The sequence below is a fragment of the Abramis brama genome, assembly GCF_963993115.1.
Source record: "Abramis brama genome assembly, chromosome: 2".
NCBI classification, from domain to species: Eukaryota; Metazoa; Chordata; class Actinopteri; order Cypriniformes; family Leuciscidae; genus Abramis; species Abramis brama.
Genome location: NC_139964.1, coordinates 60,592,565 through 60,831,638, shown reverse-complemented (window position 1 = coordinate 60,831,638; position 239,074 = coordinate 60,592,565). Strand labels below are relative to the sequence as shown.

Genomic DNA, 239,074 nt, shown 5'->3' with positions numbered 1-239,074 from the left:
AAAAGAACATTGTAATTAACGTAGATTTCGCATTGTTTGTAATTTCTTGTTGACTCAGTAATAAACTGCAATTTCAGAGTTGGATCTGTTTGTTTGTGTCTCATATTAATATAACATTATGTAAAACGTGTTTACGAATCAAAATCCGGACATACTGTGATGCATGTATGAATTATCATGTTAGACTAAGTTAGTAATGTAATAGCCAATGTTAGCAGTGCAGCATCTATAGAGCCCGAATTTGCTTTTATATAAGTTAACCTTGTTTACGTTACTTTACGACCTACAACATTTCATGACACATATAACGTTACTTTACTGTAAATACAAGATTTGACGATGGATTATGTGGGAAGCCATTAGTACCTCCGACCGTGGCGATTATATTAAAAAACGTACTCTAAGCAATGGTGAGATCTTGCCCTACGCAATACATGACGATCTTTGGATTGTGGATGACAAGAAGTGGCCAGCAATTGTATGGCCTGATATATATAATTATCTTATTCAGACACCAAGTGTGAGAAATAACAGAAATGATTAGAGCGCACAAATCCCTTGATGCATACAACCATAGACATCATATAGCTCTATATGATGTCTATGCATACAACTACGTGCTATGTGGTCATGTGCAGCTCGTCAAATTATGAATAGAAAGAATATAACATACAACTTCCTCCTTCTGTCTCACTCTTCCATTCGCCTAGATTTGTAATTACTTACAACACGTATAATTTAAATGAGCAGATAAAACACAACAGATAGGCCTGCATGTAAATAAATTACGCAACAACTCCTTGGCATTTTGACTTAGCGACAACACCACCACTTTGCTACTAGCCTAAACCCTTTACTCCGGTACGAAGACCGCGGGTCTTTTGCCTCTTGGTTGCGTGCGCAAGCAGTGATGACGTCGCTCCCGACGGAAGGAAAAAAAAATAAACCAAACCATTTTTAAACTTTTCTTTTCAATAATCAAGGGAATGTGTCGATTCAATTAATAATCCACATATTACATATTTTAAAATATTACATAATTCATTTATGTCTGTCTGAAAATGTTTGAAAAACCAGCACCAAAAGTAGAATTAATGGTAAGTAGTATTCAAGTCACTTGTATTTAGTCTATATTGATACACTGTTTACCATTTGATTTAACTATCATAGTTGGTTAATGAAGCCCAGGTCTTCAAACCTATTATGTGAAGTGTAGGCTGACAACAACACGCGAAATGGTGACGTGAAAGGACCTATTTTTTACAGTCTATGGAAAGGACTTGTATTTTAACATTTTTGATAATTATGCAGCAATAGTAGGCCGTATAGTATGTACAGTACCGGTAAAAAAATTACTATTTTTTTATGTTTTTGAAGAAGTATCTTATGCACACCAAGCCTGCGTTTATTTGATAAAAAATACAGATTACACATTTTAATTTAAAATAATGGTTTTCTATTTTAATATACTTTAAAATATAATTTATTTCTGTGATGCAAAGTTGCATTTTCAGCATCATTACTTATTGTCGATCCTTCATAAATCATTCTAATATGCTGATTTATTATAAATGTTGGAAACAGTTGTGCTGCTTAATGTTTTTTTGCAACCTGTGATTCTTCTTTCAGGATTCATTTGGTAAGTCTTTACTTTCACTTTTTATCAATTTAACACATCCTTGCTGAATAAAAGTATTATTATTATTATTATTATTATTATTTTAAAGAAACGTATATTGGTACAAAATATTTCTATTTTAAATAAATGCTGTTCTTTTTTAAACTTTAAAAAAGTATCAAAGGTTATACATATATTAAAATGGAAAACCATTATTTTAAATTGTATGTAATATAATATTACTGTTTTTTCTGTATTTTTGATCAAATAAATGCAACCTTGATGAGGATATATATATATATATATATATATATATATATATATATCCTCATCACTGATATTATTACTGTTTATAATATTACTGTTTTTTCTGTATTTTTGATCAAATAAATGCAACCTTGATGAGGATATCCTCATCAAGGTTGCATTTATTTGATCAAAAATACAGAAAAAACAGTAATATTATATTACATACAATTTAAAATAATGGTTTTCCATTTTAATATATATATATACAGTTATACAGTTATATAGTTCAATATATATACTGTATATATATATATATATATATATACAGTATATATATATTGAACTGTTACTGACCTATGAACTTCACTGTTATGAACTGAATTGAATGAATCCCTTCCTATAAACAGTTCCATTCAAATTAGTTCAAATTGATTCACTTCATAATACACGTGTTTTATGTTTCAATAGTCAAGAAAAGTCATGGATCTTTAAATTTTTAGTTTGCAATTTTTTTTATTTACACAGGTAATAAATGAAGAGGATGTTTTATTTACACGGGTTAAAGGGATGATGATGATGATGATCTTCATCAGGAGGAGCTGTAGTTGCGGTTGTGTGTGTTGATCCACAAGTGCTTCAGTTTCGGATCATTCCTGTAGCGTTCGAGCAGCAACTCTTTCTCTCTTTCGGGAGCGTTTGAGTGAGTCCCGGAAGGTTTTCCCGGTGCACTCCACGAACTCGTTCTCCTCATCCTCGATGTTCACCAGCACGAGTTGTGGAGACGGGGAAGAAGGGAACGGATGAGGCTTCCGGCAGAGAGGACGTTCGGGAGAACACACTTGGGATGAAAAGCGTCACAGGGAAAATAGCTCATCCGGTGCAATAGTTGGACATGGAGGAACACGTTTTAAAAGACACACTCGGGATGAGGAGCGCTTGAGGGAAACAACTTCATCGTGAACCGCTTGAATCAGGGAAAACTCCTCCTCGGATGCGGGAACTGGTTTCTGAGGATGAGTGTGTGGTTTTGTCACTGGCGGCAGGAGTTTGAAGTGAGCGGCTGGAAGAGCGCCGTGTTCGGAGACACTGGGAAACATCGGGATTTCTCCCTCTATTGGCTTCAAGATGGAATCTCACTGGATCCAGAGGTTTGACCTCCACGAGAAGAACCGTTGTCTTCCGTTTTCTCTCCTTCCTTTTCTTTTCTGCAGCTTCTCTAAGCTCAGTTCCTCCATCCATCAGCTTTTCCAGACTGGGCTTCTCTCTTTTTTTCTGATGCACACGTCCGTTCTTCTTCATCTTTATCTTTTCAAGTGTCTCTTTGTCTGTTTCGGCCTCATCTTTATGTCTTCCTCCTCCTCTTTCCTCCTCTCTCTCTCCATGCTGGCTCTTCTCAGGTAACGTTACCTTGCGGCGTCTGTCGTTGACAGTGAAGGCCTCACACTCCTCTGGAAGTTTCTCTGGTTCTTGCACCACTCTCTGAGGCAAGAAGTGTGTGAAACACTCGAACAGTTGTCTACACACAGTGCTGAACAGCGCCATAATGGACACTGAATGTTGCAAGTCAATTCAATATTTGTTGTCGATATCTGCAGAAAGTCTCGAAAGCATTTCGATCTGTTCAGTACAATATAACACACCAACAGCAGAACAGAGTCAGATCTGCAGTTTAGAGATGAAGCTCTTCTATGATGTCAAAACATTTAAAACACTCAACTATTTGAATGGCTACAGAAGCAGCAAACACACACACAGTATTTATGAATATCTCAACTATTTGAATGGCTACAGAAGCAGCAAACGCACACACAGTATTTATGAATACTAGTGCAGTGCCCATGCAAAATCAGTTAATAGTTAAGAGGATAATAGCCAGTTTTAGCATTGAGATCAGGCTATGTTTGACTTGTTGACTACTATCCAGTTAACGACCGATAAAACAACGTTAAGCACAACAAAGGAGAACACATAAACAGCTAACTTGGTTGTTTCAATGATGAAAAGTAAGGATGGCTTACACTGGAAAGATGGGGATTTTCCATCACGATCGGTAAGAAGAGTTTAAGCCTGCATAGCCTACATGAGCTATCCTGTTGAATAGGCAGGGCAACTATTTAACATAGCATGTTCAACATCACATACAGGTAGTTACAGGCTAACTTCAGCGCGCATGACACAGTAATAACTTAGCATACTATTAAACAGTAGCGATAACGTTAAGCACACCAGAATGAAATATAATATTCAGAAGTAAACAGCATAGCTGACTTACAGATTCAGTTAACATCCACAAAAATGATGGCCGTGAAAGAGATGGTGAACATCCACAAATGAATAAGCGCGACGATTCAGGGAGCAGGCTGCACAGTGAACTCTGAAAAAATGCTACGCTTGAGCAAACAGTTTGGGAATAGGCTATTACAATGATTGCCGTGAATAAAATATAATATTCAGAAGTAAACACTGTAGCTGACTTAATGTTTAGCTGACAGAGTGTTTATGTCTGAATGTTTATTTTTAAAACACAAGCTTCTAAACATCGTCTAAACATCTTCAATGTGTGCTTCTTTTACCGATATATTTACCGATATCTTTTGCATTTCTAATCCAAACAACGTCAAACTTGGCACTGCACTTACTCGTGCCCATAGCAAGACATCTGTCAAGTTTGAAATCCATCGGACTAACGGTTTGAGAGATATGCGAATAACAGACACACACACAGACAGACAGACAGACGTTCCTGTAATTTATAGATAGATTACAGCTTAAAATAAATATTTTTATATATAATTTTATATATTAAATTTCTATTTTAATATATAAAATAATATAAAAAATATTTTAATATGTTTTTTATGTAATTTATTCTTGTATATGGCAAAGCTGAATTTTCAGTCACATGATCCTTCAGAAATCATTCTAATGTGCTGATTTGCTGCCCAAGAAACATTTCTGATTATTATCAATGTTGAAAAAATATTTCTTATTATTATCAATGTTGTGACTGGGGGTAAAACCAGTACTGATTACCAGGGCCCCAAAGGGAGAGAGGGCCCTTGAAAAGTCTGGAATATGTTTTATGTTACCTGGATATTTTCATTTCCTAATTAAATTTCATAATGAATGTCAGATGAAATGTAAAATTAGTGTATTGGCTGAATAACTTTGTTGATTGACTGACTGGTCCCACCCCTTGCTAATGCGCCAAATGGTTTAGTCCATCTGCACACATTTTGTTTATGTTAGTTAGTTCAGCATCTGGAGGAGCGCAAACTTATGCTGTAGAAATGTCTTTCTTAAAGCAAGGCAAATCAGGCCCCCCAAAATGAAAGGAACGACATTAGAAGGAAAGAAAACAAAATGAGGTGAACAATTGGTAACTGACTTATTTTCAAAGAAAGGTGAGCACAATCTAGAAAACACGAAATCTGTAGTGCTAAACTGCTTGAATATCTCCGCGATCGTTAGTGCTAAAAATCAACTGAGACAACCCATTGAAAGAGCAGAACATACACTTTCCGATGATAATTTGGTTATACATGTAATCTGAGGTAAAGGGGCACTTAAAATAGCACTGACCGTATTCTGGTGCTGTAGTTGTTTAATCGTTTACCTAATCGATTCGTAAATTCACGACCGAACCGTTTGCATGCATCCTATATGCCTACTTAAATTTATTTGAATTTATGGTTGCATAATATGTTCTTCGAATGAATGTTTATTGAACTATTTTTATAATGAAAACGTAACATTAAACAGAACATATTACAATTTATAGCAAATATTTATATAATTTATATAGCCTATAGCATTTTATTTATAGGCCTATAAAAATTCACTTACTAAAAATAAAATCTGAAGAGTATTTAGGTGCATAACCCTTAATAAAACCTTAATAACCCTTTGATAAATTATTACATCTATCATTTATCCTCCATTTTGTCACCTGCTGCGGCTGCCATGACTTTTATTGAGCTATAGAGAAAGATAACAATAATAAATTAGTTCTAATAACGACTTTATAAATAACGATTTTAATTGTGCACAGTCATCAGTTTTTACAAGTCATAATTCTACCGCCCACTGACTTAAATCTCCTTCAAATGGTTTGTATCCCCATGGTTTTGGGCATATACCAATGTACTCCATATGGTGGCAGTATAACATACTGAAAAGCATTTCAATTATAGGCCAACACCATCGTGATTTCTGTATGATGCCTCCAAAAAGTATTTAGACAATTAAGCAATTCTTTTTGAATCGTTTTCCATTGCATCCATTGACTTTCTCAGTGCTAAATTCCAATGTTAACTTGATTTGATATGTCATTGTATATAAATATGGTATTAGTTATTTTATAGTTTTGAAATCATTTAGTTCAAATTATTTATTGTTGTCTTATAAATAATGTTATGTTTACATTTATTTTGGAATTTAATTTACACTCACTGTACAGTACAAGATGTTTCCTGCAAATCATAATGATACTTTTTTACTTAGTTATGAAGTTGCAAATTAAGCTAAAGGGTTGTTGCCTCTAAAGAGGTTGTTAATTCCTTCACACATCTAATTTTAAGAATTTGTACATGTACAGTACAGTTGGTGTATTCTTCCATTACTCCTTAATTCTCTCTCTCTCTCTCTCTCTCTCTCTCTCTCTCTCTCTCTCTCTCTCTCTCTCTCTCTCTCTCCATAGATGTCAGTGGGTCACCAAAAGGAACTCTAGGGTTTGGTCAAATTGTACACACACCCTCACAAACACATGCTCATTGAAGATAATTGTCATTATTCACCTTTGCACTTACTCCAATTGGGGACGAAGCTGCTACATTTTTAATCACTGAAATTAGAGTGTGTCAGTGTGGACTCCAGCTTTTAAGTAGTTCTTAGATGCCAGGTAACACCAGTTCTTGGCGCTGACCTGGTCACTTCTATGGTTACAACCTTACGTCAATATTTTTAATTACTCCTGTGCGAGTGCTCCAGTGACACATTGATTGTTAGATCATGTATGAAATATTCAACTGCTAATTAGTAACCTATAAATCAGCAAGTCATTACTTTTCAGTCCTCAACAGGTTGTGTATCGTATCATTGAAAGTGAATTAAATGAGGATAATTATGGCTATCTCGACAAATGTATTTGGATCTGTTCCAAAACTGTTTATTAAATACTCTTGATAATATTTATCACATAAAAAAGTACCACAGTATTATGATTAGTGTTTTTTTTATACATTGTACCATACAACGATATTTTTTGGACTATGTACCATGGTATTCTGTTCCATGGTACTGCCACAGACCATATTGTTATGGTTTTTCTAACAAGAGGTGCATGAAAGTAAATTGTTGCATTATATTTAACTATATTATATTTAAAAAAATTGTTTTATTAAAACACATGCATTTATATTCTCTACATCTCGATGCAAAAAAAATAAATAAAAATGTTCAAGCAAAAAGATAAATTAGCTTTTGTTTTCTAAGCCTCCTCCCCCTCCTGAGAAATGGCTTGGCTGGCCAAATCAAAGGTGATCACGTACCAACTATGGCCCATGGGCCCAAAAGAACTTTGTTTTTGTTTTGTTTGTGTGTGTGTGTGTGTGTGTGTGTGTGTGTGTGTGTGTGTGTGTGTGTGTTCTACTTTTTTTTTTCACGTTTTAGCATTTTTTATGTTGTTAACCAGTCAAAATCATTGTGCACTTAACGATTATTAAGGGTAATTGTATTTTTCACAAATTTAACCAAATTTTAAGTTTATGCTATTTTCTTCAAATGCTGAGAGAGTGTAGCACAATCACAATTTCATTCACCACCATCAATTTGTGTGTGTGAGAGAGTGTGTGTGTGTGTGTGTGTGTGTGTGTGTGTGTGTGTGTGTGTGTGTGTGTGTGTGTGTGCGTGTGTGCGTCTGACAGTGTGACAGTGTGTGTGCAAGCTTGTGTAGTAACAGGCCTCTGTGCTTACATTATTTATGCTGGAATGAGACCCAAGCTTAAGTTACACTTAGGCAAGTAGAGCTGACAAATTAAGGTTCCTTCTACAGCGCTGCAACAGAACTAAAAACCTGACACACATCCTCTCACTTACACAGACACACAGTCCTTGTCTGAGTCACTCATGGATGGCATATCATAGTTGATGACTTGCATGTGCTGGAATTATTTGTTTGTTCTTTTGCTGAGAAGTACAGGTAGGTGTGCCTCTCTAGTATCTTGATGATCAACATAAGAAGAGAAGAGGAGTGTGTAAGTGTTTGTAAGGTTATAGAAACATACAAACGTACCTCAACAGAGGATCTCTATCTTAGAACGTCTGCTAGAAAGATACATTTTCTAGATCACGTCTGGTGCTGTGGCGTGTGGAACCATGTGAACAGAGATTTATATGCTCTCTGTGTTGAATTCATCTATGACAGTACTGAGAAGAGACAAAGTGAACTCACCTACAGGTAAGACTATTTTCTTGTCTTATCATCCTAAATACGGAGATTTTAGAAAAGATGAAGTGTGTATGAAGATCCTAGATTGATTGATGTTGATTTTGTAAAGAAAAAAAAAATATTGTAGTGTCATTTTTCAGTCTTTAAATGTAATTTATACAAAGCAGTTGTTTAAAATTGTTACTTTTGTTTGCCTTTGTTTTTTCCATGAAGATTCTGTTTACTCATATTTGTATTTGTCATTTGGCAGAAAGGCGGTAGACTAGCATGGTTTTAAAAGGATAAAATGCCAGCCAAAAAAGACTCAAAATCAGCAGCCAAGAAAGGAGGAAAACCTGAGCCAGAAAAAAGCAAACCAAAGGAAGAAGAAAAGAAAGGAAAAGATGACAAAAAAGGAGCAAAAGATGACAAGAAGGGTGGAAAAGATGACAAGAAGGCAGGAAAGGATGATAAGAAGAAAGGAAAAGAAGAACCACCCAAGGGAAAAGGGAAAGATGATGGTAAGAAGGGAAAGGATAAAGGCAAGGGAAAGAAAGAGGTTATTGAATCTGATGAGGAGGATGAGTTGATGGATGAAGATTTGAGCGAGGAGGATGAGGATGAAGAGTCAGATGGAGGCAAAAGAAAGCGTGGTGGTGGAAAAGATGCTAAAGGTAAAACTGCAAAGGGAAAGTCCAAATCAAGACAGCCTGATTCTGATGAAGATGAGGATGATGACGACGATGATGATGATGAAGATGAAGATGAAGAGGAAAGTGAAGAGGAGGATAGGAAAGGAAAGAAGAAATCTAAAGATCATAAATCTAAAGCAGAGGACGATGTAAAGAAGAAGAAAGCAAAAAAGAAGGAAGTGCCTCCACCTGAGCCACCACCTGAAGAGAAAAAGAAAAGAGGACTCAAAAATACCTCAAAACTCTTTATGAGGTTCTCTGGATTTAAGAAGAGGAAGAGCTCAAAGAAGCGACTTAAAAGCACTTCCAAGCTGTTTCTTGGACTTGGCAAAAGGAAGAATCGTTTGCTTAAGAAAAAAAGGAGAAAATCTCTCTTGAGAAATGCTCCAAAGTTCATGATGCGTTTCAAAAACAGCAAAAAGAAGAAAAAAGAGAAGGAAAAAAAAGAGCAATCAGGGCCGAAGCCAACCTATATGCTTATTAGATTAGGTGGCAATTCTAACACAGCGGAGAAGAAAACAGGATTTTTTAAAGGGCTTTTTGGGAAAAAGGAAGCAGGGGATGGGACTGGTTTTAAATCTAGGGGTCAATTATTAGGTAAGATTGCTGGGGCAACAAACTGGCTCACCAAGAGGTTCCTCTCAATTAAGGGGCGTCAGAGTGGAAGGGGTGATGCCTTTGGCCGGAAAAACAACAAAAAATATCAATTTTCTGCTGACAGTCGCCAAGCTAGCATCCGAGCTCCTCAAGGGCATCACAATTATGGATATGAACATGACACTGGAGGATATGATTATAATAACCAGAGCAGGGTGGATAGGGGTGCATTTCACAGACAGTCAGTCCAGAGGCATTCTAAAAGGTATAGTGAACAATATGCCCAAATGCAGGGACACTCTTCGTTTCCACAGCAATACACTCAATATGAGGAACCAAATAACTATTATGACATGGAATCACATGATCAAGGCTATTATGAGATGCAGGATGGATACTATGACCCTCACACAGCCATGCAGAATGACAGCGAATTTTATGATGATGGTATGAACTACAATGACCACTATGAAGTGCAGGATCAGATGGGCAATTATCCACAGGAAATGGGCTACTATAGTCAACAGCAACCACTGGATCCATATTTCGATGATGGCATTGAGTACTATGATGATAGTCAGTATCCAATGGGAAACAGTTATGATCAATATGGGAATGAAATGGATCTGAATTCCCAGGCTCATTTTGGATATTATGATGACCTTCAGGGCTTTTATGGTGACCCATATGAAGTTGAAATATCAGGTGATCCATATATGGAAGCTTATGGGGATTATGGTGATCTTTATTATCAGGATTATCAAGTTAACTACAGTGAATCAGATGTTGATCCATATCTGCAATCTTCCTACAATATGTATGATCCATATAGTTATGCAGTGCAAGATATTATGGAAGGTGAAGAAGCTTATGGAATGTATGGTGAGAAGTATGGAGATTTGTCTATGGAGTCTATGCCCCTTCCCAGAGACATGGAGTTCAGAGTCCCAAGACCCCAGGTTAAGCTTTTTGGTAAGGAAAGGATTGATGTTGAGCTTCCTCCTTTACCTCCACAATATGATTTTGAAGAAATGTCAGACATACAGTATGAAAATTATGCATATATGCCTGGAGGCTCAATGAATGATGGTTTTTCACAGCCAATGCATCCGCAAGAAATGTTTCATCAGCAAGAAATGTTTCATCAGCAAGAAATGTTTCATCCACAAGAAATGTTTCATCCACAAGAAATGTTTCATCCGCAAGAAATGTTTCATCCGCAAGAAATGTTTCATCCCACAATGCCTCAAGTGCCCACACCAACAGCCATGTTAATTAAACAAGCAAATAATCCCCAGGGATTTGTCAACCAACATATGCCACATATGGCTCAAGTTGGTGGTTTTCCACCATCTCCCACACCAAGCAGGAGGTCAGTAGCAGGGATGGCCTCCCCTGTTTATAAGCCTATGTCACCCATGGTAACCATGGATCCTATGGCAAGATTTGGAGAGCCGGTAATGGAAACTAGACGTTCCCCTGTACCTATACGTAGACCGAGCCCCCATGCCTCCCCACAGCTATCCAGGCATCCTGTTAGTCCACTCCCTATGAGAAGAAGCCCATCCCCACAGCCCTCTGTGCGTGGCATTGGAGGCATGGGAGCATCTCCATCGCCAAGACTAGCCAGAGGTGTGCCCTCTCCAATAAGTCATGGTCAACACCCTCCATCACCAATTGGACGCAAAATAAGCCAACCTGTTTCTCCAGCACTTTCTAGACGTTTACCGCCTCAGATTCCATTTAGAGAAGGACCACCCACTTCACCAACATTCCCTAGACGTTTACAGTCTCAGGCTCCACTCAGAGAAGGTCCACCTGCTTCACCAACAGTCCGTAGACATTTGCAGCCTCAGGCATCCTTTAGAGAGGCACCACCATCTCCCCAGCCAATGCCTGGCCGTATGCCCTCACGGGCTCCATCTCTCTATACCAGTCCTCCAGCTTCCCCTCGTGCATCTATTCGGAGGAGAAGCCCACCGCACTCCCCTCGTGCCTCAGTTAGGAGACCCAGTCCATCCTCTTCACCCTCACAAGTTCATCGTCCATTTGGTGCCAAGAAATTTCAAGCCTCTCCATCTCCACTTAGACGGATGAGTCCTCCTCCTTCCCCTCAGATGGGTATGCGAACCATGGGCAGTGTTCAGCCGAGGGATCTTCATAGACCACAGTCACCATTAATGGCACAAAGAGCATCACCTACTCCCTCTCGGAGAAGTTTTACTGTGGAACCAGACTCCCAGCAACCAAGGCAAGGTAGATCCCCCTCTCCCACCCTCTCTCGCAGGTCAACTCGTCTAATGAAGGATTCTCCACCTTTTGGATCTCCTGGAGGTCGACTGCGAGGAAGGGGACGTCCAAACATCCCTATGGGAGCTGTGAAACCGTATCCTGGCCGAGGGGGTCATACTGGAACTCCAACACAAAATGTACGGCCATTTAGACCATCCATACGTAGTAACAGGTCCATGATGCCACAGGATTTTACAGCCTCCCCACAACTCTCAGGTCAACATACTAGGATGGGCATAAGGGAACAAAGTCGTTTCAATCCTCCAGGAACACCCAATGCAATGAGAAACCCACAGAGACCCATTGGTCGTGGTCGTCCACTCATGGCCAGACAGTCACTTAGGCGTGCACCTGGCATGATGCCCCCTTCACCACAGCTTTCTCAAAAACACATGCCCCCTCCATCTCCCCAGCCTTCCATTAGACATCTCTCCAGACCAGCCTCTCCTCATCCATCTATCATACATGGTTCCCCATTACCAACACGGTCCACTTCCCCTAGGGCTCTGCCTACTTCTGTTCTTTCTGGTCCTCCAATATATGATGCTTCATTTGCATCTCCTTTACCTTTTGTTGCAGAGCCAATCCCTGTAGAATATGATCAGGTTAGAGGTGTACCTCATTCACCAATGCTTACAAGTGCCCTCCAAAATCAAAGGGTCCATAATGCAACATATACTTCACCATTCCAACAGCCTATGTCACCTTATGCTCCTGAGATCATTAATGTTCCACAGTTTCCGGGTCAACCACCTTCACCAGTTTCCTCCCTTGCCCTGCAAAACCCTAACCTAAGCCATGCGGATCATTTCTCCCAATTACAACCAGTACAATCACCATATACTTCTGAAATGGTGAATCAACATAGATCAGAGATGGCATCTCCTCTTCTGTCAAATGCCTTACAAAATACTCATCTCAGAGAAGCTTCTTACATGTCGCCCTTGCAAAGACCAGTACAATCACCATATACTCCTGAAATGGTTGTACTGGATCAACATAGATCAGAGATGGCATCTCCTCTTCTGTCGAATGCTTTACAAAATACTCATCTCAGAGAAGCTTCTTACATGTCGCCCTTGCAAAGACCAGGTTCACCTTATGCTCCTGAAGTGGCTCAGTTTGGTGAGATCCCTGAACAACCATCTTTTTCTTCCCCATATGCTCCTCAAATGGAAGCATTTGAACAAGTTCCAGGTCAGCCAGCATCACCTTTGCTGTCCAGTGCAATTCACAATCCACAACTTCACAATGCATCATACAGATCATCCTTTCAGATGCCACATTCACCCTATACTCAGGTAGAGACAGGCTATGATTACATTGAAGAGCCAGGTGCTGCCCCCCTTCTCTCTAATGCTCTTCAAAATACAAATGTCCGCAATGCTTCTTACCGAACACATTTACGTCGCAGGGGATCCCGTGTACCCCCTGGCTATGGTCCAAGAGGATCTCCAGTTCTTTCAACAGCTTTGCAGAACCAAAATGTTCGTCAAGCATCATACAGAAAACCTGTTCAGGGAATGGTCTCTCCTTATGCACCTGTGCCAGGGCATATGCAGGACCCTAGGAAATCTCCTTTTCTGTCTGATGCATTGCACAACCCCCAACTTCGAGGTGCCACTTACCAATTGCCTGATGGGACATTAGTATATGGTACTAATCCTGCTGGGTCCATGGACCCACGACAGCAACAGTCTTTCTCACCTAACCTCTCAAATGCTTTGCAGAACCAAAACATAAGAAATGCCTCTTATAGACTTCCAGATGGAACAATAATGTACCCAGAATCTCATTTACAGCAACCGTCTTCTCCAAACTTGTCTAATGCCTTGCAGAATCCAAATCTGAAGAATGCAACTTATAGACTTCCAGATGGAACTCTTGTAATTGCAGGACAACAACGGCAAACCTCACCAAACCTGTCACATGCACTTCAGAATCAGAATATTAGGAAGGCATCATATAGACTGCCAGATGGGACAATAATAATGACTGATCAGCCAGTGGAACCAACATCTCCAAATCTAGCCAATGCTCTCCAAAACCAAAACATTAGAAATGCAACTTACAGATTGCCAGATGGCACATTAATAACAACAGACTATGGACAATCCAAACCTACTTCCCCAAATTTATCAGCGGCACTTCAGAACCAACAAATGAAAAATGCCAGCTATCGTTTACCTGATGGGTCAATTATAAGTGGACCAACTTATGAAGTTAAGTCTCCAAATTTGGCAAGCGCGCTTCGGAATCAGGATGTTCGTAATGCTACCTACAGGTTACCTGATGGCTCCATAATAAGTGCTGATGCAAGTTATAAAACTACATCTCCAACTTTGTTCTCTGCCCTGAGAAATGATGATCTGAGGAATGTCTCCTATAGGCTTCCAGATGGATCTGTTATTTCACAAGCTTTATTTAAACCAAGTAGCCCAAACATTTCAAATGCCTTGCAGAATGAAAACATTCGCATGGCCACTTACCGGCTACCAGATGGATCTGTTATTTCTGCAGATCCTCGAAGACATAAAACCAGTCCAGATCTATCAAAGGCACTTCTAAATCAAAACCTTCGCAATGCTAAATACAGATTACCTGATGGATCCTACCTCACTCAAGGATTTGCTGCCCCCACTTCACCATATTTAATGGATGCTCTAAAGAATCCTAACCTGAAGAAAGCCTCTTACCAACTACCTTCAGGGATCTCCAACTATATGATATCCTCTGGGCAGGTGATTATTGGGCCAGATGGTCGTTATGCTTTGGTTCCACCACAGCGGAAAGGTCCAGGTGGGCCAGAAGAGCACTGGGCTCAAAATGCCAGAGAGGGGGAAACTGCAGAGGACCTGTGGGCTGCAGAAAAAGTATTGCCTCATGATACAGTACAAAACCTCATCAAATGGTCTATGTCTCGTGATGAGAAAATGGAATTCCTTACCCCTCCACCTGGTGGACTTAGGCCAGGGGAAACAGAGCTGCAGTGGGTACCAGATCGTGAAGGGGAGCCAAAAGGAAAGTGGTATGACAAGGTAAATCCCTTTAGACATCATACCAACCTTAATTGTTAACTTATTTATTTAACTAACGGTAACAGAAGTTACCAAATGCATTGTATTTTTTCTGCCCCAGAGACACTAACTCTATATCATGCTTTCATTTTCTTCTCTTCTCTTGGTCAAATTCTGCTGTTGTATATATTCATTTGGAAGCAGATAAATATAGGATAACATTGAGAGATGTCTCTCTTCACTGGAATGCAACAGTGAATTCATGATTATGTTTGTGGATAATATTTATACTATTCACTAAAACTTCTATATCTGAATGTTTATATTAAGAAGGAATTATAAATAAGCAGACTGTTAAATTTGAATATTAATGTTGTCAAGTTGACAGCAATGAAGTTGTCAGATCTAACAAGTCTATTAGGCTTTGAGCCTTAACAAAAGGTCCAGCCAAGCTCACCTATCTTCATCAGGTTTAAGCTGCAGTCCGCAGCTACATTGTATGTCAGATGAGATTTACAAGGCTGATTATAACTCCTCTTAGGTTACCTTGCTGACCAGTGATAATCATCTCTGCATTATTGTAGTGCAGGCCCTAGAAAAGACAACTTGACCTAATTCATCAGAGAAGATATTCTCTAATGTAATTTAATGAATGACTTCTCAAATTTCTTTGAATGTTCTCAGATTGCTTTTTTTTCTTTCTTTTTTTCTGAGCACAAGTTGTATTTTTTCAAACAGATGTATTCTATAAGGAGCCTGCCTACTGTCAGCTACAGAGCAAAAAGGGAAGGGGATGGAGTTGAGGACATGACACAAATGGAGTATGTCAGCATAAATATACATAGTAATGTATGTGTAAAGTTGATCATTAGAATCAAAATAAATAATTCTTCCTCCATTTCTTGCAGAGAGCTTTCTGAGGCAGCAGTATTGATAAACCTGAAGATTCGCTTTGATCAAGAGCTTATCTATGTGAGTCTTGCATTCATGTCGCAGTAAGCATACATCACCAAAATGTCTCCTAGCTCTTATTACTTTGTACAAACATATAATAAATATATTTTTTAAGTATTCACATACAATCTAAATTATAAACAACTGCTGTAGGATGTTCTTATGCTCTAAAAATGCTTCCAGATAAATATGCACAAGAATAGACATGCTCACATACATGTGACATTAGGGACTATACTTATCTTTGCAAAATTCTCGACAGAAGCATTTAATGTTACGTTACAGAAAATACTTCACTGGACAAGCCACTAAGCAGAATAACTTTGACTTAATTTTGAAATTAAATGTTTGATTAAATGTTTTTCTTAATACTGTGAATAGACCTTTAGCACTCTTATTCAAATCTCTTGTGAACCTAACTACATTATGAATTTCCTTTGTCTTCTAAGCAGACATACATTGGCAGTATTCTGGTATCTGTGAATCCATACCAGCTATTTAACATCTATGGCACAGATATGGTTCTGCAGTACGAGGGCCATGGCTTGGGAGATAACCCACCGTGAGTCACAACAACACAATCATAACTATTCTCAATACATTTTCCTGTAACTCCTGATAGAAGCTTGCCCAGTTTGGCAGATAAGATAACATGCTTTCATTCTCGAAAACCATGAACGAAATTACACAAGCTAGAAGAAAATACAGACCCAGACATTAAAGACATTTATAATGTTACAAAAGATGTCTATTTCAAATAACTGTTTTCAACAATAATAATAAAAAATGTTTCTTGAGCAAATCAGCATATTAGAGAATGATTTCTGAAGGATCATGTGACACTTAAGAATGGAGTAATGATGCTGAAAGTTCCGCTTGGCCATCACAGCAACAAAATATTTTTTTTTAAAATATTTAAATAACCCAGTTATTTTAAATTGTAATAATATTTCACAATTTATTGTTTTTACTGTATTTTGGATCAAGTTAATACAGCCTTGGTGTGCATAAAAGACTTCTTTCTAAAGAATAAAAGTATCTTTTGAATGGTAGTGTACATTAAAAGTCTGAGAAAGAAGGGGTGAGAAAATTAAGACGAAGATTTTATCCTCCATCCATTTACAATACTTTGTGATTATTGTTACCTCCAAAAATTGACAGTATGTAGACCTACTCTCTTATACATGTTTGTTTTCAGTCATCTCTTTGCCATTGCAAACATTGCCTACACAACAATGATGGACATCAAGCGAAACCAGTGCATCATTATCAGGTCAGGTCATAGCATGTGTGTGTCAATTGCAGAGGATGTAATAATACACTGATATGTTGTATCAGTGAAATGTTTGTATTGCAGTGGGGAAAGTGGTTCTGGAAAGACAGAGGCGACCAAACTGGTTCTGAGGTACCTCACTGCTATTCACCATGAGAGGAACATTACACAACAGGTACGTGTGTAGGATTATAAAGTACACACTGAATTTTCTTAATAGACAATGATCCCCCACGTATACCTCTTCACACTTGCTGTGATTTCGCCAGGTAGGATATGTTATTGGATCAACATCCTTGTTGGCCCTGGAACAACATTTTTAAGGATAAGGAGAGGGATGGAGTTGGGGCTTGGACAACATTCATGTGTACCTATCGTTTCATTTCCTTCTGATTTTAAGGGTAGTTAATGGTTTGAATTATTGATATGATTAGGGATGGTTAGGGCTGTTATTGTTAACTCACTTAGATATTGTTAATACTTTTCATATATTGAAATTAATCTGAAATAAAATAACAAATATTACATGAAAATCTTAAAAACTTAAAAATTTAGAAATTTACAAAAATTGCTAACAAAAATACATTAAAGCTAAATAGAAATATTTTATAGATATTTAAAATATATATATTTAAAAAAAATAAAAATAAAAATGAAAAGCACATAACAAAATTGGCAAAACTTAAAAGAAAAAATTGAAAATATAAAAATAAATACAATAAAGTATTTAAATAATACTAAAATAGCACTGTTAGTGATAGGGTATTTTTGGTAGATATGTTGTTCCAGGTCCAACAAAAGATCCAGGAACAAGTCCTACTTCGCAAAATCATAGGCAGTAAGTGCATATTATAGAGAACCACAAAATTTATTTTGAATCAATGCATATGATGTATGCAGTGTTTGTTAATAAATGTATAATCTGTTTTTTTTTGTTTTTCTATTTAATGCTTTCCTCTATACAGATTGAGGTAAATCTGTGAAATGTATTTGTTTGCTAATAGCCTAATAACTCTATCCTAGTAAACATTGCTGCATACAACTGTAAGTAAGTTTTAGTTTCTTAATATCCAGATTCTAGAGGCAGCTCCTCTTTTAGAGTCGTTTGGGAACGCTAAGACGGTCCGGAATGATAACTCCAGTCGCTTTGGGAAATTTGTGGAGGTCTTTTTGGAGGAGTGAGTATTTTTTTATATATATATTGTACATTACTTCTGTTCTGAACTGTGAAAAACTCTGTCACGCTATGTTAAATAGACTGTTTGAATGTTACATTGAGTAACTCTTTAACGTCTCTCAAGCCTGAAATTGTTGCTTGAGAGGCGACACTGTAAGGGAACTAGATCTGTATCGCCTGACCTTGTGTGAAAGTAGGACAGTAAGGTTGCTATTTTACCTCTGAATGCTTAGAGAGGAAGAGAGATGGAAAGAGAATTGAGAAGGTACAGGTAGGGCCAAAGATAGTTCATACACAAGACCGATCTGTGTGTATTGTTGTCCGTATCAGAGGGGTGATCAGTGGTGCCATAACCTCGCAGTATCTACTGGAGAAGTCCAGGATCGTTTTTCAGGTTGGTTGTTTCTTTTCCTTTTAACTTGGAAAAGGCTAAAAGAGCCCTGTATTTATCACTGACATTTGGGACCTTATCTGAACTGTGTCTGTGTGTGTGTGCAGGCCAAAGATGAGAGAAACTACCACATCTTTTATGAGATGCTGGCTGGACTTCCTACTCACATGAAACGGGCCTTCTACCTACAGGAGGCTGAAACCTATTACTACCTGAACCAGGTACATGCAGACATATACAAATGCAAGTTGCCAAGACACACCGAAAAATAAGTAGACAAATATAGGCAAATCAATAGGCAAATCATTTAGATGATAAATTATTAAAAGTTAATTGTTTCTTTTGAAGGATTTCAGCTTGCACTACTGTTAAAAAAATTGGCAAGCTTCTGTTATGCTCACCAAGGCTGCATTTATTTGATCAAAAATACAGTACAATTTTGAAATATGATTACAATTTAAAAATAACTTCAATTGAACTACAATTTAATAACTTCTCTAGTCACACGATCATTCAGAAATCATTCTAATATGCTGATTTTCTGCTCAAGAAACATTTCTTATCACTGTTGAAAACTGCTTAATACTTTTTTTTCAGGATTCTTTGATGAATAGAAAGTTCAAAAGAACAGAAATTGTTTGCAATAGAAACATTATAATGTATTTACTGTCACTTCAAATGAATGCGTCCTTTTTGATAAAAAAAAACAGTTCTTTCAAAAACAATTCTTACTGACCCCAAACTTTTGAACAGTAGTGTATATTTCTGGTATCATTTAAGAATATCATATTATTATATTCTATTAATATCATTATTATCTAGATCTCCTTTGCAAAATCAAAAGTTGAACCTATATTGTGTAAAAGTGCTTATCTAAGGTACTGTATAGTTATGTCATGTTGATGTCATTTATCATGGTTCATGTTAGGGTGGTAACTGTGAGATCAGTGGGAAAGATGATGGGGAGGACTTCAGGAGGCTACAGAGTGCCATGGAAATTCTCCACTTCAGTCCTGAAGACCAGAGCAGCATATTCAGAGTGCTGTCGTCCATACTGCACCTGGGCAATGTCTTTTTCCATAGAGTAGAGGTATTGACTGTGCAAATTAACATTTGAAAATTTCCTTTCACTTCTGTTTGCACACCAAGCCTATAATAATAAAAAAAATGCACAATTTTAAGAATTTCACTGTGTTCCAGCTCTTCCCATTTGTCACACAACAATGTTTGTAGATTCAATATTTTACCTTGTAAAGAGCAGTTTTCTTGATTGTACTTTTATGTAAATATAGCGAACATATATGGACAATGTTAAGAGTCTTGTGGACCGTGTGCTTTGGGTTCTCGGTCTCAGACAGAAGTGCAGGAGACAGCTGGTGTGGTGAGCACTCAGGAGATTCGTGCAGTAGCCGATCTGTTGCAGATTTCTCCAGAGGGTCTGCAGAAAGCCATCACCTTCAAAGTGACGGTACATACACGTTTACATAAACAATAATCCATAATGTCCTCTGGAAAACAGCATGTACACTGTTAGATCTGTGTTTCCATGAAGAACCTTTAACATCCATGGAATCTTTCCATTGCCCAAAAGGTTCTTTATAGTGGAAAAAGGTTCTTAAAATGTTCTTCACACTAAGAAAAAGTTATTTTAAGAACTGTTCACTGGAAGGTTCTTTGGGGAACTGAAAATGGATCTTCTATGGCATTGCTGAATTACACTTTTATTTTTAAGTGTAGTATTTTTGGCCACTTTCATTTTTAAACGTATTGATTTCATGGGGAAGCCAGACTCAAACTCACATCGCCCATGGATCCTATATTTTCATATTTTCTGACGCATTTGCGAACACCTAGGGCAGAAATAAAGAGAAAAGAAACATTGTAATGACATGTAAGCAGGTTGCTGTTAATGAGTTCCAGTAACCTAATTTAATCATTCTGAGTTCAGCTCTATGGAAACCACGGTAATCTAATCAAGGGTTGCTCAGTGCTTGAGTAATCTTAACACCTAATAGCTTGCTCACTGCCAGGTTAGCTTGACATTACATCATACAATGAAGGTTAACGAGGACAGACGAGATAACATCAGGTCAGTTGTATTTCTATAGCATTGTCAGACCTGCAATTAACGAATTAAATCCATGTAGGGGGGTCTGGGGACGTCCTCCCCCATAAGAAAACTTTTGTGATTTTAACATGTAAACCAGGGTTCCTCAAACTCGGTCCTGGAGGGCCGCTGTCCTGCAGAGTTTAGCTCCAACACTGATCAAACACACCTGAGCAAGCTAATCAATGTCTTCAGGATCACTAGAAACTCACAGCTAGGTGTGTTTGATCAGGGTTGGAGCTAAACTGTGCAGGACAGCGGCCCTCCAGGACCGAGTTTGAGGAACCCTGATGTAAACGAAGCATTCTGGTGCACTCTGAGAAGAACATAAAGGGAAAAGACAACATTTGCATTCATTCAAGTTAAAAAAAACAATGGCTGGACATTGACACAAAATTCACAGGTCAATTCGATTTCAATTCACAAGCTTTTGTTTCGGTGTCGATTATTTTTGGGCCTATCAGGTGCAGTCCAGGCAAATTTCCTCATAGAAAAAAATGTATCTTTCAACTAATGCTGTAAACTATACAGCATTGAAAAGCGACTAGTTTGGAGGTATGGTTATTCAGAATACCAGAATAAAAACAAATACATTAATTACCTTAATAAGCACATTTCGCCCCTAATGCAAATTTTAATTGTATAATATTCATACGCCATGGTAGTATTTGTTGTACTACCTTTAATTTAGGCTGATTTTTCACACAAAAAAATCAGGAATAAAAAATAAATAAAAAATTCTGGTATGTTTAAAAAAAAAGCAAGACTGTATAATAGTAATGAATAAAATGGATTAATAGTAATGAAAGAAAACAAATTTACAAAATTAATAGGAATTCTAAAAACACTACAAAGTAATATATCTGGATGCATGAAAATTATCATAGTTTTTGTTGACAAAAAAAATAATATATATATTATATATCTTTTCATTTTTTGGGGCGAAATGTGACATGGAGGTTTTTTGTTGTTGTTGAAATTTTTAACACGCTCTAAGCATTTTTTATGTTAGCTTTATTCAAACAGAGGTGTTACATGAATACAGTGTGATTTGTTAGTGTGTTTGTGGTTTGTGTCATGTTGCTCATTTAATAAGTAAAGCTCTGCTATCCAGAGCTCACAGGTTTGTGTTTACACCACTTACTTGGATCAGCTGTCACATAACACTGTCTCAATTGCACACGCTCACTGTGACAGTACAAGTGACATAGTGTGTGTGTGTGTGTGTGTGTGTGTGTGTGTGTGTGTGTGTGTGTGTGTGTGTCTGTGTCTGTGTCTGTGTCAGACTAGCTTTTCTGCTTTCTCTGACTTATTAAATTATTTTTTTAAACATATACAGTAACTAAGCAGTGTGTTATTTGGTTTTGTCACAGGAGGCTATGAGAGAGAAGATATACACTCCCCTCTCAGTAGAAAGTGCTATGGATGCCAGGTACTCATTATGAGACATTTTCTAGTTATCTGCAGTAGCTTGATTTTTCATTACATTTTAAGTATGTATTTCTATTTCTCAATCGCAGAGATGCAGTTGCCAAGATCCTTTATTCCTTGCTCTTTCAATGGCTGACAGAACGTATAAATGGACGGGTCTACCCCAGGAATGAGGCGCTGTCCATATCTTTACTGGATATATATGGGTTTGAGGTATACACTGACATAAAGGTCTTTTTACATTTAATACTTTTAATTTTTACATAAAGGTCAAATGTGCAGTTTTTATTATTTTTTAGGAATTTAGACCTTCTAAATTGCATATAAATTGCATATATCTCCATGTCATCTTGGTCTGTATTGTCCAGAGCTTGATGTTCAACAGCTTTGAGCAGCTCTGTATCAACTATGCCAATGAGACACTGCAGTTCTTCTTCAGCAAAATTATTTTCAAACTGGAGCAGGTGAGAATCACTGTGTACACCATCATTTAGAAGTTTGGGGTCATAGAATGTTTTTGAAAGTCTCATGTGCTCACCAAGGCTGCATTTATTTGATAAAATACAGTAAAAACAGAAATAGCTGTTTTCTACCAAATATAGTTTGAAAAGTAATTTATCCCTGTGATGGCAAAGCTGAATTTCCAGTCTTCAGAGTCACATGATCCTTCAGAAATCATTATAATATGATGATTTGGTGCTAAAGAATCATTTCTTATTGTTATCAATGATAAAAATGGTTGTGCTGCTTACATTCATTTTTAATTATTATTAATTATTTATTTATTTTAGTTTAGGATTCTATGATGAATAGAAAGTTCAAAAGAACAGCATTTATTTGAAATAGAAATCTTTTCAGAAACCTGTCAGTTTTGATCAATTTAATGTATCAGTTCTGATTAAAGTATTAATTTCTTTAAAACAAAAATCTCACTGACCCCAAACTTTTAAACAGTAGTATATGTAGAAATTTTGATTCTGTGATTTCTTTGAAATATTAATTCCAAAAATGTAACAGCACACTCTCTTTCTGCGTGTGTCTGCAGGAAGAGTACATTCGAGAGCAAATCAACTGGAAAGAACTGATCTTCACTGACAACCAGGCATGCATAGACCTTATCGCTGCAAAGCCCCATGGGATACTCCGCATCCTTGATGATCAGAGCTGCTTTCCACAGGTTAGACACTTGGTATTTCAATGTTGCATTGGGATAAATTAAGGAAACCTGGTATGTTAACACCACATGTTTTAACATTTGTTGACAGGCCACTGACAACACCTTCCTTCAGAAGTGCCACTATCATCATGGAAACAACCCCCTTTACTCCAAGCCAAAAATGCCACTGCCAGAGTTTACTGTCCATCACTATGCTGGCCGTGTAACTTACCAGGTAATAGAAATCACAAAATGCACAGGCAGTATTTTAATTAGACATTTATGTCATGCCAAAGCTTAGAGGTCATTGCTAATTAATTTACCATCAATAATGGAGGTTTTAATGTTGCCAGCCTGTCTAAAGAGAATCTCATACTGATTTTAGATCCATAAGTTTCTGGATAAGAACTTCGATCAGGTTCGGCAGGAAGTATTGGATCTGTTTATGCAGAGCCAGAACCGAGTGAGTCCATGTATCTCCATGCATGCATCTGTAGTGTGTGTTTTGTGTGTATGTGAAAGCATATCCTATTTTTCATCTCTAAAAGAATAAAGAAAATAAGTGAGACGATATGAGTTAGAAGTCACAATTTCCTCTGCTTATGCATATGATTCTTTTTTTTTCTTTTTTTTTTTATGAATGTGAATGTATGTTTCTAATATACATATGTGGTTGTGTTTTCTAGATGGTGTCCAATCTCTTCATAAAGCATGCTGAGATGCTGAATCAGCAAAAAGGAGCAATGAACAGGAACACCACAGTGACTCGGAGATATCAGCCCTCTACTGTGGCCGCCAAGTTCCAGCAATCACTACAAGAGCTCCTTGACAAAATGGAGAGGTCTTGTACACTCATAAACACATAGAGATGTACAATATTACACATGTATATCAGCACATACACATACATTCATATATTTGTTTCTCCTGATTATGTGTCTTTGGCGGAATTTATTTAGTTATATCTCCTGTTCTTCTCACCTTTTTCAGGTGCAACCCTTTTTTTGTGCGCTGCATAAAGCCAAATAATAACAAGGTATGGGCAGACATTAGGCAAGCATCACTATCACTGTTTTATTAGGTACTTAGGTTAGGTTATGGACGTGAACAAACACCTAACCATAACAATTTAACTTCACTGCAGCACCCACATTTACTTCAGACAATTTACATTACTAATAATTAAGATTAATGTTACTGAACATTGTAGCATTGTGAAATATTATCACAATTTAAAATAACTATTTTGCATTTTAATATATTTTAAAATGTTTTTTTTTTCTTTGATGGCAAACTTCAATTCAGCAGCCATAACTCTATTCTTCAGTGTCACATGATCCTTCAAAAATCATTATTCATTTTATTAATAATAACAATAATATCAATGTTGAATGTATAATATGTTTGTAATACTTTCAGGGTTCTTTGATGAATACAAAGTTCAATGAACAGAATTTATTTAAAATAAAACATATTTTGAAGCATTATACATGTCTTTACTGTCACTTTTGATCAATTTAATTCATCTTTGCTGAATAAAAGTGCAACTTTCCTTACTTACCCCAAACCTTTGAATTGTAGTGTATCACAGTTTCCACAAAAATATTAAGCAGCACAACTGTTTTCAACATAGATACTAATAAGAAAATGTTTCTTAAGCAGCAAATCAGCATATTAGAATGATTTCTGAAGGATCATGTGAGACTGAAGTAATGATGCTGAAAATTCAGCCATCACAGGAATAAATTACATTTTAAAATCTATTACAATAGAAACATTTATTTTAAATTATAATAATATTTCTCAATATCATTGTTTTTACTGTATTTGATCAAATGACATTGTTTAATGTTCAAAAAAATCTTAGTGGTTAATGCAACTCAGAATGTTTGAGTGTATTTTTGCTATTTCTATTTTTGCTTACTCATATATTTTGTGTTACCACTCTAATGTGTATTTGAATTAAATGAATTTGTGTGTCCATTCAGGAACCTGGTGTATTTGACCCTGAGTTGGTCGTTACTCAGCTCAGATATTCGGGAATCTGGGACACAATCCGCATCAGGAAGGAAGGCTATCCAGTCAGAGTGCCGTTCCATAAATTCTTAAACAGGTATCCTACTCAACAGCTGGTGACATATGGGGCCGTATTTTAACGATCTAAGCGCATGGTCTAAAGCGCAGGGCGCAAGTTCACTTAGGGCGTGTCCGAATCCACTTTTGCTAGTTTAACGTCGGCATGCCAAGCACATGGTCTAAAAGGTTGTCTCTATTCTCATAATGAGTAATGGGTGTGTTTTGGGATTTACGTGCGTTAAACCAATCAGAGTCTCATCTCCCATTCCCTTTAAATGCCAGTTGCACTCGCGCCATGGCAGATTCGTTATTTACATGACGGAATTTGAAAGACCAAACACGTCTCCAGAGCGCAAACTGAACTGCTCGTGTGTGAGGTAAAAGTGCGCAAGCCGAGCATCTATGGGATAATCCGGATTCCACCATATCTTTATGTACACAATAATAATCTTTTACATTGTAATCCTTTTATTTTAAATATTTGGCATGTTTGTGTGCTGCTGCGTGTCCCTGTGTGTGTAATAAGCTGAGTGTAAGCACGTTGTGGACCCGCCTATAGGCGCACGTTACTACCGCGCTCATTAAATAACAAAACAAATATTGTGCAATTGACTTTAGACCAGGTTTCAGTTGGTCAATGGCGCAGTCTATTTCTGTTGCCTCAAAATAGCAACGCGCCAAGAATGCGCCAGAACACACCTCGTTTTCAGACCAGCACGCCCATGGGTGCACAAATGAGCGCAAATGCATTTGCTATTTAAACAACATAGCGCAGGACATGAAAATGATAACTGCGTCGGGCTGAAACTTGTCGCGCTTGGCCCTGCATTGCGCCGGGTGTAAGATAGGGCCCTTAGTGTGTAATCTAGTCTAGTGCTATAAATAGACGTACACGTGCCAGTGTATAGAATACAGATCTTATAATAAATCATCTCTGCCAATGTGTCTCCAGGTACAAAGCCCTACTGGGAATGAAGAATCCACCACCTCCAGATGGAGATAACTGTGTCATTATGTTAATGAAGCTCTGCCCAATCAACAAAGGAGATTATCAAGTGGGTGTGTCAAAGGTAAGCAGAATAATTAAACATTGCACTTGTAAAGATGCCAAAATTTGTCTTTCTTCAAAAAACAGACACTTTTACATTGTATAATGTTTGTTTTAATAGTGTGTTTTGATTCTTAGATCTTTCTAAAGGAGGAAGTGAATCAGTTATTGGAGAGTAAACGTGATCGTATGAGGCATGTAGCTGCACTGACCCTTCAGCGTTATGTACGGATGTATTTTGTCCGGAAAAATTTCCTCAAGTTCCGATTGGACATGACAAATCTTCAGGCTCACTGCAAGGGCTACTTGGCCAGGTAAACTACTACCTATCGCTTGTAACTTAACTTCAATGCCGTGTCATTTGTAATGTGATTTACAGCTAGAGAATCCAAATAGAGTCCGGGTCATGATGTGAAGTTCAGGGATTCGAACCCAACAGGAAAAACTTGTTAACACCAGCTTTTGGCTGCGTTTACACTGGAACACAAAAATCAGATTTTTTGCTCATATCTTACACAGATCAGATATCAGGTTTTTTCAAATCCATTCTGAGCCACCTCCACATGTGGTTTTACATCTACGTTTAAACACATATATCTGATTCCCATTATAATTCCAAGCCACCACAAGGCGAGGGAAACAAATTTACCCATAAAGATTATTTCACTTCAGAATTCTAAATTTAACGAAAGCTACTGTTATTTTTATCCGTTCAGCAAATATTTGTGCTGCGAACATCAATGATAGCTGTAACTTTTCCATGCTAGCAAGTGATCATGGTATAAAAGAACCACCTAACATGAATATAATAAAACTTTATATACAGCCATTGAAAATCTGAGGATCAACCATGTCGCTGAAAATGATCACCAATAAAAATCATTCTATAGTTGGGTGAGGATTAAAGTAAACGCAGATATTGGATATGAGTAAAAAAAAATTGGATTCAGTCAAAATATCAGATCTGTGCATTAAACTTGCAGTGTAAATGCAGCCTTTGATTGTAGCTGCTTCAAGATTTCTAGCTAGTTAAAATTGGACATTAACTGGTCATTAGCTGGTCTAAGCTTATGTTTAGGTGCTTGATCACTTGGACAACCAGCTAGTTCAATTAAATTCAATTAAATTCACAATATATATCGTTTCAAAGCAGCTTTACAGAAAATCCATGTGTCTACATTACTTGAACACAGGCACCTCTGAAAACAGATCACGATAAATTGTAATGTATTTCAGAAATGTACATATACAAATCATGCAGTTAGCTAACATCATGTATTAATTTAAGGCAGAAACAATTATCTCATTGAAGTAATTATTACAAGCTAGTAAGGATGAAGTCGATCTGGCAGACCCGACCATCTCAGATAACCTCGTTAGCATTGGTAGACCACTTTGATTAAACTGGCTGAGCTGGTTAACCATGATCTTGACCACCTTATGATCTGTTTTTTGTTTTGTTTTGTTTTTCGGCAGGGAGAGATATTTTTGTAGAAAATCAAAATGTTACAGTAAGATCAATGAAACTGAGTGTTATATGTCATTGAAATGGCTGAAACTTCCCTCACTCTCTTTGTGCCTTTTAGGCGACGGTTTCTGCGAATGCGTATAAACCTGATCAGGCACCGTGCAATGATCCGACTTATTGTCAATCGCAAAAGATACATCAGGGTACGTTACATATATAGGGATGCACCGATATGAACATTTTGTCTGATGCCGATACCGATAACCGATAATTAGATCAGATAACCGATATATTGGCCGATAAATCTAAATAAAAAAAATTATTATAATAATTGAGAGCCTGATTATAAAAAAAATGTCTCACTATTAAAAGCCATGTCCCAAGCACACAATTGTAATGTTCTCATTATAATTTTTTGTAGCCTATGTGACAGCACATGTTGCATTTGCACTGTATTTTCAGTTTTTGAAGTGATTCCAATCATATTTTAAGCAATTCAAATCAATCATGGCGAACAGTGCGCATCTGAAGTGTCTCAGCTGAAGGAAATAATCCATTATTAATCGGCTTTAATATATCGGCCAAATTTTCTTATCGGGCCGATAACGATAACATTAAAACTGAACATATATCGGCAGATACCGATATGGTTGCCGATATATCGTGCATCCCTATTTCCTAATAATAAGTTTCAATCATTACTTCACCAATACTAAAGTGTCTAATGCAATTAATATAAGTTCACATTCGGGTTTTCTAATTTTTTATGCTTTACTTTTGCTTATGGTTTTGTTACAGTACAACATCTACTTAGCGAGAAGAGCAGAAGAGGAGAGGAGAAGGATTGAACTGGTAAAAGAACAGTCTGTGCTCAATTAGGAACAATTATGTATATATTATCGCCCTAATGATGATTGAGGTTGTATCATAAGGCCCATTTGCAGTTCATATTTTAATATATTAAACTTTCAAACTGTTCTTTAGATTTTAGTTTTTGTAAATAGCCAGCCAAACATTTTCCACTTTTCTTAACGAGAGTTTCTATTATGTGTTTTCTCTTTTCTGTAGGAGCGAACAAGCAGGGAGGTGGTAAATGTGACTCAGCTAGTTATTCCTGCAGAGTTGGGAGGATTGTTACAGGCCACAGCAGGTTATTAACAATTTCCTGTTAATTAATGTCTTCCTGATTATTAATAATGTCTGCTGAGGCAAAATCACTATTATTATTGTTCAAGCTTTGATCAAAACCTTTATCCCATATTAAACTGTGGCACATAGCTTTTCCCCCGCTGTTTATGCTACAGATGTGAATGATACCTCAAATCATGCTGCTGGTTAAGGAGAGATGTGCTATTATTTTTCTGAGTGTTCTCATTTAACTGTCCAGCAGATTATACAAATTAATTGAAATTGAGAAAATGGAAAGATGTGCTTTTACTTTTCTGACAGCAGATGATAAAAATGAATTTAAAATGGATCTAGTAAGCAACCACCCAGAACATCCTTACAACTTAGGTATATTTTAGTTAACTAAAACTAAAATAAAAAATAATTAAAACTATATAGACATATTGGTTGCACTTTATTTTACAGTATGTGCACTTTCAATGTACTTAGACACAAGTACTGAGTAGTGTAAGGTAATTACATGGGTTAAGTTAAGGTTTACGGGTAGTTTCAGGGTTAGTACATAGTTAGTTTCATTACTACATTAAGTACATAGTATGTTCATGCGAAACAGGACTGTAAAATAAAGTGGTACCGACATATTAAACAAAAAATAAAACAGACAAAAATACACAGCAAAATTTCTAAAACTAAAATTAAAATGAAATCAGAAAATATAACAATGAAAACTAATTCAAAATAATAATAAAAACTATATTAGTATCTCAATTATATTAAATAACACTCAATGCAGTACCAATCAGATGTTGCATTCCTCCCATTATGATCAACAAAGCTGTCTAGTTTGTAATGTTGCAGTTGAAATTAAAAAAAGTTATGCACAGACATGATGCAAAACTAGGCATTACTTTACCTAATAATTTTTAAATAATATTAAACCTATGTTTTGCCTTTTGTTTTGTTTTTAGCTGGAAGGGAGCGTCATTCAGACTGCTTGGCTCTTGTTCAGGCTCCTAGAATACAGACGGACCCCCAACTCACTCTTCCCCTGGACATCAACAACTATTTGATGACCAAATATATACGCACGCATTTCAGGGTGAATGTCCTGCCTGCTAACACACACACACTCATGTGCATAATACTCACAATTCACTAACATTAAGGACATAATGCAGTACATTTTGTCTATATTTTGTCTTTCTTTTGTGTAGGAATTGCAGTTTGGGATGCTAACAGCACCGCTGGACAACTCACTGACCCGTCTAGAAGATGATCTGAAACAGGATGCTCTAGATGTGTTTATACTGGTAATGTTACCTTTACCATAAATCCAGTCTCATTATCAGTCACCCTTTGTAAGTCTCATATCTGTTTCATATCTGTTTTGATTGACAGATTTTGAGGTTCATGGGAGATCCAAACCTGAACGGAGCTCAAGAAAACCTGTTTGGAAATTATATCATTCAGAGAGGCCTTGCCACTCCACCAATCAGAGACGAGATCCTAGCGCAGATAGCCAATCAGGTGTGGCGGAATGAAAACAGCAGAAATGCAGAGAGAGGCTGGCTGTTGATGGCTGCCTGTTTGAGTTCCTTTGCCCCATCTGAGAAGATGGAGAAATATCTGCTAAAGTGAGTGCACAAATGAACATACAAAATGCACAAATGCACAAATGAACATACAAACACACACAAATCAAAAGTTTGGTGTCACTAAGATTTTTGAAAGAAGTCTCTTATGCTCACCAAGGCTGCATTTATTTAATTAAAAATACAGTAAAACATTAATATTGTGAAATATTATATTATTACAATTTAAAATAACTGTTTTCTATTTTAATGAATTTTAAAATATAAGCTGAAAGTTGAAAGCTGAATTTTTAGCATCATTACTCCAGTCTTCAGTGTCACATGATCCTTCAGAAATCATTCTATTATGCTGATTTGCTGCTTAAGAAACATTACTTATCATTAATCTAATGCAAATGAAAGTATTCATTTCTTTAAAAAAAAAATCTTACTGAACCCAAGTCAAAGCACATCACTGATGCATATTTTGTACAACAATGCAGTAGGATAAGTTCTGTTTAGGGACATGGAGCTAGAGCCAATGTGAGATTTAGCAGTTAAATAACTGTCTCTCCCTCTGTCTCTGTCAGATTTGTGTCAGACTATGCTCTGAATGGCTTTAAGGCTCTGTGCCAACACAAACTCATCCAAGCCATGCAGAAATCCCACCTAGTCCCTGAAGCATCTCGAACATACCCTCCATCCCTGCTAGAGTGGACCGCCACCCGCAAGAAAGCACACATGGTTCTCCAGGTGCACTGTTTTGATGGTAAGACCCTATTAGTGTTTTCTTACATGTGTAACAAAGTAAAGAGGATAAATGTACACCGTGAACAAAACAGCATCGTTAACTATGAGCAAAATTTCAGCAGATTTCAGACTAATACTGATTTTTGTCATCTTTTCCTGTTCAGACTCATTTAAGACGGTGCCACATTACTTCAGATGTGCTTTTTAAACCCGAAGAATAATATGGATAAAAAATTCCTCTCTTAAAATTAGAAATAACACTAAAATAACTCAAAAATTTAAACTGAATATGTTTTCCATTGAGTGCATTACATGTTACTGCCTCAAAAAAATTATTTTAGTATTTCATGCATGACATACATCCTCAATCATTAAATATGGCCAAATTATCCCAAAATTGTCCTAAATTCTAAAAGTACTAGAAGTTACTAATACTAAAAGTTACTTGATCAACCGACAATAATATCCAGTGATGCAAGCTACTTTTTTGTCAAATTTTGCCGTTTTGAATTTAAAATATAGGCTATAATTACGTGATTCATCTACGTAGAAAGACAAGAAATATTAATGGAGCTGTTTGTGGTTAGACATGATTCTTGACTATTTCCATACAGTTGGGTTTTAAAACTGCCTTACAGTTCCACACTAAGTCACAATGTTTCTGAACGAGACGTAAGTGGTGCTGTTTTCCCTCTTTTTATATCCCCTCTATTTATTTAAATAGCATTTTATCCAATACACATTATTTCAAAGCAGTTTCACGGTAATTAACTGATTCATTACAGAATCAGTGATGCAAACTTCAAACATCAAATATTAGACAAATTCAAATTCTGCTGCTCTACAGATGACAATAGTGTATTTTTCAGCTGAGGTCAGTTCAATGTTGATTCAGTTCAGTTCTGTTTAAAGATCATCAATTATGAAACTAGTTCAATTCAGCAATAAGCAGCTCTGAAGAATACAATAGTTATGTTATTCATCTCAAGTCAGTTCAATAACAGTGTCAATGTTGTAAAATTCATCAATTATGAAACAAAGTTGATTCAGCTATAAAGCAGCTCTACAGAAGACTGTAGTGTCATCATCCAGCTCAATTCAGTTCGAGTTTCTGTTCTCGTCCAATAGTGTCAGTGCACTCTCTCTCTCTTGCCTCAATTTCCTGTCCCACTTTCTGCTGTCTCTCTCAAATAATGCTAATGTCAGGTCAGGAGGCAAATCAGGACTGGTGTCATCTGTCTATCCTTTCCTCTAATCTATTTAATCTCTTCTTCTGTCATTCTCTATATCTTTCTTTCAGCCTCTCCTCTTTCATCTAATCTTGCTCACTCTCTCCGTCACTCTGCTTTATTTTACTCCTTCTCTCATCCAGTTACACTGTCTCTCTGTCCTCGCCTGTTTGGGCTGGAGCAGATTAGTAGATATGTGATAGTGTGTGTGTGTGTGTGTGCGTGTGGACGAGTGTGGATGAGTGTGTGTGTGTGTGCTGGTAGAGATAAGATGGTCAGTCAAATTATCTTGACTACTCTTTCCACCCGTCAATTCTCTTACAATTACATAACCATTACAAGCTACAGGTATTAATTAATTAATGACCTCTTATTGGAGATTTTTCTCCTGTGTGTTGATCACAATATCATCTTCTAACAAGTCTACATATTAAGGTCTGGGTAGAATAGATGGTAAGAAAACAACAGATCTCAGTTCTGCTGGAGAAATAGGCAAAAACAATATGAGAGACTCTGACAAGGGCCAAATTGTTATGGCAAGGTATGTATGTCTGAAACTGTGAGAATTTGCCAAAAGTTCAAGGTGTTGCCCTGGCCTCCAGATTCCCCAGATCTCAGTCTAATTGAGCATCTGTTGGATGTGCAACAAGTTCGATCCACGGCAGCTCCACCTTGCAACCTACAGGACTTTGAAGGATCTGCTTCTATTGTCTTGGTGCCAGATACCACAGGACACTTTCAGAGGTCTTGTAGAGTCAATGTCTTGGCGGGGTAGGCACTGTTTTGGCAGCACATGGAGGAACAACAGCATATTAGGAAGGTGGTTATAAGTTAGGTGTTTTGGCTCATCGTGTATATATATATATATTAGTTCACCGAAAAATTCTCTCATCATGTATAAAAAAATAATAAGTCACGGGAATAAATTATTCATTTGTTGCTACAATTTCTGGCTTTCACATGTCATATGTGGGGCTCCGTGTTAGATGATCTCACAGATATGGATTATTTTTTTTTTAAATATTTGTTTGTGTCCATCCGAAGAAATAAAGTGGCATGAGTGTATCCCAAATTGTATACTATCCCCAGACAGCAACATAGTATCGTCCCAGTTCCGGGCCACATCTGGTACATGTGGATTCAACGCGTACCAGATGTGGGCGGATCTGGGCCGACACTATGTTCCCACTGTCTGGGTCTGTATTTTATAGAAATGGAAACTCCATTCTGTTTAGGTTGAGAAGTATGCGGTTACTTTTCTAAGCAATCTAACCTATGATTTTCACCTGGAACACAAAAAGTATAGATTTAGACTGGGAGGAAGCCAGGCTGCATCTAGAGACCATAATAACAGACGGACTTGGGTTTGGGGCTTTTTTGATTTGAGTTTTATTTGATTATCTCTTTGTAGGTGTCTCTTTCCTGTGTCCTGTCCATTCCTGGACCAATGGAGAGGGCCTTGCAGGAGATGTTCTACAACACAGGTGAATTTTTTCCCCACTGAATTTTACTTGAAAATACAGCATCTTAAGGCTGGATTTCTTTACACAGATTTTGCGAAGATTACAAAATAAGTTGCTGAAAATCAGAGCCAATCTGCAGATTTTAGGTAGTCGGAGTTGACAGATTTAGCAGAAATCACATAGTGTATGATGGGCACAGACTCTGATAGCTTTCAGACTTTGATTTCATCCTGTCTGGGGATTACAAACATGTTTGATATTTTGAGCCAATTTCAGAACACACACTGTTTTACACATCTTCTAGCAACGAGGCACACTTTTCTGCTTGAGTTTGTTGTCTTCAGAATGACTTGAAAAGTCTGTTCAATTGTGATCCTCAGTCGTTTAGTATGATACCCAGTTATTCTCTGTAACCATTTACAAAGTCAGCAAGTATATAATGCCTAGTGTGTCGTGTAGTGTATTCCAGCCTGTAGTGTCAGTAACATGGTATTGGCCATCCTGCAGGGGCGTGTCCACTGAGAGTCGATGGGGTTGGTCCGTTCTGATGAAGGAGCTGGCCCAGTGGGTGGAGTTAGAGGGCCACGATTATGTTCTCGATCTGGTGTGTGACCTGGAGCTGCTGCCAGACTTCCCTAAACAGAAAACATACTTCATCATCTCTACTGAAGACCCCAGCAGGGCACGACCTAACGCGAGCATGTATGTATGCATCCCAAAATATTTAGTTGTTTTCCCATGTTTCAGTTGCAGTGCATTGTTGTGACAATGTTTAATACATACGTTGGTATGCAGAAGTCTCTTTGGCAGTGGATTTGAAGAGGATGAGGAGGGGCCGCTCTCGTATGCCAACCGAACGAGCGCCATTGCAACCAACAGCCTACCGATTTCTGAAGGCCACTACAGTCTGGGTAGCCTCCTTTTTCAGTCTTTTAAATGAAGCACAACATACACTTGTTCCTAAGTGAAACGACATAAAGTCATTGACCCTTCTCAATCTGATTGCCCCGGTGATTGTTATTCCACCAATAGGCCTAGTGGTCTGTCTCATGAGTCATGAATATCCAAGCATAACCTCAAGAAACACTAAACTACAGCCCCTGCTTTAATCAGTTGTAGAAGATCTACAAGCCTGCTTGTAAAGTAGAATCAGATACACACAGAATGGCTAGATTACATACAGCTAAACTAACCCCGATGGTGTTCATGTAACCTTTCTGTGTGCATGTCCAGAGGATGAGTAACATTATACAGGTTTAAGAGGTCTTGCAGGGGTGAAATGTTCAGGTCATTGTTCATTAATAATGTTTTTGAGGCAGTGGGTTGTTCTACCAGTGTTATTGACTTCACTTGGCATATTTTGAATTTTGGGTCAATGAATTTTTTGGTTACCATTTTCTCTGATCCTCTTTAAGAAAAAATCAAAAATCACGGTCATGTGACAATGTATTAATCTGTCTGGCATCAGAAATTTCAAAACACTCTGCTTTTACAGCTTGGTTTCCATGAATTAGCTTTTTTTAAGTAGGTTACAGTATATTTTAATAGTATAATGAACTACCATGTTTGCAATAGATTAGATTCTTCATTCAATGATTTCTTTAATACACTTCTGTTCAAAAGTTTGGGGTCAGTAATATGTTTTTGAATGTCTTTGAAAGTCTCTTTTGTTCACCAAGGCTGCATTTATTTTAAATGACAGCTTTCTATCTTTATATATTTTCAGCATCATTACTCCAGTCTTCAGTGTCACATTATCCTTCAGAAATCATTCTAATATACTGATTTTCTGCTCAAGAAACATTTCTTAGTATTATCTATGATGAAAACAGTTGTGTTTTTGGGGAAACCGTGATGCAATTTTTTTGGATTTTTTGATGAATAGAAAGTTCAAAAGACTTTGAAATATAGGATTCAAAAGACTTTCAAATTTTTTGAAATATAGGAATCTTTTGTAGCATTAAATGTCTTTACTGTGACTTTTGATCAATTTAATGTGTTCTTGCTGAATAAAAGCATTAATTTTCTTTTAAAAAAACAAACAATCGGTAACTCTTTAGTTTAGGGTACAATTCTCACTATTAACTTGTTGCTTATTAATATGCATATTACCAGGATATTGGCTGTTTATTAGTTCTTATAAAGGACACATTAATGCATTATTCTGCATGACCATATTCTACATCCCTTATTTCTACCCAATACCTAAACTTAACAACTACCTTACTAACTATTAATGAGCAGTAATTAGGGGTTACTAGTATATTAGGTAGTTAATAGTTAGTTAATGGTGAGAATTGGACCCTAAACTAAAGTGTGACAAAACAATCCTACTGACCCCAAACTTTTAAACGGTAGTGTATCTTGGGATATATTTGCTTCTTATACTTAAAAAAAAAAAAGCCTAAGTAATCTTACTGCAAACCAGGGACGGACTGACAATCTGTGCATTCTGGAAAAGTCCAGAACGGCCGTCCAACCGAGGGCCGTCGGCACAAAAAAAAAGTCTAATAAAGCAATATGAACAGCCAACAGCAGGGGCACTAATACGATCACTTATGATACGTGTAAAAAACAACACCTGAGGAAGAAGAGTCGGCCTACAGCCACCGACAGAAAGTTAGTTTTATAAGGCTGCACTTTTAAATTTGCTTACATTATATTTGAATAGTTAAGTTAAGGTATAGCAGTGGTCTCCAACGTGGTGCATATGAGTTGCCCACTAAACACACTCTATAAATAGCCCCAACTTGCTGTCGGGGTTCCAGACTTCGAATAAATGGTAGCCTATCATTTTGCGACCTTTTCAACTAAACGTTTCGTTGAACTTTTGCCTTTACAAAATTACCCAACTCTCTTTGATTATACTCTGTCATTTGCGTTGCGTATGAGAAACATCAAATGGCAAACACTCAAAAAGCGGAACAAAACTTGTTTGATCTGAGCAGCGCAGAGCATTATCAGCTCGGCCCAAAAACAGCGATCGCGGCCAAAGCTGATCTCGATCACGCGAACATTATTACACAGAGCTGCGCGATCCACTGAGAAGCATTTCAATTCAGTGGAGAATTATCTTATCTCTATTATAAACCCACAAATGACTATGTGATTTAAGCTTGTAAAAAGCCAGATGAAACAGCGCTGATTCTCAACATATTGACGCAAAAAACAGGCGAAACATTGTTCCGAAAACAAACCAGTTAGAAGACATTTCACTCCACAACTTATGAATTAACTGTAAAACAATGCTGTTATATTAATATAGTCATGTATAAATGTATTAAATGTAATGCAGTAATGTTTTGTTTAGAAGTTATGGCAGTTTATTTATTTATTTATTCATTTATATTTATACTTTGATAACACATACAATAGGTTTATAGAAAATCAACAAAAAAATCAATAAATATTTTCATAATTTTCCAGGAATTTTTTTTTTAAACACTTGTAAGTCTGAACCAGAATATCAAGATATTTTATTATTTCTCATATGATGGTGAAAAGTAAAAAAGCTTCACCATGTTATATGTATAATAAATATTTGAGTATAACAAATAAAAATCCCTTCTAGATTATTTTATCCCTTGAGGTAGCCCTCGCACACAAAAAGGTTGGAGACCCCTGGTATATAGTAACTAGGCTATATGTTTTATAATTACAAGTTTGTGTAATTTGGGGTTTCTGTAGCCTGCAGTGACATTTCATTATTTGTATTTTATGGCATTGTACATTTTTTGTCTTTATTTGAAGGCTGAGGCTTCATTAATAAACACAACCCCAATTATCATCATTGGTTTTGAGATGTTACTTGCTGTCTGATAGGCTACAGTATTGTGGCATATAGTATCAGGACATCCTCGCTAGTGTCTGTCGCACAGGGGCGAATGGCCGGATGATGGGCCTATTTGGGAGAAAGTCCAGGGCTGTTTTTTAGCCCCAGTCCGTCCCTGCTGCAAACCAAGATGAAGATACTGTTTTTTTTATTATTAAACATAAATTCCTGTTACCACTTCCACTTTATCCTTATTTTTTTTCACTCTCTCTCTCCTGTATCTTTCTGTCTTTATCAGACTCAGAACCATCCTATGATGCCACTCATCGCGGGATGGACCGGTATTTGGACAGCCTCTTTGACCCAGTTCTGTCTGATGGAACGGGGGTACGGTGACACCTGATTACCTCACACACACAAATGTCAATTAACCCCTAATGTGTGTTTCAGAGAGAGCAAGAGAATGAAAGATTGCTTTACAGGGTTACTGTAGGTATGTGTTGGTTTGTGTGTGTGTTTGGCTGTGCTTCCTATGATCGTTTTACACAAAGCACTAGGAAAAAAGTAAGCAAATGAGTGTGTAATTTTTTAATGAGGCTTATCCCACATGCAGAGAGAGAAGGAGACCAAGAGTCATGCACTAAACTACACACCTCAGTGAGATTTCTCTAATTAAATTATAATCTCTGTTATAGAAACAGATTAATGCAGTAAAATAAGTGTAAAAACATGGCCTGACTCTCTGTGTGGCTGAAGCCCTACATTTGATTTATTATTTAATATCTTGTTTCACTCAGAAATACATTATGAAAGAAAAAATTGTTTGTTTATCTTCTTTCATGGAATACAAATATAGCTTTTATTAGAGTGTTAAACCATTTTTTCACTATTTCAACCCAAATATATGATACTAACACAAAGAGTCCTATTCACCCAGTGTGGATTTTTAAACCTTTAAAAATGCTGAAAAAATTATGCTGTTGGAAAACGAACATCGGCTGATCTTTTTACTCCAGAATGGTGTTAATGCATATTAGCCGGACTCATTTTAATAATTTTTTACCTTCGTTTCACTTAGAAAGATTTTATGAATGTAAAAGATTCTATGGAACGCTAAGGGTTTTTTTTTTTTTTGCTGTAGTACTCTGAAGTATGCGGTCTTAGTAACTAACTGGATTATTCTTTTATATGTAGGACCTTGATGCTTCAGTTTTGTCTGGTAGGATGAAGGGTGGAGGAGGTGTAGGTGGCGATGAAGCACAGTCCCCTGCTAGAGTCACTCTTCAGCCTGGAGGTAAACACACATTCACACATTCTCTGCTGAGAAGTCCAGCTTAAAAAAAGCAGGAATTTCTTTGCTGGTCCAGGCTGGTTTATACTGGTTTTGGTGCTGGACTGCCTGCAAAACTTATCCAATTTTTTTCTACATACAGTACACTGTGTGTAGTACAGTTATATATAGACTTTTTCAAAGGCTATTCATCGGTTTAATCTCAACTTCCTTATCTTTTTTTTTTTTTTTTTTTTGAAATTTAACTCGCCATTGGCATGGTTTTATTTCAGTTAGCCTAATAGCTGGTTTGATTTGCATTGAGAGATGATCTTATGGAAAGTACTCCATGCCAATCTCTAGGTATGGTGAAGGCTATGTGATGATGTGGGGCTATTTTAATTCCAAAGGCCAAGGGAACTTTATCAGGATGCATAGTATCCTGGATCCATGAAGTAACTGGACTTTAAAAATAAAATCTGCCTGCCTCTATGGGAATTTAACATGGGGTGTCCAGACTTATGCACCCTGTATTTTAAGGAAGAACATTTATTTATTTACGATACATTATTCATTCACAAAGAAAATTGGTGTCCTTAAAGGTTGGATTTTTCCTAATTTTTTAATTAAGGCATTAAGTTCAATTTCCAAAAAATGATTTTTTATTCCTCTTTTTAGTCAACTTTAGCATGGGTGTCTAAACTTATGCATAGCACTACATCACTTATCACCCAGCTTTAACCTACTAAATGTGGCTATAAGGCATAAAGATTATTAAGATATGATAAACATTCTGCTTTGAAACAATATGTTTTGTGAAAAGCTCTATACAAATAAATTTGACGTAATTTTACTGCTGCTTGACCAGATTCGTTAGTCAAGTCAAGAAGCCTGGCAGAGACACCAGCTCACCAGAATCCCAACCTGAGGACCAGCTATGCTGATCTTTTAAACTCAATTATGAATGCCCACATACTGCACATAATTTAATGATGTGATGGGCTGTGTGTGTGATATTTTTCTGTTATGTGTATTTTGCAGCAGTGAGAGTTCTGCCACCCATACCAGGCACTTCAGTCATGGCCAGAATGCCAGCGGTGTCCCCAGTGCCAGGTATTTCTAATTAAAATGCCATCAGCTTTACAGGGCTTTGAATGATGGACCAGTATTCAGTAGTGTCTTTTAATTCTTCCCCTCAGACCAACAGCAAACTGTCCTGGCCCAACAGCAACAAACCATCATGAACCAGCAAGCCGTCATTATGGTACTACAGTCTTTATTAAAACAATAATTCTCCCAAAAATTAAAATTCTCATTTACTCATCCTCATGTTGTTTCAAACTATTTAACTATTTCTTTAAAGTGATGTTTTTTTTTTTGTTTTTTTTTAAGAATTATTTCAGGATGAGTAAATTATGACCGAATTTTCATTTTTGTGCAAACAATAATTTTATTTAAACAAAGTCCAATAGAAGAGAGCGCAACTAAAGGAGATGTATCCAGTCAAGGTGCTCTATGATCCAGGTATTTTAGTGGTCCATCAAAGATAACTTTTGGATGACCATGGCACTCTTTAGAATTAAAAAGCCTTTATTATCAGATGGCTACATACAAAAAAACTAAAAACTTTCCAACGTGTTTCGGCCCATGCCTTCCTCAGGGAGAGCAACACAACAACCTCAACCACAGGTGCAAGCAGTTTCATTCAATAAGACGTCTGATTAGTTAACAGTTGTGATGTGATCACCATCTCTTTGCAGCACTAAACATGTTTTTAGTTTTTAGATGTTTTTAGATTTTTTTGTATTTAGCTATCTGATAATAATGGCTTTTAATTCTAAGGAGTGCCATGGTCATCCTAAAGTTTTCTTCAATAATATTATTTTTTTTTAAATTGGCAGGGGCTATTTGCACTAAGTGCAAATAGCGATAGATGCTATTTACACAAAGTGAAAATAGCAGTATTTTGGGTGGAGTTAGTGTAAATAGCCCAGGGATATTTGCACTTAGTGTAAATAGACACTCCCTTTTTTTTAGTTTTTAGTTTTTAGTTTAGTTCAGTTATTATTGTTAACTAAAACTAAATCCATACAAAAAATGTTTGAGTTTATTTAAATAAAATTTCAACTTTATTTTATTTGATCTAGTTTCCAAGTCAACATTTCTCATTTTAGTTTAAATTGAAATACTAAAATAAATTACTAAATAAATTAAAACTAATAAATGAAGAATAAAAAAACTATAAAGACATATTTTTGTATTATTATAATACAAATGGCAAAAACAAACACAACAAAATGACTAAAAATTTCAAATTAAATTGAAATATTAACAAAAATAAAATTTTAAATAAAAAGTAATCTAAACCAGTGTTCATTTAGTATCATTGATATACTATTATAGTTTTTATTTTGTTTGTTTTAATTTATTATTCAATTTACTTTTTGATTGTTGGGTTAAAGATTGTTACATTTTGACATATTTTGATATGTGAAATAAAATAAAATTAAAAGTTTTTACATGTATAATTGTATGCCTTTTCAATCAGACTGCAATTAATACATACAACATATTTAAAAATGTCCTTTTGACCCAAAGTCAAAAAAAAAAGACTAAAGGCCCGTTCACACCAAGGACGATAACTATAACAATAGCAAAAAAGTTATAGTTCTAAAAATCGTTCTAAATATAAAAGAATATCCACATCACACATCCACATCACAACTAAAAGATAACGGCACAGGGAAAAAAAAAATTCTAGCTGATGAACAATGAAAACAATGACAGCCAATCAGAATCCATCCTACTTTAAAGATCTCAAGCATCTAAAGCGGCAAACGACAAAACTGCAGCGCATGCTTATAATAATCAGAATTATATCGTCCACTGGTGTGGACGCTAATATAGTTATCGTTATAGTTATTGCTCTTGGTGTGAACTGGTTTTCAAGTGTTTTAAGTAACCTTGTGTCTCTCGACTGTCCCTACATCTTCAGGCTCAGCATATGACCATGCAGGCGATGGCTATGGTGACCAGTCCAGTGTCCAGTCTACCAATGTCTCCCCTCACCAGCCCCCCAACCAGTCCTCCTCCTACCCCTTACAGCACTCTGCCACCCAGCCCGTACCCCGACATCCCTCCCAGCCCCTACGCAAACATCCCCCTCAGCCCCTACGCCCCATTTCCCCTGTCCACGTACACAAGCCCTCCAGTGACCCCCCAACCGGCCGTCGCCTCCACCTCCATCTACGCCACCCCCGGCACCTTAGAGGGGCAAAGTGAGCCCATGAAGAAGAACAGCCCCCCAATGCCACAGCCGCGGAACACTAAGACTACACAGGTGCCCAAGTGTTGATATAATCTAGTTTATATTGTAAACCTGACCTTGTGTCCTAAGAATATCATTGGCTCTTTTGACCAATTGCTCATGAAGTTCCTCATTTGCTGTGGATAAAAGCATCTGCTAAATCAATACATGTAATGTAAATATAAATACCCTACCATTTAAAAGTTTAAGGTCAGTAAGGTTTTTTTTAAAGAAATTTTATTCTGCATGGAAGTATTAAATTGATCAAAAGTGACAGCAAAGAAATTTGTGAAAAATTGTGATATTACAAAAGATTGCAGGAAATAAATGCTGTTCTTTGGAACTTTCAATTCATGAAAGAATTCTGAAAAACTTGCATCACGGTTTCCTCAAAAATAATAAGAAGCACAACTGTTTTCATCATTAATAATAATAATAATAATAAATGTTTCTTGAGCAGCCAATCAGCATATTAGAATGTTTTCTGAAGGATCATGTGTTTAATTCACAATGTGCACAATTTAGCTTTGCATCACAGGAATAATTTACATTTTTAAATATATTAAATATATTTTAAATTGTAATAATATTTCACAGTATTACTCTTTTTACTGCATTTCTTATCAATTAAATGCAGCTTTGGTGAGCATCAGAGAGTTCTTTCAAAAACATTTTTAAAAATCCTACCAACCCCAAACTTTTGAACTGTATACAAGCGTGATATCAGTTTGTGTAATTAATTTTATATTTTTATATTAGTTAAAGACTATATTAAATACATTTTAAAAACTGGTTCATGAAAGTTTATATAATATGGTTGACAGTGGTGCTTTTTTATTTTTATGTTCATGTTTTTTATTGATTATTGTCATTAATACTGTATCTTTTTCATATTACACTGCAACTTAATTGCTTCTAATTGCACTTTTATTGATTGTAATTAACTTATATATTTTAATATAAGAACTGTTGATGATTTGTTATCTTTGGCTAAATGATTTTCAGGCTGCATCATCTAATGGGACATTAGGGAAGAAACAAGCCCCCGCTGCACCAATTAAACTTGACAGCAGGCCTGCTAAAAAACATGGTGTGATTGCATTTAATATAATAATGCCCAACAATTGAAATAAATCAATTTTCTGTAACTTCTATATATTCCAACTTTTTCTTTCTGTCTCTCAGCTCCTGTTGCGGTCACGGGTCCCATGCGTTCGGCTCCGGCTCCTGCCACAGAGGTGGTGAAATATTCTGTCTCTAACTCTGAGCACATTGTTCCCAGCCACAACATTAAAGACATCATTAAACAGTATCAAACCCCGGACCCAGAACCTGTGCCTCAGAGACAGAGGTGGGTTACCTGTGCATTTGCTCCTATGTATCATGCAATCAGATTATTTTATTATTATTATTCTTAACTCAAAGAATGGCATGTGTTTGTTGACAGGCGAGATGGGAAAGGTTTTGTCAAGAAGTTGAACCCACATGATGAGGCAATGCAGATCCTAAAAACACAGATGGACAATCCTCCTCCTCCAGAGGTGTGTATGTTTTCCTATTTGTGTCTACCTCTCTCACTTCTGTACTATCCATTTAAAGCATGTCTGAGCTATTAAAGATTGCTAGCTTATAACTAATCATTTAAAGAAAATCAAGTTTTTAATGTTTTTTTATATGTCTATGTAGTGTTTTTAATATGCTTTAAAGGGATAGTTCACCCAAAAATAAAAATTCTGTGATTAATTACTCACTCTCATGTTGGGTTCCAAACCCGTAAGACTTTCGTTCATCTTTGGAACACAAAGGAAAAATTTTTCAATGAAATCTGAGCAATGTCTGTCCCTCCATTGACGCAAATACCACTTTGATGCTTCAAAAAGTTCATAAAGAGATACAACTAAATCCATATGATATCAGTAGTTATGGTTGCCAGCAGCCATTTCACTCTGTAGCCCAAGGCTGGTTGCCCACTGAAGCTAAGCAGGGTTGAGCCTGGTTAGTACCTGGATGGGAGACCTCCTGGGAAAACTTTTGCTGCTGGAAGAGGTATTTTTGAGGCCAGCAGGGGGCGCTCACCCTGTGGTCTGTGTGGGTCCTAACACCCCAATATAGTGACGTGGACACAATACTGTCAAAGAGCACCATCCTTCAGATGAGACGTAAAACCGAGGTCCTGACTCTCTGTGGTCATTAAAAATCCCATGGCACTTCACATGAAGAGTAGGGGTGTAACCCTGGTGTCCTGGCCACATTCCCTCCAGTGGCCCTTACCAATCATGGCCTCCTAATAATCCCCATCCATTGAATATGCTCTATCACTCTCTCTCCTCTCCACCTGTAGCTGGTGTGTGGTGAGCGCACTGGCGCCGCTGTACTGTGGCTGCCGTCACATCATCTAAGTGGATGCTGCACACTGGTGGTGGTTGAGGAGAGATCCCCTGATATTATTGTAAAGCGCTTTGTAGCTTACAGTAGCACATATGAAAGCGCTATATAAATGCCTCATTCATTCATTCCTATGAATTGAGCGTTTTAAAAAAAAAAAAATTCTGAAGAGACTTGATCGCTTTATATGGTGAACCGATTGAATTTGCTTTTCTTTCTTTATACTCATTCCTGGTCGTATTGCGCACAAAATGTTTGTCTTCGTAAAACACAACATCTTGTGCTGTGTGTAACTGTTTGTGTAGAGAAAGCCTCCCGCTCCAGCCGCTGTGTCCAGAGATAGAGGCCTCAAACCAACTAAAAGCAGCAAGAAGAAAGCACCAGAACCACCACTGACTTTACCACCACCAGGTGAACAACACAAACACACACACACACACATCGCTTACAACAGATATTATAGTATTATCACAGTTTTAGCTCTTTTTGAGCACTACCTTGATGGTATTACCATGGTATTCTCTAAATACTATAGCAAATGAATGTGGTAATGATATAGTACCAATGGTACGATAACGAAGTATTGAAGTATAACCATCTTTTTGTAAGGGATACACACTATTGTTCAGAAGGTTTTTTTTAAGTAATTAATACTTTTATTCAGCAAGGATGCATTATATTGATAAAAAGTGGCAGACATTTTTAATGCTACAGAAGATTTCTATTTCAAATAAATGCTGTTCTTTTGAACTCTCTATTCATACAAGAAACTTGTAAAAAATGTATCATGGTTTTCGCAAAAATATTAAACAGCAAAAATGTTTATAGATCTATATATCAGCATATTAGAATGATTTCTGAAGGATCATGAAGGAGTAATTATGCTGAAAATTCAGCCATCACAGAAATAAGTTACATTTTAAAATATATGAATATAGAAACAGTTATTTTAAAGTGTACTAATAATTCACAGTGTTGCCTTTTTTACTGTATTTTTGATCAAATAAATGAGCAAAACAGACTTCAAAAACATTAGAAAAAACTAGGGCTGTGAAATGATTAATCGTGATTAATCGCATCCAAAATAAAAGTTTGTGTTCACATAATATATGAGTGTGTACTGTGCATAATTATTTTGTATATATAAATACACACACATGCATGTATATATTTAAGAAATATTTGCTTAAATATACTGTATATATAATTTGTATTATATATAAATATAAATATTTTATGTATAAATAAAAAAAAATTCTTAAATATATACATGCATGTGTGTGTATTTATATATACAAAATAATTATGCACAGTACACACACATATATTATGTGAACACAAACTTTTATTTTGGATGCGATTAATCGCGATTAATCGTTTCACAGCCCTAGAAAAAACATCTTATCGACCCCAAATTTTGGATAGCAGTATACATACTGTATATAATGCATACCGTATGTCCTCAACCATCTCTATTTCTCCATCTGTCATACACACACACACACACACACCAGTGTCCCGAGATCTTCCAGTGGAATCTGAGAGCATCCAAACACAGCTGCAGAGGAGCAGCACAGAGGAGCATTACACCTACACAAACGTCCCCTGGAAAATCTGCCTCAGGAAGGAGGTGTGTGTGTATTTTGTAAATGTTGTAGATCATCTTGAACACAGAACAGTTTCAGCACTAATGCTGCTGTACACATTGTTGTAGGTCTTCTACCCCAAAGACAGCTGGAACCATCCGCTAGTGCTGAACCTCATATTCAAACAGGTGAGGCGGACTCCACTCATTGTCTTCATAATATCATTTGCTTTGATGAATAGAAAGTTTGAAAGAATAACATTTATTTGAAATACAATTTTGTAATGTTAGTCTTTACTGACTCTTTTGATCAATTTAATGCACATGCAGAAAAAGAAAAACGTACTGATCCCAAACATTTTTATTAAAATATTGAACATTTTTGCAAATACATTGCTTTTCTCTCTTCATTTTCTCTCTTCATTCCATATTTTTGTAATTTCTCACCTTTAAATGTTGTTTTTCAGATTGTCAATGACACATTTACAGAGGCCTGTGTGCGCATTACTAAAGAGGAGAGACAGAAGATGAAATCCTTGTTTGGTGAGGAAGGAATTAATTTATAGTTACATTTATTTTCTATGTGGAATCATTTCCCATGGCATGTTTAGTTTAATGTTTTTGATGACTACACTGATCTGTTACTATGATATGTGTGTTTATTTCATAGCTCAATATGGCATCGAGCCGAACACAGATGTTCCGGATGAGACTGTGAAGAAAGCTGTGGTTGCTGCTGCCAGGGAATCATGGGAGATTTATTTTTCTCGCCTTTTTCCTGCCTCTGTGAGTTCCTTTTGCTGGCAGACTTTTAGTATAAATTCAGTTTATGCCTGATATGTCACCAGTGTGTGTGTGTGTGTGTGTAGGGCAGTGTGGGAACTGGAGTGCAGGTGTTGGCAGTGTCTCACTCTGGGATCAAACTTCTAAAGACAGTGAAAAGCAGCTCTGTGGCTCCAGACTACTTCAGAGTGCTCCGTCCGTACAGGTGCGTCATCCATCCAGCCATTTAACCGTCTGTCAGCCAGAAACCTCATAAAGATTGAGTACCACAACTCTCGCTCTCTCCCACAGCTACACAGACATCCTGTTTGTGACCATCCCGTCTCAGAACATGCTGGAGTTTAATCTGATGAATGAGAAACTGATTCTGTTTTCAGCCAAAGCTCCTCAGATCAAACAGATGATTGATCTCTTCATCTCTCATCTTAAGAAGGTACGATTTCTCTTCTTGTCATTTCTTAAAGTTACCATGAAACGGAAGTTGCGATATTGTCTTTTCTTCCCGATTTGGATGGAAATGTGAGTGAAACGGCTTCTCGAACAAGAAAAAATATAGGGCGGGACTTGATTTTGTCTTGATGATTGATTGTATGGTTATGGTTTGCTATTACTGTGATCTCATGTGAGTGACAGGTTGTCCCGCCCTCGTGCCACTAAACACGTCATCAGAGAAGAGATGTCGCTGCAAGAGGGAGTTATCTTGATAACTTTGGCGCATTAATTTAAAAAAAGATAAATCATTTATAATACATGCTAAATAATAATAATAAATGAATAATAAATTCTGTTTAAAAAAAAGTCAATTTTGATTTCATGGTGACTTTAAGGTGTTGTTACACTGCCAAAGACGGCTCTGATTTTGTGTTAACATGCAATGCTGTACTTCTGACTTCCTCCGCAGGACTCTGAGTATGTTGTAGCAGAGAGAAACTTCATTACGGAGGACAGAGCTCTTTTAAACTTCCATAAAGGAGATATCATTCGTCTGCAGGCCATGGATGGATTAGAGGAGGGTGAGAAATGCAGTCATTAAAATCACATTTAAAAAGCACATTAAAATCTATAGGTCTTTCCCACAAGCAGTGATGTCATGCAGTTTTTAGCAGGGGAGAATATTTGTCACCCGAATACAATACATCCCATTGAGTTTAAGTACACTGCCATTCAAACGTTTTTTTTTAAAAAGAAATTAATATTTTTATTCATGCATTAAATTGATCAAAGGTGACAGTAAAGATATTTATAATATATCACAGTTTCCACAAAAATATTAAGCAGCACAACTGTTTTTACCTGTGATAATAAAGAAATGTTTTTTGAGCAGCAAATCAGCATATTAGAATAATTTCATAAGGATCATGTGACACTGAAGACTGGAGGAATGATTCTGAAAAGTCTGCTTTGCATCACAGGAATAAATTACAATTTGAAATGTATTAAAATAGATTTTATAGAAATAGAAAATAGAGTTATTTAAAATAGTAAAAATATTTCACAATTTTACAGTTTTTACTGTTTCTGTCAGGACCACTACCGTCAAATACGACTGACAATTAGCATACAGTTTGGATTGGCGGTATGGCTCCATTCTGGGCGAGAACTCCCTGCGCATCCGTGCAGCCTAGCATGGATAAGAGCAGGGAGAGCAGCAATAACCCCCCTTGGGGTAAACAGAACAGAACCAACATGAATGTTTGCAAATATATTTAATTCAAGATTTTAAAGTACAACATTATTCGAGAATTTATTCTGATTCAAGGGGAATCAGAATGCCAAATCCTGACTGGGCGAGAGGAGGAGCTGGGGATGGAGGAGGGTAATTAGCTCCTGAGAAACGCGATAGCTGCTGATAATACTGAAGGAGCTTATATATGTATACGGTGATAGGCGTCGTATTCCTATAGGTAGATGTGGATCAGCTGAGAGTCAGCTGATGCGAGCTTGACAAACGTGACCTGCCAGAACTAACGCTACACGTGATATTTTTGATCAGATAAATGCAGCCTTGGTGAGTACAAAATTGTACAACCCCACATTTTTGAACGGATGACAATAACTTTTTTGCATACAGTGATTTGTTTAGTTTTGAGTCCGTAAAGATTAGGAAATTACAGGAAAAGATTTTAGAATGAGCTCAAAATATTTGCATTCCATCAGGAGGATCAGCAGTTAACCTTGGGACAGGCTTGTCCTTGATACCCCAGGAAATCCATGAGGGGGTCCCGTACAGTGCATGACTATACTTAAACTGATGTGCATGCATTTTAAAAGGAAGAATTGTGACATTTTCATGATGTGCATGTGCATTTGTGTTTCAGGTCAGAGTTACGGCTGTGTGGTGAAGAAAAAAGTCATTTACCTCGAGGAGCTAAAGAGAGGCACACCAGATTTTGGTCAGACATTTCACATATTACCTTTTTTATATATGTTATTTTGTTTATAGGATGCTTTAAATTGTGTAACAACTTGAAATTAGGTATATTTTGTCACATGATGAAAACAGATATCTATTAATGCCATTTTTTTTAAAGATGTTAAAAAAAGTGGAATGCAGAAATAATAAGCTGTCATAAGGTTATGTTTGTTTTTTCAGGCTGGAAGTATGGGGCAGTGCAGGGTCGGAGTGGAGCGTTCCCCGTGGAGTGTGTGATTCCTGTAGCTGCTCCTGATTTCCTGAGTCTCCCGGCAGAGAGAAGAGACGAGCCGAGAGATAGACAGGGTCGAGTGGCAGCATCAGGAGCCATCGCTCTCGCCGTGGCCTCCACTGCAGCTGCACATGAACTAGACCCCTCACTGGAGGTATAGAAACACAATTTCATGCATGCAGCATATACAAATGCTTATGCCGATATCACTATGACAAGCTGTTTGATGGCTGATATAATGCCAATATATTTGGGTCAGATTTACAAACAGCTTGCTCCAGCACAAACCCTCTTTTGGTATTAAAAAAACTACTGTCAGGATTTACTAAAGACACGCAGTGGAGAAGAATAGCACTGAAAAGCAATGGACAGGGTTATTTTTGCGGCTGACCTTATTGCGTATGCATTTGTAGGAGTTTCCCTTTCAGATGCAAAATTTATGGGAGGAAAGTATTTAAATGAATCACGCAAGGTGATTTACTATGGTTTGTGCTCGTCAATTTACTGGTATTTGTGGCATTATTTACCGCCCTAAAAAGCACGTCTTAAACCAGACTAATTTGCGCTGCTCTGGGTAGATTGTGTTGGTCATTATGGAAATAATCCCGCTGTGTCTGTGTGCTTTAATTTGAGTATTGTCTGTAGATTTGGAATTGCACTTTCACAATAATTTGCCCTGTTTAGCAAATCTGGCTCTATATGTCATAACATTTAATGTTAGCAAATGATGCGACAATGAAAGTGCACTATTAAAACGTTTTATGCAGTATTACATTTTTTCTTAATCTTTGAAAATAAAAATGTGAATTTCCTATTTACTACAAGGCTGTTAGTAGATATTGGAGTTGAAGTTAAACAAAATGTGTCTGACGGAATATTACTAATAGTACATACTCGTTTTTTATGTCTGTTTTGTGATTGCTAGTCTGATGGTTTAGGGGATTTTGGTGACTCTGAAATTGAGGGCAACATCATTTCGGACAGCCAGTACAACATGGTGGAGTTTGCTAAGAAATATTTCAGAACGTCAAATGGAAACAAGAGGTAAAAGTGATGCTACTGCTATTATAATACAAAACAATCCTGCTATTTATCATCCAACACAGTTAAACACAGGACTGAGTCCAGATGTTGTACTTTTCTTTATGTTACTAGTGATTCGTTCAGGGATAAGTCCAAAAAAGGTAAAGGAAACAAAGACCCCGCAGAGATGGTGAAATTCAGCAAGGTACTGCGTCCACTATATGCATACGTACATAAACATATAAATACATGTCCACTACAATACGTATATACACTACAATTCAAAGGTTTGGGGTCAATATTAGCAAGGATGCATTATATTGATCAAAAGTGACAGTAAAGATTTACATTTATAATGTTACAAAAAAAAATCTGTTTAAAAGAGATGCTGAAAAAAAGCTTGCGACATTTTTTGATTAAAGAATCTTGAAAAAGAATTTATTATGGTTTCCACAAAAATATTAAGCAGCAAAACTGTTTTCAACATTAATAATTATAAGAAATGTTTCTTAAGCACTAAATCAGCATATTAGAATGATTTCTGAAGGATCATGTGACACTGAAGACTGGAGTAATGATGCTGAAAATTCAGCTTTACTATTACAGGAATAAATTGTTAATTAAAACAGAAAATAGTTATTTGTAATAATATGTCACAATATTACTGTTGTACTATGTTTTTGATCAAATAATTGGCTTGGTGAGCGTAAGAGACTTTTTCTTTACAAAACACTAAAAAAATGCTTTTGAACAGTAGGCTACTATACATATACATGTGTGATACATATACGTGTGTGTGTGTGTGTGTGTGTGTGTGTGTGTGTGTGTGTGTGTGTATATATATATATATATATATATATATATACAGTATGTACACCACAAACACACACACACAGACATATAAAACTGACGATCTCTTGTTTTCTCCAGAACCCTATCACAGAGTCCCTCATAGACTTCACTGACCCCAACATGAACCGAGTTGCTTCTGAAATTTTCCTGGGTGAGATGAAACATAAATCACAGCCACTCAGTCAGTTTTATTTTTGTTTATTATTCTTTTGGAATGCTTCATATCTCAAGATTTATTTCTGTCTGGGTTTGGTTTGTGTGTAGCCATAATGAAGTTCATGGGAGATCATCCACTCAGGGGCCAATCAGAGCAGTTTGTGGTTTGCACCTTCCTTAAGGTAAAGCACAACTTCTCGTCCATATGACCAGCTGTGCTGTTACCCATAGGGCTCATAGACCCCCAGTTGTGTTTGATATATGTTTTAGTTTTAGCTTTAATTTGACTAAAATGCACAATTGTTTTTGTAGTTGACGGGTGAATATGGACTGATGAAGGATGAGGCTTACTGTCAAGTCCTCAGACAGATTACAGCCAATACCAGCTCTAAACCGTGAGATGTGTTTTGTTTATTTGCTTGTTTGTTAGGAATCTGTGTTCAGCTGTTCTGTATGTTAGTGTTGTGTTGTGTTGTGTTGCAGTGACAGCTGTCAGAAGGGCTGGCGCTTGCTCTACATTCTGACTGCTTTTTACCGCTGCTCTGAAGTGCTCAAACCATTCTTACTCAAGTTCCTCAGAGACGTCTGCAGAAGTCCTGAAGTGCTTTTTCATGGTAATTATACATCACACATATACAGTACACATATGTTAGTCTCTAAATTAAAATAATATTTTTATGACGCATGATGATCTAACATTATTTAATGTGTGATCTCCAGGAATTGCTAAAGCTTGTGAGCAGAATCTGAGAAAGACCTTTCAGTTTGGTGGCAGGAGTGTTTACCCCAGTAGTATGGAGCTCAAAGCCATAATGGTCAATAACCCTGTTAAACATAATTCATACTTTTATTCAAGGATGCATTAAATTGATCAAAAGTGGTAGTAAAGACTTTTACATTGATACAAAAAAGTATGTTCATATCAAAGAATCCTGACAAAAAAATATTAAGCAGCACATCTGTTTTCTTCATTGATAATAATAAGAAATGTTTCTTGAGCACCAAATCAACATATTAGAATGATTTCTGAAGGGTCATGTGAGACTGAAGACTGGAGTAATGATGCTGAAAATTCAGCTTTGCATCTCATGAATGAATTACATTTTGAACTATATTCAAACAGAAAACAGTTATTTTAAATTGTAATACTATTTCTCAGTTTTACTGTTTTTACTGTATTTTTGATCAAATAAATGCAGTCTGGGTGAGCAAAAGAGATTGCTTGTAAAAAAAAAAAAAAAAAAGACATTAAAAATTCTTAACATCTGTTGATCAGTAGAGTATGTAATATGAATTACAATGTAATTATGTTCATGAATGTGTTTTCAGGCTGGTCGAAGCTCGAAGCGGCAACTGTTTCTATTTCCCGGTGGAATTGAGAGACATTTGAAGATCAAAACCTGCTCCGTATGTCTCTCTTCTTGAGTTCATACCATTTATTGCATGTGATTATATTTGTAAGTTAACTAGATGTTGATCTGTTGTGTGTGCAGGTGGCACTGGATATCATAGAGGAGTTGTGCTATGAGATGGCGTTACAAAGGCTGGAGGCAATGGATGAGTACACAATTTTCATAGTCACCAACAGAGGTACAGATTGATGTCCTTACACCTCTATAAGGCTATGTTCAGAGTGGATATATTAGCAAACTGAGCACTGAATATTGCTCACTATATACTGTACATTGCATTGTCCAACCTGTGGTTTAGTGGTTAGAACACATGCTCTGTTCTGCACTTGTATTGATTCATAAAAATTGGTATGTAATGCAATATACACAGTATACAAAAGAAAAACTTTAAAAAACAAGTATTCTTTATTATGTTATGACCTCATCTTGCATTTTTAATTCAGTAATTTATCGGACCGAATAATGAGTCAAAAAGGGCATATTAAAAAATGACAGCTGCTTTACCTCTGGTTTATTAGTCACACTGGAAATGAAAGGTCAAGTCAAGAGCATTGCATTGTGGGATATGCTATTCTACACAGCATGCTATGCTTGTTTATTTTAACGAATGTAGGAAAAGTACATTATTCAAGTATTCTGTGCATGAAATTGTATATTCTGTACTGTAATGTGCACAATATAACTATGCATTCTTCGAACATACCCTACCGCTTTCACTACCAGATTTATTCACTCATATATTTTTTATGTCACACAGGTCAGAATGTGCGGCCCCTCAATAAGCGAGAGTATATATTAGACATTGCAACAGAAGCGGAGCAAATTGATACCAACTACAGCTTCTGGTTCAGACGAGTCATCTGGGCCCATCCGCTCAAGTTTGACAACGAGCTCTGTGTCACCATGCACTATAACCAGGCACGACATGTCTGTCTTATCATATGCCATTACTCGCACGCGTCCTAACCAGCTGCAATGCACTAAAACATCAAACCAGCAATCCTGTCTCTTCCATGTTCATACTGACAGTATTTGGATTTCTGTGAGGACAGAAAAATTATTTTTGCTAGAAACCTCCAGGCATTGCATCTGGCCAGGACACTGTGTTAAGAAAATGTACATTAAGGTGCATTCACGCCATGTCGGAATTATCATTATTATAAGATTCCGACTTGTAAAAACCACCTGACCGCAGCACATGGATTGTGGTGTTTGAAAGGACATCACATGTTGTCATCTCGTAATTACTCTAATTACGACATGGCGTGAACGCAGAATGACATATACACTACCGTTAAAAAGTCTGGGGTCAGTAAGAAAAAAAAATATATACTTTTATTCAGCAAGAATGCATTAAATTGATCAAAAGTGACTGTAAAGACATTTCTGCAAAATATTTATATTTCAAATAAATTCTGGAAAAAAAAAAAAATTCCACGAATATATTAAGCAGCACAACTGTTTTCTTCATTGATAATAATCAGAAATGTTTCTAGAGCAGCAAATCAGCATATTAGAATGATTTCTGAAGGATCATGTGACACTGAAGACTGGAGTACTGATGCTGAAAATTCAGCTTTGCCATCACAGGAATAAATTACAATTTAACATATATTCATAATAGAAAACAGTTATTTTAATTTATAATACTGTTTCACAATATCACTATTTTTTACTGTATTTCTATCAAATAAATGCAGCCTCAGTGAGCATAAGAAACTTTCAAAAATAAATAATAATTCTTACCAAGCCCAAACATTGACCGGTAGTGTGAATATAATAAATTGCTTGAGCACATTATATTAATAATGTTACTGACATTTTCAAAAAGTGCACAATTATATCCTAATTAAAATGTACCTGCACCTGTAATTCCTTCATAATTGTATGTGTGTTTGTGTTTGCACAGGTTCTGCCAGACTACGTGAAGGGTCTGCTGAATATCATACCTCAGGGAAAGATCAGTGAACAGCAGTTTAACCAGTTTGCCAAACTTGCTGCTCTTCAACACAGAGCCAAAGACAGTCGCTACACACCTACTATGTATGTTTCAACTTTAGACATCCTTCATTCTTTACGCAACCTTATTTGATTTTCACCCTTCAGAAATAATTCTACTGTGCTGGTTTTCTGCTCAAGAAACATTTCTTATTATTATCAATGCTGAAAGTTGAGCTGCTTAATATTTTTGTTGAAACTGATACGTTTTAAACTTTTAAACAGTAGTCTATTTCTCTTAAGGAAATTTTTACAAGTATCTGTATATAACTATACAAGTGTCCTGCTATGAAAAGGGGCACTTCCTTTGGGATTTTTCTAGTTAAAAATCTTTCCACATATATTCAGTTTTAGCATAATGACTTGAAATGTCGACATGTTCTCTCTCTGTAGTCATGAGTTGACAGAGTACATCCCAGTTGAGATCTTTGGCAGACAGGGTCCTCAGCAGTGGATGCAACTGGTTGCCCAACATGTACATGCCGTCCAAAGCCTGAACCCTCACCAGGCCAGATCCCAGTTCCTGGGTATACTTTATTCTCATCAGGCCAAACACCCTCATTAACTTCACATTTTTTTTAAATAAGATAATACTATGATAAAAAGCAAGTTTGCTGGATTGTGTTTGTGTGTGTGTGCTTCAGGTTTGGTGTGTGCATTTCCCATGTTTGGATCGTCCTTCTTTTACATCCAAAGCAGCAGCAACAGCACCATCTCTGCACCATGCATCCTCGCTGTCAATCAGAACGGACTGAACTTCCTGCACAAAGACACTCATGTGTGTATTACAAACACACACAGACTTTCAAAAGCTAAAGTTTTCAGTTTTACAAATTAAAGTGCCCTTATTATGCTTTTTCAAATATAACCTTTCATGTAGTGTGTATTACAGCTGTTTGTGAATGTAAAAGGTCTGCAAAGTTTGAAAGATCAAAGTGCATGACATAAAATGATTGTCTCCTAAAAGAAATCGATTCTGAACTGCCGAAACGAGTCGTCAGAAATTCCAGTCTCACTTCCTATACGTAACAATGTAACAAATTTGCATAATGCCCGCCTATGGTCTTCATTGGTTGCCCGTAAACAACGTCTACTTTGACCTGCCCTCAAACACTGTAGTTAAAGCTGAGACTGTAAGAGTTTGATTCATGTTGTCGACATGTTGAGAAGATGCTGTTTTCAGCGCTGAGAATCCACTTTGCATGCGCTTTAAAAGGATGAGGACTCTGGAATTAATGCTGAAAAACCTATGCCGTCGTTACTGTTCATATCACTGTGTATCAAACGCTGAGGAAGCCTTCCAGCAGCTGACATTCAGATTTGATAATAGGAGTTTCGTTTCCGGCACTCACTGTAAGCGGCAAACCACACAATCACAGCAGACTGTGCTGTCTGACCAATCAGAGCAGAGTAGGCTCTTGGAAAGGAGGGGTTTAGAGAGACTGAATCAACAAACAAACCGTTTTCAGACACTTTGAGAAATGAGGTGATGCTGCAATGTATATTATGAGAAAATTAAAGTGTTTTTTGACCTTGGATGCTTTTAAATCTCCAAAACAAATATAGAAACCTTTAAAATAGCATAATAAGGGCACTTTAAATTTCTATTGGCAGGAGGTGCAGGTGAAGTTCCAGCTGAAGCTGGTTCAGTCAGCTCACACACAGCGGCCCAGCGCTGGATCCAGTTATCCTTATGTGGACATCCTGATAGGAGACTTAACCAACCACAGTGTCACACAGTTACAGCTGGAACAGGTAACGCACATTCAACACCATTAGAACCATGCAAGACAAGTATTAATGAGTGGTTTATGACCATATGTGTTGTTTGTAGGGTCTGGAGCTGTGTCGGGTAATCGCCATGCACATTGAGAATATGCTCTCTGTGCGAGAGAAGAGGCTGACGCTGCCACCCAGTGAAATCACCATGCTGTAACAAAACACATTTTCATGCATTCTGTATGTGTAATTTTTTATTTATTGTTTATCTCATCATAACTAAACAAACCAAACCTCTTAATGCGATGTTTGCACTAATCATGTGTATTTGATCACATGTTATGTATAGAACACACGGGGTGAATGAAAATCATTATTTTTGTACTGGATGCGTAATATTTATACAGATGGATTATTATTTGCCTTGCTTTTGCGCATCAAAACATGTAATGTAAAATTGTTCCTTGATACCTTAGATGTGAAAGTAATCAAGGTATAAATGTTTTTATATTAATCTTTTAACACATGCACATACAAGTTAGATTGAAGAGAGATGTTACTCAGGAGAACACAATATGAATGTAATATTTTTCACTCTTATTATTATCATCTCACACAGACTGACAACGAAATGATAGTTTTCAAAGTAGTGTAATGACAATTTTTCAGTCAAACTTTGTATATTTAGCTATTCGTTAACATATGGGGCCTGTGGGTTGTTAAATTTGTATTTTTTATAGATTTCTTAATACATATATTGGGTATAGCCTAAGTTTATAAATTGTCCTACTGTAATTGTCTATAACTCAGTATTTTGGAGAAACTGAAATATGATGTTCACATTTGTGTTTTCTATAATGATCTAATAAATGAATAAGATTAAAATACAGCATATTATTATTATTATTATTATTGGTAGCTGCATAAGCTGTCTGTTTTAAAATTATTATGTTTTCATTATGCAAAATGAGATTACTAAGGAACCCCCTCAGATATGAGCCATAGAAACAATGATCTCTTGTACATTATGAGTTTTTAACTGGCTTGCAACTTTTGCACATCAATTATTTTATTACATAACCCTTTTTATGACAAAATATGTTAATAAAAAAAATGACTTTGACATTTACCATGACTAAAGATGTATTTTTATTTCAATTTAAATAATCAGGGCTAAGGCTAATACAAAGAAAATGTAATATACATTTTGTTATAATAATAATAAAATATTGAAATGCTGTTCTATGGAACATTTGTGTTGTTGTAATTGAATACAAATTATAAAAATACAATAATGATGCCAGCAGCACGTGTTCCGGACATGTCAGCGCTGTTGAGATCTTGAGGACCCAGGTTCGAGTCTGTCCTGGGTCATCCCATTCCCACTCTCACCCGTACTTTTTTCTGTCTACAAGTTATTGTTATAATAATAATAAACATAATTCTTAAATATGGCAATACTTTCATTTAATCGAGAATGCCTTATTTAGCTGAAGGGGTTTACTGACAGCTGACCGCGTCGCTCATTGGCTGTCACTGGACGAGACCCTCATGCCTAGTTGCCTACGTGCAAGGCCTGACGCGCATGCGCAGCTACTCAAACAGTTTTGGTTACACGAGTTTACGTTCTCTTCACCGCTCTGCACAATCCAGCCGAATAACTACTATCTCTTGGATACATTATAATAAGCTGATCAGCACAGCTTGTAGTGTCTAGAAGGCGTGCTATTCAAACACATACCGCTGTAAACCTGTGTGCACTGGAAGCTAATGGTGTCGCAGCTGTGCTACGTGCTAATGTTATGGGACTGAACGGCAGGAAAACGCCGCCTGTGATTGACAGCACACTCTCTGCGTCGCGTTACACACTCAGCCGGGTTGCTCGGGGAATGGGGCAGTGGAAACTTTGGTTGGATTAATTTTCTACAGCAGGGAAAGAGGAAGAGGGAGGCACCGCTCCAGGCCTTCGGTCACGTCTCGCACTTCTTCAGTGACCGATACTAATATTCTAACATGGGGACCTGAAGTGAATTCAGGATCAACAACATTTAAAATTCCCAAAATTTCGGACTTTGCTCTTTAAAATGGCCGGTTTTACGGATTTGCGGGAGAAGCTGAAGTCGATGACACCGCACAGGGACACAGTTTTCGAGCACAGCAACGGCGAGAAGCGCAAATACCGCGAGTCGGATGACGATGATAGTGAGTACGAGGAGCGGCGGGACGCGGAGGCGCGCAAAGTGAAGAGCGGCATTAAGCAAGCGAGTATTTTCACGCAGGAGGAGTGCGCGCTCATCGAGGCAAAGATCGACGAGGTGGTTGCCAAGGCAGACAAGGGGCTCTACCGGGAGCACACGGTGGACCGGGCGCCCCTGCGGAACAAGTACTTCTTCGGGGAGGGCTACACGTACGGCTCGCAGCTCGAGAAGCGCGGCCCCGGGCAGGAGCGCCTGTACTCCAAAGGCGAAGTGGACGAGATCCCGGACTGGGTGCACGAGCTGGTCATCGATCGCCTTGTGACGAACGGCGTCATACCGGAGGGCTTCGTTAATAGCGCCGTGATTAATGACTACCAGCCCGGGGGCTGCATCGTGTCCCACGTGGACCCCATCCACATCTTCGAGCGACCGATCGTGTCCGTGTCGTTCTTCAGCGACAGCGCGCTCTGCTTCGGCTGCAAGTTCCAGTTCAAGCCCATCCGCGTGTCCGAGCCCGTGCTGCACCTGCCCGTGAGGCGCGGCAGCGTCACCGTCCTCAGGTGGGGAGCTTCACCTGCCCGGACACTCGCTACTGTGTTGCGATTCATGTTCAGGACATTCTCATGATATTATTTGTATATGTGCGATAATGTAATTCGGTAAAACTTTACAAAAAGGTTTCATTAGTGAACATGAACTAAGAATGAACTGCACTCCTGCAGCATTTATTAATCTTATTTCATGCTAATTTCAATATTTACTAATACATTATTAAAAACAAAAAGTTGTGTTTGTTAACATTAGTTAATGCACTGTGAACTAACATGAACAAAAAACTGAACAGCTGGATTTTTATTATCTAACATTAACAAAGATTAATAAATACAGTAATACATGTGTTGCCCATGTTAGTTAGTTAATACATTAATTAATATTAACAAATGAAACCTTATTGTGAAGTGTTACCGGTAATTCCATGGTGATTTATATTATGGTAGTATATAATTGCCATATTTATTTGCCATGGAGTTTACATGGTACTTGAAAGGATAAAACTCACACAGTACTGCTATGTTTACAGTAAAATATTAAATTCTTGCTCATGCTCTCTGCTTTGATTTTAGTGACTACGCAGCCGATGACATCACGCATTGCATCCGCCCCCAGGACATCAAGGAGAGAAGAGCTGTCATCATTCTCAGAAAGTGAGTTGTTCTGGCTGAGTCAGAGTTGTTCTTGAAAGCTTTGGAAGCATATGTGGGGGTGTATAATTTGTCTTGGTGTGTTTTATCGCAGAACAAGGCCGGATGCCCCTCGCTTGGACTCCAGTTCACGGAGCCCGTCCATCCACTCTTCGGAGAGACGACACACACTCAAAGCCAAACGCTCACACCGCAAGGCTGACCCCGATGCTGCACACAGGTACTTGCAAAGTCGTTCATGCTGTTTAAATAGTGGTGCTACTAACCCTAACCCTAACTGTTTTAGCCTCCTTGTTACATTTACTTACTCTAGTAATTACAGTCAATTACACATATTACAGTCAAGTATATATTGTTGATTAATATTAATAAGTACTTAAATGCATAATTACACTGTAACAAGGAAACTTTAAAATGAAGTGTAACCCCACTAAAACTCATCCCACTTTGTGCCGTAGGCATGATAAATACCTAAAAGTGTGGCTTGTTAAGGACAGTTGATCAGGCTGGATTTTCTTCAGAAATTATAAAAACCTTTATAAAAAGATGTAAATATGACAAATGTTTAAATTGATTTGGTGTCTAAAAGACCAGTGTAGAAAAGCTGTTTTGTTTGCATAAAGTTGGACCCACCAGCCATCTTGAGATCACATGAGCAGCTATACTAAGGTTTATCATAGTAAACCCCATTATCCGCAAAATAATGAAATCATACCCTGCTGATCAAAAGTGTGGGGTCAGTAAGGTTTTGTTGTTTTTTGTTTTTCAGCAAGGGTGCATTCAATTAAAAAGTTTCTTTTCAAATCACAAGTTATGCAACAAATCAGCATATTAGAATAATTTCTGAAGGATCACGTCCAGGGCTTTAGGGGCTGTTTACATCTGGCCACTTAATGCGTTTTCTGTGATCGGATAGCTATCCGATCGTGAAAAGACCAGGTGTAAATGCCCTCCGAAGCGCATTCGAGACGGATTTAAATCCAATCGCTCAAACCACTTCAGGAGGTGTTCTGGGCCGCATTACAGACGAAAGTAGAATAACAAATAGAAATTGGAAAGAAGTCTAAATGCATCTGGTTGTTGAAACCATATCCCCACACTCCTCCCAACAATGCTAAAAATAAACATGTGAGAGCGTGTCATAGGCTATATGTCATGTTATAGCCAGATATGTCATGTTACCGCAGCGGAGTATCTCTCTTCCTCAAACTACCGCAAATAAAATTGAAAGTGACTCACAATCATCTTCATTAAAAGTTAAGAAACTAACTGATGATGAAATTAGCTGATGATCAATAAAATGCATCTTATATCTGTTGCTTTCGTTGTCGTGAACTCCATTAAATCTGCATATAGCGCGGGAATTGAAGATGAGAGTTATATCCGTTTTGTGAAAACACATTTATGTGACCAAGTGTAAATGGAATTGTTTTGATTAATCAGATCAGATTTCTGATCAGTAAAAACACATGAAGTGACCAGGTGTAAACCGGCCCTGAGACTTCTTTTCCTGCCGGTGTGACTACATTTACATTTCCTACCATTACTACACAGCACTGGGAGATCCAGTGAGAAAGTGTTTGATTTCGCCGCTGTATTAACATTGCTGTGAGATCTAGTGGGAAGCATTCAAATTCAGTGCAGAATTCTCTGATGTAAACCATAGATATCAGATCAGACAGCCTAGCTGTGTTGACCATGGTATTGTGGCAGAAATAGTCTAATGTTTTTATATTATTAATTTCGGTGTTCGTACAACCTTTTGAGAGTGAAATTCAAGCACTTTTCAAAGACTTTCAAGTGCTTCGCACTTTTTCCAGCACTAAAAAGCTCTAAATATTATCCAGTATAAATGTTATTGATTAAAAAAAAATTGTTATATATGAAGAGTTCAGATGCAAAAGCCTCTAAGTGCCATCTGAAATTTGCTTCTAGAATGATCATTTTTATCAAGCTCGTATATTTAAGTCAAGTAATTTCACTTAAATGACAATTAATAGGTCATTTTCATTGCCATTTAAGTGAAATTACTGAACTTAAATATACGAGCTTGATAAAAATATATATACATATATATATTAGGTCTTCTATCAAAGATTGACACCATTTGTAAAACTAAAAGTTTCAAGATGTAGGAAATCTAACACGTGGCAAACACTTTTATTTTAAAATAAAAAAGAGGAAATTAGCACTATAACCAGTAGATGGTGGCAAAAAAGCATGTATTGGCTTATTAGCCATTTCCACCTAATATAGCTTAAAAAAAAAAAAAAAAATTACATTTAGATATTATGAAATCCCTATTATAAAATATCAAATCATCAAGAAATAAATTTGTCAAAGTTTGATGCTTTTTCTGAAGTATGAAGCAGGAAAAGTCAAGAAGTCTCATGAAAAACAAAATCTTCCAATTAAGAAGAATTAAAGAGCACTCCTTTTATAATCACTGAAGCTGTCGGTCAGTTCAGTATGATACTATAGAAGAAAAATTATACATTTAATAAGAGTAGAATATTAACATTTTTAAATAAAAAAAATCATTTTATCTGCATCTCAACTCAAGCTCAGCACTTTACTGTAAAATGTGCTTAAATAAACATATAATATTATTAGTTACTGCTCTTGTTAATGCAAAACAATATAAATTTTATGAAAAAATGAACAATACCCCCCCTCAGCACTACCAAATCGGGTGCATAGAGCTTAGTGGCACTGGTGCTACTGATGCTGAAAATTCAGCTTTCCATCACAAGAATAAATTACAATTTAAAACATATTCAAATAAAAACTGTTATTTTCAATTGTAATTATTTTTCACTTATTATTACTGTTTTTACTGTATTTCAGGTCAAATAAATGCAGCCTTTGTGTGCATAAGAAATTTCTTTAAAAATCTTAGCGACCCCATACTTTTGAATGATAAAGTAGGAGAGAGATAAGCATGGAGGGTATTTCTACGATGTGTTTGGTAACTACAGATTTTTGCTTTTGCAAGATGCAGTATGAAGTCCAAAAACATATCACCCTGCTGAACCGGCTTGCTTAACCCTCATGTTATGTTGGAATTCTGTGCACTCCCCTTATGGTCCGGGTCAAATTGACCTGCATTGGATTCAATACAATTCCTCAAAAATCACACTATGAAAAACAACAAAGATTCAGGTTCAAACTGTAAACTTTTAATATCAACATTTGTCAAATATTCCAAAATATATATATCTGAAGATATGATTTAATGAAAATGTTTTTTAACCATTTTTTAAAACTATTTAAAATTTGAATATACGTTATATTTATATATATATTTGCATATACAATTTTTTTTTTTTTTTTTGAACATCATAACTGAACCAATTAATCAATTAATCTGAGCTAATTTTTCCTGCTGTCTATGTCGAAGTCTCAATATATTTCAGATATCTTGAATATATAAATGCAAGCTTATTTTACTATCTGTGTCTGTCAAAGATTTTCATTTGTAATTTGCAATTAACTCTGAACACCATGATTTAGCTTTTTCAAGTGTGTTTGGTTTGGGTTAGAGCACTTTTAGATACACTTACACTTTAGAACTGGAGTTGATGCCCTGACATACATAAAATAAATGTTTTTATTTTGTGTCTGTACAGTTGCTTTTGAATAGCTGCCTATGATGGTCAAATTGACCTGCGAACATCACAAACGTAATAGTAGTTTTGTTTGTATATGTCAAAAAAAACCACCAGCATGTTGAAACTTTGCATGCATGTTCATGATGATAAATGTGAAAAAGTCACAAAATATCAAAAAAAAAAAAAAGTTTAATATTATTTCAGGTAGCTTGAAAAAATAAATGATAGGTAATTTTTACCATCTGTGGCTGACAAAATATTTTTCTGTATTGAAATAAGTGTGGAAAACCTAATTTTTTAGCTTCATAAGGTAGTAAAAAAATAAAATAACAAAATATAACCAAGAAATGTTATTATATTGGGTCCGTACAGTTGCCTTAGAGCGTTAAAATATCGCGAACATCACGAAAGGAACAGTATTTTTGTTTGTATATGTCAAAAAACACCAGCATGTTGAAACTTTGCATGCATGTTCATGATGATAAATGAGAAAAAGTCACAAAATATCAAGAAAAAAAACATAGGTTAACCAGTATTTCCAGCAACTAGAAAATCTAAACGGGTCAAATTGACCCGCAACATAACACAAGGGTTAAGTGCATAAAGGAATCAGTCATCGTTTACTCTCCCTCATGTCATTCCAAACCTTTATGCTGGGGTCACTATGAACTGTCATTGGGGGGGGGGGGGGGTGAGTAACAGCATACAGGTTTTTAATGACATGAGGGCGAGTAAATGATGATAGAATTTCCATTTCTGCTTGACCTAATCCTTCAAGACTAACAAAGTTGTCACATTCCACACATGCATTTAGCTAAAAAGCATTTTGCTCTGTTCCTCCCTCAGGCCTCGTATTTTAGAGATGGACAAAGAGCTGCAGAGGCGTTCCCTCTCCTCCCGACAGAGACGTCACGGCGACAGCAGTTCAGAAAACTCCTGGAGGAGAACTGACGAGAGAGAGCCGGGCTCACGCCACACACACGACCACGCACCCACGCGACGAGTCAAGATGAGACGTCACTGAGACGCAATCAGAACTCACTGCTTATCTCCTCAGACGCCTTTACGTTTGCTCAAACCAACAGTGACTCAGTAGAAGAGATGCTTCTGGAGTGGGTGGACTCAAGGACGTTAGACGCTGGCTGCTTGATCTATCTATTCAGACATATCAAAAATGATACTTTAATATCCACTATATTTTGTTCTGTGTGATTAAAGGAAATGTATGGAATAAAAAGACATCTAAACTGACGTGGAATTCAATCATAATTCACCATTTCACAACTTCATGTGCCAGTGTCATGCATATATAGCTCATTCACATAACATCAAATACAACTGTGTATTAGTCTTCTTTTTCAAAGGTAGATTTTTGAGAAGTAAACTTGGGTGATTTATTTTTTCTGGCTTTAAAAATTTTGCTGGATAAATTCTAAAACAGAAGCTTAGAACAGGCCATCAAATCATCATTTACAGAAATGTTTTGTTTTTGCAAAAAAGTCAGAGAAAGCGAGAGGGAAAATAAATTGCACGTTTTGTTAATGCTGACAATACTGTGATAATAAAATGTGTCTTTGATTTCCACACAGTAGCTTCTCAGTGCTTTTCCCCCCAGTGAAGGGCGGTATAGCCATGGTAACTAGTCCTGTTTGACAACCATGCTGTTTAGATTCTTTACTTCTGATGAAAAGAATTCATTCATGCCGACATTTACAGTCGTTCAAGAGCTGTATGAGACTGTCATAATGGCAACAGTTCATGTTTTATTTATGTTCATACTGTTTAGTTCTGAGATTGAATGGAAGTGGAGAACAAGTAGGAAAAGAATGGAGTAGATTTTGCTGCACAAAAGATTAAAAGGCACTGTGTGTTTTGGAGGTTCTATGTTCATTCTTTATTTTTCTAGTTCTTAATATTTGTTGTATTGTTTTGCAGTTAACTTTTAAATTCCAAACATTCTCACTAACAATGTTCCCTGAAACTCTTACTAATGTTAGTTTATATTTGAGAACGTTCTTTTTTTTTTTTCAGTTCAAATTGCTTTGTCCATTAATATGGAATAGGAACATCATTTTCAGGTTACACTTAATTTAACATGCATCAGAAAGTTTAAAAAAAAAATCTGATAAATATTCATAATTTGCACTGTGCACTGTTTTATTTGGTTCAGAAATCAAAATGTAAATATTTCGTGTGGCTATGCAACCTTGAATCGTTAGCCAATCAAATCCCACAGGTTATTTCTTCAGACGCTGGTTGTAAATGAAAGGATGTGACTGTCCACTAGATGGTACGAGAGAACTTTCCACCAATTCTTCACAGATTACAATATTAGCTTGATCACAATGTTGCTTGATAATATGGAATGTTTTAAATTATTTCGTGGAATATCACAAACTACATTATTTATTAGTTTTATATAAACATATATATATATATATATATATATATATATATATATATATATATATATATATATATATATATATATATATATATAAACATTATCAAGTTCTAATTCACAAATTAATTATTCAATTTGGAGGGTTTTGGTTCTCCATTCAAATGCGAATGCAGCTTTATTATTCTGTTTTCAAGAGCAACGTACGTTTCATTTATGTTCTACACTGAACAATATAACCAAATACAGAAGCGATAAAATAAGTGTCATAGTGTAAGAAAATAAAATACGAAACGATATAATTTATCAAAATCATAACTTTTTGCATTTACATGTTATACAAATAGTATTTAAAATAATTTATGAAAATTAAATAAAATAAAATAAAAAAATATGTGTGGATCCTCCAGTTAAAATGTAAAAAATGGTGTAAGATATGCGTATTACTTCTTTTGGCCATACATGCATAGAAATTCCACAAAAAGTTCTGACGTCAGGTGATACTGTTATCTCATTGGTCTAGATGTACGTCAATCAGCGGAGTAGTGACGTATGGTGTGTTTGTTTTAGGTAAGAGAGCAAGTGCGTACTAGACAAAAGTACTGAATTCGATACTAAACGCTAATGGCTCTGATTTGATACCACCTTAAAAAGGTAAGTTAGCTGTTTAAGTCGTGTTTATAAATTGTTGCCTGCTTAATATATTCCCAAGACTGTTGGTTTTCTGAATTCAACAGACAGCTAGTTAAGTTAGCAAACGCTAACAGAGCAAAACACTGTTGTTTTCAGCTTAATTTATGCCCTTTGTGAACTACTGAAAACAAGTATTCGATTATTTGGTAGTCATATGGCATTTAATATAATATTTAGGAAGGAAAAACGTGCTTTTTAACATTTAAACCACTGATAGCATTAATCAGTTTTGAATACATCAGCTGTCTATTGTCTGACAATTAATGTTATCTGGGTTTTAAAGTCCATTTGTATGCAGGCCTTTAATCTGTACTAACCCAGTTGGCCTTTTACCCAATAACCAAGAAAATACTGCTTTTATCTGGCCAATAACATGCTGTTACTTTTCAAGCACCTTTTGCAATAAAAAAAATATTAGGCCTAAAATGTATCTATGTGATACTGTATTCATCCATGTCCGAGCCTTAGACTACTGTAATCTGTAGATCACAGCCAGAGACTGAAGTCTAAGTCAGTATCACAAAATTATCATATGAATAAGTGGAGAGTTACTAAGCCACATGGGTCTAAATTTAGACCTGGTAACCACCCTGCTGTACCACAGCTATTTCTGATCCACAGAGAGAGTGAGTGGCAGGAGAAGCTTCGGATGCCTGGCCTGTCACGTAGCACACATGAGCACCATGTGTTTTGGGAATAACCTTCATAAAAGAGTGCTGTGGTGGTACATTAAAGCCAGAATTAAATGAAAATTCACCCTTTAAATTTCTAAATGTTACTGTGTACAATTCATTTGTGAATGTTTCTCTTTTTTATGTTTTGACCTCAAAATGTTTAATCACAATGTCATAACTGAACCTTCCAGTGAAAACGACATGTTTCTCTCTTGTGATGTATGCAGGACTTCTCCAATCATTTAGTCCAGTTAAACCGCCCCTGCAAGCTTGCGTTCATCTTACAAACACCCACATCTCAAAATAATCCATTACACTCTGGATGTATGTCACAATCGAGAAGTAAAGATCTGTCGCTACTTCTGTTTCATTGTAATGCCTAAAGCAATAATAATAGCACTTTAATATATACTGTGGCGTTTACTATTTATGGTACACCAAAGTGCCCCATGTTGTTTTTAGTACCATGAATATGATACATGTCCAAAAAATGGTAGATAACACATTCTTACAATTATGTATTTGTTTCAAGTCTCTAAACTCAAAAGCTATCAGACTTTGGACTTTGAGGAAGCAAATTATGTATTTGTTTCAAGTCTCTAAACTCAAAAGCTATCAGACTTTGGACTTTGAGGAAGCATGTATGAAATCAAATGGTAATGTAATTCTCTGTTGACATTTTCAGACACTTTCACAGAGGAAGTGATGTATTATTCTGGAAAAAGGCGAGGAGAAGATGGAATTGCTGCTGTCATTGACTTCCTGTTGTCCAATGCCCGGCTGGTGCTGGGGATCGGCGGAGCTGCGATGCTGGGCATCGCCACATTAGCAGTGAAACGGGTGATCAATCTTCTTTTTTTTTTATTTTTTATTACACGCTACACAATTCTGATTGGTCAAAATAATATTGTATAATATTAATATATTAATATTAATATTAATCAGACAAAAAGACAAAGGTACTAGACTGTGTACGTAATTGCTCTAAAGAATTACAATTGCTTTGCACTAGCATTGCAAATGACATGGCCAAAAATAAAAGTCATGGATAAATATAAAAAATATTTATTTAAAAGTTTAGTCCACCCAGAAATGACAACTATGCGTATTGTGGAACACAAAAGAAAATATTTTGAAGAATGCTGGTAACTAGTTTCAGTTCTCACTGACCAACATTCTTCAAAATATCTTGCGTGATCTGCAGAAGAGAGAAATGCATACAGGTTTGGAAAGACATGACCTGTGACGTACATTGAGTTGTGTGAAAAATAAAGTATTGAATTCTAGAAATTCAGTAGCCTGGGTTTCCCCATGCTGCCTTGAGCGCAGCGTGATTTTATTCACGCTGCTAGGCAGCCTGGATACCATGGACCAGATTTTCTCCTCAAAAAGGGAACCAATCACAGAACGGGGAGGGAGCAGCAAGACGATGACGACGTCTATGCGACACCGAAGCAGTTTGTTTATATCTATGGATCCAACATGGCATCAGACGCGAAGTTACCTTTCGATGCAGCCTTAGATAGTGTTCTAAGTAGTTTCGAATTTCTGTCGCTCTACATACGTCATCTGGTATAATTGAAACGACTGGCTATGAGCTACGTACAGGCGCATTTGATAGACATTTGTAGCGCCCAATAAACGGCTCTGGGCATTCGTAAACCACGCCTTAAATACGAGAAAATGAACGTGGTTCCCAGACCACGTCTCAATGAGAAGAGGTCTGACGTTAACCAGGCTAGAAATTCAGAGAAATTGCAAAAAACCCAAGAGCTACACCTCAAGACTCTACAGGCCTCAGTTAACATGTTAAATGTCAAAGTTCATGACAGTATAATGAGAAAAAGACTGAACTAGTATGGCATGTTTGGAAGGGTTGCCAGGAGAAAGCCTATTTTCTCTCAAAAGAACATGGCAAGTACGGCTTAGGGTTTGCAAAGTTGCAACTAATCAAACCACAAGACTTCTGGAACAATGCCCTTTGGACAGATGAGACCAAAGTGGAGATGTTTGGCCATAATGCACAGTGAAATCCAAACACAGCACATCAGCACAACCACTTCATAAACCACCAAAGTATTCTAGAATCAAATGTGAGGCCATCCGCTAAAGCTTTGCCGAAATTGGGTCATGCAACCGGACAATGATCACAAGAACGCCAGCAAATCTACACCAGAATGGCTTAAAAAGAAAAGAATCAAGGTGTTGCAATAACCCAGTCAAAGTCCAGACCTCAACCCGATTGAATTGCTGTGGCAGGAGCTTCAGAGAGCTGTGCATAAACAGATGCCCTCAAACCTCAATGAACTGAAGCAACGTTGTAATGAAGAGCGGGCCAAAATGCCTCCAGAACGATGTGAGAGACTGATAAAGTCATACAGCTAAAAGTGGCTCTACAAGCAACTGAAGCATAGGGTGTACTTAGTTTGTCACACATGGCTTCTCCATTTTGGCTTTACTTTTGTTAAATGAATAATGACACCGACACTGTAATATGTAATGTGTTGTTGTTCATCTGAGGTTGTTTAATTTTAAGACCTGCTAACAACCAGATGATTTTTTTTATGTTCTGATAAACAAAACCATAGAATTCAAAAGGGTGTACTTTCTTTTTCATATATATATATATATATAATATACACCACACACACAAATATAAGTATTTTGAGAGTGTAGGGAGATTTACTCTAATGTATTATTTTGATTCTCTGATCATGGGAAATGTATTTTTTCACCAGGAATTCCACTGTTTAACTTTTTCTTTTCTTTTTTAAGTTGAAAAAATGTAGGCTGATGACTTTAACAGAAGCATATACAATTAATTAATAAAAAAACTTGTAGCTCACAGTAGGTATGTCTTTAACAGTAATACGTTATTGATAAAAAACTATTTCCCAGTGGAGGAAAATGAATGGGATTTTTATTTCCAGAACCCAACGTTTACTCTCTATTATGGCTTATTTTGATTACTTATTAATTTTTTTTTTTATCTCTTATTTCTTCTTGTGATGTAATAGCTGATAGAACGTGCCGGCAGGCCTCCTGATGAGAAGCCTGACAAGAAGATGACGGACAGCTGGGAGGAGTTAGGCTTGGTTAGTGCCTCCCCCAAACTGCTCCACAAGGGTATTGAAGGAGTAGTCATGAAACAGATTGCAGCCGCAACCAAGAAAGGTACATGCATATTTAAAGAGTCTTCCAAATGAAGGTATTTCCCATCTAGCTGAAAGGCAACGACAAGAAATCAAAACTTACCCTATTTACTGTCTCATTGTGCACAATTAATCAGTGCATGTTAGTCCAAACCAAAAGTTTGTTTTGACTTGCTCAACTTCTAAAACTTCTGGTTAATGTCAATTGGACCTTTTTGTCCCATGGAAATTCAGGCATTGATATCACTGAACATCCCGTTTCACTAAAACACATCATGATACGGAAGTAAAATGGGTTGTGAATGCGGTTTTAAGTAGAAAAGCGTTTTTGTGTGTGTTTAGCAGAACTGTCTCAGCCTATCCCCCTACCCTCACCTGAACCCCAGCGGTGTGACACTGACCCACCTCAACGCCGGAAACGCTTGGATCTGTGTGTGATGACGTTTGCAGAGCGTCTGCAGCAGTACTTCAGAACACGAGTGTGTCTGTCAGCGGAGGAGGTGTCTGTCGCACAGCAGCGAGCGTTGGATATATCCACAGAGATCCAGGCCTTCCTGCACTCCAAACACCCAGACATGCCGTTGGGTGACATGATGCTGGCGGGGTCACTGCTCGACGACCTGCAAGTGGTCAAAGCCGATCATGCCTGCCTGATCGTGCCTCTACAGGTATCAAGATTCTCTCTGGACCACTATCTTTGTGCTTGCATGTGTGCAAATTTTATCTATAGTTTCCAATAATTGCTATTCCATACATCTTAAAGACCAATCAAGTTTCATGATATCCGGAGCTAGCCTGGAGTTTTGTTACATATACTATATGTTGATAATTATATTTATTTTTTAATAAATATAATGTATATATTATGTCATTCATATATTTATTGCATTTTTATGTTTTGTATCTTAAACCTTTTAGCGCCACCAGCTGTTCAAATGTTTATTAACGTGAAGATATTTACATATTATTTTGATTCTCTGGGTCTAATCTAATCTAATATCTTTTGATTTATATTATATTATACTCCATAAACCGTTCTGCCATTTTTTTTAAAAGTTTTTGGTGAAAAACCCCCTTTCTACAATACTTTTCAACTGTTGACCAAAATTGGTTTTGCTTATTTTTAGACCAGCCATCGCAATTTTTAATTAAAATTATTCTTTTTATTCCCTAGGATTTCAGTGGACATATACAGTGCAATGCATAAGTGAATACACCCATGCTAAAGTTGACTAAAAAGAGGAATAAAAAATCATATTTTGGAAATTGAACTTAATGCCTTAATTTAAAAAATTAGGAAAAATCCAACCTTTAAGGACACCAATTTTCTTTGTGAATGAATAATGTATCGTAAATAAATAAATGTTCTTCCTTAAAATACATGGTGCATAAGTGAGTACACCCCTATGTTAAATTCCCATAGAGGCAGGCAGATTTTTATTTTTAAGTATTTAAAAAAAAAATTTTTTAGGATACTATGCATCCTGATAAAGTTCCCTTGGCCTTTGGAATTAAAATAGCCCCACATCATCACATAGCCTTCACCATACCTAGAGATTGGCATGATTTTATTTCAGTTAGCCTAAAAGCTAGTTTGATTTGCATTGAGAGATGATCTTATGGAAAGTACCCCATGCCAATCTCTAGGTATGGTGAAGGCTATGTGATGATGTGGGGCTATTTTAATTCCAAAGGCCAAAGGAACTTTATCAGGATGCATAGTATCCTAAAAAATTTTTTTTAAAAATACTTAAAAATAAAAATCTACCTCCCTCTATGGGAATTTAACATAGGGGTGTACTCACTTATGCACCATGTATTTTAAGGAAGAACATTTATTTATTTACGATACATTATTCATTCACAAAGAAAATTGGTGTCCTTAAAGGTTGGATTTTTCCTAATTTTTTAAATTAAGGCATTAAGTTCAATTTCCAAAATATGATTTTTTATTCCTCTTTTTAGTCAACTTTAGCATGGGTGTATTCACTTATGCATTGCACTGTATATATATTTTTAAATCATTAAAAAAATTATAATAATAATTTCTAGGTCCTTCATGTTTGTATTTTTCCCAGCATTTTTAAATGACCAACATTGGTTTGGATCATATTTAGCCCAACATTCACAATTTTTAAATATAATTATTCTTTTGATTTCCTTGGTCATGCAGAGTTCAGGAGATGATGTAATATAATTTAGTAATAGTAATAAAATTAAAAAATATATATTTTTCGAAGTCCTTGATAAGCCTTTCCGTCATTTTTAAATGAGCAGAGATTTTGATGACCCTTTCTACAATATTTATCAATTATTGACCAAAATTGATTTAGATCATATTCAAACTAACTTTCCCAAATGTCACCATTTGGATCTCTGGACTTGGATTGAAGCTGTTTTTAAATTTGTTCCAAATGTGTTTATTACAGTTGGAGTCCAGTCTGTGGATGCCTATTGCTGGAGAGGACACATTTTTGGGTCACCCTCAGTTCTGCATGGTGCGGCGTGAAAACCTCGAGTACTTCCCAAGGGGACGGAGCTACTGGGATCGACATTTACTGGGTGGATACCTGTCGTCACGGCTTGTTTCTGAGCAACTAGGCAAGGCTGTGATGGAATCAATGAACTGGCCTTCGCTAACCGGAACCCTGGAGTGCGAGGTGCGACCGGTGCTTGGGTCTCCTGAGCTCAAACTGGAGATTCAAGGATTAACCCAAAGCAGTTGTGACAGTGGGGAACGCTTCTATATTACCGTGTTGCCAACAGTGCGCCTTAGCGAGATGATGCTTACGGCGCAGCGAGAGATCACTGGGTCATTCGACTACGTCTGGTACCAGAGCCTATACACCAGCGAAACAACTAGACTAGCAGCTCTTGACAAAGCAGACTCGGGGGTCAGAAAGAAGTGTCTGAAAACACTAAAGGCTGTGTGCCGCAACTGCCCTGCGCTACGCAAGCTCAACGGCAGCCATCTTAGCAATGTCATTCTACATATGAGTGAGAAGGAAACTGATTGGTCGGAATCGGTGTTTGCTGATAGGTTCCTGCAGGCGATTGCTGAGCTAATCGGATACCTGGAGACTGGAATCATGCCTAGTTTCTTTAAACATAATGTGAATCTGTTTCAGGGATTTACTGAGGACGACATTGACGAGATGGGCTTCATGCTGTACTGTGCCATAACTGAACCTGAGATACTACTTATTTGAGTCACTCCTATACTTGTGCACAGAGTATTACATCTATCAAAACATCTATCTCTATGGCAACTGGCAATAATGCATCTTTAAACAAAGAATGTAATATTAGATATTATATGTCTCTTCACAGTCCACTGATGTGAATTTCTGCTTACCTGCTCCTTTAAAGGGGATTTTGAAGTGACGGGCATCATTTTACTACGCAGCACTATCCTAGTCAGACACTTTGCTTAAATGTAGGTTTGAAAGATTTCATAAAACATCTTTATTTTGAGCTTCTGCTTGTGTGTGCGTGTATAAGGGTATTTAGACCGTTTGTCTGTGACTTCAGATGTATTTTTATTATGAGCTATGTGTTGACCATGATTTTATATATATATATATATATATATATATATATATATAGCAGTAATTATAGATGGTGTGAAGCTATGTTGACTCTGAATAAGCAAATACTCAATATTAAGACAATAAAGCAGTAATGCAAAAATATTTTTATATCAATTTTTGTTAGTCTTGCTTACAAAGTAGCAAAAATACTGTGTGTTTGATTGGGGGAAATGTGCACTGAGGGTTGTCTAAACCTTTATAAGGGTTGTTTTCTTACTTGATCACATTCTACCCTTTTGTCAATAGCAGCATAAATGGCTAAAAAGGACAGAAATAAACTAAAAGTTAATGTGATGCAGGTTCCATGTATACATCCTATGATAACTTGCCAAACAAATTTGGTTAAAAAATAAACTGCAAAAACAATAAAAATATTGGTAGGGTCAAATTTATCACACTTTGGTGAAACCTACTCCATTAATAAGGTTACATGAAATATTATATGATTTCTTCTTTACCACTGGGATGCATGTCTGAATAAAGCGATTGTTCACAATTTTAACATTTGTTTGTGGTGTTGCTTCTGCTTTTCATGTCCATTAGAATGGATTGCACGCCCATTTGTCATTAAGAGATTTCCCCTTTGTTGCTATCATGTGAAAACACAATAAACACAAGTCACGGTTTATGAAAGGTCAAATAAAAAAAGATATGGCCACGTTACTACTGAACTTAACTCAACAGTTAACAGCACCTCCCTTAAAAGTGTAATAAGTTGATGTTTCTGAAGGGAAAAAAGGTTAACTGTATTAATGATATTTGGATTATGGGACATTTTAGGAATCCTATTCCAATAATCCTTTTCTTTGGGCCACCCACTTTACATTTCATTGAATGACCCAGAGAAAAGAGGATTTTTAAAGTCGATATAAGATAAAGTGTTATTTTTGAAATGTTCTCATTCTAAAAAGTTTTTATTATTATTATTATTTTTTTTTAAAGATATAAAAGAATTGCCTGGTAAAATAAAGTTTGTTTTCTAAAATAAATTAACTGGATTTTCTTTGATTGTCATTGCCTATCAATTAATTAGAGTTCGTAATATTTTGAAATATGTATTCCATCTCTCAACACTGCAAATAAACGCACGAGCACGTCTTATTTTTCCAGTTATTTTGAGGAATTGGTTCTGAGGCGGAAACAAGTTTGAGCCCCCCCTAACCAGAGGTGTCACATGGCTAACTATGGCAAAGGCTGCTTCAGTTACTGCTCTCCGGGAAGCGCTTTAATGTTTGTTTACTTCTGAACAACGACTTAAACGAACTTCTAAAAATTAGCCAACAACTATTCTCGTGAATTGCTGTACTCACGCTGCCGTCAGCGAACGGATTTATACGTATTTTAACCTGAACTGACCTGTCAGTTTTCATGACATTGCGTTTATGTCATGGTTTGTATTTTGTATCAGGCATGTAATTTTTAAATCGGCGAGAACTGGATAATTTCATGCTTGTTGTGGTTTTTAAGTAGTTATTATTCTCGGGTCTGGCGACAAATCAGTTTGCTAAAGATATACGTAGTAAAACTAGACCTCCCGGAGTGGATGGACAGCACTGAAGATGCCGGTTTCAGGGGTGTAAAGTATGTGAGTGACAAGTTTAATTATTTTAGTATTATTGTATTGTACTTTAGTACTATTAAAACTTAATACTTATACTTTTAATGACATTTCCGCAAAAGAAATCTAATGTTTTATTAATTAAAATTTTAGACCTTCAGTGTACAACGAAGTACATACTTAAGTTATAATAGCTTAAACAAGTTTTTAATGTTTTTTTCCAGTAAAGTAGCAAGCCTGTCAAAGTGAAAAATGGGGAATGTATGTATGTTGAATGTAAATACGGTAGATGATCAGTCTATAAACGACTATATCTACATTTACTGTAAAACTACTATAAAATCAGGTCTTGCTGAATGTAAAGTTTAACTAGCAGGTATCAGTATTTAAGATGTAATAGCCTTACTAAAGAAAAGACAATCACAACTAATTTTGTGACACATTTTGACAGTCCTCATATTTTAATTTAAGTATAATTTCACAATATTTTTTACACCCCTGTCCGGTTTGTTTAAAAAAAAAATTCCACCATGATTGGTTCTCCAGACTTGGTGGCTTTTACTAAAGAAACAGATTTCAGTGAAATAGACCCATCAGCTCTTCCAGAGGAACTGTCTGTGCCCATGTATCCCTACACTGGGGATATCACCCCGTGGTCCAGGATATCTGGTGCTAATTTTAAGAAGGACTTTATTCTTTTATCAGAGTTTTCGGAGCAAGTTGGGCCCCAACCTTTGCTTACTGTTCCTCCTGAAACCAAAGCTTGTGGGACGTTTGATTTGAACCACTTCTCCCTTCGGATTATGTCAGTGGACTATCAGTCCTCTCTCGCCAGCTCGGCAGGTTGTGGCTCTTTGAAACTGAACTTTGTTGAAGACTCAAAGGTAGTTTTAGGGGATTCTCGAGAAGGAGCATTTGCATATGTGCACCACCTTACGCTCTATGACCTGGAGGCTCGAGGGTTTGTGCGACCACTTTGCTTTGCCTATGTGTCGTCTGATGAGAATAAAATCATACAACAATTCCAGCAGCTTTCCACAGAGTTCTCCAAAGTCTCTGAATGTCTGAAAACGGGGAACAGGAAGAACTTTGCGAATGAACTGGAGGTAAAACTAAGAGATCTGAAGTATACAAGAGTCATGTTACTTAGAGAGATAGAAAGAGAGTTCAATAATGCATCTGTGAAGTGCACCACTGAAAGGGAACGGATGTTGAATGGTATGCCTACATTAGATAGAAATACAGATGTGAAACTGAAAGAGTGTGAAACTGAAAAGAAATTACAAGAGAAAGATGGATGTGGGATTTCAAGAAAGGCGGAAGTAGAGTGTGAAAATGAGAATAGGTCATGTATTACACACGAGAAAGATAAACGGTTTGGAGATCGAAGGAACAAGCAGGATCAAGGATCTTGCCCAATTCCATTGGCTAACAAAGAACAGGAGTTGGCCACTGTAGAAAAATCGATTCAGGATTATAAAAGCCTTTTAAAACAGGTCACTTGCTACCCAACCAGGAAGCTTAGAAACTCTGAGTACTCCCCTTACGAACCAGATGACCTCCCTCATTCTCTGGAACTTGACTTGGATGATTTAAGGCATGATCAACTTGCTGAGCCAATGCTAGAATCCAATGTTTTTCCTTACACAAACACACCCTCGCATTCTCTGCAGCTGATTAACTCCACTTCATCTTGCCGATTTGACAAGCGTCTGAAAACTCTCGAGGAACTGTGTGACGAATACTTCCACCAACAGGCTCTACAGCAACTGGACTCCATAGAGAGGACATTCAGAGGAGATATTTGCCATCTCTACACACAACTCCTCTGCCGTAATCTTCTCCGCAACCTTAAATCTACCAATTTCTTATTTGAGGATCCATGTGACTTGGAAGAGGGTGCTGGATTACAGACTGAAATAGCTGGTCAACATTCAGTGCGACAACCGTCCTTTCTTCCTGCACCCTCCGTTCTAAGTGAACCTGTCAGTCTTGAGTCATATGCCTCCTGTGTTGAAATGGTGCCAATCAAACTAGAGTTGGCTGGATCTAGCCAATCTCCAGTTGTACCCAGCTCTGTAAATACCCCTTCCGAGCATAACCTACCCTTGACATCCGAAACCGCCCCAGTAGAGGCTGAGCTGGAAAATGAGGGAATAGTTACTGCTCTGGACTGTCAAGAAAATGTGGAATATGTTTCAGCTTTGATGAAGACCAGTATTAGTAGTGGAGACAGTATCGAGGTCTTAGGGACGGAGAAGTCCTTCAGATCCCAAGGTTCAAATTTACCAATGGATACAGCACTGCAAAGTCCACCACCTTTGTCCACTACAGCTGCACTGGAGGGTCTAAGGCAAGGGAGGGTACCTACCAGACGGACTTGCAGCGAAGACAGCATTGAGGTGCTTAGCACGACAGAATCCATCCTACAAGAAGAATTGCGTGCCTTATACCCTTGTGCAATTGATGAGGAAAGCCCAGAGCAAGAGAATGATGAGAAAGACAGGTGTCAAAAACAAGACAACAAAAATGTTGAATGTGTTTTCGGGATGGGAAATGTTCCTGGAGATCATGGAGGTGCCTGTTTGGAGTCGTTGCAATGTTTTTATCCTGCTGTCACCCTGACTCCACCTGACTGTCCTATTACTTTATCCCTGGGTGGGTCAAGCTTCCAAGATGCTTGTCATGCAACAGAATCGATCCCTCTCTCGTTGCCAGATGAGCCCTGTCGGACAGTACCTGATGATTTGTCAGACTGCTTCAGCTATCGGAGCACCACTGCCTCCACAACCTCCGAATGCCCTTTCTCAGCTTGTCTTCCCAGGGGGAAAAAAGAAGGTGGGACCAGACGAAGGCGTGGCAGAGTAGGGCGAGCAGCATTGCAGTTCTTGCGACAGTTTCCCTTTGCAGTGCATGCAGTGTATAGCCTTCTGAGTGGCCGAACATTGGTGGTACTAGGCAGCGAGGAGGCTGCAGTGAGACGACTAGTTACAGCACTGTCCGTGTACGTGCCACATCCGAGTAGATACAGAGACAGCATTCAACCTTGGACTTCAACGCCGCTACAACTTACTGACCTGCTCAACTGGAAACTCATCGGCTTTAATAGGTAACATTTACTAAGCATCATAATCTTGTTTGAATGCCTGTTTTTAACTCAAATATCTTAATTAGCTAGTTCTGACATATTTATTGGGGGTAAACAGGAAGGTATCCAGTTAAGTCTGACATCACACCTTCACAGAGTTCTGAGTCCAAAGGCTCCTGGTACAAAAAGCAACAAACACTCAAAACGGACGGCTGTAGTATTATACTTACAAATCATGATCATAACCTTTACTGCCATACTAAAAATCTTACGTGGCTAGTGATTCATCTTTTCTGAATATTGAGTCTGGGTCATTGTAAGCCTGGAGACTGATGTAAATCATTAGCTTTGAAAAACTTACCTAAGAAGTGTGCAATAAAATAAGTGCTCATAAATGGCTGTGAGAGAGTATTCCCATTTGAAACAGAGTAGAGGCTTGGACCCAGAAATAGTATTATAGGAAGATCAATACATTCATGACTTGACAATACAGATCTCCAAGAGCAGGGTTGCATGCCACTGATATACTGCATAAACATTCATTGCTTTGTTGATGAGCTTAAATGATACAGTAACTATTAAAGGGGCATTTTACTTGGGATGCATAAAAACAAGAATCTAGTTACCCTTTCAGCAATGACATTAGGATAAACACCGTTAGCTAAGTTGAAGTTCTAAGTTAACCTCTTTTAATATTCATGCATGTACAGCACATCTACATCATAACAAAGATCCATATCATGAATTTACTATAATTATTGACTACTGCTTCTTACTCATTCTAAGTGGCAAGCAAGCTATTGATGCGATAGGTGTAGGAGTCTAGATTAGAACCAGTTTTCCAGGAAGTACAAGCAGAGGAAGGAAATTTCTTCCTCTTGACAATATTCACCTTGACAATATTTTTGTTTTTTACTTACTCAGGATGTGCTGTTTTACTCACACAACTTTGCCTCACTGCCTGGGCCATTATAGCCGATACATCAGTGTTCTAGATGTGGATCTAAAGACACTGCGCTGCCCAACCTACAGTGGTACTCTAATCAACCTGCTGGTGGATCCAAGGAGCAACTTTAAACGTGGAAACACCTACTTCATGTTTGCTCAAAGTGTGCAAAGCAAGCTTGTCACCAGAGCGTTCCTTTTAACATTTTTACATGGTCGCCTTACACCCAGAAGGGCAAGGGAAAGTACATGGACAAAATGTTTTCTTTCTGAATTTCACAAGGATGATAAGAAAATCCTCAACTATTTATCTGAGCTCATTAAACTAAACTTCATGGAGATTCCACCCAATGTCCTCCGATTCAGCTACACCACAACCTCCATTTTCAAACACTGAAACACTATCTAGTCAACGATTTGTGCACTGTACAGTAGTTATACTTGGCTTAGATTGCACATCTAGTTGTTTTTGCCCATCTGTAACAGTATAGTCTTTACATTTTCTGCATGCTTTGAAATCTTGTTTACAAAGGCAGTTGAATAGAATATTTACAGTAATATTTTGCAAAGATCCCTAAGAACTGTCATAGTTCACAACCTTAAATGATCTGTAACAAAGCAATATTAAACAGCTTTTCAGTGTTGCATTTTAAACTGTCATTTATTTGCATTACTGCTGATGTTCAAAGAATTGTATATTGTTCTGTTTCTGAATATAATTGTGATTTACATGCTCCAGCTATTAATCACAGTACTGTAATGTTACAAAATACTGGTCATTTCCCAAAAAAAAGAAAAAAACTTAGCAATGAAAAAATGTAGAACTACCGCTTATAACCTTTGAAAACATTAGAGGCACTTTTTCTGTACATTAAAACTGTACAGTTTGTCCATTTTGTCGAAAAGTCAAATGTTAATATATACATAATAAAGAGTTCTTCATTTTTACAGTTTTAAAATTCTGAATAACTGAACTGACTGAAAAATGTGCTATTAACAAGATCCGTTATATTAGAAGTGAGTCTCACAGCGAAGTCAAGAAATGCGTCTCACACTTTGCCAAACAAAAACATTGTGATAAAACATTTCCCCAGCAGATAATAAAGGATAAATGAAACATTGATCTCATCCAAACTTATTGCATGGAATGAAATGCAGTGCATGTTCATTTGTTCAAGATGTTGGTCAGGCTTATTGTCCTTGGCGTTGGATTTGTTGCAGGATTTTACGCTTTTCTGTAGTAAGTCTGGCCACCTGCAAGAGAGAGAAGAGCAGCTCACCTTAAAAACACTTGGGTTATTGAGATCTAATTATATCTTTGTAAATTTTTTGTTATACCAAAGTCTTAAATGGAAAAGATTCTTACATTGCTTTCAAGTTGCAGTCTCAAACTTAATTGCCAAGGGCAGTACAATCTGAAATCAAATTGTTGACTAATTAAACCTCATATTATATGTATTTAATATGAACAAAATTATCCAATTTCTTTATAGTGGAATTCATTTATTCCCGATCTTCCTTTTTACATCCCTTTGGATAAGGTGTATTAGGAATATCCAAAATGTCCAACGCAATTCCAATATTCAATTAGAGATAACCTCTTTTAATATTCATGCATGTACAGCACATTTACAACATAAACATCCTTCAGTGCTGAAATATGACATATCATGAATTTACTATAGTGATTGACTGCTGCCTCTTACTCGTTCCAAGTGGCAAGCAAGCTATTGATGGGATAGGTGTAGGAGTCTAGAACCACACTGTTTTCCACGAAGTACAAGCAGAGGAAGGATGCAACTAGGGAATGTTCAGTTTCACTCCATGTTCTGAAACAGATATAGAGCATGTACATGCTTATCATAGATGTTTTTGTGCAGTTTTGGTGAATGTGTGTGAGCACACAGACTTACCCCTGTATGAGCTGGTACTGCTCCTCATGAGACAGTTCCTGCAGAAGACAGCACAGGATGTAGTGCAGCACATCCGGCCTCCCCAGCAGACTGTTAAAGAACCAACGGAGCGCCCAGTGGTTGAACTGAAGAGGCAAATAGCACATACACACAATTACACATGAATCTACACAAAATCAAAAAATAGTAAATTTAACTAATAACTACAGAAAATAAGCACCCTGAAGGAAATGATGACGTCGAGGATGGGGCTGAGCTGGGAGTGGAAAATGCGCAGCACCAAAGCCTGAGTTGCTAACAGCAGTCTAGCCTGGTCAGGATAACCCTAATGGGGGAAAAAATAAATAAAACATAGCACCAATAAGACAAAACAATGTATAATATATAACTGGTTTGATCTGCCCCATTTGGCATTTAAAGAGTATTATTTATTTATCATCATTTTATTTAAGATATGCCAGGCATATTTAGAGAATTTCTTTTTTTTTCTTTTTTCTTTTTTTTCCTTTAAATCCTCGCTTATCGGGCTTATGCTACTCAGAACAATGCCTGAACTTCGTATTGAGCACTTCTTGCGTTGTTTCTTGCCTCTTCACGATGACTCGCTTAATTTAGTCCTAATTTGTAAGTCACTTTGGACAAAAGCGTCTGCTAAATGACTAAATGTAAATGTTATTTTGTGCTTCTCATTTACTATCATTATATACACATAAATATACTGGCATTATATTGGGCATCAGACACACTGCTTTATAGATAATGTAATTTGCCACATAAATGTCAGTCACGAATAATCCAAGGTTTACACACAAAAAAAAAAAACTGCACAGAACTAATTAATTAAACTCACATTCTCAAAGGTTTTGGGGATCTGTATACGGGAAGTCTGTGTCAGCTCCTTGAGAATTGCATTGGCAGAGTCTTTGGTCACCTGAACAGAAAAACATAACTATCTGTCTCCAAAACATCTCAGTATGTTCTCCATCCTGACAGACACAAGATAAACACTCTTCTCACCGCTTGAAAGGTGACGTCAGGCTCGGCATAGAATGCACCGACGACAAGACCATCTGGAGTAATAAAACTGGAACTGACAACGCCAAGCAGATACACCCAGGTTTCTGACTACAAACAAAGAGACATTCGTCATAAACACAACAGATCTGAAAAGTACACACTGACAGACTTCACAACACATATGAAGAGTTAATATGAATGAAATCACAATGTGTTTTGATGTTTTTATGATAGGTGGCATTTGATGCTGAACTGTTTGCCACACATTCAGTATGCAACAGCTAAATAATGCCTTTAACACGGACAGAATGTTAATAAATAATGCAAAATATAGTTTGGTGACAAGTGATAAATATACTGCATTGTTCCAAATATAAGACAATGTTTTTTTCTTGGAAATACATCTGAAAAAAAAATGGTGTCGTCTTAAATTTGCGTTCTAAACATTTACATGTTAATAATACACCCGCAACAATGGGGAGTGCCAAATATGTGTAAAATGAATGTTTCCCCCTGGGGACTGATAAATGCAGAGGAGTCAAACAACTCTCATAAAGCACCCAAGAAATATGGTGAGTCCGAGTGTAATGTTAGTAGATGGCGAGCCCAAAAAGAGTTAAGTTAAGACTAAGGCTCAATCCCAATTCACCCCTTGCCCCTACCCCTTGCCCCTACCCCTTGCCCCTACCCCTTGCCCCTACCCCTTGCCCCTACCCCTTGCCCCTACCCCTTGCCCCTACCCCTTGCCCCTACCCCTTGCCCCTACCCCTTGCCCCTACCCCCTCTGTTTTGCACGTTCCCGTGAAGGGGTAGGGTTGTCTCGATTCTCTTTTGGTTGGAGGGGTAGGGGGAAGGGCCAGATAGCCCTTGAAACGAAGATTTTTCGGGACCACACTTCAAACGAAGGGGTATGAGAAATGTACCTGCATACACCCCGGCTACAGAGGCAACATGACTGCCAATAATCATTTTCATCATGTCACATTCAATCTTGTGTTCATATTTACGGTCATGTTCTTCAAAGAAACGTTTGCAAAAAAAAATTCGCTGAAGTTCATTAACGATAGTCCCGCAACATATTTTCATGTCTGATAACTGGTGAATGTAATTGCGGCAGGGAATTGGCTTATCTTTTACCGTACGTCTGCTATGAACGCATTGTTTTCTTGTGGTTATATGTGATCACAATATAAACGAACAGTGCTTACACAGTTTTGTGCTTTTTGCAACATGATCAACCAGTCTTGTATGTTCTTTATCAAACAGGGACACCTGAGGAAACCCGGAGGCTCATTCGTTTTTGCGCTGACAACGAGCAACGTTTCCTTAAGTCCAAAAATACTTAGGTGTCGAAGATATCGTCATCTCCATTGTTTTCTGTTTCTGGGGGGGGGGCTTCTTATATTCGGAACAATACGGTAGATTTACAAATGGCAGTGCCTGCTCTTACATTAAAAAAATAAGGTGGATTAAAGCTTGGTTCACACGGGACGATTTTAAAATTGTCGGCCGATTTTCCAAACCTGACTGACCCCACACACGGGGATAAAAAAATCACGGGTCTAACAGTTTTGGTCGTACAGTGTGTGGTGCGCAGCCACACGGCAAAATCAACACATCTCACACGAACCGATTTGACTCCCGACGATCATTCCCAGGTCAGACGGGAAATCTCGCAAAATCCCTCGAGATCAAACGTGACTTCAGAGTAAACAATCATGGCGGACGAAGAGGATGCAGTGGCGATAGTTTGTTTTTAACCGAAAAAAAAAACGTTATCAAAAGAAAAGGCGATGATCTCCGATGTCCACCGGACTTTCTGGTGCGCCATGCCACCGGCTGTTTTGATTTTGTTTCCCGGTGCTTCCTCGCTGCCTCGTCACCTCGCTTTCTGATTGGCTACACGCCACAGTCCACAGGCTGCGTGCTCGTTTGTCCCCGGGGGACACCACACACGAGAAGAAATCGGGCCAAATAAATCCAACATGTTGGATATCCCTGATTTGAGATCGGAGCGGTCCCGACGTCCTTCCGAGCAGACGAGAGCAGTCTTAACACACCACACACGGCAGGAATATCTGATCAGATTATTTTACGATAATCTGAGCATCCTTAAGATTGTCGTAAGGGGTGAATCGGGGCTAAAATCGGCCTAATTATCCTGCCGTGTGAACCAGGCTTAAGTTATATAAAATAAACATTATATAATATTTTACCTACATTTGCAAAAACAGCAGCGTTGCAGTCCAGAACCCTCAGTGCAAACTTCAACACCTCCATCATCTTGAATGTATTTAAACCTTTATTGAAGGAACAGGGTTGGTATTCAGTATAAACATTCATAGTTTGTTGATGAGCTTAAATAATACAGAATCTGTTAAAGGGAAGATACATACAAATGCAGGAAAACAAGAGCCTGACTAACCTTTCAGATGATGTCATTTAGATAAAGACTGTCAATTCTCTACCTTCAATGGGTGTCCAGTTGGTGCTCAGTAAAGGATCAGGTATGATCATATGGCCATTTCCTGGATCAAATTCTTGTTGTGCTATATCAGGGACTAGGCCTGATGTAAAAATTCTGAGGTAAGCTCTGAACTGTGGAGGTGTGAGTCGGGAGGCGGGGCAAGCGGCACCGAGCATTGGCGATAACATTGTGTGGACCGCACCACTGTAGTCGGCAACCTAAACACACACACACACACATAACAGAAATGCAGTTAAAGGAATAGTTCACCTCAAAATGAGAATTCTGTCATCATTTACCCTCAAGTTGTTTCAAAACTGTATGAATTTCTTTCTTCTGCTGAACACAAAGGAAGATAGTTTGAAGAATGTTGGTAACCAGACAGTTGATGGACCCCATTGACTACCATAGTAGGGAAAAAAAATACTATAGTAGTCAATGGGGTCCATCAACTGTCTGGTTTCCAACATTCTTCAAACTATCTTCCTTTGTGTTCAGCAGAAGAAAGAAATTCATACAGGTTTGAAACAACTTGAGGGTGAGTACATGACAGAATTCTCATTTTGAAGTGAACCATTCCTTTAAGACAGGGCATTTACATTGTCACGATCATTTACCTTTACCAAATTTTATTTTTAAGATCAATTATATTTTATGAAGGGTGTCCTTCATAGTTACAGGGGTGTGCAGATCATCATACTGGCCACAAATCCTCTGCATCAAAAAGTTAGAAGACTCCCGAGAGTCCTGACTTAAATTTCTAAAATTAGTGTATAAAACTGAAGTATATTAAATAAGGTAGAAAGCACTGATGGAAAAGGCTTTATTCCGATGTACCTTGCACAGGTAGAGGGGAACCAAGTCTCTCATTCTCAGCAGCCTAAATACCAGACAGAGACAGACAAACAATGAAAGATTGTACCATAAATTGTAATAATATTCTGCTTATATGACAACAATGTTTATGATATGCAGCTGGCACTCACGTGGGATTATTGGTACTTCTGACAACTTTCAGATAGCGAGCCAGCTCACGGTACCTAACGTGTTAAAAAAAGGGTAGATTATTATTATTATTATTTTATTAAGGTTAGCGAGGTCCAAAGCAATAACACTTAACACAAACTCAAATAATAATCATTGGCTCTACACAGAAACTACAAACTTTTTGCCCAACATTTTCTGTGCTGTTTACAAGGAAAAATCCACAGAATGAATTTAAAAAGGCGTTATTATGCCCTTTTATAAAGTCTTGATTTTGTTTTTGGGGTCTACTAAAATAGGTTTTCATGCTTTAATGTTAAAAAAACTAATTTTTCCCACATTGCTGCAGCATCTCTCTTTCCCAGACTGTCAGTAAAGCTCTGATTAGTTCCTGTCTCCATGAAGCCCCTCCTTCCGAAAAGCAAAAAGTGCTGGACTGGACCAGTGTGTTGTGATTGGTCAACTGCTTTGAGCGTGTTTCAGAAACGTCACAGCCCTTACCACCAGTTTCAACACACTAATAACACAACTCAACCAGGCCTTGCCCCCTTTTTTGCGTATATGCCTAAATGAGGAATATTGTGACGTGTTTGTTCCCAGAAGAAAACTCAAGACTACAATTGAGGAGTTTCAAGGTAATTCAGAATCAGTGCGCACTGATATAGAGAATAACTCCCTTTGAAGTGAACGCTGTGCTTTGTAACATTGCAGACCTTTTTCATGCTCAAACAGCAACATTAAATACAAAGAAAGTTGAAAATGTAAGAAAGCATAATAGGTCCTCTTTAAAAAGGACAAAATGTGCTAAACACAGTGCTACACTATTACTGATCATTGTAGTGTTGTCACGATACCAAAATTATTGTTTCGATACCGATACCAAGTCAAGTATTGCGATTTCGATACTTTTTCGATACTTTTCCTGAAAAGGGAGAAACACTCAAATATCATTGCTGTGCTTTATTTTAAAACCGGGACAACATTCTAATCATATAACACACTAATAAATGAACATATGAACAGCAGATATATTAAAGATTTGAACAAAATATGAAATATCAAAATATAAAAAATATATTAGAGCAGGGGTGCCCAATCCTGCTCCTGGCGATCGACTGTCCTGCACAGTTCATCTCCAACCCTAATCAAACACACCTGCCTTTAATTTTCAAGTGATCCTGACGTGCTCTGAAGACCTTAATTGGTTGCTTCAGGTGTGTTTGATTAGGGTTGGAGATGAACTGTGCAGGACAGTCGATCGCCAGGAGCAGGATTGGGCACCCCTGTATTAGAGCAATGACATTCAAGGTAAATTTTTTTATAAATTTAGCAGCATTATCTCATTTATCATAAGAAACATAAGAGCTTTATCTTGATTCTGAACTTTGAATAAAAATATGAACAGCGATTATATTAAACAATGTTTATTGTATAAAATATTGGTAACATATGATAAGCCTCATTGGTGATATATTTGGCATGTGGGGAGAGAGTTGTGGAAGGCCTATACTTCATGTTAAACAAATATATAGCAGCAAAGACAACGTCGGCAGTGTTGACGGCAAAATAGGCTACAGAATAATTCGTTCTGTATTGAGAGGTGCAATATTTGAAAATCGATAATATTTTTTTTAATTACATTTATATTGTATTTATGTCAAAACTTTCAAACATCAAAATGTCATTTATTAATATGTATTCGTGTCAAAATGACATAGAAACATCTTTTCCTATTCTATTTTGCCTGGAAACGCTTCCAACACCGCGTGCGTGTCGCGTGAAAAATAGGCGTCGGTTCTATTTCTAGCATGCACGCGTTTTCCGCGCGTCTCGAGCTGCGCCCAGACGCGTGTGTCACGCAGGCAGTTAACATGGGAGCCGAAATGAAAACGGACACGACACGCAGCCAGTGTGTCGCCGGCCTTACAAATCTGGAACGCGGTCATTCTTAGAAGTATCGATACTAATAAATTAAGGAATCGTGACGTTTTAGATTTCCGATTTACTTTTGAAGTATCGGTGCACCATGCAACAGAGCAAGGTAGGCAACGTAGGCCTACTTCCATATGTCACTCCTCGCGTCATCTTTTTCTACGAGTCGTGGACCACTTGTGCTCGCACATGCAGCCATCTTGCTGTAGTGTTTTGTCACATGACACTGACAGCGACAGGTTCTTTGCTGCGTGCGTCAGGAAAAAAACACAGACGTCCATAGGGAGGCGTTTTTTTTTTTTTTTTAAGTATCGATACTGATAAATTTAGGTATCGTGACGTTTTTAATTTCCGAGTATCGCGATACTTTTGAAGTATCGGTACACCGTGCAACACTAGATCATTGTTAAATATTTTGTTTCATTTATATTATGTTTCAGAGTAGTGAAAAAATACAATTTTAGGTGAATCTACCTTTAAGTATGCATACAACTTTGTGAATGACAGAAATATGAATTCTTTCTGTGGAATTCTGCATGTGCGGATTTTGTGCAGGTTTACTGCATATATCATTGAAGTAAATTAAGAGGTTTCATAAGCAGTAAATAAAGCATAAAAAGTACAATAAGGAAGGGCCATTACTTGTTTTGTTGTTGAAGTTTACAGACTCTCGCTTGAATCACGCTCAGAGGTTCATACAAGACTTGAAGCTTTCGACCTTTGACCTGCCTCTCTCCAGTGATATTTTGACCTTTTATCACGCCAGAAAGCAAGGGGTCATCCCAAGGAAGCACACTCAGACTGCAACCAAAAAAAAGACAATTTAATCATTAAACAACAAAACAATGGCAGACCACAACTGAACAATTATTGTATTAACAAGTCAAATCTCAGAAACATTTTTTTAAAACTAGGAAACAACACAAGGGGAGCAAATGCTGACTGAAATTATCATCTTGGATGACATTTTCTTCAAGAAGCAAAAAGTGCATGGCTTTTCCAAGCCCAAATTACAGCACATGTATGTGTTGTTACCTTTTTGGCAATGTGGAGTTTGAAGGCAGAGGAAGCCTCTGGAAGAAATACTCAAGTTGCTTTATGAAAGTGCTGGAAAAATCGAAGTCAACTAAAAGCGTCCACACCTTCGTCATAAATCTGGAAGACAAATGTAGTTTATAAGAAAACTAGAAAATGCAAAAGGGACTTTCCAAGTAAACACACAAAAGTACATGTTAGCATTACCTCCACAGGAGCATTGACACGGTTTCAGATAGAGTGGTAGCAGCATGAATATTTCTGCAAGGGAGACATAACAAACCAAGATATGTAATTATACATTACATATCAAAACCAGGGTCAGAATATGCAATAGTGTATAGTATTTTACCCAGGAACAGTGTGAGTGACGAAAAGCTTGATACCGCCTAATAGCATCACAACAGAAGCCTTTGGATTCTCTTTCTTTGCTTCATTAAAAAACATTTTGATATGTTGACTCACAACAGTGTAACTGAAGAAAAAAAGAGAAAAGAAACAACTTTAGTATAGCATGGTGTTCGCTAAAGGCTGGAATACACTACATGACTTTTAAAATCTGAACAGATTTTAAAACACTAGGCATGATCATGCACTTGCCGACTTTGTAAATGGTTACAGTGGAAAAACTGGGCATCATAAACTACCAGACTTCGTACCGAATACAACAAACGCACACAACGTCTTGTTGCTTGGAGATGCATGACAGATGAAACACAAACATGGATCTGCAGATGACCACAGTAGTTGTAATAATGACTTAAGCACACAAAAGTTGATGCGGTCAGTTTGGACTTTAAAGATTACAACGGGAGTTAGAGGTGAGTGGCGCAGTCAGTTGTTTTATCTGTGCGTCCATGAGTCAAATATTGAGGCTCATTTGATGTTCTGTTACTAGTGCACATATTTGTGTTCTCAAATCGGCTCAAAATATCATGTTTTGATATCCTCCGACTGAATGAAATCATAGTCTGAAGCTAAAAATCAGAGTCTCTGCCCATCATACACTACGTGATTTTCTGTGAATTCTGTCAACTGCCCAAAACCTGCAGACTTTCAGCAACGATTATCGACTCTAGACTGCAAATTGGGGTAAAAGTCGTGTTGTGTATTCCAGCCTTAATGATCACTATTACTATTGGTCATGCTAAAAATCTAATGACTAATACTGCAAAAACAATCAATGTAATGTTAATTTCTTACCCAAAACACAATTCTTAAATTAATTTGCAGTTTATCAATTGCACCTACATTGCCTAAATTAACCAAATTGTGACTGATTTCCAATTTTATAAAGCAGATAGCAAAATGCAAAATTATACTAAAAATAATATAAAAGGAGGACCACTCACTCGTACTCCAGAATCTTAAAGTGATGTTTATGGCATCCTTTACATCCGAAGGCTTGACTCTGTGTTGTGTCGTTAATGTTGCGGTGACAAATGCACCGACAGCCTGGACGGTTCGAACTTTCAAACCCCAACAAGAAAGTTGCATACTTCATTGCCAAACTACCAGCAAATTCGTGCAGTGAAGCCTCTACCACAAACACACACACACACAATTGTAAGATTTAGGCTGGCACATGTCATAAAAGACAATAAATCTGCAGTTTAAATCGTGTGAGAGAACATACCTGCACGTCGTAGGTCTGAATCCATATCCAGCGGCTCAAAGGTGAAGTTCAGCTCGTGCAGATATCCCATCAGGCTCTTATCACGGAGGGACTTCCAGTAGACACTGTGCTTATGGCTATTACAGTGGCAAAAGCCAGGGATGGTCCAAAACTCACACTTTAAAACACAAGTAATAGCACTTTACCAATGCTTCACAAACACAAAAGTGGCCTTGTTTTTAGCCTGGTATAGTATAGAGGGAATAACACAAATCAGGCCTAGTATCCATCAACACACCATATGAAGAAACTGTCTTCATATATATATATATATATATATATATATATATATGAAGAAACTGTCTTCATATATATATATATATATATATATATATATATATATATATATTTATACACACACACACTAATATAACTAAATACAGCAAAAAATAGTATATTTTTTCATTTGTAAAACTAGTATAATGCATAGTAGTATTTGTTTTTTATGTTGATGTTAAATTCTAAAATAATAAATAATACTATCTGTCTGGACAGGATTAAAATAATGGGATTTATTTCATTTAACACAAAAATGTCACAAAAAAACATGATTTACTTTCTGTTAGCAAAATTGTACTCACTTTTGCCTCTTTTGATTTGGGGGACATTACACTCTGCCATTTATATGAGTAACTAACATAAGGCCTAGATAGATGAGACTGAGTCTGATTTAGGTTTGAACCTAGTGAACTCACCATGGAGGCCAGGTTGTCACAGATGTAGCAAAAACACTGATCACAGTATTGTGCATTATTCTGTAGAGGTCCTGAGACGTCGTGCTCTGCTCGACTAGAACAAGCAAACACACAGTGACACACAAACAATCACAGACAACACAAGTCCTTCACAGGACAGTGGCCTCGCTTATTTTACTGACCAGAAAGCCAGGGTGCAGTCGTATCTAGCATGTGGAAGCACTATTGCAGTTTGGGAGTATGTGATGGCCAAGTCCTCATCCAACTCCTCAATATGTTTGGAAATATCTGAGATCAACAGAAAACAAAGAGAAGCAGAGAGATGACAATGCTACTGAATGATTACCATAGTATATATGGCATACAAAGGTATATCAGAGGTACTGCAGTGCCATGGTATATCAAAAAAAAAAAAAAAAAATTATTTCCATGGTAATTTTGAAAACCCATGGCATTTACTACAGTCTGTGTCAAAGAAAACATGGTATCAACATGCTATAACGGTTTTTAGGGTGCATATGAATGGTCACAAATGGTATGGTAACTTTTGGTGTTGTATATGATTAAATGTGTGTAACGCAGACTAACGTTAACGTTACCTGCTTCGTTCCTCTCATTTTCAACAATCAGCACAGAGGAATCGTTGAGGGTCGTCAAGGCGTCACCTTCATCATCATCTTCATCGCTCAAAATGATTATAGGTATGTTGTGCTGCGTCCTACGTAACATGACAGACAATGAGAAGAAACGACCTCGAATACCACCCTAACTCAACTAACATTGCGTGTGTCTCGTATAAAAAGACTTTAACATTTACTTTGTTCGAGTTTTCTGTAACTTAGACATTTAAACTTACATATTTTGTCGAAATGAACCCTCGGATGAGCGCGTTCAAAGTTTGGCGCTTTTGCTGAATCACGTGACTCTGGCAAATCGGAAATGGTGTCAGTGTCGTGTCGTGTCCTGCCCTCCCCTATTCAATTTTAATTTTATTTTAATTTTAATTCCTTTTATACACAATATATTACAACATCATAAATACAACAATACACAATATGTACCAGTAGTGTTGACACTTAATATTTCTCTTTCTGTATACAGTATCAACAGTATCTTGTCATGTATTTACTAATGATTCTTCGCAAATGTCTAGCGTTAGAAAAACATTAATTCATTTAATGTTTAAGGAAAAATATAGACCTTTCCATACCACTACCTACTTCTGTTGTAGAAAGTCTTCTCTCTTTGCAAAAAATAAAAAATAAATCCCAAATATTCCAGATGCCAAAACCTTTTCTTGTTCCTTAACAAAAGCCAGATGATGCCAGCTCTATGTGACCTCCTCAGTCATAGCTCTCTTCTTTCATACAGTTTTCTGAATCTGTTCTCAACTTCTGACCAGTCATAGGGAACTTAGGTATTTTCCACTTTTTCTTTTTTTGGCCCATCCCATTCCTGCCCCATTCCAGCCAATCTTCTTGGTTTATTTTTAAAGCCGGCACACTGCCAACTAGACTTTTATTTAAAAATAAAAATAATAATAATTCAAAAGAGCATTTAAATTGTACCCCAGGGAGAGTGATGCAACATTTAAACCAAGAGAGCAGATGTGCTGGAAATTCCCCAATAATATTAAAGTCTGGCCACTCAGTGATAGAAATTTTTCTGACATCACAATCTGTCTCTCTTACAACCAAAACATCTCAGAGAGCTAAAAAAAAAAAAAAAACATAATAATAATAATTCTATGCAAAATAGAGTACTTATTCAGTAAAATCATACATATTCATCTATCATTGAACTAAAAGCTGACTGGATAAGCAAATGAACAGATTATCATAAGGCCTCCTACTTCATTTTATCATAAATATACACTTTCCGGTTCATCTTCATCCACATTGGTCTTCCTCAACATCCCATATATGTCCACCTGGCGCACAAATATTTTTCAATTGGAAACATTTTATCTGACTCCCTAGACTCTTCCCAGGCCTACTGACCTTGACTACAGAAAGAAGCATTACTCACAAGTTGTTTCTCGCAGATTAAAACTAGAAGCATGAAAAAAAAAGAGATAAAATAGATAGATAGATAGTCTTCTACCAAGAATGTGAAGGAGGAGGCCTCTGTTGAGTAGTTATCTGAGGACTTGCATTTGTGTACCTCAAATAACTAACATCTCCAGTCAAAATCTTACATGTATGTCATATAATATAACCTCCATTGGGCAGCGACCTGCTTGAAACCTTTCGTTTGTCCCCTTACATTCTTAAACAGTTAACATTAGAAGCAATTACTTTGTCCTCCTCCTCTAGTCCCTCTCTCAAAAGCATCAAATATTGAGTAACAATAAAAGTAGAGTTTCTGTTTTCAATGCATACAATAAAAAACATATTGATTTACACATGCATAGATGTCAAAAACAAAATGTATCTTTCATGATTAAAAGTAACTCATGTAAGATTAACAAAATTAATCAAGTATAAGTAGTGGTATTGATTCAACACACATAGGAAAATGATATTTCTCTTAAGACACTCGTACCCTAGGAAGACAGCTTAAAGTTTCCTGGTTTTACTCATATTACTCCTAGGTTATTCTACAAACATATACTATATTTCTAATAAAACTTTCCATAGACTTTATTGGTCAAGACAACAAAGCCGAGATGCCTGCAGAACATCTAACAATCCCAATCGCAGCTTCCATCCATCCTCTTTCCCAAACACTTGCCACAGTTATTTCATTATCTTACTGCTTTCTTTGTAATGGTGGCGCACATACAATTAGATTTTTTTTTTTTTACTTTATAAGCCTATACTTCAAATGTGTCCAATATTGATAGAAAATACAAGTTAAAGAAGAATATATACAGATGTAATATTCCTGTACATTGGATAGACTAGTGCATGTTCAATGATTAACCAAACAACGAACTTGCACAGACTCACCGTTTCTTAATTCAGCTCAAATTGCTCTCAAACCATACCACGAAAATATTGTATTTTTCTAATTAAAAAAATACTACACTTCCATCTCAGCTGTTCAAAATACATACCAAATATAATGAGATTTATCATCAGTGTATCATAGATAGAAAATGTTCACATCTCACTCTTGTCAGTTGCATTTGCATTTAGTTACATTAACACAATCTTAATTAAAAATGCTCAAAGAAACTGACATGTCATATTTTTGCTTTTTATTATTACAACAGGACAGCACCACTGGTAGATCATCTATAGAATGCCTGAGCAACTTTACAGGCACTGTCAGTGTAGACTTTTCAGTGTAGCAGTTTCAATCTTTATATTAGATTTGTCTCCAATTATAGCTAATTAGAAAGCAATTACATAAATCCTGGAAGTTACAAGCCGTTTGTACACAACACGTTTTTTGTTGTGGACAAATGAAAGCAATCTGCCTTTCAAGGTTAGAGCGTGACCGTGACCGTGACCCAACTGAAATATCCTGCTAGTTCACTAATTTAGTTACATCCTGAATAAGGGTTTGAGTCATTTTATGGTGATGACTTTTATAAATAAAATATATATATTTTTAAATGAGACAAACACTAAAATAAATACAATGATTTAATGTACATAAATCATATCTACAATTATTACATGAAATATGCAAAATCAGCCTCAGATTATCCTCATACACTTTAACACACAGATTTCAGGAATTTGATTTATTCAGAAACTTGATTTTGTGAGGTGACTCCATCTTGTTCTGTTTCTGGTTTTGGGGATCGATACTTTGCCCAGGGGTGTGGAGTTTCCTGGCCAGGCATGAACTCAAGCCATTCTCTGTAAAAACCACGGAAACCATCAATCTTGTCCAGGTATATATTCCGTGATTTTAACTGAAGAAAGAAAGATATAGAAAGCATAATTAATCCACGGTAGTCCATATAGAATCTTGCTCAAAGGTCAATAACATGCTGAAAAACATTCACAAATTGCATGTATTCAATTTTACTGAACCCTTTTCACTGAAGCTTAGATGTGTTTTTAAATTACGTTATTAAATAATTATTTAATTAGAGTACCTTAAGAATAATACCATGTAATCCTACTTACCTTGCTGCTATTTTATTATTACTATTACTTTATAACTGACCCGGTTTCACAAGTTGTATTCGGAATATAACATGTGACAAAATACAAATCTTGAATCATGGTTGATGTGAGATCGCCTCACTCAGTTTCTAACCTTGTCATAAGAAGGAGGATACTGAGCTGCAAACTCCAGCTGTCTGATGATGACATCATTGGGTGGCACCTGCAGTTTGGTCATGTGCAGAAGAAGTTCGTGTAGATAAGCGTAGTCCAAACGCTTACTTGCTTGGCTGATCAGGGCACTGTATATATGAGCATTCGGCACAAGTCCACAAGACTGCACAAAGCAAGACAAAAAAAAAAAAAAAGAGCGGATCAAAGTAAAAAAATAAAAAGCACCTTTAAAAGGAACACTCCACCGTTTTTTCATATTAAACTATGTTATTCCCTTAACTAAGACGAGTTGATACATACTCTCTCGTCTCAGTGCGTGCACTCAATCGCTCTGGCGCGCGGCGACACTTTGATAGCACTTAGCTTAGCCCAGTTCATTCATTAGGGACCAAACAGAGATGAAGTTAGAAGTGACCAAACACCTCCACGTTTTCCCTATTTAAAAGGGCACCTATTATGCAAAATTCACTTTTACATGGTGTTTGAACATAAATGTGTGTTGGCAGTGTGTGAGCAAAACCACCCTAGAATGATAAAAATCCACCCAGTGTTTTTTTTTATAATCCCCATAAATCATAAGCACTGTCTCAGAATGAGCTGTTCTCAGATTCAGCGCAATGTGACGTAGAATTGCGCAGGCCCCTCCCACGACTGTTGAGTGACACTTCAGTTTGAGCCCAGACCCGCCCTGAGTGAGCTGGACACAGAGTCCTGCATTGTTCGACGCTTGAGCAGCTGTAGACAAGAATGTCTCCTAAGCGATTGAGGTGTTAGAATGAACATATCAGTCTTCATTTACTCTCGTTCTTACTCGAGGATGGATCTGTACTGTTCGTGATCAAGCTTACACTCTCCGGAGCGACAGGACTAACGTTACTGACCACGGCAGAAATGAAAGTGAGAGCGCGCACTTTATGACAGCTCATCGAATAGTTTTACGGATTTACAGTGTACCAGTTTATTAAGCTCAGACTGAAAAGGTGTGTATATATTTGTTTGCTGTTAGTTGTAACGAGTGTTTTGTGTACTTCGCTGTGTAAGTTATGTTCCACGATAATGAAAGGGAGAGAGAGAGAGTTTATGGATAAGACTTTAATGCTCTCATCTTATACTGTGTTTATTTAGCTGTTCTTACAGTGATTCTCTGGAGTAAAACTAACGCTTCATCTTTTGTGTGATGTACAATAAACTTCATTGAACTCATCAGTACATTTTGGTCATCATTCGGACGAGGTCTGCTACAGCAGGCTTATATTAATAGTGGATAAAAGCAGATGACAAATAAGTTATAACCATAATTAAGCTAAACTATACCTGTTTAATCTCCATACAGTATATATTCTCTGGCGCTGTGGGCATTATTGTCCGACTCTGAGTCAAAATGAACACGCTACTGAGAGTTTCTGTTTTGATATTATCAGATGAGAATGTCCTGACTGAAGCGCGAGCTCGTGAGGCTCCGCCCCCTGGGCCGGCAGCGGCAGTTAATTTGCATTTAAAGGGATACACACTAAAACAGCGCGTTTTTCTGAGCCCCAAAAAATGACAATTTAAACATGCTGTAAAAAAATATCTGTTGGGTATTTTGAGCTAAAACTTTACACACATACTCTGTGGACATCAGAGACTTATTTTACATCTTGTGAAAAGGGTTATAATAGGTGCCCTTTAAATACAGTTACACGAGTAGTTACACGACCAATTATGGTGACACAAAATAAAACGTGGCGCTTTTCTAAGCGGGTAAAAATGATAACTATAATGTATGGCGGAATAGCACTTGGGACTCGGGAGCACTTCGACTCGGCGCAGTAAAAAGTCACGTTGGTTCTAATGACAGAAGTGAGAGGGAGAGGATTTTTCAGGCGTGACTTTTTACTGCGCCGAGTCGAAGTGCTCCCGAGTCCCAAGTGCTATTCCGCCATACATTATAGTTATCATTTTTACCCGCTTAGAAAAGCGCCACGTTTTATTTTGGGTCACCATACTTGGTCGTGTAACTACTCGTGTAACTGTATTTAAATAGGGAAAATATGGAGGTGTTTGGTCGCTTCTAACTTCATCTCTGTTTGGTCCCTAATGAATGAACTGGGCTAAGCTAAGTGCTATCAAAGTGTCGCCGCGCGCCAGAGCGATTGAGTGCACGCACTGAGACGAGAGAGTATGTATCAACTCGTCTTAGTTAAGGGAATAACATAGTTTAATATGAAAAAACGGTGGAGTGTTCCTTTAAATATTTAACTCAAAATTGAAATGAAATTGGTTTTCATACCTCCATATCAGTAAAGAGTTGTATCGCATCTTTCTGTCTGCGGCAAGCCAGAGCAATACAACAGAACGTCTGAGTGTTCGAAGCCAGTCCTCTTTCAACCATAAGGGCTTTTACTTTCTAAAAAGAGAGAAAGCAGTTCTTACTTACATTTTCACTTATTCATTTGGCAGATGCTTTTATTTACATCTATGCAATTTTAATTATATATAGCAATTTGTTATTGTATGTATTATTATTAATATTATTATTATTAGTATCATTAAAAATGCAAAGGAAACGAAATGCTGACAAATGACGATGCTGTTTTCGCCATGGCTAAACTGTAGGCTGCCATGCTCTACTGTTTGAGCTACAGGAATATATTATTTTATAAAAGCAACATTACTGGAACATTATGAACAGATGATTAAATGTGTTTCTAACCTTAGCCCCATACAAGTCTCCAGCTTTGGCCACCCTTCTGATCATAGTGTTGAAGAATGTCACATCCAGCTTGACACCACTCTCTTTGGCCACATTAATCAAACTCTGCATAGATTGGCTACCAGCTTCCGTGACATCAGCCAATAGTGTGATGGTTTTTATGTTGGGCTCCAGTCCATCCTTGGCCATTTTCTCCAAAAAACCATCAAGATTTCCAATCAGAGCAAGTCTATCCGAAGCTCTATTCACAGGACCCAAGGCAACCACACCTGAGTGGCAAGTGCTGGGGTCCAGAAGGTTCGGGAGGTGGGAACTTTGTGTTGATAACTGTGATTGACAGGTCAGAGAGCCACTTGATAATACAGGCAGCATTTGAGTCTCATCTTGAGATGTGTCTATTCTGCATGAATCTTTCTCCTTTACAAGGGTGAAATCACTCTCTTTGGCTTGTGTGTCTACAAACAGCTCATTCTCAAATGCATCCATATCTAACGGCTGACACAATGTCCCCACTTTGACATTTGTCTGACGGCTTTTCTTTCCACTTGTGAGTTTTGGGGTCACTTCGTCCGTTCTCTTCAGCAGTAACGCAGAAGCCAGACCAGGATCACCCATTCCACAGTCTCGTGCTACACGCAGGAGTATGTTGTAATTTTGAGTGTCTGGTTTTATTCCAATCCTAAGCATCTGGTGCCACACCTACAAAACAAATAACAATAAAATAATACTAACTTACTACTAACTAACTTAATTGACCAAAAATTGATTTTATGAGCACTTCTCTGATGACATGTTTTAACTGTGTCAGTGTCTATTTCATACACACGTGGATAAATCAACAGATAAATCATTTTAGCAGTGTGGACACACTTTACTGTGACCAAACATGGTGTAAGAGTAGCAGTATGTAAAATTTGTTCAGCTGAAATTTTAATAAGCTTGTTACCTTCTGAAAACCTTTACTATGACTGGTTTTATTTTATTTTATTTTATTTAAGAACACATTCTGAACAGCATAAAGAGTTAAATTACCCAAATGTAATAATCAATACTTCAGTTTCAATTTTCAGCTAAATGAAAACGTTAATTTCAGGTTTTCTGTTTCGTTAAAAAATTCATTTCTGTGCATCAATGCTAATTTATTAAAGCTAACATGTGTTTCTAGTCTGTAGGTGTGTGTAAGTACCTGTAAAGCCAGCCTGAACCCATGCTGCTTGTCGTTCGCACAGCTAATCAGCAGATAATGAAATGTCTCTTGTGTGATGGGTTGTCCATTTTGAAGCATCTCCTATGCATGCATTTACACACAAACCAAATGATATTACTGAGGTGTTAGAGCAAAAAGAATTCAAAAGCAAAACTAAAATGTGTTGTGACATTAGTTAGTACCCGCAGAACTTGAAAGCACGACTTCAGATCTCCAGCAAGAGCGACTGCTTTGAGCAAAGCATGCCAGGTTATGGCACTGAGAGGGATGTTCTTCCTGAGGAGCTCTTGCTTGAGCTTCATTGCCTGGTCCAACCCCGACTGCTTCCATGGTGATTCTGCACAAGCGTTGAACAGTGCAGTGTATGTAGCATCTGATGGCTCTACCCCTCGCTTCTTCATCTGAGTGAGTGGTAACATTGCATAACATAAAAACAGGGTTAAATTAAGATCAAGTGTGTCTTTATACATCATTAGAAGCACCTGATATAAATAATGACATCTAAGAGCATCATAATGTGAAGTGTGCATTACCATCTTACTTTATTGTACAGCTGGAAGGCTTTCTTTAGGTAGCCCACACGTCCACATCCGCCGATGAGAACGGTGTAATTGTACTCCTCAGGCTGTAATCTCTCACCTTTGACCATATCATCCTCAAACAGAACTAATGCGTCAGCCAGCTAGACAAAAAAAAGAATAAAGTGTGCATTGGTTTATATGATACAGAGACATTCTTTGATATACAGCCTACTTGTGTTTACATGGCACACACACAACAACATGGGAATAGCGTAATAGAGTACCTTTATGGAAATAATACACTTTTAAGGAACATACTCATGCAAACTAAATTAATAATTATTATTATAACATACTTAAGTGCAAACTAAATTATGCTATCAGACTCTTAATTGCATGTTAAATGAAATGAGATGAAAATTTATTATAGCTAAAATTTATATTAAATGAATGTTAACTTTAAAATGTAAAATAAAATAATACACTAGTTAAAATTAGTCCTTTAATATTTTAGACAAAACATCAAAATAAGTGTACTTCTTTAAAGCATGACATTATTAAACCATAATGATTTTAACAAAATACTTTAAAGAAAAAACAACTTTTCATTTAAAATGATTGCAAAGTACAAACAGGCATGACAATGTACTCTCGTTAAGTACAATTAAGTGACCTTCTATATTATTATAGTTTAATATTATTATACATGTACAGTACTGCCACAGTAATGATGTGTTATTAAAATCACGTGTTTTTGACAACGTACTTTGTCCTCTTTGATTAGCCTTTTGCACTGGAGGAAATACCAGTATGTTGTATTTTTCCGACCAGTTTTGGACCTGAACTTTTCCACCTGCGGCTTGTCCTCCTCATCCCTGTATCTCATATCCAGCAGCTCTGAGGATGTTTTGCGAAAGGTTCTTCTGGAGGAGAAATTTCTGGAATAATCACCAAACACATCACTGGGATCTTCCTCACTCACACGATCAGATGCAGATGCGTCTGAACTAGTATTGCTGCTCTCGGTCCATCTAGGAGGTGATAAAGTCACTGATTCACTAAAGAATCTCAAGGGTCCTTGATGCACTCGCTCAGAAGGACGGACAGAAGATCTTCGCTCATTTGAGGATGCTGAAGCCCACTTTATAACATTAACACTTGTGTTCCGTGTGAAAATACCCCACATACGTGTAGAACGCAACATTTTGGCCATCGATCTTGAATTAAACCCTAGTTACTCCATTTATCACCTTTTAAAAACGAATAAACTGTGATAGAAACCGCTGCTAGAATTTTTCACATGTACTAGTCGCCATGATGCCCATAACGGAAGTTTAACAAGACATTACTAATAGATAGTATCATAATCGAGCTATTTATTCACCGCATTCTATGTAATATTCTGTTAAGACTTTTATAATGAGACCTTCTTTTGATCTACGTGTACATTAAACGAACGAACTCTCAATTGCATCCAACAAAATAAATAATAAAGATGCGCGGGATCGATTAGTAGGACTTATCGTGTGTTCGCCTTCACACTGTTGACACTCCAGCAATGTCACCTCTATCGTGGAACTGCCATCTAGTGACTAATATTGAACATATGTATCGAAATAACAAATTTCACGTTTCAATAAATGTTGTCTAAATACAAATAGGCCTATGCAAGAAAAATCCCTATTTTTACATTCCAAAATGAGTTTGTTTCGATAAGCATTGTTATTGTGAGGCCTGCTTCCACTGTTTGAATAGAAATAATAGAATAATATAGGCAATTTTGAAGATTAAAAAATAATTCCCCCTCTTACTGCGAAATGCATTGTTCCTGTATCAATATTAATAGCTTTTTATTTTTTATTTTCTTGGGGTGGCTGCCATTAAATCAAGGAGTGGCATAGATCTGTGCTCTGTATTTTCATTATCACCATGCAACTACAGTCAAACTTTCCCTAAATATTCATGCATTTTCCTTAAAATTCATTCACAAAATTCTTTGATCTTCCTCCCCACTCACAAAGTATTAAAAATAATTGACTGATGTTCTATGTAATGAAACATTTTATTTCAGTAATCTGTGAGTTGTTACGCTAAAATTAAAATGGTTGCAAAATTTTATAAACAATCCTAATAGTTTTTGGTTTCATATTCCATCCAAAATATTTTTAAAATGTGGCAGCATTGAATTCCTATTAGCCTGTGACTTTTCTCTTTCCAAATTACCCCTCAAGTTATCTAAATTTCATCAACAGGTTCTCTTAAATTGGAAAATGTATTATACTCATAATTTTACTCCACACAACATGCCTATCTGGAACAATCGATGCATATTGTTCAAAAGAAAATCTATCTATTATGATGACTGGGTGAAAAAAGGTATTTGGGCTATTTCACATCTTATGGATTCTGATGGAAATGTCCTTAATTACTCTGTTCTCACTGAGAAATACAATCTTAAATGTACCAAAAAACAATATAATACTATAATTAAGGCTATTCCTTTAGAATTGTTAAATTTGATGAAAGGTTTATTGATGTATGATGTCGTAATACCTAGATTTCCTTTGCTTATAATAGATGACATAGAATTTAAAAACAGAAAATGTTCAAACAAAATAATAAGAAGTGCAATAACAAATAAACTTCACCCACTTTTATTAAAAAGACGTTACACCCTCAATGATTTTCCAAAAGATATACAAATAAAAATCAGAACCAAATATCTCTCCCTCCCAATTTTTCCTAAAGCCAAAGAAACTCATTTCAAAATTTTAAACGATATTTATCCCAGTAATGAATTTCTGAGACAACGTTTCAATATTGATTTAAACTGTTGTTCATTTTGTGAATGTGATATTGAATCTGTGGAGCATGTATTTTTTGATTGTCATTATACCAGAACTTTATGGAATTCTTTTCAACATTGGATATCAGAATATGTTAGTGATGCACCCAATATACTGTACAAAGATGTCAAATTTGGAGTATTTTTGCAAGATAGCAAGAAAGAACTTTTTTTACAATACTTGTATACTCTTAGTTAAACATTATATTCACAAATGTAAATTTTTGAAGGTCAAACCAATCTTCAAAATTTATTTAAATGAATTCTTGCAATTTAGGAAAGCCTTATGTCATGTAAAAACTAAAACAGCTACTATTTTCATTAATTTCATACAATCGCAGGTATGACAACAGACCTCTTGTGAATGTGCGTTTTTTTTTTTTTTTTTGTTCTTCCCACGTTGTACGACCATTGTACACTTTTGTATTTTAATTTGTACACCTGCTCAGTCTTGTACAGATTCGTAAAAGGTTGTAATATGGTTTGTAATGCCATACTGTTTAAAAATAAAATATATATAAAAAAAATAATAATAAAAAAAAAATCTGTGAGTTGTTTACATATTTTTTAGATTTGATGTACATTACAAGTGTACATTCAATACAGTTAAGTGCACTTCTTTTTCACAAGGGTTTACAGACATAGATGTGTATAAATGGAGACACTTTGCTGCTCTGAAATGATTATTCATGACATTTAAATTCACTTCTGATTAACTTCTCTGACTTTCCCACTGCAGCTTATGTAAGTATATCAAAACAAGATGAATGTGTTTAGTGAGATACTGAGCTGTGTAGCCTATATGTGTGTGTGCGTGCATGTGTGTGTGTGTGTGTGTGTGCTCTTGCATCGTGTCAGTAGATTTCTCACTTATCTTCCATGACAGACTGCAGTGCAGGATTTCTAACTGTAGACTGCTGAGCTGAAGCGCACACACCCACACACTGCAGAGAAGAAGCGCGAAGGCTTTTGTTTCCTCAGCATCTCCTGAGAGATCTCACACACAATGTTTCCATGGAGATGACACTTTTTGTATAGTTCTTTTATGTTGTGCAATAATAAAAGAATCACACTTGTTCTCAGAGACAATATGTTTCTAAAAGTATCTTCCAATGCATCCAGAATAGCTTTGTCTGTGTTGCTCTCCTACATTTGAATCCCCCTTTTTAAATTCTGCTTCTTTTTAACAAAAAATGAGAACTCTGAGGTTTTATAGTGTGACCTAAATGAGGGTAATAGATAATTTAAAGGTTCAGCTTTGCATTTCTTCCAAAATCTCCCGAGGACTTTCTGCCCCGGAGCAAGCCAGTTGTGAAAAAAGAACTTCATGAGAAATTTTGGTTTTTGAAGAAAAGAGAACAGTTCAACACTATCTCTTGAAATGCAAATGCTCAACACAATTAAAAATAAAGGTTCTTTATTGGCATCGATGATTCCATGAATTACCGAATCTTTCCATTGCGTAAAAGGTTTTTATAGTGGAAAGGGGTTCTTTAGATCACACACACACACACACACACACACAAAAACTGTTCTTTTAAGGACTGTTATTTGGGTGAAAGATAAAAAGTGGTCTTCTACAAACTACAGTATCACTGCAACAAAAAAGTAACCTAGAGTGCATATAAATAAACCAAACATGGTAAAAAAAAAAAAAAAAAAAATGTAAAAGATGCAAGCCTAGATTTACATTACTGTGGCTTTGAATTAAATAGGGGAGGCCGGGGCTAGTTGTCACAATGGTTGTATCTCAGTAAGTTCAATTGTCAAAGTTACACAAATCATGTGTCTCTAGCAGTTTTGTAGGCCTGCTATGTTATAGTTTTTAACATAGCCTATAGTGTATAGTTCTCTTTAATCCTAAAACCATATTCCTTAAAATAAATTAATTTAATTCATTCATTCAATAAATTATTTTTCAATCATCTATATAAAAAATATTTCAGTGTGACAAAATGCTCCGCTATCAGCCTTTGTTGAACAATGAACTGATTTGTGAATCAATACGCAGAATTTTTCTGTTCCTGGGCAATTACGGTGGAAATGTTCAATAGTTTTGTAGTCAATATTTTAATATAGGCTATATGTTTATATACAAATGAACCCCATCCTTAGATAGTGTGACAACTAGCCCCGGTGATCAATCGTAAAGTGCGTGATGATTCCGTGACTTGCGCATGAGGGCGGAGAGCCTCGAGAGAGAGAGAGAGAGAGAGAGAGAGAGAGAGAGAGAGAGAGAGAGAGAGAGAGAGAGAGAGAGAGAGAGCAGAAAACGAGCACCCTCAAATAACCTCGCTTTGGAAAGAGAACCTGGATCGTAATTAAATATAATTCTCTTGTGACAGCGTGAATGACATTGGCACATCAGGTAAGAGACCTGTTATCCATTCACGAAAGCGCGCGACTGCTCTGATCGATGTTCACTTATTATCATACTGCGTGAGTCTATATTCCATCAGTTGCGAATATGTATAAGCATGGTTCGAATTACGTGGGAGCCAGTGGGAGCTGAGCTCCCATAGAGAGAGGATGAGCTCCCATGAAAGCAGTAAAATCATACACCTGTGGGGGTCTCTAAAAATCATCAGCACCATTATTTTAAATTACAAATAAAGCACTTTTTCCTTCAGACAAGATGCCAAACACATGGATCTCGCGGGATCTCGGATCGTCATCACACTACGGTACATCCTTATGCTTAAATCAAGTGATATAAGTGCCGCTGCGATCATTAGCGCAGATACTGTGTTTGTTTGTGGCTCGCGCACAGTCTTCACTCGGGCGCGCTTCAATCCGTTGTGGAGACTCTCTATTCGTTAAATTACAAAACAAAATGCACACAAACGTGTCTCTGCCTGATATAGAACCACTTATAAACATAATCGGATTTGATGAAAAAAAAAAAAAAAAAAACTTAAATGAGTGCGGATTCGAACCCAGAACCTCTGGCGCGTTCGGCGAATGTTCTACCACTGAACCACTTAAGTACACGGTCGAAGCTATCTATTTACTCACGTGAAAATTCTTACAACTAACAGTATATATTAGACCTCATTAAGCGACAAATTAAACCAAATGTACTATTTAAATTGAATTGTGTTACCAACGCTTTTTAATTAAATTTGTATTATATTTACAATTTTTTATATTTTTATATTACATTATTAAGCTACCGCGCCTGCTCATAGGCTACTTTTTTTCTTCTTTTTTTAAAGAGACCCCCACAAAGATGAAATCATAATTCGAACCCTGTGTATAAGGCATCCAGATGTCAAATAACCTTAAAGACAAATGATCCTTCAAAAACATCAGTCATTATGTGATGTAGTAGCCTAGGCTACTTCAGTTCAATATCCCCGCCGTTAAAATTACAGGCTATGACATGGACGCTCGATATTTCTAATAATAGCTTTGGTGGATCTGTCAGGTGACATCGACGAATCTCGCGTTTATCACCTAGTCCAACTGACTCAGAGTTTTATAACGCCATAAAATTTAAACCTCACGCGCTTGTACAAAATAATTCAACATATGGGAGAATCATTCATGCCCATGCATATGCTTCAGAGGAAAACAGGTGGAGGAACAAAGATCGAACCACTGCAATGCTTGGTTGCATAAAACAAAAACAAAAATATTGATTCTTATTGCACAGCATACATGCCGGAGTTACTGGGGCAAGTTGTTAGTAGTAGTAGTAGTAGTTGTCTTGTCAGTATTTCTTATAGGGAAAGTGTAGTACTTGTTTTGATGAATATGCAGTATTCTGTTTTTGTTGTCATGTCAATTATTCACTTCAGCAGCTGATAGGCTATCTGTTATATTTGTTTATATATATATATATATATATATATATATATATATATATATATATATATATATATATATATATATATACGTTATAAATTTAAGGCCAACTGCATCTTGACAGTATAGGCTATGAATTTTTTCCCATGTGTGAATTCTGACCTTTTTTCCCAGGCATGTACTCTGAGGAGTGGAGCAGGAATCGGCAGGGTAGAGAGAAGGCTGTGATCACGAATTTCAGCTTTAGTCAGCTGCCAGAGGAGGAGAAGAGGGGTTGGATAAAACCTCACAGTGCTCATGGTGAGTTGCAGATACACACAACACAGAATTAATATGCTATAAAAATCGCACATACAAGATGCATTAAATTGCACGTGCAAAATGACGTGTATATATTGATGCATTTGATGCATTGAGGTCTTTGTATAAATGTATGATGCATGCATGTGTGAAATAAAACATTTTTTGTGACATGCAGGTAACCAATAAAATATTTTCATGTTTTTAGTAGGTTTTAAATTTTGATTAATTTTTTTAAGTATTAATTTGTTTTTAATTTGACATTTTTATGATTTAATTAATTATTTGCTTCTAATTAACTCCCTGCAGTTCCCTCAAAAACCACCAGGGGTTCACAAACTCCAAGTTGAGAAGCCCTGCATTAGTGCAAGACACCATCATGTACAACACAAAAGCATTCATGACTTTTACATTTATGCATTTGGCAGACACTTTTAATCAAATCGACTTGCATTGCATTTAAGGTATACACTTTATCAGTGCATGCATTCCCTGGGAATCGAACCCATTACCATGGCATTGTAGCACCATGTTCTACTGTTTAAGAATGTTAATTTCTATTAATTAAAAATGGGGCTCAGTTTTATCAAGCTGCTCTGTCATTCTGGTTGGTATTAATCCAAGCTCATGTCTTCATTTCAGACTCAGAGGAATCCATTCCTGATGATCGCTACCATGGCATCTACTTTGCCATGCTGTTGGCTGGTGTCGGCTTTCTACTGCCATACAATAGTTTCATCACTGATGTGGACTACCTCCACCGCAAATTCAAAGGTTTGATGCAACCAACCTGTTGCACATCACAGGATAGACAAAATTAAATTCACAGAGCTGTGGGTGGAAAAAGTGACAACTATGCATTGCACAGTAATACTACAAGTTATGCTTGTCAATTCCCCTCTTTTCTATTGTCAGGCACCTCTATTGTGTTCGACATGAGTTTGACGTATATACTTGTGGCTCTCAGTGCCGTTATTGTGAACAACGCACTCGTGGAGAGACTGAGCTTACACACTCGCATCTGTGTGGGTAAGAACCTGCAATAGTCGCCCCTTAAAATACAACAATGAAAGGCTCCTCCGCACTATTTTCTACATGCACATTACATTACTCTTATTTATCAATTGCAATATCACTAAATTTCTTGTTTTGCATATATAGGATATCTATTTGCATTGGGACCTTTGGTGTTTGTGAGTGTGTGTGACGTCTGGTTGGAGCTGTTTGACACTCAGCAGTCCTATGCTGTTACTCTGGCTGCAATTGCCATTGTTGCATTTGGATGCACAGGTACATTTATACAAGCAATCATGTTCTTGAATTTGGCCTACATTGTGTTTTTGTGATCTGAAACTTTGTCCATTGTCCTTCTGACCTTTGCAGTGCAGCAGTCCAGTTTTTATGGTTACACTGGGATGCTGCCCAAGAGGTACACACAGGGCGTGATGACTGGAGAGAGTGAGCTGAACTTCCATCACTGCATGAATGAAATTACAATCATTAAATTAAAATAAACGTATTTTTTTGTGTAATTCTGAACTGAATTTTTCAAGTGATATAGTAAAAATATGGTAATACAAGGATTAAATTAGAGGCAGTACAACAAATACAGTTGTTACAAAATAAATATATTTTTTATTATTTAAAGGGGCTATATGTAGAATTCAGAAACCCTTGTTATTGGCGACATCGGTGGCCATTAAGTGAATTGCAGCCGGCAACTTATTGTTAATGCTCGCACTCATGCACACGTAACATGCAAGAGACTGAACAACACAGAGCAGAGTCTGCAAAGCATTCGCGAGAGACGGCGTTAAATTACTTCATGTCTTAAAGCACATAACATTACAATAATAATGAATGTTAACAACTTGGAGCTCTTACTTGTACCACCTGACTGCTGCAGATTCATTTCAGCGTTGATAGTGTTGCCATTGAAACGCAAAAATCTGAGTCTGAGGATGTGAACAGCTCCGAGTAGAACATCATCTAATTACGGTTATAGCTTGCACATGAGGGTGTGCGGGGGGTATGGGAATACATATGTTGACTGGTAGGATATTTTGATTGGACAAACATGTTTTGGTCCTGAGACTTCTACAGAAGATATATACATGTTTTAATATATAGACAACTTTAATTCTTATCAGGATGTGAAGAGTGTTCCAACCATTATAACAAAAAATGTTTATTAAAAAAAAATTGCCTACCTTACCTTTATTTTCAATAACAAAATAAACAGACAACAAAATGACAGTGGTGAAAAAAAGCAGTTAAGAAAGCATCTGATCATTGTAATGTGGATGTGTTTGCACAAGCATTGCAATTCACGGATGAGGTAATTCAATTATATGCTGTTGTGATAGTTTGCTTGTAAAGTATATTTGAGACCAAATAGATCTGGCTATGTGAGACTATAGTTTGAATTAATCACTTTGCTTTGCATGACACACTGTTCTGTAATGTACAGAATGTATTTTTTCTGCATTATCCTGGACATTGTAGAAGCATTCGTTTCATGTGTCATAGAGCGAAAGAGAGGCTCTCGTGAGTGTGCGTAAACATCAAATCCTTTTGATTTTCCCGGCAAAAACATCCTTAAAAAAAAATCAGTCTACGGGCTTTCATAGACAGCCTAGGAAGTTGAGGAAGGTCTCGTTTTTTAAGTTCTCTTTACAAACTGTTCACACAAAGGACAATTCCGGTGAAAAATGAACCTAGGGGTAATTAACACATGGTTACCGAGTCGATCGTTCTCTGGGATGCGTTTTCATGATAATCGAATGTAAAGAGTTGTATCTCTAAAAACAGATTAGCTTATAACGCTAGCATACTGTATGGGGCATAGAATAAGTAAAAGTAAATAAGTAAAAGACTAGTCGAGACTGTTTTCCAAGATGGCTCCTGCCTGTATACGCGTAATGCACTGTCTTTATAAAGCATCGTCTTATTAAACTGTCTGTACACTTACAAAATTCACAATGCTTCGGTTTGCATGTAGGGACCCTCATTTTGCTACCGTGTTAGTGTGAGGCTATTTTGAGCCTTGTTAGTGGTATTAACTAGCGATTTACTTTTACTTATTCTATGCCCCATATACTAGCGTTATAAGCTAATCTGTTTTTAGAGATAAAACTCTTTACATTCGATTATCATGAAAACGCATCCCAGAGAACGATCGACTCGGTAACCATGTGTTAATTACCCCTAGGTTCATTTTTCACCGGAATTGTCCTTTAATACATGAAAATTGTTATAGCCCCTTTAACGTAATACAATTATATTTAATAAAATCAAATATCTTGAATGTTAAAGAGAGAATTTAACTAATATATTTTTCATATTACAGTAACTGGTGGGGGAAATATCCTTAATTGTCACGAAGATAATGGCACAATTACAATACATTTTAGTGGTCCTTTAATACTTTTAATTTTGATAAAACATTTTGGAAAATATAATTTCTTTGAAATGTAAATCTTAGTGGTCCTTTAATGCTTTTAATTTTGATAAAACATTTTAGAAAAAATTATTTCTTTGAAATGTAAATCTTAGTGGTCCTTTAATACTTTTAATTTTAATAAAACATTTTAGAAAATATAATTTATGTGAAATATGAATTCACAGAATTTTTACTGATAATGTGCTGGTGTTTGTTTGTATTGCAGTTGATGCGTTTTTTGTCAATTGCTGTTTCAGGCACTGCTGGAGTTATTGTCTCCCTGAGTCGGATTTTTACAAAGCTGCTGGTGGAAGACGAGAAGAACAACACCATCATCTTCTTCCTGTTCTCTATCTCAATAGAGACGCTCTGTTTTCTGTTACACGTGGTGGTGCGACAAACACACTTTGTCCGTTATCACACCGACAGAGTTCGCGGCAGCCACAGCTGGCTCAAAGGACAGATTAATAATGTTACGACACAGAAGCGCAGTGGCTACCAGATACATTATGACAGCGGTGCAGAGGAAGAGGTAAATTCACACACAGAAGCATTGGTTTGCATTTGACTTTTGGGGACTTTTTGTGAGATATGGATCCATCTGACAGGTTCTGAAAGGTTTCTGTGGGTCTGTCTAACTGTTTTCCTTCTTACATTTAAAGGAACACGCCGACTTTTTGGGACTTTAGTTTATTCACCGTATCCCCCAGAGTTAGATAAGTCCATAGATACCCTTTTCATCTCCGTGCGTGCCGTAACTCTGTCTGACGCACCCACCGTTAGCCTAGCTTAGCACAAAGACTGGAGGTAAACGGCTCCAGCTAGCATACTGCTCCCAATAAGTGACAAAATAACACCAACATTTTCCTATTTACATGTTGTGATTTGTATAGTCACAGCGTGTACAAATAACAAGGTCACATGAGACACAACCATCTTCTAACCGTGTGGGAACTATATTCTCAGAAGGCGAAGCACTGCTACATGGGCGGAGTGATTTGCTCGCAGCACCTGAGAAGCCCTGTGGTGAGGAGCAGAGAGTTCGCTCAGAGTTGGAGTAAATCACTCTGCAGAAGTAGCAGTGCTTCGTCTTCTGAGAATATAGTTCCCAGTATGTATATGGTTAGAAGATGGCTGTGTCTTATGTGACCTTGTTATTCGTACACGCTGTGATACGGTGAATAAGCTAAAGACCCAAAAGTCGGCGTGTTCCTTTAATGAAAAGTTATATTGCACAAAAATATATAATTTAGGTGTACATGGTGTTTCATAATGAGCTCCCTACGATAACCTTTTTGAATATATGCACACTTCTGACACAAGGCAATGCACTGTGACAAATCTCAGCGAAAACGTTTTATTCTAGATACTATACATATACATAAATTGTTTCGAATGATTTTCTCAAAAATGTACATTAACTCATGGCATTTCTACACATTAGGATGGAGTGGTGTCAAGCACAGTTGATGAGGCTGATGCAGTTAATCTGAGTAACGGTTCCCATGGAGATGAAATTTATGTCAGATTTGATGTGCCCAAACCAGAAAACAAAGGGACCTGGATCAGTGTGAAGGGTGAGCCATAGTTTTAATCACAACCACCTGTAGCTATTTTGTGTCCGTACTGAAAAATAAAGCTTAGTTCAATTAATGTCACATTTTTAGCACTGAAGTATTCTAACATGATGGCTTTCTTACAGAGATTCTGGGTCAGAGGTGTGCTGTTGCTCGGATGATCTGGCCCTATATGCTCTCAATCTTGGTGACATATTTCATCACACTGTGTCTGTTCCCTGGTTTGGAGTCAGAGTTACGTAACGATACGCTGGGAGAATGGCTGCCTATTCTCACCATGGCTCTGTTCAACATGGCTGACTTTGTGGGCAAGGTGAAATGAAACAGTTTGATGTCATTTACAAGCATATAATATCATTTAAAAAAGGTAAATGTTTGAAGGCGACACAAAACGGAGGTTTAACTTGCGACAATATTTTCTTCACTATTATGACATGATTGCTTGTTGAACAGGAAATAATGTAGGATGGGACTTGATTTCGTTCTTTGGGAATTGATTGGATTATTGGATTGTTGTGGTTTGCTATTTATAGTTTTCAGTCGCGTCACTGGCACGGAGACCTGGAGGGCAAAACATTCAGTAGCTCGAGTCTGTCAATCTTTGCAAGTTTTGGGTACTTGCGATCCATATAATGCATCCACCGCAGTTTTTCAATCACTTAACCTGCAATAACACCTAAAATGCCTTAATGTACTAAAACAGTGAAAGATCAAATTCATTGTACACCTTTTTGATGATGCATACCATAATACAGGTGAGCAGATGAGCCCAGAATATGAATGCAACACACTAAATGGTTAACCGTTTTCTTTATAAAGTATTTTTATGGAAAACCGCTTAATAATAAACTATACATTATACTTTTTATTTCTCAAATTAAAATAAATAGTTTGTGGTTTTAGATATTTCACTTCATTTTAAGTCCCTAGCTACACCAAAAACTAAATAGTTACATTTTCCGTCATTAGGCTGCACAAAATGTATGTGAATACATAACACATAAAAATGTTTTTAAACAGATTAAATTTTATACTTAATATGCTTGCGTTACGTATATATTTTGGGTTCATAGACTTGCCTGTATATTATGCATCATCAATAAGGTGTATATTGAATTTGATCTTTTAATATCACTGGCTTATTACATTAGTACCTGGTGAAAATCTTGTGGTCAATGGAGGAATCCTTATTTTGCCCTCCAGGTGGGTGCTCCTATAAGGGTGAGACATCATGTGAAAACTATGAATTGCTATTCATATATAAGAGAAAGGATGAAGATGTCTCGGCAAGAGGGAGGGGAAGTTATTTTGATTAAAGTTTACAATGGCAAATCCAAAAAAATGTTCAAGGATAAATCATTTATAATAAATAGAAAAACAAGAATTGTCCATTTTAATTTCATGGTGACTTTATTTCTCTCTCGCTCTCTTTAGATCCTGGCAGCGTGTCCGTACGAGTGGGGCGGTGTGCAGCTGCTGGTGTGTTCGTGTTTTCGTGTTCTCTTCCTGCCCCTGTTTGTAATGTGTGTGTCTCCTGTGCAGCGCCCCCTGCTGGCGCACCCCGCCTGGCCCTGCGCCCTCTCCATGATGCTGGGTATCAGTAACGGGTACCTTGGCTCTGTACCAATGATACAGGCGGCCGGCAAGGTGCCACTTCAGCAGCGAGAAGTGGCGGGTGAGTATATCAGACACACATAAAGAGTGAGCGAAATGTGTAATGTGGTTGATATTCCCCTACAAATTCCCCTTGTGGAGAATCTCAACAACAAAAAGATTACAAACGTTTATATAGAATAGGTAGAATAGGTCTTTATTTCTTTATTTGATCAAAGACGTGACATTATCAGTCACTACCCCTAAAACCACCTGTCCTCAAATCATCATTACTGAATACTTTTTTAAACACTGTCAGAAGAGTGAAAAACCTTCAAACTCAGTGTCTTGAAGCACAAATGCTCTGGTGTACTTTATAGTTTTTGCTATATATTATAGTAATATAAAGCTATAATATAGCTTATAGTATATATATTATGTAATATAAATTAATATAATATATATATATTATAGCTTTATAGTAATTGTGCTTATATTTTCTGTCACAATCACCATAATAATTCAGCACTCTTTCAAATTAGAATTGGCAACAAAATGTATGTGAATACATAATAAAAAATGTTTTTAAACAGATTAAATCTACTCTGTGTAAGTTTTTAAGAATAGGTGGCTACAAAATTCAAGTAGCCTTCATTAAAAAAAAAAATCGTATTTTTGTCTTACCCTGATTCTCTATATTAAGCCTATGGTAATGATAATTGCATACTTTTTATGCTTCACACACACATAGTGTAACTTTAATCTAAAATATAATTCCTTCACACATAACATTTTATTTAAGTCCCAGTATAATATTCATGTGGATAGCGTAGCTCAAATCATTTGTTGTTGGAATTGTTAGAGGCTTTTTCTCATGAGAATAATTGTCGAAACGGGAGAAAAATTCTCTATTTGCTTTCCATTTGATCTCATTTCTATCATTTGGAGAAGCAACTGATATATTGAAATCTTATTGTGATTTTTCTCCACTAATTTTGTTTTCTCAATGATTATTTTACAGGGAACACCATGACTGTATCATATATGGCTGGACTGATGCTCGGGTCTGCAGTGTCTTACTCAACATACAGTCTGACCTCACAGGCACACGATACTCACACACTGAAACTCAACAACACACTCACATTACACAGCTATATACCTGGCCACTGAGCTTCTCTCTCACACGTACACTGGTTTGTATAGTTGTTAATTATGTAAGAATAAAGAACATTTCTAAAGACTATTCCTGCTGAAACACCAGTTTAGACCAGAGTTCGCATACTGGTCCAGGCTGGTTTATGCAAGGAAAGTCTGCTGGTTAAGATGGTTTGGGACACCAGCATATTAGCATTTCATTCTGGGAACCAACATCCAAAACACAACATATGCTGGTGATCAGCTATGCTGATTTTTTCATCAGGGATGTTAGCTCATTAAAATTTGTTGAGATACTCATTTGCATATTATCCAAGACTGTCTGTATAACCATCAAATTGTTAAATAAATAGATGTATGACACTTTCTGTCATGTTTAAATTATGTACGGCCACCATGTGTAATTTACTGTAAGATGGATTTGTTTTATAGCTGTACTTTATGACTGGTTGATAAAGTTGTGTTGGTGTCTTAGTTTAGTTTATGTTTATGGCCTTCCACTTTAACCTGAAATCAAGGATAGGTAACGAATAGTTTCATTATTTGCAAAAAGTCTTATTCTGGCCAAAAAGCACCCATTGATACAGGAAGGTGTCATTTCACTAATGTAAAATTGACTATACGGTTTGCTTTTTGCCGTAATTCTAAGGGACAGGTAAATCTGAAAGTGGACCCTGACAATGATTTATAGTTCACACAGAACACGTTTTTGCTTTGAAAACACAAGATGCAGACAATGGAATGGGGAAAAGTTGATCTTTTAACTTTAGTGCAGTGATTTTAGTACTTCACGGCATGCACGAGATGCTGCAAAAGACACGAGATACGGGCACAACGGTCAAACACGTCTATCTAGCGCGTTTACATTGAAAACTATGGGAAAGTAGCGCAGTGAAATAGTAAAATGCGTTCTGTGTGCATGGCCCCAAAGTGTCTAATTTGATGGCACGGATCTCACAAACCTTGCCACATACAGCAACTATTGTAGCAGCCTGGGAAGCTACAGTGCTTGTGCTGGGGTCGTGGAGCCTTTCTCCCTCGTCATTCCGTCATTTGACAATAAAAGAGTGAAAAGGCTAGAAAAAGATTGGAGCTTGTTGTTTTGAGGATGCTTATGCCTAAGTTTTTGTTAAAGTTTGCAGATTGTTTAGCCTAGTAATTGCAGTTTATCTGTGACCAGTTCAGAGTCAAGACCAGTTCAATCCAATAAAATCCAGCCCATTATAATGAAGTTTTGAGTAATGATGATTTTTGAGTAATCAGGTGCAAATTCACATACAGTAGCATCCTTCTGTATGTTATAACTTTTTTTTTCTACAAAGTTTGCAGTATTAATGATTTTTATTAGAGGTATCAAAGTTATTAGATTTACAGTTAAGACATTTAAATGTTACAGTTAAATGATAATCATTATAATTTTACAGATAATTGTCATTATAATTTGTCATTTGATTAAGACACAAGAACATAATATAACTCAATATAGATTCCCCCGAAATGTTTGCAAACATTAAACATTTTTAGTGAAACAACTTCAGTGTTCACATTTTCCCCAGTCTGTCTCTAAATCAGCTATGACATCCAGCACAAGGTTTGCAGTATTATTATCAGCATTAGAAATTAATTGTTTTACGATTGTTAAATTAGTTCAAATGAAATGATACTAATCTGCATAAAACCACTCAAAATAGTTTCCTCAAAAACAAATTCAAAGTTGAATTGCGCAACAAGCATTTTAAAGCAACCTCTGTCTGTTTTGTTTTAGTATTGAAACAACCTAAATTCTGTTCCATAAAGGTTTTGTAACTCTCTCTCTAAAACAGCCACAGGCATCCCCCTAATAAAGGAGTTACGTTCATTGGTTCCAATGACTCCCCCTGACTTTGAACATCTGTAATTCTGATCTAAGCAACAGAATGCAGTCCAGAAATGACTAGGCACATTCACTCTATTATTTATATAATCAGTACCTGGTACCACCCCTGTAACAATGTAAATAGGTTGAAAACAATTACTTTCCAGAAAGTTTGCCAGCGTTCGTTCCACATTCCACCATAAAACGCTGTTAAAATAGGAGTCTTGTGGAGCAGCATTAGTGAGAGTGAAGGTGGCGTCAGAACAGCTCTGTGATCCTGCATGGTATACTGGTGCCAGATGACCTCTGTGGTACTCAGAGTTCACATAATCTCCATTGAGAGCTTGATGGACTCCACGTAGTGTTTTATTCACAGACCCCTCAGGCGCCATATCTTCTCCTGCTGTTTCATCATCAAGCTGAAATATAGCTTGAAGGACTCCATGTAAATTTCTATCCACATAAGCCATATCTTCTCCTGCTTCATCAAGCTGCAATATTATTTGATATATAACATAGAAAATATCAAATTAAGAATGCTGGATATAAGAACAAACACAAGTACATCCCTGTTCACACGCAACATTCAACCATCAGCTTTTCCTGCTTTACAACACGTGTGGGCATTCGTATGTTAGACTAGCAATCTCTCTTTACTTTGGAATCATGTCAACTCATCTAGGTTATTTTATACTGAATTTATCAAATGAAATGCTTATGTGTGTGGTTTTCAGTGTCTTTTTTAGAAAGTCTTAAATGTCACTTCTTTTAACTTCTAGCACTTCACAGAAGCAATGAACTGCACTACAGACACTTCTTATTGTCATTATAAAGCACTATTCCAGTATTGCCATGGTCTGTAATGATAATAAAATACTTTCTCTTATCCTAGCTTACTATGCATGTCACTACGTATGTATTTCAAGTCTTTTAGCTGAAATTTTGTATTAATGGTGTAGAGTGTAAAACATTTAACAGAATTAATTAATTTAGATAGAGTAATATTTCACTTACTTGAGGTTCAATGTACCAGTTGTTTTTTCTTTTGCAGCTCTTTATCCCGTTAAACTTGTAGGCTGAGTACACTGGGGTCTTGTTGAAAGTATCATAATATGTGGCATAATGAACAACACCATTTAGAGTCTGGCAGATCTGCTCATACTGTGGTGGTCCAGAAAATGTTGTTGGTGATATTCGATTTGCAAAAAATTGACCACACTCCTGCTCAAAATCTGTCACAACTCTGGCCGAACCACCGGAGAGAAGAAACAGCATCAGCACATGAAGAACCAGCGCCATGATGAAGAGGATGAGATGATGAATTATCAAGATCTCTGCAAAAACAAATACCATGTTATAATTTTTATAATTTTCTGCTATAACAACTTATATTATGTAATATATAAATAAACAAACGCTTACCTCAAATTTAGCAGTACAAGTCAGAGATCAAGCTATTAACCTATTAAATGAAGAGACAAAAACGTGAGAATGTAAGAAACATGATACACAACACCTTCCGTGTAGTAATTAAACATCTACTATTAAATACCAGATAATAAAGACTAAATTGTAAATACCGAAGGAAGCTCTACAAATACTATATACTGACACCAAAGGCAAGACCACACCGGTGTTGCAGTGAGTTCAAAGAATATTTCTAATCTCCTGCTTTGTCATGAACACTTTTAAGGAAATGTGGCTCACAAACTTGATCCACCAAATATCTCTCAATGGCTACAATACATATTTAAACCTTAGTCCAATAAACATAATGAAACTAAAAGAGAACACTTTAAAGTAAACAATATCTGACAATATCTGTGGCCCTATTTATATAAATCCGCCTGACATATTTTTTTTATTTTGCCAGGTGATGTCAGTCAGAACTGCTGACTGGCATCAACGTCGGTTCACATGGTTACCATTCATGCAAGTATAGATCCTGCATAGACCCTGTTTACTTGAATGAGCAAAGAACAAATTCTCCAAAGATGCTTTCCAAGCTTAAGATTTGTCAGGCTAAATGTTTTCTAGACCAGATAGTGTCCATAAACAATATTGTGTGGCAAAACAGATCAGACAATTTCCTTGACAACTTTCCTACAGCTGCCATATTGCATTTTTCTTATTTGCTTTAAGTTATTTGTTTCTTCTGTATAATGTAGCTGGTGATACAGTTTTTTCAAATTGGTTAGACACAAAAAGTGGAACTTGAAGCTTGGTTTAATTCTAATGTAGAATGCGGTCTGTTATTTCTGATTTTTGGAAGAGTTAAAATAGTTTTGAATAAAGTGTTTGCTTTTGCAAGAGACGTCTGATGTTTTGCATGTTGTGTGCGTGTTTTGTGGTTTTCTCAAATTGATTAGACACAATTTCTTGAAACTACACAAAACCACAAAACACGCACACAACATGCAAAACATCAGACATCTCTTGCAAAAGCAAACACTTTATTCAAAACTATTTGAACTATTCCAAAAATGCAGCTGTAGTAACTCTACACACAAACATCAAATGATTAGCCACATACACACCAAACAACACACAGATGTGAAAAATGTAAACCACTATATTGTCTTTTGCTTGTTCAGTGTCCAGTGAGTACAGGAGTTTGTTACACAATCATTTATGTGCACAAATACACATGTATATATACACACACACTGAATATGCATACAAGCCAAGTCAGAAAGTCAACTATTTCTAAAGCACTGTGTGTGTGTGTGTGTGTGTGTGTGTGTGTGTGTGTGTGTGTGTGTGTATATGTATATATATACACACACACACACACCTAAACATATATATATGAAAATATATACAGTATAAACATAAATATATACTGTACATACATGCATACAGTACATATATGTAAATATATATATATACATATATATTTACACTATAGATAGAAATTCAAGGCGGTACAATTTTTTTAATTAATTTCTCTAAACACTGAGTTTTGATTTCTAAGTGATCAATTTATGAGTGTTTTCACACATGATTGTGATTTAAGATTTAAATGGCAGTGTTTCCTAAATGAAACAAAAGAGCTGAATAAAGTGTCTAATGTAGAGAACTGTGTTTAGAGTTTTGCAAAAAGTTTGTTTTACAATTTCAAACTGAGTGTAAAGCGCGTAATGTGCTTGTAGTTTTGCAGACTTTGAAGATTCAGTACATGAGTGAATGGTTTCACTGAGTGAGCCTCAAGTTCCACTTAGTGTCTAAGCAATTTGTAAATACTATATTATGGTGATACAACAACTACATTTGTGTAATTGGACTCAGTGGCGTCATGCCCATTCAAAGTGAGGGGGCACGTGCCCCCTCAGATTTTTCCTCCCTGATAATTTTTTTGTCACAACTTTATTCCTATTATACTCCATAATATACCAGAGCCTATAACGACTCAAATGTATTCTTCTGGATGTGTAATAAATCGGTCAGCATCAGCACGCCCCTTTTTCCTAATATGGTGTCTGTGTATATCAAATCTAGAGCGCTATGCGCGTCTTTCGATAGGAACGCACGTTGAGCTGGCAATGTTTTACAGATGGTCTTGAAGTGGTAAGTGGGCAAAGCAACAAATCGGCATTGAATTAGTTATCGGATGATATTAAAAGGTAGTGGGATTATTTGTGGTTGACCTGGAAATTTTAACTTGATCAAAAAGTTATGGATTTGATATTAGCTGCGAATTCAGAGCATTAACTTAAGTTGTGTCAGTGTAACGTTATCGATAGCTAGCCTAGTCTAACCGTAAACTAGTTGGCTAACGTTACTGCCATACAAAGCCATAGTAACGTTATCTGATCGGTTTTGAAACATAATAATGAGCAGTGTAACTACAGTATTTCAATGATTTTACTAAAGTAATGTTACATATTACATTTGATTTGATTACTTTTTTACATTTCTGTCAAATATTAACCATTTTCAAATAAAAGGGGTAGTGTTAACCTTATTCAGCACTGATATCTGTCAAACTTCTTTCAAAGTCCTTCATCACATATTAATATTAAAATAACAACTGCAATGGTACTGTTTTTAAAATCATGTGTAGTAGGCCTAAGTGTACAGTAAGTGTGTGTGTAAACATGCTTTAATGAAGTAGACTTCAAAAGCTTTTGAATTTGAGCTTACAGTTCTTTCATCAACCTGTCTTTTACATAAACTTACAAAATAGATACTTTAACTTAGTCCTCAGATAGAGGAGGGTTGCTGCTAGCTCCGTTAAGGTATTTCTGTCCCTCCCAAACTGCATTGAAATGGTATGTTTAGCAGCCAGAATTTAAAAATTTTCAGGGGGAGAAACCCCCCTGACCCCTCCTAACATGATCCATATCACCCGTCAGAAAACAATTGCAACGTCTCAGATTGTGCCCCCCCAGAATTTTGGCTTGCATGACGCCCCTGATTGGACTTTTAACTCATAAACCTTATATTTACGGAGATATAGCCCTTGTGACAACATCTCCATGTGATAACCCTGATCTCACCCAAATTCGATAAACCTATTAAAAGTATTTTACAAATTATGCAAATATCAGTTGCTTTGTGTATATGTAAAATGGTAGCAAAAATTAAGATCACATAACACAGGTATAACAAACTAAATTGAACTCAATAAAAAACAGAACTTAAAATAGTTTAACAAATACTAACAATTAAAAAGTGAAGTCAAAAACTGTTACTCACCACTCTAATGGAACACAAGGTTTTTCACAAGGATCTTGTATTCACCCGTCCTTCGCATATCATTTCTTCCCTTTACTTACGTTTATATACCCTATCGATTTAGTGAATTTGCTTTCTCAACCCATTTATTTTAACAACTCAGCAAAAATAAACAGGGAACTAAAACCATTCAGCATCCTGCTTCTCTTTAGAAGTTCAGTGCATTTCAGCGTGCATTAGCTTAATTAAAAATACACACAGAACCTATAGTTCTGCTCATAAGTTTACTCTTGCAGAATAAGCATGATGTTATGATTTAACAAAATAAAAATGCATGTTATTTTTTATTTAATACTGTCCCGAATAAGCTGCATCACATAAAAATGTACATGATACAGTCTACAACAAAGTAATAACTGAATTTACACGAACCAAAGTTTACATACCCTTGAATCTTAATTCTGTGATAGTTGTGATAGAGGTTCATGAGTCCGTTGTTTGTCCCGAGGAATTAAACTACTGCTCTTTAGAAAAGCCTGTCTTTTTTTCTTTTTTTTTCTTTCTTTTTTTGCATGTTCGAAGTGAATATGCTTTTGACATCAATCTTCTCACATTGAGGGCAACTGAGGGACTCATACACAATTATTACACAAGGTGCAAACATTCACTGATGCTGAAGGAGACACAATGCATTAAGAGCATGGGCTGTAAACCTTTTAAATTGGATGATTAGGGTAAATGTTGTTGTTTTTGTTTTACACAAAAGATCTCTAATGCTGTGTTTTCAAAATAAAGTCTCGAGGGTTGATAATAACTCTTGCAAGTGACAAAATTAAGACATAAATTTTACTATACTGTAAAGTAAAAGTATTATAATGAAACACATTTTATTTAAAGGGGTGGTTGATTATGATTTCACTTTTCTAACTTTAGTTAGTGTGTAATGTTGCTGTTTGAGCATAAACAACATCTGCAAAGTTACAATGCTCAAAGTTCAAAGCAAAGGGAGATTTTTTCTTTCAAAGAAATTGCTTTTTAAAGTTGACCTGAAATCAAAATTGACCCTATTTACTTTGTTAGCACATATTACTAGTCTTGTGGTGAACAATTAATCTGTGCAAGTTAATTCACAGAAAAAAATTGTTTGCCGTGGTAATCTTTAATCAAAATCTGAAACGTTACTTCCGGTCTGGAATGGCGTTCCTTCTCTGATGACGTCAGTTTGACGGCTTGGGTTGAAAACGCTTAACCACTCCCCTCAAGTTAGATCAGATAAAACGCTCTTAGGGTGCTTCTCAATATTCCTCCTCGTCTCCTCGCTCCTCCATCCTCCATCCTCCATCCTATGACCCGGAAACCGATCGAGCTCAGCTATCTTGAAGGATATCTCAATTCTCTAATTGCACCGCGAGGAGTCAAGATTGAGGAGTGAGGAGGCTTCCTGAGGAGTCATGAGCGAGGATACACAGGTGTATCCTATGCGGAAGAGTTTTATCGACTTAAACGTGACGCATAAATTCTCCTCCCCCTTCACATCGGTCACAATCATTTTGATTTATACTTTACCTTTGCAGTTTATATTACCACACATCTCACATATTTCAACAGGGTATCTTGCTTTATTATTATTTATTATGAATTTCTTAAATAACCAAACTAATACAACATAAGGGCAAATCCTCTGAGCGCTGCTGGTGAAGTGACGCTCGAGTGATCAAGTATTCCAATGTATAAAAAAGCTTTCATTCGATTCTCCGTCCTCGCGTCTTTTCCTTGCAGCCTTCCCTCGCTTCCTACAGGGGGTGGAGCTGAGACGAGAGGAAAGGAAACGAGGATGCACAAATAAGAATTGAGAAGCACCCTTAGTCTGCTATGTCACAACACTGGAGAAAAGTTTGCAACTTCCGGTTCACGTGGACTTTAAGGACTACAACAAACGGCTGGTAGGGACTACACGACATTCCTCCCGGGTTAGTGACATCACTTAACCCTAAAATTTACATAAACCCCGCCCCGGGAGCCGTTGCTCGTGTGCAGTCTGGTACAAAACACTCAGGCATGACGGCGTAACGTTACGATTATAACGTAAGACTATAAAAAAATGACAGACGTTAGCTTCAGTAAAGTTAGCTTCATTCATTGAGAGAGAGGTATGACGTCACATGTGGGTTTGTAGTCTTTGTAATTACGTATTTTCACACTGTTATACCTGAACAGTTTTACATCAAACTGTGACTTTCTTGACTTTAAAATGTATCTTTTAAATTGACAAACATCATATGTGTAATTCATCGCACAATTCAAACGAGATCAAAATATTTGTTGTCTCTCGCCATTGACTACCATACAATATTTTTCCGAATTAAAGGAGAAGTTCACTTTCAAAAAAACTTTTGCTGATAATTTACTCACCCCCATGTCATCCAAGATGTCCATGTCTTTCTTTCTTCAGTCGCAAAGAAATTAAGGTTTTTGATGAAAACATTCCAGGATTTCCCCCCCATGTAATGGATTCTATTGGGACCCAAACGGTAGAAGGTCCAAATGACAGTTTAAGTGCAGCTTCAAAGGGCTTTAAACGATACCAGACGATGAATAAGGGTCTTATCTAGCGAAACGATCGGTCATTTCCAAAATAAATAAAAAAGTTTAAGTTTTATAAGCACAAATGTTCGCCTTGCTCTGTTCTGTGATGCGCGTTCGTGACGTCACGTAATACGCAATTACGTTGAAAAGGTCACGCTTTAAAAATTTCTGTCCTGAAGAAAATGTTCTTTTTGGCTTTTTAATATTAAAACACCCAGGATACGCACACGAAATGGGCATTTTAAACGATAAACTGACACAAATACATTCGAAAATGTGTATATGGTCCTCCTTCCGCACATTTGTAAACACGTCAAGCGTGACCTTTTCAACGTAATTGCGTATTACGTGACGTCTTCAACGCGCATCACAGAACAGAGCAAGGCGAGCGTTTGTGCTTATAAAACTTAAACTTTTTTATTTATTTTGGAAATGACCGATCGTTTCGCTAGATAAGACCCTTATTCATCGTCTGGTATCGTTTAAAGCCCTTTGAAGCTGCACTTAAACTGTCATTTGGACCTTCTACCGTTTGGGTCCCAATAGAATCCATTACATGGGGGGAAATCCTGGAATGTTTTCATCAAAAACCTTAATTTCTTTGCGACTGAAGAAAGAAAGACATGGACATCTTGGATGACATGGGGGTGAGTAAATTATCAGCAAAAGTTTTTTTGAAAGTGAACTTCTCCTTTAAGGTCCCATGGTGTTCCACCGGAAGGGGAGGGACTTAGGCTCTCTATAGCAGTGGTTCCCAAACCTGTCCTTCCGGCACCCCAACACAGCACATTTTCTTTGTCTCCCTAATCAAACACACCTGATTCAACTCATCAGCTCATTAACCCATGTGATAATGAGCTGATGAGTTGAATCAGGTGTGTTTGATTAGGGAGACAAAGAAAACGTGCAGTGTTGGGGTGCCGGCAGGACAGGTTTGGGAACCACTGCTCTATAGATTATCAAGACAGAATATGCTAATCAATGACTACAAGATAACTACACATAAGCTACATAAATTCATCAACTAACCATTCAGGAGTTGTGTCTACATGTCACTTCTTCTTGAGTCTCTCCATCTTTCTGACTTCGATTTGAACATAAAAGGCTAAAAGTTTTTGAAATGTTCAGTGCATGTCTGTGTGAGGTAAAAGGACACAAGCTCTTGAAGCTCCGCCCTCTGTGCCGGGAGCAGCAGCTGATTTGCATTTAAAGGAACAGACACAAAAACGGTGTGTTTTTGCTAACCCTCAAAAAGTAACAATTTTAACATGCTATATAAAAATATTTGTGGGGTATTTTGAGCTAAAACGTCACAGAGAATTCGGTTTAACCCTAGCTACAGAACAGTCTAAGCGCAACTCTGAGCTAGAGAAACAGATCAAAGAGCTCCGTGCTAGAATATCTTTGTTGACTAAGAAAGTAAACCGCAACAAAGATGCAGAAAAAACTGATGTGGAAGAAGTTAGTCAGCCTGATAACAATTATCCTGACTTAAAAGCTTTCGTTGAAACAAATGTAGCCATCCAATCAGTAACTGATCAGCCTGTAGATTCAGTGCAGGTTTGTGGGGCTAGGAGAAGATCTCAGGGAACTGAAAGTGTTACTCCGAACTCTTCTGTTGTCCAAATACAAACGGTTGCCAAAACATCTTTAGGTCCTAAGGATATAGATAGACTCTCCCAGAGTTTACCCTCAGCACGTACAAATTTTTCTGAATTTATTAGAGCATTGTTCAGCAAAATGCATCTTTACGACATGTCGTTGCCAGAAGTCACACAGCTGATGTCACAAATTCTAACTGAATCTGAATTCAACAATTTTGAGTCTGCTGTTAGTTCCGAACTGCAACATGTCAGTAAAGGCGATTTGAGAGAAGGTGTTTTGAAAATCCTAAAGAATATCTTAGGACCCAAAATCGATTGGTCGAGAGTTACTAGCTGTGTACAAGAGAAAGAAGAAACTGTGAGTGAATATACTGAGAGGTTCTGTCAGGTAGCGGTAACGTACAGTGGAATAGTGGATGATTCCGAAAGTGTGTTAGCTGACAAAGGAGCTCTAATCCGAATTTGGGCAGATGGTCTTGTAGCTGAGTACAGAACAGCCTTGCCATTCCTAGATATTACGTGGGCTAAAAGAACTCTCAGAAGTAACCTAGAAAGTTTGGCGATTTGGGAAAGAGATTCTGATGTCAAAGAGAGAGTAAGAATTGCAGCAGTTTCTGTTAAGGTCAACTCAGAGAAGCCAAAGAAACGCAAAAGTCCTAGAGAAGCCAGTTGTTCTTACTGTGGCAAGCACGGACATTTTGGAAAAGAATGTAGAAAAAACAAAAATAACTTAAGACAAGTTAACAATGTTATGCAGCTCTTACTACATTTGTTTGCTACTTTAAAGCAACCCCTCCCCTCGTCATTGGACTCGTGGCTAAGCTTTTTGAGGTGTTAACCATTTGGGCTGTGATTGCTTAATCTCCCCAGTAACTCACAACAAAGATGAAAGACTTAGTGACTGTCACAGCCTTTGTTTGGGGGACATTCAGAAAACTCACAGCCTTTAATGTTATGCCATAAAATATTACAATCAGACCTCCATGCTCTATATGATGTCTATTAAGACTGATGTTTCACTGGAGAATGAAAATGTGCCAATTTTCTCACACACTGTACAGTGTGTACACAACACAGGGACAGAATAGGACACGGTTCAGTGAGGGCCCTGGAAAGAACTGACGCAACAGGCGTCGGGGGCCAATCCAGGGTGAAGACAACCTCATAGGCCTTTCCCCATTTAGTCCATCCTTACCTCACTGGTCCATAGGTGTCAAATCAATTAAGAAATAGGGAAAGAATGAAACGACAACAGTAGACTCTGAAAACGATAGAACCAGAGTGTTTAAACTGCTACAACTGTTACAACTGTGTAAGTTCAGAACCTTTAGGGACAGCCCACTGAAATGCCTATAAAGAAACCATGTAAAGTTACATTAGTTAGACTGATTTGGGAAGAACTGCAGCCGCGTCAACGCGAAGTCCTCAATAAAGAATAACTTTGTTTGAACGTGATCCCCAACGTCTCCTGGTCTCTTGCTTCGACGAAGAAAAAGTTTTCAACAGTATGGTGAAGGCTATGTGATGATGTGGGGCTATTTTAATTCCAAAGGCCAAGGGAACTTTATCAGGATGCATAGTATCCTAAAAATTAATTTAAAAAAAATACTTAAAAATAAAAATCTGCCTGCCTCTATGGGAATTTAACATAGGGGTGTACACACTTATGCACCATGTATTTTAAGGAAGAACATTTATTTATTTACGATACATTATTCATTCACAAAGAAAATTGGTGTCCTAAAAGGTTGGATTTTTCCTAATTTTTTAAATTAAGGCATTAAGTTCAATTTCCAAAATATGATTTTTTATTCCTCTTTTTAGTCAACTTTAGCATGGGTGTATTAACTTATGCATTGCACTGTATATGCATATTCAGTGTGTGTGTGTGTGTGTACCTATATATATATATATATATATATATATATAGACTGATTGTATAGCTATATTGACTATATATATATATATAACTATAGACAAATTGTATGCATATTCAGTGTGTGTGTGTGTACCTATATATATATATATATATAAATATATATATATATATAGACTGAATATGCATACAATATAGATTGTTTCACAGCAGCTTCACAATAGTAACAAATTCAAAAGAAACAAGCCAATAGTGTCAATATTCAGCTCAAGTCTCTTCAGTGTTGATTCAGTTCAGTTCCATAACTGTAAAATTCATCAATTGTGCATACATACTGTATATACAGTGTATTTTGTGTTTGTGCACAAACTCCTACTCACTGCACACTGAACAAGCAAATTACACAAGATAGTAGGACATTTTTCTCATCTGTGTGTAGTTTGGTGTGTATGTGGCTAATCATTTTATGTTTGTGTGTAGTTACTACGCAAAAAAAAAAAAAATGTTTGGAAGAGTTAAAATAGTTTTGAATAAAGTTTTGTTTGCTTTTGCAAGAGACATCTGATGGTTTGCATGTTGTGTGTGTGTTTTGTGTGTAGAGTTTCAAGAAATGGAGCCATAGTTTCAGAAATTGTGTGCAAGCAATTTCAAAAAACTGTAAGAAGCGGGAAAAGGGGACAAGAACAAAAGTGGATGAAAAAAACAAGTTATCAACCAACTGGAAAGGCTTCATGAGAGTGGATGAAAACAAAACAGAGCTCTTTCACTTTCTGGCCAGGAACCTTGTGAATAGGTCGACTACCAAACTGTTTCCTCTTGTGGACTCAATGAGAGTGAGAGTGCAATTGACCCTTGCACGCATGAAGAAGCAGATACAAGGATGCTACTCCATGCAGCAGATCCTGCAAGAAAAGGATTTAAAAAGTTCCCCCCTTGCACTGTGGACACAGATGTTTTGGTCCTAGCCATTGCACATGTGTCAGAGCTGGACATTGAGGAGTTGTGGGTGGAATTTGGGACTGGCAAGAACTTCAGATACATACCTGCCCATGAGATTGCCAAGTCTCTGGGTCCTGACAAATTCAAGGCCCTTCGTGTGTTCCATCCCTTCACTTGCTGTAACACAGTCTCTGCATTTGCAACTACGGTCAAGAAGACAGTATGGGATACCTGGAATGCAGATGACGTGTGATGGATTTTTAATAGATAAGATAGTAAACTATCTTTTAAACTAATCATGATTCTAACATCTAAACCTTACTTCCCCTTTTAGGCCTAACATTCTAAATATAAACAATATAAAAAATATACTGTCTACATTGTCTCATGACATATTGAGTAATCAAATGAACTTCTCTATTTTTCTAATGGTTTGGGATCTAAGATTGCTCCTACCTAGTAACAAGTGGGTTTGCATATGAAGAACAAATCAAATTGTAGGGAAACTAGATGTACCGCATGGCGGTACAAAATATGACCGCCGCTCAGGCCTGCACTGGCTTTCCACAAAAATAAATGACGTGGAGTAATTTGGCTGTATTGCGTGTTTATGTATATACCTAAAAAAAGTAGTAGTATGTGCATGTCTGTCTGTGTGTGTGTGTATGTGTGTGTGTTTGTGTATGTGTGTGTCTGTGTGTGTGTGTGTCTGTGCGTGTATGTATGCGTGCGTACATGTGTGTGCGCGTGTGTGTTTGTGTGTGTGTGTCTGTGCATGTGGATTTGTATGTGTGTGTATGGGTGTGTGTCTGTGCGTGTGGATGTCAGTGTGTGTGCATGCTTGCGTTTGTTTGTATTCCTGCATGTGTGTGTGTGACAGTATCATCCTAAACCAGCAACCCTTCGCTCAACACCACCATCTACAGGCCGATGAGTGTACAGTCACTAAATGTGCACATAAATGAATTTATTTTATACCCCCCCATGGATGAAATTCTACGAAACTTAGCATACCCCCAGAGGATGTCAAGTTAATCATACACATGAAATATGGTGTAGTTCTGAACATCTCAACTGAAGATAGGGGCGAAGGACCCTCCCATTCAATTTCTACAAACCTCTACCAAACGGTTGAGGTGCCTGTTGATGGTAAAAGTCAGTTATCTGATTTCGGCATGGGTTTGTTGTGTTTTACTGAAATAAAAAACATTTTTTCCCCAAAAAAGTGGTTTTATCTTGTAGCCCTGGTCTCAGAGTTGTAAAAAAACAATGTTAACAAAATTAAACTCATTCCCACTGTACCTAGTAGAACACTTAAGTAAATGTCCCATTGAAATTAATGGGATTTTATGGATTTAGGTGAAGAAAGTGTACACATAATACATTTTGGTCTGTACCATGAAGAGAAAACTGATTCAACTATATAAACTATATATTTTCTGAAAGCGTAGACTCTCAGGATGTGATCTAACATGGCATGAAACATGTCCCACCCACGTCATTAGTATACTGCCCAAGCATAACACATTGGGTATTGGTAAATCGGGTATATGGCTGATACCTAAAAAAAGTAGTAGTATGTGCATGTCTGTCTGTGTGTGTGTGTGTGTGTATGTGTGTGTGTATGTGTGTGTCTGTGTGTGTGTGTGTGTCTGTGCGTGTATGTATGCGTGCGTACATGTGTGTGCGCGTGTGTGTTTGTGTGTGTGTGTGTCTGTGCATGTGGATTTGTATGTGTGTGTATGGGTGTGTGTCTGTGCGTGTGGATGTCAGTGTGTGTGCATGCTTGCGTTTGTTTGTATTCCTGCATGTGTGTGTGTGACAGTAAGTATCATCCTAAACCAGCAACCCTTCGCTCAACACCACCCCCGGGGACCAAACGAAATTTTTCCGTAAAAGTCTAGTGGGGCTACATGCCCACCAAATTTCATGTTCCCCGGTGTTTCGGTGTCCCTGGTATCGTTGACGGAAAATTCAGTAGATTGACAAAAAAAAAAAAAAAAAAAAAACTTTGACAATCCCTATATGACCGCTTTCGCTAGCTACGCTAGCGGCGGTCATAATTATGTAGGCTAATGTTTTATGTCATTTTTGCCATGCTCCTATTCTATAAAAACTGTTTTCCTTTTGCTGGGATTCTCTCTGAAATTTGTCTAAGATCCTGACATATCAATTTGCACTGACATATCTCCTAAGGCATGTTTATGAAAGCTTCTTAAATGTGAAACCGGGCAAAAAAAAACAAACAAAAAAAAACTTAAAAGGGGGTTGGAACTCTTGATTTTGCTTTCAGATTTCACCAGATTATATAGCTTTTACATTGTATACTCTCTCTCTGTGTTTCCTGCATATTCTTGATAATTTGTCATCAGAAGTTTGTAAGCATTTAGCATCAAATGACACTTTTGACAACCCCTGAAGTTCAGGGATCGAACTTCCTTTGGGAAACATTGCATAAATGTAGTTTTTTTATTGGTTGGTAACATATCTTTTCAAAAACTCCTGAGCTCTAAATGCCGCTCTAGCATATCGTGTGTAGAATGCCAGTGTGTTGTGGTGCGGACTGGTGGAATTGGGTAAAAATAACTTGCCAGCTGAACACGGGCATATCACTTATGTTGGATGTCAACATTCACATTTGCATAAGTCGTTGATTTGAATTCATGGTTGGTTTACAGCCAAATTACAATATTAAACAGACCTATAAGATAATGTTGTTTAACCGGTTTCAGGTAATTGTTCATTATAATTCAACTTGATTTCACTTTATGTTCCTGTTAAAATTTAGTTTGATTCCGTTTTTTGTTTTCATTCCTTGAACTGGTTCAGAGACCTGATACTCAGAAATTAAAAAAGGAAGGAGAAAAAAAAAAAACAGAACTGTGAGGATATTTCCAGATTTTAGAAACAATGTAGCCTATGACTAATGACTTTTTTTCTAAGAAAACCACTTAGACTTCCCTTTATGCTTTTTTGGGGCATAAAACCACAGCCACTGATTCAATGAACTCTTGACACGGACCATATTCTGTAGTGTTTACTCTAAATATTTATACACTAAAACTTTGATGATAAAACATGAAGCCAAAATGTATCATGTGATTTACCATAAAATGGATGTTTCATTTTAAAAATTGTATAATGTGATGCAAGTTCCACAACACTTCAGAAAATGTATTTATCAATGCTTTATTTTTAAGGTTTTAAGATGATATTTCAACCTGTTGAGTTTGTTCATAGCAGCTCTTTAATGGAAAATGATGACCTTATTTAAAGTTGTGATTGTCCTCTTAGCTCAATGATCTCTCAAGTCAAAACAAATGGCTTTCCTGGAATCCTCCAGACTGCAAATATTTTTATTATCAAAGGAGAGTCCCTACAATGCATAATTTCTCTCTCACAAAATAGCACGGGTCAAGCATTGCCAGGTTAATCCACCATGTTTTCTGTTCTCTGATTTTGCTTCAGTCACAGTTGTTGTTTCACAGGCTCTTCAGCGACGCGGCTTTTGAAAAGCGTGATCTCGTCCAGGTGGCAAAGTGGCATTCCTCTGATCACATGGGCCAGGTCCTCGTGCAGTAAAGGGTAAATCACCACACTAAGGGCTGGACGAGATGTTGAAAAACTGCAGGGGGAAAAGAACGAACAGGGGAATATTTGATGTACACCAGGTTCCTGTACAACAAGACAGCAACATAGTGTCAGCCCCATCCGGCCCACATCTGGTACACATGGATTCAACACACACCAGATGTGGGCCTAATCTGGGCCGACACTATGTTGCTGTCTGGGAATTATTCAGGCATTAAGTCTTTATTATTAACAATTAAAACACTAACCTGTCCAGCAGGGTTTTCTGCAGTGTTTTACATGCCACCAGGGTACCTCCCATGAACATGTGGCACATGATGACATCAGTGCAGCTCTGCATGAAGGCCGTCACAGCGGCGGGCTGGAAGGTCCCATGTCGAGAAACCAGACAGACACGCCGCAGCTGCTGACACTGACTGAGCTCTTCAAAAAATGCGGCGTTCGCATTAAAGTACGGCTGCTCCAGCCTGCAGATTTACACATACAGACAGTGAATAAAAGCAGGAGTTACAAGGATAAAATATTCTGCTAAAAATTATATTAATAATTGATAAAGTAATTCTCATTCTAACCAGGGTCCAATTAAAAACTCACCGATGGCAAATGCAGAATGAGTTACAAGCCAGTTAAGCGATAACATTTTTAGGAATAATGCATGATTAACATCTCTTATAAAATAATATTACATTCAATTTTATGAATGCAAGTGCATCAAGAAGATACATATGGTCTACTAAACAAAAGCTATGTGACTGTTGCGTGTCACATTTTACTTTAACCTTCAAGCACACCGAAATAAAATTATGAGAAACAAAATCATGGACAATGTTATTGTGAGAGCTGCCGTTTAGCTGTCTAAAAAAGAGACTGTCTAAAACATAATGGTGAAAGTGTCATAACTGCAGATTTTTTTTTAGGCTGTTCTCATGATCTTTTAAAATTAGACCAAAACATAAATCATTTACCTATGGTAAACATTAGACCTGGCCACTTGGTAAAAACTTATTTTAAATTTTAGATAGGAAAAAAAAAAAACCAGACATTCTGAATTGAGACAGCAATAAACCACAGACTAACTATTGTAAATGTTTAAATCATCTTATGTCCCCATGAGAAACAATTAACATCTGAAAAGGGCTTAAGATATCATAGTGTGTCATCATATGAAATTAATTAAACTTATACTATCACTATTTATTTAATCATTTTTAAATGTATGCACCATTTATCTTAATACTTATCTTAATATTCGTTAGCCTCATAGCATAAGTGCCTAAGTCATTTAGACTTAGGCAATTATTTTTTTATGATTAATGTACCAGATTCATCTAACTGCACAGTTTGCTCCAAATATCCAATGGTAAAAGAACTAAATGACAAAATATATTATTGTAAGGAAATAATACAAAATACAATTTAAACATACAGGATGTACAGCAATCCTGTCAGTATGGTGCTGCCCCCTACTGTTAAGCTGCAGTTGTAATATGAAAGGATTTGTGGCATGACTGGTGAAATGTTATTTTCTTTTTGCTGTGACAAGTCTACATTTAGATTCTTTGCTTAATTTTGTGCATGGAGTGTTGAGTGACGTGTGCGTTCACCTTAAATCCCTGAGTTGTGTGCAGTAGGAAAGAGCCTCCAGCAGGGCCTGCATGTAATTCATGGTCTTTACTGATCCGAGATTTGCCAGCGATAACGAATGAAGGTCCTTGCACCCCTTAAGCACCCCCTTCCCAGTGGGAAAAGTATGGTGGTAGTGCGTGGCGGATAAATTAAGGTGAATAAGATGCGGGCAACATTCAGTAAGTGCTTTGATGCTCTCCGTGTCCATCTCCTCCTCGCTCTTTCCACAGCTCTCGGCGAGAGGTCCTCGGCCACAGCCACGCAGGTTAAGACTCCGTAGGGGTGTGAGGTCACGACCCGCACTAAGCAGAACATGTAGAGGGTTAAACCCTGGAGATGAACAGTGCGAGACATTCAGGTAAACGGGGCAGCCATGCGTTAGGACTCGCCCTAGAATAGCACCATCCAACCATGTACGTGGAAGCTGGAGAGCGCTGACGCTATTTCCCACTGTTGACGCCATGCTCTCCATTAGCGCCGTCATTGCAACCGGCCTTGGCTGTGCGGGTCCTGGCACAGACAGCACCAGTCCTGTAAGACCCTCAGGCACTCTCATACTGAAAACAGCCAAGTAGAGCGCCAACAGAGTACGATTGACTTCACCAGGCGCGAGGCGTGCGGAGAACCAGCGCAGGTTCTGATAGTGCGGGACGCTGCTCTGGCCCACCATCAGCTGCGCACACCCGCCTGCTTCCCTCCAGCCCTCGCTGGCCTCCAGATAGAGGTGAAGGCGTCGCAGGGCACTGCCGCACGGCACCACCCCATAAGAGGGAGTCAACAATGTCTGCTTGAGCTACTAGTTCTAGGAACTCGCACTGCATCGATGACGCTATTGGGGGAACTGTATACTGTATACGTTTATACTTGACGCGCTCACCGTTGTACTATTCTTTGAAACGATAGTGGGCGACTCGAGTAATTGTCCTCTAAACCATCAGGAATCAGCGGTGAGAAGAAGAAAGCTATAGGCTACACACGTGACATGTTTATTTTAGTACACCAATACCACACTACAAAAAGAATTGTGTAAAACCCTGAGATTATTACTCATGACAATAAAACAAAATATATGGATATGAGAATGTGTATACAATATAACTAAATTAACAATCTCTTACATATTTTCTTATTTCACTAAACATTTCATAAAGAATAAAGGTTCATGTTTTATAAAATGTCCACGAAACTTAATGAAATGTTTATTGAAATTAGAAAATATTTAAGAGATTGTTAATTTAGTTGTATAGCCTACATACATGTTTTTTATATCCACATATTTTGTTCTAATGTCACAAGTAATAATATCAGGGTTTACTAGATTTTACACGATTCTTTTTGTATGTGGTATTGGTGGTGATGTACTAAAATAAACATTGTCATGTGTGGACCTTTCTTCTTCTCACCGTTGATTCCTGACAGTTAAGAGGACAATTACTTGAGTCGCCCCCTGACATTTCACAGAATAGTACAACGGCGGGCGTGTTGAGGGCGCGTCTCTCTGAAGATACAGAACATATATATATATACAGTGAGGAAAATAAGTATTTGAACACCCTGCTATTTTGCAAGTTCTCCCACTTGGAAATCATGGAGGGGTCTGAAATTGTCATCGTAGGTGCATGTCTACTGTGAGAGACATAATCTAAAAAAAAAAAAATCCAGAAATCACAATATATGATTTTTTAACTATTTATTTGTATGATACAGCTGCAAATAAGTATTTGAACACCTGTCTATCAGCTAGAATTCTGACCCTCAAAGAACTGTTAGTCTGCCTTTAAAATGTCCACCTCCACTCCATTTATTATCCTAAATTAGAAACACCTGTTTGAGGTCGTTAGCTGCATAAAGACACCTGTCCACCCCATACAATCAGTAAGAATCCAACTACTAACATGGCCAAGACCAAAGAGCTGTCCAAAGACACTAGAGACAAAATTGTATACCTCCACAAGGCTGGAGGGGCTACGGGGAAATTGCCAAGCAGCTTGGTGAAAAAAGGTCCACTGTTGGAGCAATCATTAGAAAATGGGAGAAGCTAAACATGACTGTCAATCTCCCTCGGACTGGGGCTCCATGCAAGATCTCACCTCGTGGGGTCTCAATGATCCTAAGAAAGGTGAGAAATCAGCCCAGAACTACACGGGAGGAGCTGGTCAATGACCTGAAAAGAGCTGGGACCACCGTTTCCAAGGTTACTGTTGGTAATACACTAAGACGTCATGGTTTGAAATCATGCATGGCACGGAAGGTTCCCCTGCTTAAACCAGCACATGTCAAGGCCCGTCTTAAGTTTGCCAATGACCATTTGGATGATCCAGAGGAGTCATGGGAGAAAGTCATGTGGTCAGATCAGACCAAAATAGAACTTTTTGGTCATAATTCCACTAAACGTGTTTGGAGGAAGAAGAATGATGAGTACCATCCCAAGAACACCATCCCTACTGTGAAGCATGGGGGTGGTAGCATCATGCTTTGGGGGTGTTTTTCTGCACATGGGACAGGGCAACTGCACTGTATTAAGGAGAGGATGACCGGGGCCATGTATTGCGAGATTTTGGGGAACAACCTCCTTCCCTCAGTTAGAGCATTGAAGATGGGTCGAGGCTGGGTCTTCCAACATGACAATGACCCGAAGCACACAGCCAGGATAACCAAGGAGTGGCTCTGTAAGAAGCATATCAAGGTTCTGGCGTGGACTAGCCAGTCTCCAGACCTAAACCCAATAGAGAATCTTTGGAGGGAGCTCAAACTCCGTGTTTCTCAGCGACAGCCCAGAAACCTGACTGATCTAGAGAAGATCTGTGTGGAGGAGTGGGCCAAAATCCCTCCTGCAGTGTGTGCAAACCTGGTGAAAAACTACAGGAAACGTTTGACCTCTGTAATTGCAAACAAAGGCTACTGTACCAAATATTAACATTGATTTTCTCAGGTGTTCAAATACTTATTTGCAGCTGTATCATACAAATAAATAGTTAAAAAATCATACATTGTGATTTCTGGATTTTTTAATTTAGATTATGTCTCTCACAGTGGACATGCACCTACGATGACAATTTCAGACCCCTCCATGATTTCTAAGTGGGAGAACTTGCAAAATAGCAGGGTGTTCAAATACTTATTTTCCTCACTGTATATATATATATTTTTTTTTAATGTAACTTCTCTAATTCCTTTTGAAGAACATTACAGGACTGGCTGATAGAAAAAGATGTGCTGGCTGACGGTTTCACTTTCACCTTACAAAATATAATGTATGGGATAACCAATGATTGTTGTATGTTATTTGATTTTATTAATAACATCATATTGTTGGCAAAATACTTTATACATATATGTAGATTTATTTTTAAATCCCCTCCTTTGTTTATTATATTCAGAAATTAATTAATATACTTCTCAAATGCCCTCACTAAAAATGAAAATCGAAGTGCAATAAAATTGTATAATCTGTTAGTATCGTATAATATGTTCTAAGTTTCTTTTTTCTTTCTTTTCCTTATTTATTATTATTATTATTTTTATTATTTCTTTATTTGTGTTGAGCCTTCCACACCTGTATTTTCTATGTAATAACTGATTAATTAAAATACTTTCTATTGTAAGAAAAAAAAAAAGTCACACTGAGGCGTTCCCCAATAGCGTCATTGACGCAGTGCGAGTTCCCTTTCTCTTTCAGACAATAGATCAAAGCTTTATTGTCACGGTTTCGCTGTAGAGAAGCACACGACGAAGGAGTAATGAACAAAAATAGTCTTTAATAAATCCAACAGGGAATACAAAAATAAACAAACACAACCACTTTAATCGTAAGATGATACCAGACAATGAAGCACAGGAGACTGAGGGCTTAAATACACAGAGGATGATTGACTGAAACAGAACAGGTGTAGAGATAATTAAAGCAACACTAAGTAGGATTTTTTTACCTTAGATAATGTTTCCAAAATCGTTTCAGTGGTTCATCAAGTCGTGACAGGGTGAAAGGCACTTATGCCACTGCTTTGCGGTCCTTTATCCGGTATATCCACGCTATGTAAGATTGCCCGATCGGGTCGCGTTTCTGTAGTTCTAATGAGACATAAGAAAACTACAAATTTGACTTGCTTTACGGCAAGCGTTACAATTGCCGATAGGTGGAGCGTACTCGACAGTAGACTACAACTAAATGTAAGATACCTAGCAGCCGGGTAGCTTTTGAATTGTCATCATGACGGAGTCTAGAAATAAAAGGAAGGGTATGATGTCGGAGGAGGTGAGGAAAAGAAAACGGGAGCATGATCGAGTAAGAGCTCGAACTAGAGTGAACATTGGACCGGCTTACACTCGTTGGCGAGAGCTGAAGGAGGCTACAAGATGCAAGACTGATGGTCACTTGGCTTTTTTGTTATATAATATTAGTAATAGTAATAATATTTTTTTGGTTTTTTAGTTTTCAAACACTGTGCATGTGTGTACATGTTAGATTGTTTTATATTTCGATTGGCTAATGTTAGATAAGGCGTTAGCTATCGTGCGAACATATAATTAGTGATAAGCATGTAATTTTGTGTTTAAAAACAGTAAATAAACTTTACAGTTTATAAACTGAAAAACAGTTTTTCTAGCACTGCTGTTCTGAGTTGATGCCGTGAAGATTACAATAGCTTCCAAAATCACCTCAAATGTTTGATCGCTTCCAAAGTTGTTGATTCTTAGTTTATGTTTACGTTAGCGTTTTTGGTCTGTGGCCATTGTTGATTCCAAAGCCGGTGCTGGATAAACAGCGAGCGTGCGCGTGCGACAGTAGTATGCGGTAGGCTAAATTATTTACGACAGCGGTAATGGACAATTCCGCTTCCAACCTGTAGGGCGACCGCAGAGGAAAAGTTCCTTGGTGTTGCTTTAATAACCAGGGAAACTAACTAGGCAGGTACAACAGGAACAAAACACAGAGAAAACGAAACCAAAACTGACTACACGTTACATTTATTTTGAATGCTTTACTTTGTTGTTTCTTTGCCAATGGGGGTAATGTAGAGCTATGAAACACCTCAAAAAAACTGACTTTATAATGTTTTGCTAACTCTGTCTCTAAATCTGTCACATTCATGTCCCGGGGAGGGATGTTCTTGTTCTCTCCAATAAATCCTCTTGAGATTTGACATTTGTTATTGTTGTCTAAGCAGCAGTATGCAGTCCAGAAATAATTAGGCACAGTCACATTACTCACATTACTTATTTTAATTGTACCTGGTGTCACCCCTGTTACAATGTAAACAGCATACTTTGGTAGACATTTGTCAGATAGATTACCCGCAATATTTGCTTCTAGTACCTTCCACTGACCTCGATTAAAAGAGGAGTCTTGTGGAGCAGCATTAGTGAGAGTGAAGGTGGCGTCAGAACATTTCTGTGATTCCGCCTGGGAGACTGGTGCTAGATGACCTTTGTCGAACTCAGTGTTCTCATAATCTGCAGTGAGAGCTTGATGGCATCCACGTAGTGTTTTATTCACATACCCCTCAGATGCCATGTCTGATCTTGCTGTCACATCATCAAGCTGCAATATTGAATCAATTGAAAATTAAGAACAGTTCATGTTAGAAGAGAAACAAAAGCATAATACTTAAAGTCCCCCCACTGTCAATAATTTTATCTTTTAAAACTCATCTTTGATAATCAAAATTACATATTAAACTCTAGTCTACCTTGCTTTGTTTAGTACATGCAGAACCATGAATATGCAAATTGGTCCTCGGCAGTGTGCGAAATACCCGTCAATATTCGGGGGGGTCCCCGTCTCCCGATTGTTGCGCAATACCGATCTAAATTTTCTTAATATGCAGTAGGCCTATAACATTACAATATTTCATGGATGCAAGCCAAGACAATCAGTCTTTAGCCTACATGACAACACACAAACGCACACACTTAACAATTTTTGATAATCCGATATGCTATAGTATTGGTAAAGCTACACTGACATAGGTGGTTGCATTGGCTTAAGTTGTTTGGAGGCACGCTGTTTTACAACAAGGAGAGGCAAAGTTGTGCATTACAATGCAGACATGACAATAGGGATTTCTTTAACAATAATTTTAGATAATACACCAATTACTTCTTTCCAAAAGGACTGTAAGCACTCACATTGACAAATACAATAATGTTCCCTTATGAGTTGTACATTTTCCACAGATATCCGGAATATTCAACGGCTGCAACGCATTCTCATCCTAGGGCGTCATATACTGACGCTTTTGACATTTCGTCTACATCGAACGCACATGGCACCCTTTAGCGTCAATATGACATGCACATAGCTTTGTTTGGTTATGGGTAGGTTTAGGTCTAGTGTTAGGGTTAGACCGCTAGGAGGCGCCTTCTGGCCCATATCTATCTGCGTCTCATATTGACGCTAAAGGGTGCCATGTTTGGACAATTGCCAGGGGTTCCAGGACCATTACAAATAATAACGGTGAGAGTGGACAACCCTGGTGAGTCCCGCGGTATAAGTTAAATTATCTGTAATGACCTCTGCTGTCGGGCTATGGTATAAAATCTTTACCCACTGGCAAAAGTTCTGACCACATCCAAAACGTCTGAGTAGCCTACATCAAATAAATAAAACCACTCGACTCTGTCAAATGCTTTTTCTGCATCTAACGACAAAATACATGCATCTGTAGAGCCGTCCTTCTCATAAACAATATTAAGTACTCGCCTGATATTATGGAAGGCCTTTCTATTTCGGACAAAACCATTTTGGTCAATTCCTATTAGTGAAGGTAAATTATCCGCCAATCGAAGGGCTAAAACGTTGGCTATAACTTTGGCATCGGAGTTCATTAAAGAAATCGGTCTATATGATTCACATCTGTCTTTAGGCTTATCAGGTTTGGGGATGAGTGTTATAAACGCATCTCTAAGAGAAGGGGGAAGGCAGCCCTCGAGTAGAGACTCTTTATACATTTAGCAGAATCACTAATTTATCTTTAAAGGTTTTGTATCAATATCAATAGGTATCCCATCAGGGCCAGCTGCTTTACCACTCTTCATCTTCACTATAGCATTTAAAACTTCTTCACTAGTTAACGGTTCATCCAATTGTCTTTTGGCTTCACTGTTCATAGATGAAAATATAGTTTGCTGCATACTCTGACTTGTAGATTCTGCAGTATATAATGACTGGAAATACTTGGTGAAAGTTTCATTAATCTCAACCAGATCTGATGTCAGATTTCCAGCTGTTGTGTAAATGCTATTTATTGCTTTACTCGATCGTAGTTGTTTAATCTGCCAAGCTAAAAGTCTGCCTGACTTCTCTCCATATTCATAAAATGATTGCTTGAGACGGATTAAGCTGGCTAGAGCTTTCTAATAATAAATTATTAGAAATCAAAAACAAGTAGTCTATTTGTGAATATGATTTTAGTATAAATCAAGTTAAAAAAAAAAAAAAAATATATATATATATATATATATATATATATATATATATATATATATATATATATATATATATATATATATATATATATATATATATATATATATATATATATATATATATATGTAGCCCGGTATGTGAGAGTGTGACAACACCGGACACAGAATGAAAAGTATATAAAGGGGTATTTTATTCCAGACTGCACTTGAAACAGCGCAGCGTTAATTAAGCAACATTTCGGGAACTTAGCGTAGAAAGGTTTGTGTAAAGTGATTGAAATCAATAAAGTTTGCTTCTCACATCAAAATGAGTCTCTCTATCTCTCTTGTTCTCAGTCACAACGTTAAATGTATCAATCACAAAAACTAGGCTAGCTAACATAGACAACAGTAGCAGCCTCTCATTCTAGAAAACAAATGCACAAATAATTATAACATTTGTCAGCACAGAGGACCAAGAAAAGGCTACTTATGTTACATGCAAAATACATGGCAATGAAATTAGAAGTTACATTTTTGAGTATTTGCAATACCTTTCAAAAAATGATTAAACAATTTAACACTTAGTCTTACATCAGCAAATAAACACTTGTACAACTTAAAAAATGAAATGAATGATATTCAAACTTACTTTTCATCACCACTCTATAACCTGTAAACGTTTTCACAGTGAATGACGCACTCGATTTTCCCCTGCAGACAGTAAAATAAACAATACATCACTCTTCCTCAATATTTGGAACACAAAACTAATAAACACTTCTTGGAAATCAATTAAAGTGAACAACACTCACTCTGATGTTTCACGCTCACCCCAGAAACACACTGAGGGCCTACACAGAGCACTCTTCTCCCCTCTTAATAAGACAAAATTACCACAAATCAAAAACACTGGTTCACATCAAATTATACACAAAATAATCTTCACATTACGCTGGTATTGATGATAGTTCATCACTTACGCTTCTAGAGAATTGTGTTGTTGGGATTTCCCCACACAGAGATGCGTCTCGACAGAAATCACCACCAATTACCACCAATCAACACAATACACAGCCATCCGGCCAAGCAAACACTGAGGAGGACTTCACAAACTACTAAAAGTGCATATTTCTCACTATTTTTGTTATATCGTCGACTTTTTTGGCCTTGATTCGACACAGCATCCACATGAGCATCATCCAAACCACGTTGGGAAAACGCGCTGCTCAAAGACCACTCTCGCGACACTTCCAGACAGTGACGTTTCTTAAAGGGCCAGTGTAACATTCCATCCATGGATGAGAAATGCACTAATACATTTTATAGGTGCAGTTCACTTAACCCAGGGCTTTGATAACCAGTCCAGTGATTGACTTTAGTAACTTTTGACCTGGTTACACTCTCCCCTGCTGATAGTCGACGTCCCGGGTGACTACCAATCCTAATCATCTTGCCCTCCTTGAAGCTTTCCTGTGGTATAGAGGACCATTCCAGCGAGCACCTGGGAGAGCACATCAGGACTAAAAGACACTGCATTACACGTCGACTTGGGCAATCGGTTCGGGTTACTATGCACTCCTGCAGTTGTCCTTTGTGTTCTACGCACAGCAGGACAAGGCACTTCTGGCTTAACACACTCTTTTCTTTCCTTTCTAGGTGCAGGCACTGGTCTCATCGCTGGATTCTCAGCAGGTAAGTGGACACTTTCTGTTTCTGGTTCCAGAGATACTGGCGTCACTCCCAGGGTATCATCAGGGTCATCGTTGCACTCTGGTTTCGTGCAATAACCCCTCTTATCAGATTCCTCTGCTTGATCCTTGAAACAGTCTCTGTGTCCAGGAATTGGCTGCCTTTGATGCTCAGATGCTAGTGCTACTGTCAGTTTCTCCTTGGGACACGGAACTTCCTCCACTAGAACACACTCATCTTCCAATGAGGTCATCTCTGGCTCAGAATCTGGGGTAGGTACCTCTTCCACAGACTTTTTCCGACGCCTTGGCATGGGCACTGGGGCTGGATTATTGCAGGGTCTGAGGTTGGATCTGTGCACCCTCTTCACTGTACCTCCTTCGACAGGCTCCACGGTGTAGGTCGTCCCTTGAACCTCTAACACCTTGTACATTGTTGAAGACCATGCATCCTGAATCTTGTTTCTTCCTAGTGGTCGGTGTCGTAGGTACACATGTTGTCCAATCTCTACAGCAGGGCAAAATACCTTCTCCTCATGCCGCAATGCCCTTTCCACAGCCTTCCTTTCCGCATATTCCTTTGCTCGAACATGGGCATCTCGGAGGCGTTCCTGGTGTACTTTTAACCAGTCAGGTTTGTCATCGGTTACAGGCTCCTGGCCCAACAGAGCATCAACTGGCAGATGCGGCTGGATCCCAAACAACAGATAGTACGGTGAGTACCCTGTGGATGAGTGTGGCGTCACATTATATGCGTAGACGAGCTCCGATAAGTGTTCAGGCCACCTGCGCTTCCTTTCGGGTGGGAGGGACTTCAAGAGGTCATGAAGGGTTCTGTTGAACCTCTCACATTGAGGATTGCCCTGGGGGTGATGCGGTGTCGTGCGTGTTTTCTTGACTCCATACAACTTGCAGAGCTCCGCAATCACAGCACTTTCAAAATTCCGGCCCTGGTCCGAGTGCAAGCGTTGGGGCACTCCATATTTCAGGAACCATTCTCTGAGGAGGACCTTGGCAGTGGTCTCCGCCTTCTGATCACGGGTGGGAAATGCTTGACTGAACTTTGTGAACACATCCGTCACTACTAGAACATTTTCTCGCCCATCCGTGGCTGGTTCGAGAATCGTAAAGTCTACTGCTACAACCTCCAATGGACGTGTGGCCAAGAATGAAGCCCAAGGTGCCTTAACTTTTGGTTGCGGCATCTTCGCCAACACGCAACGCTGACATCGCTTTACCCACCGTTCCACATCCTCATACATTCCTCCCCAGAAACATCTCTGTCTCAACAGGCCTAAGGTCCGCTCTATACCCTGATGACCCATCTGATCGTGAACATTCTTTAAGACTTGATCTGTCAAACAGGTAGGTAACAACAACTGATGACATTCTCCAGTGTGGACATCATTGATCACACGGTATAACAGACCATCCTTTTCACTTATCTTTGGCCACTGCTTCAACAGGGATCGCACAGCTCTGGGCAAACCTATCCTCTCTTGCTTGGTAGGTTTCTTTTGCCTGCTCCAGAACTTCTTGAACACACCGAGTGTTGGATCAGACTCCTGGAACTGACAAAGTTCCGACTTTGAATACCCAGGCAGAGTGGGGGTATTCTCACACTCGATATCCTCTTCTCCTGCCAAGGTTGCCTGTAACTGCCTAACCTTGCTGCACTCAACTCCTGCTGCTAATAGGTCTGGTCCCAAAGCTGTTCCTGTCCTGAGCAAGTTACAGATCGCCACACAGCCATCATACTCGGCGTCCTCGCTTGCAGAGTCCGGTTTATCAGATCCTGGTCTCCTCGAAAGAGCATCAGCAGCAGTGTTACACCGTCCAGGGCGGTACTTGACTTCAAAATCAAACACAGCGAGTTGAGCAGCCCAGCGTTGTTCAATGGCTCCCAATTTGGCAGTCCCGAGGTGGCAGAGGGGGTTGTTGTCCGTTATGATGGTGAATTTGGACCCCAGCAGATAACTTCGGAACTTTTCAGTGACCGCCCACTTAAGCGCTAAAAGTTCCAGCTTCATGCTGCTGTAGTTTTTATCATTTCTCTCAGCCCCTCTCAACCTTCTACTGGCATAAGCAATCACAGTCTTCTTACCCTTTTGTTGCTGATACAAGACCGCTCCCAACCCTTGGTTGCTTGCATCAGTCTCAATCACAAAGGGAAGCGTGAAATCAGCATAACCAAGCGTGGGTGCACTGGTAAGTCTGTCTTTAAGATGTTCAAATGCCGTCTGACACTGAGGAGTCCAAACACTCTTATACAGCTGAACTGCCTTGATGTGGCTTGTCTCTCTAAGGCACACATTCACCACATCATGCAACGGTCCGGCTATCTGGGAGAAACCCTCGATGAATCTCCGGTAATAACTACAAAACCCCAAGAACGACCGGAGTTCCTTGAGAGTACTGGGGACTGGCCACTCCCGAACTGCACTTATCTTATCGGGATCTGTACTCACGCCTTGGGGTGAAACCTGATGGCCCAGGAATCTCACTTCAGGCTGTAGGAAATGGCACTTCTCTATCTTAATCTTCAGTCCAGTTTCCCTTAACCTTCCAAACACAGTTTCCAGTCGCACCAGGTGTGTGTGAAAGGTGGACGAGTACACCAACAAGTCATCCAAGTAGATGAGCACAATCTGGAACACCAAGTCACTCATGACGGCCTGCATGAGCCTCTGGAATGTTGCAGGCGCATTGCATAGCCCGAAAGGCATCCGCCGGTATTCATATAGGCCAAACGGTGTGATAAATGCCGTCTTCGGTCTGTCCTTTTCATGGACCGCCACTTGATGGTAACCGCTAGCAAGGTCTATTGTTGAGAAAACTTGTGCTCCGCCCAACGCATCCAAGCTCTCATCAATGCGCGGCAATGGAAAAGCGTCACGTTTAGTCTTCGAGTTTAGTCTCCTATAATCCACGCACAGCCTCAGACTTCCATCAGCCTTGCGCACCAGAACGATGGGTGAAGCATAGGAACTCGAGCTTTCCTGGATGACACCCTTCCGGAGTAAACCCGAGATATGCTCTTTGACCTCTTCAAACTGGGTCGGTGGTATCCTGCGATATGGCTGAGCTACGGGAGTATCATCTGTCAAGTGGATTTCATGCTTCACCCGGTCTGTATATCCCAGGTCTTCATCACGGACCGCAAACACATCTGCATACTTCAAAAGTAGCACTCCAAGCCTTGCTTGCTGTTCCGGTGTACCTCCTATATGCAGTCTACTCAACAGATTACTTAGGTCAGTACCAGACTCTGGTTTATCCTTCTCATCGACTCTCACTTCTTCGTGATCAGCAGAGATACGCTGGAATCTCACCTGACAAGCTTCACTCTCAACACACTGACAGGGGGTAAGTATTCCAAGCGGAACTTTAGGCGGCAGCCAGACATCTTCTTGGGAGAAGTTGACCACTTGAACTGGAAACACTTGACTTCTGGACGACACTAAGGTGGGCATAGGGATCAATCCGCCTGGTAATGGGGTGCTTCCTGGTTCCAGCAATAGCCAAGCATTGACATCAGTGGCTCTCTTGTTTACTCTGGCATAAACGGTGGCTACAGAGGATGCTGGAATATGGGTTTTGCCCCGACAACTAACTCTGGCTGTTGACTTTGTCTTCCCTAGCTCATCTTCCTGTACACGGGTGAAGGCTTCTCGCCACACAGAGTCCAACTTTCCTCCTAATGTGGTGTCAAACTCCGTCAGTGCTAACTCTCTGCATCTCTGGGTGATATTCATGCCTATGATACCGGGTGGAGTTGGATCTGGCTCTGCAGCATCCACATCTCGGACTATCAGAAAACCACACTCCGGTATAGTTAGCCCCATCACTTGGATGTCCAATTCAACATATCCCAGGTACGGCAGGGGTAACTTGTTTGCTGCAGTTATTCTTAGCCATTTAGAGGTGCAATGAAGGTCCCCGTCCTCTCCGTGTAGGTTTTCTCTGAAGAAGCTTTCTGTTAGGGTACTCACATTACTTCCTGTGTCTAGCAGACATCTCACTGGAACACCACCAATGCAAATATCAACTTCAGGACACCTTCCAACGGCACGCTCCAAGAACCGTTCTTTTGTTAATGTACTGCATCCCGAGCCTTCTGGTTTTCCTCGCATTGCCCGGCTCACAGCAACGGAGGGACCCCGTTTCCCTGTACCGTAGAACTTGTGGTGGAAGTGGGCTGGCCTTTGAAACTACGAGGTACAGGACACTGTCTGGCTATATGTCCCACTCCTTCACACCTCAGACAGACAGGTTGGCCATCATCCGTGTACTTGGGCTTGACTTTGGGATTGCCAATCTGGTTACCACTTGAACTAACCTTCTGTACGAACCGCATTAGTGAGTTCTCCAATGGCTTTACCCTGCTGAGTGATTATCTTTACTACCTCCTGCAGAGCCACAACCATGTCACTTTGTGCAGTACTGACCGGATTTGAAGTTTCTGACATCCCTTCCGAACATGTACTCACGATGTGTCGACTCCTGGCCACATTAGCTCCACGGGGCCTGTCCTCCATAACCCACATCATGGCCTCTTCACGGACGTTAAACAGGGTAGACTGAGGCTTTTCTCTGACAAGCTTGCGCAGCTCCCTACGCAGGGTTGCATCTCTTATGCCTTCGATGAACTGATCTCTCAATGCGAGCTGGGGGTCAGACACAGCGTTATGGGACTGCTGGAGAGCAAAATTAAGAAGTTGGGAGAGAGCATGGGAAAAGTCACGGAGGTCTTCCCCCTCTAACTGTCTACGCGCATAGAAAGCATGCAACAACTGTGGGGTAGTACGTTTCTCCCTAAAGGCCCCCCTCAAATATGAAAACAGATCACTGGGTTGTTTGGTCTCCCCCCCCATACACAGCTTGACTTCATCTAAGGCTGACCCTCTTAAATGGGAAAGTATGAAATCCAATTGGTCATCAGTGTTCAAACCCCTTACCCGAATTACACGTTCAACCTCATCGACGAACTCATCTACAGACTGACCATCTTTAACATGATCACCACTAAATGGCACAATTTGACGTTCCCTTGGAATATAAACATACGATCTAGTAGGATTATTCATATTAGCCAGGGCTGACATTACTTGGTCGTGTCTTCGACCTAACTCCAGAATTTGTGACTGCAGTTCTGCCACAGGATTACCCTCATCATCCTGGCCCGCCGCGCCAGCATTGTCCACATCACGGCTGGCTCCAGCCCGAGCAGCTGGAACATCGTCGTCCTGGTCCATGGTCTCGCAATGTCTCTATCTCGAATGGCACACAGTAATAAAACACAGTCACAGTCACTGCAGTTTAACCTGAAGGGCTATTCTCTGCGGTCGCCTTTGCCAACGATCTCAGCGTCGAAGTGAACACCCTCCTGCGTTCCTGAAAGCTGGTCCCTTGCTTCTCCGCAGGCTCTCCAGGCACGTCACACTTCACGTCGTCAACCTCCTTGGCACCGGTTACTCGACGCCTCTTCACCACTACTGTTGTCTATGTTCCTCCTACTCTACCTAACTGTCACCCCGAAATTAGCAATGGAACCCCACTCCTGGTACCAAAATTATCTGTAGCCCGGTATGTGAGAGTGTGACAACACCGGACACAGAATGAAAAGTATATAAAGGGGTATTTTATTCCAGACTGCACTTGAAACAGCACAGCGTTAATTAAGCAACATTTCGGGAACTTAGCGTAGAAAGGTTTGTGTAAAGTGATTGAAATCAATAAAGTTTGCTTCTCACATCAAAATGAGTCTCTCTATCTCTCTTGTTCTCAGTCACAACGTTAAATGTATCAATCACAAAAACTAGGCTAGCTAACATAGACAACAGTAGCAGCCTCTCATTCTAGAAAACAAATGCACAAATAATTATAACATTTGTCAGCACAGAGGACCAAGAAAAGGCTACTTATGTTACATGCAAAATACATGGCAATGAAATTAGAAGTTACATTTTTGAGTATTTGCAATACCTTTCAAAAAATGATTAAACAATTTAACACTTAGTCTTACATCAGCAAATAAACACTTGTACAACTTAAAAAATGAAATGAATGATATTCAAACTTACTTTTCATCACCACTCTATAACCTGTAAACGTTTTCACAGTGAATGACGCACTCGATTTTCCCCTGCAGACAGTAAAATAAACAATACATCACTCTTCCTCAATATTTGGAACACAAAACTAATAAACACTTCTTGGAAATCAATTAAAGTGAACAACACTCACTCTGATGTTTCACGCTCACCCCAGAAACACACTGAGGGCCTACACAGAGCACTCTTCTCCCCTCTTAATAAGACAAAATTACCACAAATCAAAAACACTGGTTCACATCAAATTATACACAAAATAATCTTCACATTACGCTGGTATTGATGATAGTTCATCACTTACGCTTCTAGAGAATTGTGTTGTTGGGATTTCCCCACACAGAGATGCGTCTCGACAGAAATCACCACCAATTACCACCAATCAACACAATACACAGCCATCCGGCCAAGCAAACACTGAGGAGGACTTCACAAACTACTAAAAGTGCATATTTCTCACTATTTTTGTTATATCGTCGACTTTTTTGGCCTTGATTCGACACAGCATCCACATGAGCATCATCCAAACCACGTTGGGAAAACGCGCTGCTCAAAGACCACTCTCGCGTATGGCAAGCCGTTTTAACTTTTATTCATTTCCGGGATATGAATTGTTGATATCAAGAATTACATTTTTGATATCAACAATTACATTTTTTGATATCAAAAATGTAATTGTTGATATCAACAATTTAATTTTTGATATCAACAATTGAATTCTTGATATCAACAATTTAATTCTTGATATCAAAAATGTAATTCTTGATATCAACAATTGAATTCTTGATATCTGTAATTATATTTTCACTAGTGAAATGTCACCATAGGCTGCCATTCAAAATCAATTGTTGATATCAAGAATTGATTTCTTACTAGTAGAAATATAATTTTTGATATCAATAATTACATTGTTACTAGTAAAAATGTGAATTACTGATATCAATAATTCAATTGTCACTAGTTGAAATATATATTATTGATATCAACAATTGAATTGCTACTAGTAAAAATTTTCATTTTTGATATCTGAAAATGTATTTCTGATATCAATATTATTTCAGATATCTAAAATGGCTTTCTTACTAGTAACAATCACATTCATGATATCAGAAATTAACATTGTCACTAGTGAAAATGGAATTATTGATATCAAAAATGAACATTGTTACTAGTAACAATTAAATTGTTGATATCAAGAATAGACATTTCAACTAGTGACAACTGAATTCTTGATATCAAAAATAAAGGTTTTTACTAGTAAGAATTGTATTTCTGATATGTGTATTCAGAATTTTAACTAGTAAGAAATACATTTTTGATATCTGTAATAGTTTTGTCGCCCTTTTAACATTTAAAACACATGTAGGATATGAATTGTTGATATCAACAATTCAATTGTTGATATCAACAATTAAATTCTTGATATCAACAATTCAATTCTTGATATCAACAATTCAATTCTTGATATCAAAAATGTAATTGTTGATATCAAGAATTTAATTGTTGATATCAACAATTGAATTGTTGATATCAACAATTGTATTTTCACTAGTGAAATGTCACCATAGGCTGCCATTCAAAATCAATTGTTGATATCAAGAATTGATTTCTTACTAGTAGAAATATAATTGTTGATATCAAGAATTACATTGTTACTAGTAAAAATGGCAATTACTGATATCAATAATTCAATCGTCACTAGTTGAAATGTCTATTCTTGATATCAACAATTTAATTGCTACTAGTAAAATTTTTCATTTTTGATATCTGAAAATGTATTTCTGATATCAATATAATTTCAGATATCTAAAATGGCTTTCTTACTAGTAACAATCACATTCATGATATCAAATATTAACATTGTCACTAGTGAAAATGGAATTATTGATATCAAAAATGAACATTGTTACTAGTAGCAATTAAATTGTTGATATCAAGAATAGACATTTCAACTAGTGACAATTGAATTCTTTATATCAAAAATAAAGGTTTTTACTAGTAAGAATTGTATTTCTGATATGTGAAACTGGAATTTTAACTAGTAAGAAATCAATTCTTGATATCAACAATTGATTTTGAATGGCAGCCTATGGTGACATTTCACTAGTGAAAATACAATTACAGATATCAAGAATTATAGTTTTTACTAGTTGAAATTCAATTGTTGATATCAAGAATTATCATTTTAACTAGTGAAAATGTAAATGCTGATATCAAGAATTAGCATTGTTACTAGTGGAAATGTAATTCCTGATATCAAAAATAGCCATTGTTACTAGTAGAAATCTAATTCCTGATATCAATAACAATCATTTTAACTAGTGAAAATTTAGTTGTTGATATCAAGAATTCATATCCTGCAAATGATTAAAAGTCAAAACGGCTTGCCTATTGTCATTCCCAGGATATAAATTGTTAATATCAAGAATTATAGTTTTTACTAGTTGAAATTCAATTGTTAATATCAAGAATTATAGTTTTTACTAATTAAAATTAAATTGTTGATATTAAGAATGAACATTTTTACTAGTTGAAATGTAATTCCTGATATCAAAAATTGCCATTGTTACTAGTAGAAACATTATTCCTGATATCAAGAATTATAATTTTAACTAGTGAAAATTGAATTGTTGATATCAAGGATTCATATCCTGGAAATGAATAAAAGTTAAAACGGCTTGCCATATCTCGCGACACTTCCAGACAGTGACGTTTCTTAAAGGGCCAGTGTAACATTCCATCCATGGATGAGAAATGCACTAATACATTTTATAGGTGCAGTTCACTTAACCCAGGGCTTTGATAACCAGTCCAGTGATTGACTTTAGTAACTTTTGACCTGGTTACATATATATATATAAAAAATATTTTATTATTAAACATTGTTGTTGTATTATTATTATTAATTTGAAATATTTCACCTTAATTAAAGTGTAGAAGTGCATATTTTGAATGAATGACCAAGAGCAGCAAAGCAAAGGCATTTTTCTATGGCCTGATTTGCTCATATGTGGATAAACTGTATATCTGCAAACAAACACTGTTAGAGCTTTTTCAGAATTTACTTTTCTGAGCTAGGGGTGGGCGATATGACCTAAAATTAATATCACGGTATTTTTCATCTTTTGAACGGTGACGGTATAATATCACGGTATAACTTTTTTTTTTTCACCAATAAAGAAATTTTCATTGATTTACTCCTTGATATTTATTCCTTTATAAGCAGTTATATATTACTGTATTCTAAATATAATTAGCCTATGTTTTATCCACAACTTTAAATGCTTTAATTTAGGCTATTTTGTAACAGCGCCACAGTTTAGCGCACCACGTAGAACACTCGGGAACCGCACCTGTGGCTGGCTGCACTGCTGCTTCGTGCTCAGTAAGGAATATAGGTAGTAATCTCTATGTGTCTGTCTGTCCGTTTGCATTTTGATTATTTCGAGAACCGTTCATCCAATCGACTTCACAAGGGAGTGCAGTGTCGCATTTGGTGCAATATAGACAGACACGCGAGACGCGACACGTTCAGAATTAATAGTAAACTACAGAACAGCGCGAGCGGGAAGCGGCGCACCTCACGCGAGCAGGGCGGCTATATTCTCCGAGAACGGACACTGCACTAGTGATATAAAACGCACACAGTCTGTTAATTAAGCAATACTTTTAAGGTAGTCTAATATTTTTCTGACTAACAAATTACTGACACAGTAAAGGGTAGATTTAAATAAAGAAAAACGAAATTTAAATAAAGAAAAACGAAATTTAAATAAAGAAAAAAACGAAATTTAAATACAGAAAAAATGAAATTTAAATAAAGAAAAACGAAATTTAAATAAAGAAAAACGAAATTTAAATAGGCCTAAAGAAAAACTAAATTTAAATAAAGAAAAAACGAAATTTAAATAAAGAAAAACGAAATTTAAATAAAGAAAAAAACGAAATTTAAATACAGAAAAAATGAAATTTAAATAAAGAAAAACGGAATTTAAATAAAGAAAAACGAAATTTAAATAAAGAAAAAACAAAATTTAAATAAAGAAAAACGAAATTTAAATAAAGAAAAACGAAATTTAAATAAAGAAAAAACAAAATTTAAATAAAGAAAAACGAAATTTAAATAAAGAAAAAACGAAATTAAGTTTGCCTAAATTAAAAACGAGATTAATTTAGATTGATAATAACGGGTAAAAAGTCTAATACATTTTGTTTATTCTATTTTCCACAATGTCAAAGCAACAGCAGCAATACAAGCTCAGGCATGCACTTCGGTTCATACAAACTCCGCTGTTCTGCGCTCTAGCCAGAGAACACTCTTGTTGCAGGAACACTCAGGCGTCGGTTCTATTTCTAGCATGCACGCGTTTTCCGCGTGGCTCGAGCCGCGCCTGAGACGCGTGTCTCACGCAGGCAGTGTGCAAACTCCAACCTTTTAACATGGGAGCCGAAATAAAAACAGACACCCAACGCAGCTGAGACTCTCACGCCAGCAGCCAGTGTGTCGCCGGCCTTATTAAAGCGCGAATGAGAACCGTTTCGCGGGGGATCCCAGGTGTCAATAAAACAAAAACAAAAACGTTTTTTCGTTGTTGTTTTATAAATGCTCTGACAATTGTTTAATAAATGTTCAATCAAAATGCAAAACATCGCGTCTTTTTTTTATTTTATTTTTTTTTTTATTTATTTTTTTTAGTCGACTAATCGTTGTGCAGGACAGGACTTTGGTCGACTAAGCATTTCTTTTTTTGACTACAGCCCTAATGTAAATGCAGCCGTTCAAGGAACATAATTGATTTATTACGGTATTGACGGTATTAGAAAATCCATGTCGTGGCGCAATGTCACACCGGTGATGACTATGACACCGGTGTACCGCCCACCCCTATTCTGAGCTATGTTTGCAATCACTTTAATATATAAAGTCAGTTCTCCTCAAGTTCATGCAGGTGTGCTACGACAGGTGCAGTTCATGATGTTACCTTGAACATGTTTTACATACAGAAATATCTTAATACTTTTTGTCTTCAATGGTTTATCTGCTGATTTATAATGTGAGACTCAACAAACTTCATTTTGTGAAATGGTCTGCTAGAAAAAAATTGTCTTGTTACTTGCTTTAATATTTTATTATATGCTGGGTTATTTTTTATTAATAGAAAGGTCATATTTCTGGTATCACTTTAATTACCGTACTGTTGTCAGTAAATTTGAAAAGACTCTAACCACACATGGAAAACCATTCTTACAGCCAATTAATACAAACTACAAATACTGAACAATAACAGGATATAACCTTTAATAGAATTAGAGTAATATTTCACTTACTTGAGGTTCAATATACCAATTGTTTTTTCTTGTGCAGCTCATTTTCCCTTTAAACCTGTAGGCTGAGTACACTGGGATCTTGTTGTGAGTATCATAATATGTGGCATAATAGTAATGATTATTTAGAGCTTGGCAGATCTGCTTGTACTGAAGTCCAGAAAATCTTGTTGGTGATATTCCATTTGCAAAACTTTGACCACATTCCTGCTCAAAATCTGTCACAACTTTGGCCGAACCACCGGAGAGAAGAAACAGCATCAGCACATGAAGAACCAGCGCCATGATGAAGAGGATGAGATGACAAATTATCAAGATCTCTGTAAAAACAAATACCATGTTATAATTTTTTATAATTTATAATTTTCTGCTATAACAACTTATGTAATAAATAAATAAATAAACAAACGCTTGCCTCAAATTTAGAAGTACAAGTCAGAAATAAAGCTATTACAAACCATTCTCACTCCCAATGCGTCAAAAACTGAAGCATGGTCAAGCGCACCCGGCTGGCGTCACACTGCAGATGCCTGATATGGGATTCCATTTGTGCCAAAAATGAGCCGACTGCTTTGTGCTTTTTACTATACATTTGTCCTTGACAACAGTCATCATTGCCTAGTATGGGGTTACATTTGTGCCAAAAATGAGCCGACTGCTTTGTGCTTTTTACTATACATTTGTCCTTGACAACAGTCATTGCCTAGTTGTTCAGATAAATTAGTATATGTTGATATGTATGTTCTCTGTTTATGTAATCTTGCTCTGTCGTCTGGTTCCATCATCTATCTAACTGTCGTCTCTTTCTGTCATCTTAACTGTCGTCTCTTAACTTCGGTAGTTGAATACTATGTCGAAATAACGAGATATTATGTTGAAATAACATTATTAATAATAATTAATCTTTAAAAATATTTGATTGAATGCTGAATGTTGTGCTTGTTCAATTTAATAAAATTAATACTTTAATTTTGATAATTAAAATAATTGTATATTAAATATTAAGTGACCAATGTTTGCTAATTTATTAATAGTATTTATATATAATATATTTAGCACCCCCTCAGCACCTGCGTTAAAAATTTATCTGCTGCCGCCCCTGGTAATAACGGCCCACGTATTAAAAAATGGTCAGGTTTATATTGGGCTCAGGCTCATAAAGTTTTGTGTCGGGCTGGGCCCGGACACAATGTGCACAGGCTCGGGCAGGGTCGGGCTTGATTTTTTTGGGCCCGATCTAAGCTCTACAGTGAATTACAGTGAAGTTATTGAATATTTTTCATAAATATAAAAATAAAATAAATAAAAAAGTCACACTGAGGCGTTCCCCAATAGCGTCATTGACGCAGTGCGAGTTCCCTTTCTCTTTCAGACAATAGATCAAAGCTTTATTGTCACGGTTTCGCTGTAGAGAAGCACACGACGAAGGAGTAATGAATAAAACTAGTCTTTAATAAATCCAACAGGGAATACAAAAATAAACAAGCACAACCACTTTAATCGTAAGACGATACCAGACAATGAAGCACAGGAGACTGAGGGCTTATATACACAGAGGATGATTGACTGAAACAGAACAGGTGTAGAGATAATTAATAACCAGGGAAACTAACTAGGCAGGTACAACAGGAACAAAACACAGAGAAAACGAAACCAAAACTGACAACACGTTACATTTATTTTGAATGCTTTACTTAGTTGTTTCTTTGCCAATGGGGGTAATGTAGAGCTATGAAACACCTCAAAAGAACTGACTTGATAATGTTTTGCTAACTCTGTCTCTAAACCTTTCACAGTCATGTCCCGGGGAGGGATGTTCTTGTTCTCTCCAATAAATCCTCTTGAGATTTGACATTTCTTATTGTTGTCTAAGCAGCAGTATGCAGTCCAGAAATAATTAGGCACATTCACTCTATTTTTTATTTTACTTGTACCTGGTGTCACCCCTGTTACAATGTAAACAGTATACTTTGGTAGACATTGGTTAGATAGATCACCCGCAATTTTTGCTTCTAGTACCCTCCACTGACCTCGATTAAAAGAGGAGTCTTGTGGAGCAGCATTAGTGAGAGTGAAGGTGGCGTCAGCACAGCTCTGTGATTTCGCCTGGGAGACTGGTGCTAGATGACCTTTGTCGTACTCAGTGTTCTCATAATCTGCATTGAGAGCTTGATGGACTCCACGTTTTTTCACAGACCCCTCAGATGTCATGTCTGATCCTGCTGTCACATCATCAAGCTGCAATATTGAATCAATTGAATATTAAGAACAGTTCACATTAGAAGAGAAACAAAAGCATAATACTTAAAGTCCCCCACTGTCAATAATTGTATATTTTAAAACTCATCTTTGATAATCAAAATTACATATTAAACTCTAGTCTACCTTGCCTCATTTAGTACATGCAGAACCATGAATATGCAAATTGGTCCTCGGCAGTGTGTGAAATTCGGGGGGGTCCCCATCTCCCGATTGTTGCGCAATACCGATCAAATTTTTCTCAATATGCAGTAGGCCTATAACATTACAATATTTCATGGATGGAAGCCAAGAAAATCAGTCTTTAGCAGGGGCGTAGCCATCATTTCAAAAGTGAGGGGGACAGAATGTCAAGTGTAATACCAGTTTTTTTCCAACTTTTGTTGACAGATTTTTGCTTAATTGGCTTAATATGCTATTTATTTTTAAAGCAATAAAACAGAAAGAAAGAAAGAAAGATGTTCAGTACTTTATATTGCACATGCAGGGTTTTTCCTGGCTCAAAACTAGGCAGAGGTGGTAAAATCCTGATCATGTATTTTAATAATAAGATAATTAAATTTGTATGTTTCGTAGACCATCATATAGCCTACTGTGTTTGTGGGTGGAGCTCGGTACCTCTAGGGGGGTCCGGGGGCATGCCCCCCTGGAAGATTTTTTTTACATTTTAAAGATAAATTCATTAATCTGGTGCACTTTGAGTCACCCGAATCTGCTGTTAAAAATAAATAATCCACCCGCCAACCACCCAAACCTATGATATTTGATCATCAGATTACAATTATTCAAATTCTCAGTGTTAAGCATGATAATATGGTAAAATATCACACTGAAGTAGGCTGCTTTAAAAATAACATTTATTTAAAATAAAAGTTCTTCTTTTAGCAAAATTACATTTCCTATAGACTAAACAGAGGCTCCCTTCAAACTTAAATTGTCAATGTTTCATTACATCACTGTTGGAAAACACTCTTATCAGAAATACGTTTTTTTTACCTTTATAAAGGGCATTTTTTCCTCAATTTTATTAAATGTAGCCTATGCTCCATCTTTCATTTCAAATTGAAACAGTGAAACTTTGTTACCATCAGTGTATTATCAACTATAGGCTATCAATCGCCACTTGACATTAAATGAAATTAAATCAGAATCATCCTTGCATTATCTGTGATTCCCTATTTATTATTAATATTATACTATCTATCTATCTATCTATCTATCTATCTATCTGTCTTACTAAACTAAAACTTTCCAATTGAAAACCTTCAAACTTCAAGCTTTTAAAACTTTCTGGTAAGGCTTTTTCAAGAGAACTTAAAGTTTGTCATCATGTACACGTTACAACACTGCCTGATTCAAGCAGGCTGTTAATGCATGAAAATACAAACTCGCAATCACCATGTTCATTCTAATTTGAAGGGCTTTGATAACATCTGTGAAAATAATAGACATTACGAATAAAAAAAGATTGAAAATAAGTGCACGTTTGTGCGGGTAGTGAATATTTTCAATTTACAACAAAACTTGTTAATTATTCAACAAGAGAAATAGCCAGAGTTATTCATTATTGTGCAAAACAATTCGGATACCACATGACAACTTACTTACAGTGCTTGACTTTTTCGTGAAAAAGGATTGAAGAGTTTTTTGCCGTTTTGAACTCATTGCGACCTCTATGAAAAAAATGGATTGGGCGCGGCCGCGCGGGTGCGAGCATGGGCGTGTCGTGATGCACGAGTGACTGATTACCATGGAAACGTGAAAGTCACGTATGTAGACTATCCTTGACTCTTTGGATTTTAAATCTCGATGTAGGCTATACACACCCGCGAAAACCTCAGCTTGTCGTGGACACACTTGCCCTATGAAAAAGTGCGGGGGACGAATTTACATTTTATAAAAAGTGGGGGGGACACGTCCCCCGCGTCATCTACGCCTATGGTCTTTAGCCTACATGACAACACACAAACGCACACACTTAACAATTTTTGATAATCCGATATGCTATAGTATTCATAAAGCTACACTGACATAGGTGGTTGCATTGGCTAAAGTTGTTTGGAGGCACGCTGTTTTACAACAAGGAGAGGCAAAGTTGTGCATTACAATGCAGACATGACAATAATTGGCGTGAAGTGAAAACACAGCTTTACAAGCTTCTGCTCATGTATTTTCAAAGGTAAGGCAGGTGGAAGAAGATAGGGATTTCTTTAACAATAAGAGATTTCTTTAACAATAATTTTAGATAATACACCAATTACTTCTTTCCAAAAGGACTGTAAGCGCTCACATTGCCAAATACAATGAAATAATGTTCCCTTATGAGTTGTACATTTTACACAGATATCCGGAATATATATTACCCACTGGCAAAAGTTCTGACCACATCCAAAACGTCTGAGTACATCAAATAAATAAGACCACTCGACTCTGTCAAATGCTTTTTCTGCATCTAACGACAAAATACATGCATCTATAGAGCCGTCCTTCTCATAAACAATATTAAGTACTCGCCTGATATTATGGAAGGCCTTTCTATTTCGGACAAAACCATTTTGGTCAATTCCTATTAGGGAAGGTAAATTATCAGCCAATCGAAGGGCTAAAACGTTGGCTATAACTTTGGCATCGGAATTCAGAAATCAGTCTGTATGATTCACATCTGTCTTTAGGCTTATCAGGTTTGGGGATGAGTGTTATAAACGCATCTCTAAGAGAAGGGGGAAGGCAGCCCTCGAGTAGAGACTCTTTATACATTTAGCAGAATCACTCATTTATCTTTAAAGGTTTTGAATATATCAAAGGTATCCCATCAGGGCCAGCTTACCACTCTTCATCTTCACTATAGCATTTAAAACTTCTTCACTAGTTAACGGTTCGTCCAATAGTCTTTTGGCTTCACTGTTTATAGATGGGAACTTGAGATTGTCTAAAAATATAGTTTGCTGCATACTCTGACCTGTAGATTCTGATATAACGATTGAAAATACTAGGTGAAAGCTTCATTAATCTTAACCAGATCTGATGTCAGATTTCCAGCTGTTGTGTAAATGCTATTTATTGCTTTACTCGACTGTAGTTGTTTAATCTGCCAAGCTAAAAGACTGCCTGACTTCTCTCCATATTCATAAAATGTTTGCTTGAGACGGATTAAGCTGGCTAGAGCTTTTGCTGCAGATAGTTCATTATACTGCGCTCTAAAAATGAGCAGTTGCTGCTTAAGAATACTGATCTGTGTATATATCTTGTTCCAATTTTCTTATTCTTTCATCTGAATTTTGTTTCCAATTTAATTTTATTATTTAAGGAACTTGTGTAGCAGAAGAATAAATCTAGAAGAATAAATCTATATGAATTCCAATGAACTGGATTTTGAATCATGGAGCCATCTTGGGTCTAACCTCCATCTACAAGGTCCCTTAATAGTTTTTGACACATTATATTAAGTTTAACTGGGCCATGATCAGAAATCACAATAGACTCATAGGAACAGTCAAAAATCTGGTGAAATAAATTATTAGAAATCAAAAAGTAGCCTATTTGTGAATATGATTTTAGTGATGACCTATAGCATGAATATTCAGTTTTGTTGGGATATATTATATTTATAGGATATTTACTCCTCCATGGATCACATAAATCAAGTTCTGGATTTAAAAAAAATAATTTATATATATAAAATATGAAATTATCAAATATTGTTGTTGTATTATTATTATTTATTTGAATTATTTCACCTTAATTAAAGTGTAGAAGTGCATATTTTGAATGAATGACCAAGAGCAGCAAAGCAAATGTAGCACTCGTTTGGATTATCAGCAGTAATAAAGTAGCTTTTTACTTTATTATTATAATACGAATAATATTTGAATCCTGTCAGAAGAACTAGGGATCGCTATGGAGACGGCGGGTTAGCATAAGAAGTAACAGACAGAAACAAGATTAATTTAGAAATATAATTGTTTCAATTTGATTTGGAAGAAAAGTAGAAAGTCAATAAAATAAAAGAAATTACAGAAACACAATAAACAATAAAACTGACTGTGCAAATTTCCACCTCGAGTGCACTCTTGTCGGTGTTTTCAAATATGTAGGCCTACCCACATAGTCAGTTCAACATTCAGGAAAAATAAATAAATAAAATAGAAAGATATCACAAAAGAGTATAATCTCTCTCTCAAAGGGATTTCAAGTGTCTCTCATGAAAAGTTAAATGTCTCTCAATTCTGGGTGATAGTTGACCATACACCCTCAAGAAGAAAAGAAAAAAAAGAAACAGTTCTTTAAGTCGAATTTGTCGTGCTTCAATGAGTTTCAGTGGAAACTCAAGGAAAGGATATCGAGCCTCCTCTCCACCACGCGATGTCTCCTTTTCTACAACTGGGTTGGCTCGCCATCAAACTCGCAGTCTACAGGATGTTACAGGAGGTCGTGCAGATCTTCACGAATCAAGAAGGAAGAAAGAAAAGAAAAAAAAAAGAAAAAAACAAAGGAGAGAAAAAAAAACCTGGCCTCTAAATCACTAGTTCTCTTTCATACAGACACGTAGCCAACAATGGTGACGCTGAACTCTTTATGATCGATTTTTTTCTTTTTGCTCTCACTCGGGCGCACCTCGTGTGTGATCGTAAAATGGCGTCGATGAACTGCAATGTGCAATGGCCATGCGCTCTCACTCAGGTGCACCTCGTGCGTGATCGTTAAATGGCATCAGTGAACAATAATAATTTATTCCTCTATTCAGTCGGCTTCTTGTTCAGAATGCATCAAATTAACTATATCTCAACTTCTCAATACTTTTTTCGAAGATTTTTAACCTCAGATACATAAAATGGATTGCAACGATGGGATTGCGTCTGCTCTTCTCAATCAAGCTCGTCTCTTCTGTCATCGCGCATGCTCGTCGACACTCATGACGTTAATGACAAGAGAGCTCTCATTGGTTGATCGCTGAGAATTTATTTTAGAATATATTCACATATTTTACTTAATATTCTTAATCTTAATAATCTCTTATCGACTTTTATTAAGGGAAAATCATATAACTAAATTGTGTAAATTAAATATTAACTTTATTTAACCTGTGTTACATTCTCCCCTCCTAAATTCATGCAAGTCCCTTTGCATGTTCTGCTCGGCTGACTGGTGACCACACCGTGTAAACCATTAGGCAGCAAGGGAAGGACATTCAGAGTTTCATCTCCACCAAGAGATTTAACAAAAGCCGAATTCAGACCTTGGAACAAAGATTGGACCACATATATTAATGGGTTTCCTGGCTGAAAATAAGTAAGTCGCTCTGGTTCTCCTCTCTGTCTAACGGAACGCCTCGGTAAGGTGTCTATCTCATCTTCTGATTGTTGTTCGGCTTTTTCACAAACATCTGAACTTTCAACAACACTGGTTACTTCAATTTCATCAACAGAACTGCCCGTTACGGCTTCGACTTGGCCCTGACCAGGTAAATTACTCTGTCCAAGGGTGCCGGAAACATTAAGAGGTAAGTGCTCATCGAGTGTGTCGACAGGTAAGTATTCACCAGGTTTATCAACTGGTAAGGCTTCAATAAGTAAATTATTACTCTGGTCGCCCTGCAAGGTGTCGCCGATAGGGAAAGTTTGTTCGGCCGAGTTATCAGTAGAATCAGCGTTCACTGTCTCTCTTTCCGTACAGATATCATGAACTGTAGAGAAATGTGCTGTCTCTATACTTGGAGTATGGCTGTACTCGCAATACGAATTTCCTTCTTCGGAATCAGAGAGACAAGTGTCATCAATTAACGGAACCTTAGGATTCTGTCGTGTTCGAGGTTTCGAGATGGATTCGTTTAGAGTGGGTGGTTCAACTTCGGAAGACGGTAAAAACCCACACGGGAGCAACATATCTCTGTGAAGAGTACGCAGAGGACCGTCCTTTCTCTCTGGACGAACAGTATAAACTGGCAATTCAGCTGCCTGACTCACCACAACATACACCTCAGACTCCCACTTGTCTGCTAACTTATGCTTCCCGCGTAGCCTAACGTTCTTCACCAACACTCGATCACCAATCTCCAAAGAGCAATGAGTTACAGATTTGTCAAACCTAGCTTTGTTTCTTTCTGCACTTTTTGACATACCACGTGACGCAAGCGAATAACTTTCTTTCAGATTGTTTTTTAGATGACTGACATACTCCGAATGAGACTGTCGTGGACCATCTTGATACGGCAACCCAAAAGCAAGGTCAACGGGTAACCTGGGTTGACGTCCAAACATCAATTCATAGGGAGTGAACCCAGTGACCTCATGTTTCGTGCAGTTGTACGCATGAGCTAAAGGTTTTACGAAATCTCTCCAACGAACCTTGTCTTTTTCTTCTAAGGTACCCAACATACTGAGCAGGGTCCTATTAAAACGTTCGACAGGATTTCCCCTGGGATGATAAGGGGTTGTTCGGGTTTTCTTAATACCTGCCACCTCACAAAGCTCTTTGATGGTGCGCGATTCAAAATCTCGGCCCTGATCGCTATGAAGACGCTCGGGGAACCCATAGTGTACAACAAAATTTTCCCAAAGACATTTCGCTACCGTTCTTGCCTTTTGGTTGGGTGTGGGGACTGCCACAGCATATTTGGTAAAGAAGTCAGTGATTACCAAGATGTCTCTCGTATTACTTTTGTCTGGCTCTAATGAGAGAAAATCCATACAGACCAACTCTAAAGGTCTTGTGGCTTGGATATTAACTAACGGTGCAGCTTTTTGAGGCAATGATTTCCTCCTCACACAACGACCGCATGTCCTGATCTTTTGTTCTACCTCCGCAGCCATCTTCGGCCAGTAGAACCGAGACCTTACCAAGTCTAGAGTTCTCTCCACCCCCATATGACCCATACTGTCATGCAAACTGGTCAATACAGAGGGCCTCAGTTTCTCAGGTAGCACAAGTTGATAAGTAACTAATTCCTCTACCTGCCGTTTCCGGTAAAGCACCCCACTTTTTAACTCAAGACGGTTCCACTCTCTTAGAAAAAAAGGAAGATCTGGGAGTTCCCTCCTGACTGTTGGTGGAGGCTTTTCTCCCGACTCTAGGCAAGATACTACTTCCCGAATGACTGGATCTGCCCTTTGCTCATCACAGAGGTTCCCTGACAGGTAAGATACGACAGGTAACCCCTCAAAATCACCTTCTTGTTCGTAACTATCAGGTACAGCATCAGGGTAAAGTGCAAGAGATTCAACAAACGCAGCACCACACCCAACGTCCGTTGGCTGTCTGACCAGATGCTTCTCACATATAGCCTGAACTATGTCGCTTGCGGTGTCACAAGAATCTGCAGCTTCCGTGAGATGATTCTGCATAAACTGTTGAATTCGTTCGTACTCTTTTTGAGATAAAGGATTTTCAGGCAACTGCTCCTGTGGTCGCCTTGATAGACCATCAGCATCCGCATTTAGCTTGCCTGCTCTGTACTGTAACTTAAAAGAAAAAGTGGAAAGGGCAGCAAGCCACCGGTAGCTAGTCGCATCTAGTCTCGCCGTGGTTAGAACATACGTTAGAGGGTTGCTGTCGGTAATGACGGTGAATTGGCTACCATACAGATAGTCTCTAAACTTTTCAGTTACTGCCCATTTAAGGGCAAGAAACTCAAGCTTGTGCGCCGGGTAATTGGACTCACTGCGGGACAACCCTCTACTTGCATATGCAATGACTCGCATCCTCCCTTCCTGTTCCTGATACAAGGCTGCTCCTAAACCCTTGGTGCTGGCATCTGTATGTAGGAAATAGGTAAGTTTAGGGTTTGCAAAGCCCAACACAGGCGCAGTAGTTAGTTTGTCGATAACAGACCGAAACGCTTCCTCACAAAGCGGCGTCCAACGGTTTCCGAACGACTCTTTAGGGTTATGGTATGGACCCTTACTCTCACTCCGCTTACCACTTTTCCTAGTCGGCGGATACCCTACAGTCAAGTCGGTGAGTGGTTTCACAACCCTAGAATAATCTTTAATAAATCGGCGGTAATACCCCGAAAAGCCCAAAAACGATCTTAACTCTTTAAGGTTTGTGGGACTCGGCCAGGTTTTTAAGGTTTGCACTTTCTCTGGATCGGTCTCTACTCCACGCTCTGACACTATGTGCCCTAAATAACGTACAGACGTCTGAAAAAACTTGCACTTTTCAGGGGCGAGCTTTAGCCCATACTCTCTGAGCCGAGAAAGAACTTTTAACAGCCGTCTTTCATGCTCTTCCAAAGTTTCAGAAAATATGATCAGATCGTCCAGGAAGACAAGTACTTCCCTGAGATTGATATCCTCCATACACTTCTCCATCAATCTCTGAAAAGTACTTGGGGCGTTAGTGACCCCCTGAGGCATGCGATTAAACTCCCAAAACCCCAGGGGGCAGACAAAGGCGGTTTTAGGTTTGTCTGCCTCTTCCACCTCTATCTGGTAATACCCAGATTTCAAGTCGAGAACGGAAAACCATTTTGATCCAGTTAAAGCGGAAAACGTCTCCTCGAGATTGGGTAATGCATATGCGTCTTTAACTGTTTGAAGATTTAACTTCCTATAGTCTATGCACAACCGTACATCTCCATTTTTCTTCCGCACCACTACAATAGGCGAAGAAAAAGACGACTCAGACTCTCGTATAACGTTACTTGCAAGAAGATCGCGCAGATGTTTGCGGACAGCTTCCAGATCTTGTGGATGAATCGGTCGCGCCCTATGTTTAAAGGGAGTTTCATCGTGCAGTTGTATACGATGTTTCACCTTTTGCGTATGCCCAAAATCTAAATCGTGTTGACTGAAAACATCAGGCATTTCTCTGAGTTTTTCTGAAATCCGGTCCCGCCATTCTTGTGGCAATGGGGACTCACCGAAATTCAAGGCGAAATTAGAATCCTGAGTAGGTAAGTGCTTACTAACAGGGGAAACACTCGGCTGGGGGAGCACGGACTCAACTGCATGCAGCTCTGCTATTATGCATCTTGGGGGAATGGCTATATCGTGCTCGGTTTCGTTTTTTAGTACCACAGGTAACCAGACAGACTGACTAGAAGGAGTAAGTAAGCAGCGCTTCACAAACACACCACCAGGTAAAGAGGAATCAGACGGGTGTTCTACCACTACACACTTATCTATCCCACCGGGTACCGCAAGAGAGCCTTTCACCACGACAGTTTGACCAGCGGACATGACCTCCGGTATGTTGCCTCTTAATCTCACCTGACTCAGAACGCCACTCATGTTCTGCTTTCGCCTCGTTTCAAGAGTTTTCAAAACCACTCTATACCCAAATAGAGATGGCTGGTGCTTCGGGGATACTGCCACTAACTGCTGCTCATAGAGGATGTCGAGAGTGTTTGTACCTATTAAGATCAAAGGCTGAGTGTGAGACTTTACATCTGGAACGACTAGAGCTACCGTGGCCACTTCAATAGTCGCACCCAAAAACTCCTCAGGGAAAGTGATGTCTACCTTTACGTAACCTTCGTACGGAACGGAAAACCCATTGGCACCTTCTACTTCCAAAATATCGTCAAGAGGGTTAATCGGGTGCTCTGAGACGTGTCGTTCATAAAAAGACTTAGGCACAGTTGTGACCTGCGATCCAGTGTCGAGTAGACAATGACATTTCTTACCAGCTATGCTGACTTCGGCAACACATCTAGCACCAACTAAGCCCTTAGGTAGGTTTGCACTCTGCTTCCTAGGAGCTTGGCATTTCTTGAAGACACGATTTACAATGGGACCACTCAATTTAAGCTCAGTTCCTGTATGTCCCGCGACAGGAACTGCCTCTAGTTTAAATCTACGCTAGTGGAGGGATTCTGTGACTCCCACTGTAACTGTTTCTCCCTTAACAGCCTACGTTTAGTAGCGACAAGCTCGGGGTTTGGCTCAGAACTACAGGACGATGCAATGTGGCCATCCTCACCACATGTGAAACAGTACCACGGCCTAGGTCTATCAGTTGGCTTCTTATTGACCGGAACTACACTCGCAGCAGCCCCTGACTTCCTTTGGTCAGGTGGTGCAGGCCTTTTGACTACCTCTCGCGACGGAGTTCTCTTTGGATGTTTTGGTCGGACTGCAAGATTAGCTAACTGACTCTGCAACTTGACAATCTGCTTCTTTAACTCGCGCGTTTCAGTTTCAAGAGGACTCACTCTAGGAGCTTCATCTTGTTCCAACTCAGCAGAAATCCACGCTTTCTGAGAGTGCATAAACGCTCTCTGCTTAGAAGACCCAAGGTGTTGCTTCATTCGAGTTGCTTTCGCAGTATGTCTATCCTCCTCTGTACGAAGCACAAGGAGAAGCTGTGCAAAGGAAGGAGGATTGTTTCGCTTTTGCTCTAGTCGTAGTTCGGCGATCAAGTCATTATCCCAGCAGCCCCTGCAAAACTGCTTTAGGAGATGCCTATCTGCCTCTGCTGGGACAATACCATCTCTTTTGACGGTTGCACTTAAAGCTGACTGTAACCTGTACAGATAAGTAGATGGCCTTTCACCTGCATCCTGCAACGTGTTCATGAATTTCGCTAACAATTCGTCCCCGTCCTCCACAGCCCCGAAAGCGGAGTCCAACAGCTGGAGGTAAGCGGAAGGAGGAGATTCGGGATTCAGATGCTTTATAACATCCGCCGCAGGCGGCAAAAGACTGTCTAGTATTCGCCTAGACGCATGCAAATCGGACAAAGAGGGATCTTTCAAAATGAATTCGACACTAGAACGCCAAATGTCGTAATCTACCTCGTTTCCAGGCCTAGGGCATTTTCCTGAAAACACTCTAAGCCTGGGCTGTATCTGCCCTTGAGCAACCACTTCACTGCTCCGCACAACATGCTCAACTACTAGCCTTTGGACCTCGGGTGGGTTGAGAAATTTGGACGACGTGTGAAGGGTCGGTTCAATCAGATTGATAGGAGTAGGTTGGGACGGTACGTCATCTATCTGACTCGGTGGATTACGAATTGTGTCGAAGTTCCCATTAGGAGATGCCCAATATGGTTTCTCACAGGTGTCTTCACCAGTACTACCAGAAACAGCAGGCTCTGGTGGGAGGTCAGCACTCATTTGCGACAGCATTTCACTCAGTATAGACTCAAAGTTGTTTCCGCTCAGTTCTGCTATTTCTTTTAATCTGTCCAGGTAGGATTTTGTTATGCTACTACCAAGTTGCTGTGTAAACACACTGGCTAATGCTCTCACATCGCACTTAACACCTGGTTCGCTTGACAGCTGGTGAGTATACGGCAATTTTGGTCAGAGTGATTGCAACGCTTGATTACTGTTGTACTCAACGATTACGTTTTGGTAGAACTCGGATTCTTTGTCATCGATGCGCACGGTTTTGGCAAATGACCCGTATCGTTTCAGAGCATCAAACAATTCGTCATCGCTCTCAGTGTCTGTTAAACCACTGACTATTACGGAGTTTGGGATAATAATCCCTTCAGCTTCAATAATCTCCATTATCGTCGCTTGCTTAAAAGCAAAAGAGAGAAAAGGAAAATCAAATGTGTAGCTGTTAGTTCTCTGCAACAGCGCCGTCTCCTGGCTGGCTCGCCAAAGTTTATGTAGCACTCGTTTGGATTATCAGCAGTAATAAAGCAGCTTTTTACTTTATTATTATAATACGAATAATATTTGAATCCTGTCAGAAGAACTAGGGATCGCTATGGAGACGGCGGGTTAGCATAAGAAGTAACAGACAGAAACAAGATTAATTTAGAAATATAATTGTTTCAATTTGATTTGGAAGAAAAGTAGAAAGTCAATAAAATAAAAGAAATTACAGAAACACAATAAACAATAAAACTGACTGTGCAAATTTCCACCTCGAGTGCACTCTTGTCGGTGTTTTCAAATATGTAGGCCTACCCACATAGTCAGTTCAACATTCAGGAAAAATAAATAAATAAAATAGAAAGATATCACAAAAGAGTATAATCTCTCTCTCAAAGGGATTTCAAGTGTCTCTCATGAAAAGTTAAATGTCTCTCAATTCTTGGTGATAGTTGACCATACACCCTCAAGAAGAAAAGAAAAAAAAGAAACAGTTCTTTAAGTCGAATTTGTCGTGCTTCAATGAGTTTCAGTGGAAACTCAAGGAAAGGATATCGAGCCTCCTCTCCACCACGCGATGTCTCCTTTTCTACAACTGGGTTGGCTCGCCATCAAACTCGCAGTCTACAGGATGTTACAGGAGGTCGTGCAGATCTTCACGAATCAAGAAGGAAGAAAGAAAAGAAAAAAAAAGAAAAAAACAAAGGAGAGAAAAAAAAACCTGGCCTCTAAATCACTAGTTCTCTTTCATACAGACACGTAGCCAACAATGGTGACGCTGAACTCTTTATGATCGATTTTTTTCTTTTTGCTCTCACTCGGGCGCACCTCGTGTGTGATCGTTAAATGGCGTCAGTGAACAATAATAATTTATTCCTCTATTCAGTCGGCTTCTTGTTCAGAATGCATCAAATTAACTATATCTCAACTTCTCAATACTTTTTTCGAAGATTTTTAACCTCAGATACATAAAATGGATTGCAACGATGGGATTGCGTCTGCTCTTCTCAATCAAGCTCGTCTCTTCTGTCATCGCGCATGCTCGTCGACACTCATGACGTTAATGACAAGAGAGCTCTCATTGGTTGATCGCTGAGAATTTATTTTAGAATATATTCACATATTTTACTTAATATTCTTAATCTTAATAATCTCTTATCGACTTTTATTAAGGGAAAATCATATAACTAAATTGTGTAAATTAAATATTAACTTTATTTAACCTGTGTTACACAAAGGCATTTTTCTATGGCCTGATTTGCTCATATGTGGATCAACTGTATATCTGCAAACAAACACTGTTAGAGGTTTTCCAGAATTAACTTTTCTGAGCTATGTTTGCAATCACTTTAATATATAAAGTCAGTTCTCCTCAAGTTCATGCAGGTGTGCTACGACAGGTGTAGTTCATCATGTTACCTTGAACATGTTTTACATACAGAAATATCTTAATACTTTTTGTCTTCAATTGTTTATCTGCTGATTTATAATGTGAGACTCAACAAACTTCGTTTTGTGAAATGGTCTGCTAGAAAAAAATTGTCTTGTTACTTGCTTTAATATTTTATTATATGCTGGGTTGTTTTTTATTAACCCATTTAATCCCAAATTTTTCTCAGACACAAAAATATCCAAATCATGTGTCATTAGTATCCCTTTGAAACAATCAATCATAATTTTTTTAAATTTTCATGGAAAAGTGTGTGAAAAAGTGTGTTTTATGATCGGTCACAATTGTGGGTGTGTGTTTGTGTGTGTGTGTGTGTGTGTTTGTTTGTGTTTGTGTTTGTTTGTTTGTGTTTGTGTTTGTGTGTGTTTGGGTTTGTGTGTGTTTGGGTTTGTGTGTGTGTGTGTGTGTGTGTATAAGAGTGTATAAAATCCTTATAAAATACTTAAGATACTATCTTGAGGCCACGAGATACTATCTTGAGGCCACAGGATAGTATCTTGAGGCCACGGGATAGTATCTTGAGGCCACGGGATAGTATCTTGAGGTCACGGGATAGTATCTTGAGGCCACGGGATAGTATCTTGAGGCCATGGGATAGTATCTTGAGGCCACAGGATAGTATCTTGACGCCACGGGATAGTATCTTGAGGCCACTGGATAGTATCTAGAGGCCACAGGATACTATCTAGAGGCCACGGGATACTGTCTCGAGGCCACAGGATAGTGTCTGGAGGCCACGGGATTGTGTCTGGAGGTCACGGGATAGTGTCTGGAGGCCTCGGGATAGTGTCTGGAGGCCACGGGATAGTGTCTGGAGGACACGGGATAGTGTCTGGAGGCCACGGGATAGTGTCTCGAGGCCACGGGATAGTGTCTGGAGGCCACGGGATAGTGTCTCGAGGTCACGGGATAGTGTCTCGAGGCCACGGGATGTGTCTGGAGGCCACGGGATAGTGTCTCGAGGCCACGGGATAGTGTCTGGAGGCCTGGGGATAGTGTTTTGAGGCCACGGTATAGTGTCTCGAGGCCACGGGATAGTGTCTCGAGGCCACGGGATAGTCTCTGGAGGCCACGGGATAGTGTCTCGAGGTCACGGGATAGTGTCTCGAGGCCACGGGATGTGTCTGGAGGTCACGGGATACTATCTAGAGGCCACGGGATACTGTCTCGAGGCCACGGGATAGTGTCTGGAGGCCACGGGATAGTGTCTGGAGGCCACGGGATAGTGTCTCGAGGCCACGGGATAGTGTCTCGAGGCCACGGGATAGTGTCTCGAGGTCACGGGATAGTGTCTGGAGGCCACGGGATAGTGTCTGGAGGCCACGGGATAGTGTCTCGAGGCCACGGGATAGTGTCTCCAGGCCACGGGATAGTGTCTGGAGGCCTCGGGATAGTGTCTGGAGGCCACGGGATAGTGTCTCGAGGCCACGGGATAGTGTCTCGAGGCCACGGGATAGTGTCTGGAGGCCACGGGATAGTGTCTCGAGGCCACGGGATAGTGTCTGGAGGCCACGGGATAGTGTCTCGAGGCCACGGGATAGTGTCTCCAGGCCACGGGATAGTGTCTGGAGGCCTCGGGATAGTGTCTGGAGGCCACGGGATAGTGTCTCGAGGCCACGGGATAGTGTCTGGAGGCCACGGGATAGTGTCTGGAGGCCACGGGATAGTGTCTCGAGGCCACGGGATAGTGTCTGGAGGCCACGGGATAGTGTCTCGAGGTCACGGGATAGTGTCTGGAGGCCACGGGATAGTGTCTGGAGGCCACGGGATAGTGTCTGGAGGCCACGGGATAGTGTCTCGAGGTCACGGGATAGTGTCTTGAGGCCACGGGATAGTGTCTCGAGGCCACGGGATAGTGTCTTGGCAATTTAGGACATTTTGACGGGGGTTTTTTTTCAGCTTTTCTTCCTAGACCACTTGTGCGTGTGTGTGTGTATGTGTGTGTGTGTCTGTGTGTAAAATTAGGTAGAAAGTTAGGTAGCAGCAGAAAGTAAGGTAGAACAGTTAGCCTATGTGTATTAGCATGTAGATACAATGGGTTATCCCACCGGTCACTATTGTTGCCGTTGACATGTTTGTGAGTTCTATGACCACATTAAACAAAGTTGAGTAATTGTAAATGCATATATCAATACTAGACACCTTAAACATGATGTGTACCAAAAATCTATGTCCTATCTTTATGTTAACATATTTTAATAACCTTTTCTTTGGGAGCTTTCTTGCTGCTATCCTCTTCTCTTGGCGCAAACAGGAAGTAAACAGCTCTGGTCATGTGACAATTTACAGTAAACATGCGACACTGCACATATTTCATTGAGACCCTTTATTATTTCAATATCTGCTGGAAATGCATTGATAGATCATTCAGTAACATTTTTATAGCCTTAGAAATAAAACATTTTTTTACGGTCACTGTTGTGACCGGTGGGATTAAATGGGTTAATAGAAAGGTCATATTTCTGGTATCACTTTAATTACCATACTGTTGTCAGTAAATTTGAAAAGACTCCATCTATTCTACACCATGGAAAACCATTCTTACAACCAACTAATACAAACTATAAATACGGAACAATAACAGGATATAACCTTTAATAGAATTAGAGTAATATTTCACTTACTTGAGGTTCAATGTACCAATTGTTTTTTCTTGTGCAGCTCATTTTCCCTTTAAACATGTAGGCTGAGTACACTGGGATCTTGTTGTCGGTATCATAATATGTGGCATAATAGTAAAGATTATTTAGAGCTTGGCAGATTTGCTTGTACTTTGATCCAGAAAATCTTGTTGGTGATTTTCCACCTGCAAAACTTTGACCACATTCCTGCTCAAAATCTGTCACAACTCTGGCAGAACCACCGGAGAGAAGAAACAGCATCAGCACATGAAGGACCAGCGCCATGATGAAGAGGATGAGATGATGAATTATCAATATCTCTGCAAGAACAACCACATGTGATTTTTTTTTTTTTTTTTTATTCTTTTATGATAGCTTTTATTGTGTAATACTTAAATAACAAATAAACACTTCGCCACCTTGGAATTATAAGCTTCTATCTGCATTCTGAGCAGTTTTGAGGTATTGAGCTTAAACTTTTTTGCATTCAATTTGACTGTAGAAAGACCCTTTTTGTTTTCTAAATAAAAAGTCCCAAAATGAAATAAACATAATAAAAAAAAACACGTAATCTAAATAAGTTGCCACAGAATAAGAATATGTGAATAACTAAATATTGACAAAAAATGTCTGATAGAACCTTATAATTCCAAGGTGACGACTTACCTCAAATTTAGTACAAGTCAATCATCAAGCTATTATCAAGGAAGAGACAATAATGCGAGAATGTAAGAAACATTACACATAAAACCATCCGTGTAGGCCTAATTAAACGTCTACTTTTAAATACTCTATAAATAATAAAACGTAAAGGCCATAGGCAGCTCTACAAATACTACAGTATGTATATATGTTGTTGCACTGAGATAGGGCAGTGTTTCTAACCTCCTGATTTGTCATGAACACTTTTAAGGAAACGTCCCTTGAGTCGGGGCTTTACAGACGAGGCTTAAGCTAGTTCCAGACTAAAACGCATTTGAGCTGTTTTAACTGAAAGCAACTTGTACTGACATCTTAAAATATGTCAGTGTTATTGTTTTGTCTTAAGATGCAACCAGTAATGTTTTTCTAAGTCATGTTAATAAAAGCTACTTAAAAGCCCTAATTGAACTAAGGCCTAATCTGTTAGCATAAGCCCTGTCTGTGAAACGTCGTAGCATACTCTTCTTTTTAGTATCATATTTTCCCTCTGGTTTCGGCTGAAATTGTGCCAGATTTAGTTTTATAATAAGATTTCACAACTACTGGTAATTTTCTGAAAAGATTAAATGCAAAAGAAATGAATTGAAGTGATTAATATTTCTCCATGTATTTTTCTGGATTTAATTATGTGGTATAAATTAGTATACAATGTACAGTGGTGATGCTTTGGATTTATATCTATATTGTATTTATAGTTTTGTCTAACAGATAAAGTGTTGAGGCTTTTGTCTTCAGGCTTTGCATTATGTATTTTCCTGGCATCAAAATCACTCTTGTCATATATGTCCATGGAGCAATTTGTTGGTATGTTGTAAGCATCACTTTTGTGTCCAACTCCCTTTAATTTAAGCCAATCCTTTGTTTTACTCCATCTTTTCCTTACTAGCACTAGCCAAGTTGCAGGAAGTTTTGCCACTTAGTCCGACACCAATGCATACCCTCTATATCAGAAGAGTACATAGATCCTATGCAACATACCATGCAAATGATAATTATCTTTTATTATTATTATTATTTATTTATTTATTTTATTTTATTTTTTTGCAGAATAATATAAAAAAGAGTGTCCGGGTCTCAGGGATAAGTATGGGTGGATTATATTGGTGATTTTATGTTTGTGTCCATTGATCGTTTATGTGTGAATGCTATGTATATTGAAACACTGAAACAAATTTTCCCAACAGCGGACAATCAAAATGTCAATACAATGCATGCTAAGGTCAAAAATTGACTGAAATTATAATTATTGTGAAGACTAGACTGTCAATTTTAAATGCAAATCATAAAACTTCCTTATGGACAATTTTTTGGTGTCAAATAGAAGAGCAATCCTTGTAAACAATACGGAGAAAAGTCAATGTAACAAACAAATAAAATAAACAAATTAAGAAATGTTTTAGAAAACTATATCACTTACTTGAGGTTCTATATCAGTTCTTAAACCCTTAAGTGGTTTTAAGTGGTGTATGGTGGTGGTGGTTGAGGAGAGATCCCCTGGTATGATTGTAAAGCGCTTTGGGTGTACATATGAAAGCGCTATATAAATGACTCATTCATTCATTCAGATAATGCATGGGCTAGATAAGTCTTTTCACTAAATATAGCAGGGTAGATTTATATATATATATATATATATATATATATATATATATATATATATATATAGGAACAGAAATAAAATTATTGCCTACAAAAATACATTTCCACTGTTACTGCCCAAGAAAAATTTGCATTGAACTTTTTGTTACAACTTGATTGCAGGCAAATATTTTGGTTAAAATCTATCATCATTATATAGTTGAATGTATACTCGTCTGTTTTTATTGCGATGATTTGTTTACCCAGCTGCTATTAGAAAAACTAGATTGATGGACAAAAGTATTACAACTATATCATTTTAACTCAAAACCTTATATTTACTGAGATAATCCATAACCCTGATCTCACGTAAGCCAATATTCCATAAACATATAAAAAAAAATGTGTGTGCAAATATCAGTTGTTGGACTGTTTACATTAAATGGTAGCAAAAATGAAGATCACATAACACAGATCTAACAAACAAAATCAAATCAATAAAAAAACAGAATTTAAAATAGCATAACAAATAACAATTCAAATGTGAAATTAAAGATGTATCCAGTCAAAAACTGTTACTCACATAGAATGTGTTGTTTTTCACATGAACCTTGTTTTCACTCGTCCTTCTCATCTATAATTTCCTCTCTTTACTAACATTTATATACCCTCTCCATTGAGTTAATGTGCTTTCTCAACCATTTAATTTAATAACTCTGCAAAAATAAAAAGATAAAAAGGAAACTAAAACCATTCAGCTCCCTGCTTCTCTTTTCATAGAAGTTCAGTGCAGTTCAGCATGCGTTAGCTTTATTAAAAATGCTGAACCCACAGTTCTACTCATAACATAACCATACTCAACGCATTCTCATCCTAGGGCGTCATATACTGACGCTTTTGAAATTTCTTCAATATCCGACGCAAAGGGCACCCTTTAGCGTCAATATGAGACGCCGGTTATGGGTAGGTTTAGGTCTGGGGTAGGTTTAGGGTAAGACCGCTAGGAGGCGCCTCCTAGACTCATATTTATCTGCGTCTCATATTGACGCCTAAGGGTGCCCTGTGCTTTTATACTGTCCTAAGCTGCATCAGTTAACAGTTTACATACAGTCCACAACAAAATAATTACTGAATTTACACAAATGAACCATTTTAAAAGTTTAAATACCCTTGAATTGTCACGGTCACTATATTTCCCATCATCCTCCCTGGCCCTTACCTGCATGCGCTTCCTCTGTTCATTGTTCAGTTTCTAGCCACTCCTTCATTAGTTAATTTGGTTCAGCTGTATCTTGTTAGTTTCTATGGTTACTGTCATTGAGTTAATTTTCCCCATCTGTGTCTCGTTTCCCTGATATGTTCTCTGTGTATTTAAACCTTAGTTCTTAGGTCCGATGGTAAATCCATTGAAATGGTGTCCTCATGTAAAAAATTATCGTGATTTTAACGGTATAAGACCGTGAAAATGTTACAGTGAAAAACTGTTAATTGGTTAACAGAAAGTTTCTGTACTATATACGTTGAATAACTGTGATAGATACATTTAAATTAATTTTACAGTAAAATACCGTTAAATTACAGTTACATTAAGTTACAGTTTTTGGAAGTGCAAAAAAATGATCATTGTAAATTGACATTCCCACAATTCCCTGCGTGACACTTCACATTTGATGTATTTTTGTTGAAATTACTGTTTCTTCTTAGTTTTTTTCTAATCTGTTATGCACATTAGGGTTTTATGTGACATTTAATGTTGTTAAATTAATGTTTATTTCATTTTTAAAATGTAATGTGTGTTACACCATGATGGTGTTTATTGTTTGTGTGAATGACACTGTGCAGCTTCTATATATTAGTATTAACTTTCTTGTGAGAAAACTGCTTGTGCTGAGTTTTGATTCATCATGTGACTCTTTTCACCACTGTGATTGGTGGATATCAGTGTATTATAATGGTACAAAACAGATACTTCAATATGTTGGTAAATTAACATTATTTCAGATAATGACATACTTTTTTTTACTGTAAATTTAAGTTAATGTTGCTTCCATATTTTTTACGGTAGATTTCTGGCAACCAGCTGCCAGTTTTTACCGTAATTTTAACGGATTTTTTTGTACAGTGACTTGGCTGTATGGATAGATGATAAGCTTTCATTTAAAGTGCATATTGCTACATTAAGCTCAAAATAAAAATTGGCTTTTATTTTTTAAATAAATCTTGTTTCACTTTAAATGCCAGGAAAAAAACTTGAAAGGTACTTTTTTGTTGTTGCCTGTGATTGATAACAGTAATATATTGTATATGCATGCAGCTTCCTCTATTTTACAGAGTCTTGATTCACTGTACCATGTATCTCTGCTCGTTCTTAAAAATGTAAAGTCTCTTACTCATCATTGTACTTTTGTAACCTGGGTTTTGACAGATCTTGGGAAAACAGCTTTTTCCTATTATGTACCTTGAAAATGGAATAATTAGCATAAACATTTGAATACACTATATCTACTGATGAATTTAAGGTAATCATAAAGAATGTGGTGAAGGAGACGTGATTATTTTATGTAAAATGATTTTTTTCCCCAAAGATTTATTTTTGGCGTGTTTGCCTTTTATTGGATAGGACAGTAGCTAGACAGGAAGTGAGGTGGGAGAGAGAGAGGGGATGGTATCAGGAAAGGCCCACGAACTGGGACTCGAACTCGAAGCGCAACAATGCTATGTCGGCGCACTTGCCCACAAGGCTGTCGGCGCCAAAATAAAATGTTTCTGTGTTAAAATACATGTTGCATAAGTTGTATTTTAATTGCTAGCTTTCATGGCTGCTACCTTGACCAGATCTCTCTTGTAAAAGAGATTATTTGATCTCAGTGGGACCTCAGGTAAAGAAAAAAAAATAAATCCCCGGTTTCACAGACAAGGCTTAAGATAGTTCCAGATAAAATGCATGTCTGAGCTGTTTTAACTAAGAGCAAATTGCACTGACATCTTAAAATATGTCAGTGTCATTGTTTTGTCTCAAGAAGCACACCAGTAATTTTTTTTTTCTAAGGCACGTTTATAAAAGCCACTTAAATGTCCTAATTGAACTAAGGTGTAATCCTGGCTTAATCTAAGGCCTGTCTGTGAAACCAGGCCAAAAAAAAAAAAAAGTGTTTGGCCATTTAAAAGGGGTTGGAACTCTTCGTTTTGTTTTCAAAGTGCACCAGATTTGTGAATTTGAAGAATACGTTTGCCAGTTTTCAAACAGATTCGTATTGTTAGAATGTGGATATGTGTAAATAAATAATACTTTCTCTCTGTGTTACCTGCATAATCGTGTTTATTTGTCAGCAAAAGTTTGCAAGCATTTTGCATTTCCTGTGGGAAATACTGCATTAATATAGTTGTTTAAAGGTTGGTAACATCTTCACAAAAACTCCTGGGCCCGTATCCCTAAAGAATTTGTGTGCAAAAAGTGGCTCCTAGCGGCCAAATTCTAAGAAAATTCTCAGAGTCATGACGTTTTCTTAGAATTTCCCCTAAAAGTGACACGAATATCCCAGTTAATATAAAAGCTATTCCTCAAGATTCCTAGCGCTTAAAAGGGCTCCTAAGGCGAGATCTGCTAAGAGCAGGGAAGAGGACTTTTAGTGGCTTAGGAGTTCCCCTAAGCAGCTGCACAAAATGGCCAACAGAGGAGGCAGGAGAGATGTCCTGCAAACACTGGATGACAGGGAATTATTGAGACGCTACAGATTGGACTGAGCCGTGTTACCCTCGTTAAGACCACACTGAGTTGTAACGTTGCAATTTCTACTTCATTAAGGACAGCCCCTTGAGATAGGCCATCTTGTTTTCAATGGGGTCCATATGTGAGTGAAAGTACAAAATATGCCAGCTAGGATATTAATATGAGCAAATAAGACACGAATCATTATTTGAACAGGGTGTAATGAGCTTAAGTTTTCACATATTTTAGATTCTAATGTTAGGCTATAACCCCTACAGCTTACTATTCATTTTCCAGATATTTTCTTGAATGTGAAATATTATTTACAATTACAGTCTGCATAAGATTAGAGTGTATAATTATGTTTATTGATTTGAGGGTACATCCTTTGCTCATTATCACCAAAAGTTCATTTTCATCAAACTTGTAGGATCAACCAATCACGGCTTTTGAAATGATGACTCGTACCTAACAACGGGGTCAACCACACCTCCTCACTAAGATAGGATTTTCCATCCATTCCTTGCTCAGAGTTCACTGAAAATGTTCTGGAATCACTTCTAAGCTAAAACTCCTGGCAAGGAATTTTTAGGTTAAGTTAGGAGCTCTCTGAGAGGATTCTCAGAATCTTTAGGGATACGGGCCCTGAGCTCTAAATGCCGCTCTAGCATATCGTGTGTAGAATGCCAGTGTGTTGTGGGGCGGACTGGTGGCACTGGGTAAAAATGACTTAATACTTGCCAGCGGAGCACGGGCATATCACTCATGTTGGATGTCAACATTCACATTTGCATAAGCCGTCCTGTTTGAATTCATGATTGGTGACTGCCAAATTAAAATATTACATTATTTTTTAATAAATAATTGGTTTCACTTTGTTTATGTTCTGGTAAAAAAATGTAGTTTGATTCCATTTTTTGTTTTCATTTCTTGAACCGGTTCAGAGACCTGCTTCTCAGAAATTAAAAAAAGGAAGGAAAAAAACAGAACTGTGAGGATACTCCCAGATTCTAGAGAATATGCTTATTAATTACTTTTTTTAAGAACACCTTACTTTTTTTACACAATCAGACATTTGCAGAAGTTATGAGCATAAAACCACAGACAATGGATCAATGAACTCTTGACGAGGAAACTTTGATGATAAAAAATGAAGCCAAAATGTATAATTTAATTTACCATAAACGAAATGTTTAGATTCCAAAAATGTATAACGTGATGCAAGTTCCAGAACACATCAGAAAATTTATCAATGCTTTATTTTTAAGGTTTTAAGATGACATTTCAACCTGTTAAGGAGTTTGTTCATAGCAGCTCTTTATTGGAAAATGATGACCTTATTTAAAGTTGTGATTGTCCTCTTAGCTCAATGATCTCTCAAGTCAAAACAAAAGGCTTTCCTGGAATCCTCCAGATTGCTAATATTAACTTATCAAAGGAAAGTCCCTACAATGCATAAGTTCTCTCTCATAAAATAGCACAGGTCAAGCATTGCCAGGTTAATCCACCAAATAATTTCTGTTTTCAGATTTTGCTTCAGTCACAGTTGTTGTTTCACAGGCTCTTCAGCGACGCGGCTTTTGAAAAGCGTGATCTCGTCCAGGTGGCAAAGTGGCATTCCTCTGATCACATGGGCCAGGTCCTCGTGCAGTAAAGGGTAAATCACCACACTAAGGGCTGGACGAGATGTTGAAAAACTGCAGGGGGAAAAGAACAAACAGGTGAATATTTGATGTACACCAGTTTACTTCATGTATATCAACCCAGACAGCAATAGTGTCAGTCCCATCCGGCCCACATCTGGTACACGTGGATTCAACACACACCAGGGGCCTCATTTATAACCGGTGCATACACGCAAAACAGGCCCTGAAAGAGGCGTACGCCACTTCCGACGAATAAGTTGTGATTTATAAAAACAAACTTGACGGGAAAAATTTGCGCACCTGCACGCAAACTCTGACCCATGCGTACGAACATTTTGGAGACGGAGCAGTTTGGAGACACCGATGGTGAGCTGGAGTTAAATGTCTTTTTGGTCACTTTTAGACAGAAAATGTAAAGAAAATGATACATATACAGAAAGATAATACAAATATAATTTCACTCACCAAGCCTATCACTTTGAAGCAAATATCCATCCCTTCTTAAATGTTCGCGCCAGCGAGCACGTTGGGCCGTTTAGTGAAACTGACGCATAGGCTATAGGCTACTATCTAACGGCAGATGAAGTAAAACCATAAATCTTCATTATGAGTCCTTATCATAAATACAGTGCATGTTAACAATAAAACTTTAAATAAATAAAATAATGATTTAAACTAGGCCTATTTGTTTTACTCCTGATATAAACATTTAGAATAAATATGCCATTCTCATTAATGGAGTTAAATACTTAAATTTCATGAAATCATTACTGAGAAGTTTTTTAATATTCAGTCAATAGAAATATCTGTAGTGGACGCGATGCTTTTGAACACTTTTCCTGTGGCGTGCTGTGTTTTAATGTTTTAACTACAGAGAGAATCGCTTATCATGATAATAGCAGATTGTCTGAGAAAATAATTTCGTGGAAATAATGCACAACACGGGCCTATCTGTTTCCATTAAAAATATAAATCAATTAAAAATACTATTTGGCCAGTGGAAAAGATTGAGAAAACAGTGGAAAACTTTCTCTGAAATGTATTTTATACTATTTGATTTATTTATTCAAAAACAAGGCAAGGATAGGCTACTAAATGATTTTTATCAATGTAATGTGACGGCACATCCGTATCTCATATTTTCCTCATGTCTTGTACCGTTAAACGTGGTATCACGTGGATGAATATGCATATGCAAATGATATGCAGAAGATGATCTGCATTGTAAAACTAGGCGTTGTAAGCTCCATATATGGTTATTTCGTGGTGGAGACGCATGTGCGCACAATATTCTGCTGACTGGGATTTATAAAGTGAATTCAGCGCAGGTTCTAGCATACGCACGGTTTTATAAGTCTGAATATTTTTTGCCGTACGCCATTTTTGGCTTTCAGGCGCACGTACACTTTTAGTAAGGATCCTACGCAACATTTTATAAACGAGACCCCAGATGTTGCCCAAATCTGGGCCGACACTATGTTGCTGTCTGGAAATTATTTAGATATTAAGTTAAAGGGGTGGATTCTGGAATCCACTGCTGCATCAATGTATAGCCAGTGTTGATTACTGAAATGTTCTTTTCATGTATTCTCTAATGTCTGTATTAAATATCTGAGAGGTAACTACAAGGGTTTGGACCATGCCAGGAATGCAGTGACAGTGCTTGCTTATTTAGCCCGGCTTCCAGAAATGAAATATGGACTCGTTTCGTTTGAGAAAGGTCTTTAACGTGTTAAAACATATAAGGGTCATTGGAACCAATAGTTTAAGTGACCAGTTAAAATCTTTACTTTACTGTTAGATTAAAAGAATACTCTCTTTATAGTTAGAGCCTGGCCAAATCCAGCCTTGAAGAAGCTGTGTGTCTGTGTGTATGTGTGTGTTAGTATTCTTGGTTACAGGTTAAGGAACAAGTGGCATTATTGGAGATTGACTGAATTGTTTTCTTCGACATGTTGGCACCAGGCAAGCCAGATCTGCGACCTGGAAGGTCACGACATGCCCAAATTCAGGGTCAGTGTCAGCCGCATAATCTGTTTATGTGTGGAAAATGTGTGTTTATCTATTTCTTAGCCAATCAGAATCATTCAATCTGAAGCAATGCCGTAGCTTGGACCTTGGTGTAGGGTATAACTGCTGTGATCTTTGTAACTGTAAGGGGGGTGGGCTACGAACTCCTTGTGAGTCTTGAAGCTGACTTCTGCTGATGAAACTGCAAACTATCTTCAGTAAAAAAATTATTTTATTTATTATAATTCTGACTCTTGTCTTAAATTGACTGCACTTCTGACAGTCTTTGACAGTCTGTCTTCTTTATTAATCATATCTGGTCCTTGGGTCTTTTACAGTGAATTCCCTAACAAAGTCTTTACTATTAGGAATTCTTAAAAACACTAACCTGTCCAGCAGGGTTTTCTGCAGTGTTTTACATGCCACCAGGGTACCTCCCATGAACATGTGGCACATGATGACATCAGTGCAGCTCTGCATGAAGGCCGTCACAGCGGCGGGCTGGAAGGTCCCATGTCGAGAAACCAGACAGACACGGCGCAGCTGCTGACACTGACTGAGCTCTTCAAAAAATGCGGCGTTCGCATTAAAGTAGGGCTGCTCCAGCCTGCAGATTTACACATACAGACGGTGAATAAATGCAGAAGTTAAAATATTCTGATAAAAATTATATTAATAATTGATTAAGTAATCCTAGTTCTCATTCTAGCCAGGGTCCAATTTAAAACTCACAGATGGCAAATGCAGAATGAGTTACAAGCCAGTTAAGCGATAACATTTTTAGAAATAATGCATGATTAACATCTCTTATAAAATAATATCACATTACATTTTATGAATGCAAGTGCATCAAGAAGATACATATGCTCTACTAAATGAAAGCCATGTGACTGTTGCGTGACACATTTTACTTTAGCCTTATGGAGCCATTATTTTTTCATGCACACCGAAATAAAATCATGTGAAACAAAATAATGGACAATGTTATTGTGAGAGATACCGTTTAGCTAAGAGACTGTCTAAAACATAAGGGTGCAAGTGTCATAACTGCAGATTCTTTTTTAGGCTGTTCTCATGATCTTTTAAAATTCGACCAAAACATAAATCATTTACCTATGGTAAACATTAGACCTGGCTACTTAGTCAAAACATATATATATATAAACTGACATTCTGAATTGAGACAGCAATAAACCACATCTTATGTCCCCAAGAGAAAAATTTTACATCTGAAAAGGGCTTTCATAGTGTGTCATCATATAAAATTATTGAAACTTCTACTATCACTGTTTATTTGAATAATTTATCTTAATACTAAGTACAGATCAAAATATAATTCAAAATGTTTTATAATTAAATGTACCAGATTCATCTAACTGCACAGTTTGCCCCAAATACACAATGGAAAAATAAATTACTCTCATAGGGACAGAATAAATTATTGTAAGGAAATAATACAAAATACAATTTACACATCCATCAATCCTGTCAGTATGGTGCTGCCCCCTACTGTTAAGCTGCAGTTGTAATATGAAAGGATTTGTGGCATGACTAGTGAATGTTATTTTCTTTTTGCTGTGACAAGTCTACATTTCTACATTTAGATTCTTTGCTTAATTTTGAGCATGGAGTGTTTAGTGACGTGTGCGTTCACCTTAAATCCCTGAGTTGTGTGCAGTAGGAAAGAGCCTCCAGCAGGGCCTGCGTGTAATTCATGGTCTTCAATGATCCGAGATTTGCCAGCGATAATGAATGAAGGTCCTTGCACCCCTTAAGCAGCTCGATCAATCCTGTCCCCTTCAGGACTCCCGGTAAGTGAGCGAGGGTGAGCTTGCACAAATTTTTCATCCCTCCTAAAGCAGCTAACTCACTGTCTCTGACATTGTAGGACCAGGGGCATGCGACGGGGTCCTTGCGGATGGCCGGCTCATTCCGTGGCATGGCAGAGGAAAAGCCTGCGCCAATCAGCTCCAGCTCCACTAGATGCGGGCAACCTTGAAGCAGCGGCTGAATGCAGAAGCCTCTGTCCTGCTGCTCCTCACCCTGACCCTCGATGACCTCTGTTGAGGGTCGATATGTGGGCACACCGACACGGCTGCTCTTTTTAAGGCCGAGAAGTAGCGACCTTGGTGTGAGGTCTGAGTTTGAGTCCTGACTGTTCACAGGTGTTGGAGAGGATTGTGCCAAAGCGCACACCGGAAGTGCCAGCGAGCACAAGGAGGCAAGACGTCCTAAAGCGCCACACAAGTGTCCATCTTGCCCAGTGGGAAAAGTATGGTGGTAGTGCGTGGCGGATAAATTAAGGTGAATAAGATGCGGGCAACATTCAGTAAGTGCTTTGATGCTCTCCGTGTCCATCTCCTCCTCGCTCTTTCCACAGCTCTCGGCGAGAGGTCCTCGGCCACAGCCACGCAGGTTAAGACTCCGTAGGGGTGTGAGGTCACGACCCGCACTAAGCAGCACATGTAGAGGGTTAAACCCTGGAGATGAACAGTGCGAGACATTCAGGTAAACGGGGCAGCCATGCGTTAGGACTCGCCCTAGAATAGCACCATCCAACCATGTACGTGGAAGCTGGAGAGCGCTGACGCTATTTCCCACTGTTGACGCCATGCTCTCCATTAGCGCCGTCATTGCAACCGGCCTTGGCGGTGCGGGTCCTGGCACAGACAGCACCAGTCCTGTAAGACCCTCAGGCACTCTCATACTGAAAACAGCCAAGTAGAGCGCCAACAGAGTACGATTGACTTCACCAGGTGCGAGGCGTGCGGAGAACCAGCGCAGGTTCTGATAGTGCGGGACGCTGCTCTGGCCCACCATCAGCTGCGCACACCCGCCTGCTTCCCTCCAGCCCTCGCTGGCCTCCAGATAGAGGTGAAGGCGTCGTAGGGCACTGCAGCACGGCACCACCCCATAAGAGGGAGTCAACAATGTCTGCTTGAGCTCCTGCAGGCGAGCCAAAGCTGACTTACCCTCTGCACTCAGCTGCTGGAGGTCGAACCCCGGGCCCACATCTAATGCCAGCGAGCACAGAGAACGAAGAGAGGTCAGCAGATGCGAAAGCCGAACTGACGTCAAACGGCAGCCTGAGAGGTCCAAGCTGACTAGACCCTTACAGCGGGTGACCTGATCCACCGTAGAGCCGGCCAACCAGTAGCAGCCACTGAGGTTTAAAGTCTGGATGTCACTGGAAAGGTTCTTCAAGAGCTGCTTCACAGCATCGTCATTTGCCTGTGAATAAGAAGCAATTCAAAGGTAAGATTTTCAGGCATTTCATACTTAAACATTTGGTTTTCTGTTATATTTAGTTGCAAATTCTGCTTGTCAACTTTTTAAAACCTGTTAGATAGGTGAAATTATCATAGGTGACATAGATGGCTAACATAGATGAGTTTTTGTTGAAATTGCAAAGGTGACTTGTTGAATAATAGTCTTGGTTGCCTATGAATCATCATTTTCCAAGAAAAGGTGTTTATGAACTAATGGAGTCTTGAACTTTCCTGTATAATTATTGCAAATTATAATTATTGCTGTTATTGCAATTTTTCTTTGTCAGCTGTTTTTCCCCTACGCACATTTGATGAAAAAAAAATAAAAAATACAATTATATGTGAAAAATGTATTAAGAATTATTATTTTTAACAGTTTTAAAATAAACATTAAATAATAAATAAAATAAATATACATTTAAAGTCACAATGAAACAGAAATTGTGATCATCTTTTCATCCCTATTGTGATTTTATCAGTAAAAGTGACTTCTCAAATGAGAAAATCGGAAGGCTGGACTTGATTTTGTCCATTAGGAATTGAGTGGATCGTTGTCATTTGCTAATTGCTGCAGTCTCATGTGAGTGACAGGTTGCTGGAGGGAAGAGATTATTGTCCCCACCATCATCAGAGAAAACAAGATATGTTTTTGCAAGGGGAGGGGAAGTTAATGTCTTGGATTAGAAATTATAAGGGCTCAAAATTTGTCTTAAAAAATAATTATGTGCATTCCATAAAAATAATACAATTACAGTCACAAAAAAAAAAAAATCATTTTATAAATCTGAACCCTCATCAGGCATCACAACACTATAATACACAAATAACAAGATGGCTAATTGTTAAAAAGTTCTGTAACGTTAAATAGAATAGAGTATAATGGTTCTAGAAAAATATGTCCCTTATATCTGCCCTAATTAAACCAGTGTGTTTTTGTCAGAAATACCCTAAAGTTCATGAGAGAAAGTGTGTGTTTTTTAGGCTTACCGTATATTCGTTATGCAGGTGCACATGGGCTCTTAAGCTCTTGTCCAGACAGAGAGTTTGAAGTTTCCGGCACACTTGACTCACATTGAGCATCAGGTCATGACTAGGAATGAATCGCAGGATATTCAGTAGAATCTCATCTGAGAAGTCTGAGATGGTGACAGAAGTTTGGGAAATGCTATCTAGGCAGCACAGAGCCTGGAGAGCAGCAAGAAGAAAGAGAACATTAAACATAAACAACATTTTTTTTTTGAGTTCATTGTTTTACTAAATGTGACATAAAGTCCATCATGCTCAGTTTCAGAGTATCTCCAATGTTATTACAATACAACTGTGTTGACCACTAACGTTACTGTCAAAACATGTCAAAAATGACAGAAAGCTTTCAGACCGTTAGTTACACATTCTTTTTACGCTGGTAATAATTTACGGTGTTTAAATCTATATTGCAGTAGTACAAACGTCGGTAATATAGTATTATGACAGAAACTATGGTAATCATGGTGACATTTAGCAAGTGGTTATTTTAGACATCTGCATGCTTATCTGTCCCGTAAGAAGCCTGTATCTTCGTGTCCCAAATAATTTGAATCGTTTCAAAACATTACTGTTGTCTAAATAAATTCATCTTTGCATGCAACAAAATGTAAAAGCTAACTATCACTATTAGCATGAATGATCAGTCCTCTATTGTAACTTACCGTTTCAATTTGATTATCCATGCCGCTTTAGGGAAATAATTTTTGACATGTACTTAAATGATAAACAAAAACAAATTATTGCCATCTCAATAAATCTATAATTCATCCATTTAACAAAAATGTGTTTGGCACTGTAGGAAGTGACACACACATAGCGGAAATAAGATGTAACACATTCGGAACGTTTTGGGAGACGTACATACTTCCGTTACGAAGCAACTAGTAAAAAGGTCCCCGGCTGTGGTCTAAATTTGAAACACCGAATTGACATTTTCTATTATAATTTTTCCGTATTCAATTTACAATCAGATCTAACAATTATGATAATGTAAATCAGAGGTCTTCGACTCTGCTTCTAGGAAGCCACTGTTTTTTTCTTTCCTCCCATTCTGCTTCAGCACAGGCTTTTGTATTTTCAAGCTAACGTTATCCCATAGAGCTTGATTAGCTGCTTCAGGTGTGTTTTATTCGGGATGGAGCTAAACTCCGCAGGACAGTGGCTCCCCAGGAGCAGGGTTGAAGACCGCAGAATGTAAATTCACTTATGGTGTTGCCAAGAAATGTATGAAAGGCCTGTTCTTCAAATGTATACATTTACACACAATCCGAGTTAGGTAGAGTCAGTGAACTAAATAGAAGTTAAGATTATGAATGTGTGTTGAGGCAAGCTATCCACCATTAGAGAATGAAAAATAAGTGCTCTCAATTCAGGTTTCATTGTCCAATCCCTTATTGAAGATCATAACATTCCCTGTATATTTTACTTCTGTGACAGTGATGAAAGTTGTAAACATTTAGGCCTCACCTGGTTTCACTGGCAGAGTTTAGATTGAGATAAGATTAGGCCTTGGTTCAATTAGAGCATTCAAGTACCTTTTATAAATGTGCCTTAAACATTACTGATCTGCAGAGACAAAACAATGGCAGTGATACGTTTAAAGATGTCATCAAAAGTTGCTTTCAGTTAAAACTTCAAGACATTTAGTCCAGGATTAGGACCAAACTTTAAGATTAAAGACTTCAAATCTAAAACTGTTAAGCCACTTGAATTTAAAGAATAATCTGATATGCTAACTTATGAAATCATGCATCAAAAATGCAATTTAACTACAAACCTGGCTATTGTTAAAATAAAACCCCTTATGACAGGTTGAAATCCCGATGGAAAAGTGAGACCAAGATTATTTTAGTATGCTGGTCAAATCAAAAACAGTTTTAAGTCATTTCAGTCAGTTTAAAAACCAGAGCAATATACCGAAGACAGTAGACACTGTGTGGTTTTACATGTGCACGTTTTATTTGGGTTTACTTGTCAGTGTACAGAGACACCCTGGCTTACAAGGGATTGTCCCTAAATCACATACCCTAGGGGAGTCCTGCAAGATATTCACTTTTTAAAGGTAAAGCTTTCCCCATTGCAACAATAACAAACTGGGCCAAGTTTAAGGCTGAAGTACAAAAGAAAAACAAATGTATCGAGTACATAATTTACATAAACACTATAACAAAGGTCATGTATGCCCACTGTGATGAGGGCAAAGTGGTAGACACGTCTGGAATGACTAAAAGAAGAAATGTACATTGAAGTCCTCTCGGGGAAAGCTTCTCCCCCTGCAAGACAACTACCTCCCTTTCCAGTTTACGCATCCTGAGTCAATGCGCCATACAGAGCAGAAGCCATGCTGATGTCATCTTGAGAGGTTTAGGTTGGTCGTTCGTTTGAATCCTACTGCATGGCCATTAAATGGTGGCAACAGTTCTGTTTAGAAGCACTTCCTGTGGACGATGGATGGGCCGGACTCATCGTACTCCTGCTTGCTGATCCACATCTGCTGGAAGGTGGACAGGGAGGCCAAGATGGAGCCACCGATCCAGACGGAGTATTTGCGCTCAGGGGGAGCAATGATCTACAAGAGAAGAGAGATGTTAGCTCATCATTAACCATTGAAAACAAACTTAACTTTTTTTTAAAGTCTCATTGTTCCATCTTTGCAAGCATTTAAGGTTTTTACCTTGATCTTCATGGTGGAAGGAGCAAGGGAGGTGATCTCCTTCTGCATACGGTCAGCAATGCCAGGGTACATGGTGGTACCTCCAGACAGCACTGTGTTGGCATACAGGTCCTTACGGATGTCCACGTCACACTTCATGATGGAGTTGAAGGTAGTCTCGTGGATACCGCAAGATTCCATACCTGTATAAAGAAAAGAGTTAGTTATAAGCAAACCAGTTCATACAGGGATTGGTTAAAGCACAACCAGTTTAAATGCACAGCATGAAACTCACCCAGGAAGGATGGCTGGAAGAGAGCCTCAGGGCAACGGAAACGCTCATTTCCAATGGTGATGACCTGCCCGTCAGGCAGCTCGTAGCTCTTCTCCAGGGAGGAAGATGAGGCAGCGGTTCCCATCTCCTGCTCGAAGTCCAGGGCCACGTAGCACAGCTTCTCCTTGATGTCACGGACAATTTCTCTCTCAGCCGTGGTGGTGAAGCTGTAGCCACGCTCGGTCAGGATCTTCATCAGGTAGTCTGTCAGGTCACGACCAGCCAGATCCAGACGCAGGATGGCATGGGGAAGAGCATAACCCTCATAGATGGGCACGGTGTGGGTAACACCATCACCAGAGTCCATCACGATACCAGTAGTACGACCAGAAGCATACAGGGAGAGCACAGCCTGGATGGCCACATACATGGCAGGGGTGTTGAAGGTCTCAAACATGATCTGTAGGAAAGAGCAGAGTTAGTTTAATAAAAGTAACCCCCTTTAGACACTTTCAAATCCAAACCAATACAAGGTTAAGGAAGTAATAGTGGGCAGGAAACCTCCCTGGCACACCATGCTTATATGGTTCACACTCAAGACAGTGCTAGTGAGAAGTGTTAGAAAAGCTACCATGCAGGAAAAAAGAAAAGGGAGAAGCAAAGATGGATGAACCTTTTGAACCTCAACAGTTCATGGGAGAGGACAGAGAGCCTGAGAGGAAATGGATGGAAAAGAAAATGAACAGAGGGAACAAAAGCCACATAGTAGTAGGGGGTCATATGAATGAGTCACAAAAACACACCTGTGTCATCTTCTCCCTGTTGGCTTTGGGATTCAGGGGAGCCTCTGTAAGCAGGACAGGGTGCTCCTCAGGGGCAACACGCAGCTCATTGTAGAAAGTGTGATGCCAGATCTTCTCCATGTCATCCCAGTTGGTCACAATACCGTGCTCAATAGGATACTTAAGGGTCAGGATACCTCTCTTGCTCTGAGCCTCATCTCCCACATAGGAGTCCTTCTGTCCCATGCCAACCATCACTCCCTAAAGAAAGGAAAATTAAAGATTAGTCAACAAGGAAGTGCAAAGAAAAATCAAGTAGTTTAAATCTTTTAAAGGCATAAGGGAGGGAACCCATACACAACTGATAAATCAACATTTAGAAAAATATAATTGCACTGCTCTGACCGTTCAATTCAAAGTTCTCATCTGATAGTTGGATAATTACACTCTGTAGAGCTGCTTTTTAAGGCGTCAACTTTAGGACTTGCAACATTAACACCACTGAATTAATTTGAGCTTAACAACCATCTGTAGAGCTGCTTTACAGCTGAAATTAAGTAAAATTAATTGAATTATGCAAAACTCCTGTCATTACAGTGAAGCTGCTTTGAAAAAAAATTATACAATATAAATTTCACTTGAAATGTTTACTATTATAATGCGGTTTGTGTTTTTAATTCTACATTTATGCATATAACAGCTCACAAACAATTTCTAACGTTTTAGTAAGAGACTAATGCCCAGATGAAAATAAAATGACTAAATATATACCTGATGCCTGGGTCGGCCAACAATGGAAGGGAAGACAGCACGAGGGGCATCATCTCCAGCAAAACCGGCTTTGCACATTCCGGAGCCGTTATCAACGACCAGGGCAGCGATTTCCTCATCCATGGCTGTACAAAACAAGAAGAAATGAAATCGTTAAAATACTGCAATCCTTTAGTTTCTCTTATAGGCGGCGATGATGCTTGAAGAACGTGTCACGACTGTCCAGTAGGCGGCGCAAAGGCGCAGGGTTGAAACTAAGCGATTTGAGACAAAGGAAGTGGTCAGGCAGTCTCACTATTGCCTTATATGGCAATAAGTTCGAGCAGCTCAATGCCGCCGATTCAGCGCGTGGAATCAGACCAACGGACACGACCACTCCCAGTTTCAAAGGCCGAGATAAGCGCTTTACCAAACGACCACCATTATAATCCTGATGCCTGAAAAACTAACCTCTTTATCAAATGATCTGTATTGCAGGCATTTAGATACAATTGCTGCCATCCTATTTAATGATAAGGAATGACAAGGATGTAAAGTGTATTGCAGCCAAACGGTTAACAACAAGAAACTTCAATATATTAAACGTTTAACTTAGACCACAGTTAAACGAACCAAACGGCTGTGATGTTAAATATGCCGGTTAATGCTTTATAGTAGCCACACCCACCATTCAAACTGCGAACATAGACACGGATGAAACTACGCCACTAAATCCACATTTAACTGCATTATATGGATCAAGTAAAAGGCATTTCACGCCCAAAGCGTGGATTTAAGCCCCTCTAGTTACAAATAGAAGACTTATGGTTAAGTCCTTCCAGCAAAGAAAGCTATAATTGCGACCGGTTGATACTACTTAAAGATTTAGAGAAGCACAAAATATTTTTAACCTTAAGATTAGAGTTATATAAAAAAAAATAAAAAATCCACATTATTAAGTTACACTGTTTACTCAAAATGCATTCCCAATTAAAACACAAATCACATACCAATATGAACTGAATATGCGTAGCTTAAGCAATTAAAAAAAATAAACCTCCAACCAGCGACATTACTAACATTATCATGATACCAAATACCACAAAGTACTGTTATTAAGGCAGTCTCACCTGTGTATTAGTAGGTTATTGTGAACAAGGGGTATGAAGCTCTTCTCAGCGTGCACTGAAAACTCACAATACTCTGTATGAGGTGGGTCACAGTTTTATACCCGGCGCTGGGGCCGGCTCCTTCCATATAAGGTAAACTTTCGGCATCGAGCGATCTGATTGGCCAGCCGTCGTCCACTTGGCGAGTTTCAAGCTAGTTGCTTGAAATTCAAGTTCTGACTGAGTTGAAATAATGTATGGCAGGGCTAATCGAACAGGCAGAATTATTTGAAAAGTAAGAAATGAAAAGTCAATTTAATAACACATAAGTATATATATTACTGAATTAAGAATGTTTAAATAATTTGAAATAGGGCGCAGTGAAAATGCCTAACGATTGAGTGTTAACGATTGATGCTAAGTATGTGGCTTCATTTTTAATTATTTTTACATAGCGACTGAACAGTTTGCTTACTAGCTCACCGAAACTCAAGCGATGGATCAAATACATTTAAATAAGCCTTTAATCAGGTTGCAGGAATGACAGGACAATGAACACTGGTATTACGACATATAGCCCTTATGTTAGTGCAATTTAATTGTATGTAACTTATTGTATTTTAATGTATGTTATTGCACTGTAAATGACCATAATGTAGGAACCTATAATGCGAGTCATTGTTATTATTGGTAGAATAGAGGAGCCCATTTAACATAATAGACTTAGCTGCTTCCTTTTCAGTCATTATTTGACATAAACTAATTTAAAGCAATTCATTCAGGATCAGTTCATACAAATAAATGTATTGTTCGCCTATGGTATGCGATTAATTCGTTGTATTGGGTCAGTTTGGATCATTAGATGAACTACGTGGGCGTGGCACTCATTTAAAGTACAGATATTTCTCATGACAATCTGTAAAATCAACTGTAAATCAATATTAAAACAGATTAATTAGTCACTGTTTCATATAATCGCAAGGCACTTTTGTGCACAATGCTTTGGATCCGTTTGCAATATGAATTTAAAGCTGCAGTCTGTGGATGCATCAGAAATTAATTAAATGTTGACGATCTTCGTTTGGACCGGTGTCTCCAGTATAGTTGCTCAAAAGTATTTAAGATAAACTAATTCTGGAATGTTTTATATTTTCGAGTTGTCTGCAAAGCAGGGGACAGAAAAACAAGGGCATGTTGCTCGCGAGTCGCCTGAACTGATCACTTCCTGTCAACCCGGCTTTTGCGTAATACGTCATAACCGATTACGTTTCACGCTGCTGCTGCATTAGGTAGCTAAAGACAGATCTCGAGAGTGCTCGCATATAACATGCTACCATCAATTACTTATAATATTTATAAGTTAAATATCAGTTTGTGTCTTAAATGTTTGCTAAACGTTGAATGCAGGCGTTTTGAAGATTTTCCAGGGCAACAATAGTTAACTTATTTAAGTTGTTTACTTAAAGTAGAACTGTGATAGCTTGGGATTAGCCCCAAATGTCATCAAAAAAAATATTCTTATACTATTGAAATGAGATCCCATATTTATTTATTATGATTCAGTGGAAACTATATGTTTATCCTTTATTGGTTTATGCTTTTTTTTTGTACGTATAGGTGCCATAAATAGATGCAAATCCCTGTTATATGTGTGTCACCTTCAGCATGGGCAATCTGAGACGCGTAGCAACACGTCTTGTCTGGGGTGCTTTGCATTTCTTGCCTTATCTTATCAGTGTTGAACTAAAAAGACAGCCAAATTGTGTATTTTATGTTAATGAACTATTCAGGAGCTATATATTAAAGTATCAGTATCCCACCACCAAAGTGTGTTTGGTCAACAGCCTAGTGAGTAATTTATCTATCGATGAAAGCTTGTCATCAAGAGATTTCTGGAATGGCTGGAACGGCAGTGACACCCAACACACCTGCCCACCCCCAACCCAAACATGCGTGCATCAATATTAAACCTGAATTTTGACTGTACCGGTTCCCAGTGAACAGGTGATTCAACAGTGTAATCGTAATGTTACACCTTTAGCTCACTGAGCAGAGGTGAGTGAGTCATTACAGCCTACTAACACAAAATATTTCACAAAGTGATGTATGCAATGGTACAGCATTCATTGTTTCCTAGTGGGCGTGTGAGTATCAGCTCGTTGTTTAGGGTGTGGGGGGTCCAGGACTATCATGGTGAGAGTAATAACAATGGCATATGTGTGTGTGTAAATGATGCTGTTTTATCAGTTGTAGATTCTATATTGTTTCTCTCATCAGCAGATTACTGAAGCCCTTATATGGATGTTTCAAACAGAAAGAGGAAGAGGAAGAGAGATAGGCGATTTAAAGTCTTACAGCCACAGCATGTGACAAATTTGAAAGGAAGTCGCACTCGCAGGAGTTTGTATCAGAAAGGAAATATAAAGTAAGCCAAACTTAATTTAGGCTACTCTCTGAAATAAATATAGCGTATAAACTGGTTGGAAAGCTTGTAAAGTGTGATTGTTCATTCATTTATTAGTTTGAGCAGCTGTTATGACATAAGGGCATGTTTAATGTGATGGAGGGTACCAACATACACACAGAGCTAAATGAAAAGTTTTCTTCCATATAGCCATATACAGAGTTCAAACATGTCACATGCTTGTCCAATATAAAGGAAGGATATAACCTTTGTGTTGTTTCTTGTTTACAAAGACAGGTTGTTCAGGGCCCCTTTAAGAGATATTCAGCCAATCTCCTTAAAAGGCAATCTCTGGATGAGTCACATGGTATAGTACTTTGGCAAGGCGAAGTCACGTGACTCCTTAAAGCGGAAATTAGAAAGAGTGATTGGCACTCTCTGCTTCTCTCTCTGCTGTCATTGCATTTATTCATCATAGGGGTTTTTTTAGGGTTCAATAGGGTTCAATTACTGTAACAACATAGGAGAATTGAAATACACAATAAGATTACATACAGAAACACTATAAGTGGCCTATACTGACTGTCTCCACCCATCAGACCTCGAGTGCCCTATATGGAAACATTGACAGGTAACACACACTCACACAAAGTCTGATGGGATGGACTGGTGGATGCTGCTCTAAATAAGCAATGGGAACAGGTAGACTCCTAATATGGAAATATAACCAAAATGACTGAGGTTCACAAAAGGAAACTAAGCATGATTGATCTTAAGTAAGTTACATAAGGTACAAATGCCTCATGGTGTGCAACCCACAATATTTGTTTTCCACAGGTAACCTTTCCCAGGTATTTTCCAATTGTTCAGTCCCACTTGTTCAGACTAGAGCACAGTGCTTTGAATTTGAGATATGTATTAGAAGCCAACTTTATGCTGTCTAATTACTGAACATGACAGTATAACATAGCTCTCATACTTTCATAAAATGAAACAGCCTACACAGTGTTCCAAATAAGCTCTCTGATTGTACATATAAGGAAAAGAGGTTGGTCACTCGCTGTCATTTCAGGAATGTATATGTGTCAGAACATGCATAAACTCAGGCACATTAAAAAAAGATTCAGTTTTACTTTCACACTCTTGCATCCATGAATGCAATCATATAAATCAGATTCTCAATTTTAGAACTCTCCCATGAAGAAAATTAAAAGATTTAGTTTGAAAAATGTTAAGATTGGATGGAAATATGTTTATTTTGGTTATTTTGTGTGTACTGCAATGCATTATATTAGAGCATTATACTTCCTTATTTTATGATGTGGCTTTAAAAAGATATAAAGGAATAACTTAAACTTATAAAAAATATATTAAATAAAAATATCTTTTAAAAGTTTGTGGGCAGTAAGATATATATTTTCTTTTTATAATAATACTAATAAGGACTAATAATAAGGACGTTAAATTGATCAAAAGTGTCAGTAAAGGCATTTATAATGTCACACAAATTATAATTCTAAACAAAAATTGTCACATTTTCCCAAAAAATATTAAGCAGCACAACTGTTTTCAACATTGATAATAATAAGAAATGTTTCTTGAGCAGAAAATCAACAAATCTGAATGATTTCTGAAGGATCATGTGACACTGAAGAGTAATGATGCTGAAAAATCAGTTTATAACAAAAAGAGTTTGAGTTTCAACTTCTACAAAATCATCAGCAGAGAGAGCTGTTGAGTCTGACTAAGAAGATCATGCAAGAATTTATGCAAGGACACATTCATGACACACAGATGGGTTTACTTTCAACAAGCTCTCTAAAGATGCATTGACTTCTTGAAATACTTGCCAGACAACAGGACATTCGTGTTTTTGAATTTCATTCTTCAGTCTTTGGACAAAGAGATTGCAACATGTTTTGTGTGAGTTGATTGCAAAAGTATCTTAACCTCAAAGTGAGAAACCTGCCACATTGATCGACAGTACTGATAGTTTCTGCTACTTTTTGAGTTAATTGGGGAGAAAAAAACAAAATCTAGCTTTCAGCATTAAATATTTTATGATGTTATTTTCACTTAATGGTTTCATTAGTTGGATTTGACAGATGAACCTCATTAAATCGAGAGATTTGCACTCTGTTCATCATTTACACTGCTTCATTAGCAGAGATTATGGGCATAACTCTCAGTCAATGCTGATTTTGGACTGAGAGAGCAGTCTGGATCCTGGAAGCTGTGTAGTTATGGGCCACATAAGAGTTCAGCTCATTAAGAGAGTAAATGAAGCTGGTTTAATTAAAAAAAAAAGTGGTCTACTTTAGGCTGTGTTGTGTCTAGGGGCGTAGTTATCAGTGTAAATATGGTAACATTTAATTCTGTCACAGAGATGCTTCATCTTAATCCATCAGAGTGTTTGTTCCACACAATGCACTCGTAATGTTCATTTTCCCCCAAGAAAAAATACAAAAGGAAGCTCAAGTTAGATTAGTACTGTCATATTGCATATTGTCCATGGCCTTTTTCTGTGTTTGTCTTCACTATTACGGCTGTAAACTTTTACATTTTTTCTTTGTAAAGAATTTGAGATATGTTAAAACTCTAGATCATGTAAAGATATAAACATGAACTCTTTTTAACAATAAGAATGTTAACACATTTGTCAACATAACTAGTTTACATCTCAGAAAAAAAAGGGTATCAAAAGCTACTGGGTGCATATTAGTACCTCAAAGGAACATATTGGTACCAAAAGGTTACATATTATTACCTAAATGCCCCAGTGACAGTGAACTAACAGTGAATATGACCTCTAAAGCATTTATTAATATTAATTTAAACATTTACTAATATGTTATTAAAATCAAAAGTTGTATCTGTTAATATTAATGATTGGATTTAAGCTAACACAAACTAACAATGAGTTGTATTTTTATTAGCTGACATTACTGTAAAATATTGCTTATAATAAATTTCAATAACTAATGGACCTTATTGTAAAGTGTTACCAAAGAAATCAAATAAAAACAAATCATGCTTGAATATAAACTATTTGTTTAGTCTAGCTGTATCAAATTTATATATAGGCCTAATGGTTTGTGTAATGTTCAGTGCTGTGTATTATTTAATGTGAATGTAAACAGATTTTACATTTAGTGTTGATTCTGTTTGTGCCTGAATTTTACACTTTTATCTGCCAGTATAAAAATGAACTAATGTTCATGCTGTGTGTGATTTAATGGATTTTGTTGTTGTTGTTATTAAATAAGAGACACCAAACACAATTTCTAAATAGGCTACATAATAACACATAAATAATGAATCATCACTTTAATGCAATCAATAATTGTACCTCTTACCACTGGTATTTAGGCTATGTGTGTTCATGTGCAGAAGAAAAAAAAAGAGAGTATGAGTGGAGAGATTTAATTTCCATCAAACAGTCAGCAGAGCATAAAGGACTGAATCAATATCCTGTCCTTTAAGAGGAAGAGGAAGAGGAAGAGGAAGGCTGCTGCTTGGCCTGAAAATAACCCGAGCAAGTTCCTGCTTCCTTCGTCCTTACTTCAGATGAGCAGAGGAAATGTCTGGGGGACATCTACAACTATTAATAAAAAATAAGTTGAATGGTAGGCTAAAAAAAAAGTAGGCCTAAATTTTACACAGTTTCATTGGTGATGTAACGAGTTTGTATGTGGGGATTGTTTTAGACTTGTTTTTTATTTTTATTTTTTAGGTTTATTGACCGCAGAACCTTTTAACATCACTTTTGAACAACGGTGCTTTTTACGTTACGTTACCACCAGTTTATGGGACGTTAGAATACAGACAGATCACACGAAGAGCGCCCCCTTCTGGCCGCACATACAGCCGCAACCTCAGCTTTCCCAGAAGATACTGACCAGCTCAACCCCTCAGTCTAAAGCTACAGGTTGATAGTTGTTGCAGAAGGTCTCTTCAAGTGTCCCATACACCCCAATTCCATAGTCTTCCAGGTTTAAACTTCTATAATAAGCAGAGTAGGCCTACGTTTCTGTAATAATGTCAAATTATTTTTTTAACTTTAAAGTACATTTTTTAAAACATGATTTTGTAATGCTTTAAAGAAGCACGGTTATCTTGATGATGACTAAAGCACATGTAAAGTAGCTACAACATTACAAATGTTTAATAACAAAAATGTTTTAAATACACTACATAGACAAGTGTCAATACAAATGACTTTAAAATAGCCTTTACCTTATAATGCTTGTATTTGGCAGTAGGCCTATAACCATATTTAAAAAAACAAGTAGGCTAATTAGATGAAATTACATAGCCTATTGTACTTAGACCTACTTAATGGTCAAAATATTTAAACTAACAGATTTTCATTTTGATGTAAATAACATGCACTATGGGCTAAGTGTCAGAAAGCATTACATTCAGTTCGCATTTAAGTAAATTAATTTAAAGTATAGCTCTTTAAATATATTTAATTATTTTATTTTTTTTTTCACAAGAGAAGGCACTTTAATTTAAGATCGGTCTATTCTTCCCATAGCAACAGCAGCGAGATGACGTGGAAAGCGGTTCCAGTCTTTGCATTTTATTAGGGTAAATCTGGTGCAAACAGCTGTCCAGTACGATGATGCTCCTGTGTGGAATAAAACAGAAAGACACCTAAAAAATATTACATAGGCTACAGCCTACATATCAGCATCATCAGCATCAGCACCTCTCTCTCTCTCTCTCTCTCTCTCTCTCTAGCTCGCTCGCTCGCGCGCGCGCGCCATCGTGTATCAATCGTCACACCCACTCCTCGGAACCGCTGCTCACCGATTCTCACCGAACCGTAACGTCTAAACAGCTCCAGCATGTCTTCTGAAGGATTAGGCGAGACTTTGGTGATTCGGTTCGGGCTAATAAACGCCGGTAACAAATATCTGACAGCGGAGATGTTTGGTTTTAAGATCAATGCCTCCGCGAGCTCAATGAAGAAAAAGCAGGTGTGGACACTGGAGCAGTCCGGAGACCACGGAGACTCCAATGCCGTGTTCATCAAAAGCCACTTGGGTCGCTACCTCGCCACCGACAAGGACGGCAACGTGACCGCGGACAGCGAGCAACCCGGCCCGGATTGTCGGTTCCTTGTGATCGCCCACGACGACGGCCGGTGGTCCCTGCAGTCCGAGCCCCATGCGCGCTACCTGGGCGGGACCGAGGACCGGATCTCGTGCTTTGCGCAAAGCATCTCGCCTGCGGAAAAATGGAACGTGCACCTGGCCGTGCATCCTCAGGTGAACGTGTACAGCATCGCGCGCAAGCGGTACGCGCACCTGTGCGCCGAGAGGAACGAGCTCGCCGTGGACCGCGACGTGCCGTGGGGTGTGGACTCACTGCTCACGCTCGTGTACCTGGACCACCGGTATCATCTGCAGACTGCAGACAACCGCTTCCTCACGTGCAGCGGCGCCCTGACTACCAAACCGGGCACGGGCACCGGGTTCACGCTGGAATTTCGCGCGGGGAAGGTGGCTTTCCGGGACGCCACGGGCAAATACATCGCGCCCACGGGCCCCACCGGGACAATGAAGTCAGGCAAGAGCGCGCGTGCCGGCAAAGATGAGCTTTTTGTCCTCGAGCAAAGTCACGGGCAAGTGGTGCTCACAGCCAGCAACGAAAGAAACATCTCCATGCGCCAAGGTGAGCTGTGATTGCAGCATGATTCATAAATAATACTAGGCTATTATTAATAATAGTTCTGGGCCATATTTGGGTGAATTTAAGTACAATTTAAGTAAATTTTTTTTTGTAAATTTAAGTATCCAGCACTAAAATTTATCCAGACTGCTCTTTTTGTGTTATTGTGAAACCTTGCATGCAGGGCGCCCAATTTATTTATTTATTTTCATACCCGACATTTGTAAAAGGATTGTCCTGTCTTAGCAAACCAATCAAAGTTACTGTAAAAAAAAAGAAGAAGAAAAAAAGCAATTTATTGCATGACAAACAGATATGAATACTATAAAAAGCATGCACATTGGCTCTGAGTTTTGCTTTACTTTTAAGAGCTCTGGAAATCTGTCAGTGTGTGTACATGCATGCATAAAAGTATCAGATTGATTAACTTCACTCTCCTAGTCTGTTTTAAAATGGCACTCTGACTGAATTATTATTTTAGGGGTTGACTTATCAGCCAATCAGGATGAGGAATCTGATCAGGAGGTGTTTCAGATGGAGATGGACATGGAGACAAAGCGCTGTGCCTTCCGATCTTGCAATGGGAAGTACTGGAGTCTCACACCAAGTGGAGCGATTCAATGCTCTGCCTCCACTAAGTAAGAACAATTAACTACACGTAACTACTTTCAGAAAATGTCACATAGATATAAATAGACACAGGGTAGAATAGTAGATTAGCCAGTCTGAGTCTAACAGATTGTTTGCTGCTGAGTGAACCATATGGCAAGAGGAATTAAATAAAGTCAATAGGGAATGCAAACATAACAGCTTGTCTTGACTAGATGTTCTGTTTACTCAACAATTATACAGTATATATATATATATATATATATATATATATATATATATTCTCCAATAATTTTTAAACATACCAAAATGGAGGAAAGTTGTTTCAGTGATGGAGTAAATTATACCATTTCATAAAAATAAAAAAAGACATTTGTGATAATGTGCACTGATGAATTGTTACATTCACATTTTGCATTTAGCACTTTTATCCAAAGCAACGTACAGTTAAAGTTTTCTAAGAGCCACAATATTTGCAATACATAAAGCAAAGTTTATTGTTAGCTAGAGTTGAACACAAGCTCAGTTGTGCTCAATAAATACAGAAATGTACGTTCCAAAATTAAATAGGGTCTAGTCTATTATTTTTCAAGTTGATTTTAAGAAACTGTCTGTTTATCCCAGATCACCCAGTTGTTTCTTTGACCTTGAGTGGAAAGGGTCAAAAGTGGCACTGAAGGCCAGTAATGGTAAATACATGGCAGCCAAGAAGAACGGACAGCTGGCGGCCGCTGTGGACTCTGCAGGTTTGTGTCTGAGGGTGTGTTCACACTTGGCAGGTTTGGTTCGATTAAAATGAACTCTGTTGCAATTGCTCAGTTAGTGTGGTTCATTTGAATAAGTGTGAACCCTGGTGTGCACCAAACAAGCTTCCAAACAAACTGGTGACATCTAAACAAACCAAAAACAGGATGTGATGTCACAAGACGCAACCCCAAAAAGGACAGAATGCGCAAGAATACCTGGTTCCTCTCGTCATAGGAGCCATGTTGCCAATTACAGTACGGCACAGGCATTGGAACCGCAGAAGATCTCAGTTTGGGTGTGTAATGGAGGAATTTCTGGCGCTGTTTTGACTCTGAAGGCCCGTTCACACTAAGGATGATAACGATAAATATAATGATAAAATATAGTTCTAAAATCTTTCTCAATATTAAAGAATAGCAGGTTTCCCAGCACAGCTATAACGATAACGATATAGAGAAACGATATCGTTGGGATCACTTTCGGAACGATTTTTTTCCAGCTGTTGAACGACAAATCACTGAGAGCCAATCAGAATAAATTCTAATTTAAGGGCTCGCGCATTTAAAATGGCAGACAACATTGAAGAGATTTTGAAGTTAATGAACTAATGTAGTTAATCGCCGAGGTCCAGAAAAATCCACCACTGTTTGACAAGTCAAGCCCATTTTCAAAAAAATGGATATGGGAAAAATCGTTCATACCCTCTAAATAAATGGTGAGAAGTAACTACCTCAGGTATCCAACGCTCGTTTCGACAACATTGTCTTGCTTCCTTTGAAGTTGCGGTGAAAAGTTTTTATTCCACTATATTGACTATGTCAGTTAAACTCACTGTTAGATTATTAGATCACTACACTAGCTTCACTCAAAACAGAGCATGTCGAGGACATCTGCTGGTTAAAGCCATGTAAATGCAACAAGAACAGCAAAAACATGTTTAATGACGTTGTAAACACTTTGAAACCGCAGCGCGCGAGCTTAGAATAAACAGACCGTTATTGTCTGTTGGTGTGGTCGCAAATATAGTTATCGTTATAGTTATATTTATAGTTATCGTTCTTGGTGTGAATGGTCCTTTACACATTTTATAAGTCTTTCGTTCTCAGCTGATAAAAATACCATTGTACTCAATCTGCTCTGAGCAGGATTTGAACTGGTATCTCCAGCGTGGGAGGCAGGCATGCTAACAAGGACGCTAAAAACTGCAGTCGCTAGCACGCTTCTTGAGGCCAGGGGAGTGAGGTTTACACGCACAGCGACTGCTAGCTTGCCTCCGTTACATTCACGCCTAAACCTCACTTCCATCCAGGTCATGGCACCAATGTAACCCCTCCGGTCCAACTTGACCTGCTTTGAGCGGGATTGAATCGGCGTCTCCGGCGTGGGAGGCAATCAAGGACGCTAAAGACCGGAGCCGCCAGTCGCTAGCGTGTCTCTTGAGGTCAGGGGAATGAGGGTTACACGTACAGCGACTACTAGCTTGCCTCCATTACATATGCACACACAACGAGAGCATCTAGCCCAGCACCCAGGATTGTTTTAGATGTTCGATAAGTTTCATCACAAAATACTTATATTAATGACAGTGTGAACGCTAAGCGAACCAGGATTAAGTGTATCCTTTTCTTTTTTGGTCCGAGAACCAAGAGAACCAATCTACAAGTGTGAACACGCTTATTAAATTTTTTAACATGCATATGTAAAATCAAGAGCACCGTATGATTAACCTCAGCTAACAGGTTATACGTAGAGTGTGTCCCAGCGTGTGCTGTTCTCTTTTACAGGCGAGCAGGAGGAGTTTGTGGTGAAGCTCATCAACCGGCCGCTGATAGTTCTGCGTGGGGAACACGGCTTCATTGGTTGCCGTAAGCAAGGAACCGGTACACTTGATTCAAACCGCTCATCATATGATGTCTTCCAGTTAGAGTACAACAACAACGCTTACAGCCTCAAAGGTGAGTGACAGTGTGACTCTGACTTGGTAGGAGTTGGTAGGATGTAAATAGTTACCATTTCTCTAATTGCTCTCCTCAGACTCGGTGGGGAAGTTCTGGACAGTGGAGGCAGACGGCTCTGTGATTAGCAACAGTGGAACACCTGTCTATTTCCACTTTGAGTTCTGTGATTATAATAAAGTGGCCATTAAGACGAAGGAAGGCAAGTATCTTAAGGGAGACCACGCTGGGGTTCTCAAAGCCAGCGGCCAGGCGATTGCTGATGCAACATTGTGGGAATACTGAGAAACATTCATGAATCTGCACACACACAAACAAACAATGTGTGTTCTTTAAACCTATACTTAAACATAACACATTCTCTATAGCATAAGCACAAGATGATAATGTAAAGTCCACATAACGCAACATACGGAAATATTTCAACATAATATAATGGCTTAAGAAAAGTACAAACAAATGCACAAATTACTTGTCATTAAACTCATTATATTAAAGGGGTATTTCACCCAAAATTCAGTCAGCATTTTCTGGCTGTATGACTTACTTTCTTCAGTCGAACATAAAAGAATATATTTTGACTTCCTTTGTGTTCTACAGAAGAAAGAAAGTCATATGTGTTTGGAACAATATGAATGTGAGTAAATGATGACAGTTTTCATTTTTGGGTGAATTTTCCCTTTAATGAAGCACAAACTGATGGTACACTAACAAAATATAATACAAAAAAACTGGATTATTGTTGCACAAACTGTTTTTTGCTTAATCTCAATTAGCATAAGTCTTCACGAAATAATGCAACAATACATTAAGCAATTGAATGCACTTTGTGTAGAATCATGCAAAGTCACTGTCATTGCCTCTCAGTGCTTTCATGGTCTTATTTCACTCCGTATAATAGCGGTTTCTAGGAAATTCAGAATCTAAATGCGCTATTACATAATGGTCAGTAATTCTGCTTATGCAAAACGCTGTGCATCATAAGCTGAGCCTTCGGCCATAGGATTTGTTCCTGCTCCCGAAAACATTTTTAGAGTGAACTGGCTTCTGTAATGAGGCCAGGTTTTAAATAGCAGCAACGTGGCTCAGAAAATACTGGAGAAATATCCTTGTTCACATCAGAGAGATTCAGATTTCTCCACGCACACATACACAAACACACAAAGCCAGTCAAAAGCAAATCATTTGTTTGTCAAATTGTTATTTGTGGTGTTTGTGGACATTTTGGGTTACATGACTTGTATTCAGCATGTTCTGACATCAGGAACAACAGTGTTTTTTATTGTAACTCTAGCTTGTTGATTTGCACTTTTTCGGCTAAAGCTTTTCCATGTGAATGTGTTGAAGAAAAAGATGAAGTGTTTGTGCCTTCCCTGGTGGGATAAGATCTCATAAGGTTTGAAAACGCACATTTTTGAACTTTTATTTTATTCTCATTATGTGCCATTTGCAACTGGACATGACAATGTAATAAAAAAAATTGTTGGACAGTAAATACTTGAAGAGTGTTCTTTGTTTTTTTAGTTCTTGCATAAAAAGGTTCATCTCACATAATTAATATATTATAATCAGCTAGCAATAGATATGGTTACACTAATCAACTGCCTTTAATGTATCCATTTTTAGTTACTCTGTATAAGTTTACATATTGCAACATAACCCAATTCATTGCAATAGATTTGTTGCCATGGAGATGAAATTTGTAACATTAATTCTACATTTTCTGAAGCAAATGTGAGTAGATTTTGTTTCTTCTTTGTCTTATGCACCTCTGTACCTTAACTATTTTCCAGTGAATTCTCCCCAACTCGACCTTGGAGATTTTCCAAGATTTTTTACGCTGACAGTGTGGCTCTTGAAACTCAAGAAGACTGCACTGCACACACAGACACACAGACACACACACACACACACACACACACACACACACACTCTCTCTCTCTCTCTCTCTCTCTCACACACACACACACACACACACACACACACACGAGATACTAATATCTAACAGATGTTAATATTCCATGTGGCAATAACAAAGAAATATCTGCAGCTGCTTTCTGTGGGTTTTAGACACTACAGCAACAACTGGAGGACAAATTACATTACTTAAATTTGTGATTTTAAGATTTAGATTTGAGGTCTGGTAGTATACATTTGAAGATGAAAATATATAATTGACAAAAGCGTATGACTTGTGTGCGGAAATAGCCATACACTCAAACAGAATAGTGCATTTCAGTTAACAGCTACTCATTCGACATTTAAAAATACTAAGTTAATGGATAAACTCAAACTAACTACTGTGTATAATTAATATCAGGGTAGTGCAAGAAGACGTGGAATGACCATAGACATATAAAATACAATAGTATTCTATTATGTCTATCGGGAGGAACGTGCAGAATGAAAGTCACATTAGGTCATGACTCAGAACGGTGCTGCCACCTACTGGTGAAATGACTTATTAGCCTACTGTCTATTTAAGGAAAACAAGACAATCTTCACATCCATTCGCTTATGCACACTCACTCACAGGCTAGACGATTTTTATTTGGATAAAAACATATTGATTAACATATTGAAAAATTAAAGTATAAATCGCTTTTTGGTTATACAGAACAAAATCTAGGACCATATTTTCTCTGCAACACATGACTTCCATGAGCAGACAAAATTGAGAACTTCATATTTTTTATATTTACATGTCACATCTCAGTAACTAAGTTTTGAGTCAATAGTCCAATTGTACAAATACAGTGATTTTGCTAGAGAAACATTTAGTCTCATCTTTTAACAAACTGTTTTACTATTTAATTTAGGCAGGAAAGCATTTAAATAGCCTAATACACTTCAAATACAGATATGTTGCACAACATGTTTTTTTTATTTTTTACATTAGAAAGTATTTCATATTTACAAACAGGCATCAGTGTCCATCCCAGATAAGACAAATTAATTATTAAATTAAAATATAATTTACATAGACAACAGTGTTTACAGTGTTTATAATCTACATACAACAAAAATGAAGTTGGTGTACAAAAATATGAATTTTATGAAGTGTATGAGTCAATCTCTTATGAAGAGAATGTCCATTATTTCCAGCGGTTGATCCTGCGTAACTGTATGTATGCAAATGTCATACACACCAGTATAATGCCCAGAAGAGCCACCTCGTTCTGCCAGAAGCCCCACATACTGTAGTCGATCCCCTGAGATTTCAGATACATCTCTCCAGTTAGTCTGACCATGAGAAAGAGATCAAACAGAAGATGTAAATATCTAGGTTTGGTTGTCACTATAAAAAGTTTCAATTTTAATAGCTCAATCAAAAATTTTATTAAGCAATGATTTAAAGAATACTCTTTATGCCAGTATTGTGTTTTGATATGCACTACACTTCAAAGTTTGGGTTTGGTAAGATGTTTTAGAATTGATGTTCCTTATGCTCACCAAGACTGCATAATTTGATCAAAAATACAATATTATTACAATTTAAAAATATTTAAGCAGCAGCCATTATCGGGGCCAAGCAGTATAAGACGACAAGACGTGGCTGAAAGTGTCAGACCAACTGCAACAATGAGCAATTAAAGACATTTAAAGAGGATTTTAGGCGAAATGGCTGAAAAATCATATAAACAGTAATAAAAAATATGATTTAATTGATTATCACTTTTGACCAATAGGTGGCGCAGTTACAAAACTGATGTGATGTGGTCAGGGTGAAGTGACAATGACACATACAAAGTTTGGTGTCAATATGTCAAGGCATTGCAGAGATAAAGCCTGAATAGTCATTTTGGCATCATGACTCAACTTTGCTGCTGCGCTATACGAAAACGGTTTCGTCTATCGACACGAAATCCATAACTTTTAGTCGGCACTGTCTGGAGATGGATATTGGTCGAAAGTGATAATCCATTAAATCATATTTTAAGTTACTTTTTAAATGATTTTCAGCCATTTCACCTAAAATCCTCTTTAAATGTCTTTAATTGCTCATTGTTGCAGTTGGTCTGACACTTTCAGCCATGTCTTGTCGTCTTATTCTGCTTGGCCCCGATAATGGCTGCTTGCAGCTATATTTTTAATTAAAATTGTTTTGTAACAATGTAAAAGTCATTACTGTCATCATTTAATGAATAATAGTGGTTAATAAAAATATTAATTTCTTTAAAACAAATCTCACTGACCCCAAGCTTTTGAGCCAGTCATGATGTGCAAGAGGTTGTCTAACTTCCCAGTTATACAACTTTGTGAACTTTCACTGAACTGTCATTACACTTTATCTTTATACAATATAAATAACTTACGTAGTGTTGACACCGTAGAAAACCTGCCCTTTCATTTCATTTATCGTCACAGCCTACAAAAGAACAAAACACGAGGACAGTATAATCAGCACTGCTTATACAATCTGATAATGTGTGGCGATGCATTTAAAAAGCATGTGCTACACTCTTTTAATATGTGTTATGTCTTGCAAAAACACTTTTTGCATTACAAATTAACGTCTTTACTCCTCCTCCTTACATCTAGTCCATATTTGAAGATACTGGCCCACTTGAGCCAGGACAACCAGTTGAGCATTGAGTTGAGATTTACCAGGAACCCTCCAAATACCTGCAACAAAGAGAGAGAAAGACAGATGGAATGAGAAAGAATGACAAAGAACAAGAATATATGTGTTGTGGAAGTGTTTGTTTAGAAATCTGACCATCATGAAGACAAAGGGCAAGGCTATGAGGATGTTGGCCATGGCGAATGAGCTCACGCTGGCACTGATCAGGAAAGCCAAGCTGACTCCCGCCAGACTGACCATAGACATGGTCAACGCAAAGCACAAGAAGGATGTGAATGCTGGATTCAACCCTGTTGACAAATATATATGTACACTTACTGTGCATATTCAAGTTTCATTTAGTACACAATATGTGCTACTGATAGTTTTAATGATGTGCCAGATGTTTAGCATACTAGTAATGCGTCATGTGACACGTGTGCTTACCCATCATATAGTAAGAAATGCTGGAGAAGACGAAAATCGGTACAATGCGATTTGGTAGCAGATCCACAAAGACCTTGGACAGGAAATACACAGATGTACGGTAATATCCCCCAGAGTTCTCATGCCTAAACCATGCACATAAAACACACTTATTTTTTTGTAAAAGAAAAATTAAAGGGGTCATGACATGTTTTTTTTATTTATTATTATGTTCCTTGAAGTTCACTTATAATGTTACACAAAAAAAACACGTAAGTGTTTTGAAAACATTACCCATATAAAGCCATCCTTTACAGACAAAGCATTATGAAATCATTCTCTTAAAGTTTGTGTTGTGCTGCTGTCAGATCCAATAGGCTACAGTTTACTGCTTCATATTTCAACTGAAGTTTATTTGTGCCTCATTTACAAAACAAAACGCTCTGAACAAACATTTAATCCTCTGACGCGATCAGGGATTTCATTAAATTAAACCATCCACTTGTTTCCGACGCTGCCTGGATCCTTCTGAAGTCTGTACAGAGATGCAAACGAGCTGTTTAAACCGAACGTGTCAAAGCAAACGTTCTTTCACTCTTACATTTGTCCTGTTGTCGACAGACTCAAGTGTGATAAATATGTCAGAAACTGAACACGCATCTGTATACTGTATCTAGTGTAGACAGCGTCAGTGATTATAATCGGTGTGTAGGCAAACGTCGACTGAACGCTGAACGTCGTTTTGCTCTGGAGGCAGTCATATGTTTGCCCATGTGACGTCACAGATCCCACAATATCAAAACGATGTGTTTTTGGAGCTTGATTAAATAAATGCTTTGTTTATAACGAGGAAGACGTCTTAAGCTATGAAACTTGCAGGATGTTTTATTGATACAAAGTCCTTTTGTCAAAATATCAAGGCAAATTTGATTTCTCATGTCATGACCACTTTAATGAAAGTAAATTTCAATAAACACAAACATAATATGGACACATTCATTTCAGTGTTGTTATGTTAACCAAAACTAAAACTATTAAAAATAATTTTCATTAATTTAAATAAAGCTGAAATAAAATAAAATATAAATATTAGATGAAAAATGCAAACTTAAAAATCTTCAAATGAAAATTAGAAATGTTGTCTTACTGAAATAAAACTAAAACTAAAATAAAAAAAAAAATAAAACTAAACTAAAATTTAAAATAACTAAATCACATAACAAAATGACTTACACTTAACACTGAAAATATAAAATATAAAAATAAAAGCTAATTCAAAATATAAAAAATACAATAATAGTATATAAATAAAACTAAAATAACATTGAAAATTTACAATTATAAGCACAATTTATGATTTGAACAAATGATAATGTCATACTCACACAAAGATTGCTCGCTCATTAATGAAGAGTTCAACTGCTGATAGATTGCCAAACACCATGTTGATGATGAGAAAGAAGAACGCTCCAATCCTGCTCACACAAACACAGAGAAATTAAACTGTAATGATGTAAGGATGGATGGATGGATGGATGGATGAGTGGATGGATTTTTGGTTGAATGGATGGATGGATGGTTGGATATATGGATGGGTGGATGGTTGGATAGATGGACGGATGGATGGATGGATATTTGGTTGGATGTATGGATGGGTGGGTGGATGGATGGATGATGTGTGGATGGATGGATGATGGATGGATGGATGGATAGATGGTGGGTGGATGGATGGATGGATGGATGGATGGGTGGGTGGACGGATGGATGGGTGGATGGATGGGTGGATATTTGGTTGGATGGATGGATGGGTGGGTGGGTGGATGGATGGATGGATGGATGGGTGGATGGATGGGTGGATATTTGGTTGGATGGATGGATGATGGGTGGGTGGATGGATGATGGGTGGGTGGGTGGATGGATGGATGGGTGGGTGGGTGGATGGATGGATGATGGGTGGATGGATGGGTGGGTGGGTGGATGGGTGGATATTTGGTTGGATGGATGGATGATGGGTGGGTGGATGGATGATGGGTGGGTGGGTGGATGGATGGATGGGTGGGTGGTTGGATGGATGGATGATGGGTGGGTGGGTGGATGGATGGATGGGTGGGTGGGTGGATGGATGGATGATGGGTGGATGGATGGATGGATGATGGGTGGGTGGGTGGATGGATGGATGGGTGGGTGGGTGGATGGATGGATGATGGGTGGATGGATGGATGGATGGGTGGGTGGGTGGGTGGATGGATGGATGATGGGTGGATGGATGGGTGGGTGGATGGATGGATGGATGATGGGTGGATGGATGGATGGATGGATGGATATGACAGTACCTGTTCTGTAAGGCTTCAGGAAGAGTTAAAGGCATCTGGTAGTAGATGAGTCCAATCAGTAGAGCACAGAGGATGTTAAGTGCCATCTGAGCATATGAGGTCTGAGGATTCCTGACAACGTTCAGCATTGTCCTCCAACATACCACATTTAACTACATACAAACACACACATTTAACCACATACACATGTACAGGTAAGCATGCACATACACATACATGGAAAAAACATAAAACCATTGTCACATCTGTTTTGTAGTTTTATTTCAAGTTTATATTTTCATGTTTTTTATTTAGAATTTCTCATAGTTTTAGTTCCTTAGTCTAACTTGCCTTCAGTGGACTTCATGTTACAACCATCCGAAAGACAAGGTTTATGGCTCACTGTTTATTTCACCCATAACTGACCTGATAACAGCTATGAGCTAAAGTTGAACAGTCAGTCAAAGTAAGGTACCGGTTAAACATTTACTTAGAAACACACGCCTTAAATACTTTTTTCTTATGAAACGAACCTGGTAGAAAAATGAGGTGACATAGGATGGTGCCTTGCTCTTGGCTTCAAATGAGGGATCTGATGGTCCAGTGATACATTTCAACTCCTCTTTGACAGAAGCACAGTACTGAGACTCACTGTAAAGCTCAGCCAATGACTTCTCTGAGGAAGAGAGAGAAACGTTCAATCCACTTAACTCATGTGATTGAACAATACCACAAAACATTGATTACCTTATATAAGTTGCATTTGTCGATCCCTCAGTTTCATAATCATATATGTGCTCATATCTGCATGTCTGTGTATGTGTATTACCTGTTGGCACTGAAGGAGTGGTCTCCCCATTGGTTATGTCCAGAAAGAAATCAGCAGGGTTGTTGAAAGCCTCACACTCATAACCTGATCAGCAGAGGAGACAATATTTACGATGAATTTAATCATATTTGAAAATATGAATGGCAAGTATTCTTTTTGGTAACACTTTATTTTACAGTATCCATGTTACACGTTACATGTAGTTTAAATTATGCATAATTAAATGCGACTAACCCTAAAACAAACCCTAATCCTAACCCTATAGAAAGTATATGCTTTAATTATTATCACTCAGAACTTACATGTATAATAACACTGTAACAAAGACACCTTAAAATAAAGAGTAACCTTATTTTTCTATTATAGCAAAGGCACTGTAGTGAAGATATTAACCACTAAATGAATTCTACGGAATATTGTAGTGTTTTGTATTAATACACAAGCAAAAAGGCTAATAGACTAGAGCATGAATTATTTGTATTATTATACAGAAAGATAAATTGTCCTTTTCAGTTTTGATTTTATTCAATTATGGCACATTTTTTGCTTTTTATTATTTCATGCTTCCTTGTTTCATACACAATTTAAATAAATCTATTGAAAACAATAGATTTCAATATCGTGGTACTTTGATACCATAGTATGATTACTATATTTATATATCACAGAGTATGGTACTCCAAGGTACTTCAAAGAATACCTTCAAAGTATTACTAATTTAGTGTTCAAAAATCGTGAAGTTGGTTGAGTTGGATGGGTCTGATATAAAATTTTCGTTTAAAGGGATACTCCACTTTAAAATGAAAATTCTGTCATCATATACTCACCCTCATGTTGTTTCAAACCTGTATGCATTTCTTTCTTCTGCTGAACAGAAAGGAAGATATTTAGAAGAATGTCAGTAACCAGACAGTTTCTGGTCTCATTGACTTCCATAGTAGGAAAAAAATATACTATGGAAGTCAATGAGACCAGAAACTGTCTGGTTACTGATATTCTTCTAAATATCTTCCTTTCTGTTCAGCAGAAGAAAGAAATTCATACAGGTTTGAAACAACATGAGGGTGAGTATATGATGACAGAATTTTCATTTTAAAGTGGAGTATCCCTTTAATTCATATTTATGTGACCAGCATATGAAATGTGTGGGTATTTTACCCAGACTCTGGAAGTAGTCCATGGCTTTGCCGGCAGGGCCAGCATAAACGGTTTCTCCTTTATGGAGAAGTGTCAGGTGATCAAAGAGCTTGAAGATTGAGTAACGTGGCTGGTGGATGGAGAAAATTATAGTTCTACCGCCCCGTGACAACCTGAATGACCAGAAGAGAGAAAGAGGGGAGTTGCAGAGATAAGATAAAATGACATGAACATAAAGATTTTGAGATCATCTGGTTAGTTAGAAGTACATAATAAACCAGGCGATGAAGTGTTGTTAAATAAGGCACAAGTCTGTACCTGTGCAAGAGAGAAATGATGCTGTTAGCTGTATTGGAGTCGAGGCCTGTGGTCGGCTCATCCAGGAACAGAAGACTAGGAGATGTGATGAGCTCCATACCAATGCTACAGCGCTTTCTTTCTCCTCCCGATACACCTCTTATGAACTCTGTACCAATCTGGGAGAAAGATATTATCTATTTAATATATTTAAATAATATTTAACACGTTTAATTTTTTAAGGCAAAAGTATTTTCAAATGAACACCATTTGAAGCATGAACCTGAACTGACCTTGCGATAAAAAGATCTTTCTATTGACACGTTTACACGACAACGACGTACTAAAAATGGAAAAGATTTCCCTTGGCTTTTTTCACGTACAGAAAACAACATTGTCAAAACGATCCCTGTTCACACGGACCCGGCAAAACGACTAAACAATGTTTTCTGCTGCCAGGCCAGTAGTTGGCGATATCACTTTGTAAAGAAACACTATATGCCTATAGACTGAACATGTAATACGCATGTGTATGATGTCACTGTTTTCACAAATTTGCGTTTTTGTAGTTTACACAGAGACGATACAGTAACTTTTTAGTTTTTTTAAAAGTGCTCTTTGTAACCCGTTTTTAACACTACAACTACCAAGGCAGTCATTTTGACTGTTTTAAAATTTTGCAATGTAATAACTTTGTTGAAATAAAACTCATGTAACTATAGGACCCTGACTTTTCCTAAATGTGTCTATATTTTATTCTATCATTGTTATTTTATTAAAATTACAAGACACAAAAGAGTTTTGAGTATTTCTACCTTGAATTGCCATAACAGTCATACTGACCGTATGCATACAATTTCCATTGTAATTTTACAGCATGATATTTTTGCTCACTAAAACAAATATTGGTTACTAAATCAGTTTGTTTTCTCGCAGTTTATTATATTTTCATATTCTTTTCCCGTCATATTCTCTGATTCAGAATGACTGTTTTGGCCAGTTTGGGGCATTTGCATTTCATATGTGCCCATAAAGGTTTTACCTATGCATTGAAATGCATATTGGCGATGTTTTTGTAAGTTATTGTATTCTAATATCCAAGGATGAATACATTTGTTTACATTTTACAAAGAAGATAATAGAAAATTGATCACTGTCGACTTTGTATCTGTAATTACAATAGCTTTTCTGTGGTTGTCGATTAACTAATACATTTTCACATAGGCCTACATTAGAATTAAAATGTAATGTTCTGATGTTTATTATTACCTACCTATCCTAACATTACAGATCCATTTATTCTTAGATTTGATATAGCTTATTGAAATTATATGCAAATAATGTATGAGCGGTCAGAATGACTGCTATGGCTATTATAGTAGTTATAGGATTCCGGTAGTTCTAGTGTAAAAAGTTTGTGTTTTCAGGCCCCAAATCACTGTTGTCTTGTAAATAAACAGCCAAAACTTATAAAACGTTTCTGTTTTAAGCTGAAAATAGTGTCGTGTAAACCTCCCTAAAAGATTTTTGTGACCTTGACTAGATTTTCTCAACAGGCAGTTTCCAAATATTATTATTATTATTAAAAACAAATAAAAGATTATTCCCAAATAATTAATTTTTTTTAAAAATCTTTTTAGCAAGGTGTTTTTTTCCCCTTTGCAATCTCAGGACAGTTACATTTTTGAGTGTATGCATGCACCACACATCTAAATGAATAGATCTGGACATAAAAAGCGGCAGTCGCATTTGTGACCAACCTTGGTGTTTGCACAGTCCTCTAATCCAAGCTCCTGAATGATGCTCTCCACTTTTTTTTCCTTATCAGCAGTGGAATACTGTTTCCTTGGCAACCGCAGATTTCCAGAGAATAAAAGATTCTCCCGCACAGTCAGAGTTCCCATCAGGACATCATCCTACAGAAGGGGAGAGACAAACAGACAGACAAGCAAAGAAAATGCAGGAAATTAAACCGATTAAGTACATGCAAAAGATTCCAGAACAGGAGACAAAAATAATTCTATCACATAATAATCTTGCCGGCATTAACATTTACATGTGTCACACAACAGAGCAGATACTCCTTTATCCTCATGAGAGGACATACTGTAAAGTTGTGCATTCTCACCTGTACGACATAGGCAGACATGAGACGGAGGTCAGTGGTCACGACCTTGTTGTCAACAAGAACTTGACCTGTACGCAAACCACGAGGATCCTTCCTGCCAGCGATCACATCTAACAACCTTCACACAAAAAATAAAGGTTAGAAATTGTGCGTAGTTGCCAGCTTGTTGTCAGTTGTAACTATAGTCTGATGATTCTGAGCATCTTACGATGTTTTGCCGCTTCCTGTTGCTCCCATGATTGCATTCAGTCCCGTTTTCATGATTCCACTAAAACAGGAAATAGCAAAACAGTCTTATATGTGCACTGGAAATATGTTTATCAAATAACCTAAAAATATGATTCATGTGGCAACATCTAAATTAAGTCAAAAATATTTTTAATATGCTTGAATCATGAAAAATGAAAGTAATTTGTAAGAGTAAAATTGGCTTTATATTTTTCATATACACTAGCGTTCTAAGTTGGAAGAAATTAATACTTTTATTCAGCAAGGATGCATTAGATCAAAATAGGCAGCAAAACAGTTTTTTTTTTTTTTACAAAAGATTTCTATTTCAAATAACTTTCTATTCATCAATAAAAAATGTAAAACAATAATATCAATATCAAGCAGCACAACTGTTTTCAACATTGATAATAATAAGGAATGTTTCTTGAGCAGCAAATCATCATATTAGAATGATTTCTGAAGGATCATGTGACACTGAAGACTGGAGTAATGATGCTGAAAATTCAGCTTTTCCGTCACAGGAATAAATTACATTATAAAATATATTAAATTAGAAAAAAGTAATTTTGGGGGTTTATTTATTTATTTTTTACTGTATTTTTGATTAAATAAATGCTGCCTTAGTGAGCATTAAGAGACTTTCAAAAACATAAAAAAACTTCCAATTTCCAACTTTTGAACAATAGTGTATAATTTATCATATTAAATAATGTTTTTGACTTTACAAAGTCACTTTTTAATTTAACACTTAATTTAAATGTTAATGCGCAAGGCACATTTTTGGTTATCTGATTTCATTATATAACAAAATAGCAATCTATATAGTATTGACGATATATTATCATTAAAAATATGTGGCATTTTTGTTGCAATTAATACAAAGTATTCATTATAAAAATAAATAATACAAAAACGATTAAATAATTGGTCATATTTCTTGTGTTGTGACATAGAAAACAACCATCACAGTTCCTCAACCAAAGCAAGCAACTGATTGCTGCAAAAAATGAAACATGAACACACTAACACACAAAAACTATGAAGAATTACAAATTCAGGACTTCTTTTTCATTCTAATCTCTAAACATCTGAACTCTGGACAAACTTTAGATGATATTTTCAATAGCATTAGATCAAGAACAATTTCTTTTGCAGATATAAAAACATTTAAACACAGAAAGACACTGATATGCACATGCATATCAAATCGCTCTGGAGCGCACAGATTAAAGATAACTGTTATCTGTATCAAAATGATCTGCAATAATGTTTGACGGCACTGCAGTATGTTTTGCTGAATATGGTCAATGCGAGATGTAAATCTTATGAAGCATGTAAACGTCTAGTGAATAAGACAATCTGATTGAACTGCTTCTACAGCATTTAGAGACTCACACACACAGACACTAACCTGACATTTTTTAAGATGTCTCTCTCGGGTCCTCTCTTGCGGCACAGTCCACGGTTTTCTCTAATGCAGTACTGAATATTCTGGTATGTCAGAGTTGGACCTGGCACTTTTACAGACACCTTTGAGCCATCGCTCTCCCAAGCAGGCAACATTTTTATCTCACACACTTCCATGGAGCTGGAGAGCATGAGGCAGAGGAGAGAGAAAGTGACAAGCTTCCAGGTGGAATGAGTATTCAAGAGTCTACAGCCAGCCCACCTTTTCAGGACTTTCCTCCAGACATTAACCTGGGGTCACTGCGCGTCTCCTGTCAAAGTCCTCACATGCCCAGTTTCTATGTTACACCTCCTGCTATGTAACACCAGCACTTAGGAAACAACATACAAGTTGATAAGACTCTGCACATATGAAGATGAATTATGATGTAACATACCATATATTATACAACTTATCTTGCATGTGCAAGCATGTTAAATCACTCTGCCCTTCCCCTTTATGTTATCTTGTTTTTTCTTATCTTTATTTTGGGGTCAAGGTGATTTTCTGCTAGTAAAATATGAACATCACTCCTTAAGGATGTTACCAAACAATCTCTAACATCAGAATGTGTTAAATGTATAAACATTAAATATTACCAATAAGAGGTAAAATGTCACTAATTTTAATGTTATTGGTTTTGTGGCAACATAAAAATTTGACTGTCTGCTTATACTTTTTGTGAAGTTTAATCGAAACCTCCTTTAATGTCCTTTTTAAAACATCATTGGGTCTATAAGAAATAAGATCAATTCAATATAGCTTACTGATGAGTTTCATTTAACCTTCTAAAGCCTACTATATTGTGTGTGACACGCAAGTTTCTAAGGCCTCTAAATTATAAACATGATCAAAACTTTGCTGAAATACCTGTTGTACACAACAGATTTATTTTTATATTTTGTCTAAATGTACAATATATACATATATATTATATGCATATAAAAAGAGAGGTGTTTTTAAATATGCCACCGTGAAAATGTATTTTCTTCCAATTAGTTTCTTACCTGTGATGTCTTGTGACAACAGTCAATGATGGTTTCAAATGGGTTTGAGCACGAAAGATGCATTCGTGTACTTGTATAATGACACCCTCTGTAGGCCAAAGAAGGTAATCACAACAGGCTATATTTATTCAAAAATCCCTCTCTTTGTTTAACAGTCTCCTACTGTAATGAACAGAAGAGAAACAGGAAAAGGCCTTGGAAAGCATGAATAGCGACTCATTATGGGCTTGCGCAATCTCGCGTTCCTACTCAGTGTACTTGAGTTGAGGCTCAAGTGTTCGGTGTGACACATAAACATGGGCGGTGTCATCATTTATTGTCACTCCGTGACATATGACAGACAGTTGGTGTATCTAATAAACAGTTGAGCCGTTGACGCCAAGCCACGCCCTGTGTGCCTGTAGCCAATGAGCGTCGAGCCCGACTCATGAGGGCGGGGTTTGTGTGTCGGCAACGTTAAGTTGTTTTCATCGACTGTGTGGCGGAGAAGTGCAAGCACCGTTCGCTATGCAGACGTAAACTAACAGCTGTCGATGAGGCCGCCGCCGACGACAAACGACTACGTCCGGGTTTAATCGCCGCGGAGAGTTGTTTAAGCGAACGTTAGAGCATTACAGCAGCGGTTTTAGTGTTTTTTTCGTGGCCATGGAGGAGAAGAAGGAGGAGGGGGAAGCGGAGATCCAGGAACACGGACCCGAGCACTGGTTCTCCAAATGGGAGCGGCAGTGCCTAGCCGAGGCCGAGCAGGAGGAACCGAGCGAGGAGGAGACCGAGCAGAGCCAACAAAAACTTTGGCATCTCTTCCAGAACTCAGCCACTGCCGTCGCTCAACTGTATAAAGGTGCGATATGTATAATAAAAACTCACCGAGAGCTAGCCAAGCTAACTCTGACACTGGCAAACAAAGGAGACTAACTCATAAACTCAACGGATAGCCACCAAATTAAATCTAACAAGATCTAATTAAGACGTCGAGGGGTTATTTTATAATGAAATACACACATTTAGTGCTTAATTAGTATAATTTCGCCTTTTGTTTGGCTGGTTTGAAGGCCGGTGGCGTTTACAGATTAGCATTGATGCTAAGTGGCAGACTAGCAACGTAAACTGACACACAAATCAGTTTCTGTAAGGAAATGTCATCTATTGTCCGTCTTTATTTATTATTAAAACTAGGCACAGTACATTTAAACGTGTTTTGTGAATTTTTTTTATATTTAAAGCTTCACCCAGCTGGTTGTCTATCAGCGAAACAAAATGGCGAAGTGCAGGGAGGAGTTCATCTGATGAAAATAACGATTTGTGATCGAAATCTCATCTGTTATGAACTCAAACGCCATATATGTAGACGAAAAGATATAGGAATACAAACTGTGATGAACGGATGAAAACGTGTAAAAAAAATTGAACAACAATAATAGTATGCGAAACAAAATGGCGAAGGCAGGATTAGCAGGCTAAGTTCAACGATTGTGCGTTATTGTTTCAGGGCTGTGTTGTTTTTGTTGATATCGGTTATTAAATCAATGAAACACTATAAAGCTAGTTTAAATATACAGCACGCCATGCTTTCATACACAAAGTTCTGATTTGGACAACACTGTACAATAAGATAAACTAAAGCTACACAACAAAATGGCGTAGAGTCCACTTGCTACATATCAAATTTAGACGTCGTCTAATTAATGGCTGTGTCTAAAAACATAGAGAGCTGCTTATGTAGACCCCACTTATGGTCATCATACACGCTTTTAGAACATTCCAAGCGTGCTTATGGTGTCCAAAAGTGCTGTTTAAGTAGGCAGCTCACTATCTTATGACACACAGCCACAGTGCGAGAGTCTGTAAAGGTGCTAAATGTGAACCTGATGGTGGTGTAGTTGTCTTGGTATTTTCTTGTTTTTTTTTTTAAACAGTGGGTAAATGTGTATTATATGAATGGGAAATGATGAATCTCCACTTGCAACGTAAACATTTCCTGTCCTGTCTGATCACTCCCTCAGATAGAGTATGTCAACAACAGGGGCGTTCTTTGTGGGTTCCCTTTCAAAATGCTGCAACTGCCGTCACTAACCTATACAAAGGTAAGTTGAGAAACCTTTCATGAACAGTTTTGCATTTTACACGACTACAGCCTAATGCATACTTCGGTTTTTATGCATATGCCAGAGTGTGCGTACAGTGTGTGTCATATAGTCTCATTAGCATAGTGTGTACTTGCTGTACACATGTAGGTAGGCATACTGAACGCATGTACAGCCAGATTTTCCTTAACATGCGTACTCTGTAGACTCAGCTCGCAATGCACCTTGAATTTTTTGCACTAATTAAATTGGTCCAGTGTAGTGTTGCCACCTTGTGGACATTTCATTTTTTAGTCAAAAAGAAACAGAGGAGATGGAACAACAAACTACTGGAGACGGCATCAACAAAGTTGACAAGTGCTTGTTTGTGGGGATTAAAGCATTAAAGCAGTCTTTTCTTCCCTATTGTGATGTATATGCGAGTAAAATGGCTTCTCGAACATGAATGTTTGCTATTGCTGTGATGCCATGTGAGTGACAGGTTGTCCCGTCATCAGAGAAGAGATGTCGCTGCAAGTGGGAGGGGAAGTTATTTTCATTAAAGATTTCAATGGCACATGAATAATGTGTGCATAGAAAAATAATTTATTATAAATACTGCAATATTCCATAAAAAAACAAGAATTGTCTATTTAGATTTTTTTGGTGACTTTAAAGGATACCTGCAACTGTAGTTTAAAAGAGTACAAAGACATTTTTTGGTCCTACCTTCTAGAGAGAAATGGCACAGACACTGGACAAGGATGAAGTGCACTACGTGTTCACATCCAAAATGAGGTATACTATGGGCTTTCGTATGTGAACTACAGTTGATTGGAATTTACTGCATTAGTATTGTTTTGTTTCAACAAATTCCTGTTTTTAAATGAATCTGTTGAATGACTACATAAATGTTCTTAAGAAAAAAAACATTGGTGTGCATCTTGACAAAAAAAAAAAAAAAATGGCACTGACATATTTTAAGATATGTCAGTGCAAGTTGCTTTCAGTTAAGACAGCTCAAACGTGCATTTTATTCTGGGACTTTAGGCTTAAGTCCTGTCTGTGAAACCTTGTAGATTATCTACAAATAATCTACACGTGTTAGTCTTTCACTTAAGAAAATAATTAATTCCAGAGAAAAACTATAGCACAAACCAATAGCATTTAACTCCAGGGTGTAAGGAGGAATGTCATTGGTTGGCATTCTGAACAAAATGTCCCCTTCACAGAGTCAGTGTGTTGAGTAAATTGAAAAAAGAAAAAATCACTTAAGTTACACTTGTTTCAGTAGGTGGCAAAAAGCATCTTGTTTGTGTTATAAAAGATCTGGAATGACACTGAACAGACGAAGCACTTATTTCATGATTGAGCAGAGCTGCTGACTGAGTGAAAAAGATGTTGTTTGCTCAGTTTATGTAAGTCAGTCTCGTTTACAACAAAGATAGAAAGAGGATGAAAGGGTTTGGCTGTGAATCACTTTTCTAATAAATTGGTCAAGTTAGAAATTCAATGCCTCATTCACAGCACAAATAAGATGCTTTTTGCAATCTGCTGTTTTTACAGTCATTAGCCCTATTCAAACTGTAATTATTTGTCATGGGGACGCAAGGTATTTTCAGCATTTACAGGGGCTAGTCTGATTTTATTGCCATCCAATGCAGAAAGTCAGAGTTTTTCCTCCCACCACCCGTGTAAAAAAAAAAACAAGGACAAACACCAAGATCATGTGGTAATTTAATTGCCGTCTGAGTTTATAAGAAGAAATACCGTACGATAACTGTTGCGCTTTGGATGCATTTTAAAGATGTAGTCTACACTTTTATTACTGAAATGCTGGAAAAACAATATTTCATATCACCGCTTAAAGGAGAAAGAGAAAAGCAAGTAAACAGTTGAAATGGGCCGTTATGGCAGCAATTATATATTAAAAATATAAACCTAGCAGCTTTATGTTTACCTCATGTAAATAATAGGCTGTATTAACTTATTTCTGATAATTTCCACATTTTTAAAATGACCCATCATTTTGAGATAAAATACAATACAGAAAACCATTTTAACTACAGCGCATCTATCTTTAGGTTAAATAATCAAATAATAAATAGGATATTAGCGCATTCCCGGGTTCGTAGGATCACAAAACTCGCTCCTCCACCATTAATAAATGCCATCCGAATGCACGTGACATGCAAATTTATTTTTACAGACATCCACATGAGAAACAATTACCATCTGAATAGGGCTAGAAGAATCTAGATTTTTACTGGATAACTCCTGCTTGCCCATTATTTACGCGGAAGCGATAAATAATCCCGTATTATAAATTAAGGCCAGACAAGTAATTTGTTGAGGTCAGTTTGTAAATAAAGACTACGCGCCTGCGCACACATATTCAAACGCGCAGACTGAACACGTAATACACATGGGCATGCTCTCAGCGTTTTTGAAGTTTGTGCATAGATAACCTTTTTTTCAAAATGTTTCATGGCTTGCACCTTGAAACCTATTTTAAGGTTTGCGATCTCGAGCCACCCGGCACTGTTTTGTGCAAATTGTGCATTAAGGGTTTTCTGTTAGAACGGTGTCGTGTTAAGTTAATAACGGAAGTGAATCAGTCATTTCTAGATAACTTTATTCTAGAGCTGCTGTAAAGCCAAAACAATCTGTTGCTTTAATTTCCTATTATCACTGTATAAAGCTGCTTTGAAACAATCTGTATTGTTAAAAGCGCTATATAAATGGTTACTTGACTTGACATAAAAATAATTGGTTGTTCATATGTTTTGAGACTAGAAACAATATGGCTGACAGCAGTTATTAAAATCATATTGGTTTACTCCTCTTCCTAGAATCTGTCTGATTGTAATAGTGGAAATGTGATTCACAGCCCTAAAGTAGTTGTGTATTAGACTGCAGTTATGAGACCCACCATGGGCCATGAGTCTGCTAGTGAAACTTGAGTCATCATTCAGAAGTTACTTTAGTTGGGGTAATGAAAGATGATGAGGTGGGGAGGATGTCAGATGTGTCATGTGGATGATTTGAGTCACGTCATTAGGAGCTGTCAGGAATAGGGAGGTGTTTGTGTGTTCAGTTTACTGGAGATCAGATCACATATATCAACTAATTAGCAAGATGGCTATTGTTAGAAGTTTTCAAAGCATATAGGATGTGATCAGTTCAAGTTTGATCACCGCCTTTACATGTTCTTTTCTTATCTATCAAAAGTTCAGTGTGCAATTTCACATTGTGAACTTTGACTGAACCAGAAATGGTTAAGTCCAAGTGTATTTTCTAAAACCTCCCATTTTTCTTTATAAACTCCTCGGTGAGATTTAATCATCTCTTGAATCATTTCATGCACCTCATCTCAAGGTTTTGTAAGCGTAAAATGCATTTCAGTCTGATTCCTGCCTGGCAATGGAAAACCTCTCTATTGAAACAAATCTTCATGCCTGCCAGTTTTGGTTGAGGCAGTTTATTTGTTGCCTATAATGGATTGAAAATAATAGATTGAAGAACAGTGGCTGCCGTTCCTGAGGAGAGATGATGTTGCTGTTCTGGCAGAACGAAAATGTATGGTGTTATGCAATTGCTTTGGAAGTTAATGTAACATTTACATAATTACATTATTAAAAGCTTCTTATTGTAATCATTACCAATAATTCACCTGCTGTTCAGTTTCTCCTTCACATCAAATATGATGCCAAATTAAAAATTCTAAGAAGAGCTTTTGATATCAGATTGTTAAATGAGACATCATTGGGCATAAATCACCACGAGACATTGATGCAGCTGGGCTGATTCCTCACATACATAAGAAATGCTCATGCTTTTTTTGCCATCTTCCAGAGAGTGTTGATGCCCATCAGCGGAGTTATGAGCTGGGTATTCAGATCGGTCATCAGAGACGAAACAAAGATGTCCTGGCGTGGGTGAAGAAAAGGAGGCGGACTATTCGGCGTGAGGATCTTATCAGCTTTCTCTGTGGTAAAGCCCCACCGCCACGTAGCTCCAGGGCTCCACCAAGACTTGCAATGGTGTCACCAAGCCGACCCACGTCCTCAGAGACGAGTTCATCTGTAGAAACAGACCTGCAGCCTTTCAGGGAGGCCATTGCTCTGCATGGTGAGTGTTGCCTGACGACAGTGCTTAGATTTATAATGCGTCTGTCCATCTAAACACACATTTTTCAGGCAAAAAAAAAAACGTTTGCATTGTACAGTAGAGAAATGTGTCTTATGACATTCTTTGAAGCGTATAATATAAAGTGCTCCCTTGCTTTGGGCAGTTTGAGTTGTACACTTCCACTCCAGCTTGCTCTATGGCCACTGGTATCGTTAAAATGGAATTTTTTTCTCTCTCACAGAAATAGTACTGCAAAATGTCCCTGAAGGTTTTGCCTTTTTTTTCCGTCTTGATGGAAAAAGTATATTTCATATGTTTTCCTACCTCTGTGTGTGTTACAGGTCTGAGCGGAGCCATGGCGAGTATCAGTATGCGCTCTGGAGCCCCGGGTTCACCCACACACCTGAGCGCTAGCTCCGCCCCCAGCCGCCGCAGAAACGGCCTCCACGACGTGGACCTCAACACTTTCATTGCTGAAGAGATGGCGCTCCACCTCGACAACGGAACTCGGAAACGAAGCTCCGCCCAGTGCAATGATGTCATAACAGACTCGCCCACTCACAAACGCAATAGGATGATCTGAGCTCTTAAGAAAAAGAAAACGACAACAACAGCGAAAAAAATGCCACTCCTCAGTCATCCTCCCATCTTTATTCAGACCAGGAAATAAAAGCAGCCAATAACAGTGCTCACCACAGCCCAGCACATTCTCTGATTGGTCTACAGAGCCCAGTTGAGGTCATCGGTGGGGGACGGGGAACGGTGTTCAGTGCAGAGGCCTAAGTGCCCTTCCATAGGATCCTGTTGACAAACACACAACTCTCATTCACTATATTGCTGTGTGAGTTGATTGTGTGCGTGTATGGCTGTGTTACGGCTGAACTGAGAGGTTATCGAACGCAAGAACAACATTTTTGTGTGCATGTTCGCAACATAATGAGCAATGTCTGTATGACTGTATACAAGTACTTGATGTGTGCGAGTGAACGACTGATGGGTTTTGTGTTAGAGTGTTTGTGTGTGTGTGTGGTACCTGCCTCTTCCTCCAGCACCTGTCACTGCCCCAGCTTTCAGTTACCACGCTGCGGCTTTGAAAAGCAACAAATGTTTTATTTTAATGTTATTGACAATGTTATTCATGATTTTTTTGCCTTCTCTTAATTCTGCTCTAGCAGCAGGCACAAGTGCTGTGATAGCCATACTTCCGCTGTCATGCACATCTCTCAATCACTTATTTTTCTTCAATAATTTCCATCTTTTTTTTTCATTCATCCTCTTTCGTCACTCTTCCCCAGCACCTTTGTCTCCAGTGTAACATTATGTAATGTAAATACCTGTAGGTGCTGACATAGACTTGTGGTACATATTGTAAAAAAAAAAAAAAAAAAAAAAAGCTGTGCAGAGACCATTGAATTGTTAATGTACAATAATGATTCTTGCATTAAAGAAATCAAGCTTTTAACTATCTCTTTTTCTGCTGCCTTTGTCATCTGAGTCATTGCATATTCACTTTTGCGAGCACATAATATTTTAATCCTTAAATTGGATTAATGTCAATGTATGAAATGCACATTCTGTTGTGTCCAATCAAAAGTACAATCTGTTACTGTTCCTTTGACAATCTGTGAACAACAGCTGTTAATAACAATGCTTTCAAAATGATTGCCTGTGCCCATGTGTTCAGCTGTGTTTGAACACTGAACGAATGTGCTTTGGAGATGCCACAGCCCTACAATGCTAGCTACAATCCAACAAGTTTTGGTTTTGACACTGATTGTCATGTCTAACATTAAGGGCAGCTAAAATGGTTGTGGAGAACAGTATAAAGCTATGAACTGTGTGGAGAGGAGGAATCAAATGTCAAAATAGTGACAATTCTCTAGAGCTTCAGCTTCTCTCTCTTTGTGTGTGTGTGTGTGTTAGGCAGGTGACAGCATGTCAAGTGGTGTCAGCAGTGCTATGCTCCTTGCAAAACTTTTTTAAACCATGTTTTTCAAATCTCTTTGTAGTTACATACTGTATGTAGTTTTTGCAAATGCATCTAATATTACCTAAAAAAACATGTCAGAACAACAGGGTCATTCAAATTGTAACAACTTATGTCGTTTCTAAACTTTAAAGATGAAAAACTGGGATTATTTTATTTTATTGTATGAACAAAAAAAAAAAATTCTCAGAACAACTTCAATATTATAAAAATAGTAACAAAGATTTATAACAAAATGACAAGATTCAATATGAAATGTGCTATTTTCAAGCGTTCGTGTCAGTCAGATGCGAAACCTTTCAGTAAACCAATGGATTCAATGGACCTTATTCAGAGCAGCGCCATGACAGGTATGAAAGCGACGCTGTGAGGGATAGACGTACTGTGTTTGTTTCAATGGCATCGGCTATATAAAGCTCCTAGATCACTAGGCTATAATTTTCCACAGTTTGTGTGGAGTTTTTTTGTCCACTGAAATTTAAGATATTTTGCAGTGTTTTGTCAGTAGAACAATTCAAAAACTCATTAAATAACTGTACAGCACACTGAAGAGATGTCTATCCTCCACAGCCTCGCGCTTTTATTACAGTTAAAAAGAAAAGATGGCGCTGCTGTGAATAAGGTCTATTGATATGAGGTGTACGACCTACACCTTAAAGCTGTATGACTTCAGAAGACTTGTAATTAGACTAGCTTATTTTTATTGTGATTTTGCGACTTGAAATCTTCAGCGACCATTCGATGTCAATACATTCTAGTATAACCGAGGATGTTCTTCAAAATGTCGTCTTTTGTGTTCCACAGAATAAAGAAAACCATACAGGTGAGGGTGAAACGAGTTTTTATTTTTAGGTGAGTATCCCTTTAAAAATGTTCTTATATTCAAAACAGCTTTTTTTTCTTTTATGTTTTGTTGAACCCGTTTTACCCCTTCCTCGCTCGTCATCATTTTGGTACATAATTCCTCCCTCTTTCTCACGCGGAACCTGTTGTTTCATTGATAAAAATAAGCGTTCACACTTCGCGTGTGCGCGCTTCAGGGGTGTAACGAACAGCTATTTCTATGGTAACAGTCCGCCGCTCTCAGTACAATGTCATCGGCTCCGCATTCCTTTACGCTGCTGTCCTCCGAATCATCTTCGTTTCTCTGTAAAGAGAGGACCGTGAGCCCATCACCATAGCAACACGTTACATATCTAGAAGTAATATTTATCCTTCATAGCGATGAGAAACTGAGGCTTTTTTATATTTTGCTGCGTAATGTTGACCAGTCACCACTAGGGGGCAGCAGTTAACAACACAAAGAAGCGTGACGGCGAGAGCATGAAAAATCCAATCCGTCAAAAACACAAATTGCCCTTGCAGATCGCGTCTTGTCGACATAGACTGTGTGTAAATGAGGTAACCGCATCTTTTGAAAGTAGTTTTGGCAAAAAAGGTGAATGCAAGGTGGTTTTCTGTCTCTTTGGAGATAAATAAGAGAGGGAGGGGGATAAATTTCTGTAAAGAAGATGAGCTCACTGGTGCTGTGCTGAATGATGAGAAAAATCACAAACAAAGCCTTATGAGTGGGTAGAGGGAGAACGAGAGAGAGAGAAGGAAAGAGAGAGAAAAGTAGAAAATAGGCCTAATTGTGCATTGTAGAAGCCTGTCTATAATGCACATCAAATGCTTAATAATGCACACCAAAAAAATGAAAATTGTGTCATCATCTACTCACCCTCATGCCATTCTAAACCTGTATCATTTTCTTCTGTTGAACACAAAAGGAGATGTTAGGCAGAATATAATGAAAAGAACAGCTATTATTATTTTTTACAATGGAAGTGAATGGGGACTGAGGCTGTCAAGCCCAGTATTTAAATCAGATTTTAGTGCTGTCATGTAGATTTTATGCAAAATCTAATTAGATTCTGTTCATCACACTAATTTATCATTTGAAAATATCAATATTCAAGTTATATGAACTACTTTCATTGTGCAAGCAGCATTTTTGTAAAATTTGGAGCATGACATGCAGCTCCATTCCCCATTCACATTCATTGTATACAAAATATAAATTTTGGTGACACATTATTTTAATCTTTCCTTTTATACATTTAAGTACTGATTAATATAATTAACTACACGTACTTGGGAATGGGGTTTTGTTTAAGGTTACTTTCTTGTAGCTAAGGGTGTAAGGGTTGTAATGACCAAATTCTTATTTCACGATATGAACATTTTTATTTCACGATAACATGATAAATATATATCACGATATAGTAATTTTGTGTTATTTTATCTCATTTCTGTTATTAAAAATAAGAAAAAAGATGTCCTTGTTACAGTGTAATTATACATTTATGTACTGAGTAATATTAATTAACTTTGTGTACTTTGTGTACATAATTTATAGTTATTACTATAGTAACTATGTAACAAGTTAACAAGGAAATAAAGTGTTACCATTTATCTTGTTAACGATAAGTCAAGAGCAGTAAGTTATTTTCTCTTTTGTTTGATTCAGTGACAAACGTGATTTTAATGACCAGAGCGCATTAAAAGTGTCCTTTTTTTCAGTTGAAAACGGTGTTGTGTAAGTTAATAACTAAGGATTTTACAACGGAAATGAATCAATTAAAAACTTACTTAAGCTAGACAATGACTTTCTTCTAGAGCTGCTACAGCCAAAACAATCTTTGTTGCATTCATTTCCTATTATCACTGTAAAGCTGCTTTGAAACAATCTGTATTGTAAAAAGAGCTATATAAATGAAGGTGACTTGACTTGTTATATATTTACATACCGTGATATAAATGATATAGCAACATTTTATACCGTGGTAACGATCATTTCAGCATGATATCGTCATGCTCCCCCAGAAGTGTTGTAGTGCTCAGTCTTAAGACCATTTTTTCAAAGTCTTGGTCTTAATTAATGTGATTTGACATCAAACTTACTGCTTAAAATGCAATCAATAAATTATTTCTAATGTGATTTCTTATGTTACTGTTGTGTTGGGTTAGAAATCAATGCAGATTTGTCTCAAAAAAGTAAAATTCCCAAAATTCATTCAAATGCCCCACAAATTCAAGATTTGATTGCAAAAAAGAGATGTTGTTTTTTTATATTATAACATAAGCAATATCACAAGAGCAAGAGAGCTTGTTTCACGAATATGAGCATGATTGCAGAAGTAATATTGATTTTATACAAATGTTCAATAAACAAGAAATTAATATTAAGTGACTTACATTTTAGACAATTTTAGTCGCTATTTCGACAACGAGTATAGTTCCAAAAAAATCCATAGCAGAACTTTAATGCGTTTCCGAGCAACACGCTGCAGCATTTCTTTACTGAATGAATCGGCTGTTTTGAACAAATTCCTTGAATAAATGATTGACTCACTCATTAAGTGTTTTGTCGCCACCTACTGGCGGTTTCAGTTTCATATTTAAAAGTAGGCCTATCATTTTGTTTTTCCATCATATTTCTATATTCAAAATGTTATTTTAAAACATAAATCTCAACATTATTTATGCAGGTCTAATTGTACCAATTCAGATGCAACTTCTGTGCCACCTCTGCAACAAAGTTTAATTGTATTGTTAGTGATTTGATTGGTAACCGCTCAGGTAATTTCTCAGACAGTAGATATGGATCTTTTAGATGATTTTGAGGAGTGCTGGTCTGGTCTTGTTCTTGACTCGGTCTCACCCTGCCTCGCTGGTCTTGTCTTGGTCTCAACACACTCTCGTCTTGGTCTCAAGTTTAGGTGGTCTTGACTACAACATTACTGCCCGTCCTTCTTGTAATTGTGCGTATTTTACTGTTAATATAGTGAGTACATGTAACAACGATGATTTTGTCTATTTTTGGATTTGGAATATTTGGAGTAATGTGATATTACTTTTATCTGGCCTCCTGTTTCTCCCTTCCTCTTTCTCTCTCCCACCCATAGTTCTCTGGTCCACCTTGGTTGTGTTCCACTTGCAAACACACAAACACTTTGGTCCCTCTCATGTACTGAATGGTCTGTGAGACCCAGCCCCGGAGCGCCTTCGAAATATTATTACTTCTGTCTAAGGGCAACTCTGTCTGCGGCTCCATCTCTGCCACACACACAGAGTGTGACCCCGAGGCTGCTTCTGTGAAATTACTTGCATCTCAGAAACACCTCAGAGTGAACAAAAGCCTATTTTTATCACCAGAATCTTTGCGAGTGTCCCTACCTGTTCGAGCGATGCCTTCTTAGACAGCATCTTGTAACTCTGCGTTCATGTTGACAAGTCAACAGGAAATCAAAATGGAATATTTACTTCCACATTACATGTTCCTGATCATATTGTGCACAATTCATCAATGCATGTATTTTCAAATCACTGGCTCCGCCTCTGAAATTATTTTCCTTTCCAGATGATGTCATCTAGGCCCAGTAGGGGCGGGGCCAATGATGTCAACCAATAATCAAATACCTTGACATTGTTTTAGGCCTGTGGTTTTTATTTCTACATTTTCTGTTTTTGTTTTAATTTTAGTTAAAAGTTATAGATAATTTAGCCGCGTTTCCACCGCAGGAACTTTCCCCAGGAACTAGGAACTTTGGGCTGGTACTCGATGTGTTTACACCGCAGGAACCAGGGTCTAAATGAAGTTCCGGGTAAATATTTCCCCCTCCGATAGTCCCTGCTCACGAGGTAGAACTTTTTCAAAGTTCAGGAACTTTCAGGGGTGGGACTTGTGCGCTGCACAAGCTGATTGGTTGTGTTCACGCTGCATTTTGGTTGGATGACGCCACGCAGCATTTTATTTATTTTTAACCTCCCTTTTTAAAAAAATCTATTGCGGTTTGTGTCGTGGCTTCATGCAGTAAGAGTTGTCTGTCTGCAAATATGGAATTTAATAAAAAAAAACTGGTGGACTGGCGTCGAGTTTCAGGCTTTATTTTGTGGAAGAGGAAACTTTCTGCGCGTTCATCCCAGCCATCTCACGGTCAATGTCCGCAATAGCTGATAACATACAAATTTTATATCTAACGTCAGCATTACGAGCTTACTGAACACGCTTTATCAGTGCTCGTCTCTTTTCTGCCACAGCTTTTATTATTAAGTCATTATGTTTACACATTGTCATCTATTGCAAGGCACTCCAAACCATGTTATAAATTTACTATAACAGGATTGAAATAGCGCTTTGAGGTTAGTAACAAATTATGTCTGTCACTATTTATGATTGATAGACGGGGTTCAGGCTTTTTTTAAGCGTATTTGCGAAAGAGGAATTTTTTTGCGCGTTCGTCCCAGGCATCTCACAATAACTGATAACATACGTTGTCTAATTTTATACGCATACGAGTTTTCTTTAGTATCAGTGCTCGTCTATTTTGTTTTGTTAATTACCTTGTTAGTAAACCAATACATAACTGCAGCACAGTTTGAATCTCCTCCATACTTATTATAAATGTGGCGCTCAAAACTGATTATTGTCCGTCGCAGACTGGGAGGAGCAGTTGCGCGCAGTTTACCTTCCCGGTTTACTTTAGACCGCGGTGTAAACGCAGAAAGCCACCGGTCTGGGGCAAAAAAAGTTCCTGGGAAAAAAGTTCCTGGGACAAATTGTTCCGGGTAATTTCGGTGGAAACGCGGCTTTTGTTGTGTTTTTGTCAATATGTGTATTTCAGTTTTAGTTTATTTTAATATACACTGAACAAAATTATAAACGCAACACTTTTGTTTTTGCCCCCATTTTTCATGAGCTGAACTCAAAGATCTAAGACTTTTTCTATGCACACAAAAGGCCGTTTTTTCTCAAATATTGTTCACAAATCTGTCTAAATCTGTGTTAGTGAGCACTTCTCATTTGCCGAGATAATCCATCCACCTCACAAGTGTGGCATATCAAGATGCTGATTAGACAGCATGATTATTGCACAGGTGTGCCTTAGGCTGGCCACAATAAAAGGCCACTCTAAAATGTACAGTTTTACTGTGTTGGGGGGTTCCGGGGTGGATGAATGAAAAATGAGGGCAAAAACAAAAATGTTTGCGTTTATAATTTTGTCCAGTGTATTAAATGAAAATGAAAAACCTCCTCCCCCCTGTGGTGAAAATCAAGTTTTTAATGTTGTTTATAGGTTGCAACCAATCCTGTCAACGTGCGGGCGGGCGGGCTTTAGCATATAATTAATATGCAACGATGTTGTGATGAACTATATGCCTTTCTCCAATGACATTCTTCATATCGGTCTTCATGTTGAAGTTGTTCAAAGCATTTCTAAGGATGTTGATTTTTAGAAGGCAGCCGTCATGCTGAACGGGAACATGGTTTGTATAACATTAGCAACACATTATAAGCTGTTTGATAACGTAGTCAAGCAAAAGGCTAATCATATTAATTACCGTTATGTGTCCAACACTGTAGAAAGCGATACATAAAATGCATGACCATTCTGATGCATTGACAAGCCTGTATAATTCACTTTTCCACTCCTTCTGAATCAGTTTCTGGTTCAAACCAAGCGTGCCGCACAAGCCATGAAAAGTGAAGCCAAACCGTCTCGATCGCCCCCCGGTGGCTGGTCCTAGTATAGGTCATAAGCCCCGCCTCCCCGTGTTATTCAACGGGATGTGAGACCAACTAAACAATTAAATTACACTTCAAATATCGTTTTTCCAAAGGTGGTTTCTTTCATTTGCTGTCGTTTTTATCACGCTGATGTAAGTTCAAGTGTCTGTTTCAAAAATAAGTTGGTTTTTAGTTAGTTACGTGATGTGGTGGTGTAACGTCATGATTGACAGCTGTGATTGACAGGTTCTCTGAGCAAAGTAGTCACTGAAGCACCAACGGACATTTATTTTGGGATCTTCGGAGGACTGAGGAGATTGTATTTACTTTATTTTAACAAGCCTCTTGTCGTACTGCAATCAATTTTAAAAAAAGTGTGCAGAATGCACTCTCTCTGCGAGAGTGAGGGCGGAGCGTTGATTTTGCGGCTTTATTTCCTGCTCACTACTGCGCAGGTCTGGTCCCGAGATCTCTACTGCGCAGACTCAAGTTCCAATATGTCAGCGCCATATCGGGACACTGGCGGCTTCAGTTCTCATCAATGGAAGAGAGCGAAGGGGCGTCGTCCATCTTTTTTTACAGTCTATGGTTCAAACATATATGGCTAAATTTAACCAGTATTTCCACTTGCCGTTGTGCAGCATTTACTACAGTAAAGTTGACCGAGTGGATCAGGCATTATTCTGAGCTTGTGTGATTGAGTGGAGGCGGGGCTAATTTGCATATTCGTGAATCCGTATATACTAAATAAAGCAAGTTAAAAATTTTAGATAGATCATACCATAGATATAAGTAAAAATATTTGTAATCCTTATCCAGTATTACAAAAAAAATAAAAAACCTGAAAAAGGTCATGAGGCCACTGTTTTAGGTTATTGTTGTAGATAATGCAGTTTTTCTCAACTTTCAGTATCCAGTCCCGCTAGCCATTTTTTTCTCATTGAATTTTCCGTTTTACTTTTAATCCGTTTTACCGAATTTATGAAACTAAAATGGGTTATGAATATCTTTTACTTTAAACTGATTTTAGCATTAGTGATACTTCGCAAATATATTTTCACCACTCTACTCTCACCATATTTTTGAAAACCCCATCTGTTCTGTAGTATATTTTAGTTTTATTTCAATTTCCTATGCTTATCTCACATTCTTCTCAGATTTGACTAGTTTTATAACACCACAGAGAAGGCTTTCCTTATTCACAAGCAGATGATGAGAAACTCAGATTTGTCTGTTGTGGAGAGCAAAGACAAGCTTTTGCTCTTTCATGCACAGACTTCAATTACGCTGCACCCCATAAAGTGGATGAGCGGCTCTTTATCGATCAAAACATCTTATTATTTTTGTACATTTTTAAATCTTTTGCTAAAACTGATGGATACTTTCAGGCCACTCAGCAATGTTCTCTCTAACTTTCCTCTTCAATCTGGGTTAGACCAGCTGGCCAAGATACACACACACACACACACACACTATATAAGACGGTGAGCACTTATCAGAACGGACAGAATATATGCTAACTTTAGTTCATGTCTTGCATTCACTCACTCTTTTACTCTCGATCCCTCCCTCTCTCCCTCTATCTCTCTCCCTTTATCTCCCGCAGGGTGTGCTGTCTGGGATGAGGACTCTCACAGCAAGAACATTTTCTCTCTCTATCAATCTCTCTCTCTCACACACAGACACACACACACTCAGTCGCAGGACTCAGCATGGACCTATGCACTATTTTGAATAATATATGTTGACCGCAGGAGCAGCTCAAGAGAATCATCCTGTCTTTAGTAGGGTAGTAAATTTAGCAAGTCTGATCTCATGTGCTTTTGGGGCCACTGTGCGCTTCACGCTGACGTTCAGATGGTGTAAGCCGTTCACCGCAACTTTGAAATGAGATTTCTATAAAGATTCAGAGCCTTTATGGTCTTGATAGCAAGCTTTCTGATTAAATGTAGGTGTGTGTGGAGTGGAATAGTAAGATATCTCAAGGAAAATGTTGTTTGAGTCATAAAAACAGTGTATATGGCACATGTTGAAGGCTGCTGATGTTTTATAAGTGGCATTTCTAAGATGTTGTAACTCAGAATAATATTTCTTGCTTTACAGTAATATTACACCCAAACATGTCTCATTTATTTATTCTCCCTCACGTCTTTCCAAAATCAGATGCTGTGAAACACAAAAGGAGAACTACGCCTGTTTATTACTCATTGACGCCAAAAAACAATAACATTACATTTAAAAAAAAGATCATATGGACTACTTTTATGGTGCCTTTGTTTGTCCTTTTGGAGGATATAACTTCATTATAACTTAAAAATAAAGGTTCTTTAATGGAATATGATTCCATTAAGAACCTTTAACATTCATGGAACCTTTCCATTGCGCAAAATAGACAAAAGTTCATTTCACCAGTATTCCGCCAAAACAAAAGCTTGAAGATTTGAATGTTTGAAAGTGAAAAATTTAAGACATAAATATTGCTTGCAGTGTGAAATAAAAAAAAATCCTCATTAAATATTTTGTGTTGTTGTATTTTATACCCCTCCTTGAACTGCCACCTTAACGTGGTGGAGGGGTTTGAGTACCCGAATGACCCTAGGAGCTATGTTGTCCGGGGCTATATGCCCCTGGTAGGGTCTCCCAAGGCAAACAGGTCCTAGGCAACGGGTCAGACTAAGAGCGGTTCAGAACCCCCTTATGAAGAAATTTATTAGAGAATCGTGCGACAGTCGAAGGCGGGGGCCTCGACAGCCCGATCCCTGGACACGGAAACTAGCTCTAGGGACGTGGAACGTCACCTCGCTGGCGGGGAAGGAGCCTGAGATTGTGCGTGAGGTTGAGAGGTTCCGACTAGCGATAGTCGGGATCACCTCTACGCACAGCTTGGGCTCTGGAACCACACTCCTCGAGAGAGGATGGACTCTTCACCACTCTGGAGTTGCCCATGGTGAGAGGCGGCGGGCTGGTGTGGGTTTGCTTATAGTTCCCCAGCTCAGCTGCCATGTGTTGGAGTTTACCCCGGTGAACGAGAGGGTCGCTTCCCTGCGCCTTCGGGTCGGGGATAGGTCTCTCACTGTCATTTGTGCCTACGGGCCAAACGGCAGTGCAGAGTACCCGGCCTTCTTGGAGTCTCTGGGAGGGGTGCTGGAAAGTGCTCCGACTGGGGACTCCGTCGTTTTACTGGGGGACTTCAACGCCCACGTGGGCAACGACAGTGACACCTGGAGGGGCGTGATTGGGAGGAACGGCCCCCCTGATCTGAACCCGAGTGGTGTTCAGTTATTGGACTTCTGTGCTAGTTACAGCTTGTCCATAACGAACACCATGTTCAAGCATAAGGGTGTCCATCAGTACACGTGGCACCAGGACACCCTAGGCCGTAGGTCGATGATCGACTTTGTGGTCGTTTCATCTGACCTCCGGCCGTATGTCTTGGACACTCGGGTGAAGAGAGGGGCGGAGCTGTCAACTGATCACCACCTGGTGGTGAGTTGGATCCGATGGCGGGGGAGGAAGCTGGACAGACTCGGCAGACCCAAGCGTACTGTAAGGGTCTGCTGGGAACGTTTGGCCGAGTCTCCTGTCAGAGAGATCTTCAACTCCCACCTCCGGCGGAGCTTCGACCGGATCCCGAGGGAGGCTGGAGATATTGAGTCCGAGTGGACCATGTTCTCCACCTCCATTGTCGAAGCGGCCGCTCGGAGCTGTGGCCGTAAGGTCTCCGGTGCCTGTCGAGGCGGCAATCCCCGAACCCGGTGGTGGACACCGGAAGTAAGGGATGCCGTCAAGCTGAAGAAGGAGTCCTATCGGGCCTGGTTGGCTTGTGGGACTCCTGAGGCAGCTGACAGGTACCGGCAGGCCAAGCGGACTGCAGCCCGGGTGGTTGTGGAGGCAAAAACTCGGGCCTGGGAGGAGTTCGGTGAGGCCATGGAGAAGGACTATCGGCTGGCCTCGAAGAGATTCTGGCAAACTGTCCGGCGCCTCAGGAGAGGGAAGCAGTGCCCTACCAACGCTGTTTACAGTAGAGGTGGGGAGCTGTTGACCTCAACTGGGGATGTCGTTGGACGGTGGAAGGAATACTTCGAGGATCTCCTCAATCCCGCTGTCACGTCTTCCATTGAGGAAGCAGAGGCTGAGGGCTCAGAGGTGGACTCGTCCATCACCCAAGCTGAAGTCACCGAGGTAGTCAAGAAACTCCTCGGTGGCAAGGCACCGGGGGTGGATGAGATCTGCCCTGAGTACCTCAAGTCTCTGGATGTTGTGGGGCTGTCTTGGCTGACACGCCTCTGCAGCATCGCGTGGCAGTCGGGGACAGTGTCTCTGGGATGGCAGACCGGGGTGGTGGTCCCTCTTTTTAAGAAGGGGGACCGGAGGGTGTGTTCCAACTACAGGGGGATCACACTTCTCAGCCTCCCTGGGAAAGTCTATGCCAGGGTACTGGAGAGGAGAATCCGGCCGATAGTAGAACCTCGGATTCAGGAGGAACAGTGTGGTTTTCCTCCAGGCCGTGGAACACTGGACCAGCTCTATACCCTCTACAGGGTGCTGGAGGGTTCATGGGAGTTTGCCCAACCAGTCCACATGTGCTTTGTGGATTTGGAGAAGGCATTCGACTGTGTCCCTCGCGGCGGCCTGTGGAGGGTGCTCCGGGAATATAGGGTCCGGGGCCCTTTGCTAAGGGCTATCCGGTCCCTGTACGACCGAAGCAGGAGCTTGGTTCGTATTGCCAGCAGTAAGTCAGACTTGTTCCCGGTGCGTGTTGGACTCCGGCAGGGCTGCCCTTTGTCGCCGGTTCTGTTCATGATTTTTATGGACAGAATTTCTAGGCGCAGCCAGGGGCCGGAGGGTGTCAGGTTTGGTGACAACACGATTTCGTCTCTGCTCTTTGCGGATGATGTTGTCGTGTTGGCCTCATCAAGCCAGGACCTTCAGCATGCATTGGGACGGTTTGCAGCCGAGTGTGAAGCGGCTGGGATGAGAATCAGCACCTCCAAATCCGAGGCCATGGTCCTCAGTCGGAAAAGGGTGGCTTGCCCACTTCAGGTTGGTGGAGAGTTCCTGCCTCAAGTGGAGGAGTTTAAGTATCTTGGGGTTTTGTTCACGAGTGAGGGAAGGATGGAACGGGAGATTGACAGACGGATCGGTGCAGCTTCTGCAGTAATGCGGTCGATGTACCGGTCTGTCGTGGTGAAGAAAGAGATTTACCGGTCAATCTACGTTCATACTCTCACCTATGGTCATGAGCTGTGGGTCATGACCGAAAGGACAAGATCCCGGATACAGGCGGCCGAAATGAGCTTTCTCCGCAGGGTGGCTGGGCGATCCCTTAGAGATAGGGTGAGAAGCTCGGTCACTCGGGAGGAGCTCAGAGTAGAGCCGCTGCTCCTCCACATCGAGAGGGGTCAGCTGAGGTGGCTCGGGCATCTGTTCCGGATGCCTCCTGGACGCCTTCCCGGGAAGGTGTTCCGGGCGCGTCCCACTGGGAGGAGACCCCGGGGAAGACCTAGGACACGCTGGAGAGACTATGTCTCCCGGCTGGCCTGGGAACGCCTCGGTGTCCCCCCAAAAGAGCTGGAGGAAGTGTCTAGGGAGAGGGAAGTCTGGGGATCTCTGCTTAGACTGCTGCCCCCGCGACCCGGCCCCGGATAAGCGGAAGAAGATGGATGGATGGATGGATGGATGTATTTTATAGGACAGTTTACAATTTTATTTACAACAGTAATATATATTTATAAATATGTTTTAGTTTATTGTTAATTAGAGTTAAAACAACAACAACAATAATAAATATAGCTGCAAGCAGCAATACGGGGCCAAGCCCTGCAAGGCAGAGCAAGCAACAGCCGCTGTAGCGCAATGCGGAGCCAGAAGAGCAAAACATCAGAAATTTAATGTACATCAAGCACAGTAAGCACATCAATTACAGCAGCACAGCTAGCATTTAAGCACCAACAGCAGTGCAGAGCCGGAAGGAATTTAAATTATTATTTTATACACAATTTCAAAGTCACCCCACACTGGTCTCGAACCCACGACCACAATGGTTCGGGATTCATGACGCATGGTTGAACCACTTGCGCCACCCAGAGGACATGTTTTACAAAGCTGCAGAGGAGAGGCTTCAGTGTGTGAATGAGCACACAAAATCATGTTAACGAGATTAGCATGCTAAGCTAACTTAATGCTAATATAGCTTATGATGTGGTACATCCAATGCTGGCAAAATAGATATCCTCAGATTCGACATGACGCAAGGAATCGATAGACACCAATTTTATGATTTTGTGACAAACTGTTCACAAGTTACAGCCTCTGAACCAATTATGGGTTGACCTCATTAAGTTTGCGACATCATAACTTTTTTTTTCCAGTATAGCAAAAAAATCGGGGACAGTACTTTTATGCGGCTCAGTCCGAAGATCATTTGAGTACATGTTTGGACAAAATTAGACCAATTTTGAAGGAGGAGTAGCGAAAAAACTGTTTTACATTCACTCCAATATGGCGGCCAGTCACATTGTTGATAAATAACATATGAGATATCGTTGAAATCGGCATAAGCCAAGGAATATATTGACATAAAGAAATCAAATTTCAAGCAATGTTAGCAAAAGTTATAAGCGTTTTTTCAAAAAACAATGATATCTCTGGAACACTAGGT

General features: G+C 38.0%; 15 protein-coding genes across 16 annotated transcripts; 7 read left to right on the top strand and 8 right to left on the bottom strand.

The window, feature by feature from the left end:
• Positions 1-8,601: 8,601 nt before the first annotated feature.
• Positions 8,602-57,238, top strand: myo15ab (myosin XVAb; the record flags this gene model as incomplete). The annotated part of the gene is made up of 65 exons (XM_084106663.1): positions 8,602-14,913; positions 15,631-15,713; positions 15,801-15,864; positions 16,299-16,408; positions 17,045-17,119; positions 17,204-17,300; positions 18,194-18,297; positions 18,627-18,690; positions 18,795-18,908; positions 19,616-19,777; positions 20,042-20,155; positions 22,168-22,226; positions 22,315-22,438; positions 22,594-22,689; positions 23,271-23,402; positions 23,491-23,616; positions 23,767-23,844; positions 24,068-24,222; positions 24,372-24,417; positions 25,370-25,494; positions 26,410-26,527; positions 26,644-26,819; positions 28,092-28,176; positions 28,772-28,825; positions 29,042-29,123; positions 30,070-30,200; positions 30,316-30,411; positions 30,500-30,735; positions 31,263-31,441; positions 34,063-34,135; positions 34,622-34,816; positions 34,910-35,025; positions 38,185-38,273; positions 39,081-39,180; positions 40,198-40,269; positions 40,356-40,420; positions 42,152-42,496; positions 43,469-43,553; positions 43,649-43,814; positions 43,911-44,004; positions 45,154-45,259; positions 46,363-46,478; positions 46,563-46,622; positions 46,901-46,976; positions 47,104-47,219; positions 47,303-47,421; positions 47,508-47,649; positions 48,118-48,229; positions 49,535-49,609; positions 49,810-50,015; positions 50,787-50,905; positions 51,017-51,089; positions 51,815-51,887; positions 52,001-52,074; positions 52,205-52,287; positions 52,376-52,506; positions 52,613-52,707; positions 53,222-53,299; positions 53,386-53,482; positions 54,062-54,222; positions 55,214-55,347; positions 55,696-55,829; positions 55,947-56,080; positions 56,917-57,057; positions 57,137-57,238. 65 exons carry the CDS (start codon positions 8,602-8,604, stop codon positions 57,236-57,238), a joined length of 13,554 nt encoding a protein of 4,517 aa, XP_083962789.1.
• Positions 57,239-58,599: 1,361 nt separating this feature from the next.
• Positions 58,600-65,909, top strand: alkbh5 (alkB homolog 5, RNA demethylase). The gene is made up of 4 exons (XM_084105712.1): positions 58,600-59,779; positions 60,344-60,424; positions 60,516-60,641; positions 64,879-65,909. The coding sequence occupies exons 1-4, from the start codon at positions 59,106-59,108 to the stop codon at positions 65,054-65,056; spliced, it is 1,059 nt and encodes a 352-aa protein (XP_083961838.1). The 5' UTR covers positions 58,600-59,105; the 3' UTR covers positions 65,057-65,909.
• Positions 65,910-66,960: 1,051 nt separating this feature from the next.
• mief2 (mitochondrial elongation factor 2) lies at positions 66,961-75,044 on the top strand. Of its 2 annotated transcripts, none has more exons than XM_084105714.1 (5): positions 66,961-67,087; positions 68,486-68,640; positions 70,818-70,974; positions 71,298-71,620; positions 73,382-75,044. In XM_084105714.1, exons 2-5 carry the CDS (start codon positions 68,506-68,508, stop codon positions 74,159-74,161), a joined length of 1,395 nt encoding a protein of 464 aa, XP_083961840.1. In that variant the 5' UTR covers positions 66,961-67,087; positions 68,486-68,505; the 3' UTR covers positions 74,162-75,044. The 2 variants fall into 2 exon arrangements, with proteins under 2 accessions (XP_083961840.1, XP_083961839.1); XM_084105713.1 differs by having other exon boundaries at positions 71,295-71,620.
• Positions 75,045-75,706: 662 nt separating this feature from the next.
• Positions 75,707-80,787, top strand: smcr8b (Smith-Magenis syndrome chromosome region, candidate 8b). Its single transcript, XM_084104997.1, has 2 exons — positions 75,707-79,209; positions 80,113-80,787. The coding sequence occupies exons 1-2, from the start codon at positions 76,631-76,633 to the stop codon at positions 80,528-80,530; spliced, it is 2,997 nt and encodes a 998-aa protein (XP_083961123.1). The 5' UTR covers positions 75,707-76,630; the 3' UTR covers positions 80,531-80,787.
• LOC311076660 (uncharacterized protein) lies at positions 80,776-93,255 on the bottom strand. Its single transcript, XM_084105009.1, has 22 exons — positions 93,072-93,255; positions 92,708-92,824; positions 92,451-92,569; positions 92,034-92,139; positions 91,852-91,945; positions 91,118-91,274; positions 90,834-91,020; positions 89,834-89,956; positions 89,689-89,742; positions 89,482-89,601; positions 89,089-89,247; positions 86,517-86,570; positions 86,368-86,410; positions 85,532-85,748; positions 85,284-85,363; positions 83,064-83,171; positions 82,897-82,977; positions 82,267-82,371; positions 82,047-82,171; positions 81,840-81,962; positions 81,500-81,548; positions 80,776-81,387 (listed from the first exon to the last, which is right to left on the bottom strand). Coding segments are annotated over exons 2-22 (2,169 nt in total). The 5' UTR covers positions 92,710-92,824; positions 93,072-93,255; the 3' UTR covers positions 80,776-81,324.
• Positions 93,256-95,431: 2,176 nt separating this feature from the next.
• On the bottom strand, positions 95,432-102,081 carry ptcd1 (pentatricopeptide repeat domain 1). The gene is made up of 8 exons (XM_084105706.1): positions 101,279-102,081; positions 100,533-100,673; positions 100,174-100,392; positions 99,971-100,072; positions 98,785-99,483; positions 98,362-98,478; positions 96,070-96,252; positions 95,432-95,719 (listed from the first exon to the last, which is right to left on the bottom strand). Exons 1-8 carry the CDS (start codon positions 101,723-101,725, stop codon positions 95,546-95,548), a joined length of 2,082 nt encoding a protein of 693 aa, XP_083961832.1. The 5' UTR covers positions 101,726-102,081; the 3' UTR covers positions 95,432-95,545.
• Positions 102,082-105,582: 3,501 nt separating this feature from the next.
• Positions 105,583-115,597, top strand: slc29a4b (asolute carrier family 29 member 4b). Its single transcript, XM_084105701.1, has 11 exons — positions 105,583-105,725; positions 107,339-107,464; positions 108,107-108,238; positions 108,380-108,493; positions 108,626-108,754; positions 108,848-108,922; positions 111,164-111,438; positions 112,351-112,483; positions 112,609-112,796; positions 113,918-114,158; positions 115,098-115,597. The coding sequence occupies exons 2-11, from the start codon at positions 107,341-107,343 to the stop codon at positions 115,247-115,249; spliced, it is 1,563 nt and encodes a 520-aa protein (XP_083961827.1). The 5' UTR covers positions 105,583-105,725; positions 107,339-107,340; the 3' UTR covers positions 115,250-115,597.
• Positions 115,598-116,559: 962 nt separating this feature from the next.
• LOC311077327 (endonuclease domain-containing 1 protein-like) lies at positions 116,560-121,887 on the bottom strand. The gene is made up of 4 exons (XM_084105705.1): positions 121,788-121,887; positions 118,512-118,551; positions 118,104-118,423; positions 116,560-117,580 (listed from the first exon to the last, which is right to left on the bottom strand). The coding sequence occupies exons 3-4, from the start codon at positions 118,386-118,388 to the stop codon at positions 116,996-116,998; spliced, it is 870 nt and encodes a 289-aa protein (XP_083961831.1). The 5' UTR covers positions 118,389-118,423; positions 118,512-118,551; positions 121,788-121,887; the 3' UTR covers positions 116,560-116,995.
• Positions 121,888-132,093: 10,206 nt separating this feature from the next.
• LOC311077421 (F-box/LRR-repeat protein 18-like) lies at positions 132,094-134,756 on the bottom strand. The gene is made up of 3 exons (XM_084105878.1): positions 133,967-134,756; positions 132,611-132,829; positions 132,094-132,396 (listed from the first exon to the last, which is right to left on the bottom strand). Exons 1-3 carry the CDS (start codon positions 134,656-134,658, stop codon positions 132,240-132,242), a joined length of 1,068 nt encoding a protein of 355 aa, XP_083962004.1. The 5' UTR covers positions 134,659-134,756; the 3' UTR covers positions 132,094-132,239.
• A 21,202-nt stretch (positions 134,757-155,958) lies between these two features.
• LOC311078175 (endonuclease domain-containing 1 protein-like) lies at positions 155,959-175,471 on the bottom strand. Its single transcript, XM_084106889.1, has 3 exons — positions 175,266-175,471; positions 172,406-172,722; positions 155,959-156,759 (listed from the first exon to the last, which is right to left on the bottom strand). Exons 2-3 carry the CDS (start codon positions 172,685-172,687, stop codon positions 156,130-156,132), a joined length of 912 nt encoding a protein of 303 aa, XP_083963015.1. The 5' UTR covers positions 172,688-172,722; positions 175,266-175,471; the 3' UTR covers positions 155,959-156,129.
• A 4,164-nt stretch (positions 175,472-179,635) lies between these two features.
• Positions 179,636-187,553, bottom strand: fbxl18 (F-box and leucine-rich repeat protein 18). Its single transcript, XM_084095695.1, has 5 exons — positions 187,005-187,553; positions 186,304-186,501; positions 183,702-185,278; positions 182,436-182,654; positions 179,636-180,088 (listed from the first exon to the last, which is right to left on the bottom strand). The coding sequence occupies exons 1-5, from the start codon at positions 187,023-187,025 to the stop codon at positions 179,932-179,934; spliced, it is 2,172 nt and encodes a 723-aa protein (XP_083951821.1). The 5' UTR covers positions 187,026-187,553; the 3' UTR covers positions 179,636-179,931.
• A 726-nt stretch (positions 187,554-188,279) lies between these two features.
• On the bottom strand, positions 188,280-192,045 carry actb1 (actin, beta 1). The gene is made up of 6 exons (XM_084100114.1): positions 191,932-192,045; positions 190,823-190,947; positions 190,073-190,312; positions 189,291-189,729; positions 189,017-189,198; positions 188,280-188,911 (listed from the first exon to the last, which is right to left on the bottom strand). The coding sequence occupies exons 2-6, from the start codon at positions 190,943-190,945 to the stop codon at positions 188,768-188,770; spliced, it is 1,128 nt and encodes a 375-aa protein (XP_083956240.1). The 5' UTR covers positions 190,946-190,947; positions 191,932-192,045; the 3' UTR covers positions 188,280-188,767.
• A 7,026-nt stretch (positions 192,046-199,071) lies between these two features.
• Positions 199,072-204,796, top strand: fscn1b (fascin actin-bundling protein 1b). The gene is made up of 5 exons (XM_084097703.1): positions 199,072-199,996; positions 200,475-200,631; positions 201,227-201,348; positions 203,134-203,304; positions 203,384-204,796. Exons 1-5 carry the CDS (start codon positions 199,168-199,170, stop codon positions 203,587-203,589), a joined length of 1,485 nt encoding a protein of 494 aa, XP_083953829.1. The 5' UTR covers positions 199,072-199,167; the 3' UTR covers positions 203,590-204,796.
• Positions 204,797-206,167: 1,371 nt separating this feature from the next.
• abcg2b (ATP-binding cassette, sub-family G (WHITE), member 2b) lies at positions 206,168-217,964 on the bottom strand. The gene is made up of 15 exons (XM_084094728.1): positions 216,640-217,964; positions 215,206-215,265; positions 214,998-215,115; positions 214,630-214,785; positions 212,891-213,048; positions 212,594-212,745; positions 211,436-211,519; positions 211,140-211,282; positions 210,628-210,779; positions 209,680-209,769; positions 208,316-208,440; positions 208,025-208,179; positions 207,841-207,930; positions 207,621-207,673; positions 206,168-206,547 (listed from the first exon to the last, which is right to left on the bottom strand). The coding sequence occupies exons 1-15, from the start codon at positions 216,825-216,827 to the stop codon at positions 206,400-206,402; spliced, it is 1,872 nt and encodes a 623-aa protein (XP_083950854.1). The 5' UTR covers positions 216,828-217,964; the 3' UTR covers positions 206,168-206,399.
• Positions 217,965-218,113: 149 nt separating this feature from the next.
• hapstr1b (HUWE1 associated protein modifying stress responses b) lies at positions 218,114-225,343 on the top strand. Its single transcript, XM_084095402.1, has 4 exons — positions 218,114-218,523; positions 219,686-219,766; positions 223,601-223,876; positions 224,218-225,343. The coding sequence occupies exons 1-4, from the start codon at positions 218,328-218,330 to the stop codon at positions 224,457-224,459; spliced, it is 795 nt and encodes a 264-aa protein (XP_083951528.1). The 5' UTR covers positions 218,114-218,327; the 3' UTR covers positions 224,460-225,343.
• Positions 225,344-239,074: the final 13,731 nt, after the last annotated feature.

Coding starts and splice junctions, on each gene's coding strand:
- ptcd1 (XM_084105706.1), bottom strand. CDS start 101,725: ATGGCCAAAATGTTGCGTTCTACACGTATGTGGGGTATTTTCACACGG. Junction 100,674..101,278: donor GGCTAATCAAAGAGGACAAA/GTACGTTGTCAA, acceptor TTTTTTGTCTAG/CTGGCTGACGCATTAGTTCT. Junction 99,484..99,970: donor GGTTCAGGCTGGCTTTACAG/GTACTTACACAC, acceptor TTTGTTTTGTAG/GTGTGGCACCAGATGCTTAG.
- actb1 (XM_084100114.1), bottom strand. CDS start 190,945: ATGGATGAGGAAATCGCTGCCCTGGTCGTTGATAACGGCTCCGGAATG. Junction 190,313..190,822: donor TTGGCCGACCCAGGCATCAG/GTATATATTTAG, acceptor TCCTTTCTTTAG/GGAGTGATGGTTGGCATGGG. Junction 188,912..189,016: donor CTTCCACCATGAAGATCAAG/GTAAAAACCTTA, acceptor CTTCTCTTGTAG/ATCATTGCTCCCCCTGAGCG.
- fscn1b (XM_084097703.1), top strand. CDS start 199,168: ATGTCTTCTGAAGGATTAGGCGAGACTTTGGTGATTCGGTTCGGGCTA. Junction 199,997..200,474: donor AAACATCTCCATGCGCCAAG/GTGAGCTGTGAT, acceptor TTATTATTTTAG/GGGTTGACTTATCAGCCAAT. Junction 203,305..203,383: donor CAACGCTTACAGCCTCAAAG/GTGAGTGACAGT, acceptor TGCTCTCCTCAG/ACTCGGTGGGGAAGTTCTGG.
- hapstr1b (XM_084095402.1), top strand. CDS start 218,328: ATGGAGGAGAAGAAGGAGGAGGGGGAAGCGGAGATCCAGGAACACGGA. Junction 218,524..219,685: donor CGTCGCTCAACTGTATAAAG/GTGCGATATGTA, acceptor TCACTCCCTCAG/ATAGAGTATGTCAACAACAG. Junction 223,877..224,217: donor GGAGGCCATTGCTCTGCATG/GTGAGTGTTGCC, acceptor TGTGTGTTACAG/GTCTGAGCGGAGCCATGGCG.
- LOC311078175 (XM_084106889.1), bottom strand. CDS start 172,687: ATGGCGCTGGTCCTTCATGTGCTGATGCTGTTTCTTCTCTCCGGTGGT. Junction 156,760..172,405: donor ATTGGTACATTGAACCTCAA/GTAAGTGAAATA, acceptor TCAATATTGCAG/CTTGATGATGTGACAGCAGG.
- LOC311077421 (XM_084105878.1), bottom strand. CDS start 134,658: ATGGTGGGCCAGAGCAGCGTCCCGCACTATCAGAACCTGCGCTGGTTC. Junction 132,830..133,966: donor ACACAACTCAGGGATTTAAG/GTGAACGCACAC, acceptor GTAAATCTGCAG/GCTGGAGCAGCCGTACTTTA. Junction 132,397..132,610: donor CAGAAAACCCTGCTGGACAG/GTTAGTGTTTTA, acceptor TTCCCCCTGCAG/TTTTTCAACATCTCGTCCAG.
- LOC311076660 (XM_084105009.1), bottom strand. Junction 89,248..89,481: donor AACTCCACATTGCCAAAAAG/GTAACAACACAT, acceptor TTTTGGTTGCAG/TCTGAGTGTGCTTCCTTGGG. Junction 85,364..85,531: donor CAACTGGACACCCATTGAAG/GTAGAGAATTGA, acceptor CCTTCAATAAAG/GTTTAAATACATTCAAGATG.
- smcr8b (XM_084104997.1), top strand. CDS start 76,631: ATGATTGGTTCTCCAGACTTGGTGGCTTTTACTAAAGAAACAGATTTC. Junction 79,210..80,112: donor AAACTCATCGGCTTTAATAG/GTAACATTTACT, acceptor TTACTTACTCAG/GATGTGCTGTTTTACTCACA.
- LOC311077327 (XM_084105705.1), bottom strand. CDS start 118,388: ATGGCGCTGGTTCTTCATGTGCTGATGCTGTTTCTTCTCTCCGGTGGT. Junction 117,581..118,103: donor ACTGGTACATTGAACCTCAA/GTAAGTGAAATA, acceptor ATAATATTGCAG/CTTGATGAAGCAGGAGAAGA.
- alkbh5 (XM_084105712.1), top strand. CDS start 59,106: ATGGCCGGTTTTACGGATTTGCGGGAGAAGCTGAAGTCGATGACACCG. Junction 59,780..60,343: donor GGCAGCGTCACCGTCCTCAG/GTGGGGAGCTTC, acceptor CTTTGATTTTAG/TGACTACGCAGCCGATGACA. Junction 60,642..64,878: donor GACCCCGATGCTGCACACAG/GTACTTGCAAAG, acceptor TTCCTCCCTCAG/GCCTCGTATTTTAGAGATGG.
- slc29a4b (XM_084105701.1), top strand. CDS start 107,341: ATGTACTCTGAGGAGTGGAGCAGGAATCGGCAGGGTAGAGAGAAGGCT. Junction 107,465..108,106: donor AAAACCTCACAGTGCTCATG/GTGAGTTGCAGA, acceptor TCTTCATTTCAG/ACTCAGAGGAATCCATTCCT. Junction 108,923..111,163: donor GGGCGTGATGACTGGAGAGA/GTGAGCTGAACT, acceptor TTGCTGTTTCAG/GCACTGCTGGAGTTATTGTC.
- abcg2b (XM_084094728.1), bottom strand. CDS start 216,827: ATGCTCTCCAGCTCCATGGAAGTGTGTGAGATAAAAATGTTGCCTGCT. Junction 209,770..210,627: donor CCTGAAGCCTTACAGAACAG/GTACTGTCATAT, acceptor TTGTGTGAGCAG/GATTGGAGCGTTCTTCTTTC. Junction 207,674..207,840: donor TCTTCAAATATGGACTAGAT/GTAAGGAGGAGG, acceptor GTTCTTTTGTAG/GCTGTGACGATAAATGAAAT.
- fbxl18 (XM_084095695.1), bottom strand. CDS start 187,025: ATGGATAATCAAATTGAAACG. Junction 186,502..187,004: donor TGGATAATCAAATTGAAACG/GTAAGTTACAAT, acceptor GCTGCTCTCCAG/GCTCTGTGCTGCCTAGATAG. Junction 182,655..183,701: donor ACACAACTCAGGGATTTAAG/GTGAACGCACAC, acceptor GTAAATCTGCAG/GCTGGAGCAGCCCTACTTTA.
- mief2 (XM_084105713.1), top strand. CDS start 68,506: ATGTATTATTCTGGAAAAAGGCGAGGAGAAGATGGAATTGCTGCTGTC. Junction 68,641..70,817: donor CCACATTAGCAGTGAAACGG/GTGATCAATCTT, acceptor GTGATGTAATAG/CTGATAGAACGTGCCGGCAG. Junction 70,975..71,294: donor TGCAGCCGCAACCAAGAAAG/GTACATGCATAT, acceptor GTGTGTGTTTAG/CAGAACTGTCTCAGCCTATC.